Source organism: Diabrotica undecimpunctata, chromosome 1 (assembly GCF_040954645.1).
Source record: "Diabrotica undecimpunctata isolate CICGRU chromosome 1, icDiaUnde3, whole genome shotgun sequence".
In the NCBI taxonomy this organism is placed as follows: domain Eukaryota; kingdom Metazoa; phylum Arthropoda; class Insecta; order Coleoptera; family Chrysomelidae; genus Diabrotica; species Diabrotica undecimpunctata.
Genome location: NC_092803.1, coordinates 61269698 through 61551483, shown reverse-complemented (window position 1 = coordinate 61551483; position 281786 = coordinate 61269698). Strand labels below are relative to the sequence as shown.

Here is a 281786-nt window from a genome sequence, read left to right as displayed (position 1 = left end):
GTGTGACTCATGTTACATCGGTCAGACTGGGAGATCACTGAGAGGGCGTCTTACGACACACCGCAGTGATATCAATTTATCTAAGCATACTTGTGCTCTTGCCCAACATGCCATTAACACTAAGCATGAAGTAAACTTTAATGAAGTTAAAATTCTTGGCACTGAACGCAATCTCGTTAAAAGACAGTTTTTAGAAATGTGTGCAATATTAAAACATCCTAATAATCTTAATAAGAGAACGGACATTAGTAATTTGAGCCAGATTTATCATGCATTAATTTTACAGAATTAGGCTTGATATGTTGTTTACTTAAATTTTGTCCCATTTTGGGGTTTTCTTTATCACATTTTCTTATAATAAATTTAAATAAAAATAAAAATAAAATATAAATAAATTTTTTCCTTCTTTAATTAAGATTTATCAACTTACTTTTTATTAATATTTGTCAATATCACTTTTACATAATTAAGTAATTGTTCTTTTTGATGAACTTGTTTGATAAAACTTTAAATTGAATCTGATTCATAGAATCCTTTTCATTACGGTCCTTAATGTTTGAACCTTTGGACTGTGGAAATTTTTATTAATCTTCACCTGTTAGCTGGCTAACTAGTGACGTCATAATATTATAATATATGATATATTGGATTGACTTCTCTTGCTTTGTTCTTTGTTGACAGATCAATCACTGTAGGGTTAAATGGTGATCTTAACCACCTTTTCCTTTCACTGCTTGGTTTTTTAACGACAAGTTGTCAACCAAATTTATCACATTCTTTGAATATACCGCCTTAATACATAGAGGTTGGTAGCTTGCCTTGCTGTTTATGTCATGGTGACTTCAAGGCCACTTCTACTCACGTTGTTGTGCGTGGGTGTCAAACCTTTAAATTCATTTACCAACGAGCCTCAGTAAGCTAAAGACTGGTAACTTCATTTTTTTCTTTATTACTATTAATCTTTAATAACTTATAATGTTACCTAAAGTTAAAATTAAAATATAATTTTTAAATAAATTTGTTGGAAGTGCAATCTAATGATCTTTCTAGTTCTTCACACTTTAAAATAAACCTTAATGTTTTTTACTAAGTTTTTATAAAATTTTTTTTATATATACATGTATTTTTATCACATGTTCTTTTGCTGTGCTAATTTTGTCAAATTGCAAACTTTACCTAGTTTCAATTAATTGTTATATACAACGTTAACTCTGAATGTCCAGCTTTGTAAGCTTTTTCATATTTTTAACATCACTGACTGCTACATGTCTTTGTAAGGTAACACACTTTGGTTATAACTTCTCTATGGATGTTTGGTTTCATATTGTTCTTTTTAGATGAACTGATGATGCTTTCTGAGCAGAAAGCGAAACGTCTTCAATAAATAGATGAAGTAGCCATCGTCTTTGTCTTTTATTTCTCCACTTTGACCGAAAAACCCACCACTCTTCGAGTGTACCTTAGTTTATATATATATATATATATATATATATATATATATATATATATATATATATATATATATATAAACTATATATATATATATATATACATATATATATATATATATATATATATATATATATATATATATATATATATATATATATATTCTGGTTTTAACTGATGTTCATCAAACTTATTATTGTATTTCTTTAAAAAATCTATAATATCTGATTTTAACCATTTAGTGAAAGGTTGTTTATTTATTATTTCAGTATGGTAGGATGCGTTATCCATGACAATCAAAGATAAGTGTTCTAAATTGTGATATAATTGTGTACTTATCCATTTAGTAAATATTGTACTATTTGGAATATATTTAGAACAAAATAACAAACTGGCGTCTTAAATAAAACCTTTTTGAACCGGCATGAACCACAATAAATCTTTTTCCATCATATCCACCTGGTTCACATACCTACACTTCTGCTGTTGTCCTTCTGTCACGACTTCAATTTATTTTCCCTAGAAAAAATCCATGTTTCGTCTAAAAATACTTTTCGTGGATATGTACTATTTCTGTTTTTTATTTATTTACGTAAGAGACACGCTCGTTGTGCTGCCATATGAGTTCTTTCAATTAAAGCTCTTCGGTAATCAGCTTTTTTAAATTTAAAGCCTACATCTTTTAATATTCTCCTCAGGGATGTTTTTCTTGTAAAAACAATTTCTTTAGCCTGCAGCTCATTGATCAACGTTTCACAGGTTACCTACATGTTTCTCTAAAAAGTTATTTATTTTAATGTAGTAAGTATTATTAGTATGTAAGTATTACCATGATATGTTAAGTCCTACTCGTAATTCTCAACAAAAAGTTGATTTACTTACTATCCTGGTACATATTTTATATTATATTTCGAATTGTCATTTTACTGCCCTCAGATAAATCAGTAGTTTTCGTTTTTAAACGAGGTCTGCTTTTTCCAGAAGAATGTAAAACAGGATTTTTCTTTTCTTTTTCCTATATTTTATACTGTTTTTCTCGCCAATTTAAGTGCAGCTGCTACCCTCTAAAACAAAGTTGAAATATTATCAAGTATTTTTAATTAAAATTGAAAAAAGCCAAAAATAAAGAGTTCCTAATTATAAATATTTTATCATGTAATAAAGTTGGCAAATAAATATTATTAATAATATATATATGCTTGTCATCATTAAAGTTTTATAATAGAGCACATTTGAAAATTGTACTTTTTGTACCTCTTGAACAGATGACAACGGTTCCAATGGTCCCCCACTCCTTTTTTTCTAATTCAAAAGTACTCGATTAACTTTAAAACTAGTTCTTGTGCTTGTGAGGTAAGAGTTTTTTCAGGGATAATCTAAAAAAATTCAATACAATATTTTCTTTTTATCATTTCTTTCACTTTTTCGACAACTTAAACAAAACCAATCCTTAAATGTGTGAATGGGGTTAACTTTGTATGTATATTAATGGTAAAATAATATACACTTACCATAAAATTTCAAACCCCAATATAAAATTAATTGTGAAAACTGTTTGTGTAATATAAATAAGTTCTAAATGCTTTAACAGGACAAAAAAGCAACAACAACCCCAACAAACTGATACCCACAAGTAAACAAACCAGAAAGGTCACAAATTGTACTTATAATCTGAAAACGTCCTCAAGCGTCTTTTTTGTACTTATCTCTTTTCGATGTATTGAGTCTAAAGCTTTTATAAAAATAACATGTGTTTTTAATTAATAACAGGCGGTAGCTGGTTTGTCTTTAGTTTCATGCGTGGAAAACAGTGATTCTTAATAAAATTGTGTGTTTTATCTCGCCAGGTATTAATGACGCACTGGCAAAAAAGAAGCCATCTAATATACACAACCGATTGTCTTGTGATAAAAAGTTACTGTTTAATCTAGCTCGTTCAAACCTTGTGTGAACCTCTTTATATTATTATGTTCTCTTGGATATAAATAAATTGAACCCTTCGTATTTAATTTTTACCTGTTAGACTCGCAATATGTGTGTGTATCGCTATATCAGGCAACTATATATAAAATACTTACTTATATAAAAAATTACCATTAATAAATAAAAATAGACTAGCAAAAATATTTCACCAAAGACTTCAATTTTCAATATATTTTCATTAAAATATTCCTGCTTTGTCTATGCAAATCGACTTGTTATATCCTTGTTATGTTCTTAATACTTGTCTTTTTTTGTTTAGCTACCAAAAATATCTTCGAATGTCCACAACACTGTAACCAAGAAAACGAAAACAATATATTTATCAACTTTCTGCCGAACTCTATAAATACAGTTGTTATTGTTGTGGATAACAACAGGTCTGTTTCAGACAATTCATGTGAATGTGGCTGTTGTACAAAACCAGAACCTCAAATTAATATATATGCTAATGAAACAACGGATTCGGCTATCACCGTGCTCCACTGCGCCATAGTAGAAACTTTGGAACTATATTTAAATACCACAATACCCGAAGAATGTTTACCAACTACTTCAACAACACCTCCTATCTGTACGACTCCAAGTACAACCACCAGTAAAACAACTGTCCCTTTTACTATAAGTACCCCAACAAGTGAAAGTAGTGCAACAAATGTTACAGAAACTGTTACAGAAACAGAAACTGTTACAGAAACAGAAACAATGAGTTTTAGCTCTATCTACAGTGAGGAAACTGAAATATCTACATTTACGTACCATACAACCACACCAATCAGCTCTGCCTTCACAACTGAATTCAGTTCAACGAAAAGTGAAATTTCAACAGAACCTAGTCCAACCACCATAGAAACATATCCAACTATATCAACAACAACAATTCAACCATCCTCCACCGAAGAAACTATATCCACAGAGCCAATAACTAATATGCCAGTTACAAAAACAACTCAGATTTATCCCACCCAAAGCACTACAACTTCCAGTACTGAGAAATCTACAGAACACACAGGTTCAAAGCAGTCTTCGACCACGTCGGGTACGAGTGAAATCACCACTGAAAAAACTCCATCGACAATTACAACAAGTACCAATGATTATATTACCCGAACCAGTAAAGAGCCCAGTACTGATAAACCCACAGATCACACAGCTTTAACGCAATCTTCTACAACATCAGCTACTAGCGAGACTTATTCTACTGGAAGCACTAGAACTTCCAGTACTGAGGGAACTACACAACACACAGCTACAACGCAATCTCCAACATCATTTACAAGTGAAGTCACAACTGGAGAAACTCCAACGACAGTTACAAAAAGTACAGAGACTCATTCTACTGGAAGCACCACAACTTCCAGTACTGAGGGAACTACAGAACACACAGCTACAACGCCATCTCCCACATCATTTACAAGTGAAGTCACAACTGGAGAAACTCCAACTACAGTTACAAAAAGTACAGAGACTCATTCTACTGGAAGCATTACACCTTCCAGTACTGAGGAAACTACAGAATACACAGTTACAACGCAGTCTCCAACGACATCGTTTACAACTAAAATCACAACTCAAGAAACTCCAACAACAGTTACAAAAAGTACCCAACCTCATTCTACTGGTAGCATTACAACTTCCAGTACTGAGGAAACTACAGAACACACAGTTACAACCCAATCTCCAACATCATTTACAAGTGAAGTAACAACTCGAGAAACTCCAACGACAGTTACAATAAGCACACAGACTCATTCTACTGGTAGCACTACAACTTCCAGTACTGAGGGAACTACAGAACACACAACTACAACGCAATCTCCAACATCATTTACAAGTGAAGTCACAACTGGAAAAACTCCAACAACAGTTACAATAAGTACACCGACTCATTCTACTGGTAGCACTACAACTTCCAGTACTGAGCAAACTTCAGAACAAACAGCTACAACGCCATCTCCCACATCATTTACAAGTAAAGTCACAACTGGAGAAACTCCAACTACAATTACAAAAAGTACAGAGACTCATTCTACTGGAAGCATTACACCTTCAAGTACTGAGGAAACTACAGAATACACAGTTACAACGCAGTCTCCAACGACATCGTTTACAAGTGCAGTAACAACTGGAGAAACACCAACGACAGTTACTACAAGCACACAGACTCATTCTACTGAAAGCACTACAACTTCCAGTACTGAGGGAACTACAGAACACACAACTACAACGCAATCTCCAACATCATTTACAAGTAAAATCACAACTGGAGAAACTCCAACAACAGTTACAATAAGTACACCGACTCATTCTACTGGTAGCACTACAACTTCCAGTACTGAGCAAACTTCAGAACAAACAGCTACAACGCCATCTCCCACATCACTTACAAGTGAAGTCACAACTCGAGAAACTCCAACTACAATTACAAAAAGTACAGAGACTCATTCTACTGGAAGCACTACAACTTCCAGTACTGAGGGAACTACAGAACACACAACTACAACGCAATCTCCAACATCATTTACAAGTGAAGTCACAACTGGAGAAACTCCAACGACAGTTACAAAAAGTACAGAAACTCATTCTACTGGAAGCATTACACCTTCCAGTACTGAGAAAACTTCAAAACAAACAGCTACAACGCAATCTCCAACATCATTTACAAGTGAAGTAACAACTCGAGAAACTCCAACAACAGTTACAATAAGTACACCGACTCATTCTACTGGTAGCACTACAACTTCCAGTACTAAGCAAACTTCAGAACAAACAGCTACAACGCCATCTCCCACATCATTTACAAGTGAAGTCACAACTCGAGAAACTCCAACTACAATTACAAAAAGAACAGAGACTCATTCTACTGGAAGCACTACAACTTCCAGTACTGAGGGAACTACAGAACACACAACTACAACGCAATCTCCAACATCATTTACAAGTGAAGTCACAACTGGAGAAACTCCAACAACAGTTACAATAAGTACACCGACTCATTCTACTGGTAGCACTACAACTTCCAGTACTGAGCAAACTTCAGAACAAACAGCTACAACGCCATCTCCCACATCATTTACAAGTGAAGTCACAACTCGAGAAACTCCAACTACAATTACAAAAAGAACAGAGACTCATTCTACTGCAAGCACTACAACTTCCAGTACTGAGGGAACTACAGAACACACAACTACAACGCAATCTCCAACATCATTTACAAGTGAAGTCACAACTGGAAAAACTCCAACAACAGTTACAATAAGTACACCGACTCATTCTACTGGTAGCACTACAACTTTCAGTACTGAGCAAACTTCAGAACAAACAGCTACAACGCCATCTCCCACATCATTTACAAGTGAAGTCACAACTGGAGAAACTCCAACTACAATTACAAAAAGTACAGAGACTCATTCTACTGGAAGCACTACAACTTCCAGTACTGAGGTAACTACAGAACACACAACTACAACGCAATCTCCAACATCATTTACAAGTGAAGTCACAACTGGAGAAACTCCAACAACAGTTACAATAAGTACACCGACTCATTCTACTGGTAGCACTACAACTTCCAGTACTGAGCAAACTTCAGAACAAACAACTACAACGCCATCTTCCACATCATTTACAAGTGAAGTCACAACTCGAGAAACTCCAACTACAATTACGAAAAGTACAGAGACTCATTCTACTGAAAGCATTACACCTTCTAGTACTGAGAAAACTTCAGAACAAACAGCTACAACGCAATCTCCCACATCATTTACAAGTGAAGTAACAACTCGAGAAACTCAAACGACAGTTACAAAAAGTACAGAGACTCATTCTACTGGAAGCATTACACCTTCCAGTACTGAGGAAACTACAGAATACACAGTTACAACGCAGTCTCCAACGACATCGTTTACAAGTGCAGTAACAACTCGAGAAACTCCAACAACAGTTACAATAAGTACACCGACTCATTCTACTGGTAGCACTACAACTTCCAGTACTAAGCAAACTTCAGAACAAACAGCTACAACGCCATCTCCCACAACATTTACAAGTGAAGTCACAACTCGAGAAACTCCAACTACAACTACAAAAAGGACAGAGACTCATTCTACTGGAAGCACTACAACTTCCAGTACTGAGGGAACCACAGAACACACAACTACAACGCAATCTCCAACATCATTTACAAGTGAAGTCACAACTAGAGAAACTCCAACGACAGTTACAAAAAGTACAGAGACTCATTCTACTGGAAGCATTACACCTTCCAGTACTGAGAAACCTTCAGAACAAACAGCTACAACACAATCTCCCACATCATTTACAAGTGAAGTTACAACTCGAGAAACTCCAACTACAATTACAAAAAGTACAGAGACTCATTCTACTGGAAGCACTACAACTTCCATTACTGAGGGAACTACAGAACACACAACTACAACGCAATCTCCAACATCATTTACAAGTGAAGTAACAACTCGAGAAACTCCAACTACAATTACAAAAAGTACAGAGACTCATTCTACTGGAAGCACTATAACTTCCAGTACTGAGGGAACTACAGAACACACAACTACAACGCAATCTCCAACATCATTTACAAGTGAAGTCACAACTGGAAAAACTCCAACAACAGTTACAATAAGTACACCAACTCATTCTACTGGTAGCACTACAACTTTCAGTACTGAGCAAACTTCAGAACAAACAGCTACAACGCCATCTCCCACATCATTTACAAGTGAAGTCACAACTGGAGAAACTCCAACTACAATTACAAAAAGTACAGAGACTCATTCTACTGGAAGCACTACAACTTCCAGTACTGAGGGAACTACAGAACACACAACTACAACGCAATCTCCAACATCATTTACAAGTGAAGTAACAACTCAAGAAACTCCAACGACAGTTACAATAAGCACACAGACTCATTCTACTGGAAGCACTACAACTTCCAGTACTGAGGGAACTACAGAACACACAACTACAACGCAATCTCCAACATCATTTACAAGTGAAGTCACAACTGGAGAAACTCCAACAACAGTTACAATAAGTACACCGACTCATTCTACTGGTAGCACTACAACTTCCAGTACTGAGCAAACTTCAGAACAAACAACTACAACGCCATCTTCCACATCATTTACAAGTGAAGTCACAACTCGAGAAACTCCAACTACAATTACGAAAAGTACAGAGACTCATTCTACTGGAAGCATTACACCTTCTAGTACTGAGAAAACTTCAGAACAAACAGCTACAACGCAATCTCCCACATCATTTACAAGTGAAGTAACAACTCGAGAAACTCCAACGACAGTTACAAAAAGTACAGAGACTCATTCTACTGGAAGCATTACACCTTCCAGTACTGAGGAAACTACAGAATACACAGTTACAACGCAGTCTCCAACGACATCGTTTACAAGTGCAGTAACAACTCGAGAAACTCCAACAACAGTTACAATAAGTACACCGACTCATTCTACTGGTAGCACTACAACTTCCAGTACTAAGCAAACTTCAGAACAAACAGCTACAACGCCATCTCCCACAACATTTACAAGTGAAGTCACAACTCGAGAAACTCCAACTACAACTACAAAAAGGACAGAGACTCATTCTACTGGAAGCACTACAACTTCCAGTACTGAGGGAACCACAGAACACACAACTACAACGCAATCTCCAACATCATTTACAAGTGAAGTCACAACTAGAGAAACTCCAACGACAGTTACAAAAAGTACAGAGACTCATTCTACTGGAAGTATTACACCTTCCAGTACTGAGAAACCTTCAGAACAAACAGCTACAACACAATCTCCCACATCATTTACAAGTGAAGTTACAACTCGAGAAACTCCAACTACAATTACAAAAAGTACAGAGACTCATTCTACTGGAAGCACTACAACTTCCAGTACTGAGGGAACTACAGAACACACAACTACAACGCAATCTCCAACATCATTTACAAGTGAAGTCACAACTGGAGAAACTCCAACAACAGTTACAATAAGTACACCGACTCATTCTACTGGTAGCACTACAACTTCCAGTACTGAGCAAACTTCAGAACAAACAACTACAACGCCATCTCCCACATCATTTACAAGTGAAGTCACAACTCGAGAAACTCCAACTACAATTACGAAAAGTACAGAGACTCATTCTACTGGAAGCATTACACCTTCTAGTACTGAGAAAACTTCAGAACAAACAACTACAACGCCATCTTCCACATCATTTACAAGTGAAGTCACAACTCGAGAAACTCCAACTACAATTACGAAAAGTACAGAGACTCATTCTACTGGAAGCATTACACCTTCTAGTACTGAGAAAACTTCAGAACAAACAGCTACAACGCAATCTCCCACATCATTTACAAGTGAAGTAACAACTCGAGAAACTCCAACGACAGTTACAATAAGTACACCGACTCATTCTACTGGTAGCACTACAACTTCCAGCACTAAGCAAACTTCAGAACAAACAGCTACAACGCCATCTCCCACATCATTTACAAGTGAAGTAACAACTCAAGAAACTCCAACGACAGTTACAATAAGCACACAGACTCATTCTACTGGAAGCACTACAACTTCCAGTACTGAGGGAACTACAGAACACACAACTACAACGCAATCTCCAACATCATTTACAAGTGAAGTCACAACTGGAAAAACTCCAACGACAGTTACAAAAAGTACAGAGACTCATTCTACTGGAAGCATTACACCTTCCAGTACTGAGAAAACTACAGAATACACAGTTACAACGCAGTCTCCAACGACATCGTTTACAAGTGCAGTAACAACTGGAGAAACACCAACGACAGTTACTATAAGCACACAAACTCATTCTACTGGAAGCACTAGAACTTCCAGTACTGAGGGAACTACAGAACACACAACTACAACGCAATCTCCAACATCATTTACAAGTGAAGTCACAACTGGAGAAACTCCAACGACAGTTACAAAAAGTACAGAGACTCATTCTACTGGAAGCATTACACCTTCCAGTACTGAGAAAACTTCAGAACAAACAGCTACAACGCAATCTCCCACATCATTTACAAGTGAAGTCACAACTCGAGAAACTCCAACTACAATTACAAAAAGTACAGAGACTCATTCTACTGGAAGCACTACAACTTCCAGTACTGAGGGAACTACAGAACACACAACTACAACGCAATCTCCAACATCATTTACAAGTGAAGTAACAACTCAAGAAACTCCAACGACAGTTACAATAAGCACACAGACTCATTCTACTGGAAGCACTACAACTTCCAGTACTGAGGGAACTACAGAACACACAACTACAACGCAATCTCCAACATCATTTACAAGTGAAGTCACAACTGGAGAAACTCCAACAACAGTTACAATAAGTACACCGACTCATTCTACTGGTAGCACTACAACTTCCAGTACTGAGCAAACTTCAGAACAAACAACTACAACGCCATCTTCCACATCATTTACAAGTGAAGTCACAACTCGAGAAACTCCAACTACAATTACGAAAAGTACAGAGACTCATTCTACTGGAAGCATTACACCTTCTAGTACTGAGAAAACTTCAGAACAAACAGCTACAACGCAATCTCCCACATCATTTACAAGTGAAGTCACAACTGGAGAAACTCCAACTACAATTACAAAAAGTACAGAGACTCATTCTACTGGAAGCACTACAACTTCCAGTACTGAGGGAACCACAGAACACACAACTACAACGCAATCTCCAACATCATTTACAAGTGAAGTCACAACTGGAAAAACTCCAACGACAGTTACAAAAAGTACAGAGACTCATTCTACTGGAAGCATTACACCTTCCAGTACTGAGAAAACTACAGAATACACAGTTACAACGCAGTCTCCAACGACATCGTTTACAAGTGCAGTAACAACTGGAGAAACACCAACGACAGTTACTATAAGCACACAAACTCATTCTACTGGAAGCACTAGAACTTCCAGTACTGAGGGAACTACAGAACACACAACTACAACGCAATCTCCAACATCATTTACAAGTGAAGTCACAACTCGAGAAACTCCAACGACAGTTACAAAAAGTACAGAGACTCATTCTACTGGAAGCATTACACCTTCCAGTACTGAGAAAACTTCAGAACAAACAGTTACAACGCAATCTCCCACATCATTTACAAGTGAAGTCACAACTCGAGAAACTCCAACTACAATTACAAAAAGTACAGAGACTCATTCTACTGGAAGCACTACAACTTCCAGTACTGAGGGAACTACAGAACACACAACTACAACGCAATCTCCAACATCATTTACAAGTGAAGTCACAACTGGAGAAACTCCAACGACAGTTACAAAAAGTACAGAGACTCATTCTACTGGAAGCATTACACCTTCCAGTACTGAGAAAACTACAGAATACACAGTTACAACGCAGTCTCCAACGACATCGTTTACAAGTGCAGTAACAACTGGAGAAACACCAACGACAGTTACTATAAGCACACAAACTCATTCTACTGGAAGCACTAGAACTTCCAGTACTGAGGGAACTACAGAACACACAACTACAACGCAATCTCCAACATCATTTACAAGTGAAGTCACAACTCGAGAAACTCCAACGACAGTTACAAAAAGTACAGAGACTCATTCTACTGGAAGCATTACACCTTCCAGTACTGAGAAAACTACAGAATACACAGTTACAACGCAGTCTCCAACGACATCGTTTACAAGTGCAGTAACAACTGGAGAAACACCAACGACAGTTACTATAAGCACACAAACTCATTCTACTGGAAGCACTAGAACTTCCAGTACTGAGGGAACTACAGAACACACAACTACAACGCAATCTCCAACATCATTTACAAGTGAAGTCACAACTCGAGAAACTCCAACGACAGTTACAAAAAGTACAGAGACTCATTCTACTGGAAGCATTACACCTTCCAGTACTGAGAATACTTCAGAACAAACAGTTACAACGCAATCTCCCACATCATTCACAAGTGAAGTCACAACTCGAGAAACTCCAACTACAATTACAAAAAGTACAGAGACTCATTCTACTGGAAGCACTACAACTTCCAGTACTGAGGGAACTACAGAACACACAACTACAACGCAATCTCCAACATCATTTACAAGTGAAGTCACAACTGGAGAAACTCCAACGACAGTTACAAAAAGTACAGAGACTCATTCTACTGGAAGCATTACACCTTCCAGTACTGAGAAAACTACAGAATACACAGTTACAACGCAGTCTCCAACGACATCGTTTACAAGTGCAGTAACAACTGGAGAAACACCAACGACAGTTACTATAAGCACACAAACTCATTCTACTGGAAGCACTAGAACTTCCAGTACTGAGGGAACTACAGAACACACAACTACAACGCAATCTCCAACATCATTTACAAGTGAAGTCACAACTCGAGAAACTCCAACGACAGTTACAAAAAGTACAGAGACTCATTCTACTGGAAGCATTACACCTTCCAGTACTGAGAAAACTACAGAATACACAGTTACAACGCAGTCTCCAACGACATCGTTTACAAGTGCAGTAACAACTGGAGAAACACCAACGACAGTTACTATAAGCACACAAACTCATTCTACTGGAAGCACTAGAACTTCCAGTACTGAGGGAACTACAGAACACACAACTACAACGCAATCTCCAACATCATTTACAAGTGAAGTCACAACTCGAGAAACTCCAACGACAGTTACAAAAAGTACAGAGACTCATTCTACTGGAAGCATTACACCTTCCAGTACTGAGAAAACTTCAGAACAAACAGTTACAACGCAATCTCCCACATCATTTACAAGTGAAGTCACAACTCGAGAAACTCCAACTACAATTACAAAAAGTACAGAGACTCATTCTACTGGAAGCACTACAACTTCCAGTACTGAGGGAACTACAGAACACACAACTACAACGCAATCTCCAACATCATTTACAAGTGAAGTCACAACTGGAGAAACTCCAACGACAGTTACAAAAAGTACAGAGACTCATTCTACTGGAAGCATTACACCTTCCAGTACTGAGAAAACTACAGAATACACAGTTACAACGCAGTCTCCAACGACATCGTTTACAAGTGCAGTAACAACTGGAGAAACACCAACGACAGTTACTATAAGCACACAAACTCATTCTACTGGAAGCACTAGAACTTCCAGTACTGAGGGAACTACAGAACACACAACTACAACGCAATCTCCAACATCATTTACAAGTGAAGTCACAACTCGAGAAACTCCAACGACAGTTACAAAAAGTACAGAGACTCATTCTACTGGAAGCATTACACCTTCCAGTACTGAGAAAACTACAGAATACACAGTTACAACGCAGTCTCCAACGACATCGTTTACAAGTGCAGTAACAACTGGAGAAACACCAACGACAGTTACTGTAAGCACACAAACTCATTCTACTGGAAGCACTAGAACTTCCAGTACTGAGGGAACTACAGAACACACAACTACAACGCAATCTCCAACATCATTTACAAGTGAAGTCACAACTCGAGAAACTCCAACGACAGTTACAAAAAGTACAGAGACTCATTCTACTGGAAGCATTACACCTTCCAGTACTGAGAAAACTACAGAATACACAGTTACAACGCAGTCTCCAACGACATCGTTTACAAGTGCAGTAACAACTGGAGAAACACCAACGACAGTTACTATAAGCACACAAACTCATTCTACTGGAAGCACTAGAACTTCCAGTACTGAGGGAACTACAGAACACACAACTACAACGCAATCTCCAACATCATTTACAAGTGAAGTCACAACTCGAGAAACTCCAACGACAGTTACAAAAAGTACAGAGACTCATTCTACTGGAAGCATTACACCTTCCAGTACTGAGAAAACTACAGAATACACAGTTACAACGCAGTCTCCAACGACATCGTTTACAAGTGCAGTAACAACTGGAGAAACACCAACGACAGTTACTATAAGCACACAAACTCATTCTACTGGAAGCACTAGAACTTCCAGTACTGAGGGAACTACAGAACACACAACTACAACGCAATCTCCAACATCATTTACAAGTGAAGTCACAACTCGAGAAACTCCAACGACAGTTACAAAAAGTACAGAGACTCATTCTACTGGAAGCATTACACCTTCCAGTACTGAGAAAACTACAGAATACACAGTTACAACGCAGTCTCCAACGACATCGTTTACAAGTGCAGTAACAACTGGAGAAACACCAACGACAGTTACTGTAAGCACACAAACTCATTCTACTGGAAGCACTAGAACTTCCAGTACTGAGGGAACTACAGAACACACAACTACAACGCAATCTCCAACATCATTTACAAGTGAAGTCACAACTCGAGAAACTCCAACGACAGTTACAAAAAGTACAGAGACTCATTCTACTGGAAGCATTACACCTTCCAGTACTGAGAAAACTTCAGAACAAACAGTTACAACGCAATCTCCCACATCATTTACAAGTGAAGTCACAACTCGAGAAACTCCAACTACAATTACAAAAAGTACAGAGACTCATTCTACTGGAAGCACTACAACTTCCAGTACTGAGGGAACTACAGAACACACAACTACAACGCAATCTCCAACATCATTTACAAGTGAAGTCACAACTGGAGAAACTCCAACGACAGTTACAAAAAGTACAGAGACTCATTCTACTGGAAGCATTACACCTTCCAGTACTGAGAAAACTTCAGAACAAACAGTTACAACGCAATCTCCCACATCATTTACAAGTGAAGTCACAACTCGAGAAACTCCAACTACAATTACAAAAAGTACAGAGACTCATTCTACTGGAAGCACTACAACTTCCAGTACTGAGGGAACTACAGAACACACAACTACAACGCAATCTCCAACATCATTTACAAGTGAAGTAACAACTCGAGAAACTCCAACTACAACTACAAAAAGGACAGAGACTCATTCTACTGGAAGCACTACAACTTCCAGTACTGAGGAAACTACAGAATACACAGTTACAACGCAGTCTCCAACGACATCGTTTACAAGTGCAGTAACAACTGGAGAAACACCAACGACAGTTACTACAAGCACACAGACTCATTCTACTGGAAACACTACAACTTCCAGTACTGAGGAAACTTCAGAACAAACAGTTACAACTGAGTCTCCAACGACATCATTTACAAGTGCAGTAACAACTGGAGAAACACCAACGACAGTAACAAAAAGTACACAGACTCATCCTACCGGAAGTACTACAACTTCCAGTACTGAGGGAACTACAGAATATACAGCTACAACGCAATCTCCAACATCATTTACAAGTGAAGTAACAACTGGAAAAACTCCAACGACAGTTACAATAAGCACCCAGACTCATTCTACTGGAAGCACTACAACTTCCAGTACTGAGGAAACTTCAGAACAAACAGTTACAACTGAGTCTCCAACGACATCATTTACAAGTGCAGTAACAACTGGAGAAACACCAACGACAGTAACAAAAAGTACACAGACTCATCCTACCGGAAGTACTACAACTTCCAGTACTGAGGGAACTACAGAATATACAGCTACAACGCAATCTCCAACATCATTTACAAGTGAAGTAACAACTGGAAAAACTCCAACGACAGTTACAATAAACACCCAGACTCATTCTACTGGTAGCATTACAACTTCCAGTACTGAGAAAACTTCAGAACACACAGCTACAACTGAGTCTCCAACGACGTCATTTACAAGTGAAGTAACAACTGGAGAAACACCAACGACAGTTACAATAAGTACACAGACTCATTCTACTGGTAGCACTACATCTTCCAGAACTGAGGAAACTACAAAATTAATAATTAATGAAACGAGTACTTCTATAATTACTACACCCCGATCAGAAAGCACGGAACCAACAATGCTACCCACCGAAGTAACTACTCATAGGCTCGTTAATATTTCTACAGCAATAATTACCTGTACATCACTAAGCGTACAGGGTGTCTTAAGGAGTCTCCTGTTGGTTGATACTGAACATCCTGAAAACCAGATATCGTTTGATGATTGTATTAAGGGTACACAATCAGGAAATCAAACTTATATTCTTCCAATAACTCAAGAATTCAATGTAGCAAATATTACTGACAAAGAAAAGGATTATGTTGAAGCATTTTTTGAAGAGAAGAATAATATATACAATTTGTTGTTTGCTGATACCGAAAGTTTACTTGATAATAATATTTAAGTACTCTACATTAATATTTACGTTAACACGTTTGTATACAGCTTAGTTTATATCGAAATAAATTTATTAATATTCCTAATTAATTCTATTTGTTATTAAATAAACTTTGTGTTACTGAGAAGTTTATTCAAATTATAAATTATTATGAAATAATTACTTTCAAAAGGTATTACATTAGTTGATTATATCAGTCTTTCATTTTTTCATCTTTTTTCTTTATGCTTCTGTTTCAATATTTTCTCACTTATGCATTATACCAAGTATCTTTGGGTCTATCCCTTCTTCCCATTTTGTTAATTTTTGTCCCATTTTCACATGTTAACAGGTATTTTAATGTTAAATCTGTGTAAGTGCTCCAACCACCAAGTTGTCTCCTTTCTGATTTAATATTGACATCTATTTGAATTGTTTCATTTCCTACTTTGTCTATCCATGAAACATTTTTTACTTTTCTTAGATATGTTATTTTAGTAGCTTGTATCCTATTTATTTTCTGTTTAGTAGTGGTACACGGACTAACAGTTATTTGTATGTAAGGAAGAAAGAGGAAATCCCGGCCAATTGAAGCCATTCGGTAATAATATCCTAATAAAAATGATTTTAGAAATGAAAGGGAACTTAAGCATACCCTTTAAAGTTTTAATAAAAAAAAATAGTTAAAAATGACATATTATTTAAAATAAAATGTATATTAATAAAAATGAATCGCCTAAATGTTTGTACGGGCATCGCTTCAGAACGAGTGCACCAAAATAAAAAAATTTTTTGATGTATTTGTTATTATCACCAGCAGTGGCGGATCCAAGGGGGGGTCACGGGGGTCATGACCCTCCCCAAACAAAATTAAATATCAATCAAATAATCCTAAAAAATAATAATTTAAAACCCATCAACGCTATAAACAGGAAGTCCAGAGTTGAAATAATTCAAACTCATTTATTCTAGGGAATGAGTGTAGAATTTTGCTGAAGCCCTTTTACATTTTTAAATTTTGTCAATTCGTTATTTGAGTGCCAGAGAATTATCGATGAGATAGAATTACCGCTCACACATTATTGCTCATTTAATGTACATGACATGACTTTTCGCACGAAATCAGCATATTTTTATTTTGTATTTAGGTATTTCTTATCTTCAGTTTTGTCTACGAATTGGTTGTTTGTAATTTGAATATGTATTATAATTGTTGAAACTGTGTGCTACATTTTATAATTTATCTATAATAAATATCAAAGTAAATATTGTTGTTGCATTAGCTCTGTCTGATATGTTAGTGAATAAAGTAAAGGAACTGAGGACTGCTGTCAAAGGTATTTGTAAGACTCGTTGGGTTGAAAGGCATGAAGGTCATCTTCAGTTCTAGGGCGAATCAATCATCAGAATATACAACGCTCTTGAAACAATTTCTACGTGGAAGGATGGTAAAATGTCAGCTGATGCATTTTCATTAGTGCAAACTATTTGGAGCCCAGAATTTCTCATTTCAGTAGTTTTTCTTAGTGATGTTTTAGGTACAACTGTATCACTTAGTCGTCTACTTTTGTCACCATAATTAAATTTGAAGAAAGCTACTGAGGTCATAGAGAACACTACATGCACAAAATAAAAGATCAAATGCTGAATCTGTTTTTAAGCAAACTTTACTATGAATTAAACGAAACAGCTGAACAACCAGACATTGAATTAAAGATGGTATAGTTTCTCGTCAAACCTGTCGTCAAAACCAATCTGCAAACTCTTGCGAAGAATATTTCCGAAGATCTATTTATTTACCCCTTTTAGACAATATCTTAACTGATTTAAAAGAACGACTTTCACCGAAAGTAATGAATCTATTTATGCTTTGAGTTGTTTTACCTAAAACTAATAACACACCAGAAGATAAAGTTGCATTAAAAAAATTGTTGACTTCCAGGATATTGTTGGACCATCTACTGCATATTCCACAGTACAACAAGAGAACAAGAGTTTTCATTGTGGATTCAAAAGTGGAAAAGAGTCGTGCAAAATAATGGAAAACTTCCTGATTCTATTTTAGAAGTATCAGAATATTTCTGCAGCTATTAATTACACTGCCAGTCACTGCAGCAATAGCAGAGCTTAGTTTTTCTATGCTTAAGAATCTAAAGACTTAGCTTAGAAATAGAACTTTCTGAGGAAAGGATAACTGGTTTAGCACTTATCAATGTGCATCCTGATTTTCTCTAGATGTTGATGCAATCATAGAGCGATTTGCTAAATCGGATAGGCGAAAAGAAAAAGAATACATTTTATAAAATTATATAATATTTACTTATCTTATTCTTATAGTATTTTTAAACACTGAATTTTTATTTACCACTCGTTGTCGGCTGTTGCTGACAATTCGTGAGTCACATTATTCAGCCAGGAGCATTTTCTTCTTCCTGGGCGTCTTTTTCCTTCTACTGTCCCTTCCATTATGAGTCGTATTTTTCTTCTCTGTAAATATGTCCTAGATAACTCGTTTTTATGTTGTTTACAATATTTAGGAGTTTTCTCTCAGTCCTCATTCTTCTCAGCATCTCGTTGTTGGTCACGTGCTCTGTCCACGACATCTTCAGCATCCTTTGCAAAACACACATTTCAAGGGCTTCTATACGCTTCATACTTGTAATTCCGAGAGTCCACGTTTTCACTCCGTATAGCAATAAGGAATAAATGAATGTTTTTACAAATTGATATCGGATATCCAACGATAAGATAGAGTTTATTGGGAATGTTTAATATATACATTCAATAATGTTTACACTTACATTAAGTTATTGCATTTAAATTACTTAACTTTGGTCTATACTTATTTATCCTTGCTTTGTTCTTGATTTTGTAGCCATAGGATAGGTGGATTTAAATTAATTGTCTTTAACATACCTAGTTTAAATTGATAGTCCCTGATTTTTCAGTATTTATAGTGTAATAACTTTCCTTTGGTTTAATAATCTTGTACACTTGATTTTATTGTCATAGAGTATGTGGGTTTAAATTATTTGGAAATGGTTCCCATACATAAAGCACAAATTATATCAATTGTAAAGGTGTAAATATCTAAATCCTATAACAAAATCACGCTTAAGATCCATGACCCCCTTCGACAAAAATTTCTAGATCCGCCATTGATCACCAGAAGGTTTGTGTAAAAGATAATTTTTTTAAAATTGTACAGAAAGCCTTTAAAAGCGGTTTTTTGTCATTTTATATCGCAATATAACTAATAGATGGCACCATACTATGACTAACAAAGGAAACTATGATTAATAAAATAATTGTCAGTATTTATAGATTGACATAACGACATAGCTGTAAATCTTTGGTATTGTGGCTCCAAATAATAACGATGAAGTTTCAACATATCAGATGGGAACATATGTAAGTGAGGCGGTTTGTAGAGTCTCTTCATTTTCCATATACTTATATAAACGGCATCCCACTGTAATTAATTTAGCTGTTCACCTAGTGAGTGGACAACGACTTTATTTTGAAAAAAAAAACGCAACACATAGAGTTGAATGATCACTAGCAACAAACTTGAAATGTTACCTTTTCTTAAAGGGAGACTTGACAAATACAGATCATTAGGTAGATTTTAAGTGCAGCGACAAGTCAGAACTTGTTTATTAAAATCAAATAGAATAAAATGGAATACAATAGAATAAAATAAAACAAAATAAAATAATATAAAATAAAATAAAACAGAATAAAATTGAAAAAAATAGAATAAAATGGAATAGAGTACAATAAAATAGAGTAAATAATGCAAATTATCTCAGTTGACATTTTTATCCTTATATTAATATTTATATTATCATCTTTATTTTGATTTTTGACACACTCTTGTAGTTAACAGACGGTTTTCAGTGTTTATATTTTTCTTTCTGTGGATTCCATCCTCTTTAAAACCTGTTTTTTAGTCTTATCAACATTTTCTACTCTTTTCCTATTTTTTTCCAATACCTCCTTCAGTAGCGCTGAAGTGAAAATTATCTAGTGTTATTTGATTGACTTCCTTTGCGGTTTGCGCTTATTTCTATTGGATCAAGTGGAAATACGAAGGATTTTCATGAACGAAATTTTTTATTTTTTCCTCTGCCAAGATCGGTGTTATTTACGTTAAGAGTGGATTCTACTCTACCGAAATCAAGATTAAATAATTCAGCAAGTTCATTAAAAGTCATTTTGTGATCCGAATGACTGTCAAATATTTTGCACACTCGGTGTTGTACGTCAATTTTAAAGAAACGGATAAAGGCTGAAGTTGGTGAAAAGGATGTGAGGTGATTGTCAAACAATAATACACAGGTGCAGTAGGTGACATGATTATCCATGATTAAAAGTATGGGATCCTCATTGATGTTAAAACTTATAAATGAAACGAACCATTTGAGTATACAGTTAAGACTAACTTTATTTTGTTCCAAAAGTGAATACAATTGACAGTTTACATTGTACCATTTAAATGACATATGGCGCTAATATTTAAATTTTGACTAAGACATTAATTTAAATAAAAAAAAAATTTTTACACCCCCACTTATCAATTAAACAAAATTTATAGGTTTCCTATGCCTAACAGTTTCAATAATCTGTGCAGCTGTTCATTAACTAACATAACATCAGTAATTATATACAGATAACGTAAATAATTAATATGATTTATTGTCACTGAAAATTGTACAAATTTTATGGACAAAACTTATAACAATAAGACAAGAAAGAAGAAAAAAATCAGAATAAGAATCGTTTGTACTTTTAAATAAAAAAAAACAATGAAATTCTTTCAAACTTAAACATAAAAAATACTACCTAATTAAGAACCTACAAACTTAGGTTATCAATAGTTGCTCATCTTAGGAAGTCAATAGTTGCTCTAGAGTTGTGAACCGAACACCCACCCTGTTGGAAATAAACCTCCTGAAAATTAACAAGAAGGCGTCGAACTGCCGGAATGATCTCATTCTGTAAAAGTTGTAAATATTTAGACCCGTTTAGGTTTCCATCGATAAAAAATGGACCGACAATATGGTCGCCTAACATCCAAGTCCAAACATTTTACTTTTGCGGATGCTGCGTTCGCACTGCAACACTGAGGTGCTTATTTTTCCGAGAATAATACCTTGAAATGGTCAATTGCAATAAGTCATTCGTCAGAAAATAAAATATTTTTTAAAAAGTGTACATTTTCATTCTGTTTATCAAACATAAATTCACAAAACTCCATCCGCCTAAAGTTATCTTTCGGAAACAGTTCTTCTGTTGGTTGTATCTTAAAACAGTAATACCCATTCCTTTTGAGAACTCGCTGGACAGTTTGAGCATTCACGTTAACTTCCCTAGCAATTTGTACACTATTGCAGGGTTCACTAGCTTCCACAAAAGCACAAATATCGATATCCCTGTTTTGACGCTCCTCATCGACAGGTCTAACACGTGGTGTATTACCTTCATGACATTTTTTATAACTGTTTAAAGTATTTATAAAGTCAGTTGAAACACCCAAAAAACTGGTTGCGGACAAACATTAAAAGAATAATATCATATTACCAGACATGGGCGCATCATTTATTTTTATATTCAAATATAGATTAATGAAGAACAGAATAAGGACAATTTTAATTTACTTAAAACTGTCGTAAAGTACATAAGTGTATAAAAAAGTTTTTAACATGTCATATTTAGCAACAAAAATAATTTATATATAATGGCAATAGGCCATATTGACAGTATAATGATTTAAAACAGTTATTATACTTCGTAAAAATAATTAACATTTTAGCTGTACAGCACTGGCATGATTCAACAGCGTTTCTTATCTGTACACCATCGCCAGCGGCTGGAAGCGAACCTCAAAGTAGCCTGTTAAATATTGGTGATTTTGAATAACATATCAATGTCCAATATTTATTTGATGGGATGTATCTTTCATTCTTTCTGTCTTCTATCTCTTTCCTACGAAGTATGGGGATTGTTCAAATACGTTTGAAACACTGACGCGTGTTATTTATACTTTAACTTGATTACTGGTAAATGTAATATTGAACTGCCCTTATAAATCTCGTCGGAGTGAAATGTTTCAACTGACTTTATAAATACTATACACATTTCGAAGTTTGAAAATGTTGAATGGTATTTTTAACTGTTGTAACACTTGGTGAGGCTCTATTTTCGAAGGCAACAATAAATAAATCAATTACTTCGCGTATCGAATGACCCTGAAAGTACCATGTTACAAGTTGCACTTTTTCTTGGACGGTGTACAACGTAATAGGCATTTTATTAATTATTTGTTTATTCTTTCAGAACTTCGTTTGAAATTTTTAATGTCGATGTTACAATTACGACAATTCGTACCTACTGTGAAATGAATATACAGGTGGAAACGTGTAATATGTCACAGCGATTGTCATTGTGTTGTATGGTCAGTAAAACAATGCCGTGATCTGTATTTTACATTAATGATTGTGTCAGATATTAGGTCTCTCAAAAAATTATATCTTACATTAATATACTTACTTCTTTTATGATATATTGTGATATGATAAATAAAGACATTCACTTTTTTCAATTAAATCATTTAGCAAGCCCCTAAAAACAACCTCTTCAGCAGCCTCTGACTGACAAGGCCATATTTTACATTGTGCCTCGCAGCTAGATAAAGCTACCGTTTTTTTTTTTGCGCTTTGTCTTTTGCGCAATTCTGAATAATCTTTTGAGTAAATCATATAATAATTAGTAGTATCTTTTAAATACCTCAATACTCTTTTTGTACATTTTCAATGAGACTCATTATATACATTGTTAAATTGGCTCAAGAAACTAACTGTAAAAAATGATATATCGTCTACTCAGAGCAACAGTTAAGCCATGTACAAAATCTTTGCGAGAAAATCGATTTTAAAATTTGTGTGTATTTTAAATCTGTAATAAAATCACTAGTAATTAGTCAATCGAAATAATTTTTACGATAAGAGTACAAAATATCAAGACAAATAAAAGTGCGTAGGTATAAAAAAGATAGAAGTTTAAATGTTTAGAAAAAAGACAGAACTTGTCCTACTGTTGCACTAAACTCCTTGAAAAAAAAAATAAGATATCTAGTATTTGTCTTAGTGTTACCCTATAATTTAATATTGGTTTCGATGTTACCCTTCATATAAAAATATTATAAAAACAACAGAATAAAGAAAAGCAACTACTGTATTTAAAAAATTAAAACAACAAATAAGTAGGTGTCTATAATTAAACTTTATTTACTCGCAGAATCATTATTTTCTGAAGATGCATTAAGTGACATGAAAAAATTATGATTTTTTTCTTAGGAATTAGATTATCATTGTATAAGCTGATAAAATCATTCTTCTTATTTACAGGTATGGTTGGTGCCGCATTATAAGCAGGGGGTAAACATTCTATACTTACTGATTTTGTTCTCCTTTTCTTTTTATTTACATCAATAGTCTTATATTCTTGATCCTTATAGGATGTCTTATAAACATTTTTATTGGGTTCTACCTTTTTAACCAGTATAACTTTAATTTCATTCCAAGTGACTTTTTCTCCATTCTCATTTGTATTAAAATTTTTGCCCATCATTGAGTTTATTTTCTTCCAATCTATAAAATCCTCTGTGGACATATCAGTAACGGAGTACGGATTGCCCTTTTTCTTGGCCGACTTTACAATGGTAATAACTTCAGAGGGAACGTAAATTGGCCTGCTTTTTAATATTCTACTTCTCTCTTTGTCTATGCATGAATGCATAGAGTCACTCTCATTTTCAGTATGTGCAACAATTATATATTTGTGAAATATTTGTTGAACATCTAAGTGCTCCACTGAATACAAATACATAGTTGCTAAAAATCTGTTTTTGTTTTGGGCGGAACAATTATCGCTATAAAACACGACCTGTTCTCCTATGCCATACTTTTTTATGTAATTAAAAACGCATGTTGATATTTCATTCGCCCCCTTTTCGCTTCACCTTCATGCCACGTGTAGCAGAAACCCTCTTTTGTGTTAATATTAAAAATTGTAAAGTTAAGAACATTTAACTTACTCTTGTAATAAAAAGAGGATACATTTCCATTTGGTTGGGGTATCACGGCTTGCAAATCGAATGTAGAAAGCAATATATTATCATCTTCTGAGGCCAATTTCTTATCATTTTCATTTTCTAGACGCGACAGTGCCTTTTCGTCATTTTGCTTTTCAATTTCTGCCCTTTTTCAATTTTTTCTTCTTTACTTATATTTTTGTACACTTTACATACTGAGCACAAATCTTTCATGCGCTTGAAAAATGCAAGATTAAACCTTGTGTTGAAAATTTCCTGATAAATGTGTTGTTTCACAAGCACTCTCCAAGCACTTCTCCTTATACATCCTATACATCATACTGATATTTAGTGATCCTTCTAGATACTCTATTTTTGTAGTAGATCTGCAATAGTGAGATTCTGTTCTTGGTAACTTATTAATATGATCAATTACGCCCTGATTTAAAGCGTCGCTTGTTTTATTAGCCCTATTTGAATGTGCCCCTCTTTCTTCTTCTTCTTTAGTTAGAAAACCATACTGTTATTTTTTTTTTTTTTTAGAACCGTATCTATGGCACAATTCGATATATTTAATGTTGTTTTAAAAAACAGTTTGCATACGCGGATTTTCTGATCTCTGATATTAAGAAAATAAGCACATGTAAATGTTTTTTTCTTATACGTTTTATCATCTTTTGGCAGTATTTTTTCGATGCTTCAGGCCAAGTATTCTCTCTGAAGAGTTTTGTTGGCTAGCTCGTAATATTTATTGAAACTTTCTTTTCGGTAATCATAGGATATTTTTTGGGAACATTTAAATGAACGGTTTTCTCCACAACCGGGCAGAATAGATTTTACTACATGCTTTTTTCTTAATCTAGAGATATATTCTTGACCGGAGTTAATCTTAAACTTTTTCTCATTTCGTTTTCATTTACTCTCGTCTCTTTACCTTTTCCTGCTTTTCGAAGATTCATTCTTTGGGGTATTTTCACTCTCTTTATCCGCTACATTTTGACTCAATTCGTTACCTTCTGGTACCATGGTTACGTCATTAATTTCTGTAATATTATCTTCTTCCTCATCAGGTACATAATCTGGATCTATTAAATCATCATCTTGGCAAAATTCGCTTGCCCTCATATCATTTTCAGATGTTGTATTTTTCACAGCAAGTATTTGAGATGTGGCATCCTCCAAAATCACTAAAATTAGACAAAAAGTTTTTCAATTGTACTTTTTTAATATGCTAAAATCTAAACTAAATGACCTTATAAACAATTAGGTATTAAGATAATATGAAATTTAAAGAAGGTTTTTTTCGTACTTTTATGGAAAATTTTATTGTGCTCCTCATTAACGTTTATTGGTACGGTTGTTAAGGCTGTTAACTCAGTATTACTATGGGTAGTATTTGCAGGTGGAATTGGATCATTTTGTATGTCGTCTAAACTAACTTTTTGAGCACTTGGAGTAGGGCTATAATATGAAGATATTTCATAATCTATTGATTTTCAATCCACTCAGCAGTATGTTGGCTCTGGTGTCCAAAATTATTTTCCTGAGTTTTCCACGGAGGCACAGAAGATAATTTATGTTCTAAAAAAAATACTCAGCTGCTTATTCTTTTTTCATCTCAAAATATACGAAACCTAAAATAACCTTACAAAACTAATAACTTTGCGCCAATTAAGTGAAAAACAACATAATAATTAATAGAAAATCTAAAAAAGGAAACAAAAACTGCGCTTGTTAAATTACTGGTATTTTTGAGTTCAGAAATAAATTGTTTTGTTAATCCGCTTAAAAATGCCGCGAGTAACAAAAATACCAGGTAAAAGCATTGGTCACCACATTTTTAAAAGGATTAACAAATCAAATTTGCTCTGAACTAAACAATAATTGTTATTGTAAAGGTGTATGTCTGTTTTGTATTGCTTTTATCAATATTAGGGGTTCTTATTTAGTTCACTTACCATTACTGCTATTATTGTTCTTATAATTGCCCTCAAACTCTTTCTTGGCCAATTGTAATATACGTTTGTTCCTTGATGACTTCATTTTTCTTAAAAGCTCAAAATACATAAAACGATTCACAAGTTTCACAACACATCAATTAATTATCCTCCACTGATCTTAGTAGACTAACAAGAAAAGACCTGTTGATTATTATCGTTTGTTGCGAGCGGCGCGCCAAACTTCTGGAGCAACAGTAAGTTATATATTTTTACAGCGACGAATTTGGTGAAACAGTAGGATATGTTATCTTAACCTTGTGTTGCACTGATTGAAAATATACTTTAAAATGTGTGTAACATAAAGTTAGTGTTAATATGTACATCATACCTTAATGTTACACTCAATAAAGGCACTCTTTTTGACCCATTTTATGTTGATAACCGAAAATCACTATTTTTTTGGATGTCCTAGTGTTGCTCTGATGCGATGATATCTGGTCTGGTTAATACATCAAACTACCAATTATAAGAAATAAGGAAATTTATCTCTAATACAATTGTTACTATAATAAATTGTTAATGATAACTTTGGTAAACATAACAAAATTATATTTCGGCTCATTTTTTAGTCTACTTTCTAATTTTATTATTTTCTCTTTCTATATAGATGCAAAATTCATATTTTGATTTCTTATAATTAATATTTTCCAAAACATTATTTCTTCATAATTCCAAGTCCTAGAAGACTGTTTAAGCCCATAAATAGCGTTGTTTAATTTTAAAGATTTGTTATCTGCTAAATAAAAATCCACTGGTGATTGTATGTATATTTTCTTTTTCAAATAACCATTTAGAAATGCTGTTTTAACATCTAAATGATTAATATCCAAACCTAATTTTATAGAAAGTGAAAAAAGCAACCTTAAAGAAGAATGTCTTATTACTGGCGCAAAAGTTTCTGCATAGTCTATATATTCTCTTTGATTAAAACCCCTAGCTACTAGTCTTGCACGATATGTAATTTTATTTTCGTTATTACACTTTAACTTAAACACCCACTTATTATCAATTACAGTACCATTTTATGGCACATCTACCACATCCCATGCATTGTTATCGCGGAAAAATTGGATTTCATTCATCATGGCTTCTCTCCGCTTTGCTCCATCAGGACGTTGTAATGCCTCCAAGACTTTAAATGGAACATAATTTATGTCACTTGTCTCTGCACACATATATGTAAGTAATTACCATTTAAATGGGAATAAGCCACAATTAAAGGTTAAAGTACGTTTATTGACGTTTCAATTTCCACTTCGAAAATCGTTTTCAAAATACAAACATTAGTAAATTAAACCATTTTTTTTTTTTGTTTAATTTAAAACAAAAAAATTTCCGAAGTGGAAATTGAAACGTCAATAAACGTACTTTAACCTTTAATTGTGGCTTATTCCCATTTAAATAGTAATTACTTTTAAATGCCACAAGAAAATAGCTTCAGAACAATACATATATGTAACATATTCACTAAAGTCAATTCTTTTTCTTACTAGTTCTGACTTTTTGTGTACTTCTTGTAATGTTTCAGGTAAATTGGACTTTTCAAACTCTTTATCACTTAAGTTATCTTGCTCATAGTAGCTAGATTCTTCGTTACTATAAATATTATGATTCTTTAAATAATAATAAATTTAAAAATACACCATTTTTGGGTTTGCCATAATTTGTACATCTCTGCTTACTATAATTGCTTTGGTGGTTAGATTATATACCCTCTATCCTTTTGTATTTTCAGCATACCCTACTAAAATGTACAAAATAGTATTTTTCTCCCACTTTGACCTTTTTTCTTTTGGAACGTGTACTATCATATCGCAGCCAAATATTCGAATTCCACTAACATCAGGTTTACTATATGTCCACATTTCAAACGGTGTTTGGTTTAAACCAGAAGAAAAAGATCTATCTAACAGCTTCAGCTCAAAAAATTTTCCTAAGATTGGCATCAAATAAAAGAAACTTCGCCTTTTCTACAATTGTTCGATGCAAACGTTCGGGTACCCCATCTTGTTTAGGGCTGTGGGGATTGGTTTTTTTATGTATAGTACCATTTAAACTTAAAAGTCTTTCAAATTCTTTTGAACAAAATTCTCCACAATTTTCACTTCGCAGAGTTTTTATATGAATACCCTTCTGGTTTTCAACCATAGTTTTAAAATTCTTAAAGCAATTAAAAACTTCACTTTTTGTTTTAATAAAATAAATGAAGACCATTTTACTAAAATCGTCTTGGAACGTAACAAAATATTTGGAGCAACCTAATGATCTATGACCATAGGTCCACATACCTCAGTGTGTACAATCTCCAATAAACTATTGGCTTTGTGACCTTGCTGTGGAAACGGTAATCGTGTTTGTTTGCCCTCACAACAAAATATACCTACAGTTTTGTTTTTTAATGTCAATATCCCCAGTCACATTCAGTCCATCTACTATTCCATCTTTCCTTTTACTTAAATAAACACTGTTTATATGGCCAAACCTTCTATGCCATGTTTAGCCATTGACAAATAAACAATTTTTAAAATCTTTATTAACCTTAATACTCAATTTGTACACACCATTTATCAAGTCAGCCTTTGCAATTTGCAATTACTTCAGAATTTTTGTTAAATATTGTTTAAAGTCTGAATTCAGAAAAGCGCCACTACACGCATATTTTTCGGATGTTTTCAACTTCGGACATTTATTTTTGTAGCGACCGATTTGTTTACAATGATAACATCTGATTTTCGACAGATCTTTGTCTCTCTTGTTATTTACGCCATCATCACTTCTGTGATTTTCAAACCGTCTGTTGTGATTGGTTCTGTTAATACTACCACAAACGCACTACCAGTGTTACCAACATCACTTCCCATGTCCAAAACTTTAGTTTTGATCGAATCGGTAGAAATAAGAATAGCCGAATGTTCGATCGCCATTATCATTGGTAAAAAACGAGCAGGTAATCCAGCCGAAAGTGGCAAACCTATCTACTCATCGTCAATTTTAATACCAGTTCCACTCAATTTTTGTCCTTTTTCAACTATTTGGTTCACACAACTTGCCATTGAACTACAATCTACCAATCCCGTTAAAATTAGACTTCTCAATAAACTTATTTTTCTCACGTACCTAAGTAATCTAACAACTTTTTAAAGCGTCCCAAATTTCTTTCGCGGTTACTGCTTATTTTATATGTAACCTTCTATCTAACCTTCTAGAATAAGATAATTTTGCACTGCAAAAGCCCAATCAATCAATTCACTGCCATTCTAAACCTTAACACTCACTAGTATACAACGTTTATCTATTTGCCGACGGAGAAAAATAGTCTGGATCCAAAATATGTTAAAACTTATAAATGAAACAAACCATTTGAGTATACAGTTATAACTTTATTTTGTTCCAAAAGTGAATACAATTGACATTTTACATTGTACCAATCTTAACTTCCTATAAATGACATATGGCGCTAATATTTAAATTTTGTTTGGTTGATCAATATTTTAAGAGTTTCTCTCACGTATACCTTAAACTGTTGGAGGCGTACGGGGAATAGTTACTCAGTAATCTATGTGTTGTCTGATCATTCATAAATTGCTTCTGGGGCACCATGTTTCTTGAAATATAGGCATAAATAAACATAGGCGAGACATGTTTTCCGGAACTACTAAATTGACACATTACAGTGTTTGTTTTTCCTTTTCCCAGTTTGTACTAAACCTTTTTTTTTTAACCTTATCCGCAAAAACCTTATTTGAACGATGATCAGTGGCAATCAGTTTCGTCACAATTGTAACTTCTCTCAAACGAAAATACCACCGTAATTATTACAGTCTTTCTTATAATATATTTTGTTGTAAATGTGCGCTACTAGACTTAATTATCATTTTATTTAAAAAGCGATAAATTTCCTGGAGTTAACTGTATACCATGTAAGTAGTTAAAAACTCTAATATTGAAGTAACACACTTCTGTTGTAGTAGGTATATTTAATTAAAAATTAAATTTTAAAAATCCAAAAGAATTACGTTCGTTAATAACTATTAAAAATAACACGTAATTGTTGAAAATTATTTCAACAAGAGTGTTGTAAGCAAAGAGTACTTTGCGTTTCGACTATAGTAAAAGAAGTGAGTGTGACTCTTTAAAAAATCCAACACAGTTTCAAAATGGAGCGTTCGGAAAAAAATGACATATCTCGGGTTCTACTTGTCCAAATTTGCCATTTCTTTTTGTAAACTGGGGTACAAAACCAAATAATACAATTTATCGTATTTTCATTGCAAAATTATCCAAAACAAAGCAGCTAATAACTAGGGGATGTACAAATATTGTTTTAAGTCGCCTTTTTACTGTTATTTTTTTTGTTCCAGGGGCTCTGGCCCGAGTATTTGTAATACCTTCGTCCGAAGGTATACGAGCCCCCTCCCATATCAGTTGGCCCAACATTAGATTGATAAGAAAATTAAATTTTAGAGAACAAAAATAAAAGCGCAGCGTAAATTTTAGAAGTTTTAATGCATTGAACAATATTTTTGTAATTCCTAATTACAGAAAATATTTTATAACGTAGTGAAAACTATTGATTAAACAGAATAATAATAAATTTAAAAAAATGTGAAAGTTTCCCATTCCAGAAGTGGTATGCCATGGTCTTCAATTCATTTTAAACTCTTTTTTGAGGTATGACAACCTGCGGCGTCCTATTAGAAGACAAAATCTTCCGCTGATGTAAAAGGTGTTTTATAATCGATAAAAAAGATTTTTCTAAAATATTCGAATATTTGTACGTGTTCCCAATTCCATCGATAAAATGTAACTTTCCCACACCTTTAGACGACATGCTGCCCCAGATCATGACAGATGCAGAAAATTTGACTTTACTCTTCAGATAGCCGGAATAGAAAACTTCATTTTTCCAGCGAATGACGCGACTCCTACTGTCTCCAACACACACTTCAAATCTGGACTCATCACTCCATTGTATTGAATCCCATTGCGACTGAGACCAATCTTTATGCTCTTTTGACCATCTTAATCTGTTTCTTTTATTGTAATGTAAAAGTGACTTTTCCGTAGCCTAAAAGAAAATGAAATTTATTAAAAACAAATCGTACTAATTTTTTCAACTTTAAAACTTACTTTGTAGGTACCAAATCCTAATTTGTGGGCCTCTCGGTGACATGCTGCTCTAGAAACGTGTCTTCCAATAACGTCACTCCATAAAATGCTTAACTCCATATAATTTGCTCGTAGATTTTGGACTATAATGTGTCTTAATGCCCTTTGATCTGCTTAGGTTATTTTACTTTTTCGTACATTTCTAGGTTTTGTAACGACCGAACCTGTAGTTTTGTATCTTCTGACTATATTTCTTACACCATAGCGTGACAATTGCACCATATTCGCGATTTCCAAATTGTATTTTCCAGAATCAAAACATTTAATAATGATTGAACAGATTTTCTCATCGATAACTTTACCTCGACCCATTGTACAATCCACAAACGGCAAAAAGCTTTACAATACTACAAAATACATTTGACATTAACAGACAATATTATTGTTTTGATGTCATTTTTCCATAGCTACCTCTGGATTTAACGTAATTATGAAAAAATCAAAATATGTTGACATAAGTGAATGCATAGCCAGGGTTTAGTAATTTTTTTTATTGTTGAAAATAAATAAAATGCCATATTAATTAATATGGGAACTTATAAAAACATGCAGAGTATAATTTGTTTATGGTATTCGACTTAAACTGCAAATTCCATAGGTGTGCCAACTGATATGGGAAGGGCCTCGTACACATCTATTAATGCCTACGGTACATACGAACTTTTATATCATACTAGTTTTTTATCGTATTCATAATGTAAATATTTTTAAAAATTTAGAAAATTTATCATAGTAGAGTGAGCAATACCGTCGTTAGGGTAATGATGTCATATATGATCATAAATGAACATATGTGGCTGTCAAACCTAAAAAGTAAAAATGTCAAACCTATCTATCACCGGATCTTCCCAGAATTGCTAGTTTTATGTAAATTATACTAAATAATGTTATGTAGTTATAATAATTTAATTCTATATTTTGTAACTTTAATAATAAATGTTTTAGTATTTTTAATTTGTTTTTATTTATTTATTTATTTTATGTCTTATTTTATAATTTTTTTGCTATTTTTTTAAATTTTTTTGTATTTTTTTTTGTTTTTTTTTTATTTTTTGTTACGTATTAAGAAGTTATCAATTTGTTTTTGTCTCTATTCCTGTACGGGCAAAAAAATGCACTGTATGCCCGCACGTGCACGGGACTTTATTAGTTTGTAAGGATGGGTGAAAGTATGTGCCTTAATAGCACATTATGTGTATCTGGCAATGCTCAAGTATACGCCTTCTGGTATCTCCTAAACTAAAATATGTGATAGCTTTTTTTAGTTTGGTTAGCTTTTAAGCTATGAAGCATTTAAAAAACCATTTTTAAATCGAGTCACGAGTCACTAATCACGAGCGTACGCAAACTTTGAACAGCCATACAAATTTTTGTCTTACAGAAAAACAAAAAAACAAAAGAAATGTAAAATCTATATTTTTTATCTTTCAAGATTTTTCATATCACTAATACTTTTTAAGTTATTTTGAAAAAAAAAAAGTCATTTTCAAATTAAAACCAATTTTTTCCAAAAATAAGCACTTTGAAGCAGTGAATAAACTTACAGATCATATAAATAATACATAAATAAAGTAAATTGTAAAGCAGTAACGCTTTCAAAAAGTTTTGATGAGTTTTTATCGAAAAGTGTTTCATTTTTTGGTTATTTCACTTTTTATGATCTACAACTCTGCTTCTATTGAGTCTACAAACTTTATAAATACACCATTTTTTATAAGCTCTACTTTTGTAAAGAATATTTTGTTCGATAAAATACTTACTTATTGAGTTATTTGTGAAAACCGTCTGAAAACGTAGGTTTTATTTAAAAAAATTAACATTTTACTCGCAAATAACTCAAAAAGTATTGCCTTAGTGAAAAACTGTATGAATAAAAGATTTATTATTAATCCGTATATTTTCGCTTCTTCAAATTTCTGGAATACTTGTTCTAGATGCTTTTTTTGTTCTCGCTAGTGTCACCGTACACTATGCACTGTGTCTTGCTATTGAAAATAGTCATATGTGTGCTCATAGTTGATTTTCTTTGAATATTGAAGTTGAATAAATTCGTTGATAAACCTCTACTCACTGTGAACTGCCTTGAAAAGCTTTACACTATTTCTCGTGTTTCTAAGCGCTATTCGCACAAGCCTTTAAAGTTTTGTTGGCATTTCCAATGTTCTCATTGCCTCATACATTGCTCGATTTATGAAGTATACTTACTTGCTAAAATCGAAAATTACATAATGTAATCCTAAGTTTTGTTCGTAGCTATTATTTTATATTAATTTTAACTTAATTATTATTTGATCAGTAGTTATTCTTCCTGGTCTAAACCCTCCCTGGTATTCTCCAATCACTTTGTTGTCATATTTTATTAATCTTTTCCTAATACTTTTTGGAAGTATTTTATAGGCTACTTCTAATAGTGCTTACTTACTTCTTAAATACTACTACTTAAATAGGACAACTAGGAGCGCTATTTCATTGTTTCAGCATTTGTTCCTTTTGCCAAACTGCTAATGTCAAACGGAATATTTTTTCTTGCAGCCTTTCGGCTCCATCTTTAAAAATCTTAACTAGGATACCACTTTCTCCTGCACTTTTGTTATTGTCTCTTCTGAAGCGTAGATGGCCATAGAAAATATGAATGATCGAACAAGGCGTAATTTTGTGTTTTTGTAATGTCAGTGTTCTTCATGTTTTTGTGAATTTGACTGAGACTAAGTTATTAAATTGTCTAACCACTCCGTACCCTACCAATTTTCTTATTTCTGTTTGGTTATTTCTGTTTATATCAATGATCATTACGTTAGTTTTTTCTATATCTAGTTTCAAGTCATATTCCGTACTCACCGTACCAACTTATTCATAATTTGTTCAATTAATCCTATTTAGGGCACCAACACAAACGTGTCATCAGCATATCGTAGGTTTTTGATTTTTCTCTCGCCTAGTGTTGGTCCACCTTGCTATACCTCAAAAACTTGACGCATAATTATAGTCACTGTATAGAGAGTGTTTTAAAAAAAAGATAATACCGTCTCTAGGATAGGTAAAAAACTAAAAAATAATTGGTGTTTGTTTAATAAAAACAGTTTGTAACGCTATCCGTTTTTAAGATAAAGGGCGTTGAAGAAAAAAATGTACACATTTTTTACGATTTTGCTGAAACTGTTGGCAACATTTTAATGAAAGTGTATACGAATATGCTTTGAAAGCTGATACATCCCATAAATTTATTTTACATCTGACTCTTATAGAGGGCGCTAGTTACAAGGTTCTGACCTTAGACAAGGAAATAGAGAGGACAGGTAACACTCATTTAATAAACCTTCAAAAAGTGAAGCCAGTTTCGATGTGACCGCCATGTTTTGGTGCCTGTACGTTGCCCATTACTACCTCTAGCAGAGTTACCAGGTCTACTGATTTTTCAGTAGATCAAGTGATTTCAACTTAAATTGACTGATTTACTGGAACACTATATCGATCTACTAAAAATAATGTAAAAGTTCAAAAAGTGATCATTATGACAGTGTTCAATAATAAATTTTGAAAAAATCTATTTATTATTATTCAGATTTAGCCATGCGGTTCACACTCCCTCTAAGGGGAAAATTCACTCATCCCAGATACCTACGGTATCAAAAGAATTGAGCTCTGGTGGGACTATTTCCATGTTATCGAGTCCTAGGTGACTTGGTACGTCGGTGTATCTCCCAAAAAATTTCGCACGCATCTGGACGTCGAAAGTAGCACAGCTTTCTCCATAATCTTATAAAGATGTTCATTTAGACCCAGCTTTTCTATGTTTTCCAGAAGGTTCTTCGGAAAGACTCCCTTGGTAAAAAGAATAATAGGTATCGTCTGGGTACTTTCCATTCTCCATTGTCTCCTTATTTGTATTTCCAGTTCTCTGTACTTGGCGATCTTTTAGTTGTACTTAACACGCAGATTATTGTTGTTAGGTATCGCCACATCGATTAGTGTTGTTTGTCTCGTTGGTTTATTAACTAACACGAGATCTGGTCTATTATGTGCTACAGTTTGGTCTGTGAGCACAGTGCGATCGCAGTAGAGTTTGTAGTTATCATTCTTAAGTATACTCTCAGGAACGTATTGATAATATGGGAGATGATTTGTTTGTAGAAGTCCGAGTTTAAAAGCTATCTCTTGATGGAGGATCTTCCCTACTGAGTCCTGCCGTTCCTTATATTCAGTTGCAGCAAATGCCTGGCAGCCCCCGGTAAGATGTTGGATGGTTTCTTGGGCTTGACATCCATATCGGCATTTGTCGTTTTGGACCTGAGGGTTTATTGTTATTATCAGATTTAGCCATACGGCTCACACTCCTTCTAAGGGGAAAATTCACTGATCACAGATACCTACGGTATCAAAAGTATTAATCTCTGGTGGGACTCTTTTCGTGTTATCGAGCCCTAGGTGACTTAGTATGCTGGAGTATCTCCCAAAAATTTTCGTACACATCTGGACGTTGAGAGTAGTACAGATTTATGCATGGTCTTGTAGAGATGTTCATTCAGGCCTAGCTTTCTTATATTTTCTAGGAGGTTCTTTGAAATGACTCCAGTAATAGGGAGAATAATTGGTATTGTCTGGGTACTTTCCAGTCTCCACTGTGTTTGTATTTGAATTTCCAGATCCCTGTACTTGGCAATTTTTTCGTAATGTTTAACACGAAGATTCTTTTTGTTAGGTATCGCCACATCGATTAGTGTTGTTTGTCCAGTTAGTTTATTAAATAGTATGAGATCTGGTTTATTATATACCACTCTTTGGTCTGTGAGCACAGTGCGGCCCCAGTATAGCTTGTAGTTGTCATTCTTAAGTATACTCTCAGGAACGTATTGATAATATGGAAGATGGTTTGTTTAAAAAAGTCGCAGTTTGATAGCTATCTCTTGATGAAGGATCTTTCCTACTGAGTCGTGCCGTTTCTTATATTCAATTGCAGCAAATGCCTGATAGCCCCCGGTAAGATGTTGGATGGTTTCCTGAGCTTGACATCCTTATTGGCACTTGTCATTTTTGACCTGAGAGTCTTTGACGATATATTTCAGGTAATTTTTGGTTGGTATAACCTAATAATGGATGGCCAGTAGTAAACCTTCTGTTTCAGGGAACGTCTTTCCTGATGTCAGCCAATAGTTCGACGCTATATTTTCGACATGCTCTTGACTGACCTCATTGGGATGTCGCCCGTGCAGAGGTTTACCCATCCAGGTGCGCATTTTTTCGTCCTTAGTAAGATGGTTTATGCGCATTTCTGGTTCCCTTAGTTTGATCGATGTTGTATTATCTACTGCACAAATCGCGAGATGTAGCTCAGCCTGCACCTGAAAATAAATTCTTAAATTAGTAATCTGTTTTTCTAGTTGCTTACTTATATCCATAAGTCCTCGTCCTCCTAAATACCGCGGTAATGTCGTTCTTTCCACTGCACTTTAAGGATGGTGTTTTTGTGTCTTTGTGAGGTGTATTCGTTTTTATCTCCCTTTAACTCCCTTTATCTTGAAAACGATGCATTACCAAAAATTCTTACTAAGCAAACCCCAATTATTTTTCAGTTTTTTAACTATCCTAGAGACGGTGTTACCTTTTTTGAAACACCCTGTATATTGAATCAAATGAGTGATATTGTACATCCCTGCAGAAATCTAGATTTTAATTTGAAGTTTCTCGAAATCACGTTATTAACTCTTGCATTAGCGGTATTCTTTACATACAGTTCATGAGATAAGTAGATTAGATATTCTGGAGTACCTATTTCCCTAAGTATATGCCATATTTTATTCAATTTTATGTTACCTAAGGCTTTAGAGTAGTCAACAAAGCACAAATTTATTTCTATATTAAACTCTCGGGATTTTTCTCCAATTTGACGAATGTTAAGAATGTGTTCTCTTCTTTTCCCCCTACCTGGGACGAATCCGCATTGTTCTTGGGGAATCTATAGTAAGAGAATTGATTTTAGTCTGTTATTGATGATGCTAGATGGTAAGGAGTAGTTTGCTCGCATGGGATATCAATGCTACTGTACGGAAAGATTTCATTGCAGATTCTAAGCATTATTTCAATCCATACCTTTTTCATTTATTTGAATTCATTAGCTGTTATTTTTTTTATTGCTTTTCTGAATGTTACCTTTTTTTATCGCCGCCTAATTTTCGATTTCAGTATTTGAGCTTCTTGTTCATACTTCTTTTCTTGGTATTATTGTCTTTGTCATTGTTGATAATAGTATACAATGACGGTAAAACATTATACAGAAGGATAGACAACGAGATCAAAAAATCAATTAAAATAGCTTAACACCAGTGGCTGAAAGAACGATTGCGCGAAAATACAGCTATTTCAACATAAGCAGGATTCGTTTAACATGGACAAAAAAGTTAAAGAAGAGGTAAGCTTATAAAAGTCTAGAAGAGTTGGGTGTTTATGGAAATAACTTTTGCAGATAAACGACATAACACCATTAACGGCACAGAATGCCAATAGGACTCATGTACGATCGACCTTCATAACTATAAAAAAAAACAAATACAAACGCCTACGAAGAATACAGTATAATTATCCTCATTAGTCATACTTATTGATTACCATAATTCACTCTTTCTTTGCAAATACATTCATATTTTTATTTGTGTCATAGATAGACAAGTACTCTTATATTATATAGACTCTTAGGTCCACTGAGTAAAGGTAGGTCAGGGTAAAGTTGGAGAAAATGTCGGTGAATATGGCTTAGGTAACAGAAATGAAAGGGGTGACCGTTTAGTTCAGTTTTATCAAAGTGAAGATTTAATAATAACTAATACATTCTTTAAATTATCCCCAAGGCGACTGTATACGTGGACGTCACCTCAACATACTCAAGAAAAAGTAATCAGAAACCAAATAGACTACATAATGGTCACAAAAAGATACCGTAATGTCGTGAAATCTACTAAAACTTCCTGGAGCTGATATCGGTTCGGATCATAATCAAGTAGTATCTGTGATAGAAGCTAGGCCAAAGAAAATAAGAAAAACCATCATCCCAGCGTTAGACTTAAGCCAGCTAAAAAGTGAACACCTAAGACAAACAGTGCAAGAAGAAATAAACACCAGCCTCAGAATAGCAGAAAGTCAAATCCGCAGAACAGACAACATAGATGAAAAACTTAAGTATATAAACACTACAATAAGAACTTCGGAAAAGAAACACCTAACCAAATCTGCAAAGAAACACAAGGTATGCCAAGTATTTGGTCTTCAGTAAGAACATGACACAACCAGCACATATTAGTATAAACGGCATTCAAATTGAAAAAGTATCAAGTTACAAATACTTGAGGACTTCAATAAACGAAACTGGAGACCAAAACAATGAAATAAAAAGACGTATCGAAATGGCAGGGCCAATTCCAAATCCTTCATAAAGATGAGGAAATTCTTCTGCAACAGAGATATAACCATCCCTCTACGATTAAGAATGCTAAGGGGCTACGTATTTAACACGCTGTTATACGATGTAGAGGCCTGGACTCTCAAACAGAACAACATAAAAAATATTGAAAGTTTCGAGATGTGGTGCTACCGTCAAATTCTGAAGATAAGTTGGGTTGAAAGAGTCACAAACTTTGAAGTAATGCGAAGGATAGGAAAAGACCCAGAAATTTTGTCAACGACCAAACGAAGAAAAGTCGAATATTTGGGTCACCAGATGAGAGGACATAAATACGCATTACTTCAAAATATAATGCAAGGAAAAATAGAAGGAAAACGGAATCCAGGCCATAGAAGAATGTCATGGTTGCGTAATTTGAGAGAGTGGTTTGGCTGTACCACTAATGAACTCTTTAGGTCAGCTGTAAACAAGGTCAGGATAGCCTTGACGATTTCAAATCTCCGATAGGAGTGGCACAAGAAGAAGAAGCCCCCTGAGATTAATTTATCTCTTTTGATTATTTGTTTAGTTCATTTAATGCTTGCATTAAGTCGTCTATAGAAAATGTCACACCGAGAGTGCAGTACGGCTAATAAAGGAATGCACAATTGCCGGATTTCACGCCTTGTGCTTGGCGATACAAACAGGTCCAAGTGGTAGTCACAGAACCCTACCCAGATCTCTACGCCGGGCTCTGTTATTTATTATAAAATAATATATTGATAAAATAATTGCCTTCAAGTAACCAAATAAGAGGCATGAATTTGAATAAAAACCCTTAAGTTTTTAGCGAGAATTTTATTAAAAAACTGTATACTTTATTAAACTAACGAATGTATTTTAAATTACATTTCTTGATAGCTATAAATATACCGGGTGAAACCTCCGGTAAATCGATTTCCGTGCACCCAGCCCAATATCCAAGAAAAACTTTTTCTTTTGTAAATATGTGAAAAAATATCAGGAACGGGAATATCGAAAAAGCTTTGCACATTTTTTAATCCCGGCGATGTTATTAAAAAAACAAGTTGCGCACTTGAATCACTGCGAAATTTTAACACCTACTATGAAATTTTTTTTGTGGAAATCTGAAGTGCAGTTTTTGTCCTTGTTAAAACATAATGCAGTCTCGCATTTTTTACACACAACATAAGTTTACCTAGTTCCTTGGCATAGCAACCTGGTAGTTTTCAGCGAAACCTTGTGTTATTCCATATGGGATAATGGTTTTCCTTGTCCACACTTGACCAGATGAGCAGGTATAAGGTTTATAGTGTAAGTTATTTAACATTATATTATATTTATACTTTATTAAACTAACAAATAAATTTTAAATTACATTTCTTGATAGCTATAAATATACAGGGTGGAACCTCCGGGAACTCGATATCCGTGCACCCAGCCCAATATCCGAAAAGCCCATACTCTGATTGGACTGGTAAATGCATTTTATTGGTTATACAGGGTAAAATAATCGAGGTTACTCACAGATATTCAATTAATTATACTAAAGTCGTCCTCTACATCCGAGATGTCGGATTCGCTTTCGCTACTCTCCCCTGTGTTCGCGTGTATTATCAATTGGTCTACGTCATCTTGCAGGTTGTCCGCAGTCCACATCTCAGTTTCCGTTTTCTCAACAACATGAGTGACATAATTGGGCCAATATTGCTCTGTGACGCGTGCGAAACCGTCGTCGATCAACTGGCGTACCTCGTGGTTTTTAAAAGTGGTATTATGGGTACCTACATATCGCTTAACTTGCTTCCACACCATTTCTATAGGATTCAATTCGCAGTGATATGGAGGAACCCTTAAAATATAAACATTATGTTGTGAAGCATACTCATCACGATGATACTTATCGTATTGATCTTTAAATCTTCTGCCTGGAAAGCTTGGAGTTTATCAAATACTAATTATGACAAACAAGTTTATGGCCATATTTAGGTGATTATGTTAATGATGGTAATTTTGTAGCAGAAGTTTTACAAAAGAAATGAAGACCTATTTATAGAAACAACATAACTGTATTTTTAATATTTTACATACAATAGAAAAAATCTAATTTCTATGAAAGAATTGGAAATTTGAATATTATATATAATATCTATAAATAATATCATTTCCGAGTTTCCAAATTCTTTCCTAGAAATTATGTAGGTTTTTTCTATTTTATGTAAAACATTAAAGTTATTGTATATTGTTCTTGTAAAGAGGTGTTCAAATGTTACTCTTATGAATATGATTCAATTGTATATCTCATGTTGACGTTTTATATGCAAAATTCATAGTTTTCGTTGTCAATAACTCATCAATGCCTTTTTATTCTACTGTATACGTATACATGATTATACGAAGCAGTTAACGAATTTGTATACCTGGGAACGCTCGTCAATACTGAAAATGACACTACTGCAGAGATAAACCGCAGAATTTGCACGGCTAATAGATGCTATTTTGGGCTTAATCTCCTTTTAAATCTAAAGTTATATCAAGAAATACAAAAATAAAACTCTACAAAACAATAATACGCCCAGTCCTAACATATGGTTCAGAAACCTGGACTTTAACAAAAAGCAATGAAAACATGTTAGGATGTTTCGACAAAAAAATACTAAGGCGCATCTATGGAGCGGTAAATAAAAATTGTGTCTGGAGAAGACGATACAACTTCGAACTCTATAGGATATACCAGGAACCAGATATCGTAAAACACATAAAGATAGGACGTCTGAGGTGGGTAGGCCATGTAATGCGGATGGAGCAAACCGACCCAGCTAGAAAAACGCTCCTTGATAGACCTATGGGTCAAAGAAGAAGAGGAAGACCCAGAACAAGATTCCTAGATAACATCGATGAAGACATTAGAAATATGGAAATACGTGCTTGGCGGAGGAAGGCGATGGATAGGGACGACTGGAGTAAAATTCTTGGGGAGGCTAGGACCCACACAGGGTTGTAAAGCCAAAATGATGATATAAAATACATATACATGATATAAAATACGTATACATGATATAAAATATTTTACTCGTACTGCCGGCAGATGCATTTTATCCAAGCCGGTCCTGTGAGACAATAAGCAATCAACAGCTGGAGAAAACTGACAACCCTGCGCGTTTATTTTCCATATGAAAAGTATTGCCGTATCTTACCCGTACTGCACTCTCAGTGTGACATTTTCTATAGAATCATGTCTTTTTGTTATATTTATATTGATAGGTTGTACCTTTCGTTTTTTCAGTCATTTTTTTAATTCCCATTTCTTTTATTTCTATCTCTTTTGATTTATTTGTAAGAATTTCGGTCTCTTCCTCCTAGCGAGAGTTCGACTTTTGCAACTTCGAGTTTTTCTTCTTTAGAGGATTATCGTTTCCTTTTTCATTACGTGCTTTATATATATATATATATATATATATATATATATATATATATATATATAGAATATAGAATATATATATATAGAATATATTTATATATATATATATATATATATATATATATATATATATATATATATATATATATATATATAGTATTATAATTCGCTCTCACAAATATGACAAGAACAACGTCACTGCGCTCACAAAACATGAAAGTGGGAAGAAGAATAAATTTGATTTTGAAATCATCAAAATTTTAAAAACAGAACAAAACAAAAAGAAGAGGGAGATATACGAATCAATAGAAATAAAAAGAAATACCAACGCAATAAATGACAAAAAAGATACAGAGAACCTAAATAAAATATATTTCAATCTGATTTAAATAATAATAAATATAACACCATAAAAAGCTCTTAAAGTCATAACATATCTCCACTTTACTTTTTTCGAAACCATCAATGATACGCTCATGTAAAAATAATTATATATTAATGACAGTAAACCATGAGATATCAGATATCAACTTTTATCTATTGTATTAGTTCATTAATGTCTGTGTCTCGTTTTACGTTTTGGTAAGTCATATATGTACATATTTTACAATAACTGTTTGTCTTATACATGTACATTTTAGAATCTTGACAAAGGCAAGGGTTTCCTGCCGAAACGTTGATTGCAATGGAACTTAAAATCTAGTTCCACATGTAATTTATTTTTTATAAAACCTAAACCCTAGAAATACTAAATTTATATTAAATATAGTACGGTTCAAGAAACTCAAATCTAATAATATATATATATATATATATATATATATATATATATACATATATATATATATATATATATATATATATATATATATATATATATATATATATATATATATATATATATATATATATATATATATATATATATATATATATATATATATATATATATATATATATATATAGTAAACTCTTAAATATTGGGGAAATCTGCAAGAAATACTCTAATGTGTATCAATTGTTTCGCCGAACGTTTTCGCCAAAGAGAATTAATTTGGCTTCTTCAGGGCTGAAAGAGAATAAATTATAATTAGCTACCATATATTATCTATTAAAACATTATTGATCTTACCGTAACTTAGAATTGTAGAGTTAGAATATTAAAAAACTTTGCTAGTAACATAGTGGTGTTTTTTGTTACTATGTGCAAAAAAAGTTTTTTATAAGAATTGAAATGTATGGTAGCTTCGAACTTGACACGTAAAGGCTTACCCAAGGTTAATCGAAAAACCCAATGCAACTACATTTAAAAGGAGGTAATTCTTTGAAATGTCGGCAATAACTAAATTTTGATTTTAAATAGTTAAAAGTGAGGTTCTGTTTAAGCCAGAACGCAAGCGCTGACAACTTCATTGTAATTGGTATGAATCTTTATGTCGTTAAGGTTCATTGGTAAAAAACGAATAAATTTAAATCCCAGTAAAGGGAAATATTATTTTGATTTTCTTTATTTAATTATATTATTGTTCATGTATTATTGAATCTTATTGAGACGTATCTAAGAAAAGCAAGGGAATGTTATATATTTTTTTGTTAATGAAAATTAATTATAAAGGTATGTTAGTTGTTAATGGATATATCAGTCAAATTAGTAATCTGTGATATAGTATTGTTCTTGGTATCTGATTTAAGTAAGGCTTAAACAGAACCTCACTTTTAACTATTTAAAATCAAAATTTAGTTATTGCCGACATTTCAAAGAATTACCTCCTTTTAAATGTAGTTGCATTGGGTTTTTCGATTAACCTTGGGTAAGCCTTTACGTGTCAAGTTCGAAGCTACCATACATTTCAATTCTTATAAAAAACTTTTTTTGCACATAGTAACAAAAAACACCACTATGTTACTAGCAAAGTTTTTTAATATTCTAACTCTACAATTCTAAGTTACGGTAAGATCAATAATGTTTTAATAGATAATATATGGTAGCTAATTATAATTTATTCTCTTTCAGCCCTGAAGAAGCCAAATTAATTCTCTTTGGCGAAAACGTTCGGCGAAACAATTGATACACATTAGAGTATTTCTTGCAGATTTCCCCAATATTTAAGAGTTTACTATTTAACTAATCTGCAAAGATTAAATTTCTTTTCTCTATATATATATATATATATATATATATATATGGATTGGCGCGGGGGTTAACGCGAACATTTCTGATAGTAGAATTGTGATTCGCGGATGGAGCGGACGATATTTTCTTTATGAGAGGTCTCCATGTCGACTGTAATATGCCAGCATCTCTTTTATTGAGACAATTTGGCCTATTTTCAATTTCTATGGTCTCTCGGATAATTCTTGTCTTGTTATTGCATTCTTTTTTTCTTAGTTTCTCTGAGACCAAAGATGGGCTAAAACATTGTTTTGCGTTCTGCGTTCTGACATTCTAAATATATGATCTAAATAGCTACTTGTGTGCGTATCTTTATGTAATTTTGTGCTTTTCATATATTTCTCCATACTCTATTTCTTCCAATTTTTCTCACCAATTCACTGCGTCCACATTTTCTACATCCACTTTTACTTCTACTACTGTCAAAAACTTTTTTTGTTGTTGTTGCGTTCCTTTTTCCTCAGTTTCTGTGAAACCCAGCCCAAACATTGTTTTAGCCCATTTGTGTTCTGACATTCTGATTATATAATCTAAAGACCTGCTTGTATGTATCTTTATATAATTTTGTGTATTTCCTATATTTCTCCATACTATTTTTTAATTCGTTTTTCTCCGCCATATTCTGAGCAGACTTCTAAGATGATAATTCTGAAAGTCTTTGTTGATACCTTAAGAATTATGGATCCCTTTTGTTTATTTCTTTATTTCATCCAATAGGTTTGAATTGAGTGGCTCAGTTCCATACTTGCCTAACCCATAATTTTTCATATTTCGCGCTTTTGTGCTTTTTCGCTTTAAAACGATCTTATCTATCTGTGCCAAAGTTACCTATCCCGATATTTAACATAAAACAAGGCTGACACCTATGATCAACTTTTGCAAACTAAACTTGCTTTGACACTGTTTGAGCCAGTCTTGCCTAAACCACTAAACATGGCGTCGGCAAGCAACGAGACGTTTACATTATCAAACATATCAGGTGACGATAGCGATACCGACAAAAACTATGTGCCAGATGACGAAAGTACAGGTAAGATTAATGTGTTTACTGTATATATTTTTTATTTCCACTTTACGTAATTCTCTTTTTTGCATAAAAACAAAATGAGGGTTAGGCATATTTTTGCTCTTACTCAGAACAAAAACTAATAAATCAAGTTAGGCATAATATTTTTGATGAAAAGTAGTAAAATCTTATTTTAAATCAATACAAAATATAATTTTACCGTTTATAGTTTAGTTTAGTTTATTATTACTGACTCTGCACATATTTTATTATTGTATTTTGGTCACATTAAATAATTTTGTTGGATAGGCATGTCTGGCCCTGAATATATTGCGAGTGTTCCTTGAAACATTTAAGTCATCATAAATTTCTAAAATATTTTTAGAGAATCTAATTTCTATTTTTTTTTCTCTAGATGAGAGTCAAGATGAGCAGAATGCGATTAGAAATCCAAATAATCTGCAGAATAGACGAAAACGTATAAGAAAACCTCAAACACATAAAAAATGCATAAGAAAAGAGAAACGTGCTCGTGGTCAAGAATATGTTTCCGCAACAGAAAAAGTCGTCTCAAATAAGACCTGTGATATGACAGATTGTGAATGCCACCTTCGCTGTTTACAAAAAATACCGCAAGCTAGAAGAAAGCAAATTTTTGAAGGATTCTACAGTATGAATTGGAACATGAAGCAATCATTCCTCGGTGGTCAGATACAAATTTCACACGTTTCCAGGAAATACACAAAAAAGGAAAATAGTCGTAGAGAAAAAACCCGAAAGTACATTCTTCAAGATGATAGCGGCGAAGATAAAGTAGTTTGTAAAAAGTTTTTTAAAGGAACTCTAGCAGTCTGCGATGGCACTTTGACCAATGCATTGAAGAGAACGCAAGAAACCGGTACTCCTGTGTTTGATCGACGAGGAAAACATGTACCTCACAATAAGACTAGTTTAGAGGATGAACAAAGAGTATGTAATTTTATTGAGATGTTTCCATCGTATGAAAGTCATTATTGTCGCAGGGATAGTAATAGAAAGTATCTAAATCCCGAACTCAATATGAAATTCATGTATGACTTATACAAAAGTCAGTGTACTGAAGAGGGTCATCGAGCAGTATCACTGTATATGTTTCGATACATATTCAATAGTAAATTTAACTTACATTTTCATCAACCACACAAAGACACGTGTCAAACTTGTGACGAATTTAAGGCACAAACTATTGGCACAGACAATACTAATACTAAAATTCAATATGAACTTCATTTGCGGCGAGCAGATGCAGTAAGAGATATGAAAAAAAGAGATGCAGATGAAGCTAGATCCAGCAATGGAACAAAACAAGTTATGGTTTTTGACCTTCAAAAAACTTTACCTACACCAATGTTATCAACTGGTGTAGTATATTACAAGCGACAACTATGGGTGTATAATCTCGGTATCCATGATGAGGTAAATAATGTTGGCCACATGCATGTTTGGGGCGAACACACAGCTTCCAGAGGAGCCCAAGAAGTAGCGTCCTGTCTTATTTATCACATTCAGAACTGCTTACCATCAGCAACCAGAGAAATCACTCTTTACAGCGATAGTTGCGGTGGTCAAAATCGCAACATTAAAGTTGTATTAGCACTGAGTAATATTTTGCAAAACTCGGAAATTGAAAAAATTGATTTAAAATTTTTTATACCTGGTCATAGCTTTTCTAGCTGCGATCAAGATTTTGGTGTAATAGTAAGAGAGAAAAAGTATCATCCTCAAATTTTTCATCCAAATGATTGGATGAATGTAATTAAAAAGGCTAAAAAGAAAACACCAAAATTTGTTGTGCATCAGATGACAGCAGATCACTTTTTTACTACAAGAAGTTTGGAAGAGTCCATAACTTACAGAAAAATATCTGTAGAGAAGGAAAAAGTAGAATGGCTCAAAATCAGATGGATACAATTACGTAAAAAGGAGCCCAAAACGATGTACTATAAATACAATTGTATCGAAAATGATGATCTCTTTAGTAAACTTGATTTAACAAAAAGAGTTGGTCGTGGTAGACCTGTAATTACTGATTTGCCTGTTGAACTACCATTGTTGTATCCTCGTGGACGACCTATTACAAAGGAAAAAAAGAAAGATTTAATCGATCTTCTTAAATATATACCTCCAGAACATCACAATTTTTATAGATCGCTTCAATCAGGGATCATTGAAGAAACAACGGGAGATTCAATTGAGTCTGACGTTGAAAATGATCAATAAAATAATTTATCGACTTACTTTATCGTTGCCTAGCCAACAACTGTATTACTTAATTTAATGTTAGTGTTAGCGCCAAAGTTGCCTACAAGTTTTTATCAAAAGTATAATTCACGTGTTCATATTTAATTTTTCTTTGTATAACTTTTAGTTAAAGTAATATCTTGTTTATTTACAAAATATATTAAAATGTTTCTACATCGAGTGCTTTTTTTATTATCGCCAATTTACTTTACATCAACTTTCTTACTTATAATGAAAATGCGGCTTAGGCAAGTATGGAACTGAGCCACTCAATTGAATCCATAACTGTCTGAAAAATTTAAATTAATTAAAATTTTTGTTTTGGAAGAGAATTTGCAGATGATAGATGACCAAAATGAAGGATCGAGAAGTACAGTCGTTGTGTATGCTCGAGGAGACGCCAATATTTGGATAAAGGCTCATGCAACCAGTACGAATACAATAATTATTACATCGATTGATCCAGATCTGCATGAGTGTATCGCAAACCATATTCAAGAAAGAGATATAGAAATAGATTGCTATGAACATACCTATACTGAAACATATAGGTATATGAATGCATCATCACGTAAGTAAATTTTAATTTTTCTTTTTTTTGCTATATAGTCTGTAGTATACTTTTCCAAGTTAATTTCACTTATTCTGGATTAGCTGTTGTAGAGTTACTACTGTACTGTTGAAGTCAAAAATACATAGGCACTTTCGGTTGTCTTCGGCCTTCGGTATTTCAAAGCCTTTAGTTCTACTCATCAGTTTCGAGGCGTATGGATATGATCCAAGATACTGAATTAACTTCTGAAGCCAGCTTACTCTCTTGCCTATGCAGCATCTAACGCATTCATGAATCTGTTATTGACGATCTTTGTGAATATCTTGTATGTGATTAGTATTAGACTTTTGTAGTTTTTAATATCCTGTTTGCTACCTTTCTTTTGAATGATAATTATTTTTGCTGCATTTCAGTGGTCTGGTATAAATCTTGATCTTAGACAGTTTGTAAATATGCCTATTGAGATTTTCTAGGTTTTTATTGTCAGCGGATTTAAGCGATTCCACTGTTATGCCATCTATTCCAGCTTCTTTACTACTTTTTATTTTTGTGTAATTGTCGATTCTACTTCCTCTGGAAGGACTTCTGGTACATCTTCTTCGTTACTCAATGCTTCTTCAAGTGTTTCAGGGGCTTTGTATAGTTCGCTGTAGAATTTAGTCGAGTTGTATTATTTTATTTCTGTTTGTGGTTCTGGTGTTTTTGCTTGTTAGACCAACGATTTGTTTCTTCCCAGTGATTCATGCTTGTCTTGTTTTCTTCTCGTGTTTTCTGTTTTTGATTAAATTTTCTACCAGTCTTTCATTGTTGCTTTTTCTTATGTCTTCCACACACTATCTACAAAGTTCTGTGTATTGTATTCTCTGTATGTTGCTACTTCCTTTCGTTTCCTATGTTCATTTTGTTGTTGCAGACCTCCGAGTTCTTTGGCACTATCAAGAATGATTTCCATTAATTGAGAGCTGTCGATTTGGTCATGTAATCTTTCAGCAATTGTCCTTTGGTCATGATCTGAGTTTTTTTTAGATTTATAATATTTATACCGGTTACTGTTGGTTTTGTGCTTATTTTATTCTTTATAGCTTTAGATCTAGAACAATTTTTGCTCTGATTAGTCTATGATGTCTGTATGTTTGACATCTTTTATTGTACCAATCTTGTTGCTTACAATGAAGTCAATTTAGTTCTTAGTGATTTCAATTGGTGTTAGATTAGATTAGATTAAGAGAGGTGGCCGTTCGGCCTATTCCACTGCGACCTTTTCAGATCTATTGTAGTCCTCTAGTCCTAGATAACATTAAAGTCTAGTAGCTTCGAGACTGTACCTTCCATGTAGCTATTTGCCGGTGGATTTTCTTTTCCTAATGCAAAAAACCGCACATTTGCCAGACTGTCATACTGACATAAAATATGCTCTGCTGTTTCTTCTTCGAGGTGACAGAGGTGAATTCCTCCACCATTACAGAGATTTGTGAGCTACCCACTTCCTTGTAGCTATTCTTGTTACTGATTTTGAAACTCCGCAGAAGGGTTCCGGTCCAATGAATGGCAATGATGAGCCTTGTTTGGTCATTTCATCTGCTTTTTCATTGCCCTTATGACCCTTGGGTCCCGGTACCCAGGCTACCGTAACCTTGCTACGGTCTCCTAGTTTATTTAAGGCACACACGCAATCCCATACTAGCTTAGAATTGACCTCTACAGAATTGAGTGCCTTAAGCGCTGCCTGACTATCTGTGAAGATGGCATTGAACAGAACGTTCTTTCCTGCCTTTCTATTTCTTCCACTCAGTGATGGATTGCAGTTATTTCCGCTTGGAAAACTGTCATATCCTTAGATAGACTTATCGGGAAATGTATCCCTTGATTTGTACCTACTATGCCGGCTTCCACCCCCTCCGATGTTTTTGAGCCATCCGTGTATCAGGTAGCAGCAGCTTGTATGGGTACACCTTTATTCCAGTCTTCCCTGCCTGGTATCTTAATTGTGAACTATTTTAAAAAACGAAAATAATTTAATAATTTATTTAATTTACTAATGTTTGTATTTTGGGAACGATTTCCGAAGTGGAAATTGAAACGTCAATAAACGTACTTTAACCTTTAATTGTGGCTTATTCCCATTTAAATAGTAATATCTCGTAACTGTTGCATCGATAGGTTTCCCCATCATAATATCGGCTGTTAGCTCCTCGATGAGCTTTCTTTTGTCAGTACCATGCATCTTGCTTATATGTCGCTGACTATGGATTAATCTGTGCATCACTGACCTGGCTTCGCCCTGTATAAAGATATGAAGTGGTGGTAGATTCAACAGGACTTCCAACGATGCAATAGGAGTTGTTTTTAAAGCCCCCGTAATACACAAGCATGCTAGCCTTTGTGTACTACCTAGCAGCCTTATTGCTCCCACTTGCTGCGTCTTTGTCCACCACGTCACGGAGCCATAGGTTATCATGGGTCTAGTAACCCTTGTGTATAACCATAGAGTCATTTTGGGGTTAAGTCCTAAATTCTTACCGCACATTCTTCTACATCTGCCCAGGGACATAGTAGCTTTCTGCGTGGTTTTTAGAATGTGAGTATTCCATGTAAGCCTATGATCAAAATATACCCCAAGGTATTTTGTTTCTTTGGCAAATGAAATCTCTGTTCTTTCCAGCACCGGTGGTTTTAGGCCTTGTAGTGCTGTTTTTTTGGTGAAGTTGACGATTTGTGTTTTCTGAGCATTGACTATCAGTCTCTCTTGTTTGCACCACTCGTCAACTATATTTAGGGCTGCTTGCATTCTTTCAGACACTACCTGAGCAAACCTGCCCCTGACAACGATTGCTATATCGTCAGCATATCCTAGACAATAAAAGCCTTCTGTGGACAGATTTCTGAGGAGATCATCTACCAAGGTTGCCCAAAGTAGAGGGGACAGAACTCCTCCTTGTGGACAGCCTCCACCTACTTTTGCTTTGATGGTTGCTTTACCCAGAGTGGACATTACTGTCCTATTCTCCAGGGATACCCTTATCCATCTGCATATTACCGCAGGTGTGCCTCGTCTACTCATAGTCCCTATCAAAGAGCTGGTGGCAACATTATTAAATGCCCCTTCTATATCTAAAAAAGCTTTTTTTTTCAATTGGTGTTACCTAAGTAGATTCTCTAATTGATTTTTTATTAGAAAATATAGTTATTTCTACTTCTCTTCGTTTATATTTCTTGTTGGTTAGTAATCCAAAATACCACCTGTTCTGCCCTGTGATGTTCCTCGGTAGTGGAATGTGTTTCCTAACGCTAATTCTAATAGCTCTTCATCTTTTCGTCTTACTTCGCTGACTCGTATGACGTCCCATTTTATATTTTCATTGTCTTTTTCCAGTTCTATAAGTCTGAATTCATTTGATAGCGAGCGGTAGTTATATGTTGCTAAATAACCGCGCTGTTATATAGCTGGTTCACGAACTTGTAAAAGCTTGTCATCCACTATCAACCACAGTAGAGATGATCAGACTTACCCTTTTACTGCTCTTATAGTGATTGACTGATCTCCGAACTAAGTAACTATATTCTAGGCGTTGAATACGTTTAGTAATGAAAGATAGAATATTTTCCTGGTTAGGGCGGCATCAATAGAGTCCAACTAGGTGAGGTTTAATAATATAACATAATAAATAAACAATAATCATAGGTATGTCTTTAGTATATTTTTTATATATTTTTAGAATAAAATTGTGGTTCCCCTGAAAGACATTTGCTATTCTTTGAACAAAAGAAGACCTTTTTTGGAATGTAGCCTACTTAATATAAAAGTATGAATATTTTTGCTATGGAAGGTAGTTGGATATGAATGTTGTGTTTTAATAGACCTGGAAAGATACCATCTTCTTCATAGCATTTGTAGTGTTTAAAGCTATTAATAGCTTATTTAATTACATCTTTTATCAAGATTTTGGCCGCTAAACTCTTTGTCGTTCTTAATTATTTGTACTATATTCTCAAGATATTTATCAAGCTCAAAGTTTGCTTTATTTTTAAATGTTTTACCAGGACGTTTGATGATGGGGGAAAGCACAGACGCCTCATCACAACAAGAAGATACCAGTTTTGCGACGTAATCTGACATATTCAAAAGTGAAGCTGAAGCAGCAATTATGAGGCAAAAAATACATAAATCTGTTTTTCCAGGTAACATACATATTGAAGCTACCGGTTGGAGTGGATATAATGCATTAAATTTGTCAAAGGGTGTTGGAGACAGGAAAATTGCCTGAAGAATTTACAAATTCACTATATATCCCCGTACATAAAAAGGAAGCGAAAGATTTATGTAGCAACTATCCCACAATTGCTCTAAATGCCCACCACAGTAATATACTTTTACACATGAGGATACAGCCCTTTTTACTTCTTAAAATTGCGCACGAAGAAGCAGGTTTCGTCCCCGGTCGTGGTAAAACTGGAGTAAAATGTAACAGATTTTGTCTAAAATAAGAGTTTAGGAGATACTGCTAATTAAAACTCATATAATAATTATGCCAAAGTTAGAATAAATGGGGAACTAACCGAAAGTTGCAGGGTCTCTAAGGGCATGAGGCAAGGCTGCATACTAAGCCCAATTCTATTCAGCATATATGTATGGTGAATCGATAATGCGGAAAGCTACTGAGGACTGGAATGATGGCATTACTATAGGTGGGAAGAAGATATGCAACTTGAGATATGGAGATGATACAACCATCCTCGCTAGCTTTAAACTGATTCACCTACTACAATGGATTGAAAATTAAGCTCAACTATGCGTTTAAAATAAACAGATAAAAAGAGAATCATGATAAATGGCATAGCTAACAACAACCAAAATCATCTAACCATGATAAACAATATCGCTGTTGTAGATAAATTTATGTATCTGGGCTCTTTATTAACCAAAAAGGGGGGTTCTACTAAAGAAATAAAGTGCCGGTCAGCAATCGCAAAAAGCGCCATGGCAAAATTAACAAAAATGTGAAAAAGTAATGAAATAACTTGATACAAAAATGAGACTGGTAAGAAATCTAGTTTTTCTAGTTTTCACTTATGTATCGGAATATTGGACCCTTATGGAAAAAGATAAAAAATTATAGAGGTATTTGAGATGTACTGCTGGAGAAGAATGCTGAGAAAACCATCGGTGGTCCGAAGAACAAATGAATATATACTGAGCCAGCTAAACATAAACAAAAGATTAAAAACACAAATATCAGAACAAATAATAGGCTATTTTGTACACGTGCTTCGAAGAAATGGTCTTAAAAGACTTACCATCCAGGGTAAGGTAGAAGGCAAAATAAGTCGAGGTAGATATCCCACACGATACACGGACCATATTGTTGCTACTATTGGCGCTCAATTCTCAGAATGTTCTAGAATGGTAGAAGATTGAAAGACGTGAAAGAACATTGGAAAAATCAGCTGATAGCTTCTTGATATCACGATACTTCATCGTGTTAACGACTAAGTAGAAGTTGCACCAGGAAAGCGAGCGTATAAAAGGTGTCCTCATATTTAAAAGACTTTCCTCTTTGGTTTCTCTTTTGTTTTCTCTAAATTCACCATTCGGCCTTTATATAGTCTTCTATCGTTGGACTGGGTTTTTAAGATATTTTCTTGAAGGTGCTATCCGCTTTGTACATGAAAATAAACTTTGTAGGTAAATAGAGATGAGCTAAAACTTAATGGCAGTATGGTGGAATGGTTATACTAGGAAAATTGGTGTGATGAACTGGCAACGGTGTTTAACGAATAGAACTGAATAGTTAAAGATGGTTGTGAAAGTCATTATCATCATTGTGATGATGATGATGATAAATTACATTTGGGTTAATGGCCAAAAAATTGTATTAATTAAAACGTAAAAATTTGTGTGTGTGTGTTTGTGTGTCACAAACATTTTTTTTTCATTTTTTTATTTATAAAATTATATTTATAATTAATAAATTTTAGGAAAATGCCCATGTGATCCATGTGAAATTCAGAAAAATACAACATGCTCTTCACCGGTGCCAACTAATTTGCCAACTTCAAAGTTACCACCAGCAGGTGATACGGCTACAGCTATACCAACTACAGCTTCAACGGAAACATCAACGCCAGGTTTTATTAGCACAACTATACCTATAGAAGAGCGTTCGAGCGAATTGGAACAAATGCTATTCATATATAATTTAATGAAACCTTATATGAGCAAATACATTTTAACAATATGTAATCTAGTAGGTACGGATAAACCTTATGTTTCAGTTCAAATACCTCTTTACAAACCATTTATCCTACAACATATTTTCAAATATTATTTCGATAAGTATATATCTCCTGAATTGCAAATATTTAACCCTACAACGTCAATCTTCAGTTTCCCAACACCGATTTTAAATGCGTTATACCAACTTTTAGGTCGTTACCCGAAAATTTTATCGCAAATTCTTAATTTTTGGAAACCAGGCATGCCAATTCCTCCGATTTTAAATTGGTTGTGGAAGACGTATCTTTTCCACAACTTACGTTGGAATATATTTAACCCATTTTTGCCATTAGGTCTGTTAAAATGGACTAAATTTGCTCCCTTTTACTATAATCCTTTACTGAATCTAATTTACAATGTATATCACAAGTATAATATATTCAGCCGTCAAATTTCTTTCCCCAAATTTCATAACAACATACCGATTGAATGGAATATTTGGAATTTACTGTACCCAGGCCTTTTAAATAACTATATTAACAACCATACTTACAAGATATACCAATTATATAAGTTATATAATAATTTGGCCATAAAGCCTCCGAATTACATAAGAAAATATTTAGTACCAATTGAAATAATGAGATTATACCAAACAATGCCTCGATATTACACCCCCTTGATTAACTTAATTGTCGCGAACTATTACAACTTTGTCAATTATTTTAAATTTATAGCTTACCAATATGGAAATAGATATTGGCAGCAAAATTGTGTAAATCCAAACAAACAGACGTGTTTGATGTCGCCCAATATGATACAGATGCCTCTGTATGACCCAACCAAAACATACCAAATGTCTATAGCTTTGCTACGCAAACTGGCCCATTTTTATCCTTCCTTGTCAATTTTAATAAGTCAAATGCAAATGTTTTATATAGTTTATAATAACCAGATGAGGATACATTATTATAGAAACATTTTTGACAAATATAACCAAAACTATGCTTATCCTACAAATGTAACATATCCGTCTAAATATCCAAATGACCTAATTTCACAATTATTTGGTCCCTGGTCTGGATACCACAGATACTCCAATTATTTAGGAAAATTGATCAGTTCTATGTACAGTAGTTATTCAAAAGGTTACAATCAGATATTTAAAAATCCTTTATATATTCCGTATCCTAACAAACAAAAAAATAAAATAATTTATACAATTCCAAATTTATTGAATTATCTGTTATCATCAATGTTAAGTTCGTATCATATGTATTTCAGTTTTATTAATATGTACATGTACTATCCTAGTAATAAACAATTCATAATAAATGCTTAAACCAAAAGGTGTCTTACTTATAAAATTCTAATTTATCCACTCAAATTATGGCTAGACTGTTATAGCTAGGACTTCAAATTACAACAAAAAAAAAAACGATGTCTCCTCAGTGTTGATACCTTTCATTTCCACCTCAGGCCACTTCAGCTTGACGTTGACGTTATATGACAATTTATATAAGCGCATGCAAAAAATGAGGTATCATAAATTAACAATAAATTAACAGAATATTTTTCTACATCAAATGTAGAAGCAGCTGATTCGCGAACCAAAAATACTCATCAGTCACTAACGATACTCAGCGTAGGTGAAGGTTAGATTAGGTTAGGTTCAACACATAAACATATAATACAAATAGACTAAGCGTTGCAATACAGCGTCGTTCCCTCAGTGCGACAGAGAAAACAGTCAGACGTCAAACGACAGAGCAGTAAATGGCCAATGGGAAGGTCACGTAGTCGATAAACCCGGCCCATTATAAAAAGATGCATGGATTGCTTTACGTCACTTTTCTCTGTCGTACTGGGAGAACGGTAATATATTGCAGCGATCAGTCTACTTGTATTATATGTTTATAGTTCGATAAGAGTGGGCGCTTAATCACACTTCCACTAGACCTAAGAGGCCTATTAGGGCTCATCCTTAGGTTAAAGTTGTCTTTCCAGCCCAGCATTTTTAACAAAATCTATTACGGCCTTTAGCGACACTTATGAAGTCGTACATTAACGTATTGAGCATTATCTCCAGACAAAATCTGCAACAAGCACTTTCTGTCAGTCAGTGCCCTTTGAGGCGACAGTGTCCTGTTAGGAAGCCTACGATAATTAGCATTATCATTCCTATTCACATCTAGTAGATCTTTGGAGTCCTTCTTCGAAGATTTATGTATGAAAACCCTCGAAAGACCAGTCCGATATTGTTCTTTTGGCTGTGCTTCCTGCTATGCCAACGAAAAGTTCTGGGCCTATGAATGTTTTTTGGTCTGATTTTTCATTTCCTTCAATACCAGTTTGTCTAGGCACCCAGAGTAAACTTGCTATGTTACTTTTTTCAAGCTGAATCAGATTCTGCAGACAGTTTCAAACCAACTTGGAGGCAATTCAGTTCGATTCCAGTGACTTTAATGCTCTGCCAAAGCACAAGATGGTTTTTTAATTCTGCAATCACTTTTGTGAGAAATAATGCGATTTGAAAGATTTCTTCCGGTCTCACCAACATACTCAGCTTCACACTGAGTACAACTAATGCTGTATACTACATTCGTTTTTTCAAATTTGTCTATATGATATTTAGTTTTGGAATATAAAGATGAAATAGTTTTGATGTTCTTTGTTGCTATTTTTATGTTGTCAATAACCTTTAGTGTTTGTATTAATTTAGGTGTTAATGATGGTATAAAAGGTAGTGAATGATAATAGATGTTCTGATTGTTAGATACAATGTTTTGAGATTTAGCAAAAAATGGTGTTAAGTTATTTATATTAACAATATTAGATAAAAGCATCCTAGGTAGCATATCTGGAAGATAAGAGTTTTCAATTAAAATATTTTTTAACAATTGAAGATCTTCTTGTCGGATATAAGATAATGTCGAAGATAATCTGGATGAATATAATATATATATATATATATATATATATATATATATATATATATATATATATATATATATATAAATACTTAAGTTGCTTGTACGTAAACGTACTGTAGTTTCTTAGTATTCGTTAAGAAAGTCTTCCACTGAATAATATATGGTCTTTTAGATAGATAGGCTTTTGTCAATTTACGGAACTTAAGGAGAAGAAGTTACAGATTAGGCAGCTGTACCGGAACCATAACAAGGAAGGCCATAGCGAAGATGAGACTAACCATGGGTAACACACTAAATTTTTGGGTGTTGATACAGCAACAGTGGCGCACCTTATTGTATCAACTCAGTGTGTCAACACTATTGTGCCATATAACACAATAAGCCATTGACACTACTTGAAAGTTTGAAGCTTTCTCTAATGCGTATGTCGTCAATAGAGAGTCATTGCAATGACAGATTTTATTCTTTTATTTTGACGAATGACATTAAATATTTTTGTATATATAAATTAATCTATAAACTATAAATTGTATTTGTTAACCTATTACAGGATCCTATAATAAAAATTAAAATAAGATCATTGAAAAGAGTGAAACGTTGAATTTAATTATTTTCTCATTTAAAGAATAGGTACCATAACCCATAATACTCGTCGTACAATATGAAAGTGCAATTATTAGACGTAACTGTTGTTAGTTAGGAGTTGTTAAATACTTTTGCATATAATGGGTATACAAAATAGGGAATTTATGGACAATGGATTATTAGGAAATAGTGGATATCCAGTTCTCAACTACCATTGTAGAATCTTCAGACAGCAGTTCAAAGTGCTATATAATCTATCACAAACTGCATCAAAAATTGTGAAAGACATAGCTTTTGGTATTTTAAAGAGATTTACCATTTTAACATGTGGAATGAGATGTAAGTTACCTTTTGTTCAAAGAATAATACCCAACAGGTTGTTCAGTTTTACATAACATTGTAGTTAATAGAGAAAACATGGAAATACTGGCAAATGAGGGTGCTGTTAATACTTGAGTGTAGTACTTTTGATTAAAAACTTTTTATTTATAATTAATAATCTATAAGCCATTCGAATTTAAAATATTAATCCTTTGTTTTATTGTGTTAACCTGTTTATTTTGTTAATCCTTTATGTTGGATATCTGTTAAATGGAATACCTAAGTACTCTATTCCACAATATATGAAGCATATTTGTGCATAAAAATTTATTGAAATTAAATACACCTTATACATCTCTAATGAAAATGTCAAAATATATTAAATTTAATAATTACAAAGATATCCTATGTCTGATCTGTGATTATTAAACACTTTAAAATTATTTAGAAATTACTTATATTTAAATTTATTTTTACAAACTTTTGTAATATCTCAAGCTTCAATAAAAATGTTCTTTTTAAAATTGATTTGGGTCAAAACATTAATAATCTATATCTGAGTATAAACTTTTATTTGGGATCAATTCAAGTGAGTGGCCCATAAAAAATAATCTAAATAAAGAGACTGGTTATATCCTTACAAAACGACAATATTTTGCTAAACCATCGAAATAAGGACAAATATTGTAAAAACACATGAAGAAGCTGTAACATCTGTTTTGCATTTACTTAATAGTTGTGCGAGACTCTGATCTAAAGTTGATCTTTTCACAAATAAAACCTTTTTGACAACAAAGGAACACACTGTCTCTTTTTGTTATATCTTGTATCAAATCGCACTATTGCAGTTAATTGCATTGCTCGGGAACACTCGGGGTGTTACTACGGTGTTACTGTGTCATGACACTTTATTATCGCGGTGTCAATGCACATAACGCACCGTAAAGTATCAGCACAAAAGTGTCATACCACACAGTGTTACACATGACTAGATGAGACTCGAACAAAGAAAAATATGTTATTTTGGAAAATACTAAATTAATTTCCTTCGAAACAGATCTTATTGAATAGCAGGCTGAGGCTAGTATCTTACTTAATAAATCGATATGAAGGGATCATTTAAGGTTGCTGTCTATAAAAATACCAAGAAATTTTACAGAATCAACGGTACTGATCTGGCGGTTATTAAGAAGCAAGGGTTAAAGAGCTCCTTTATAGGATAATACTACTGTCTTATTCACGTTAAAAGAAAGTAAATTAGAGTCACACCAGGTTTTTATTTTGAGTAGATCAGAAGTTAAAATAGATACAAAAAAAAAAGGAATGTGCAAAAGCCGAGAGATGCGGCAATCGCAGAACGGTACTCAGAAAACATCACCAAAAGGCTAAGGAATCAAAATGTAAATGAAGAAGGCCAGACAGATATAGACTCCTACTGGACCAAAATAAAAGAAGATATTGAAGCAGCAGCGAAAAATGAAATAGGAACAGAAATGTGTGCCGGTAAAATTCATTGGTTTGACGATGATTGCAAAAATGCAACAAAAGAAAAAAATGAAGCCTATAGAAAGATGCTTACCCGATGAACTAGAATAACTGTAGAGAATTGCCAGACAAAGAGAATAGAAGAAAAGAGGATACACATAAGAAAAAAACGAAACCACCTAAATACGGAACTTAAATACATAGAAAAACCTTAAAAGAGATAAAGAATTCAGAGCATTCTATAAGAAAGTTAACATCAACAGAAAAGAATTCAAGGCAACCACAAACAATGCAGAAGTCAGAATGGTGACCTATTAACAACACGGAAAGATGTATTGAATAGATGGGTGGAATACTTTAACCAGACACTTAATATAGAGGAACACGAAGAAAAACTGGAAGGCGAAAAAGATGAGGTAAGGGGAGCAGACGAGAGCGAAGAGGAACCACCAACGCTTCTTGAAGTTAAAGATGCAGTTAAAAACTAGCCAGAAACAAATCACCCGGAGTAGATAATCTCCCAGCTGAACTATATAAAGAAGGTGGCCATGATACCATTACGGCATTACAGGAGCTTATAAAAGAAGTATAGACACAGAAATCCCTCCCCAAGGATTGGAATAATAAAACTCTACAAAACAATAATACGCCCAGTCCTAACATATGGTTCAGAGACCTGGACTCTAACAAAAAATAACGAAAGCATGTTAGGATGTTTCGAAAGAAAAGTACTAAGGCGAATCTATGGAGCAGTGAATGACAACGGAGTGTGGAGAAGACGATACAACTTCGAACTTTATAGAATATATCAGGAACCTGATCTCGTAAAACATATTAAGATAGGACGTCTGAGGTGGATGTGATATGTAATGCGGATGAAACAAAATGACCCAGCTAGAAAAACACTTCTTGATAGACCCATTGGTGAGAGAAGAAGACCCAGGACAAGGTTTCTTGATAACATCGATGAAGACATGAGAAATATGGGAATACGTGCTTGGCGGAGATAGGGACAATAGGCTAGGACCCCCACGCAGGGTTGTTAAGCCAGAATGATGATGAGGAGATCAAAAGTTATAATTGCATGAAGAGTTGCAATATTAGAGTTCCTCCAAGTAATCAGTAAAAAGAAAAATTTTTCCATCGATCTTTAAGTTAGTGATGTCATTTAAAAAAATAAGGAAAAGTACTCTAAGGAAATCTTGTGGTACTCCACATACAATGCTTTTGTGACTAGAGTCAGTACTATTTGCTCTAACTAGAGTAATCCCTCTTCAACCGCGGGGGTTGCGTTCTGAGGAGAAAGGCGCGGTTGGTGAAATCGTGGTTGGCGAGGGATCCACGATCCAAAGAAAAATATGAAATATAATCCCAATTAGGATACGTATATTAGTACATATGTAGATATGCGATGAAACAATAAAATAAGCAGTTAGATAGTTATATTTAATAAATGCATACCTATGTGTATATATTACGAGTATAGAATGCTTTAAAAACTTCATTTTTTAAAATATGATAAGCCGATTGGCTGCTTAATTTTCTTCTTAATTTCCTTATGTCACCATCCACGTCAAAAACCATGTCTTGAAGTTTTTGAGCATATCGTGTTTATGTTGCTTAAAGTGAGAGTCGTGATTGCCGTCTCGACTGTTACTTCTTGGAATTTTGACGTTATGTAAAGAAACTCTTTTTTAATCTTTCGAACCATCCTTTACTCGCTCGGAAACTAAAAGATTCGTTGTCAGCCTTTAGATTGTCGTAAAGACGAAGAGCCTTTTCTTATTTTATTCGTATGCTAATTGGCATTATCTTTTTTATTTAATCTTTGATCCAAAGGGCCAGTGCTTTTTCCATTTTTTCTAAGGTTTGAGATAGCGAAAAACAAGTTACTTTGTTGCATGAACTAGAACGAATGATTTTCTTACTCTTTGATACTTGAAGTAGATTCATTCACTTTAAAATTCTTTGCGGCACTTCCACATGATTCTCCTGCAGCTAAACAGTCTAACAACTGAATTTTTTTATCTAAACTCATTACACATCTTTTTCTTTTAACAGAATCTTTTCGATTCCTTTCAGACGAAGACATTTTTCAGTATAAAAACTATGTGCGGTAAAATGAGAACCGTAAATTGCTGTTACCCTACGCGAAATCCGAAGAAGTATATATTATGTACGTACTATTGTACTAGAACAGAAGTTTTTAATTTTAGACAATCATCTTGAAAAAGTCTAAGAATTATTAAACTACAAATTAAAAATAGTCTATGTGTTTTTATGTAAAGAGTTTAAACAAACAATCATAAACAGTTTGACTTCAGTTAGATAAGTTCAGATAAATTTATTAATTCAGCAATTTTCAGAACAAGATACATATAATGTACACTACACTGTAATGTAATACATTACATGATTTGTATAATTGTTCTAAAAATTGCTGAATTACTAAATTTATCTGAACTTATCTAAAGGTCGGTACACATATACGAGCCAAACGGTATGCGAACGCTATATTCGTTAATGTGTACGGCAGAAAAAACCGCTTGCGTGCTGTTTCATCGTGACTCGTCGCGAACCAAATTGTTGCGGTTTATTCCACGACTTCAAAGGAAGCTCGTCTTTCAGTTTGGACGGCGCTTACTAGACGCAGCGAACATTTTTATTGTGTCATCAAATCGACATTGTGTGAATGACGTGTTCCTTCCTAGAGAGACGTGAAAAAACAGTAAACTGATTATTGTACATATTTTTATTTTTGTTAAACAAGCAAAAACAGGAACATAAATCAGTACCCAAATTATAAATAAAATGAATTATTTCGCACGTGTGTGTTCGTTGTTGGTTTGTCGCTTTCCATGGATCGAGATAAGTATGCGATCAGTACGATGTAGAATATTTTTCAAGGATCTGTACGCGTACGGTACGTATACCGTTCGGCTCGCATATGTGTACCCACCTTTACTACACACCCCACGCAAATGAGACTGCCGGCAGTGCCGGAGACAATTAAAATTGCCAAATTAACAAATTAACTTTTGTCTGACTAAACTATATACATAATAAATTTTTAAGTTATCTGGTGCAGAACTTATTTCCGGTTAAAAAATATTAGTGTGTGGCAAACACCGTCCTTTTTTAGGCCAAGTAATAATTGGGAAGTCCATATCCATATAGTCATGGACTGTTAATAAAAATCACTATTTACAACAAAATCTTTTTATTTTTATATCGTACACAAATGAAATTAAAAACATATTTCTTTAAATATCAAATTATAGTAAGTAAAACAAATAAACCACTAATATGATTATAACAATCTAGATAATAATACTTAAAGCTTCAGTTATAATTAGTAATATTTACATCTATATACACGATTTTCCTAATTAATGAAAGATTTTGAGACGAAATAGTAACAACTAATTCTTTACTCGAATATAATTCCTTTTTGGCACGAAATTGATAAAAAATTAAAAAATATTTTCAGAAATTTTAGCAAAACAAAATTGTTTTTTTTTGTGTCAAAAGATTAGTGTATAACAAAAAATAAAAGGAATATTACATAGCTTAAAGCCTCTCATTAGTAAGCTATAGAATATACACTAATACAAAAGAAGATAAATTTAAAAACATGTGGTAAACAAGATAAAACATCAACAAGACATTTCGGTGAAAAGGGGCCAAAAAAGAAAAAAATATATATCTAATAGAAAAATATTGAAAAAATAAACAGTGTTTTTGACATTACTGGACCTAATAATTCCTTCTGACAACGTAGAAAATAATATATGTGGGTAAGAAAGGAACTAAACGAAAAAAATGCATGAAAAGCCAGAACAACCAAGTTAAAAAAATTAGACAAAAAGAGAAAAAGCAGAAGATCAATAAAGAAAGTTAACAATGCACATAACAGCTTGAAAACATGGATTTTCGAAGTCACAATAACCCAAACCCAACACTTGAAAATGCTTATAAACGCAGTCAAAAAGAAAATTATTCATGTCGAATTGTACTTCACGACTCAAAATGATATAATTGCATTAACAAATATTTATGTCTGCTTGTCCGGTTTCTATTTGTAATACTGTTATAGGACTGTTCCAGAAGTATGTAGGATAAGCTACGCTTATTTTCTGTTACATGATTATTTAAAATAAAAAATATATAAACTTCTTAAAAAACAAAATTAATATAACATGCTAAAATTAAAAATAAACAGTCTCAAATCCGTTCTTATCAAAGACGGATAATTTCAATGTTAATCCAACGCAATTCTGGAATTTTTTTAAGTATACAGACCCTTTAACCTCACTGATCTTTGAGATTACCTAAAAACACTTAGGATGATAAACTGACACATATTGACTTACCAGATTAAAAATAGATATGGATATATCGCTAATTTTAAAACTAGCTAGAGATGCCAGACTTTTAAAAATACCTAAGAAGAGATGACTAATTTCAAAGATAACTAAGAACATATATGTCTGATTTTAAAAGTAACAACAAATTACTTAAGTTACCTAAGGATATACATCTGCTTTTAAAAATAGTAACGTATGACTGACTTTAAAACTAGCAACATATGTAAGATTGATTTTAAGGGTACCTGTACCTACGAACAAATTACTGATGTTAAACCTAAATAAGGACATATATGCGCTTGTAGAAATACCTAGGGACGATTGACTGATTTAAAAAGTAACTAAGCTAAGTAAAGTAAGGTACACATGTCTTCTTTTAAAACAATATGCACTTCTGAGTGATTTTAAAAGTAATTAGAGATATATGTCTAATTGTAAATATCCATTTACAGTATGAGTTATTTTAAAGCGAACTAAAAACATAAATATATCTTCGTAAATTCTTCATTTGCAAAGAAAGATGTTAGCTTTATATTCCTTTCATTTTCGTTTTATAATTGATGGTATATTCATTTGAACTTAATATGAGTACATATATCAAATAAATATTGTATTATATAGCCTGAAAAGTAAATAATTCATCAAATTTTATGGAAAAGTAAATTACAACACAAATATTCAGGGTAAATAAACTTCCTTAATGTTTACACAAATATTCGGATTTTTCAGTTGTCGTAAAAAGGTATTATTTCACAGAACAAATTAATAAACCATCAAAATATGGATCACAAAAATACTCCACATAATTCAATAAGTAAACAGACCGAATTTTGAATACAATTTATAAATTATGCCGATTTGTCGATGAAAAATCTAGATCTTATATATTTTATTGTATTTGCTATAATACTATAAACACAGATAAAGTGTTTGCAAAACACAATAAATAGTTATGAAGAACAATAACCCAACCTGCAGAGCCTAGGATGTGTATTTCGGTATTCTTCAAATTGAAAATGGATGGAACGTGTATTTCTGTAGGTTCAGCAGGTTTGGCGTTTGTTTCATTGATTTAACTAATGAATTATCCACAGACGAATTCCAACTATAAACAAATAGGGATTAACAAGTAGGGATTTGTGTTAAATATTTTTTACTAATCGATAATCATGAAAAATCAAAACTTGGTTCGAAATACAGTTATGTTTGATTCTAAATATAGTGACGTTTACAATTAGGAATTTGTTGTGAACTATAAGAAATATAAAACCTGTTTTTGCGCTCAGTATAGAGAAATCAATTTATCAGAAATAAAGAAAAGAACCGTTAAAAACATAAATCAAGAATTACTAATTGGTTAAATTAATGGTTAAAAGTAACCGTTTAAGAAAATAAGAAGTATGGTTTAGAGCTAAAATAATGCAATGTCAAAGTGACTCCTGCATACAATTTGTACATATTGTTAATTATTCTTTACCTTTAACGCACTGAGTTCTGTATACCGATCGTAAACACCTGATTGTATATTTATTCAAACCTCACTGACAACACGCAATTTTTTTTTATAAAAAATCATAAAAAACCTCTACATAATGTTACAACAAATAATATTAGCACATATTTATTATTGGGGAAACGCACCCTGTATTTCCAGCTATCTAGATTAAAGGCATCTAAAACAATGTCCTTTCACCCTACTGCGAAACTGGCCAGTTACCTTACGACTATTCAAAGAATTTATTTAGGAGCCGAGTATACATGTAGTTACGTATTCGAGATGTCCAGCACCTCGTTTTAGTAAACACTAACATCAAGAAACATGGTACATACAATTACAATTGGTGCTGTACAGGAAGGCCCAACTAAAGAACAAATAAAGCTCTTGGGAAGGGCATAATTGGTTGACAGAGTAAAATATACAGAAAGGTGTTAATTACTAATGTTTTAACTAAATAATGATAGGCATGAAGCTGAAGAAGATATACACCAAAATAAATAAAATGAAGGTAGATGATAAAAATGTTTAAGAAATTTCTTATATTTCGTACGATTAAAAATACATAAATATCAATATAAAGCATTAAGCTTGGCAAGCCCTTTACTACAATCAGATATACTTAAAATTGAAATATTGCTCATTTTTATTCAGATTTAGTTCGGAAACAAATAAAAAACAAAAGGAAAACCTGCTCGTAAACAAAGTTGATTGATTATTGATATTGATTGCAAAAAGACTTTCGAAAAAGTAATACATTTCCCATTCTTAGAAGTTTGACAAAATTTAGGTAGATACGACAGATCAACCTCTACCCAGGACAATTATGCGCAAGAAATTTGAAGGTACTAGTTCTTAGGACGAAATAACACTTATGTGAGAGGTGGAACAGGAATTCAATTTTTTATCACTGCTATGCTTCTGAAGCTACTCTCTTGTGAATTTTCTATGTTATTTACTATCTTAAATAGAAATTAATCAAAATTTCAGTTTATTTTGACGATGCGCCCGAAGTGGAAATCGAAACGTCAAAATAAACATATTTTCAACTGAAATTGTGGTTATTTCCCATTTAAAAGAGTTTTTCTCTACTGTTTAACGCATACTCTGATTTTTCCAAAGTACTATGTAAAAGAACAAAATAAAAGTTGATATTTAGACCTTTCTGTATAATTTACTCTATTTTATGTTAATTTTAATAAATAAATACACATTTTAAGTAAATAGCTTTAAAAAAAATCATTATTACCAACAAGCATATTCTAAATCAACGGCAACAAACGACAAAATATATAGATAAATGATCCTAGGCTGATTTTCAAATCTTTTCGCTTGTGTGTTATATGTATAATAGTATCAACTGTTTTTAAGTCCAATTATAAATTTTTTACAGATATGTGCCATGTTTTTCAACACACATGGTGACTTTATCGAAACAGCTTGTGATATGTATTCACACCTTTTTATATATTTATGCCAATAAATTTTTCAAATATTTAACAAATTTTTGCAACTGATATTTTTCATAAAAAAATAATAAAATAATTTCTTGTAAATTATGTTTTAAGTTAAATGCTAGTACATTTGCAACACCTTTTAAGTTTTCGATATACTGCTAATTATTTCTATTCACAGTTGAGCTTTAGCGATACATGGAAAATCTACTCATTGATGTGAATAGTTTGGGATTTGGGAAATTCCGTTTTTCCGTATGATTTGAATTTATTTTGTAATTTTTAATATACTACCTTTTGCAGGGACAGACAACTGATTAGATGGTTCGGAAGATAATCGATGTTTTTCTTTTCAACTATAAGCTATAACAAAGAACGGGAACATCTATCATAAGGTCTTTACACAATAATAAATAAATTTCAATGTGGTCGATGAGAATTTTTATATAGAGGCTACGTATAGTGAATTCTTGATATAGCCAACACATATTTTTCATACATTATTTTTATAGCAACAAAGTGCAAACTTAATAAAACAATAATACGCCCTGTACTCACTTACGGATCGGAAACATGGGCAATGACGACCCGCCATGAAGAGTTACTACGAATCTTTGAAGGAAAACTATTGACGACCATATATGACGGAGTTAACGAACAGGTAAAGTGGAGAAGGCGATATAATTTCGAACTCTATAGAGTTTTTGGTGATTCAGATTTAGTAAAAACCATCAAAATAAACCACTTAAGATGGGTGTGCCAAGTTATGGGGATGGATGAAAATGATCCTTCTAAAATAACCATGCTAAATAGGCGGGTCGAAAGAAAAAGGGGGCGACCTAAACTCAGGCATCTAGACGATATGTAGGACGATTTAAGGGAGATTGGAGTAAGGGGATGGAGACGACAGACAGGATCACGAAGGGATGTAGCGCCAACTTATAATGATGTGTATAGTGAAAAAAGTAAGACTAATCCCTACAGGTTCTTAATATTACAAAATGTGGCATATTATCTGTTGGATCCATGTAGAACTATGGAAAGACCAACTGAAAATCAGCCTTAAAAAAATGGAAAATAATAGAAAAAAAAAATTAAAGTCGGGAACTTATTCGGGGATTATTCAGCAATCGATCTAGTAATCAAGATATTTGGTGTTTCCTATCCTAAACCATCGTAGAATGTATTATGCCAAAGTCGTTGTGGCAGGGTATTGTTTCTTTCGTCCGTTCATTTATTATTACATCAAGATATCAAACGTTATGAAATTCGGAGTGTTACGTAAATACGTTCAACATGGTTTTTAAAGTTTTTTAGTGTAAACTATGAATACTAAAGAAAAGATATACACATGCAAGACCCCTAACGGGAGTTAGCAGGCGAGTTTCAATGGTGTCTGGAAGACGTTTGGTGTGGGATATTAAACTACAACTCTGAACATAGATGAACTAATAGGAAGAGGCGAGAATATTAACTTTTTCAAAAGTTTGTAGATCGAAACAAGCAGTCTCGCTCACTAAAGTGCAACTTAATAAGGATTCTTATTCATCTGACGTAAGTTATTGCTTATAATTTAGATACGTTTTTTACGTAGATATTCAATCCATTATCAACCTTACTCTAGCTATCATTCGTTTATTTTTATTTAAAATATACTTTACACAAATAAATGTGTTTTTTTTTTTCAATCTTCTCGGAACCGACCCTACAAATTTCTGTATATGTTTCTGAAAGTATTTTCTAGTGGCATTTCCATATTGTAATAAACCAAAATAAGTTATATTTCACGTTTGATTTCCATTGCGAAAATAAAAATTGTCTGTGTATTTTGAATTAAAATTCTTTTACTTACTCTCATTAAATGTAGTAGATAATAAAAACTTCCGGTTTCATAATTTGTCCCTGCATAACTTTTAATGCCGACTACGAATCCACTATCAGTTTTAAATATTAAGAGATAAAGAAGTTGATAGCGGCAATGTCAGGATGATTGAAAAATTATATTAGCGTCAAATAGCGACCATTCGTATCAATGAGAAGTCGACAAAAAAAATGTATGATTCTAAAGGGGGTCAGGTAGGGATATGTACTGTCCTCACTCTTGTGTAATTTATAATCAGATAGAATCTTTAAACGTGCTTTGCACAACTTGGAAGGAATATGGTATAAACATTAATGGAAAACTGATCAATACTGTTAGATACGCAGATGATATAGTTATATTCAGTGATGACTTAAATGGATTGCAATGTCTTTTTAAGTCCATTAACACGGTGGGGGAGAGACGGGACTAAAAATGAATTGTTCCAAAGCAATACTTGGTATTTAGTCGCTTACCTTATCAAAATAAACAATTACAAATAGATGGACAGCTAATACAAAGAATATCAACTTTAAATATCTGAGTTGTTATATTACCGAACAAGTAGATCCAGATAATGGCATAAAATGTAACGATAACTTAAAACTTCAATTTCAGAAACGCATGATTAAATATGAGTTATATATGGTGTCGAAGCATGGGCCTTTAAAATATCCACTATCAACCACTTAGAGACTTTTGAAATGTGGTTGTATAGACGAACTCTAAAAATACCATGGACAACTAAGCAGAAAAATGAAACAGTTCTCAACAGAGCAGAAGCTACTCGTCAGTTCATTGATAGCGTAAAATCTAGAAAAATAGCATATCTTGGACATATAATGAAGGGAAAGTGGTATAATATTCTGAGACTAATTATGATGGATAAAATTTAAGGGCGCAGAGGAATTGGCAGAAAACTAATGGTTGAAGAAAGTCAGAGAATGGATCGCGATACGGAGAATCGAACAACTGTTCAAAATATCTCAATACAGAGAGTCTTCCCGTGTTAATCGCCAACGTTAAAAGGACTTAATAAAGCACGTTAAGAGGACTTAATAAAGCACGTTAAGAAGTAGAACATGTGTATTTTGATCCACTATCACAAATAAAAAACAACTGTAGAGAAAGCCTTAAGCAAGCGAAATTTTTCTATCCTAACAGAATTGCAAGACATACCCCTTTTATATATGGCGTCTCTGATATCACCGTTGATCTGCCATCCCTCCGACAGGTGTGAAAACTTCACGTTGAATCGTGGTCGCAAATTCTGTGAGGTTATCTCCACCGATTGGGATTTAAAGAACGGTTAAACTCTAGATATCACATAACTTCTAGGTTTCATTAGGCTTCCTGCCGGAGTGCCATCCATAAGCAAGCAACTAAGACAAATAAAACAGCCTCAGTCATCCGGAAACTATTAAACTGGATCCTGTCACAGGCCATACTTGTGAAGATGAAGAGAAACTACTGAAAAATGTTCAACAAAGACCTAAACAACTGCAATGCCCGAGCACGAGCGACACAGTGAGGGAAAATATCAAGTATATGTTGGAGCAAAACCTTTGCGCAAAAGAAAGCTCGGCGCAAAAGAGATCTCGGCGCAAAAGAGAGCTCGGCGCAAAAGAGACCCAACATCAGAGGCTAAAACCAAAGCCGCAAATATGGACAAAGAGTATACACAAAAGAATTTTTAGGTAGCAATGTGATCAAACGCCTTTTATCTACAGTAGCTCTGTCAATTCTTTCTATTTTAATAACATGTTTTATTATACACATTTGCTAAAGAAGCAACTGATTTTAATTTTTTTTTATTGGAAAATAGTATAAATATTCAATATTGAACTCATTGCTAATTGGAATAATTGTCTTTTTTTTGTTGCAAAAAAAAAACATTTTTGTTGCAAATGTTCTATAAATATGTGCCAAAAATATGGGTAGAAATATATAAAATGTAGCCGAAATAATATTTTATCACTACACACTGTTTGACGAAACGATATAACGAATTGAATTAAGTAGTTCAGTAATAACTTCCAGACAATAATGTCCGAAATTTGTGCATTCTTAATTTAAATCAAGAAGGCACATCTCTTAAATCTAACCATTGCATATCATCATCGAATCTTTCTACTCTCACCTTCTGTCTGTAATGATACTCTTTTAGGTAAGTTTTAAGGCTCTTCGGCAGTTGAAGGTGGTTAATATCGTCGTATGTCAGTTTCGACGACACTATAACAGCTCGTGCTAGATGCTGTAAAGAAAAGGTGAATTTCCTATGTAATGGAAAGGTCAGTAGAGGTTCGAAAAACATACAACTAGTAGGATCTTTGTAGTGTTCGATTAAGCCATACACTGTTTTGGAGGTGTATACGCCCGGATCATGTGAATCGAAGCTGAACTTGTGGTTCCATTGCTCTATTCTGGCGTGTAAGGACCTACCGTATCTTCTAAACGACACGCTAAATAAAAATTCTTCTTGGGCGGAGTCTCGAAGGAGGAAGGTGCCTTCTGGTTTTCCGTCCAACAACCGTTCGGCTTCGTATCGATCCATTTTACCTAAAAAATCAAAGCCATTTAATCAAAAATGCCAAATCGGTTTAGAGATACACTGAGGTAAAATAATCATATTCGTCACTCAAAGTTAAGGCATTTGTGAAGTAAAAGCACTTAATTGGTTTATATGGGATTAAGCCACAAATTATTGTTGTAAGTCCATGTTACAGCTTGCAATTATACCTGCAAGACGCAAGAAAGTTGCCCTAAAGGCATGCCCAGTAAGTATGTCCTCGGCTAATTATTTCCTTTAACTTCTTGTAATTGCGTGATAATCGGTTTGGTGCCATTTTCTCTGCAAGTTTTCATGCAAGTCTAGGGGAATTTGTAGAAAATTTGATTTTTCCACAATGTTAATGGTCTTATCCACCAGATCCGTTCTCAGCGTTCTAAATTAGTAAGGTTAGTAGGCTGCAGCAATAATAATACTTAAGGTTGCTGCTACTGCATTTTTCTTTTTATATTTGGTTATTTTTAATAATAAGGCTGTATAGAACACTGATAGTCCCCGTTCTCACATATGGATCAGAGGCATGGACGCTAACTAAAACAGATGAATCTGCTCTATCGATTTTTGAAAGGAAGGTGCTACGCAAGATATTCGGAGCGGTCTGTGAGAACGGAATATGGAGGCGTAGATATAACTTTGAACTGCAGAATATCTACAAGCATATGTTTGGTGGTAAAGATATTGCCACTATAATTAAGCGAAACCCCCTGCAGTGGGCAGGACATGTAGCCCGGGCCCTTGAATCGAACATGATAAAAAAGATTCTAACAGCGCAATCCGTGGGAATGAGAAGACGGGGTAGACCAAAGGACAGAATTCTGACTGTTTTGTGTTTTATTTTTATGTAAACTGTATTGTGATTGTGATTTTGCAACGTACATTGTGCAAATGTAGATTTGTGTATTGTGTGTTCCATTTGTATAGTGTATAAGATTTTAGGTGATGTTTTTGGACCTCCTGTTCCTCGGCTATTGTTGGTATATTCTTATTGTTGACTTCTTCTTTTACTATGGGCAACCAAAGCCTGCTACATTCTGCTGATGGGTTTGCTACACATTTTTCTTTGTTGAGTAGATAAGGACTGCTTCTTTGACTTTTCTCTTTTTCATTATTATTAATGCATCTTTCCATTGTGGTCTGTGTTGTTCTCCCAGGCATGTTTGCATATCTGGTTTCCAAGCTTCTATTCTTGATGTGCGATTCATGCTCGTTTATCATGATACTTAGTAATCTTGCAGTTTCTCCCACAAATAAATTGTTGCATTCACAGAGTATTTTATAGATGCAGTTTTTGTTGTTGTTAGTTGTATCTACATACTTACATACAAAAATTGAGATCACAATATTATATCAAACAGAACTATGAGACAGAAGTAACACAAACACTGACAAATACTAGGAACAGAAGAACATTGAGAAGAAGTGATTGACGCAGCAAGAAAGATCATAGGCTAAAAAAAGAAACAAACAAAAAGAGAATAGTTCAATGACGAGTGTAAAAAGGCCATACAGAAAAGAAATGAAGAGAACTATGACTCAGCTATAACATCCCCCAAAAATACATTCGGCTAACCATAGTAAAAGTAACAATGGACACGTCAGTTAACAGCAACTGTCAGAGTACAAAATGAGTACACTGAGAGTAATGCTTTTAATAGTCAAAGCATTAAAGCAAGGAGATGTGCTGACACCGACACTATTCAACCTGACTCGAATGTGATAAGACAGCTGAATATAGAAAGAGGTAATCTAACATATATATGTGTGTGTGCATATGTATATATATTACCGCCTATGCCGATGACATTAACTTAGGTCTGCTAGAACGGAAGAGGCGGCAGAAATATAATCACAATTAAAAACACGGGTAAAAGAGACTAGAAATAAATATTCAAAAGAAAAAAGCTAACACAGGCAAGAGCAAGGGGAAATAGACGCACAGTTGAATTAGAGGACGATGTTGAAACTGTAGGAAGTTTCACATATCTGGAAATTGCATTAAACACGGATGGAACAGAAAAACCAGATATCCAAATAAGAATAGTAAGGGGAAGTAAAGCCTACTTTTCACTCGCCCATGTGTTCGTCTCCAAAAACACACACTGGAGATCAAAAATTAGGGTCTACAAAACTATTATGTGTGTGTGTTGAACTTGTTTGCTGTCCTCTTCAGTTTTTCTGATAAGCCTTTTATATATGGTATTTTTGTCATCTTCGAGTTCCTTCTTGTGAATATTTCTGGATTGCTTGTGGTGTTTTGTTGTTTTCTTTCTTCGATCTTGTGGAATTCCTCGTAATGGATAGTCATTTTTAGTCAAAACTTTTGTTGGTTGGAAGTTGGAGTGGTATTTTAACTTAATTGGTGACTTAATTTAGGCAGTAGGCAGGGCTTAAAAGCAGTTTTAGAAACCTGTATTAATGAGTGTCACTAAAAATGCTTCTTATTTGCCAATTTCTCTAGTCTATCTACTTTTGTGACCTACGTCACTGAGTTATGTTAATATTTAAGCTCGCCAATTATTTGATCTTCCTGGTTATGTTCTTTGGTACCCTTCCTATTGACTTTCCGTCCCTTACAATCGTGACTGTTCTATCCTCCATTCTTCTTATACGTTGGTTTCAGTTCCTTCTTTCTTCTCCCGCCCATCATACTATGTCCTCAACATTGCATTGTCTTATATCCTCCTTAGATTTCAACGTTTTTATTTTAGCTGTTTTTAGGCCTGTTTTGATTTCTTTATATTAACTCTCGCATTCTCTAATACTCGGCTTCTTCCACGTCAGAATATTGCACATTGAGAATTTACAAGAGCACATAATCTAAGTTATGGGAGCTGTTCGATTATGTTATAGGCGGCATTAACTACGAGAGTGGTATGAAGTTAGTTACGTTGTTATTTTTAAAATTAGTTAATGTTGCATTTTGCAATTAAATGTTTACCAAAAAAAAAAAACGATTTTAATGTGTCCAAGAATTTCATTATAAATGTTATTTATGTAATTTATATTGATTATTAATAATGAAAAATATTCCAGTGAACAATATTTAGCAATATAAATCATAAAATAAAAAAATAAAGACCGAAAATAAAATATGCAATATTTTGTGATAGTTTTAATATCAAATGTGTAAATCGAAACTTACCCCAATAAAAGCTACAGTTCGTAATTTTAAGCAAATCAGGCACTAAGCAATGTATAAAATCAACTTGTGTGTGACAACCTGTGATAGTATCTATTGGACCGGATCTTAAAGTAACGTGGTTTTGGAATAATGCTCTGAGTGACTCAACGCTGAGATCAGGGGGACAGACTAATTGTAACCTAAAAGAAATAACAAAACATGATTATGAACATGAACACAAACAACACAAATTAATTCATATATCTCGTATATACTTAGATTGAGAGTTAAGTTGGTTAAACAGCATGCGATTTTCTCTTTAAACCCTCCACTCACGTTCCAACGCCGCAGTACGATTTTGTCGAATGCTACAAAATTGAACGTAATTTGATCGTGTATTTGTTTTGCACCATTTGACCAAATCGGCGCGATTTGGCGGCAGAAAAACAAGTCAGTCTTGTTACAGCAGTACAACAGAGTTTGTTGGGTTGTAAATTTGATCGTGTATATTGTGACAACCACAAAATCGTATGACTGCAAAAAAATTATTTGCTGGTAAATTTTGAAAATAGCTTATATAGTCGGACAATTTTCAATTAAAGGTGACTAATCTACAAATTGAACGAAACGGTAGCGGCAACCATGAATGTCAGCAGTAAATTCTTACCGGGGTCATTTTTATTGTGTATGCTTTTCCCATGTAAATAAGTAAAAAAGTAAGATAGTCTCATAAATGCCCCCGTAACAATATAAATGGACCGTGGAAGTGATGACGTAGATTTTATTGACATCTGTCAGTTTCACTTTCCAAACAAACCTTGTTTAGTGTGGATAATTTGTATTTTTCGTTATTTTTTCATTTGTTTTACAGAATATTTCCGCTTTTTGCAATATCTAAGTATTCTAATAGTTACTACAACAATTTTACAAGGTTGTGTAAATAATAAAGCATGTTGTTTTATAAAAATAGCAATAAAATGCATGTATCAATAAAGTAAGTTTAGAATGTCTTTAATTTAAACTTTTAAACTATATTTCATAGAAATAGAACACTGAATTGTGATGGTATTATCGTAAAAAACACTATACTTAAAAGAAAAAGCAGCAGAGGAAGCAAAATGTTAACTTTATATAAATTAAAAAGTCTTGAGAGTAGGCATTTCAACTTTTGTTCGGAAAGTAATTGACAGTTGTGACGTCACACTTCCACTGTCCATTGGTGTGATTCACGAGTGTATAGTGAGACAAGTTCATTGAATGAAACATCGGTAAACTTATCAATATTTTACTGGTCTATATATATTTACGTTCTTAGAAAGAATGGGAATGAGAGAAATTTGATATTTTAGTTTATTTGTTATACATTAAATATGTGCATAGGCTAGTGTGCTTTATTTCTTGGGAATATATTTATTAAATATACTTTATTATAAACTTTAAAATAGTTTTGGAGGTAAGTAAAGTAAATTTGAGGCAAGTTTATTCTTTATATAGTATTAACCCATTAACGGCCGCTCAATATACAAAGAGAAATTTGACAATTAATTTATTAGATTGGAATAAAAACGCATAAATTAAGACGGAATTACAACCAAAAAGATTTTTTTTCTCATTTTCAAGGAAAATAGTACAATTTTTAATTAAGGAACATATTGTATCTAAAATGTAAATTAAATTTTAAGGTGAAAATTTTTGGAACATTGGGGGTGTAGTTGCATTTTACACCTTTTACATAAATAAATAGTATTACTTTTGCATATCCTACATTCTTGCACTATCGTCTCTTTTTGTAATGTGGCCAATATTGTCGAATTTGGTTTCATCAGGTAAAGAAAATTTAGATTGACGTCCATGTACTAAGTTTGACACTGATGTAGCGGTTTCTTCACTATTATAAATTATAAATATAAATCTATGTCGGCTCATGCCTTCTCTTATAATGTGCACTTCTTTATCCTCATCCTTTGACCAATGCATATCAAATTGAAGCAGTTTGAACGAGATAATATACATACGCTAATAATTTTTTTTTAAATCTATGTTATTCATTTCAAAATCGTGACGGTTATTCTGCGATGCTTAAATATTTGTAAAATATAGAATGCTCTCAATTACTTTTTTATCAAAAAAGAGTGAAAAAACTTCAATATAACTTGCCTCCATGGTTGGCTTTTATATTGTCTAAATATCAATCAGACTGATGTTGAATTACTACTGAGTACGAAGGAGTATCTGTTGTTACAACTTGAGACAAATTTGGATTTACTATTTTTGCCTGGTTCTTTCTTTGGACGTTTTATCTGTGGTTCAGAGGAATTTCATAATCAGAATCGTCAGAATTCCCAATCACTTGTATTTCATATGTACCTGCAATATCCGATTTGTTTGATTATTCACAAATAATATCATCATGAATGTCTTCTACATCAGAAACTTTCTAATCTAATCTCGGCGGCAAATAAACCACATTAAGTGAGTCAGCATTTTCACAATCGGAGTCTTCTTCTAACAAAGCTATTAATTCTTTAGTAGTTAGTGCCATTTTCATTTCATATTTCGAGAATTTACTGAAATAAACAAATGCACTACTACATACACGTATTCACTTGATAATAGTTTAGCTTACTTCATTGTAATTCATATGAACTTCATACTATATTTTTATATTTATATAAACAAATACAACACAAGGAAACTTTCAAATCAAGAAAAACAAATATAACGTTTACAGCACACAGCAATTCTATAAATAGAAAATGATGTATAATGACGAGGAAAGCCATACAAAGGAAAGCCTCTATCAACAGCTGGAGATAGTATATGACAACGCGCCAAAAAATGACATTAAGGTTATAATGGGTGATATGAATGCCAAAATAGGCAAGGAACCGCAGTTCTATGGCACAACAGGAAAACACTCACTGCACAATGAAACAAGCGAGAATGGGAAGTTTTTGATAAATTTTGCCACCAGTAAAAACATGGTTATAAGCTCCACATGCTTCCCACATAAAGACATACACAAAATGACGTGGATCTCACCAGATGGAACCACAACCAATCAAATTGACCATGTGATGATAGACAAAAGGGCAGCCAGTAGTATCTCTGATGTGAGAACACGACGAGGAGCATGCTGTGGATCAGACCATCTTTTACTGCAAACCAAATTTAGGTGCAGAGTTAACAGAGAAAGAAACGAAAGACAACAAAGAACAAACAAACTAGACCTGGAAAAACTGAAGACTCAGGAATGTAGAGAGAAGTTCGAGCAAGAAGTCACAAATGAGCTAAGGACACAAGAACTGCACTCCATAGAGAGCAAATGGAATAATATCAAAACAGCAGTGCTGACAGCAGCAGCGTCCACCGTGGGAAACAAGAAAAAGAAGAGAAGAGGAACATGGTTTGATGACGAGTGCAGGCAAGCGATAGAAGAAAGAAACGAAGCGCACAAAATGTACATAACAAGAAGAACACGGGAAAGACGAACATCATTTGAAGTCGCAAGACGGAAAGCAGACAAGATATGCAGAAACAAAAAGAGAGCTTATGAAAATGGACAAATAGAAGAAATGGAACAAAATTTCAAAAAAAACGAAACTAGAGGAGCTTACGAATACCTAAAAAAGATAAAAAGTGGATATAAACCTCAAACAAGCCTATGCAAAGATGAAAGTGGGCAAATAATCAGTGACCAACAGAAAGTCACAGAAACCTGGAAGCATTATTTTCAGACCCTACTTGGAACACAAGTAGATATGGAAGATGAAATGGGTACGAACCATGTAGAAGAGAACGAAGTTGAAGTAGAAGCTCCAACCATAGAGGAAGTTCTCGAAGCTATTAAGGCCCAGAAAAACAATAAAGCCCCGGGAGTTGACGAGATTCCAGCAGAACTGTATAAGGTAGGTGGCAACCACCTATCAAGTCATATCCACGCGCTTATCAAAGAAATATGGCAAGAAGAGAAAATACCCGACGAATGGAAGAAAAGTATAGTATGCCCAATCTATAAAAAAGGAGACAAACTCCAGTGCAAAAACTACCGTGGAATTTCTCTACTATGTACAGCGTATAAAGTCCTCACGTATATTATAAACCAGCGACTCCAACCACTAGCAGAAAATATTATTGGAGAATATCAGACGGGCTTCAGACGGGGAAGATCGACAATGGATCAAATATTTACAGTCAAGCAGGTCTTGAGCAAATCGTGGGAACACGACATTGATGTTCACAACGTGTTTGTAGACTTCAAACAGGCATACGATTCAGTCAAAAGGGACAGACTATACTATATATTGGCAGAATTAGCAATACCACATAAGCTGATTAGACTCATTAAAGCCACAATGGATGAAACTCAGGCATGTGTACGAATACAAAACAACCGGACAGACTTTTTCAAAATCTCGCAGGGACTAAAGCAGGGAGATGGGCTGGCACCAACATTGTTTAACCTGGCACTGGAGTATGCGGTTAGGCAAATGCAAACTGGACGAGAAAACCTACTGACCAATAAAACGGTTCAACTGGCTGCCTACGCCGATGATATTAATATTATGAGTAGAACATCAACAGGAGCACAGGAAGCATACGCAGAGTTAAAAACACAAACGAAAAGGCTAGGTCTGGTAATTAACACAGAAAAAACAAAAATAATGGTACAGACGAGAAGAAATATAATCCCACAAAACATTATGCATGAAGATGACATTGAAACGGTTGGAAAGTTTACATACCTGGGAGTAGAAATATATGCCGATGGAGCAGAGGATGGAGAAATACGAAAAAGGATAACGCAGGCAAACAAAGCTTATTCTGCCCTGTCTATATTTCGGTCTAAAAGTGTCCACCGAAATACAAAGATGAGAATCTATAAAACTTTAATTCGGCCAATAGCATGTTATGGCAGCGAAGCATGGGTCCTGAAAGAAACATCCAAAAACAAACTCGACACATTCGAAAGAAAAGTACTGAGGAGAATACTAGGACCTGTGAGGGAAAACGGAATCTTCAGAATTCGATATAACAACGAGCTCTATCAACTGTATAAGGAAACACCCCTGTCAGACTTCATTAGAATACAAAGATTGCAATGGGCCGGACATGTGATACGAATGGGAGAGGATAGGCTACCAAAACGAGCACTGAACGCCAGAATGCAGGGAAAGAGACCAGTTGGAAAGCCAAGAAAGCGCTGGGAAGACACAGTAAGCAGCGACGCACAAGCACTTTTAGGAGTCCGTGTATGGAGAAGAGCAGCCACAGACAGACAAGGGTGGAGGCAAAAAATAAAGGAGGCCAAGGCTCATTTTGGGCTGTAGTGCCGTAGAAGAAGAAGTATAATGACGAGATCGTATGTTAAAATTTCAGATTGTTTAGTGTAATGAAAAAAATAAGTATTTTCCAAAAATTTCTGTTTTTTGAAGTTCTGTATTAGGTACTCTTTAATAAGAATAAAATTTTACTTTAATATGTTAGACAACTAGGATATACCTGTCAAAAGACACATGATAATTTAATAATTATATCGGTCTTATGATTTAATTTTTACGTAATTACTTATGTGTTTAAATAAATAATTAAATCAATTCAAATCAAGGTAAAACAAAACAAATATAACGTTTATAGCAGACAGCAATTCTATAAATAGAGAATGAAGTGCAACGACGAGATCGTATGTGAACATTTCAGATTGTTTCGTCTAATGAAAAAATAAGTATTGTGCAAAGATTTCTGTTTTTTGAAGTACTGTATTAGGTACTCTATAATAACAATAAAATTTTTTACTTTATTTTGTTAGACAACTATAAGATACCTGTTAAAAGACACATGATAATTTAATAATTATATCGGTCTTAGATTTAATTTTTACGTAATTACTTATGTGTTTAAATAAATAATTAAATTTTTTATTGGTACGCCTCTGCAAAATTGATAAGTACAATATGATTTCGTTGAAAAGTTATCGTTAAGGACTTCGTTAAATGCGATGTTGCCAAGTAATCACCTTCAATTAAAAATTGTTTTAGTATAGCTAGAGATTTCTTTGGCATTTATAAAGAACAAGAGTGTCTTTGGATAAATCGACATTATATCATGATAAAACCGCTAAAAAAAGCTGTGAATATTTTGGTTGGTAAATTCCAAGAAGTGAAAGCGGATACTAATGAAGAGTTGGTAAAAAAGAAAATAAATAATTTTTGAACATGTTAAGAAAGTGAATTAAAATGATCTGGATATAATCACAATTCTTCTAATAAATGTACGTGACAGTATGAATATATTTTCAGCAACCAATTTTTGCACCACCACCTACGTTTTTTGTATTTTTTTCGTTTATACAATGAGCAAGAGCCGCTAAAAGTATATCGTTATCTGACATGGTTTTGATTTGAAAGTAAAACTCATACTGCAAAATCGGTACGTGTGTGTTCCCATCCGACAAAATTGTGCTGCGTTGTTGGAACGTGAATGGCGGGCTTTAGAAGTGAGTTGTCTCTGTCATAAATGACAATGATTTTTGTTAACAGATTGTAGCATTTTTTATTCCAAAGGTTTTAATTTGCGTCGTACACTTAAATATTCGAACAAGAACAAACAAAATCTAAATGTTTATTTTCAAAGCCAAATTTGCCAAGCAAAACGACCCAAGCTGAACGTACGGGCGATGTTCGGGTTTTTGAATCACCTTTGGCGATCAAGTGTATCTTTGGCAGTTATTTTATTTAATTTTAAGAAATCTGTTATGGTTTCCTTTTTATGTTGCCCTTTAGTTTCCAGGGTTCATATTTTGGTCTAGAACCAGTTCTGGGACGCAGTTCACCCAGTTATTCCTTGTTGGAAGAATCCGCATACATTGCAGTCAGTGGATAAAGATAAACAAACTCACAATTTACTGTAAGTTTTTACCGTTTTTTAAATACTGATAAAGCTGATTAAATAACTATGCTGAATATTTCAATGATGGTGATCAATGCAAAAGGAAAAACACCTGTAATTTTTTTTATTTTCAACATATCATGTAACTAGTATCAGTGCAGTGTTGCAGTGTTTTTTAATGAGGTGTATCCCTTCAAATTTTTTGCATGTTTTAATATCCATCCTTTTCTTATATACTATACTAAATTTGTATGTGGATTATAATACGAGATAAATTCTTCACTTATCACGATACGATAATGACCAAGGTAAATTCTAATTTTCCATTTATTTATATAACGTTTAATAATAAGATCATTTTAAATCAAATATTTTACCAAGTCATCCCGAGCAATAATTTTTAACTTTTTATAAAGATGTATGTGTGAGGGTATCATTTTTGAATGGACATTTTTGTTTGAAAAATGAAAATTAATATGTATCATCATCACCATTCTGGCATTACAAACCTGCGTGGGTCCTAGCCTCCTCAAGACTTTCTTTCAAGTCGTCCCAACCCATCGCCTTTCCCCGCCAAGCACGTATTCCCATAGTTCTCATGGCTTCATCGATGTTATCAAGGAACCTTGTTCTGGGTCTTCCTCTTCTTCTCTGACCAATGGGTCTATCAAGGAGCGTTTTTCTAGCTGGGTCATTTTGTTTCATCCGTATTACATGCCCTGTCCACCTCAGGCGTCCTATCTTAATATGTTTTACGATATCAGGTTTCTGGTATATCCTATTAAGTTCGAAGTTGTATCGTCTTCTCCACACTCCATTGTCATTCTTTGCTCCATAGATTCGCCTTAGTACTTTTCTTTTGAAACATCCTAACATGTTTTCATTATTTTTTGTTAGAGTCCAGGTCGCTGAACCATATGTTAGGAGTGGGCGTATTATTGTTTTGTAGAGTTTTATTTTTGTATTTCTCGATATAATTGTGGATTTAAGGAGATTGAGCTCAAAATAGGATCTGTTGGCCGTGCAAATTTCGTTTTGTTGGTGTTTATTATTAAACCCATTTTTGTAGCTGATTCTTTTCTACATTCTTTTTCAAGAGTTAGTTTTGTTAAATTTACCAACTGATTTGGTATTCCCAATTCTTTCATTGTTTTAAACATTTCTCTTCTATTCACACAGTCGTAGGCTGCTTTGTACTCTATAAAAATGTGATGAGTATCAATGCCATATTCCAGTGTTTTTTCCAAAATTTGTTCCAGCGTTGCAATCTGATGAATTGTCGATTTACCACATCTGAAACCAGCCTGGTATTTTCCTATTATCCGTTCTGCATATGGTGCCATAGTACTGTGGAAAACATTTTATATGCTGTATATAGAAGCGTAATTCCTCTGTGGTTAGAGTATTCATGGAATTCTTCATTAATCTTAAATTTTAAGACTAAACTTCGCCTTCGGTTAATTTTTATGTTACCCAGAGCAATACCCAACTTCTGGGCATCCTTTCTTCCCAGGTTTAATTTACGTTACAAGATTAGTCCATCCTTTAACTGCTGATTTCTACCTTCGATGATTATAAAGATACCGTGTGATTTTAAAACGATGCTTTTATTATTCTTGTATTTTTCGAGCGTTTCTGCTAGTCGTTGATTTTTTTGAAACTATCAGAACCAGCTTTGAAGGCAGCTATCTAAATGACAAAAACGAAAAATGGTGAAGTATGAACTGTTGTTTCCGATGAAATTGAGTTTAAATAAGACTTATTGAAAGTAATTGGGTAAAGACCATTGAAAGTAATGTTTACCGACACACGAAATTTAACACTATAACTTGTAAACTAATTGAACTCAGACTTTGACAGGGTGTTAAAAAATTAGTGTTTTCTAAGTCTTCTCTATTCTGACAAGATCATTAAATAGTAAGAGATTCAAGTAGGTTTGCAAAATACCTCGTAAGGTTCTAGATTCTAAGAATACAATAATTATTTAGATTTACATATAACAAAAATTTTTGCTGAACTGATAAACTACGAATGCAAGTTTCTTCTGACATAATTTTTTTTAACTTTATTAAAACTAAGGCTAAAATAACAATTAGAAATTATTACCTCCTGGGTGCTTGAGACTCTTCATTATCTGAACACAATAATTGAACTCTTCGAATTAAACGGAAATTTGCAGGTGCTATTACACCTTCTTCGATTTCTCGAGCCCTTTGAAGCCGTGCCGCTTCCTCACAATCTTCATGCTGAGATCGCATCCTAAAATATTTAAGATACATGAACGTAATGTCGATGACTTTCTTATTCTAATTTATTGCGTTCGATAAAATTAGTTTATCATACTTTCTCTATGAATTAATATCCAAAAGTAACCAGAAATTCAAAGAATATTTTGTTAAACAAATCATTTGTCCGATTAGTATTATTTGATCGGTTTTTGAATCGATGGTAAACTTATACGTTGCGGTCACCAATAAACCATAGTCTACCTCATACGAAAAATGTCGAGAGTGTATTTTAGGTCATTGATATAATATATACTGTACTGTAAATTCCTTTCTTACCATGTTTAGATTTTTATACCTAGGTAATATAAACATTACCCTAATTTTGACAAATAAAAATTGAGAAAGATTAAAATATTCAGATAAAGACGCAACAACTAACAATAATCTCTTTGTGCTGAATTTCAACTAAAACTAAAAAGCTACATTAACGTTAAATAACAACTAGTCATATGAACAAGTAAATATAGACGAAAAACTGAATATTATGTTCAAAATCCACAAAGAAAAGTTTATTTTCTGTAGTCGTATATATACATATATCACAAAAAATGTTCAGTAAAAAAATCGAGAATATTTAAAAGAAAAGAAGAAGTTTTCGGAATATTTATTCCATCTTCAGTGCTGCTACTAATAGGTATACATATTTAAAGACACTAAATACACGGTGAAAACCCTTTAAATGTTATTAAGTTTGTAATAGAGTACATGATTGTTAATCATTTTACAGGATATTAAAATTTTATGTAAATTCACTTCATGGCAATTGATTGAACTTTGACTGATCTCCACCAATTGTTCGGGGGAAAGCTTATTAAATTCCTTTCCCCAGCGTGTAAAGTACCAGATATTTAACGACCATGGACTGTTACAGAGTTTCCTTCGATATATGTAAGCGGACTTCACGGCGATGATTCCTTATGTGTTTGGTTTGGTAGGGTTGTACTTAAGAGAAAAATAAAGCGTAATCAATCGATACTACACATTTAATAACTAGAGAATATTTACAAAATCACTATTACTAATTAAAAAGAGTTTCTTATATAGGCATCTACCAAAACATAATCGGTCTGATTTTTTGCAACGCCATCGTTGGAGACTCACCCACGTTTCTTTATGTATTTTCTTGTGTTTGAACATTGTTGATATTATTAGTAGGTTTTGCATACTGATTACGAATCCCGGGTCAAAATAAGTATATCCATCTTCATGTACGAGTTATACAGTTTTTATTAATTTAAGAGTTTTTTCAATCTACGACTTGACAGACGGACGGACCGAGAAATATATCCTATAGAATTGAAATTTTATTTTCATATTATTTCGATCCAAAACCGGTTAGATATTGAGAGGTAACCGGTTAGATATAGAAAGGTGACAGAAGTGCAAAAAAAAAATAGCAAAATAGTGCGTCATAAGATCTACTAATGCACGCAGATGTTACGCATATTATTTCAAATTAAAGTGATTACAAATATTACATCTTTATAACATTTAAGGATCAGGTAAAAAATATTGATAAGTATTGTGTCAGTAAACAGAAAATCTTTTTTTCTAAATTTGAACGACACAAACATAATATTTACGTTCACTTTGATAAAATATTGGATGTTTATATATATATAAGATAAGAAATAATCTTTAATTTTAGATATTTTTAAAACAAATAATTACAAACAATTATAAAAATAATTATATTTTGTAAACTAATTAAAACCTACCTATAAGAATACACATACTATTTAAGAAACTTAAATTTGATAAAAAGTGTACAGCCAGAAAATATATTGACAGTGCGAATGTTTTCTAAAATATTCTATCTTTATTGCCTCGTAATTCAAGAGTTAATTATAGTTACAATATTTTTATAAACTCGTAGTATGTATCGGAAAATTTCGTCTGTTAAATTTGTGGAAACTGAAATTTTACAATCGGTAAATCATAGTCATATAAAACAATCATAATTTTCATCAAAGTCGGACTTCACTCATCTTTTGTGTTTTATCCAGTTGACGTATCCTTTTCAATTTCTCTGACATATCATTATAGGCTTAGTACGATGTAACAAAGTTTTAAAATCCGATTTCCGTCAAGAAGCATCGATTTTTATATTTACCTGTAACTTAAAAATCGACCCTATGCCGAAGAGTGTTTTTAGCTTGGGGGTGAAATCCACTCCACTGGGGGGTTGGTACCTTTATATTGAAAATAAGAATCGATAGAAAATCGATACTCTAAGCAAAAAAATTCTATAGTTTTTTCGATAAATCAATCCTTTTAGACTTATTCGTGACGGAAAATATTTTTTTTTGTTGTTTTCAATTATTGATTTGACACGAATAATTCTAAAGCTTTACTAAATTCTAAAATTTTATCGATAAAATGTAGATCATAAAAAATCAAAGAGCCTTTAATTTTTAAGCCTAATACAAACCAAGTTATAACTCATACGGGGGCCATAAAAACAACTCTTCCAGCGGCGTTGGAAGTCATGTTGCAAAATTTGTCCTGTAAAAGACGATGAATTGCAGAATCTCCGGACTTGGGGGAGTGTTTATTTAACCCTTATGGGCACAACCGGGGTATCAACTGCGAGTTTATCTTAATTTTTGACAGTTTAATATATTTGTTAAACTGTTTGTTCGGGATGTTAGGCCGTTGTCTTGTGAGATTAGTTCGCGACGTTTCGCCAACACATGGGTTGGCATCTTCTGGAGATGTTACTGCTTCGCTTGTCAGCTGAAACTGACGCCGCGTTGTACTACGGAGTGTCGATGCGCATCGCCCCGCCTCGAATTTTCCCATTGGCTCTTGACCTGGAAATCCCTATTTATCGCTCGAACAGCGCATATAAATATTGGCGATTTTCAGGTCAGCCAAGTGAGCCAAGTCAGTCCCTCACGGGCTCTCCGAGAGCTTAGTGCTCTCGGGGCTCTGCTTCCTGCATTTATTTTCCATACTCTGTGGCTGAGAATTGTTTCAACTTAACTTGGTATTTTTATTTCGACGAAGAAATTGTCATGTAGGAAAGACACCGAAGATAAATATTTCCCAAGTCCATAACCCGAAAATGGATTTAAGTAGAGGAGCTCTCGACAGTATATTCGAAGCCCTCTACAGAGCACCCGGAGACAACAGAAGGTGGTTAGACCCTTAATTGTTCCCCCGAGGTGACAGGAGACGGAGGTCATATTTATTTTTTCTACTCGCCTCCCCTCCACTGGTTTCGGCGTGTGGATTTTAATATCGGTATCCACGTTTTGTTAATTCTTAGTCCTTCTATCTCTTCTAGTAGTACTGTGATGTTTTATCCAGCATCTGCTTTATATATGAATATCCGATGTTCTCCGCTACCCAAAGCGTGTTCGGCAATGGCAGATTTGTCGGTATGTTCTCAACGACCATGGCTTTTATGTTCGTTTATTCTTATGTTTGTGTGTCTTTTTGTGGTTCCCACATATACCATTCAACATGTGCACAGTATTCGGTATACTCCGGCCGTTGCTAACGGGTCGCGTTTGTCCTTCACCGATCTTAAACAGTCCTGGATTTTCGTTGTTGGCTTGAAAATAGTTTTTACATTGACTTTTTTAAGTATTCGCCCAATTCTGTCTGTTACCCCCGATATATAGGGCAAGAACGCTTTGCCTATACATGCTGTTTCTTCATCCTTTCTTTTACAAACTTTGTTAATCGCTTTATGTATTTCTCTTCTGGTATAACAATTAGAGGTGAGCGCTTTTTCAATATGAAGAAGTTGACTTTGCAGATGCTGTGGTTCACAAATTCTCTTCGCCTTGTATCTGTCCGTGTGTGTAGGTTTTCGATACACGTTTTTCGAAAGCCTAACGCATTTTATCAGTTTAATACATGATTGTAACTTCACAAAATGCGCCAATTATTAATGATACTTCAAAAGTTTATATTGTAAAATATGTGCAGGATATATAAAATAATAAATAAATATAAATAAATAATACAAAACAAATGTTTTGCATGGAAAAAGAATTTTGAATGCTTTCGCAGAAATCAGTCACAAATGAAACGCTATGCTCCGTCATCTGTGTGCGATGGCTGAAAGTCACTTGCGAGAACGGGCCGGATTAGCCCAGTACATCAAATAATTCTAGCGATTAGGTATCCGTGTGTCTACTAGCGTGGCGCTTACCGTATATAGATAGATAACACGTAGCGATAATATGGAGATACTAGTAGTCCAAGGAAAATCGGAGGAAAGAAGTCGAGTGCGATCACCAACCCGATGGACTGATGCGGTCAAGAAGTTCGTTAAAATCACGAATTTCGTTAATGCGGTAAGTACCATCCAAAATATGGATAGATAGAAAAAGCGCAAAAAGAGCAATACGATCCATAGAAGAAACGCAATATTCATAAGAACTACGCATATGTTAAGATTTATAAACTGGAAGGACAGAAAGGGTAATTTATTAAAAGTGATTTTTAGTTGAAACAACAAGCTGGCTTTTCTTACTCACCATTGATCAATAAAAGGCGCACTAATGATGATGTTGGGAATGGAACTAGTTGCCGGAGCGGTACCATATATTCCTCTAACACCATTTACTTCCGTAATCCTTGAAGCACAGATCGCTGCCTCTTCTTCTCTGGGAACACCGCCATCGAAAATGTTGACAGGAGAATCGGATACACTCGGTGCAGTTTCTCGGTCCCTGTAGTGTAAAAGACATTAATTTTATTGTAAAACGAAATCATTACAATTACAAGAATATACACTCATGGTCAAAAATATCGAATATTTCGTAATTTTCTAAATATTTTTGAAAATAAATTCTGGTCAATCAAGTCGTTTATTGTGAAGAAGAATTTATTTTAAAAATGTTTATTGAACAATTTAAAGTTTTTATTCTGAGAAAATGGCAAAAAAAATGCTTAATGTTAGCCGTATAAGGTAATTTTATTCTAAACTTAAATACTAATTTAAATTGCTTAAAAAAGTCTTTTTAACTGAAAAAGTGCATGACCAGTAATGAGTGTTCCCTCCTCTAGACCTTTTTACTGCTTGCATCTTTCTCTAGAAAGCCAAAGCTGCTCTATCTTATTTGGACAAAGATATCTTTGTCGTATGAGGCGTTTTAGCTGGTCCCACATTTGCTCCATTGGATTCATATCAGGGCTAAATAGTGGCCAATCCAATCTTCGAATTTGGACCTCATCAAAATAATTACTCACTATGGCAGCGGCATGAGATCGAGCATTATAGTGCATTAACATGAATGACGTTACAGAGCTGCTGTGACCGATAATTTTAAATGGGTCCTTGCAAATGGCAAGCGATATCTCGTTTGAAAGGTATTAAACATATTTTATTTGGGTTGAAGATGATTTTGATGAATAAATTAAATAAATACTAAAATTATAGTCTCGCATTTAATTAATAACGATTCTAACGTCCTTCTCTGGTTATTTGTCAAAAAAACAGTTTTAAGTTTGCAAAAGTGTTTATACTTTTAAGCTGCATATATCTGTGGAATCAGTCAAAGGACAGTACATCGAATGATGGCTAAAAACAAACTTCATCCATACAAATTAAAAATTGTGCACCAACTTTCAGATGATGACCCCGACCGAAGACTAGTACTCATTGATTACTATAAGTCACTAAATGGCCGTTTTGGAGTATTAATTTTAATTTTCCTCGTCACTTGCTTTTACTTGAGGGGTGTGAAAGCCACCCTTCTCAGGGGTAGAAAAACATACATTCAAAATAAGTTTTGTTTTAGAGTTTTTTCCCGTACATACTTTTTGAGTTACTTGCGGGTGGAAATGTTCATTTTTCAAAATAAAAATCACGTTTTCAGACGGTTTTTCACAAATAACTCAAAAAGCTTATAGAAAAACAAAAATGGTGTATTTATGAAGTCTGTAGACCCAGTAGAAGCAGAGTTTCAGCTCATGAAAAGTTGGTCCTTATTTATCAATTCCAAATCAAATATGTCAACTTGAAATAACCAAAAAATGAAGCACTTTTCGAGGAAAACTCATCAAAACTTTTTAAAGTGTTTAAAAAAACTTATTTTTATTTTTAAACTAAGCGAGTGACGCTCAAAGTTAACCCCTTTTTTTGGCAAAAAATCGTGAAAATCACCTCCTAATTGGCACTCTAAATGAAATAAATCGTTACCGCTTTATAATTTACTTTATTTATGTATTGTTTATATGTTCTGTAAGTTTGACGGGTTCAAAGTGCTTATTTTTGAAAAAAATTCCTTTTTTTTTAATACATTTTGATTTTTTTTTTGTTTTTTGGTATGATATAGCCGTTCAAAGTTTGCATACACTCGTGATTAGTGACTCGTTCAAGCCCTTTCAACTACAACCCTTTCAAAAACAAGAGTTAAAAAATATTAATTTAGTGCACTAAAAACCTACATTTTTTTTCTGAAGTAATCATATATTTTAGTAGATATCAGAAAGCATATACTGGAATATTGTGCATATTGCACATGTGCATATTGGAACATAATGTGCTATTAAGGCACAGACATATTTTCTAACATTTTGATTAAAAAAATTATTGTATTAATAGTGTTGTGAATTTATTAATTGTTAAGTTTTTAATTTATAATGTCTTGTTCTTATCTTAATTCATTAAAAAGCACAATGACTGATATTTATTTATTTTCACTAAACATACATAATTTATTAAAAAGCGAACGTAACATTTTATCGCGAGCGCGCCGTCCGAATTAACTAACTGTTTTCAAAATAAAAGTTCCCTTATATTTATACGAAAACAGCTGCTCTAGAATCCCATGGATTTTGACCTCAATTGACCTGGTTTCGCCTCGAATGGACAGGCCTAATTCCGGAAGATTCGAATGGAACCAGTTTTTTTATTACTTGGAGTTTATGCCAGCTATTCGAAAGGTCTCGTATATTCTAAAACAGAACAGCATTAGTCATAATATAATACGGTTATTTTAGGCCAGGATAATTATCGTAACATTGCCCCCCTCTTAAAAGATGGTTCCTCCTGGAACCTTGTCGGGACTGGAACCGGAACTGTATGCTGGTATCGGCAACTGGACCCTCTTTTACAACTTCCAGTTGTATAAAAATGACAAGGGACGGTTTTCTCTCCGCACCAGTAACTATGCGGATTGCAACAGACTAACACCTGGACTTCGGTGTCTTTAAAGATCTCCTCCACCATACTTCGGATGACCCTCCAATCTAATTGGCGGCACTCCAACTTTGGCATGGCTAAGTTTTGCACGTCGGACTCTAGTACGTGCTCTCTCAATTGAAGTAAGGCTTCCCACACATCTCGGTAGGTAGGTTGGTCACGGGCAGTGTCTTTTGTTACCAGGTAGAAAAGGTAACGTGATGCATCTTGGAGTTTCAAGGTCTTACCGGGAGCTGGCACCTGGCATTGAAGTTCTGCAACTCGACCAAACTTCCTTCGAAAGACGGATGCCAACCCTGGTGCGTCTTTGATACTGGCCGGGATGGTAAGGGCCAGCGAGTAGTCATCGGGGAGCGCGAGTAGATCTTGCTTTTCTTCAGTGGTAACACCATGTCTCGCTTTACCGGTACCTCCATAGGCACCCATGAATTCCTCAAACGTGAGGTCAGACACATCGTGGACTTGGTTTACTTCCACTTCTTCATCTACGTCGTGGTCACCTTCGAAAGACGCCAACCGGTTATGGTGTACTATCATCGGCTTTCCCCTCGGAATCTTGCTTATTCGGTAGATGACATCGTTGATCTTCTCCATAATTAGGTATGGGCCTTCCCAAAACTGCTGCAATTTGGGAGCACAACCTTTTCGCTTCTTGGGATTATAGAGCCATACTTTGTCGTTCTTCTTAAAGCAACCCTTTTCGGCTTGTGTATCGTACCGTTTCTTCATTCGGTCGCTAGCGATCTGAAGGTGGGAACGGACCAACTCATGTACATCGTCCATTCTTCTTCGTAATTCGATCACATAATCTTCACCTGCTACATCTTCTCCAGGTCGACATCCAAACTCGAGATCACAAGGTAGTCGCATTTCGCGTCCGAATAGGACTTTGGCTGGTGTCTGGCCTGTTGATTCGTTCACAGCAGATCTGTAGGCCATTGTGAAGAACGGAAGATATTGGTCCCAGTCTCGCTGATGATCGGACACCATCTTTGTCAAATACTTGCCGACTGTCCTATTCATCCGCTCTACCATACCATCAGATTGCGGATGATATGCTGTAGTTCTTGTTTTCTTCATGCCTAGTCTATCACATATTCCTTGGAATAGATCGCTTTCGAAGTTCCTGCCTTGGTCACTATGTATCTCCAAAGGCACTCCAAATCGGCTGATATATTCTTGGATCAACTTATCTGCAACGGTGGCGGCCTTCTGGTCGGGAAGTGCGTAAATCTCGACCCACTTAGTAAAGTAATCCATTACTACCAACATGTACTTGCCTCCATTTTCACTTTCTGGAAATGGCCCAGCGATATCCAAAGCTATTCTTTCAAACGGGCTTCCAACATTATATTGTCTCATAGGAGCTCTCCTTTTTCGGTAAGGCCCGTTACTCGTGGCACAAATAGTACATTTCTTACACCAGTCTTTTACATCGTCGGAACTGTTCATCCAATAAAACCGTTCCCGAATTCGCTGAAGGGTTTTCCTTACACCAAAATGCCCTCCCGATGGACTGTCGTGTAACTGACGAAGTACTTCGGCTATTCTGCTCTTTGGGATCACCAACTGTCTTCTCTTCTCTGAACCGTCATCATTTTCCAGGACTCGTTTAAGCAAGCCATCTTCGATAATAAATGAGTCCCACTGGGCCCAATACGTCTTAACTACTGAGCATAGGTTTGATATTTCCTGCCAAGGTGGTCGACGGTTTTCCTCTTTCCATTTTCGAATTTTCTGTATAACTGGATCTCTCTCTTGTTCTTCCCTGATCTTAGTAGGCGTCCAGTCGTCGTTGACAATCGTCGTTCTTAGCACTGCTGCTTCCTTGGATTCCGTTTTGTTGCAGTGGGAACACTCTGCTGAGCATGGCCTTCTGGAAAGAGAATCAGCGTTTCTGTGGCTAACTCCGGCCCGGTGCTCAATCTTAAAATCGTATTCTTGGAGTCGTTCGATCCACCTGGCTATCTGACCCTCTGGATTCTTAAACTGCATCAACCACTTAAGGGCGGCATGGTCAGTTCGGATTAGAAACTTTCTTCCATAGAGGTATTGATAGAAGTGCTCTACTGATTTCACTACTGCCAGAAGTTCTCTTCTCGTGACGCAATAATTCCGCTCAGGTTTTGAAAGAACTTTACTAAAATATCCGAGGACTCGTTCCTGTCCTCCTTGAATCTGAGACAGCACTCCTCCAATTCCCACATTACTTGCATCTGTATCTAAGATGAACTCTCCTTCTGGCAGTGGATACCCTAAAATTGGTGCTGTTATTAAATGCTTTTTCAAGGTCTCAAAGGCATTTTGGCAGTCTGTATCCCAGCGGTAATCTCTTGCTTCCTCCGTAAGTCGCGTTAATGGCTTAGCGATATCTGCAAACTTCTTAATAAACCTCCGGTAGTAAGTACATAGTCCAAGAAAACTTCTCACTTGATGTTTGTCAGTTGGTTTTGGCCATTCCTTAATGGAATCGATTTTTCCCTTATCCACGGCCACTCCTTCTTTACTGACTATATGACCCAGATAATTGACTTTACCTTGAAATAGCTGGCACTTCTTGGGGTTTAACATCAATTGGGCAGCTTTAAGTCGATTAAAAACGTTTTCTAAATTCTTCAGATGTTCTTCGAATGTCTCCCCCAAGACGATTATGTCATCCAAATAAACCAGGCATGTTTTCCAAGATAACCCTCTCAACACATTTTCCATAAGCCTCTCAAATGTCGCAGGAGCATTACAGAGTCCAAATGGCATAACGTTGAATTGCCACAATCCAGATCCTGTGGTGAAGGCTGTCTTTTCTTTATCTACTGGGTCCATTTCTACCTGCCAGTATCCAGACTTCAAATCCAAAGTAGAAAACAATTTACTTCCAGCCAATGTGTCCAATGTGTCATCGATCCGAGGCAGAGGATAACTATCTTTCTTGGTAACGTTGTTCAGCAAACGGTAATCCACACAGAACCTCGTCGTTCCGTCTTTCTTCTTAACCAGGACCACCGGAGAGACCCATGGGCTCGTAGAAGGTTCTATCACCCCGTCTTTCTTCATTTCCTGAACAATCGTTTCAGCTTCCTCTCTCTTCGCCTGTGGTAATCGTCGAGCTGTTTGACGAATTGGCTTAGCATTACCAGTATCAATTTTATGCTTAACAACGGTAGTTCTTCCCGTCTTTCCTCCTTTCGGTACGAAAATATCACGATACTGCCGAAGAAATTCCCTTAATTTCCTTTTCTCCATCTGATTTAGAGACTGTCCTGCAACTGCAACCATTTGGTCGAATTTGTCGTTGGAATTATCAGATGTTGTCGCCTGACGGATTATGGATGTCACAGGTACACAAGTTCCTACCTTTGTCTCTTTCTTGATGGTCACTGGGTAGTCGTTGACATTGATAAGTCTCACAGGAATTTCTTTGGCCGAAGTCACCAATTCCTTTCCAATTATGATTCCACGGCCAACCTCATCGTCGTGGTTCCAAGGCTCCATCATAACAGGTGTCCCTTCGTCTACAATTCCCTGTAGTCGCGCTACTATGATCGTTTCGCTTCTCGCAGGCACGACTGTATCTTCTGTAATGGCTGCTTGCACAGTGTTGTCATTATGTGGATGGAGAAATACCTCTTCGTTGCCAACTTTGATTACCTTATTCTTAAAATCCAATTGGAATCCATGCATATTCATTACGTCCATTCCTAATATAACATCCTCTTCGATGTCAGCAACTATAACAGTATGGACGAACTTTTCTGCTCCAATTCCCAATTGTACCTGGATTTCTCCATGAATGTTAGCATTTTCACCTGTAGCGGTCCGAAGTCGCAACCTCGTTGGTAACAGTTTCTTTCGGCTGTTTATAACTGTCGGGCGTATAATGGTTCTGGTCGCTCCGGTATCCACCAACAACGTATGCTTTTTACCATTTATGTCTCCATCTACATATACACTATCTTCACGACATTTCAAAGAAGCTATTAGTATGAGAGGGTCTTTGGAAAAGTTCTGGGTCGAAGCTGCCCCCCTAAGGCTGACCCGTTCTAGTTTTCCTGATGGTGAGTTTCTTGATTTGCGTCGTACCTAGGGTGCTTACAGGAGCTTCGCACGTGTCCTATTTCGCCACAATTCCAGCATCTGATGGTCTTCGTTTTCTTATATGTCATGCTTTTCATCATATTAACGAGCTGGTCAAGTTTATCTTCATCTCCTTCCTCTTTTACAGTCCTAACTTTACTGTACCCACCAGAGGCCTGCGTAGCTGACTCGTATTCGAGGGCGGCGGATAAGACATCAACCAGCGTCTTGTGACGAGCTAATCGTAGTGTTCTCTGCATTTCATGATCACGAAGACCATCAATAAACGTTTGAACGGCCAATTTTTCCATCATGTCTTCGGGAGCTGTTGGATAAGCATATCGTACTAATCTGGCAATATCTACCTCATATTCTTGAAGAGCCTCATCTTTCTTCTGTCTACGATTTTTAAGCTGCGACTGATATACATGCTCCAAATGTTCGTGGCCATATCGCATATTTAACCTCTTCTTCAGTTGTTCGAAATCATCGGTCTCCTCTACTGCTATGGTCTGAAGCACATCTAAGGCATCTCCTCGAAGAGCGATAGTCAGGTTTACCGCCTTTTCTTTTTCAGACCATCCATTTGCTCTTGCGGCTGATTCGAACTGTTTCATGTAGTTGTTCCATGATGATTTTCCGTCGAAAGTTGGGACTTTAACATGAATAGAACCTCCACTTCCTTCAAATTTCGGCCGTGTCTCCAACTTACATTTCGTCTCGTCTTCTTTTATCTCCACTGTAATTGGATTGTTTCCTCTCTCTGCTGTCCCGGTTTCCTCCATCTTCTTTTCCATCTCTTTCCATATCTTTTCTTCGAAGGCCAACATATCGGCAGCAACTTGGTTTTTTAACGAAGATATTCTATCGTCCAGGGCAGACATCTCAGAAGTGACTTTAGAGATTTCCGAAGAGATGTTAGCAGAGACTTTGCTTTCCAGAGAAGAAATCTCGTTAGAAACTTTGCTTTCTAAAGAAGCGATGTCGCCGGATACTTTGTTCTCCAATGATGCGATGTCGCCGGAAACTTTGGCTACATCACCAGAAACTTTGGCTACATCAGAAGAAACTTTCGAAATATCGTCAGAAACTTTGTTCTCCAATTTCGAAATCGACGAGATGACAGCATCATGTTTGTCTTCAAATATATAAGTCTCTGGATCTAGTCCTTCTTCTAGCAAAGCGTTCTTTAGTCGTTGAACTAACTCAGCCTTTTTTCCGGTGGAAGATAATTCTCTGTCTTCAAGATGTCTTCTTAAATTAGTCACTGTCAGCTCATAAATCGTAGCCATTTTCACAATTTATTTTATATCCACTTGTATTATTATTATAAGTCTAATTTATGTTCGATCTCACTCTGACACCATTTGTTGTGAATTTATTAATTGTTAAGTTTTTAATTTATAATGTCTTGTTCTTATCTTAATTCATTAAAAAGCACAATGACTGATATTTATTTATTTTCACTAAACATACATAATTTATTAAAAAGCGAACGTAACATTTTATCGCGAGCGCGCCGTCCGAATTAACTAACTGTTTTCAAAATAAAAGTTCCCTTATATTTATACGAAAACAGCTGCTCTAGAATCCCATGGATTTTGACCTCAATTGACCTGGTTTCGCCTCGAATGGACAGGCCTAATTCCGGAAGATTCGAATGGAACCAGTTTTTTTATTACTTGGAGTTTATGCCAGCTATTCGAAAGGTCTCGTATATTCTAAAACAGAACAGCATTAGTCATAATATAATACGGTTATTTTAGGCCAGGATAATTATCGTAACAATAGTTTCAATGAAATAAAATATTAAAACTAATCAAACTTCTTCACAAGGGGTTTTTATAAGTGAAGAAATTATGTGGTAAAAAATTAAAACAGTAAAGAAATCTAAATTGAATGTCACTATAGGTATAATTAAAAAATTACAAATAGCTTGAACTTACAATTACATGATATTTTTCTAATAGGGGTCGATTTCACTAACAAAACATAAAAAGCAACCAACTGCACAAATCCAAAAGTGAAGTGGAAGGTAAGTAGAATCTACATCCAAATTTTCATGCAATTCGACAGTGACACGGAAAATTACAGGCTATCGTCGTATTTCACGTTAATTTACTCGCCTATAGAATTCTGTGAAATTATGTCCAATCAAATTAACCAAGAGCCAGATTACATAAAAAAAATCTGTTTTAGTGGCGAAAGTACTGTTTCCCTCAATGGAAATGTTGAACACACACAATGTGAGGTATTGGAGTGACACAAATCCTCACGTCTCTCGTGAAAAACATATTCAATTTCCAAAAAAAGAGATGATGGTCGTGCACACTATTATGGTGCAGTAAGACGTTACCTATATGAGGAATATTGTGGTAGATGGATTGACCAGCTCGGTCACCGGACCTAGCACCATTAGATTTTTTCTGTAGGAATACTTGAAATCTAAGGTTTACGCTACAGCACCTAACAGTATCGACATTTTAAAACAAGGAATTGTTGAAGAATGTAGGGCAAAATTCTCCGATACATTTGAGTTTAGCAATAGGATGCATTACTTTCAGGAAGTAGATAGAGCACATTCTGAACGCTTAATATAAGAACTGGTTCTTAAATTTTTAATAATTAAATGTGAAACTACAATTTTAGTACCAATTTATTTAATCTATTCAGCAAAATCAGCTTAAACACAAACAAAATTAGTATGATTAAATAGATATTGCCAACACCTTTCAAACGAGACATCACTTGCCATAAGGTTCCATTTAAAATTATCGGTCACAGTGGCTCTGTAACGTCATCTATGTTGTTATTTTACAGTATTTCTGAAATAAACAATTTTTTTGCGTTTTATTTTTAGGGTTGTATATGTTTCCTGTTTATAATAAATGTGTCTTTTCTAGCTTAATGCTGCATTAGAATCAGTTCTAGATGTTTTATATAAATGTTGCAGTTTTGGCGGCACTAATCCTCGGACGGCCAGACAAAGTGCACAAAACTAAGAGATCGATTTCTTTTATTCTTCTCCGACCCAAAATTCAATTGCGGTCCTTCAAAAGATTTTTATTACATGTTTACGTGTGAGGAACTGTTATTTCCTTTCGAAAACAACAAAAATCTTTCAAAAAGTCTATTTATTGCTATAAAATATGCCAATTATATTTGAAAAAGAATTGCTATAGAAATGTCATAGATTGTTCGGATGGTTTCGATACTAGGGAATATTTTCGTAAAAAATAGCGATATGACGTTGTCACTAATATAATTTAGCGTATTGTGTAAACAAAAAATTACAATTCTATGAAGTGTTTACTAATTATGTACAATTAGTGAAATGAATGTGTGTTATCGCATTGACGAATATTTCACGACGTTTTATACATTTTTAGTATTAATAATCTAATCTTTTTTATTTGTATGTTGTTTATACGCTTTTTCGGTGCATTTGAAGATATACACATTTAATAATATTCGAAATGTTTCATTCAACATTGCAACTTAACTTATCGTTCTTTTGGCAATGGGTTTTTACAGATTAAAAATTTGTTTTGGTTGTAAAAATTAATTTTCTTTAGATGCTACAAAAAATTTTTATATCTTGTACATTCTATTTTTTTTATTTATAGGTCTTGATTATCTAACAGTTCTAGCGCTTCCCTGTTTGCATGGTTGTAGAGTCGGTTTTCGTGATCTTCAGTCTTCTTTATTTCTTCTTTAATTTTTGCTATACGAAGTTCCCGATGTAGATCTTTGTTGAGGATATAGCACGGAGCGTTGACTATGTTTCTTAGTAGTCGGTTTGAGACTTATTCTCACTGGTACAGTCCAATAACTGTAAATCATAGAACCATACTGAAGACCGAAGAAGATTTAAGACGTGAATTTAAAAACATAGAACTAAATTCTGTTGGGTAAAGGCCGAATTACTTTAAAGTCTAAAGAACACCCTGCATGAAGAGGGTATTGATCAAGAAACACTAATGTATTCGACGGCAAGCATGCTGCTGTGATTTCGTCGATTTCGAAAGTGTCTGGTGATATCACATCGTTGGAAAGCAAAGTTTCTTGTGATATTTCAAAAGTCTCTGCTGATAGTTCCAAAGTTTCTATGGATATTGTTTCTTTAGAAAATAAAGTTTCTAACGATATTTCTTCTCTGGAAGGCAAAGTTTCAGCTAACATCTCTTCGGAAATCTCTAAGATCACTTCTAAGATTTCTTCTATTGACGATAAAATATCTTCGATGGAAAACAGTTGCTGCCGATATTTAGCATACTAATAGCTTCTTTGAAATTTCATGAAGATAGTGTATATGGAGATATAGAAATAAATGGTAAAAGTATACATTTTTGGTAGATACCAGATAATTATAGGACTATTATACGCTCGACAATTACAAAAGGCCGTAAGAACCTTTTACCAACGAGGTTACGACTACTGTACTGTCACAGGTGAAAATGCCAACATCCATGGAGAAATTCAGATCCAATTAAGAATTGGGACAGAAAAGTTCGCCCATACTTCATAGTTGCTGACATCAAAGAGGATATTATATTAGGAATAGACGTAATGCATTTGCATGGATTTCAATTGGATTTTAAAAACAGAATAATCAGGGAGTAGTAACTAGGAGGTATTTCTTCATCCACATGATGACAGCACTGTGCAAGCAGCCGTTAAAAAAGATACGGTTGTGCCTTGAAGCCTTGGAACTATGACGAGGGGGTTGGCTGAGAAATCATAATTGGAAAGAAATTGGTAATTTCTGCTACAGAAATTCCTGTAAGACTTATAATGTCAATGGTATATGCCTATGTCACTTCCTACACTCAGAAGTTAAGACATATTGGACCCAGTGGGAATACTTAATCATGAAAAATAGCTTGCTTAAACGAGCACTAAGAAACGATGATGGTTCCGAGAAGAGACACAGTTGGTGATTCCAAAGAGCAGAGTAGCCGAAGTACTTCGACAGTTACACGACAGTCCATCAGGGAGGCACTTCGGAGTAGAGAAATCTCTTCAGATAATTCGCGAACGAATTTTAATAGATGAATAATTCCGACGACGTAAAGGACTGGTGTAAGAAATGTACTACCTGTGCCACGAGTATCGGACCTTACCGAAAAAGAAAAGCTCCTATGAGATAGTACAATGTTGGAATTCCGTTTGAAAGAATACCTTTGGACATTGTCGGGATATTTCCAGAAAGTGAAAATGGATGCAAGTACATGTTGGTCTTGATGGATATTTAACGAAGTGGGAAGAGATCTACGCAATTCCAGACCAGAAAGCCGCCACTATTTCAGATGTGTTGACCACAGACTATATCAGCCGATTTAGAGTGCCTTTGGAGATAAGGTGACTTAGCATAGTGACCAAAGATTCGCTGTTAATTAATCAGCGGGTCAAATACCAGCAAAAGTCCTATCTGGAGGCGAGATTAACAACGATGTGATCTAGATATCTTGCGGATATCTACCTGGAGAAGGTATAGCTGATGAAGATTATCTGAACGAATTGCGAAGAAGAATGGACGATATACACGAGTTGGTCCGTTATCATTATCAGATCGCTAGCGAGAAACGATACGATACTTAAGTTGAACAGTTATATTTTAAGAAGAATGACAAAGTATGGCTCTATAATCCGAAAAAGTGGAAAGGTTGTTCTGTTAAGTTGCAACAATTCTTGGAGGGTCCCCCGTACCTTATTAGGGAGAAGTTTAACGATATCACCTACCAAATAAGCAAAATTCCGAGTGGAAAAGCGATGATAGTATACCATAAACGGCTGGCCCCTTTCGAAACAGGCCGTGACGTAGAGAAAGAAGTGGAAGTAAACCAAGTCCTAGAAGTATCTTACCTCACGTTTGAGAACTTCATAGGGGCATATGGAGGTACCAGTAAAGAAAGACATAGTGTTACGACTGAAGAAAGCAAAATCTACTCGAACTTCCAGATAACTACTCACTGGTGCATACCATCCCGGCTAGTATTAAACACGCACAAGGATTAAAGAAAGTTTGGTTGAGTTACAGAACTTAAATGCCAACTACCAGCTGCCGGAAACTCCAAGATGAATCAAGTTACCTTTTTTATCTGGTAACAAAAGACACTTCCAATAACCAACCCATATACGCACGAACACGCGCTGAAGTCCAACGTGCAAAAAATTAGCCAAAACTAGAATGTCACCAATTGGATTGGAAGGTTATCTGGAAGGTGGTGAAGGAAATCTTTAAAGGCATCAAAGTTCAGTAGTCCAGGTACTAGTCTTTAGCAATCCGCATGGTTACCGATGCGGACCGAAAACCGTGCCTTATCACTTTTATACAACTAAGAGTTCTAAAAGAGGGTCCAGATGCCGACACTAGCATCCAGTACCAGTCCCGATTTGGTTTCAGGAGTAATCATCTCTTAAGGAGGGGATAATATTACGCAAGCCCGGTTTGTTACGCCTATGCTAGGATCGAAAATTCGCGACATCCCGATAAGCGGTGTTATGACACTAGAATTGAACTGAGTTCTAGAGAGAATATTTCAAAGAATCATTTTACTACACATAAGCGAAATTAAATTATAGAAAATTGGTCGATAAACTAAATTTCCAGCATTAAGTAAATAAACATTGCAGCACTAACAAAAACTACAAAATTAAATTTACAATGCTCGATAAACAATTAAAACATTAAGAAGCACAAAAGGCAACCCACTTACCACATAATAAAAATAATATAACTATAAAACATATATACCTAAACGCATGACATAATTGCTCAGTCTCAATCATAAAGAGAGAGAAAGAAAGAAAAAATAATAAAAGATGGCTGTTTGCCGAAGGAAAACACACTTAAGAAAAAAAAGACAAAGAAGAGAAATCAATATATATACATACCTATCGTCAGCATTTTCCTGAGCTCCTACCATATTCTGACCAACAATTGAATTATTTTCATTAGAGCCCGTGCGGTGGTAGCATGTGCACTGACAACAATTTTGATTGTCCTGAGTAGAAGCAACTTTGAACTCCTTTTTCGTAGTGCTAAACCGGATGCCCCACTTCGGAGATTTTTTCACAAATGTAGAAGTTTTCGACGTTGATGGAGATTTTTTATCGCGTTTCGTAAACGGGAGTGGTCTGTCACGGCATATGTTAAAAAAATTAAGTCTACTCTTCTTGTTAGGTTCCTTGGGAGCGGCAGCAGCTTGCGATGTGCTCGGTGTGGGCTCTACTGGATCTTGGTCGTCACAGTTGCAAGCATTGTTATCCATAGTTTGAAATAGACCATTTGTTACAAGATTGAGGAAACCATAAAATTTACATTTCATCTCATGCAGAACCTGGAAATAATATACTTGATTTAATTTAAGTAAAAAATTGAGGGAAGATTTAACAAGAAAGTATAGCTCTCATTCATATATTATGGAAAGACTTGATTCCCTAATTAAGCATATTTATAAAATCGTTACACTAAGCATATTTCTTATGGAGTCTACCTACAACTTCCTCACGCGAGTTTCTTATTTTTTTCCAGCCGTTAAGACTCACTGCGTTGGTTTTATCTTCTAACTATTATTTCAATATTTCAAAGCAGCATAAATGTCTAATAATCGTAAATTTATAACGCATCAGTAATTTTTTTCCCGTTTAGCTCAACCTATTTACACTAGCTGAACATTTCAAAAATCTCAGTAAAACAGCAACTAACCATTATCAATATCACGAGTTGTATTATTTCATTTCTGTCTGTAATTCTCGTGTGTTCGTTTATTAGAGCAACGATTTTCTTCCTTCCAATGATTGATGCTTTTCTTGTTTTCTTATAGTTTTTTCTGTTTTTATGGCATTTTCTACCAGTCTCATTGTATTTTCTCATGTCTTCCTTAGTAGTTTTACTTATTGTCTTACAAAGTTCTGTGTATTGTCGTCTAAGTATGTTGCTACTTATTTTCATTTGTCTTTTTTTGTTCTAGCATTATTTTGGTTTTTATAGACATTTTACTATGTTCATTTTGTTGTTGCTAGCCTCCGATTTCCATTAATTGAAAGCTATGGATTTGGTCATGTAATCTTTCATTAATTGTCCTTTGGTAGTGATCTGAGTTTTCTCTTAGGTTGTTAATATTTATACCGGTTACAGTTGGTTTTGTGATTAATTTTATTCTTTCTAGTTTCAGATCTAAAACAATTTTTGCTCTGATTAATCTATGGTCGCTACCTGTTTGAAGTTTATTTATTACACTGACATCTTTAATTTAGAAATCTTGTCGTTTAGAATGAAGTTTATTTCGTTCTTAGTGGTTCCGTTTGGTGCTATAGGTAATGGATTTTGACAAGAGTTTGTCCTTGTAAATAACAGGTAAACTTGTGTACTGCATCGGCATGACTCATAGCTCTTGTTTAATCCATTACCACTACCCAAGTCCATTTTCTGTCCATTTTTTTCTTAAAGAATGTATTTGCAATACACATGTTTTGGTAGTCTCTCCCCTTTCATGTATCTCACCGACTCCATCTCCATACTTTCCCATAACTGTTTCCTTGCCGTTTCTCTTCCCCAGTTTAGTATTAAAGCCTCCAATTAAATACTACTTATACAATACTACTTTTACAATACATTCTAAAAAATTTTTGGTCAGGATAGTAAACTAAGAGTAGTAAACTAGACTAGTAAAAATAAACTAAGTTTTACTATCCTGACCAAAAAATTTTTAGAATGTATTGTCCATTATTATATTTTATATTTGTGTTGTTAATGTTGAGTGAAGTTTATTTTAAATAATCTCAACGACTAGTAAGTTGCGCATCCCAGACGCCATTGTTTTCTACCATTTGTCTCCTTCGTAGAGATTTCCGCTTTCTATTTTGGGCGCAGATGTTTGAATTTCCATTTCCAAACCATTAAGAGCATAGGCGTAAAATTTCGGACCAATGCTTTTTAAATGCAATCATTTTTTTTTCGAGCCCTGGGAAAACTAATAAGTATTTTTGAAAAATTTAAACGCAGAATGAAAGATTACATTATTAAGGAGGGCCGAAAGTCTCTTAGAGTAAATAAAAAGTTTCTTTTGAATGAAATATTTGAAATTAAAAATCACACTTAATTTTCTCTTCTTTTTCACCCTTGTAACTTACTAAAATAAACATTATAGAAGTTTTCAGGGACTTTCGGCCCTCGGTAATAATGTAATCTTTCATTCTGCGTTAAAATTTTTAAAAAATAGTTTTCTTAGGATTCGAAAAAAAAAATGAATGCATTTAAAACGCATTGGGCCGAAATTCTGCGCCTATGCTCTTAATGGTATCCTTTCCTCATTCTACACTGCTGATGTCCATATACCATGTCAACTGCTGTTCAACTATGTTGTCCAGTATCGTATTGTCAACCCCAATTTTTCCTCTAATAGTCTGCATGGTCTAGTAAAATTAAACTGCAACATTTTCTCCCGTACATCATTTCCGTTAAGAGAAGTTTTTGTCACATATTCTTATCTACAACTCACCCTTCTTACTGGATAATTCAAACTTTGATATATGTTTCTTTTTTGTTTTTTTTTGTCAGATTTTTACTTCACAAGATTGGAACTAGTGTTATTATAATATTTTTTCCTCTACCTATTTTCTTAAGTATATCTTTATTATCTTTTCCATCTTCATCTATTATAACTCATAGATATTTGTACTGACTAAAGTTTTTTATTATTCCACCTTGTCATTTTTTGTTTTATTTTTTAATTAGTTGCAGCATTATATGCAAACTAATTCCCAACGAGATACTTATAACAAAATAAATTTTCTTCATCACTCCCACTCATTTTAGATTTATTTACCATATTTATATAAAAAAGATCTTCGTCATAGTCGCAGTTGCTATTCCAAGAATTATATAGACAATTATCAACTTGTCCTCCAAATTTAAACAGTTATGCAACATGTTAATAAACAATCATGAATATGAATATCAATAAAACAATTTTTACACTGGAACTGAAACGCCTAGAGGCCATTAGTACAAAAGTTATTAAAAATGTATAAAAAACAATAGGGTAGAGTAAGAAAACTTGGCAAATTGCCTGGTGTGACGGACAGCACAGAGATTTTAATGATATGAAGTCATTACCGCAAATAATATTTTTTTATTATTATTTTGCATAAGCTTTCAACATATCCTGAGTTAATTGGTTTGGTATACTGTTAATTACTTTTGTAAATAACACTACACATAAACAACAAAATAGTTGGTTTCCTTTCTGTTGTAGAAACAATTCTACAATATACACATTGTTCATAAAGCAATCCACTGCATGATTTTTACAGTAATCTATTTTAAAAGTTTAAAAGGCAATGTTTGAACCACGAGCACCGTTTATTCGAATAGAAAAATAATGGTCGTTTTTTCTACCGGATCGTGTTTGTCAGAAACGGATCCAAGCTTTATTCAAGTTTTATATTGGTATCGAATACGCCAACGCGTTCACCAAAGGAATGGCACAAGATGTTAGTTTCATCCAATAAATCCTGAAGATTAACGTACAAGAAATGTACCAAGATATTTGAAAAAGTTGATTACACGAAAAGCTAAAGAGGGATGAGAATAAGATTTTTATACAGTTCTATATTTCTTTGACCCCCAAGATCTAAGAATAATTCGGTAATTCTACTAGCATTAGTACAACTTAAAAACATCCAGACCAAAGTTGCAGCAATGGAGTCGACAGAGTTGTGTAGTGAGCTTTTTGTACCTATGCTTTTGAACATGTTCTCTGAGTACTCTGCATAAAAGGAAATGGGACACTGATAATTCGTTTAAAATATGCTCATGACACAGTCATAATTGTAGAAAATTTTGAGGTATTGTAGGGATGAGTTAACAAGATAACATCCGAAGGATATCTATCGGACTTAAAAACCGCATAAACAAAGATATTGGTGGTAAACCGAAATTCAAATCATGCATATAAATGTGTATGGAACAGAGATAGCCAAAATTCAAATAACCGGATAGTTGAATCGGTAAGGGCCTTAACCCTTAATTAGAAATCAGAGCTCAGATTGAAATTGCCAGATTGGCAGAGCAAACTTCTTAAAAATGAGAAACCCCCTATGCGATATATAACTAGATATACAACAAAGATACGGCTTTATGAAGTGTTACAGATATTCCAAATTTCTGGAATGAGTTAAAGCGAGGACCCTAAAATTTAGCAGTCTAAACAAACTAGAAACATTTTACATGTGGGTATATCCACGAATATTACGTTTTCTGTGTGTGGGAAGCACCCACACCATTAACTTACAGGTTTTGCCTGTTTTGGTTTTTTACAGTCAAATGGACAGAGAACGTGACCTGATTGAAGTAATAAAAAAGTGAAAAATTGTATATGTTGGTCTTGTAATGAGACTCAATAAACATGAGAATCATAATTATGATCGAAACTGGAGTCTGAGAACGAGGTATGGAGTGTTCGGTTGCTATACAATAAAAACGTATAATTTCGCGCTGTGTTATTTCTTCTTTAGGCGCCGTGTCCATATTCAGACGTAGGCCTCTCATCATGTTTATAGCCTTCTGTATTGGCTACTGATCGACATAATTATTCCCCCATGAGACCAGAGACTACGACTACGAATGTCTTTTCAAAGTTGATGAAACAAACGTATACGTACCTTTGGAATTCATCACTTTTTGTAGGAGAAACGACATACAAAAAGGTACCTGATACCTAAGCGATTTCTAAACCAAAAGTGCTTTTCGACCATTCTGCTTTCACGTAGGAGAAATATCCGGTTCTGTAAAATTCGCAAAAGTGTATGGGCATTTGGAGGGTCTGCTTTTTTTGGCAGTGTTATACAGGGACTCCAACTAATCATCTGGTATTGTTCATTCGTTGTAAATGTTATTATTAAAGAAAGTACTTAAGTGTTTTCTTCATCCAAAAGCTTAAGCAGTTCAGCAGGAATTTGATCTGGTGCACTCATTAACTGTGGATGCGCTGACAGAAAAAAAGGAACGAAAGAAAATGGACCGTATTTGAAGAATGCCTTTATCTGCTAATTGGTCTAATGAAAACTAGAACGAAAGGTATTGTCAGATTATATACAGAGTGTCCAGAAACTCTCCTGACAGACGAAATTCAGACGGAGATTCCTCAGATAATTTTAAGACAATTTAACCCAATTCCTAAATGCTTCCTAAAGGAACTAGAGCTCTTTGAAGATGGCTGCTTGTAATTAGTTTTTTTTTAATACCTTCAGAACGCTTCTATTTAGTTTATTGCGAAATGTGGTGTAAGCTCGAGCAGTAACGTAGATACGCTGAAAAATTTCCTGATTAAGAGAAGCAAGTTCAGTGTTGCTAAAAAATAATGAAACAGGGCGACATAATGATGTAACAGCAGCACATAAAGATGTAATTTTAATAGCAGTTAAGGAAAATTTAGAAATTAGCGTTCGAAGACTATCAGACACTGCTACAAGGAGATTTTCCTGCTCGTGAAGAAGTCGCTATATGGTTACAAAATCAGAAAAATCAAAATAAAGATTTTTTCAGATACATTTTGTTTTGCGACGAAGCTACTACACTCATAAAAAAATTTTAATGTACATAATGCACATTATTATTCGTACGTTGGTGACAATCCCTAAGTTGTTCAAGAATTTAAGCATCAGCATAGGTTTATCATAAACGTCTGGATAGGAGTAGTTGACGATGATCTACTTGGACCCGTGGAATTGCCTGCTCGTTTAAATGGTACTGAATATTTACATTTTCTGCAAAATGTTTTACCTGATTTGTTAAACAATGTACCTTTAAATATTCAGAAAAACTTAAGGTTTCTAGATGACCTGTCCGGCCAACTTTAGCAGGAATGTACGAGACTTTCTTGAGAATAACTACGAAAACCACTGGATTGGAACAGGCGGTCCAGTTGCTTCGCCAGCAAGGTCGCCGGATTTGAATCGTTGCGAGTATTGTATTTGGGGATATATAAAAGCATTTGTTTATTCCATTTCGATACAAAATCGTACACAACTCTGGCTATGGATACAAGATGCTTGCAATGAATTTAGAAATAACTTTGGAATTTTTGCAAGAATTCGGCATTCTCTAAGCAAAATGGAAAATTTATGCATAAAGACTAATGGTCATTACATTAAGCAGATTTTGTTACTATCTACTTTTAACCTTGCTCTTTTGTGTTACTCGTAGTTTCGTTCCATCGTAATAAATACTACTACTACTATCGGTTTACAGCGTTCTCCGACGCCTTCCGACTCCTAACCGCCATTCTTCTCTATTCAGCCATAGGCCTGGAGGGATTTCTCTTTCCTCTAGTTCTTTTTCAATTCCCTCTCTCCAGCTTTTTCTCGGCCTTCCTCTTTTCCTTCTCCCTTGTGGTGTCCACGTCAAAATCTGTTTTGGAATTCTGTCATCTGGCATTCTCTGTACATGGCCGTACCATATTAACTGTTTTGTTTTTATGTCATCAACTATTGTATGCTTGACTCCCATCATTTCACGTATTCTCTCATTTGGTATCCGATCTCTTCTTGATTTTCCTGCTGCTCTTCTCCAGAAGTCCATTTCTGTTGCTAATAAATACTTTGTTTTTAAAAACCTTTAGAAATCTCCGGTTTTCGTTTGTCTGGAGAGTTTCTGGACACCCTGTATTATATAAAAATCACTGATGAATGTCTACAAAACAAGCTCCTAGTGTAAGACACTAATTTAAAATCCAATTAATGAGTAAAATATTATTTAACCTGTTCACAGAAGAAATCAGCATAAAGGTAAAAACGATATGAAACGACATATGTAAAAAAACAACTTATCATAAATGACAGGAAACCTAACACGATAATTTCATTAGAAAAAACAATGCAAATTATTATAACCCAGTAATCCCTGAGATCTGAGATACCAGTTGGAAGTAGGCGGGCGGAACGATGATACACTAAGCGATAAATTTCTCTTCTGGAATTCACATAGTGTTAATTATTATTTCTTGACCTTTCTTAATTTTGCAAGGAATTTTTATTATTGTAATTCTGTGATTCCATTATATTCCATGCGCCTTTAAAACCACATACCACATTATAAGTGTATTGAGTCTATCATATCAAGTTCGGTATTTTTTAGTGTCATAGCAAAGTTAAGAAAATAAAGCGAAATATTAGCATTATGTAAGCATATATAATTTCCATTCTTGTCAATTGAAAAGGACAAGATAGTGGAATAAAGAACTGAAGGCAGAAATAAAAAGAAGAAAATAGCATATATAAAATACATCGAAATGGGATTAGAAGAAGATAAAGAAACATATCACAGGCAGAAACGAATGGTAAAAAAGACAGTCACACAAGCAAAAGCAAAATCATGGAAAGAATTTGCAAAAGAAATACAAAAAGTATATTATGTAACAAATAATAGAAACTTACGACATATGAAGGGAGGAAAACGAAAGGAAATAAATGCAGTAAGAGATAATAAACCCTGATTTTAGTTTGGGTATGGAACGCATATTATGAGAAACAATTTTATACCGAAGTAATAAAAGAAAACAATGAAATAAATAAAGGCGAAGAAAACATAGAGCTAGAGCAAATCAATAGAGAAGAAGTAACAGAAAAATAGGCAAGGCACGTGGAGATGATGAAATTAAACCGGAAATGGTAAAATACATTTGAGAAGAAGGAATAAACTGGCTATGGAAAATATATAAAGACGCTTGGGAAAAACAAACAATCCCTAAAGACTGACAGAACAACAGCATGGTGCCAATATACAAAAAAGGAGAACATGTAAACTGCAACAATAACTGAACTGCATCAAACTGAAAATAATAGAGAAGAGACTAAGACAAGAAGTATCAATTCGTCATTTGAGTGCCAAAGAATCGTTCGATTATCGATGAGATAGAATTTCCGCCCACACATTATTGCTCATTCAATATACATGACATGACTTTTCGCACGAAATCAGCACATTTTTATTTTGTATTAGGTATTTCTTATCTTCAGTTTTGTCTACGAATTGGTTGTTTGTAATTTGAATATGTATTATAATTGTCGAGACTGTGTGCTACATTTTATAATTTATCTATAATAAATATCAAAGTGAATATTGTTGTTGCATTAGCTCTGTCTGATAAGTTAGTGAACACAAATAAAGGAACTGGAGGCTGCTGTCCAAGGTATTTGTGAAACTCGTTGGGTTGAAAGGCATGAAGGTCATCTTCAGTTCCAGGGCGAATCAATCATCAAAATATACAACGCTCTTGAAACAATTTCTACGTGGAAGGACAGTAAAATGTCAGCTGATGCATTTTCATTAATGGAAACTATTAGGAGCCCAGAATTTCTCAATTTTAGTAGTTTGTCTTAGTAATGTTTTAGGTACAACTGTATCACTTTGTCGTCTTCTTCAGTCACCAAAATTAGATTTGAAGTAGGCTACTGAGGCCATAGAGGACACTAAATGCATTCTTCAAAATAAAAGATCAAATGCTGAATCTGTTTTTAGCAAACTTTACTATGAAGTAAACAAAATAGCTGAACAATTGTCTTTAAAATACCTAGTTTAAATTGACAGTCCTTAATTTTTTAGTATTTATATTTTAATAACTTTCCTATGGTTTAATAGTTTTGTGCACTTGATTTTACTGTCATAGAGTATGTGGGATTAAATTTTTTTTCTGGTTTAAGTTTAAGAGCCCTTAATGTTGTATCCTTCTTTGCACCCGTAGGGTATTTGGGTTTTAATAATTTCTCATTCGTTTAATATATCGCCTAAAATAATTATTGAGAAAATGGTTCCCTTACATAAGACACAAATCATATCAATAGTAAAGGTGCAAAAATCTAAATCCTACATTAAAATCACCCTCAAGACCCATGAACTCCCCCCCCCCCCGGAAAAAATTTCTGGGGATCAGCCACTGAAATGTGCAAAAATCTAAATCCTGTATCAAAATCACTCTCAAGACCCATGACCCCTCCTGACAAAAATTTCTGGATCCGCCACTGAGTTTATTCGGATTTTTCCACAAGAATCAGAATGAAGTTATGTTTTTTTAAATATTTTCTGTAAACTATAAATTCGATCCTTATATCTTTAATACGTGCAGGTAATAAAAAAAAAATGATTCAATTTTTTTGGGCAGTGTAAAACTTAATACGTAAACACAAGTTGACGGGGTAAACAAGAGTACGATAAAAAAAGAGTAAAATATAATTTAAACACAGAAGAATAAAAGCTACATATTACATACCTACTGAAGTCTCCTTTTTATATATATATATATATATATATAAAAAAATAAACAGAATGATTTACCATCCATTTAGCATAAATTCACGTACAATAATAATTAATATACGACAAACAGATAAAAATTCCAATAATTGGCTAGAATAAACATAGAAATATGGATGTTCTGGATACTATATTTTTGTTATAACATCGTAATACAAGGCTGGCACGTGCCAAATAAAAACTTCATCAAAGACACCATAAACTTGTAACAATATTTACCTAAATATCCAAAAATAGGCGCCGTATTCCTTCTTTATTTAATTTATAACAGTGACAACACTTATTTACGCACTTATCATTTTGTTTACTCTTTCTGTATGGTTCAAAAAAACAACTTGACCAGACTAAAAGAAACAGCAATCTCTCAAATGAATGATTGAATGAGTAATTTACAAATCACGTCTTGACATGAATGAACTTGAATAGAAGCGGCGTTGCCGATTTATCGACAACAACGCCGATATCTATACAGGAAATTCTTCTAATCGGCAGAAACTTTTATGTTTGAATTGAATTTTTGATTAATTTACACCTGCTGTGTGTCCTGGATAATCTATGCTAGGTTTTTGAATCATTTTAATGCATTTAGCAATATTAAATTAGAGTGTAAATGACCGATATCTTAACATTAATAGTTTATTGGATGGATATAAACGATAAAGTTAAATGAATGGGAAGAATATTATACGAAACTGCTGAAAGAGGATAGAGTAGAGTACAGATGGGAAAAGATAAGGGAATTAATAGACAACAGAGACGAAAGACAGGAAATCCCTATAATAACATTATCTGAATTGACGGAAACCTTAAAAGAGGTTAAAAACGGAAAAGCCGCAGGGCCTGGAGACATTCCTATAGAGCTGGTTACATATGGGCCGACTGCACTTTTAGAATTAATAGTAGACCTTTTCAATAAATGTATGTGTGGAGACCAGGAAATTCCCAAAGATTGGAATAAATCTTATATAAGCTCCATATATAAGAGAGGGAATAAAAGAGACTGTTCCAATTATAGAGGTATTAGTGTGACGAGCTCTGTGGGCCGGTTGTACGGCAGAATATTAAAGAAGAGGGTTAAAAGACAGATACAAGATATTGAAGAACAAAGCGGTTTTCGTACCAGGAGATCCTGCCTTGATAATATATTTATCATACGACAAATAGTTGAAAAGCGTGTCGAAAGAAGTAGAGAGACCCATTTGTTATTTATAGACCTTGAGAAAGCATATGATAGTGTCCCGTTAAAAAAATGTTTGAGGTCCTCGAAAGGTCCGGATTGGATTCGACGTATATCCGAGCGATATATAAATTGTACGAAAAATACAGTTAGTTGTATAAAAATTGGACCCAGAACCTCAAATGAATTTAAAGTCACTAAAGGCCTAAAGCAAGGATGCTGTTTGTCACCGACACTCTTATCTAAGTATACATACAAAATATACGTCCAAGAAGCATTGAGGAATTGGAGAAATAAATGTAGATTTATGGGCATCGAAGTGGGACAAGAAACTCTGTATACAGTGTTGTTTGCAGAAGATCAGGTGGTGGTTGCAACCGATGAGGAGGATATAAATTATATGAATCGAAAATTATTTGAGGAATATGCCAAAATGGGGGCTAACTGTAAACATAAGCAAAACAGAATATTTAAAAATTGGAGGAAATACCACAGATCTGAGGCTTGAAAACGCAGTCATAAAAGGCTGCAACCAGTATAAATATCTAGGAAGCATCATATCAGCAGATAGCAGAGTTAAGATAGATGTACAAAACCGAATAACCCAAGGGAAAAAATGCATACGAATACTAAATTCATTACTGTGGTCTAATAAAATAAAGATGCATACCAAACTTCGCGTATACAGAGCAATTGTAGAACCAATTACCACATATGGTGCCGAATGTTGGACGATGACAAAGAATGAACGAGATAAAGTAGACGTTGTGGAAATGGATTATCTTAGAAGGTCATGTCGAGTATCGAGAATGGAAAGAATCAGGAATGAGGAAATACGAAACCGTACAGGAATTAGAGATACTCTTTCAGATAGAATAAACGTAATGGATGTAATTTTTCTTATAATTATTTTTTAGTGAAATGACTTCATGTAGCTGGAAAGAAAACTGAGAAAAACGTCGTCTGTTGCCCAAGCTGAAGTGGAAAGGTAAGTCGAAAATTTATGTGCTATTGAAAACAATGAGGATGATTGTCAAGATATCTTTGGTGCCGATCTGAATCTGACGAGGATTATGTCGAAGAACAGAACTCCAATACCGATACCACTGAAAGGGAAAAAAGTAATAGTGAAGTAGATCATGAACCAGTTAGAAATATTGCAAGTTTACTTGGAAAAGACGAGCATCGTTGGTCTACAGAACAACCCTCAAGGCGTGGTCGTACAGCAGCCAGAAATATGGTTAGCATACTTCAGTCCCATGAAGAAACAGGACACTTCAGTCCCCTAAAGATGCCTGGAACTTACTATTTAATGAAGAAATGTTAGATATAATCGTCCTTTATACAAATGAAGAAATCACTCACAAAAGTGAAAGTATCGTTCGCAGATAAAACAAGTGAAAGCCTTCATTGGGTTACTGTTATTATCTGGAGCATTAGGTGTTTCCGACTCTAACGTTGATGAACTTTGGTCTCTATAATTTGGGAATGGAATATTTCGTGCTACGATGTCGCAGCAAAGGTTTGAATTTCTAGCTATATACCTAAAGTTTGATGATAAAGAAACAAGAGCAATAAAAACCGCGGATAAATTTGCACCCATACGCGAATTATGGAAAATCTTTATAAGCATCTGTATATCATAGTATTGTACATTCCATTTGAGTTTTATAATATCGAAGAACAGCTCGCTCCAGAAGATTCAGGAAGAAATGCCCATTTAAAATGTAAGCTCGATAAATATGGTATAAAGATAATGATAATTGAATGACCCTAAAACATTTTCTAGGGTTAACACTATTGCATATATTGGAAAAGGAAAACACAGGATAATGGGTCAGTGCCAGCTTTTTACGTTCGAAAATTCTCGGAACTAATTCATGAAACCAACCGAAATAAAACAGTAGATAACTGGTTCATCTTAAGCTGGGCATTCACGTTCCGACTTGCGGTCCCACTTAGTAGGACTACTAGTTGGATATTCGTCTCCACTCACGCTCAGACTTGCTATCCAACTTCAGTTCTAGTTTGTTTTCACGAAGGTGTACATCGCTTAAATAAAAAAATGTATCGAGTAAGCACTACGCAAAATATAATTAGGTGGAGGAAAATGGCAGCATTGTGCTTGTTATCCGTATCATTTGAAAAAAATAGAAGAAAAAATGTTGGATGAAGAAATTATTTGTTGATCGTGTGAACTATTGTGACACGAAATTGCTTAATGTCATTGATGAGGATGATTACAAAAACTACATCAGAATGGACAACTTCACTTTTTCGCTGTTGCTGGAAAAAGTTGGTCTACACATTTCCAAAAAAGTATCTTTTTGGACGTTATACGTGAATGTTTTCAATACTGAACAACGCCTTGTAGCAACTTTACGCTTCGACGTTTGGACTTCCACTTCGGAAATCGTTATCAAAATATTACGAAGTTGAAGTCAGAACGTCAAATAAATTTAATTTCTAACTAATATTCAAGCTTATTTCCAATTAAAATAGTTACTTCTAATTTCAGTACAACTATGATTTAATTTTCGTTGTTTGTTGATAATTCTTGTGTAGCCAATCCGGAGTTTTGGAAATTGTACCCGTGTGGGAGGGCCCGAAATAGATCTACAGAAAGGAAAATGATTTGCCCTAACAAAAAGTAGGTAATGATGAAGCATCGTGTATTTTAATAGGGGTAATATTCGTGCAATTGAAAGTTTATGTTCTATTAAATATTTGCGAAGTAGGGATCTATGCGTAAAGTCATTCATAGAAATCTCATACGTAACAGATGCCGAAGGTCAACTGACTGAGGAAATTTTCGATCCGACCTGTGATCAGACTTCCAATTCCAAATTCACCATTCACGCTCCCACTTCGTCGGAAGTCGGACCTTGAAGTCGTCACTCTAGTCTAGTCTAGATGTTCCGACTCGTACCACTAGTTGTCCAACTAATCCAACTAGCCAACTACGGTCCGATTTCAGATCCAACTGCGGAAGTTGAACCACTAGTCGGACTAAAAATCGGAACGTGAACGGCCTTTAGTACCTCTGGCTGATCAAATGAGGCGATTCAAGCTCACTCTCTTACCGAGAGTGAGAAACGTACACCGAGAAAAAAATAAACGAGTAATTCCACCGTGTTTTCTCAGTAAAAAGGAACTAGGTAGTTCATTATTACTTGAATTCATCGAAAATAAAACTATCCTCTCATACACTTCAAAGCCCAAAAAAGTTGTTCTTTTGCTGTTAACATTACATCAAGATGATTCGTTAAATGCTGTTACAGGAAAACCGAACCTATAATTAATCAAAAGGAGTTACAGATAAGTTTGACCAACTATGCCATTCTTATACTGCATCACGAAAATCCAGACGATGGCACTAAGAATTTTTTAACATATTTGATGCAATTGGTATAAATGCAATGGTGCTATTTTCTCTCGCAAATCGCCATTGGAAAGAAAATACATATAATAATAGAAGATCATTTGTGAAATATTTTGGAATGTCTTTAATTGAACCATTAATGGAAAGGGACTTCAAAAACCATCTTTACAGAAATCATTTGTTACAAAGTTAAAGTTAAATTTCTATCTTATCTTAAGAAAAATATAATACTAAAAAACTGTAGTAAATTACGTAATACCAATATTTAAACTAACTTAAACTAACAAGAGAAAAGAAAATTTAGCTAAAATTCGTGGCAGGTACTTAGTCATAAATAATTAATTATATTCTGCAAAAGACTTAAGAAATATGGAAAAAGATGAAAATGAGGATGATGTTCAATCAGAAAAACCTAAAACACACAGTGCACCAGAAACACCAACATTTAATTCTAAAACATTTTTTGAAGACAGCATCTCACAACTTACCTTAGCTACGCCCAAGAATTCATCACAGAAAGAAGAGGCTACCCAACAACAAAACCTTAACCTAATAACTACACTGACTGAAAAACTGACAAAGGAATCAGGGAAAAAAGAGTCTCCGAACTATTCGAAGTACTAAGAGGTGTCTCTCTCTCTCTCTCGTCGTTTCCTCATTGCTGAGGATCGTGATTTCCTACAATGCGGGCTGTCAATTCTCTCCATCTCTTGCGATTTTGGGCTGCTCTCATGGACTCGGAAAACGTCTCTCCAGTGGCTTTCTGTACTTGATCTGACCATCGGATAGGTGAGCGTCCTCTGCCTCTACGTCCTTCTACGTTTCCGCACAGAATTAGTCTTTCTAAGTTGTCATTGTCTCTTCTCGCAATGTGGCCAAAAAACTTTAAAACATTTGCAAGACACTGAGAGGAGAGTCTGGTCTGAATGTTTAGCTCTTCGAGAATCGACTGATTGGATCTGTGCTCCGTCCACGAGACGCGTAGCATTCTTCTCCAGCACCACATTTCGAATGCGTCAATCCTTTTCCTATCCTCTGATTTTATTGTCCATGTTTCGGCACCGTAACTGAAGATTGAAAAAATGAGTGTCCGTACCAGTCTCATTTTGAGTTTTTTGGATAAAGAGCGGTCCTTCCATATTTTTGACAGTCGACTCATCGCGTTCTTGGCCATCCCTATTCTTCTGCGAATTTCCGTATGGGAGGAGGCTGCTCACAAACCTAGACATGGGAATCCGAGTGAACGGTGAATACATCAATAATATCCGCTACGCCGATGACACTGTGTTACTAGCAACCAGCCTAAACGATCTGCAGGCCTTACTAGACCGAGTGCGAACTGTGAGCGTAACATACGGACTGAACCTTAATATTAAGAAAACTAAATTCATGGTTGTCAGCCGTACAAATTTAGATCCCGGAGCACTAATGGCAGGTAGCGAAGAGATCCAGAGAGTCGACAGATTCACTTACCTCGGAACTACCCTCAACGTACAATGGGACTACGCTCAAGAGATTAGATCCAGAATTGAAATGGCACGGTCTACATTTATTAAGTTGAGATCCTTGCTGTGCTGCAGTGATCTCAGTTTGGGAACCAAGATGCGAATAGTGAGGTGCTACGTTCTTCCAGTGTTACTATATGGAGTTGAAGCCTGGACACTGACGCAAGCCACTGAAAAACGAATCGAAGCCTTCGAGATGTGGATATACAGAAGGATACTAAAAATATCTTATGTGGACCATGTCACCAACGTTGAGGTCCTACAGCGCATGACAAAAGAAAAAGAAGTCATCATATAACGGGGGTCCTACGGCGATTGCCGCTTCCCGCATTTCAGCCTCCATCTTTTCCTATCTCTCCAATCTCCCTCTTCTAAGCCTCTAGATTGCATTGTTTTTGTAATTTCTCTTCTCCAGGAATTTGGTGGTCTTCCCCTTTTCCTTCTTTCTGGCGGGACATACATTAAGGCTTTCTTTGACCACCGCTCCTCCTCCATTCTCATCACGTGACCATACCATTGTAATTGCCTTCCTTGTATTCTATCTGAAAGAGTATCTCTAATTCCTGCACGGTTTCGTATTTCCTCATTCCTGATTCTTTCCATTCTCGATACTCGACATGACCTTCTAAGATAATCCATTTCCACAACGTCTACTTTATCTCGTTCATTCTTTGTCATCGTCCAACATTCGGCACCATATGTGGTAATTGGTTCTACAATTGCTCTGTATACGCGAAGTTTGGTATGCATCTTTATTTTATTAGACCACAGTAATGAATTCAGTATTCGGATGCATTTTTTCCCTTGGGTTATTCGGTTTTGTACATCTATCTTAACTCTGCCATCTGCTGATATGATGCTTCCTAGATATTTATACTGGTTGCAGCCTTTTATGACTGCGTTTTCAAGCCTCAGATCTGTGGTATTTCCTCCAATTTTTAAATATTCTGTTTTGCTTATGTTTACAGTAAGCCCCCATTTGGCATATTCCTCAAATAATTTTCGATTCATATAATTTATATCTTCCTCATCGGTTGCAACCACCACCTGATCATCTGCAAACAACAATGTATACAGAGTTTCTTGTCCCACTTCGATGCCCATAAATCTACAGTTATTTCTCCAATTCCTCAATGCTTCTTGGACGTATATTTTAAAGAGTGTCGGTGACAAACAGCATCCTTGCTTTAGGCCTTTAGTGACTTTAAATTCATTTGAGGTTCTGGTTCCAATTTTTACACAACTAACTGCATTTTCGTACAATTTATATATCGCTCGGATATACGTCGAATCCAATCCGGACCTTTTGAGGACCTCAAACATTTTCTTTAACGGGACACTATCATATGCTTTCTCAAGGTCTATAAATACCAAATGGGTCTCTCTACTTCTTTCGACACGCTTTTCAATTATTTGTCGTAGGATAAATATATTATCAAGGCAGGATCTCCCGGTACGAAAGCCGCTTTGTTCTTCAATATCTTGTATCTGTCTTTCAACCCTCTTCTTTAATATTCTGCCGTACAACCGGCCCACAGAGCTCGTCACACTAATACCTCTATAATTGGAACACCTCTTATAAAAAGAAGTGCTTAATTTAATTAAACAACGTAAGCTTAAGTACCTCGGCCACGTGATGCGGAACGAAGAAAAATATCGAATTCTTCAACTTGTTATGCAGGGTAAAGTATTTGGCAGAAGAGGACCGGGACGCCGTCGTATCTCGTGGTTGAAAAATCTCCGACAATGGTTTGGGATGACCTCAGCGGAGCTGTTTCGCAGAGCAGTCAACAAAACCATGATAGCCTTGATGATCGCCAACATCCGGACTGGTTAAGGCACTGAAGAAGAAGGAGGCTACATTGCTTAAGGAAGATCCTAGATACGTGAACTCGTCTACTTTCTCGAATTGATTTAGGGCGCCTGTTGTTTGGAGGATATTCGCGTGGTCCACAATCATGATTTTTGTTTTCTGACTAAGAGGTGTGGAGAAGAACAAAAACAAAGACAGACACGAAGAAGGAAAAAAGCCAAAATGAAGACACAGCTCTACTTCAGGTACCAAAGAAAGAATAATTAATACTCGGCAGCAAAGCAGTAAGTGCTAAAATTTTGTAAGAAACATATTATTTCTTAGGTTTCACTATAAAAAATTTTTAGTTGTTCTTATAGTATGGATTCATACATTAGTGATGTAGGCTACATTCCCGTAATTACTCTTAAACCTAAACACATCGAAGATTTTAGTAAGTTAACCGCGTATTTTTATAAAGGTAAATATAATGAAAATTTTGCACCAAAATATTAGAAGCCTTAATAAAAATCTAGATCATTTACGATTAAATATACAACAGATGACACTTGATTTTGGCTGTATAATATGTCTAACGGAAACTTGGATTATTCCTGGAATATCAAACAGATAATTATAACATTTTATATAATAAAGGAGATACAAATCAAAATGATGGTGTCGTTGTATACATAAAAATGAATTTAAGATTTACGTGGAAGATTGTAAACATTAGTGTATGTAAAATATTAGAGATAACTATATTAGGTAAATATAATCAAAATACAATAATAACATTAATTTACAGACCACCCTCGAAAGATGAAGAGCATTTTTGTATTGGTATAGATAAATATTATTCGGTGATATTAATATTAATATCAAAAACATGGCACCAGAGTCTTCTGAGTATTTAAGTATATTGATAGAACATATTTTTTTATCAATAATAAAAAAAACTATAGTTCAGGGCGATTCTCGTATTTGTATAGACCACATTTGTGTAAAAAGTAAGTTTTGTATCAATCATAATGCTTTATCAGCTGTTCTGGATCTCTCCGTGACTGATCACAAAGCAACATTTGTAAGTTTTTCTTTTGAAAATAATAAAATTGAATGCAAAACTAAGTTTGGGAAAATAATTAATTATGATGATTTAAAAAGAGATCTTAGTTTTTAAAATTGGGATCACTGTTCTGATATAAATAGCCCTAATGATTTCTTAAATAATTTTACCGACACCCTCATTTCATTAATCAATAAAAATACCAAAGAAATAAACAAAAAAAGATGTGAGGTTAAGCGAAATATATGTGGGTGACAGACGGCTCAGTAAAATTGGTTAATAAAAAAATGAACTTTACAGAAAATTTATGAACAACCCAGATGACCTAACATTAAAAAATGAATACACAGTATACAAAAATAAATTAAATAAGCTAATTATTGAGGTAAAAGAAATTATTTTCACACGGAAATTACAAAATATAAAAACAGTTCTAAAGATCTGTGGAATAGTATTAAACAATTGGATAATAATAGCACAAAAAGTGAAATTAATTCCATTTTAAATCAAAATAATAAGGTAATCACTGATAGTCAGAATATTAGCAATATGTTAATGATTATTTTTCTAATGTAGGGGGTACGCTTGCTAAAAATATTAAAATATCCTCTTTTGTTGATCATCCAAAAACTACTTATCAAATAACGTTTTTTTTTTCTAAAACCCGTAACAAAGTAAGTGCTGTAAAAATCATTGAGTATGGTATGCATCAAGGTACTGTTTTAGTTCCTTTACTGTTTTCAATATAGATATAAATGATCTATCAGCAATGAAAATACATGGAAAGATTATTTGTTTTGCTGACGATGCTGTCATATTTTACACTAGTGATTCTTGGAATAAACTTAAAACTTTAGCAGAAACAAAGGTTCTAGAATGGCTAAATAGGAAATTACTGACAGTTGTACTGTACCCGACTTCTTGGAATTAAATCTAAGCTATAATAACGCGTAGATTAAAATAAATAGGAAAAAATACATAAAACATTTAGGCGTTTATATTGATTGTCACTTGAAGTGGGAAGTACATATTGATATGGTGTGTAAAACTCTAAGAATGTTACTATACAGATTTAGATATCTCAGCAATATCCTTAATTTGTCTTACTTAAAGATAGTATACTATTCTTTGATAGAGTCACGTCTTAGATATACCATTTTAGCATGGGATAGTGCATATTATGCTTCTCATTTGAATAAACTTTTTTTTTTAATTTTTTTTAGGTTTTTGAAAATAATGCTAAAAAAATCTCCCTTATATTCATCAGAACTTATTTATCAGCAAGCAGGTATTTTTAATATTAGACAGTTATATTTGTTAACATAATTTTGCTTACATGCAAAAATAAACATGTATTAAAATCAATAGATCATACTGACAGCACTAGAAGAAAAGTTCATGACTATGTCCAAATTACTAGTGCTTATAAATCAATTGGAAAACGCAATTTCACATACTTTATTACTAGAATATTTAACTATTTACCCGAGATAAAACCTACATGAGAAAAATCAACTCATTCAACATGACTAAATCCATTTTTATAAAATTTCTTAAGAACACAGGATCAGACATTTTGGAAGCGATCTTCTTTAATTAAATTCATCATATAGCTAATAGTATACTACACTAGTACAACACTGACCGGCAAAAAAAGTAGCCATCCTATAAATTTTCGAAAATAAAAATTCATTGGAAGTTTTATGCACTGTTTCATATTGTATTCTCAACATCTTTTATTTTTAAAACAAAAAATGGCCATTACTGTTTGATTTCTTAGCATAATTTATTTAATTAGAAAGCTACAAAAGAAAAGAGTCTGATATCGAAACGAAATACAAACAATAAAAATTACAAGTGAACTTAAACAAAATTATCTAATATCGGGTGTTATGCCCTAAAACACAATAACCGTTTGCATACGATTTGGAAGGGAAAGAAAAAAAATTTGAATAAAAACTTAAGGAATACGTTCATACTCTTTACTAAGCATGTTTTGAAGTTCTACAACTTTCTGGCTGGCCTGGTTGATTTATAAACCTACAATGAAGTTCATTCCAAAGATGTTCGATGATATTCAGATCGGGGCTGCAGGCTGGCCGTTCTAGAGTCTTAATTCCAACTTTCCCCAAGTAATACGTCAAGATTCTTTCAGTATGCGGCCGTGCATTATCATGCATAAAGACGAAATTGTCCCCAATAAAAGAACGAAATGAAACTACTGCTTCTGTCAAAACATCCTCTATATACCAGTGAGCATTCAGGGGGTCATTGATGAAAATGAGTTCAATTCGAACTTCAAGTGAGATTCCAGCCCAAAGCATGACACTACCACCGCCAAACTTTCTTCTCTGGGACATACAAGCTTGGGCATATCTTTCATTTCTACGTCTCCAAACCCTCGGCCATCGCCAGACTTCAAACAGAACCACGATTCATCATTAAAGAGATAAATTCAGCTTCAATTCTGTATATCCCAGTGTTGATGTTGTCGAGAAAAAATTAATCGATTCCTACAGTGTCTAGGTTGTAATTGGGGAACAATAGCCTGCCTTCTTGCCACTAACCCTTTTTCATTAAGGCGTCTTCTAAGAACCTCTCGCTTACATTCCCATTTTGAACCTCCTGCAGACGGTTTCTTCAGCAATTGCAGTGGAATGGCGATTTCTTAAAAGTTCCATTATAATAAAACGATCATCTCTTTACGAGGTATCTCTTCTACGACCGGAACCATAAACGTCAAAACTGTCAAAAACAAGCATACAAGATCGCAAAAAATATTTAATTTGAGATGCAATATGAAACAGTGCATAAAACTTCCAATGAATTTTCTGAAATTTATAGGGTGGCCACTTTTTTTGCCGCTCAGTGTATATACTTTGTAATAATATTTTATATTACCAACCTGATGGTACTATAGAAAAAATATTTGAATAGTGTAAATGAGTGTAATCCCTGAGTAAAACCTCTGGTTCATCAGGGAATTTCTTCTTTGTTTATTCGCTAATAACTATTTGTTTGTACAAAATATTCAACTTTAAATTAATTTATAACTCTATTATATTGAACTATTATATTAACATTGTTTTATACTGTATAATGGGAAGTAAATAAACATTATTATTCCAGATTTAGTCATACGGCTCACACTCCCTCTAAAGGGAAAATTCACTCATCCCAGATACCTACGGTATCAAAAGGAGTAAGCTCTGGTGGGACTCTTTCCGTGTTTCGAGCCCTAGGTGACTTGGTACGCTGGAGTATCTCCCAAAAATTTTCGTACACATCTGGATGTTGAGAGTAGTACAGCTTTCTGCAGGGTCTTGTAGAGATGTTATTTCAGACCTAGCTTTTTTATGTTATCTAACAGGTTCTTCGGAATGATTTCCAGTAGAGAGAATAATAGGTATTATCTGGGTACTTTCCATTCTCCACTGTCTTCGTATTTGAATTTCCAGATCCCTGTACTTGGCGATCTTTTCGTTCTCTTTAACACGAAGACTATTGTTGTTGGGTATCGTCACATCAATTAGTGTTGTTTGTCTTTTTAGTTTATTAACTAATATGAGATCTGGTCTATTATGTGCCACTGTTTGGTCTGTGAGTATAGTGCAGTCCCAGTATAGCTTCTATTTGTCATTCTCAAGTATACTTTCAGGAACGTATTGATAATATGGGAGATGGTTTGTTTGGAGAAGTCCCAGTTTGATGGCTATCTCTTGATGAAGGATGTTTCCTACTGAGTCGTGCCATTCCTTATATTCAGTTGCAGCAAATGCTAATATGTTGGATGGTTTCTTGAGCTTGATATCGAGCATCCATATCGGCATTTGTCATTTTGGACCTGAGGGTCTTTGACGAAATATTTCAGGTAATTTTTGGTTGGTATAACCTGATCCGAAATGGCAAGTAATGAACCTTCTGTTTCAGGGAACATCTTTCCTGATGTCAACCAATAGTTCGACGCTATATTGTCGACATGGTCTTGACTGACCTCATTAGATGATCATTTAAAATATTAAACCTATATTTTAATAATGTCATTTATTATTAAAAAAAACATTATGATCTCATCATAATGTTTTTTTTTAATAATAAGAAACACTTTCAGCTATCTATTCCCAAATTTTCATCCTTGATATATTTTTTTGGGTTTTGGCAAAATTTTGTATTCATTTTACTATTGTTTTATATGTGATTCATGCTGGGTCAAATGACCCATTAAAAATCTCCCATATGCTTGTAGTCTATGACAATCATCCAAAATGTGTTTCCAATGGCGACTAGATGCGAAGTTATTTAGGACTAATTATCAGAAAATGATTTTTTTTCCTAAAACTTCTGTTACTTACGTAATGTTTTTATTGATCAATGAAAATTGAATTTTAACACAACACTTATTGAACTACTTAACAAATATTATCGACAACATTGTAGATAAGAACGATGTGGGGTAAATTGGGCAGGATATTTGAACACTATGGAAAAAACATAAACTGATTAGAAGTAGTTTCGAGTTATCATTTCATTCATAATGTTCAAATATGGGAAACCTTGACCCTTTTTATATACAAACATTACGAAAGTTAAAATTTATCTATCAACTTCTCAAAATAAATCAAATGATTCGATGCAAAGCAAATCAATTTTATTGGTGGTTGCTTCCTACGATAGAAAACATGCATTTAAAATTACCTATAATTCAAACAGTATAAAAATTCTCAGTAAAACAGTACGATAGATGAAAAATTTCAACAAAGAACACATAAAAAATTGCATAAAAGAAAAGAAAAACGACATCCGTAAAAAGGCAATAGAAACTCTTAAGATGTCAGAGGAAACGCGTCAGTTACTCTTTTAGCACGTAATCCCACATTTTCATGAATACAAAATGGAAAACTAGTAAAAATTTGAGAAAGTAATAAATGTATTGAAAACTTTCAATGTACGATTGTTGCGTCTTTTGTGAGCAGCAGTAAGTAATTGCAGTATTGTAAGCTGTCAAATATTGTTCTCTTAACCTTCGAGTCGAACAGTACAAATACTGATGGCTGGCCCTTGAGCTTGCTGAATATGGCTTTGGAGCATTCTAAAAGTTTGCGTCCGGTCTCGCACTGCAGCAAGTTCTCTGTACAATTGAACGGCTACCATTCAATTGTTTGGGCTCATACCTTTGACTTGCTCTGTTTTCCAGCTATGTAACAATCTTAACAGACTTCTGATATTTTTCCATCGTTATTAAGAAATACATTTCACTGTAAGGAGGTCAGTATAGCACTTATCTCTGAACAAAATATCTGATTTGAAATTGAAACTCTTTAGAACACTACAATAGTTTATACAGTTCTCAAAACAATCAATTCAACGAAGTTTCGTTGATTAGTAAATAATGAGTTCTCAGAATTTGATGGTTTAATAGGTTTTACTAATTTGATTATTCTCTTTACAGGCTCGGTCTAGCTTCTCAGTACACGTGATAATTCATTTAATTTAGTGAGCATAAAATAAATTAGGTAAGTACAAGAAAATGGAATATAAAAAAAATATTTCCTAAATTTTGTGGGTAGCCCATGTTCTCTGACGCAAAGTGTACCGATATTTAGTTTTTTGGATTCGTCATATCTTGATTAAAACATTAATCTTGATCTTAAGGGTATTTTTTATGAGTTGGTAACAGTGAAACAACTAAATATTAAGTCGGTCAAAACTATTAACTAAATGTTTTGTTGTTACCAATTTAATGACTGAGCTTCTTAACAATATAAAAAACATTTGAATATATTGAGATTTTTGTATTCTGTGCTCTTGAGCTTGATAGCAAAGCACACCAGTATAAATTCAAAAAGTGTGTTAAAAACACTAAAGGATCATTCAAAAAAAAAAAAGTGACTCGTAAGCATTTCTTCATTATAAATGTGTGTTTACTCGGTATTTTTCGTTGTATCCTCCCTGTATTATGACATTTAGCTAGCTAATAAAATAAGTTCGAGGGTTAACATAAATGTTAACTTTTCTTTCTTAACAAAACTAAAATGGTAACTGGCATTATCCATTACTATTACATAATTTTGTGTTATGTTACTAACCATCTGAAAGAAATATTCAAATAAGTCTACAGCCATTTCCTCATGATAATCTTTGGTGGTTCTTGAAACAAATTCTAATAAACCACCATTTACAAAGCCCGTTTCAGATCCAATATGAGTAATTTTTACTCTACGACCTTTTCCAAAATGTAGGTTCAAACCAGAGGAATGACCTTAAACCTGTCGTGAATTGGTAATATGTTTATCAACCCAACATTTTGAAACAGTGTGCCCTTCGTTTAACCAGGTTTCATGTAAATAATAAATTGTTTTTTCTTTTGTTCGGAACCTTTTAATTGTTCTTAGATATTCCCTTCTCCAACAAACAATATAATCTTTGTCAAGAAGTAAAGCTCCTTTGTTATATTTTTCCCACGAAAAACCTTTTTCATTAAGACTAAATTTTATACCACTAAATCTAAATTGACGAATGGTAATAGTACTTCTCGAAAGTGATGTGAAATACTGGGTATCCGACTTATGAATATTATCAAAATGAATCATTTTTATAAATTTTAAATATTAGTAAAAAATAACTAAAATTTAATACTATTTTCCATTTTCGCATTTGTGAGATATGCTGCGCCTATGGTTTATGGAGGATAATGATAAACGTTAGAGGATTCGTGAAATAATTCTCAAGAGGACAAAGCATAACAGATTGAGATCTTAATGAAGCAAGTTTCACAATTATTACTTCAGCAAGTTTCATGAACTTAATTTCGTCATACATGAAACTTATTTTATAATATAAATTCGCGTTACGATTAGAGTTTCGCATATTACTGACACACTACAGCAGTAAAAGACAGTACACACGTGTACAAAAACAGTAAGTCAGTCAGTTCCAATGCATGGCAAATGCTACGCAAAATGTTCATTACATTTCGCTGCCCTTCTACTTTCTTGCATTTCCTCCTTTCTCTGGTTGATAGATCGAGTTTACTTTCACATGGCACTGGATAGTGCCTATTTGGTATAATTCTTGTATTTACAAAACCTTATTATGTATTATAGTAAATATACTAGTGCAGTCAATGATCTTGCCAAAATGTACAATTGTACATATTCAACACAAACAGATCACATGAGACATGAATAATAAACTATAAGTTTTTAGTGGCTGATGCAATAACATCAGACGTCGACAACGATTGACACTGTTTATAGGGAACGGACTTATATCATCTTCCGCGACTGTAGCTATGGTTCTGCAGACCTAAGCCGTTTTTACGATTTAACGATCTAATTTTTTCTTTGGACTTTAGTTTTTCCTCTGGACCTTTCATGTGATTAGTATTTAGTCATAATAAAAAATAACTGTAACAAATACATTCAAAAAACTGAGATGCCACAAAGTAACAGAAGAAAGACTACATAATATGAGACAAAAAAATCTATGACATTGAAACTAACACTCAATAATTGGGATAATACCCTAAGGGCCGGTTCTACAATGTAGGTATAAAATACAGTATAGTTATTCTTGGTTTAACTTATACCTCAAGTTATTCGAAGTATAACTGATTGCGAGTTCTACAATGTTTGAGCGACGACAGTATACATATCGAGAGTAAATAGCCTTGTAGTTCTAATGAATGACAGAGTCCCTAATTTTCCTGACAATTGACAGGGGCATATTATCTACCTAAAATATAATACTGTTATAATTGTTTGGCTTTATTTTGTTAATATCATTTTGTTCTCATTCTTCTATTAAAATTCTAAATTAAAATGGAAAAAAAAGCGTTGCAACAACTTTACCGCAAATGAAATTGATGTGTTGGTGAGTTTAGTGGAGAAATTTAAAGAAATTGTAGGTAAGTAAATTATAAAATTCTGTTTTTGAATATTCAGATTTATTTATTATTACATTCTAGAATGCAATAAAACGGATACCATAACAAACAACGGGCAAGAAGCAGAGTGGAGAAAAATAGAAATGCAATTTAATTCTATTTGTGGGACAGGTAGAACTGCCAAAATGTTAAGAAGCAAATGGGACTCCTTAAAGAAGTCAATAAAAAAGGAATATGCATATTATTATAAACAACAATTATATAAAACAGGTGGTGGACCAAAAAGAGATTTAGTAACAATGCTAGTAATCGCATATTAGCTATAATTGGCGTTGGGGCAACAGGAATAATATCACAGTTTGATTCTGATTTTGATATGCAAAATATGTTACATTATTTTTTATTTTGTAGATACAAATATTAAATGTAGAACTATATGAACATATTTTTTTATAGATACCGAAATTATTGTTCAAGAGGAAAATGTTATTCCTGAGGAAACGCTTGAAATTATCAATATTCAAATTGATAAAGAATTTGATGATTGTGAGATTGATGACTCAAATGTAAATTAAATAGAACTGGTAGGTATTTATTATCACTACTTCTGGTTTGTTTGTAATGTAATGTATTGCATTTACAGGCAAGCTGTAGTTGGAAATCTTGGACCCCACAACAGATTAGGAAGCATTAAAAGCCATGCCCATTGCCTTTGCCCATGAGCAAAGCATTAAAAGTTTTAAATGTTGTTGGTAAGCGATTTTGTTAAAGCATGTAATAAGCATATTTTTTTCTATTTTATTTCTAGATGCAGAGTGTAATGAATTAAGTAAGGAAAACATAGTTCCTGAAGAAAAAGAACCTGTCAACTCTGCTGCTACACCAAAAGGTAATTTTTTTCTATATTTCAAAATCAGTAATATTAAACATGTAATATTTTAGGTTTTGCTAATACTGAAAAGAGGAAAAGGTTCTATAAGAAGGAATCAATTCCTTCAAAAATAAACAGCAGAACTGTGATTTATATGAAGAATTAGCAAAAAAAAGATTGAATATATAGATTTCCAAATAAATTTGCTAAAAGGAGAAGCTGAAAAAAAAGAAAAACTTTCTTGCTGAAAAGCATGCTTTAGAAATCAAGATATTATAGGCTGAACTAGAAAACAATAAGAACATTTGAATTCTTTGATGTAAATAGAATATTAAATTTTTTAAGTACAAAGCTTTGTTTTTTACCTATTTTTTTTAAATAAATTAAATTAAAACTATTTTCATCATGTGTTATAATTTATTTTGAGTTATAAATTAGCAAAATGATTTAAAATGAGAGAAGCCCTCATTCTGTTTTGTTCCCGCATAATGCCTTGGTTTCTATCAAGTGGTAAATGTACTTCTGCTGCTTAAAAATGAAATTCATTTGGTGGCTCTTCTTCGTGTTCTTCTATGGCAATATTGTGTAGAATGGCAGTTGCGACTATTATCGCCTGTGAATGTTCCAATGACACTCGCATACCAATTGAGAGAATAGGAAACCTACGTTTCCACACCCCATACGATCTTTCCACACAATTTCTTGTTCGTATGTGTGATTCATTGAAAAGTGTTTCAGCAGGAGTAATAGGTTGCTCTAAGGGAGTGATTAAAACATTATTGTTAGCATACCCACTGTCCCCTAAAATAACACTCGTTCCAAATTCTCTATTCTCCAACCTTCCTCTTATTCTACTGTTATTAAAAATTACCTGATCATGGGACGAACCAGGCCACCGTGCAACAACATCCATTATCTTTAAATTTGCATCACAGATTGTTTGTACATTCCATGAGAAATATCCCTTCCGATTTCTATATCTTACTGCTTCATTTCCACCTGGAGACATAATACGAACATGGGTGCAGTCAATAGTACCAATAACATGAGGGAATCTAGCAATGGCATAAAAACCTTCTTTTACTTCTAAACGTTCCCTGTCTGTTACTGGAAATTTTATGAATCTTTTTCATGCCTCAGTGACCTGGGTAACAATAACACATGCAGAGGTTTTGCTTACTCCAGCAAAGTCTCCACATGTGAGTAAAAAGTTACCTGTAGCATAAAAACGCAAGGTAAGAAGCAATTTTGTTTCTGGTCTAATAGCTTGATTGCGATCTGTTAACGATTTAATGTTATTTTCAATCAAATTTGGAAGCGTTTGAAAAATTCTAATTCGTCAAATTCCACAAAGTAATTTGGCCTAAAAAATATTTTTTTTATTCAAACCTTTCCAACTCTCATTTCTTTCCTTGAAACTTACCGAACTTTGAACAATTTCGGTTGTCCATATACTACTGCTTCCCTTTCATCCTCATCGGAATCAAAAACATTTAAATCTGCTGGATTCATTTCGAAAATATTATTTCAAATTAAAAATTAATTAAAAGCAACGAATAATAAAAATAATATCACCTATAACCTTATTCGCTCATCAATCTGTCAAGGAATATGACATACACTGCCGACCAATAGAAAGCGAGAATAACTTTATCTTTAGTATATTCGCCCGAGCTGACATGGATAAGTTATCTGTTAGCTTATACTGAGAACAAACTTATTCTAAACTTGTAGAACACAATTTTTTGTTATTATACTACGTATAGCTATTAAAGTATATACTAGGTATATACTTTAATTGTAGAACCGGCCCTAAGAAGTAAATTTTAAAATAAACTGCACTGCTTGAAGTGAATTATACCTTTTTTTTAAAATGATGTATGGTTGATTACTTAGTTTAAATACCAGTCCCTTCCCATATCAGTTGGCCCACCTATGGAATTTGTAGTTTAACTCGATTACCATAAACAAATTATACTCTGCATGTTTTTATAAGTTCCCATATTAATTAATATGGCATTTTTATTATTTATTAAAAACATTCTCCTCTTTTACCGATTATGGAACACCGTTTAACATCAGCGGAAGATTTTGTCTTTAAGAAAACATCCTGCCAGGTCCTTCAACAAATTAAAGGAAAAGTTGCAAGAAATATGGGATTCGCTTACATTAGAATTTTATCAGAACTTGGTAAAAACTATGCCTCGAAGAATTGTGGATATCATTAAAAATAAAGGGGATGTAACTCCGTGGTAAACTTTTACATTTTTTTTGTTAATTACATAATCTATGCGTTTTTTTTTAAATATATTATTATTCTGTTTAACCAATAGTTTTCATTACGTTATAAAATATTTTCTATAATTAGGAAATTCAAAAATGTTTGATGCATTAAAACTTCTAAAATTTACGCTGCGCTTTTATTTTTGTTCTCTAAAATTTAATTTTCTTATCAATCTAACGTCGGACCAACTGATATGGGAAGGGGCTCGTATAACATTCAATTGTATTATCAATTCAATATGCATGTATACATAATTGTGATTGATAAACAATATTCGCTAAATTGTACCAATAATTTTCTAGACATGCAGATAATTTATTCGACCTATAAAAGTTATTCTCACTATATATGATATTCAGAAGTAAATCAATTAAAATGTCACAATAACACACTGCGCGTCAGAGAAAACGAGCCACTCACAAAATTGAGGAAATTTTATATTTTTTATATATTTCTTCATTTTCTTTTAACTTGTTTTATGTAAATTAAATTAAATTAATTATCACGTATATGGAGAAGCTGGAACGAGCCTGTAAAGAATTCGCAAAACCTGTTACCACAAAATTCTCAGAACTCATTATTTACAAATCAATGAAGTTTCGCAGAATTAATTGTTTGGAGAACTGTATGAACTATTGTAGTGTTCTAAAGAGTTCTAAAGATATCTTCAGTGTTACACTGACCTCCTTGCAGCGAAGTGTATTTGTTAATAACGATGGAAAAATGTCAAAAGTTTGTTACGATTGTTACATTACTAGAAAACCCAGCAAGTTAAAGAGATGTTGCTAGACAATTGAATATTAGTCGTTGCAGTCCTGCAACTGTGCAGAACTTACTATCGATTTCTTAAGACCGAATCTCATCAACGGCTTATTTAGGAGTTGCTTTAAACACGGATGGAACAGAAGAACCAGAAATCCAAAGAAGAATAGTAAAGGGAAACAAAGCTTATTTTTCACTCGATCATGTGTTTCGCTCCAAAAACACACACTGGAGATCAAAAATCAGGGTCTACAAAACTATTATCAGACCAATAGTATGTTATGCATGCGAGACATGGGTGATGACAGAAGAGACAAAAAGAAAACTGGAAGTCTTCGAAAGAAAAGTCCTAAGAAAGATATTTGGACCTATTAACGAAAACGGAATATGGAGATCCAGGTATAACCATGAACTCTACCAACTGTTCAAAGAGACACCGATCTCAGAATTCGTTAAACTTCAGAGACTTCGCTGGGCGGGTCATGTAGTAAGAATGGAGACAGAAAGATTGCCGAAAATAGCCCTAGATAGTAAAATGCAGGGCGCAAAACCAAAATGAATGCCAAGGAAAAGATGGGAGGATGAAGTGGCAGCGGACGCGCAAAATTTGCTAGACGTGAGAACCTGGAGAAGATCGGCGAGGAACCGACAAGGTTGGAGGCATAGTTTGGAGGAGGTCAAGGCCCGATTTAGGCTGTAGCGCCATTGGAGAGAGAGAGAGTATACATTGTAAACATTGATAATCTTATTGGGCAGCAGCCCGTTGAAAATAAATAAATAAAAAAATTAAATAAATAATCATTTTTTTATCAATTCTGGTAAAAAGTCGAACGCGATTAATGTGTTAAGAACAACAATACAGTTTGGAACAGATCTGCTCACATCAAACAAGTAGACTTAACAGGATAGAAAAAACAATTATATATCAAACAGGGGGTGTTGCAGTTCCAACAACAAACAGCAAATAAAACAAATTGCACACTAGCAACATGCCCTATTTAGAGATCAAACACCATCAAAACAAAAAATCAGCCAACCAAAAATTACTGATGGCCAAGGTTCAACGAAGGTATTTTTATGGTCTGCAGAATTCTCTTGGGTTTATTGGCTGTATTCAAGATTTAATTGGCTGTATTATTGGAGAATTTATTGACTTTATTGGAGGACCTAACCTAACTTAACCTAATTGGGAGGCCACACAAATATATGGAATAACATGCTCTGGAGGAGATAACTGCAACTGTCAGGAGGGCCTAACCATCTAATTGGGAGGCCACAAAATCACCCATCGATGTCATAAGTATCGCCAAATTTATCTATTGTAAAGCATTAACACAGTTTATTCTTTCTTATTTTTAATAAATATGATTAGTTAAGTAATTGTTTTATTTGCTATCAGCTAAGGGTTCATGGTTTAATTCCTAGTTTAAGACAAGACGAATTCACACTAGAGATACTGAGCTAGGCGAAGCATAGACGATAAGCTCCCATGGTTGATTGACTTATTATTTTTATAATAGGATTTCAATTCTCTTTGGTAGTCTTATCGTTACACATTGGCAATAGCCTTGGGCTGTACCGCCATTAGAAAGCATATTCAAAATGTTATAAAACTGTAAAAAAAATATCAACATATTTCTATTTAATTACACTGTATTTACAATGTTAAAATATAAACATCCTAAATTGCTGATCACTTTAATTAACATTTCATTATATAATTAATGCATTTGCTAAACAAACATTATCTATTCATAAACACACCCAAATATTCAAATTTTGTTATTTTTTTAATACTATTATTCCTAATCTCTTAAATTATTTTTATATGTGAAAGTATTTTTGAATTAACATACAATTATGAAAAGACATTTATTTAGGATATTTTTGTAATAACCTTCATATTTATCATAGAATTATATACTTGAAATTTTAACAAATATGGGGCCATTCAATGATTTATAATTTAATACTAGCAATCTTGAAACTACTATTGCCTCGGAACAGGACGGATAGGAAATATAAACGACACTCGCAACGAAATATGGACATTTGCATAGGAACGTGGAATGTGTTAAATTGGCACAGACCTGGGATAGCGATGAGAGCCATTAGACAACTACAAACATATAACATGGATATAACAGCAATACAGGAAATAAGATGGACAGCAACAGGAATTCTGGAAATGGAAGATACTATAGTCTTTTGGTCGGGTAGTGAGAACAGACATGAATACGGATGTGGCATTGTCATTGCAAAAAGACTAAAATCAGCAGTGATAGATTTCAAGCCAATAAACGAACGAATCTGCTATATTAGACTCAAGGGTAAGTGGTTAAATCTCACAATATTCTCAATATATGTCCCAACAGAAGATGCCGAAGAAGATAGGAAGGATGAATTTTATGAACTATTAGACCAACAGTATAAAGCTGCTCCAAAACACGACGTCAAAATAGTGATGGAAGATTGCAACGCTAAACTAGGTAAGGAAGATTATTTAAGAGAAGTGAGAGTGAAGAAGAATTGGTAAGCATAGCTTGCACGACACAACAAATGATAATGGACACCGGCTAACACAATTAGCAATATCTAATAACATGATCGTTAAATCCTAGAAATTCTGGAGATAAAATTGAAAAAAAGATTGAAAATGCTACAAGACCCCACAGATGAGAACAAAGCAGATTTTAACAGAACAAAAGCACAAACAAGGCGACTACTCAGAACTAAAAAGAGGAGCTACCTAGAACAGCAAATCCGGGAAATGGACAGATTCAACCGCGATGTGCACCAAATTTTCATAGATTTCCAGCAAGCATATGATTCCATAAAAAGAAGCAAATTGTGGATAGCAATGTTAGAAATGGGAATACCAAGAAAATTAGTTGAATTAACCCAAATGTGCGTTAGACTCATATGCGCAAGTAAAGATAGGAAGCAGAACATTGATGCCATTTGGTATAAATTCAGGACTTAAGCAGGGGGACCACTTGTCACTGTTGCTGTTCAATTTTGCTTTAGAATATGCAATAAGTAAAATATCATCTGAGCTGACAGGAGGATTTGCTGATCAAGGATCAAAACTGTTGCTGGCCTTTGCTGATATTATAGATGCAGCCACGTATTCTACAAGAGACGTGAGAGAGGTGTATTCACAGCTCGAGGAGGAAACAGGTAGTCTGGTTCTCCAAATAAATGAAGAAAAGACAAAATACATGGTAGTAACCAAAAATCCTAGACCAAGAGTTCGGCAGAACATCAGTATTAATGATCACAACTTCGAAGTAGTAAAGGACTTTAAATACCTGAGGCGATAATCATAGCGAACAACCACATAGAAAAAGAGGTATCAGCAAGGATAGCTGCGGGAAATAGAGCATTATACTCCCTTTCAACATTATTAAGATCGAAGCTGCTAAAAAGAAAATCTAAATTAACACTGTACAAGTTGATTATTCGCCCAATTATTACCTATGGCAGTAAAACATGGACTCTCAACCAACGGGAAATTAATAAGCTTCTAGTATTTGAAAGAAAGGTTCTCAGAATAATATTTGGCCCTCAAAGAGATGAATTCACATGGGATTGGAGAAGACGCTGCAATGCTGGATTGGTGACTGTATGGAACTGAAAACATAGTTAGACATATCAAGGCAAACTGAATAAGATGGGTAGGTCACGTGGTACGATCAGAGGATGACAGAGTGTTAAAGACAGTGTTTTTTGAAAGACCAGATGGTAGAAGATCAGTAGACCGACCGAGAACAAGATGGAAGGATGATGTTGAAGCATCATTATTAGAATCTAGAATTATTTATCTAGAATCCCCTACAACAATGGGAAATAGAAGCGCAAGATTGTAGAGGATGGAAGGCGATAGTGGATGCAGTGAAGATTGATCCCGAGTTGTAAAGCCAGTGAAGAAGAAGAAGAATCTTGAAACTAAATAATTGAACATAAAAAATTCTATAAACTCACATAAAAAGATCCTTCCAAAGTTTTATCAATGATTTTAATTTTCATTACATGTAACGGGTGTTTTTTTTAGAGGTATAGAAATAGAAGTTGGCAACACGTTTTTAACGGGCGGCCATTTTGACAGCTGTCAGGTGATTATTATTTACTTTAGTTTGACATTTCAATATGAATAGACTGACGCGTGATCAACGGTTTCAAATTGTGCAAATTTATTTTGAAAACCATAGTTCTGTTCGGAATACTGTGGAACGTTTTCGCACCACGTTCACTCTTAATGATAATACGCATCCACAGAGACGTCATACAGTGCGTACAGAAGATGTTGTTGCTGTTGTTGAGCGTAGTATAGAGGAAGACCCGAATCAGTCTATATGCCATCATGCACAGCAGTTGGATATGTGTCCATCCACTTTATGGAAGATTTTGCGAAAAGATCTTGGTTTGCGTGCTTACAAAATTCAACTCGTGCAGGAATTGAAGCTACACGATCACCTAGCAAGGCGTAGATTCGGTGAATGGGCCCAAAACGATATTGCCGTTGATCCCGACTTTCATAAGCGAATTTTGTTTAGCGACGAAGCTCACTTTTGGTTAAATGGCTACGTCAACAAACCAAACTGCCGTATTTGGAGTGAAGATAATCCTCAAGTGTATGTTGAGAAACCACTATATCCAGAAAAACTGACTGTTTGGTGTGCTTTGTGGGCTGGTGGAATCATCGGTTGGTACTTCTTCAAAAACAATGCTGGCCAGAACGTTACAGTCAATGGTGACCGCTATAGAGCCATGATTACTGACTTTTTTATTCCTGAATTGAACAACCATAATGTGCAGGAGCTGTGGTTTCAGCAAGACGACGCAACATGTCACACAGCTCGTGCCACAATGGATTTATTGAGGGAAATGTTTGGTAACCGCATAATCTCGCGTTTAGGACCCGTGAATTGGCCTCCAAGGTCGTGCGATTTAACACCGTTAGACTATTTTCTGTGGGGTTATGTGAAGTCGCTAGTCTATGCCAATAAGCCTGAAACGATTGACGAACTGGAGGACAACATTCGCCGCGTTATTGCCGATATACGGCCACAAATAGTGGAAAAAGTCGTCAAAAATTGGACCTCCAGATTAGACTACGTCAGAGCCAGCCTTGGTGGTCATATGCCAGAAATCATATTTAAAATATAATGTCAAAAAATTATCTTTCAAATAAAGTTAATTTCCTGTTCATATAAAAAATAATCTTTGTTTTATTCCACTTTAAAGTTCTATATCTCTAAAAAAACACCCGTTATATGAACAATTATGAACAATATGGAAAAAGGCATTTTTAAATTTTAAGTGAAATAACCAAATTTATATTGATATGGTAGAGTTAGTGCAAGCACTCCTGACCACGGCGCAGTAGACGAAATTTGGTTTAGTCCCCACTTCCATGCGAAACGCATTGTACTATGCACTGTATAAAATTCCACTTACAATAGAATCTTTCTGCCTTAACATGAATTTGACTCCGCCTTCGCGCAGCTCCATGGTCAGGAGTGTTTGAACTATCTTTAAAGGAATCATCATCCAGCCTTAAATGTCACTGCTGAAAATTGCAATCATGTACCACTTTGATCTATTTTTGAGCTATTTCCTTTCTGTCATCAGACCACCATATTTGTGGTAGCTCTACACTTCATTGGTCTCCACATGGTCTCCATTCAAATAGCTTCTTAGTCTATGGATCATCTGTCATTCTCACTCTGTCCTACCACCTTCATTTTAGGCTGACTATCCTTTGAATGATGCCAGTCACTTTAGTTCTTTTTCTTATTTTTAACTTTGTCTCACAGAGTTATTCTCAACATGGATAATTCCAATTTCCTCTCTATCAATATCAGTTTAATGGCTGAGATTGAGTATTATGTATGGGGAGATGTCTTTTAACTTTTTCTCATAATTTTCCATATTATGCTTCCATTTTAATGTTTTTGGTTAACACAGCAAATCCCAATTTCTGAATTTTCAAATAAAAGTATTCATTATTTTCTGAATTATAGGCTGTTAAAAAAATCTTGAAACACCCTGAACAGAAAGTCTTTTTACTAATAATTCAAAGGAATAATAAATTTCTTTTCAAAGTTAATTTGATCAGTGAAAAATCTCTTAGGTATGAATTTAGGAATGCTGATATGGTAGCACAAAAATCAAAAATTAAGATTTCAAATTAGTGAAAAAGCAGCTATATACAAAGTTTAAAAATTTACAAAAATATAGAAAACCAAGAAAAAACTATAAATAAAATTTTTTAAAAATTGGTGGTATTTCTTCATCTACAAATTGTAAATATAACATTTGATTTAAAAAATGTACTCAGATAATAGCTTTTGATCTGAAATTTCCAATGTACAATAAAGAATATATTTGCCAATTTCTGATTTATTTTTGATTTTATTCTACAGATGTTTGGAAAAAATTGAGTTGTAACAGTGACTCAATTTCTTATTTTTTAATATTTTGCTTAGTTTTTATGTAATATCTGGCTACCTGAGGAACCATCCTATAAGTTGAAATTTGAAATATATATATTCATTTCAGAATGTCTGAAATGTTGTATCTCAAATTGTTAAATTTATGTTAGTAATTGAAAAATCATTAACAAGTTATTTTGTAGTGGAAATAATAGTTAACATACACTATTTATTTACATGTATTTGTATTGGTTTTTGAGTATTGCATTCAGTTTATTTATTATAAATCTACAAAATATTTTAATTGGTATAAAGAAAATCCTCTTGCAAGTACGTTAAGTTGGGTAAATTATTATTCATGGGTATACTAATCTAATATTGATTGCAGAGGTTCTGCACCTTCAAGTATTTGTCACATATTTATGCAGGACATGACATTCCGCCATTTTGATTACAATGAGAGATGAATTTCATTATAACTAATAAATTTAAATCATGTAAAATTTTAATAAAACGTGTGTCTAAAATTAAGCAAACCTTATGACTCTAGTTTTAAAAATGTATTTAGAATTTATTATAAACATTACGTCACGCATTCTTTTGATATGGGTTGGGCAGATTTGAAAGAAATGTTATAAATATCTGATCGTACCTGAATTTCTTCTACTTTCGTGTTTTATATTAAATACACTGATTATCACAAAATACACAACTTCAAACACCAAATTCAAAATCTTAAATCACGTTGATAAACAAATATTTTTCTAAAAATATTTTTGACAACTTTGACGTATTGTTTTTGTACTGACAGACAGACTCGCTCGAATGACAGGCCAGACACCACACAGTTTACTGGATCCATTACGCATTACGTTCAGATTAGTGTGAAGTTCTCGAGTTTCTCTATGCATCCATCCTTCCGAAGTTATACGAGTATATAATTAACGGAATTTAAATTTTTTAGGGTTACTCTTTACGTGTAGAAAATATTTAATTTATTTAAGATTAATTTACAGCTATATATTAATATGTGCAGCAGTATATATAGTTGTAGATATTTTTAAAATATTTACGGGTCAGCTTTTTAATAATGAAGTAGATCCTGAAACGTATTTGTTAACGCCATTCATTTTTTAGTATATTCGCCTATGGTGAATCGGTAAAGATCTAAGAGTTTTTGCCTCAGTTATTATTCATCCATATCTTTCCATGAACGTCATTCCTTATAGGTTAAGTTAAAGCTTCCATTTAAAAATCATAACATAAGCCGCGATGAAAACAAAAAAATAAAAAATGTGGTAGCATATTGTGAACATTTGTGAGGTGATAATGTAAGGTTTTATAGACATGCATCTAGTATTACTGTATAATGTAGACACATAAAAGGAAAATAACAAAAACCAAAGCAATATGATGAAAATAAAAGCTTTAAATAGGGAATCTTCTTCTGATGAAGATACTCCTGTTATACAAAGGGAGGCACAGGTAAATAACATGTTTGTCGCTATACTTGAAGTATATATCTGCATATTACTAGTCAGAACTATTACTTGTAAAAACAGATTTTCAGCATATAGATTGGATACCTCATCAACTCATATGTCCTAATTTACAAATGCAGAGCATTATTATTAAAATAGTTACGATATTGTTCCTATGCAAGACTATTCTTCTAATTGACAATTGCCATTCAGCTAATGTAGACTCTTAACAAAACTTTTAAGAATAGTGATTAGTTATGGTGACTCAATTATTGCTTATGATTGATTAAGAAAATGAAACCCTAACCCAACCATTTTAATTATTTATGGAATTGGCAGTTAGTTGATGAAAATTCATGCTCAATAACAAATCAGAACCACAACCAACAATGTTTTTTCATTCCACAGAATATTATCAACTTGATATGTCTGATAGTTCAACCACAACTTTGAAATTTTTTCATAGACAACAAAAAATTAGATTTGCTTGAAATACTAGAAACAAATTGTTTTAAAATTACAGGTTTAACTCTCAATGCACAGATATTGTGAAGTCTCATTTTTTAAACTTAACAGGAATTTAGTAGGTAGAAAAGACAGTAAATATTCCTTTAGAAAGAATTACAAACTGCTTGCACACATAAATACACTCACTGGCCCAATTAACCACCACCTTTTGCAGAAATTGTCAATCTTGGACCACATTTTATGAGAACCCTTGAGGAAAATAAAACAATAAAATTATTTAAAAAAAAAGTTGTTTATCAAGGGATGCTTAACAAAAATCCAATGTTTCAAAATCTTCAAAGAGAAAATTCAAACAAACATAATTTTGAAAATCGTAGTCTAATTTAAAAAAAATATCTGGATATCTGATTAGGGGATATTTTGTGCCACTCCTCTACTGCAGCCATCTTGAGCTCTTTGGAGGATGTAGGGGCTGGTTCTCTTGCTCTTACCTGTCTTTTAAGGTTGTCCCAAATGTGTTCAATTGGATTAAGATCCGGACTGCATGCTGGCCATGGTAAAACTTGAATCCTGACCTCATTAAGGTACTCACAGGTGGATCTTGCAGTATGGCAATGTGTATTGTCATGCATTAATCTATAGTTTTCACCAATGAATGGTGCAAAAGGCATGACATGGTCTTGGAGAACTTATTTCACATATCTTTGAGCATTCATACTACCTCTATCTAACACAATAAGATCAGTATGAGCTTCGTAAGAGATCCCTCCCCAAATTATTATTGACCCTACTCAGTAAACCACTGTTTCAGTTATAGTGCATGGAGCAAACCTTTCATTTTGATGCCAGGAAATTCTCTGACATCCTTCTGGACCTCTTAGTGCTATTCTACTCTCATCTGAGAACAGTATTTTCTGTCATTCTGCCACAGTCATCAGCATATTCTTGCACATATCCAAATCTAGCTCTACAGTGTTGTGGGAACAGTTGTGGAGCACAAGCTGGATGGAAAGCTCACAAATTTCTTTCTGCCAATCTTCTTCTAATGGTACATTCACTTACACAAACATTTCTCACCTTAAAAAGTTGCTATGAACTTCAGAGCAATTTCTCAACACATTGCTGACAATGAAGTGGCCATCTTGAATTGCAATGCATAGATGTTGGCCTTGACCTGGCCTGTCAGTGTATGAACCTGTCTCCTGAAATCATCTGATAGCATCCTGTACCATAGTTTGGAGTACATCAAGTGTATGAGTGATTCAAAGTTGGCTGTACCCAGCATCAGCTAAAGCCACTGCTCTAGCTGCATCAGTTGTAACGAGTGCCATTTTTTATAGTTACAAACAATAATCAAACACTAAAATCTCAAATTATTCAATATTCGCTCACTATGACATAAAATAACAGGAAATGTTAACATGATAACACAATTGCAACAATGTCATACAATGATTACTTTCCAAAAACCTTTTGGTGATACACATTTAGGAAACAAACTGAGGGTATTAGTGTTTAATTTTTGCCAGTGTACCTACTTGACAGAACACTAAACAGTTAATAAGCTATAGTTAATTTACACAAACAGGGTGACACATGATATAGGTGGGCAGTTAATTGTGCCAGTGATTAGTTTAAAATTTGTCTTCTAGAGAAACTGTTGAATATGTTGAAATATGAAGGTTAAAAAACAGTGTTGTATTTTTGTTTTGTTATTAAACATTATTTATTATAAAATAAATTGTTTAGTTCAGATTTCAAATCCTAAAAATCTTTTTTTTTCAAAATAAAAATTAAACATTTGCCACTTTTAGTCTTAATTTTACCACTACTACCACTTATAAAGTAAGTACACATGAGGCATAAACTTGGAATAAAACAATTTTCACTCCATATCTTATTTCCTGTGTTGCTGTCTTTTGAATCTGGTAGAATAAGCTACAATTATTAGAAAGGCTTTATTAGAAAACCACTTAGTTTAAAACTGACATTTTTTGACACAGTGTTTTGCTTTAATTTTTAGCTTTTACATTAACAACAAATGTTTCCTTTGCTGTATTCATAATTGCTGTAGTGAATATGTACATTTTTTATATTTCGCTTTTACACAATACATATTGTTTTATGTATGTAAAGTTAGCATATCCATTTTATAAGGTAAAATTCAGACCAACACTATAATTTATTGTTAATTTATTACGGAAAGAAAAGATTTATTGCTGTAGCCGTTTGTGAGAAACAGTGGGTATGCTAACTTTACAGTAAAGCTAGCATAACCATAGCCTATATCTCAGCAACGAAAAGGGGTAAAGGGCCCATCTTGGCAGCATATTTTATTGCTAATTATTTACTGTTGATAGGTATATTAACCAAACTCCAAAAGCTACTCCAACATCCCCTAACTCAAAGCACACCCCCAGAAAACCGTGATATCGAATAAAAAGCGAAGCACAAGGAATTATTTACTAATTTAGTGCCGAAGATTTATGCCAAAAAACAATTTATTGCTGCAACCGTTTCCGACATACAATGATTATACTAACTTTATGGTAAAGCAGCATAGCCATAGCTATATCTCGGCAAGAAAAAGGGCTTTAGAGCTGATCTTGACGGCATATTTTATTGCTATTTAATTGCTGCTGATTGGTATATTAACCAATCTCCAAAAACTACCCCCAGATCCCCTAGCTCAAAACACACTCCTGGAAAACTGAGATATCAGCTAAAAATTTAATTGCAAGGAATTGATTGCTAATTTATTGCTGAAGCGTTAATGCAAGAAAAATATATTGTTGCAACCATTTCCGAGAAACAATGGCTATGCTAGCTTTATATCAAAAGATACATCAGTCTCAGTACACAAGCAACGTGCAATCAGAGAGGCAGAACCAATAATCTTACGAGCAGAAGTAGAGAAGGCTCTCGACCAACTAAGAAATAAAAATCCCCAGAGATTGATGGCAGAGACTCTAAAAGCAATGGGTGAGATTGGTGTAGATGTAATACTGGATATGTGCAACATAATATGGATCACAGGTGAATGGTCTGATGAGTGGTGCGAATCAACCTTTATCCCTATCCATAAAAAAGGATCACTAATCTTATGCAGCATGTACAGAACTATTGCCCTTATTCCTCATACAAGCAAAGTCCTACTACATATAATCAATGAACGGCTAAAGAACTTTCTACTCCCAGAGATAGCCAAAGAACAATGCGGATTTGTACCAGGAAAATAAACAGAGGAGCAGATACTGAACACCAGACAGATAATAGAAAAAGCTAGAGAACACAACATACCAATGCTACTCAGTTTCGTAGATTACACAAAGGTTCTCGATTCAGTAAAATGGGATCCTGTTTTGAGTATAATGGAAAATATGGGAGTACCTAACCACCCAGTTAACCTAATAAGAAATCTGTATGTAAAACAAAAAAAGGAACTAGACAGGGCTGCATACTATCACCATTATTGTACAACATATAATGGGATGGAGGAATCACTACAGGAGGCAGAAAAATCAGCAACATGCAATACACAGATGATACACTTAGGCTAGCATCAAATAAAGTCGAAATGATTACCATCACTGAACAAAAAAAAAAGAAAAAGAAAAATAATGGTCGTTGACAGCAAATCATAATCTACCGCACATACACCAAGTGGTGAATTTCGAAATGGTAGACAGATTTGTATACTTAATAACCAACATCCCTGATAACTAACAATGGCAAGTAGACTAGCAATGGCCTGAACCGCAACAGCTAAATTGATTAAAATATGGAAAGGCCAAACAATAACAAGGAATACTAAGCTCAGGTTGGTCAATGCCCTTTTCCATTGCTACACTGTAACGAAATATTTTGCTTACCACATAGGGTATTATTATGGGGGGTTGAAAATTGGGACAGAAGTCACTGGGGGTGAAGATAGGGCAAGCAAAATAAACGAAACTTATGCGAACGGCACCCAGGGCTTATTTGGAGTAGCTGGGTCGTGGATAAGTTGAATGGCAAGGGGTCGGATTGGGGCAACTACAAAAATGAAACAAAGGGGTACTTGCATGAATCTCCTGGAACAAATGGACAAACAAAACAACAAGAAAGACCTCTAGCTATTTAAAATAAGGTCGCCGCTTCGAGGTGTCAAAATATAAAGATTACAACAACTAGTTGTAACTATTGATATAATTATTAGAAATGCAAAATATATCTTTTAAATGAAACTTAAAAAAGGGGTTATAAACTTTTTTTTTAAATAAATAAAAAAATGATTTAGAGAAATAAATCAAACATTTATCTCACCACAAACAGTTACAAAAATAAATGGCACAAATTACTATATAGATAGTTACAGAGATAAATGCCAAAATAACAATGAAACACTTACTTTGTCCTATCTGTTTACAAACTCTGTTTACAAGTGGGAGATGCTACAAAACTTACAAAAAATTGTTACAAATAAAGAAATATCTTTAAAATTAAACTATTGATAGAGAGGTTAACCTTCTTTAAAAAACCAAAACAAATTAATATCAAAAATAATAAAACGAGCTGTCATATTTCAACATTAAATTTAAAACAGAACAATTAAAATGACAGCTAACCACGACCTAAGACATATGGAGAAAATATCGGCGTTTAAGGTGGAAATATGTGATTCCACGTGCCTTTAATCTTCTACTAACTTATCCCGCCGTTATTCTGTGGGTTTTTGAGTGGACTGTATTATTTTGATTGTCTATGGTACGTAAAGAATACGAGTACCTTGCAACTAACTTTTATTTATCTACGTATTATAAGTAACACAAACAGGTAGGTACAATATGTGACAATATTCGTTGTTACACAAAGTTGTTGGTTTCACAATCGCGGAGACAAATTTTCTTATTATCACACCATACTTCTTCCGCGAGAGTTTCTAACAGACAGACTTTTTCTTGGGACCGTCGCCGATGTGTCGGGAACCGGTCATTTTTAACACGTGTTGGGTATATCGAGTTTATTGTTGGAATGAATAGGTCGTTTAGGCATAAGGGGTGGAGTGAAGTTAATGAACAAAAGGAAATATTATAACATGAAAATTACAGGGTTGTAAACAAAATCAGTTTACAACCAACATATATTTTTAATTATTACGAATTCTTAAATTTTAATGAAAGCAATTATTATTAAATAATTTATTAAAATCCTTTGTAAAAGGTATATATTTAAAAACCCAAACGGGCTATGTTAGACAAAACGTTTTCGGAATCCATATTCCATCATCAGTGTCTAGGAGTACATGAATGTAGCCACTAAATATATGGGTAAAAACCCGTTAAAAAATAATTAGTTACATTTGGTTTACAGTATTTTTATTATTTTTTAACGGGTTTTTACCCATATATTTAGTGGCTACATTCATGTACTCCTAGACACTGATGATGGAATATGGATTCCGAAAACGTTGTGTCTAACATAGCCCGTTTGGGTTTTTAAATATATACCTTTTACAAAGGATTTTAATAAATTTTTAATATATGGTATACAGCCAACTAGAGGAACGTAGATTCCTTGACAATTATTATTATTAAAAAACGTCTATTTTTACTTTGAAATTTAAACACAAAAAAAGTTACCTTGATTGAACTAATTTGCACTTTAAAAGATTTCTGAGGTTACCTTCTCTGCCACACGGTCAAATCCATCTCCAAACTGTGAAAGATGCTCTGAGACGGCTTCTTAGGACAAATACAAACTTGAGGTTGAAAGTTTGGAAAACAAACTTTAGACTGAGCTTCTTAAACAACAGGAACAGGTAGAATTAAACTGCAACTACACATTGAACTTTACAATTAACTTTACACTGCTACGCATTTTCCATAACAAAGAAACAAATAAAAAACATTTACGAATCTGAAAAAAATTCGGAAAAATGCTGAAAGCAGTTGTCTCTGACAAGGCCTCAGCGAGAGTGAGTAAATTCTTAAAAATCCTTTGCTTAACTTGGTATAAACAAAACACTAAACGGGAATATTTATTTAAAACGCAATATCGAGCGGCTTAACAATCAAAGAATACCGAGGAAACAACCATCTGTGAAATAATAAACAAACTCTAAAATGGTTTATTTTAACTCGACGATAGGAACTGAAATACACTAAAAATATTCTTCGATGTTTTCTAATACATATACGAGGGGATTTCAATATATTACAAGGAATTTACAAATGCTACAACACATGCAGCTGAAACATGAACACTCAAAAAAATCGATAGAAATAAGATCGAAGCCTTTGAAATGTGGGTTTATAGAAGAATTCTACGCATATCCTGTACAGAACATAGAACCAACATGTCAATTCTGAAAGAGCTTCATATAAAAGACAGGCTATTAAAAAAAGTTAAACGAACATACCCAATTTACTTCGGCCATATAGCTAGAAGAACGAGGATCATGGAACTGTTGGTAGTAGAAGGAGAGGTAGAAGGTGACGAAGACTAAGAGGAAGATCTCCAACATGATGGACAGACCAAATGAAAATAGAGAAAAGAATCTTTCATATTTTTTTCATACCAATTTTTATAATAATCCACTAATATTTAATATATAATTCATTGAAGATTATTAATTTTATTGGCTAGCAAGTATATAAGTACAGTATTGAATATAATTTGTTGATTTTTAGGAAGAAATTGCTTTAGAGCTGTACAACAAAGCCCTTTGTCTTCAAAATGAAAGAGGTTTTTCTGAGGCGGAATCAATATTATCCAAACTGATAGAAGAAAACATTCCTTTGTTGGAAAACAATGGAGGTCTACCAAAATCGATGTCTAATCTAAAATATTCATGCCATATGAATATTGGAAATATCTACTTAAAACTGAATAGAGTCAATGAGGCTCTGGAAAAATACTTACTGGTAAAGTTTAAGATACTATCTTTCCTATTCGTTGTTAGCTTTTTGTTCACGTATACTTAATAGCTTGTATTATATTTCCTACATTATATTTGTCTATTTGTTATTTATTTATTTACGATATCTTGCATTGTAAAGTTCAAAGTGTCAAATGACCTATACCCTTTCACAGTGTTGACCTGAAAGATATTTTGTGTATAACAGATCTAGACTAAACTTCTATGACAACATAGAATTATACATTTCTGTACTACCGTTTGTTATATGATCAGGTTATAAATTGTATATTTATGTTCTTGGTGAACAATTACCCTGTAGTTTCAGGCATTATGTTCAGCCGTTTCCTCTGTATTTTTGCAGAATCTTCAGGTGGCTCTGTCTACTTTACCTATTTTGAGATGATATCTAAGTGAGCAAACCTTTAATTACTATGAGTTAAATTTTCTGAAGATTCAAGAATATTTTGCTTACCGGACAGAAGGTTGTAATAATTTTTTTATTTGTATTTGGCCTGCAAAATGGTTGTGGTCCGATAAAGGGAGTAAGACTATCAGCAATATCGTTATTAACAATTCCTTTATGGCCTGATATTCATAATAAAGATCACTTTGTTATGCTGCACCGGTTGATTAAGAAACTGTTTGCAGTTTCAAATTGTTTTATCTGTTGGCTTGGTTATCAAACTCACTAAATATTTTGGCCGAATCGGGAAATTTTTCAGAAGTTCTTAAGCGCAAAAATCTATTGTTACAACTCATGCTTAACGGTAGCAGTACTTCCGAGCGCTATTGACTGTCTGGTGTCACGACCCTGAATAGATATTTATAGTCCTTTATGTGTTTTTCAGCCATCAGTAGAATAAGTCATTGAGATCTTCATGAATTGAGTTGTTCTAATCCATAAAATCTCCAGATATCCTGAGTATAAGTTAGGCTAAAGACACTTTTTAGAGTGATCAAGTCAAGTAGTTAGTAGATTCAAGGTACCTTGCACGCAATCATCATTAATATGGTCATGCTTTCCTCTAACTACTATACCTTGATCGTATGCATAGCTCAGAGCATGATATCCTTCTCTTTTGAGTTTTGTTACAAAATTGTTAACCGTTTCGAACATTTGATATCCGTATTTTATTAATTATGATTTTATTTGTCTTGCTCTTTTGCTATTTCCTTAATTTGTTACTCTTAATCTGGATAAAATCTATGTATGTACCTACATGTTTTTGCTTTTTATAGCTTACTCTGCTTTTTTTAACTTGTCCTGAGGATTTTTTTATATTTGCAGAATATTTGAAACTCGGCAAGATTTTGATCTATTTTTTTATTTACTTATTTTTGTCTTTTTTTGGAAACCTTTTTTCTTTTCTACACCGGTCGTACTTCAGCCAATTGACTTATTGTACATCTTCCACTAGCTGTTCTCGGGAGAGCGAGATACAAGTTCTCGGGACGTTGGTAGATCTGGAATATATAGTCTCTCAGCAATAATCTAGATGAATCTTTGATTTGATGTTGGTATACCCAGAGGCCCTTTTTTTTCAAGATAACATGGAACATTCTCATAGCAAAAGTAAGTACTGCAGAAGCTGTCTTACTGTGCTGAAGGTTCGGCTGTAGGATCTTGATTGTGGATCAGGATCAGGACCATGTCATTGAGATCTGTTTGTTTTAGAGAAGACTCCGCGGCCGGATTCGTCTCTCTACTAGTCTCCTTTATATATTTTTCTGTAGACTTAGTAACTCAGTCATGAGTCCTCTACTGAGCTATCTGTTTCGGTCTCGTGTTCCTTTTATTCGCACTAGTTGCGACGAAATGCATCCCCTAGGCACGATGGTGTTACACCTCGGGATCGCGTTACCGATTAAGCATGATGTAGGTTTGCGTATGTGTATGTGTATTTTGTTTGGACGTATGTGTGCTCGTGTGTGTTTGTGTGACTGTGTTTCATTTCTATTTAATATATCTAAAATTAATGAGATAGTTGCAGCTTCTTTTTCATATTCTCAGTGAATCAATGTTAATTTAATTATACTTTATTCTCACTCATCCTATATACTTATAAGACTTTCCTTGACGACATGGGAACTTCCCAACCCAGTCTGCCCTGCATGGAGTACTTGAGAACTTAGATTGGCGCAGTTATCGACGCATGTTCTTCATCTCAACAAGACTTATTGTTTTTATTTTATTATACAAAATTTCTGCCTTTTTGTATTAGTTAGATTTTTTCCCTTTAACCGTTGTAGTAGGTGCAGAACGCTACCCTTTCAAAAGAAAATTTGGGCGTTAGCGGGTTTAGATCTCAGCGGACAGGGGATTTTTGCGTTAAGAAATTTTCGTGTCTTCTGCGTCGGTACTCACTCGAAGCGTCACAGGCGTTCTATTATAACAAACGACTCTTTGTAAAGAGAACGAAACCGACATTACATAGTAACAAGACTCAATACAAATGTTACATAACAAAAAATTCGGCACATGAAGATGGTATATGGCAGTGGTTCCCAACTGATGGTCCGCGGACCCCTGGGGGTCCGCGAGGTATGGCTGAGGGGTCCGCAAGATATAAAAATAAATATATGAAGAGCCAGGGAGAAAAAAGATATAAGTCCATTTTGCAATTTTTTTTTAGGAGAGCGAACACAAAGTTTTTCTCTTTAAATCTTTAAAATTAATAACATATATCAAATTTTAGATTGTTAACTATAATTTTGTTTATATACCTAAAACAAATACTTTCGTGTAAGACAGATTCGGCCTCCCCTCTTCACCCCCACTGCCACTGGAACTAGATGGGACCCTACTTTGGCTTTATGCCATTAAAATGCGTCGCTGTCACTGTCTGTTTGAATTACAGTTACACCACGGTACATGTACCATGCAGTTACACAGCCAATTCGCATTTCAGATATGTCAGTCGGCTATTGTTAGTAAATTAGTTAGTTCATTGCTAGTGCGGTCCCTAACCCTGACCGTGTTGAAACGTGTGATTTTGTGCAACATTTTAAAGCTTTTTTTTTCACGGAAAGTTACATTACGCGTACGTTATGGACCGTTGGTTAAAATGTGGATCGTTAAAACGGTATAGACCTACAGACGAAGAGGGAGTAAATGCATTCAATTTAGTTATCAATCAATCAAGTTAAAGTTAAAAAGTCAATAACTCTCGAACCGAACTTGTCAGTGTCTCTTGAACCCAACTCGTCGGCGTCTCTTAAACCTAATTCCTCCAAAACCAAGATCAGTCCTGCAAAAATTAGAAAATACAACTCTGATTACTTGGAAATGGGTTTCACGTTCACTGGCCCTGAGCAGCAGCCTAAACCTCAATGTGTAATTTGCTACGAAAGCCTTTTGAATGAGTGTATGAAGCCAACAAAACTCCGTCGGCATCTTGAGACAAAACATCCAGAATCCAGAGTACAAAAGTAAGTCATTCGATTTTTTTTTTAATAAACTAGGAGAGCTTAAAAGATCTTGTAAAAACATTACTAAACACTATGGTGCAAATGTAAATGAAAATGCAACCCTTGCATCTTATGAGGTATCTCAGCTTGTCACTAAATGTGGAAAAAACCATACAATTGCTGAAGAGCTTATACTACCATCAGCAATATTTCTATGCAAGAGAATGTTGGGTGATGCGGCTGTTAAGATAATAAGTACTGTTCCGCTCTCTAACAACACTGCCCAAAGACGAATTTCAGATATGGCCAATAACATTGAAGATACATTGCTGGTCAGACTTAGCATGAGCGACATGTTTGCTCTTCAATTGGACGAAAGCACCGACATATTAAAAAAAGCAATAATGTTGTGTTTTGTTCGATTTTTGTGGGAGGACCAGATATTGGAAGATTTCACTACTTCACACAACAGCAGCAGATATTTTTACTGCATTGAATGATTTTTTCAATAAATATGACGTCACATGGACAAAATGTGTGGGCTTGTCTACGGATGGAGCAAAATCAATGGCTGCCCACAAAGCAGGTCTTCAAGCTCAGGTCAAAGCAGTAGCTCCTGAGGTGAAATGGATACACTGTTGTATTCATCGTGAAGCCTTGGTAGCCAAAACATTGCCTTAACCTTTGCAGAAGATACTTAACGAAGTAGTTCAAATCGTTAACTACATTAAAACTCGACCTCTGCAGTCTAGATTATTTTCTTTGTTGTGCAAAGAGATTGGCAGTGAGCATGAACACCTTATTCATATAGAAGTAAGGTGGCTCTCTCGAGGGAGGATATTGACAAGATTTTTTGAACTTAGAGATAAAGTTTGTGTTTTTCTTCTTGACACCAAGTACGCAGATGTCCTTACTGACTTTTCTTGGCTTTGCTCAACTGCCTACTTAGCTGACGTCTTTGAACACTTGAATGTATTAAACTAAAGTTTGCAAGGGAAAAATGTAGACATGTTCAAGGTTGAAGATAAGATCAGTGCTATGGTAAAAAAGTGCCAGCTGTGGGCGGCAAGGATTGAAAACGAGTCATTCACTAACTTTCCTAATTTGAAACAGTTCTTGGAGTCTGCAGAGCAGAGTTTACCTGACCCGATATAGATCAACGCAGCTGAGCACCTATGCAGCCTAGCCACGACTTTTAGGATATACTTCCCTGAACCTGACCCTGGCGATGGTTGGATTCGAAATCCTTTCAGCTGTCAAGCAGTTGAACAAATCCAATGCCTCACAATCCAAGATCCAAGAAGAAAAAGATACGCTTGTGGATTTGTCGAGTTGTGGTATGATGAAGGACATTTTTATTGGCGAGAAAATAGCAGACTTCTGGGCAACAGCACGCAAGCATTACAAAGAACTTGGAGACAAGGCCATGAAAAAAATCCTTCCGTTTGCAACAACCTATCGGTATGAGCAAGCATTTTCTTCCATGTGCTTCATGAAAAACAAATATAGGAATCGGCTTGACATGCGGTCGGATTTCAGTGATAGTTTCAATTTTGGAACCTAACATTACAGAAATAGTGGATTCTAAGGTTAAATTCAACGTGTCTCATTAATTGAGGAGTGAAAATTAAAACTAATAATGTACTTGTGTAGGTACTCTGTATTTTCACAAATAATTCCCAAATAGCATTAGTTTGACTTATGTTTTCACATATTTTGGCTCTTTTCAGGTAACTTTAGGTTTGTTTAGGTCTTTAGGAAATAGTGGGGGTCCTCGTCATTATAGTACCCTGATGAAGGGGTCCTTGGAAAAATTTAGTTGGGAACCCCTGGTATATGGGATTGAAATAGAAAGAAGGGTACTGTTGCTTTATTTATGCTTTCATTTCTTTTTCTATTTTAGGCATCTGAGTTGGATGGCACCGATGTGACTTTATGGCATAAGATCGGCATGTTGTCACTGGATCAGAACAAATTCCGTCAATCAGCATATGCATTTGCAAAGGTATCATGAAAAAGAAGCTACAGTATACAAGTTTCTTTAATTTTTTGTTAGGTGTTACCCAAGAACTATTGAATCTTTTTAAATAAAAATTTAGAAATTATAATGGTACATTCAGTACTATTTTTTATACATATGGCTATAAAAAGGATACTCATAATACAGTGCATTCATTTTTTAATCGGCCAATACCGCATCACGTGGGAAAATCGGTCTGTAGTTAAATCATCTAAACCGACTCCACTGTACTGAAAAACTGAAGAGCATGACCTACGATTTATTTTTATTTATAATTATTAAACTTCGTACCGCCTTAGAATTAAATAATGTGTCTAAGTTCAATAACTATTAACAGACAACCAAAAAATAAATAGGTACTCAAAAAAATTATGTAAAAAAAAGTTGTATCAATTTAATGCTTTCTGATAAACATTATTTTTTGTCTTTTTTGATGTGCATAAATATACAACAATGACGATTTTCCTACGCGCGAAAACACGAGGTTTAATTTTCCGTATGCGAAACATGGAAACTCTCAGTTGATTCCTCAAACTTCGAACAGTTGGCTTTGTGTCATTGTCATTGCAACACCCAAAAGCACGGGAAATTTAAACGTTTAAAATCAAATGGCAGGTTCGTTGGAATCATCGGTATATGCTAGATCAATACGTCCTCTCCTTTGTATTTTTCCTTGATATCGTTGCCTCAATGAAATTATTCATTAGCCTTTTCATAGTCGTGTGCATACAGAACAGGGTGGCGTGTGCATACAGAACAATCTCTGCTGAGGCGTTGGTAGTTATCACCGGGAGTATTCTGATGCACGTGCTAGTGAAGGAAAGAGGAAGAATATACGAGAGAAAAAATGAAGACAGCAACAGAACGTTTAAAAAAGAAAAAAGGGAGGGGTCCATAATGGTGTGGTAAGAGGAATGGGACGAGATGGGAAGGGTGGCGCAGTGGATGAAGTCGTTGATTCCCAATCTGAAAATGGATGGATTGCGGGCACCGTCGTTTGGATTACTTCCTGACGCAGATGTTCACAGGACATGGTTGCTTCAGGGCATACCTTTACAGATTTGGATATTTGGATATACTCTATTGGTACTCGATATATGGATAAATGAGAGGGGAGGGAGCAAGAATATAAGGCAGAATGAGAAGGGGCAAGATTGAGCATGAAGAGGGAGGAACAAAGGGAGAGAAGAATTCAGTCGTAGTGAGAAAGTACTAGAGTGCGTGAGAATTGAGCGTTAATGAGAGATCGGGTGAATGCCGTGCCAATGTTGCGTCCCAATTAGGGCGATCCGGCCGGTAATTCACCACTGTGGAGGGTGTTTCTTTAGCAGGTAAGTCCTCGACTGTGACATGGAACGAAATTGACTGTGAAAAGGCAAATGAATAATGTCGTTGAGTATTGAGGCTTTTGATTTTTAACTTTTACAATTTCCCATACTTTTGCAATGCGGAAGTGAAGTTTAGAAGTGGAATTAGAGCTTCCATATTTCGCGAATGAACAATTATTAAATTGATTCAACTTTTTTTATGCATAATATGTTTGAGTATTTTTGTTGGTTTCTTTTCCGCTAATTTTTTAGACACATTATTACGTACGAAGTTCGCCGGGTCAGCTATGGATTGTTATTTAACCAGGAGGAGTAAACTAAAAAGACAGATTCACACCCAAGAAAGTTACTAGAAAAGTCACCAAAGACATCTTCTTTTTTGGTTGATTATCTCGGCCTTGCGGTAATTCAGTAATCAGTATCGGACAACCTTACACGTCGATTCTAACCTAACTTTGTTTATGTTTGAATAATAATTTTTTCCAATTCACTTCCAATATATATTTTTTTGTTTTTCTAATTACAATAAATAAATGTTGAATTGTTATGAAGAAGTTGAAGAATTTTTAGAGTTTATTTATCACATTGTAGAAGAAAATCGTCCGGAACGTATACGAAAGCGATATATTCGTCATAAAATTATATCTAAAATCCAATGGAATTTTACAATATTTCATCAGCGCATTAACTTAAACAACAAATATTGTATGCTACTTTATATGAATATAACCAGTTTTTATGGGATTGAAATTATTATTTCATTCTTGAAAAAGAAGCTGTGTACTATCTGTCGTACAGATGTTTTAACTCTTTCATCGTAACTCGCATGGATAGAAGGTCGACCGCCAATATTTGTAGGACATCTTACTGTTCCAGTCTGCTTATATTCCTTAATTGTTATGTAAATAGTTGAATTCGCAACAGCTAAAATTAGCACATTACTTTAGTAAGTCTTGATTTTAACAATAACTATTCTGCAAAACTAACCTGTTGCCTGTTTTATTTTTGCTACCATGGCTGTTATTTGCATTCCAGGATTTTTATTTTTATTTGTCCAATTTTTATTTGTTTGTACATGTTTATAATGCATTGTTTTTCATTTGATGATAAATGACCCAAATCTACTCGGCGTTTTTTAAGTGGAGAAGGATAATTACCACTAGTACTTGGCATTGAATCCATATTGTTATCTTAATATCACTAATACGTCGCTAAATAGTTCTGAAAAGAACTGGTTTTTATATAAATGCAAACGAACAATCTAAAAATAAAGGAATAATGCAGAAAATACAAAAAATTGTCGATATAAATTTTGAATTTTAAAATTTCATAAATGTCATTAGTGTCAAAATGTCATATTTTAGTGGAGTAAACTTGCCTGCGGTTGGACCAATTACAAACAAGCATTACGGCGCGTTTGAATTACTCCTCCTGGTTAAAAAACAAACCATAGTAATTATATAAAAATAAAAACATTTTTTAGGTCTAATATTGTTGTGGTGTGTTTGCAAAAATCTTATCTTGATTTATACTATTTATTTATATTAACAAATTAACTTCAACCTGAAACCGGAAACGTGTATTAAAGATTTAAAATGATAAAAAAATATTATTTGTTAAACGCACAAAATTGAAATAACCGTTAATTTTTCTGATTTTTTTTTAATATTCTTTGCAATTTTTCATCAACATTAGCTATTTGTACTATTTAAATTTATGTATTTTTTAATTTTAGGGTCTTGAATGTAGTGAATCACATTGGCCTTGCCTAGACAAACTCATATCTGTTTTATATGCAATAAGAGATACAGTCGCGTGCCTGGAATATATAGGAAAAGCTTTAATGCTAGATCCTGATTACAGTAAAGGATTAGTATTGAGGAAACAAATTTATAGGGACAATCCAGCTACAAAAGAATATTATAAATTGTATAATCCTGAAAGGTGAGGACAAATTCCATTTTTGGCATTAAATATGATTTCCATTCAACATGTTGTTTTATTTTGCTACAAATATAGAATTTATTGATTATATTATTTCGATATTTTAGCATTTGGGAACCACCTTTAGATGTACCAATCGATGAAGAAGACGAAAAGAGTTTCCTTGAAGAAGCACAAACGTTATGTGATAAAGTTACTGCAGTAGAAAAGTCATTCGAGTCGAAGCCTTTGCAAACTATTGCGCTTCCTAAAACTTTGAAAGATTTTACGTGGTTGTCTCTAACAGAAACTATTATTTTCATTCATCAGTACTTAGCAGATCATGAACTGGTATGTATGAAACTGCATTTGATAAAGAATGCGTTATATTTTTAAATAATACATAGTTCTGGTAATTTTTTCTTATATCAATTTCAAGTTAAATATTGAATTTATGTAGGATTAAACCACAATTGATTTTAATGAAAATTACATTTTACATTTATTTTTGATGTTTCGATTTCCACTCCGGAAATCGTTTTCAAAAAAAATTAATTAAGAAGCGCTTTGTAGAATTTGACATTGATTTACTTGGTCTCGATTTTCTATACACAATTTAAAGAATTTTACACCAAACTTATGCCGTTTATTCTTTATACAGTATCTTGCGAATTAATGGAATCATTGTGACATTTTTCAATATTCACAGTTGGCAACACTGACCAAGCATTAAAAACATAACCCTACTTTTCTCTCCCTTTTATTTTAGGGTATTTTAGGACATTGCCCACTAAGTTTGTGTTGTTTTGTACTATTTTGTGTTGTTTTCAGTAATTAGTGAGTTTGTTTCGTTTAATTCCATCATGGATATTACGCCTAGAAAGCGTGAAAAGATTATCACGTTAAGTGAACACACTTGTGTGTCACAAAGAGAAATCGCAAGAACGTGTGGAGTGAGTTAGGGGGTAGTAAGCAAGATTTTAAAGTGTAAATAAGAAATGGGATCAATGGATGTAAATACGTTAGAAAAATGCGAAAGAAAGAGAAAAATAACACCAGCAAATAAAAGATTTTTACTTAGAAAGAGCAAATTGGACCCAAGAAAATCAAGCCAAGAGCTCCAACAAGATCTAGCAGCTTCAGGTGTAGTGATTCATGACTCAACTGTTCGGAAAAGACTTTTAGAGAATGGTAGGACAATGCGTCCACAGAAAGCAAATGATGGAATTTTTCAAAAATAAGAAGAAGAATGTTTTAGATTGGACCGGTAATTCGTCAGACCTCAACTCCATTGAAAATTAATGGGTTATTTGTAAAGCTAGACCGCGCAAAATCGACTGTACTACAAAAATAAAAATGGTAGAAGCGGTCATCCAGATTTGGTTTCGAGATGAAAGGATATCTGGTAACTGTCAGAAGCTCGTAGAACCTATGACAAAACGGGTAAAAGCAGTGATTGCAGTCAAAGGGGGACATATTTCTTACTAAATAATGTAAGTTTACTTTTATGGTTTTGTCAGAATATAATTTTTTTCTAAATAAACTGTTTTTTTCATTAAAACAGCCTATGATTCCATTAATTCGCACAGTGCTGTAAATTGTAGGAAAGATAGCCGACCACGGAAGGAGAGTAAAGTTTCGTCTATACAAATGTTACCGGACGGCATTATAGCGTTTTGAAATTTTTGTCTGAAATGATCTATTAGCGGTTTTATCCTCTGCAGTCTTGTGGAAATATATGCATTTTGGTTATCAGTAAAATGCCAATTATTCAGAAGAAGTTCAAATTTGTTTTTTGACATGACTTATTTTATTTCATTGGATAGGACATTAGTAGACCAATATGAAGAAAGCTTGACATTTGAACAAGTCCAATCCAAATTTTTAATCCCAAAAATATTTTTAGTTCATGTATATTCGTATCTTTCCACTTTCTTATTCGAGCTTTCGGTTAAAATTCTTTTATAGCTTTTTGAGAAGCATATCTCTTTGTCTCGTTGGCCATCATCGTAAGAAGACTTCCGTCCACAAATAGGTAAAAAGAAATCTGTTGGTGTTTTCTCTCGCATAGTTTCCGTAGTATCAGTTTATTTCTAAATTATTGGCAAGAAGCGGGAATGTTTTCAAACTGCGCACATGTGATTGCACTACGCTGAAAATTGCTTCAACTCGATTCTCTAAGTATCGCGTCTGATGAAGAATCGCTGCTCTATTCTGAGAGGAATGACATACTTGGACCGAACTCGGCATCTTGTTTGCTGTTTTGATTTACGAATCGCTGTAGTCAGCTACTTTCGAGGTCAAACAATGTCTTTCTTTGTACGACGTACTTTTTTCTCCTGCCTTACAGATGGGTAATAGTCAGAAGAAGAGTTATAACAATCGCTATTTACATAATTTTCCGATGAATGTCCGAATGTTTCTTCATTCATCTGATAAAATTTCGTTAATCATTTTTTCAAGTTGAAGTTGTTTTGGGCCGCATGATGCAAACTTGCTTCACGGTTCTTTTCTTTTTCTTATCATATTAGCAGGACATTTCGAGGACATATTGTTCTCCAAAAAATGAGCCGATAGAGTAAAAAAAAGCTACGTTATGTGTATTCTTTTATCCATATACCCATGGTAAAAGAAACTTCAAAATTTCTAAGAAGTGATCGTAACTTACATTTTGTTCTGTCGTATTCTCCTGGTAAAATTGGCCTTGTTAAAGTTCTTCCTGAAGATGATATGTTTTTTACATCGTGTTTACCAAAGTCTGTACCCAAATTGAATAATTATTGGCCAAATTTTATGAAACACTCACCTAAAAAGTTACGTTAGTTGAAAGTAGGTTATAAAAAATATAAAGTTACCTTCTGCTATATTCAGTGGACGAATATGTTTTGCGATAAAATTTAATTGTTGTAATAATAATAATTGTTATGATAATAATCACTTCATTTCTTGAGCCAAATTTTCCCAAAAAAGGTTGACTCTCTCTATTGCTTTTACCGGAAAGAGATTGAAGAGAATATTTCTGTCTTAAGAGACTTGCTGTCCCGATTTTTGTAAAATATTGCAGTTTCTTCCGATACCTTCTACCTTTATTTTACTATTAACTCGCATTAACATTTTTCTTGTTGTTTGAAACGTACGTTTGGCATTCCTTTCCTCAGGTAGCTTAGCTTACTACGTGGATGTGTTAGTTGTCGCTGTGGAAACCTCAGAGGCTTCTAAGCTTATTGACACAAATTTGTCCCATTGATTCTGTAGTGGTCCTTTCCCAATTTAAGATGGTCCTTTGATAACTTGGCTGCACCGTACTGAAGACGACCAATAGTCAGAAATACTTATATGCGGTTGCCTTCCGTCTTATACACATATTTATATATATATATATATATATATATATATATATATATATATATATATATATATATATATATATATATATATATATATATATACAGGGTGGTCCTTAAGTAATTGTACAAACGAAAACCGTAAATTCTACACTTTAAAATATTACGATTTAAGCCAAGTTGCTTTAATAAAATGTTGATATTAAGAAAGATACACGGTGTTAAAGTGCAAATTTAAAATTCTATTTTTCGCTATAACTTTCATGTTTGTAAAGATTTATGCATAAAAATTTACAACTGGTTACTTTTAAATATCAGAAATTATAATTTGATGCACACTTTGATGTAGCTGATAGAGGGCGCCACATATGCCACATATGTGGCATAAATTTGCACTTAACTTTTTTGCTGTTTGAGTTACCTGTATTTTTGATAAAAAATATTAAGGATGCATAATTCTGATTTAAGGCAATTACTCCAAGCAACGAAGGAAAAATAGACAAAATCATTAATAAATCTAAATTTTGGTATAAAATACCTTTAACTAAAGTCAATATTTACCGAAATAATAAATAAAATAAATATATCAGCAGGATAATTAATAATAGGATTTGACAAAAACAGAATAATATTGATTTTACATAAAACATTTTACGTTTTATGTTAAATAAAAGTCATAATCAAAACATTTTGTTTACAAACCAAATTAAGAAATAGTTAAACTAAATATCATAACTTTTTGTTATGTTATTTAGTTTAACTGTCCACTATTTTCTTTAATTCATTTGTCAATATATTACATAAAAGATCGTCTCATGTTAAATAGCATCATTGGTTCTAAAGAAACTGCTGCGGTATTTATTTCTTCCCATAGTTGGTTGCGAATGTTTATGGGATTCTTATAGACACGTTGTTTTAATACGCCCCATACACCAAAATCAAGCGGATTAAATTCTGGGCTACGTGGTGGCTATAATGTATAATGGATGAATATATTCTTTTGGATACATATCCAAACCTTATGGTATATTATGGAAATACATCTTACGTGTGGCAGAGGTTAAACTGTGATGTATTTGATTCATTGGTTACTTATATAAACACGGAATAACCTAGAGATGTCATTACTTATTTATATGATTACGTTACAGCTTACGAGTCACTATAATTACATCTCGAACAAATGGTCTATTATGATTAACTAACGAACTATTATTATGCTGAACTAAATTACCTGTTTGTTTATTATATTTATAACAATATCGGTTATTAGGCCAACGATCATATTTTTGTAAAAATGCTGAGTCTTTAAGGTTAGATTGGTAGCAAAAGTATTATGAAACAAGACACGTATGTGTTATTCAATACCTGGGCTTTAGTTTCTAATTGTTGTAATAAAAATGGTTAAATAATTTACGTAATGAATGATAAGTATTCTTTTGGGATTTTTTATAAATTAAATAATTATATATTATAATTATAAATAATTATATCAATATCTCACCACATTGCAAAGGAATATGACTGAAACGTTAAATCCAACGTTCAGAACAGTTATATTTAAGTATGTTCTCACTGCCTTCTCTCTAGAATGTGGTGGTGTACCATCTTACATAAACCACATATTTTGGGTTTTCAGCATTTTACAATAGGGAAAAAGTAATACAACTCCAGTAGGTATAGAAACTTAAGAAGCGATATAAAAGGGAAAATGTAAACATGATGACGGACAACGTCTGAATATGGATACGGCACCTAAAGAAGAAGATGAAGAATATTTTCATGAGACATTTAGCAGCCATAACAAAAATTTTGTAATGTTACATTATCATCTTTGAGTTGTTGTAATAAGAATAAACTGTAAATTATGGTTATCTACAGGTATTCAGTGCTTCACCGCACAAATATTACAACTAAGAATTATTATGCAGCTGACTTATAAAATGCGAATATCTCGAAAACGGTTAAATTTTGAGGTTATCAACAAGTATACCTTTTCCTTGTAAAAATAATGTATCTTTAATATTTTCTAACACAAATAGAGCTAACTTTAAGAGCAAAAAAGTTAAGCGCAAATCTATGCCACACATGTGGCATATGTGGCGCCCTCTATCAGTTACATTAAAGTTTGTATAAAATTATAATTTATCCTGCTTTAAAGCATTTAAATATAAATTTTTGTCCAAAAATATTTACAAACATAAAAGTTATAGCGAAAAATAGAATTTAAAATTTCCACTTTAACACCCTGTATCTTTCTTAATATCAACATTTTATTAAAGCAAGTTGGCTTAAATCGTAATATTTTAAAGTGTAGAATTTACGGTTTTCGTTTGTACAATTACTTTTAGGACCACCCTGTATATGCAGGATGGTCCTTAAGTAATTGTACAAAAAGAAACAGTAGATTCTACTCCTTAAAATATTATGATTTAAGCCAATTTGCTTTAATAAAATATGGATATTAAGAAAGATACAGGGTGTTAAAGTCGACATTTAAAATTTTATTTTTCTTAATAACTTTTATTTTTGTAAACATTGACGTATAAAAATTTACAACTGGGTGCTCCTGAGTATGAGAAATTATAATTTGATGCACATTTTGATGTAGCTGATAGAGAGCGCCACATATGTGGCATAAATTTGCGCTTAACTTATTGCTCCTTAAGTTAGCGCTATTTTTGTTAAAAAAATATTAAAGATACATTATTTTAACACAAGAAAGGTATACTTGTTAATAACTTTAAAACTCAATAGTTTTCGAGATAATCGCATTTTATAAATTAACTGCATAATAATTCTTAGTTGTAATATTTGTGCGATAAAGCACTGAATACCTGTGGATAAGTATAACTAATAATTTATTCTTATAAAAACAACTCGAAAATGGTAATGTAACATCACAAAATGCTTATTTATGGCTGCTAAATATCTTATTGAAGCGAAGCTTCTATCTTTTTCTTTAGGTGCCGTGTCCGTATTCAGACGTTGACCGTCATCATGTTTACAATTACCTGAAACCTTTCTCTATCGCTTCTATACTGGCATTGTATAAGTCTTTCTCTATAGTAAAATTTAGAGGCCAGCGTCACGGAAGAAGCGCCACGAGACGGCATCACGAATAGGGTCAAGAAATAACGGTCTTCGCATCGATCTTTTAATTCGTTTCTAGTCATCATATATTGTTTAACGTCAGTTGTTAATAAATTCCTTTCAAATTATAATCAAATTTTATTTTTAAACATCTTATTTGGTTTATATAATAATTTAATTTACTATCAAAGTAATGATCAATCATCAAATTTATATTTTATTGATTATTTAATATTTAATCTCACTTTGATGGGTCTGTCAGAAGTAAACAACGTATGCTTTGTCGATACCGAAGCAGATGGCGCTACTAGCAAACATAATAATTTATTTAATTATTTTAACATAATATACTTTATTTTAAATATAAATAATAAATAAATAATATAATTACTTTATTAAATTTAAAAAATAATATTTAAATTTAAAAATATAGAAAACATAGTATGAAGTTTCGCGCCAGTCTACAGTACCAGCTACTGTACCTACCACCTTTTTTAAGCTAATTTTGATGTCATCATTAGACAACCCCAATGCATTACGGAACATTTTAACATAGTAGGCTGATGTCACAAATGCTTTTGATAACTAAAAATAAGTCTTGTTTTGATTAATCAGTGATTTCTGTAATACCTAGTTTATTTTGGTTTATTAAAGAAAAGCAGAAAATGCCGAGCCATATTAATTTTTTAAATGATTATGAGAGATATTATTGCCATTTATTGTCAACACTTTTACTGTCGTGAAGCGAAAAGGGAATATTTAGAAAGTTACCCAAACAGGCTGCAACCTAATTACCAAACCTTTAAACATCTATTTCGGAATTTAGGCGAAAGTGGTTCATTTCGTCCTAAACGAGGCAAGTTATGCCGACCGAAAATCATTACGTCTGATCAAGATCTCCAGCGTTAGGAATCAGCAAAACTTCAGTTTTAAAAATCCTATACCGTGAGCATTTTGACCCTTACCATTTTATACCCGTGCAAAATCCATTGCTAGCATATTTACCTTTAAGATGTGATTTGCAAGTGATGTCCGAAACAGGCAGAATCTTGACTACTCTTTCAGAGATAGAATATTACTTACGGACGAAGCTACATTTACACGTCATGGTGTTTTTAATATTGTTCTGAAGCTATTTTCTTGTGGCATTTTAAAGTAATTACTATTTAAATGGGAATAAGGCACAATTAAAGGTTAAAGTACGTTTATTGACGTTTCAATTTCCACTTCGGAAATCGTTCTCAAAATACAAACATTAGTAAATTAAACAAATTTTGTTTTTTTGTTACTTAGTGAAAAATTCTTCTAATAATTTAATTTTATCTGACTCATCTATATTGACAATTCAGACATACATTATACATTTTAAAGTAGACGACTTTAAAATAATATTGCCAATATTGTTGAGTTGCGTTCCTGGGACGACTTTACTTATAAGATAGTTCATTCGATTACATGAAATCAACTTTAACTTGAGAATATCCGTCAGAAAAGATCGTAGCATGTAATTCGTCTTTAAAAAGACAAACACATACCATGATGACAGTAAAATTCTCCTGTTAGTGATTCCATAGTAAATTATGAAGAAAAAACCTCATAATACTATCCCGACATGGTAAGTATTTGGTCGTGCATTTAATTTACCTTCAGTAAACACCAAATTCTGATTTTATATGTTTGTTATTATTTAAAAAACATAAATGATGTATCCTCTATATGTTACTGACTTACCAATCAAATGAAAAATAAAATGAAACTCAGGTGTATAGAAAACCAACACACACCAACAGATATTTAAATTTCAAATCAAATCACAATATTAATATTAAAAAGGGAATCATTAAATCCTTATACGATAGAGCCATAATTACTTGTTCCATCGAAAATTCGTTCTTGGAGGAAAAACCTTTGTTAACATCTGTTTTATTAAAAAATGATTATCCTTTATCGTTTATAAATAAGGAATTTTCAACAATCGATGGAATAGAACAAAACAACTTAGAACGAGGTCCTACAGCATATACAAGGAATAATACGAGGAAAATAACAATACCATACATAAAAGGATTATCGGAAAAGCTTAAAAGGATAGGAAATAAATTCAACATTTCAACAACATTCAAAACAACAAACACGTTGAGATCTATTTTGTCCAAAACCAAACCTAACAATGAACAAGAAAGGACGAAGAATTGCATTTATAAAATACCTTGTGAATGCGATCAGTTTTATTTATGTGAAACATCAAGGCCATTAAATGTTAGAATAAGTGAACATCAATCCTATATTAAAAATAGAGAATTTGATAGATCTCAAATATGTAAACACGCATGGGATAATGAACATAGGGTTCAATGGAATGATTCAAATATAGTCCTAAAAGAAATGGATGGTAAAAAGAGAAATATAAAAGAAGCGGCTCTAATTATGCTAAATGAGACCAATTGTGTAGCGAATTCCTCGGCAGAATGTAGTAGGATCTGGATACCCATATTGAAAGAGAAAGTTATTAAGAGGAAAATACCAGTATTGGTAAGTCAGTAACATATAGAGGATACATCATTTATGTTTTTTAAATAACAAACATATAAAATCAGAACTTGGTGTTTATTGAAGGTAAATTAAATGCACGACCAAATACTTACCATGTCGGGATAGTATTATGAGGTTTTTTCGTGGTTTTTCCCTCATAATTTACTATGGAATTACTAACAGGAGAATTTTACTGTCATCATGGCATGTGTTTGTCTTTTTAAAGACGAATTACATGCTATAATCTTTTCTGGCGGATAGTCTCAAGTTAAAGTTGATTTCATGTAATCGAATGAACTATCTTATAAGTAAAGACGTCCCAGGAACGCAACTCAACAATATTGGCAATATTATTTTAAAGTCGTCTACTTTAAAATGTATAATGTATTTCTGAATTGTCAATATAGATGAGTCAGATAAAATTAAATTAATAGAAGAATTTTTCACTAAGTAACAAAAAAACAAAATTTGTTTAATTTACTAATGTTTGTATTTTGAGAACGATTTCCGAAGTGGAAATTGAAACGTCAATAAACGTACTTTAACCTTTAATTGTGCCTTATTCCCATTTAAATAGTAATTATAGTGTTTTTAATTTAAGGTAAAATCTTTTTTAGGATACTGAATATCCTCATGTTGAGAAAGGCATGTCCAACATAAATTTAAAATAAACGTATGGTGTGGAATTATTGGTAATTATTTTTTAGGCCCATGGGAGTTACCTCGTAATTTGAATTTTGAGAGCTATTTACATTTATTACAAAATGATTTTATTGATTTGTTAAAAGAATTGCCATTTAACTTAAGACAAAATATGTGGATTATGCAAGATGGTACACCACCACATTATACGAGGGTAGTGAGGACATACTTTAATACCAACTTTTCTGAACATTGGATTGGTCGTTGTAGTCATTTTTCTTGGCTACCACGTAGCCCAGATTAATCCTCCCGATTTGGGTTATAGAACACAATATAGCGTGTCTATAAGAACCCCATAACATTCGCAACCAAATTTGGAAAGAAATAAATATTGCACCAGTTTCTTTTGAACCAAGATGCTATTTAATATGAGACGATCTTTTATGGAATGTATTGATAACTGCAGTGAAGAAAATGGTGGACATATTATCGTACACTTACTTCGCCAAAAAGGTTAATGTTATTTAGTTTAACTATTTCTTAATCTGGTTTTTAAATAAAATGCTTTATGACTTCACTTTAATATAAAACGTAAGGTGTAAAATTTTATTATCTTATTATTTTGTCAAATCTTATTATTAATTATTCTACTGGTATATTTATGTTCTTTAATATTTCGTTAACTATTAATTTTAGTTAAAGTATACCAAAATTCAGAAGTATTGATATTTTTGTCTATTTTTACTTGGTTACCTGTCAGTAGTAATTGCGTTAAATCAGAATTATGCAGCTGATTTGTAAAATGCGATTATCTCGAAAACTATTTTAAAGTTAATAACTAGTATACCTTTTTTTGTTAAAATAATGTATCTTTAATATGTTTTGACGTAAATAGCGGTAACTTAAAGAGCAAAAAAGTTAAGCACAAATTTATACCACAGATTTAGCATATGTGGCGCCCTCTATTAACTACATTAATATTTGCATTGAATTGTAATGCCTCATACTTAAAAGAACCCAGTTGTAAATTTTTATACAAAAATGTTCACAAACACGAACGTTATAGCGAAAAATAAAATTTTAAATTTTCACTTTAACACCCTGTATCTTTCTTAATATCAACATTTTATTAAAGAAAGTTGGCTCAAATCGTAATCTTTTTAAGCGTAGAATCTACTGTTTCTTTTTGTACAATTACTTAAGGACCACCCTGTATGTATAATATGTTCGTTTTGTTATCGCTCAATTCCTTATGACTAGTTCTTGATCTTGTTCAATGATTTAATGTTCCTGGCCGCTATTCTGATATTTCTTTTAATTCTTATCTTTTTCGTATTTCTCCGCAATGTCGTCAACTTATTCTATCGTATTCGCAGGCAATTCTTCGTTTGTGTGAGTAATTTTTTTTTTTAATCCACGTTGGAAATAGTCATTTTTTTATTGGCAAAATTCAATTGAATTATCACCCCTAACAAGGTTTCAAAATTTTTAAAGTCAGCCAACTTTACAATCTCAGCTTTTGTAACTAACTCTTCGTGTATTCTTGTTAAAGAAATTTAGAATGTTGTGTTGGTAGTTAAAAAAATTTCGTTTTTCACATGAGAAGTCCAAATGTGTGATACCTAAACAAACTATTTGCACTGAATGTTGTATTTTCTTCATGTATACCAGGTCTAGTCTAAAAGTAGTATAATAGCTATTAAATTTTTTTTATTTTAATGACACCAGTGTACAGTTTTAACACATTTTTTGCAAATATGGAACAATTTTTAATTTAAAAACAAAATACAGTGATTAAATAAATCTGAGAAAGTGAAAACCAGTTAAATCAATGACATTGAACTCTAGATACTTGGTTGCAGATGGGAGCGTAAAGGATACTCCAAACCGTTTCCCAAGCTCGTATAAATGGGTAAAAACCATTTTATTGTGTCCTCTCCGAAAACTTCTTGAATATTTTTATATCTCCCTATGTAAAAACCACGCTTGTCCACTCCAATATCTCTAAAATTTGGTGGACGTAAAGCCTCCAAGGTAGTTTTATTTTCGATAATTAAATAGCAATGATAACAAAATAGTAAAACTAAACTAATCATGAACATTATGGATACGAAGAATAGAAACAAAATATGGAAATTCCCATCGTAGATCAGGCTTCCTTTCCAAAAAGCGATAAAATACGAAAATAGTGTAAGACAAACATATATGCAAAGTAAACAACCGTATCCTAAAAACAATATAAAATACTTGTAGTTCGTGAAACACACGCAGTTGTTGATCCAAGGGCAATGATGGTCCATCTTCAAGACACAAACACCACACACTGAGCAATGATGTGCTCGATCAGGTTTCAGTACTCCGCACGTTTTGCAAACTCTTACCTCTCCCATCAGAGATCTGGTGGAAATGGATAAACGCCTAGCTAGGTTTTCTAAAATGAAATTTTGATGTTCGTAATTGTCAGAATCGTTCAAATAAGAGACAAGTATCTGTTCTGGAATTGCGTGTGTCTTTGGAACTGTTCCAGCAGCGGTAAAAATAATTTTCCAGTATGACCAATTGAACATGAAGAATAGTACATGAAATAATATCAGATAACAAATTTTCTCAACTTCACTTTCCACTGTTAATATACAAAGTTGTACAACATAGGCATAGTAGCACCAAACTATTAAAGTTGCAGTTGACAAAACGGGTATCCATTTAAAGGTCTTGCAATACCACTTATTTCGACCTATTTTACTTCCATGTATTGCCATCACAATTATTCACTATAATAATTCCTGTATTCAATAGGATATCATACCTTGAGATTCTCATTGTTGCTATTTACCGAGAGTTTTTAACACGACTCGTTAAAATCTATTTAAAAATGTAAAAAATGCTGTTTTTACTTGCTAGCGACGTATTAAACGTCACAGGTGACATTTCGTTTTTCTGCTACTTCTTTTTCTTATAGTAAAATTGTTTTCCCAGTTTGTGAAGGGTGCTTCTTTTATATCGATTTACATTCTGAAGCTTTATATCTTAAAATTTTCATTGTTGACATATATCAATAGTTTTTAATACGAATTGTAATGCATTGACCACCACATCGGACATTAATGATCGATACGAAGATTTTTCAAGGTAGAATTTCGCCACGTAGCACGTATTTGAACATGTTTCATGTTTGAGCGTACATATTTGACACTATACTAAAATTCGATAAGCTATTCAGGAGACCTAAACATTAGCAGGTTCAGATGGGTCTAAGTGCATTAAGGCGGCATTTCTTAAGAGTCGATTAATAGGTTTCTTCTTAGTTGTCGGAGCTTTTATTCTTTTTTAGTTTTAGTTTGAATCCAGCACATAGCAGATTATGGTTGGTTGTCGCGTCTACACTTCGATATGTTTTTGCATGTTTTACTAAACTTCTAAACCTTCTATTAATGATAATGTAGTCAATTTGATTTCTGACTATCTTTCCCTCTTGAACAGCTGGAGATCTCCAGGTATATAGTCGTCTTTTAGTTTGCTGAAGTATTTGCTATAATGCATTTCTCTTCTTGGCAGAACTGTATTACTCTGTGCCCCCTTTCGTTCCTTTCTACGGATCTACTGAATTTAATTTAATAATGTTGTAAACATGGTAAGGATCGTGCTGTTTTGATTCAATAGTTGTGTAATCATTGCTTTAAATTCAGTTAAGAATGAGTTCAGTTGGGATCCTATATCTGCTACTTGACTTTCTTTTCTTGCTGCTTCTGCTTAAGATTTACTTACATTCTGCTGATGGTACTGTCACTCTTGCTTCTGACACGGTGATGTCTGAACTGGGTTGGAAGTTCGATGTGACATCAGGTTATTGGGGGTTGACTGATGTCCTTACTTACGATAATGACTTACCGCGTTGACGATAATTTTACATTCAGCAAGTCTTTGTAGTGTTATGTTATTATAAGTCTAATTTATTGTTTTTATTTATTTATTAAAGGTTCTATTTATAACACTCACAAATGTATTAAAGTCTTTATTACTAATTTATCTTACACGAACAATTATACAATTTATTATAATACGGGCGTTGCATTTTAACCGCGGCGCGATCTTCAAAAATTAACTGTTCTCCTTAAATAAAATGTACCATTTATATATAAAATGCCGTTATCTAGAAGGATCGATGACGTTCTCCATTAGAACGGGATCCCATCGAATAGACGAGAACGTCCCTCAAGGACTGGTTTTTCGGCGAATTTACTAGAAGTCGGTCGACGGCTGAAACTGGTTTTTCAACTGAGCCCCGAAATAACTAGAACAGAAAAGATATTAGCAATAAATATGTTTACAGTTTTGAGTCATATGACACTTCATTATTTCTCGTAACAGTAGACTCCACAGCCTTTATAGTTTGCAGTGTGCTCTCCTTCTCACAGGGTGCATTTTTTTGAAGTATTTCTGGATTTTCTTCATTTAGATGTTGGGTGAGTTCCTCCACATTTCACGCATGTATAATGTATTGTACAATATGCTTTAGAATGGCCATAGAGTTAGCAACGTTGGCACTCCATGATCGTCTTTTTGTGAGGAGGTTCAATGCTTATTTTCATATTGCAGATATACTTCAGATATAGATATCTTTATTGTTTTCTTTTGGTAAGAGATCCACAAAGGACATTTCTAATGGTGTTTTATTGCTTTTTTGTCTGGTATTAATGATATTCCGGACAGTATGCCTATGTTTAGCTAATTCACTTGCTATTTCCCCAACTGATGGTGTGCTATTTTTTGGTTGTTTAAAGGCCTTATAAGTTCTCTGTGTAATTCAATAGTTTTGGTGTTTATTTTGATTGTGTCGTTTGGTAGAGCTTTCAAGTGGTAATCTTCTTCTTTAATGGCAGCTGTTAGCTTGCAGCATTTCGCTACCTTCTTTTAGATGATTTTTGGTTTTTACCAGATGCTTTGTCATTTTTCAAGTCATTTTTACCAGATGCTTTGTCAAGTTTTTTTATTATAGTTATAATTTTTTCCTGACTAGGCACTTCTTCGGTATAGTTTTGGTCTATTGCTAGTTCAGCTAGTGGTTGAATTTGTTAGCTTTGATCTTGATCATCTGCGTTTAAAATATTTTTGAAATATTTGGCACAGCTTACGAATTAATTTCTGATGTATTATTTACTGTTTAATAGAGCCATTTCACCATGATAGACATGAAAAAATGTATGAGCCAAGTCGAAGACCCTTCCGTCTTTAAATTTCCGCAGTCTGATCAAGTCGAAGATACAAAACCTGTAGATGATAAAGTAGCTGATAATAAAACACCGCAACTCAACGGCGAAACAAGTAGTCACGAAGAAAAGATGGAGACTGATCAAATTATCGAAAGAAGGATATCGCAGAACAGTGAGACTAATACAACTGAAGTGCAAGAAAGCACTCCAGTACAAACCGACAATGATGAGGTACGTATTAGAGATTTTTAAGTTAAATCAGATATATCTAAATATTTCGTGTATACTAGCGGTTTTAGTTTTAATAGCTATCGAGAAATTATTTTTGTAGTTAATTAATTTCGTTAAATAATCATTCAAATTTTAAAAGGGAAATTCCCAGTGGTTGGCTGTATATCATAGTTTAAAAAATCTTAAAATGAAGTAAAAACTTCTTTTTGTAAAATGATATAAAATTTTATTATTAAAATTTTTTAAAATTATATCCAAAATGGATTTATAAAATTTCAGAACGCTTTCGATTATCCTATCATCATTGAAAATGTCTATATACTAGTGGGAACTAGCCACATGATGAGGTCAGATGACCCTTATATATATCCAATATAGTCATAATATGCAAATACCCTGACCAAACTAGTACCATTGTGTAGAAGCTGTACTTAGGTACTCCGTTTTTGAATAGAAACACTGTTTCAAAAAGTGTGATTTGATTTTAAGCTTAAACGATAATAAGTGAAGACTTTTTACTTCATCTGGCAAAGAGTTATACAAACCAACATCAGTCGATTTTTTAATGCGCTAAGTCAACCTAAAACGTTGTGCTGTAATAGCATCTCAAGATTTTGTATTGTGATCGTGGATTGGAGTTTATGTTAAACTTACCTTTGTTGGCATGAATTATATATATATATATATATATATATATATATATATATATATATATATATATATATATATATATATATATATATATATATATATATATATATATATATATAGAAAAGGAGTACGACCGTTAATCCAATATAAATTAAGGAACACTCGAAGAGTGGTGAGTTTTTCGGTGGTGGCTACTTCATCTATTTATTGAAGACTTTTCGCTTTCTAATCTAATTTGGATTTCATATTGTTCTTTTTAGATGAACTGATGATGCTTTCTGATTAGAAAGCGAAATGTCTTCAATAAATAGATGAAGTAGCCACCTTCTTTGTCTTTTATTTCTCCACTTTGACCGAAAAACGCACCACTCTACTCTGATAATCCCTTGCAAGTATCCTCACTACTTTTTTTTTGTAGTTTAAAAATTCGATCTGCATGACACGAATTACCTTAAACAGTTATTCAGTACTGTAGATGGCTATGGCATAGTGCAAAGTAGCACATTCTAATGGAACTTTTAGGAATTATATAAACTAAGTTGCGTATTAAAAATATACTTGTAGCAATACTAATAGAACTTAAGTAATATGTATGAGCACTCCAATCCAAATTATCATCTATAAAATTCCTAATAGTTTAGCACTATTTTTTGAGATATACTTCCAATCGGAACTACAAATCAAATTTTGATTTCTCTTCTCATTTAGCTTTAGCCCATTATGTAAAAACTAGTTTTTTGCTTTCTGGGTATCACTATCTATTTTAGTTTTTAAATTATGCTGATTAATATCAGTATTAATGAGAGTTGTATCATCTGCGAAGCAAACACATTTTATAGGAAAACTGTAATGAAATAAATCGTTCAGATAAATAAGAAACAAAGTGGGTGCTAATATCGAACTTTGAGGAACCCCATATTCGACAGTGTTAAACTCAAAATAGCGTAGTTAAGAAAAACATTTCCCTAATACCGTATTTATGCAATTTTTCCAACAGTAATTCATGTTAAACACAGTCAAAAGCTTTGGATAAGTTACACAATGTCAAAGATACCAAATGACCTTCCTCCAAGCCATCAACAATACCTCTCACAATTTCCTGTATAGCTAGTGTAGTGCTACACTTTTTTCTAAAGCCATATTGATTACAGTGAAATCTTTTGTGTTTTTCTAGATATTCTATCAAACGAACATTTAGAATACTCTCAAAAATTTTGCCGAAAATGGGAATGATTGAGATGGGACGATAATTTCCAATTTCATCTAAAGCTCCCTTTTTGAACACTGGTAGCACTTGTATTACTTTTAATACATCTGGGAATATCCCTTCAGTAAGACAATTATTATAAAGTATAATTAATTGGTCAATAAGTATATCGATTGTTTCCGCAATTATTTTATTATTTTTTTTTGTTTAAGAAATAAAAATCCGTGCAGTGTGAATTTTTCAATCTATGCAAAACATTCCTGCTTTTAGTATCACTAACAGATAATAAAAATAAAGTGTCGCAAGGAGAGTGTACATCTTTCAAAAAATCTAGGGCTACATTTTCATTTGTGGAATTAAAAGAACTCCTAATATGTTTAGCTACATATTTAGTAAAGTAATTATTGAAATCGTTTGATGTAATCGCGCTTGGACAGACTTTCTTATTTTCAAATTTATTGCTGTGATAATTTATAACTTTCCAACTGTCGCGAGATATATTTTCTGAATTGGAAAAGAAATGCCCATAAGCCAGTTTTTTCTTTAAATATATTGTTGATTTATAGTGCTTCTTAAACTTTTTATACTTACTATGTTCTTTTGTAACATCAGCAATTATCTTGACTGTGGAAATATTTTCTCGCATTACTCTTAGTTCATCATCAAACCAAGAAATTGGAGCTTTACTGTGAGTTCGTTATTTTTTTATTGAAAAATTAATTTCAGTTAACTTTACATACATTTCGGTAATAAATTGAGCTAATTCTGTTGCTGTTTTAAGAAAAACAGCTGAAGCCCAGTCAACGTTATTTAACGACTGTTTTAACATGAGGATGCCATTACTTGTTATATGTCTTCTGTATATATTAGCACTATGTCTTTTTTCAGATTTTATTTTTAAGTAGAGAAATTGAGCAAGATGATCAGAAATACATGGGTCCACAATCAACTATCTCAGTGCTTATGTTTGTTAAGATGTTTCTAAACAAGCTGCTGATCTAGTTGTGATTCTAGTAAATTCATTTATGATTATGGTTAAGCCAAAAGTAGAAATTCGACCACGGAAAGTATTTAGTTCATTAGAAGCTTTTTTGAAATCAATGTTGAAATCTCCAATTATTATTATTTCTAAAAAATTAGCAGAGCAAAACACCAATGACTTTTCAAATAGGTCCAGAAAAACTTTAAAATTCCCATTTCCGGTTGTATACACTGTTACTAAAATAGTTTTAATATCTATAATTTCTAATGCACAAAATTCACCCTCATATTTACATGATATATTATTTAAGCAAACTGGTCGTGTGGAGATTTTATGATCGCTAAAAATTACAACATCTCCATGTTTCCTTACCTTCCGACAATAAAAAGTTGACAAAAAATACCCATCAAGATTTAATGTTGTTAATTCGTTTTCTTTGAGCCAGTGTTCAGAGAAACATAATATATTGTATCTTTTTTTTCAAAAAAATATTAAGCTGATCTATTTTGTTTAATAAACTTTGTGTGTTTACATAAAAAATATTAAATAGACTGATCTGGTCAGAGTTTGCTAAAAATTTTTATTTAATATAAAATGGTACAGAATTATTCGAAATAACACTTTCACTTCTTACTTTTTCGGTTAATGTATCTGGTTTGCCTAGAAGATTTATCTACGGAATATTTTCTGCGAAAAAAATATCCACTCACCTCTCTGCCCTTCGGCCACATCTGTGGTTAAAAAAGAATATCCTTCAATTCTGCATCTGCTGTAATTCTGAAGGAATTGGATCCATTTACCTTGTTCTCGTACAAAGTGCACGAGAACTTGTGTCCAGAGAACTTTGTAGATATGTTTCCAATTTTTGATGCTAGCTCATCACTATCGCTGTTATAACCCACAACTTTTACATTCATACAATCTCAACAAAAACTACGAGACATAAAAACAACAGTTACAAGATGGAAGAATATGTGTAACAACAGGAAAGACCAAATTATAATAAACAGACTGAGATTAGGACATACACGCTTAACACCTGAATACCATATTACTGGAAGTGTTCATCCAATGTGCGGTAAGTGTTTTAACAGTTTAAGTATCCAACATTGCCTAGTCGAATGGAAAAAGTGTAACCTACCGGCAACGCTACGCGGGTGTCTAGAAGAAAACTGTGTCTATTCGTCTGTTTTAAGTTTTCTAAAATCAAAAGGAATATACAACCAAATTTAAACTTCAGTTCGTGTACAAATAAATGTGTAATCTTCTATTAACCAATGTTTAGCACTTGTACATAGTTTAACTCAGATGTCAAAACTTGTATATATTATGTATCCAAAAAGGTAAAAAAATTGTAATACCAAGCGGCGCTAATAACCACTGAGGTTGCGCCTTAATTGTAAATAAAAAAAAAATTTACATCCGACCGGGGAGGTTGGTTGACATTTTGACCAAGACTGTGGATATCATTTATTTTCAAACTTTGTTGTGCCTGCGTTAATGCGGTTGAGAATTGTTGATTTGTAATCGATAATTTTTAAAAATTTTAATAATAAAATGTTATACCATTTTACAAAAAGAAGTTTTTTTTGTTAGAATTAATTTTCTTTAAAAATAAGGTATACATTAAATTGCAGACCAGAAAAATGAGAATATTGAAGGAAGAATACTGACTGAAGCGTTGGAAAGAAAACGGAATACGTAGGGCAAGAAAGAGAGCATAATTCGAAAACAAAAACAGCTGAAAGATATCGACGATATCGATATTGATGAATGGAATATGGAGGATTTTATATAAAGTTAAATTTTATAACAATAAGGTATAAACCAAAAATAACTCACTGTAAAGACACAGCAGGAACTGTATTAACAATCTGTATCTGTAGAGTAGGGAGGGCGAGTTAAGTTTCACAGCACTTAGGCCACAATTGAACCATTGTGCATCCTCCCAGGGAGCTGTCACCCTTAGCTCATTGTCCATCCTGCCATTTCTAGTAAGGTGGACAAGTCACCAGGAGACATCTCTCTTATGTGGGCAGGTGTGGGCCAGGACTCGCCGAACGCGTACTCTTGTATTAACGATAAGTCTGGGCATTCACATAGGACATGCTCTACAGTTTCGTCTTCTCGTTCACACTTCCTACATAGAGGTGTGTCTGCTAGCCCCAGTGTGTAGAAGTGTTTGCTTAGTTGACAATGACCAGTTAAAAAACCAACTGCCAAACGTAGATTTTTCCTGGTCATTCCCAAGTACTTCTTTGATGTTAACTCTTCAAGGTTACTTAGTGTTACCCTGGCAAGTTTACATCCTTTCCCTTCTTCCCATCTTTTTACGGTTTGCGTATGGGAGTGTCATTTGACAATTTCCGCGATTGTTGTAGTTGACCAACCAAAAAGATCCCCAGGTCCTAAGAGTCTTAGGCCTGCCGCCTTCCTAGATAATTGGTCAGCAATGCGGTTGCCTTTATTCCTATTGTGTCCTTTAACCCACCTCAGGATGATGGTATTACCAGCCGAAGCTTGAGTTAGTGACTCGTGACACTCCATTACTAAACCTGATGTGGCACGTGGTCTATTCAAGGTTAGTAGCACATCTGCTATCTGTGCAGATCATTATAGTTTTCCCTGCTATACCTTTTTAGGTTATCTCTTGCGGCTATGGAGATACCAGTCACTTCTGTCTGAACTACGCTGGCATTTTTGCCCATACCCCACTTTATTCTTAGCTTCAGTGATCTGGAGTATATCCCGCATCCTGAGCCTTCTTTCATTTTGGAGCCATCGGTGTATATGCAATAGGCATTTGCCTCGTTTGTCTCCATACACTGTCTTGTTTCAATTTTGTAGGGTTTGTTAAAGACAAACTTTGGTTCAATTGAGTCGCAGCCTGCCTGTAGTACTGGTAACGCATCCAGCTCTCCCCGCCAGAAACGAGTTCTCAATTGTCCCATTCCTACATCAAGGTTTGCATCAGCTGAGCGCAGTCGCATCATTGTCACTAGAGCCACCTCTTTGACATATATATCTAGAGGCGTGATGCCAATGATCAACTCCATTGCAGCAGTTGGTGTTGTTTTCATGGCACCTGTTATATTTATGCAAGCCATCAGCTGAATCTAGTTTAGTTTGTTAATCGCTGTTGTCTGTAGCACTTTTGGTACCCAAGCAATAGCTCCGTAAGTTAGCATTGGCCTAATGACAGCGGTGTAGATCCAGGCGATCACCCTGATCATGAGGCCCCCGGTGCGTCCGACCGTTCGTCGACACTGCTCATAGGCAATATATGCTGTTTTAGCTCTACCATCTAAGTGTGAGTTCCATATTAACTTCCTGTCAAGGGTAATACCAAGGTACTTCACCTCGTCAGAAAAATTTAGACTGTAGACTGTATTAACAAACAAGCCGGATATAATAAACCGCTGGTTGAAACATTTTTGATTATTATTAATACTTGCCAAACTCGACAATCTAGATAAAACAATAAGCAGCAATCATAGATAGAAGAATTTGAAGAAGACCAACAAGTTAATCTACCATTTGATGAAGTTCGACAGGTAACAAAAGCTGGCTGCCATAAATCTCCAGGAATAGTCAAGTTACCAACAGAACTGTTAAAATCAGCGAGAACTATATATTTAAACTAAATTTATACAAAATGATAGTGGAAATATCGAAACAATGTAAGTTGCCAGATGAGCGAAAAATTGGAATAATATACCCCTTCCACAAAAAAGACGATTTGCGTGAATGCCCCAACTACAAAGAGACCCTACTAAATGCAACTTATAAAATATGCTCATATATCCTTTGCAGCATTTGTATCCTTTGCTGTTTCTGGTTTTAGATTTAGACCACAGTAGTTAACAATATATCAAATATCAAAACAAAGACACATTCTAGAAAAGGGAAAGGAATATGGTAGAGACACGTCCCATATCTTTTGTTGATTTTAAATCTGCTTATGACAGCATAAACAGAAACGCCATTTACAATACAATACAGGAGTTTGGAATACCAAATTACTTGGTAAACTTAATAAAACTAGATACCGACGATGTAGCGAGCAAAGTTTAGTCAGACGATTCTGTCTCGCACAATCACAATTAATAATGGCGTTCGATAAGGTAACGTACTCTCTTTTACTCTGTTTAATTTAGCGCTGGAAAAAGTCATAACAACTTCTGCTTCATAAAGAAGCATTTTCACAGCTACAAGAAGTTTCAGAAAGTATGGAACTTGCAATAAACACCCAGAAAACAAAGTATAGGACAGGACCAGCAATTCTTGAAAGAGAAATTCAGAACTTAATTATAAATAAAAAAAAAATCCTTTATAAAAGGTATATTTATTTAACCCTTTAAACCCTTTCGGGCTAACGCACAGAACGTTTTCGGAATAAATATTCCATCATCAGTGCTGCTACTAGGTATACATGTTTGAAGTCACTAAATACATAAATGAAAACCCTTTAAATATTATTAAATTGCTAATAGATTACATGATTGTTGATAATTTTATAAGATGCTAAAATTTTATATAGATTTACTTCATGGCAACGTAAACTCACAACGAGAGTTACTAGTCCTATAAAATTATGAAAAATCATTTAATCTATTACTAATTTTAATAACATTTAAAGTGTTTTTACCCTTTAAATGTTATTGTAGTCAGTGGATTTAAACATGTATATCTAGCAGCACTGAAGATGGAATATTTATTCCGAAAACATTCTGTGATCTAGTCCGCAAGGGCTAAATAAATAAATACATTTTAAATAAATATAACTTTAATCACAAATCCTCCTTACTAACAGATGGTACTTTGACCTATCAAAACAACTGGAATTTAAAATACTTTGATAATACTAGTTTTTACATATGGCTCAGCGAGAACCATATGGTTTTAAAGAACGTATTCATTAGGTAAATATTATTTTCTAAAAGAAACTTTAATAGCGGTTTGATTATATCGTTTCTTTCTTCACTTTCAAAGTTTTCTAGGGTTGTTTTTCATAGGTTTTCCTTGATTCATATTTTGGCGTTGGAAATGTTTCTGCTTCATCGTCATTGTATTGCATTGTAGAGACGTAAACCTGTATTATCTTTAAAATGTATCTGGAGCTTAATTAATTATTTAAGTACATTACTCTGGTTGAGATTTTATGTATCCATGAGGTGTTCTTAGCCATTCTTTTGTATTTAAAGAAACCGACATCTCCGATAGATGATTCTTGCATAGCCTCTTAATTAATTCTACATTGTCACTGCTGTCAGATATGTCTGCTATAAACATCAAATAATTTTAATAAAATCTTATGTATTTGTTTATTGACTTTTTGACGTCGTTTTAGGAACAAAACATGGAGCAGGAAACTGAAGAACAGGATGAAGTTGTTGAACCAAGAGAACGAGGCCGGCCAAGAGGTTCAAAAAGAAAAAGGGATGTTGTCTCAGACTTGCAAATATGGAGCTGGTATAGTAGAAGGAAGCTTTCCAAGAAAGCAAAAGAGAAAGATTTTACGGTAGAAGATGCATTGGAAAGAGTAATACCAAAAGATTTATTACCGTATAGAATAGATCCGGATAAGTTTACTAACTTTGAAGATTCGATGAATACAATGGACCTTTACCATATGTATGTTGAAAATTACAACGTTAATTACTTGTCACCGATCCATTCTCCAAAATCTGTAAATTACGAACAGTATTTTGGAACTGACCGGGAAGTTGAAGATGTACGGGAATTCTGGATGAAAAGTCGTGAATACTACGACGTTATAGTATTAATAAAAGATTTGGTATTCCATTTATCGAAATTGTGGCATCATAAGTGGCCCAAAGAGCTAGTGCCACTCTACATAACAGCTTACAATATGTTTAGAGAGCACTGTGACCCTCCCCAAGTATTCTGTGGTGGACATTCCTTCGAAGAACTGAGGAAAGATGCCTTGGCTGCTATTTTATCTGGAGAATTAGCATTTTTCAGCTGTGATACTAAAGATCCATTGCCTCCGACTTTGTTGGGTAATTTGAGGCTTATTAGTGGATGGGAGGATGAGTGGAAGGAGGAATATCCTTCTTTTTTTATCAGAGTGTATTGGTTACAGGCTCATTTGTTTCGCAAGGAGAATAATAACGATCTGGCAGTAACTGCTTTACAGTTAATACAAGAAGCTATAGAGGAAAAAGAATCTTCAACTAAAGAGAAGTATATGCTAAGTTTACCTAATTGTTTCAAATATGGGCTCATAAATATCGACATTACAAAGAAAATTTTTAAACATTTAGAAATGATCAACTCACTTTCAACCGTCGAAAGTTTGTTCAATTCAGAAAAGTACACAGAGGCTGCCGATATTCTTAAAGAGACTTTCGGTGGTGGACCGTGTCCACAAGTTGGACGAATGGGACGTCCGGCTCAACTCGGCCTTCTTATGCATTCCTTATGGTTCACGGACAAAGGGCAATGCTTTATATGGACCGAGCAAAGTTTGAACGAAGCCTTCGAGCAACATTTGAAATTCAGCAAGGATCAGGATAAGTGGGAGAAAGTTTTGGAAAAATGTTTGGCTATTCTATTCGAAATTATCAAACAAGATACTATTTGCGTTGTTGATTTCTTGCAGGAAGAACATCGAGCTAGGCTCGTTCAGAATTTATCTAAAATTATTTCTAGGCAGCTGAGTAACGACAGTTCAAAGTTTAGTTTTAGCTGTGTCACTCCATGGATTTTACTGCACTACGTTCTTCTCAGGTAACATTTTTTTATATAAGTACTTAATTGATAATTATATACAGTTACATAAGAGTACGTTATATACATAAAATATGACATTTGTGGCACAAGTTTTTTTATTACAGATATTTTTTTAATGACAGATTAGCCAAACTAATTTTTTTTACTTCTAGAACTTATTGGCAATCTGGCCACTGTCTAATATTACTTACCATTATTTATTTTTCAAACCGAACCTTTTCTATCTTCGATTTTACAATTTCGCCTTGGTCTCATTACTTGTTCTTTGCTGATTCCCCTTGTCTCTAGGATTGAGGTTACATTATCGTCACATGTCTTCATTGGATGCCCCTTGGTCTCTTAATTTGTCTTCTAGCTTCCCATACTTGTTTAACTGGTCTTTCTTGATTCATTCTAATCATGTGTCGATACCCTCTTAGTTGGGCCTCCTTAATTTTCTTAACAATTGGTTGGACCTTAAGATGTTCTCTGACTGCCTCAGTTCTATGCTCTGTATTTTCTATCTTAATTTATCGGTAAACGTCCAACTTTCACTACCAAAAGTTAAAATCGGCACAAACACCGTCCGTATCCGATGGCCACTTTGGTTTTTTGGGATACTTATTTTTTTAACAAAACCGTACTTTTGATTGCGTGGTACATCCGTGGTACTTCCTATTCTCGAACTGCAGTTTCTTTATTTATAGATTTCGACTTGTTCGATTGTATTTCCGAATTTTTATCTCCGTTTGTTTTCTACTTTTTCCGGATTCTATTACTTTCGTTTTCTCCTCATTAATCCTCAAATTTCGTTTCATTAGTGCAGCGTTCCATACTTGTAAATTTCGATTGAGTGCTTCTTCATCTATTCCAAATATCGAAAGATCGTCTGCATTTGCGCACTCTGAGATCCACACCGCTTCTAGATTTCTATGTCCGGCATATAATTTCAGTGTTTCTTCTCTGGTTTCTTTAATTATATCATCCAAATGCTTTTTCTAAGTTAATAAAGGCTTGGTATAACTCGGTGCTTGAGTTCCTTGGGTTATGTATTTTTTCTTGATAGTAAAAATGTGGTCTTGGATGTATCTGCCTTTTCTGAATCCACTCTTTGATTGTTAAATTTTAAAATTAACTTCTTATAAAAGACGTTTCTATAATATTCTCTCCTACAATTTGGATGGGATACTCAGTAGTGTTATACATCTGTAGTTCATTACTTCTCTTTTGTTTTTTTTTTCTTATTTCTTTAATGTCACTTGCCAGGTTGTTCGTCTATCAGTTTATCCAGTTTTGCCTCATCGTTGTTATCTCTTGTTTTGGGTAAAGTCTTGGAAAGTTTTCGACTTCTGCTTTGACTGTCTTCTTCGTTATCTGAACCCTCATCTCTCGTCTTCCTTTTTGTGTCTTCATCCGTTGTTGTGCCGTCAATGTCCAGATATTTTCCTTTTTTCAGGTATCTGTCCATTTTTGGCACCAATCACTGTTCTTCAACTTTTTTTTTTTTTTCCGTGGAATTTATGGCTTTGGCGAGAACCAATTAGCCAGACTATGTTAGATTGAATCATTAATTTGTGTAAAATGTTTCATAGTATCAGACCTGAGCATGATGTATTCATTTGTTTTGTTAGTAATATATAAAATGTGTAAGGTGTTTATATATATATATATATATATATATATATATATATATATATATATATATATATATATATTTTTTATTTTTTTTTATTTTTTTTTTTTATTTTTTTTTTTGTTTTTTTTTTTGTTATTTTTTTTTTTTTTTAATTTTTATTTTTTTTTTTTCCGCGCTAGGGCGTCAACCCGGTTCATCCCCTCGGAGGTTTCAGCCCTCTTTGTGTGCTTTACGTTTAGTTTCTTTCGCAGAATTGTATACAAAATTGGTTAGTAATTTTACAGTTTTAGTTTACAGTTTATGATGTGTTGATGAAGTACATAAAGGATATCATTATTTCCTGAAAAAATAATACAATTTAGATCTATTGGAAGGTTTATCTTGTAGTGAATTAAGTTTTTGTATAGTTGATTAATGTTTACATTATTTATTGGACATTCAAGTAAAACATGTACTAATGTACCCATTTTACCACAACTACACAGTGGATCGTCTGTAATTTTCATTTTGTGCTTATAATAAGGTGTTAGTGCATGATTAGCACGTACTCGATTTATTGTGGCAACAAAGTTTCTGTTTGGTATTTTGTGAAACCATGGTTTTCTGGGAATTCTTTGCTGGTGTTTACAAAAGTTTGTTCCGGTTGTTGAAGCGTTGTGTAGGTTTTGCCACATCTCATTTATTTTGTTTCTTTGGTTTAAGAATAGGTCGGACGGGGGTAGTTTAAGATTTAGTTCTTCTCCTGATGTTGGGGCTGTTTTTGCTAAGGTATCTACTATTTCATTACCTGTTATACCTGCGTGTCCCTTTACCCATAGATATATGACGACTTTATTCTTGATGTGTATCTCATTATGTAAATACAGGATATTTGCTTCAATATGATTAACTGATCTATTTATGTTTACTTTTTTAAGTTTATCTACTGCACTTTTGCTGTCCGTACATATTATGAATTTGTCGTGGTTAGAGCCGAGTATGTATTTCATAGCTTGCACAATTGCTGTTAATTCTGCAGTGTATATGGAAGCTTCCTTTGGTAGAATAAATTTTTTGTCAGTATTTTCTTCCACATGGTAAAAGGCACAGCTGGTATATTCTTTTGACTTTGATCCATCAGTGAATATAGAATCATAGTTTGGCCAGTATTTGTTTTTTGTTTCGTTAAACTTTGATTGATTGAAACTTGCTACTTCTTGACTTTTAAAATAGTAGGTTCTAATTTCCCGTGAAAAAATTTGTTCTGGCGAGTAAATTAGAACCGGGGGGAGTTGGTTGGAATAAAGTATATCTGTAATGTCAAGTATTTCTGAGAAAGTTTCTACTATGAGGGGGGTTTTCTTGAAGTGCCAGTATCTATGGGTCAAAACTTGAACTGTTAGTGATTGTATACTATTGAGGTAAGAAGTTTTTTTGGAAATGGTTTTTATCACAAATTTTCTGCTCAATAGTTGTCTTCTTAGTTTAAGAGGAGGTTCCACAGCTTCAGCTTGCATAATATTTATGGGTGTTGACTTAAGATATCCCAGGCAAACTCTTAAGCATTTATTTTGTTGTATCTCGATTTTATTTAGATGTGTATCTGCTGCTGTTCCATAGAGTTGACTTCCATAATCCATTATTGATCGTACCATTGTTTTGTAGAAAAGTAAAGCCGTATTTGGATCTGCTCCCCACTTTGCCCTACAAAACGCTCTTAAAATATTTATAGAATTACTTGTTTTTTTGATGATTTGGTGGATACAGTCCTTCCATAATAGTTTTCTATCTAGATGTAGGCCAAGATATTTTACAGAGTTGCTAATACGGAGTTTATATTTTCCTATTGTTAATGGTCTTTGATAGTTGTTTCTATTTCTAGAGAAAATACATATATTGGTTTTGTACTCGGATATGGAAAGTCCCATGTTGTCTAGGCATTTTTGGATTTCTATAAATTCAGTGTTGATATTTTCTATACATTTGTCCTCTGATTTGTTACTGGTGTAAATAACAACATCATCGGCGTATTGAATAATTTTGGACTTACGTGATATAACATTTTCTATGTCCATTGTGTACAGGCTATAGAGGATTGGGCTCAAGATACTACCTTGTGGTAATCCAGATCTACATATTCTTGATTCCGAAACTTCTTTATTTATCTTTAAGGAAACTGATCGACTAGAGTAAGCTGATTTTATGAAGTTGGCAAAGGAGGTTGGTAGACCAATATTGATAAGTTTCTCTTCTAGTATATTTATTTGAACATTATCATATGCTGAAGTGATATCCAAAAATGTAGCCAAAGTATTGTATTTGTGTGTGAATCCTAGATAGATGTCATTTACTAGTATCGTTAGGGGTTCTAAGGAAGATCTTCCCTTTCTAAAAGCATATTGTGAGTCAGGTAATATTTTTTCATTTTCTAGCCAATATTCAAGCCTGTTCTTTATCATTCTTTCCATGGTTTTAAATATACACGATGATAAAGCTATGGGTCTATATGAATCTGCATTTCCGTTCTGTTTTCCAGGTTTTTTGATAGGTACTACGATGTATTCTTTCCACATTGGTGGAAAAGGAATCTTTTTTATCCAAATCGAATTGAACAATTCTAACAGGGCTTTCTTATGGCCTAAGGGCATTTTATGCAACATATTGTATGAAATGTTATCCGCCCCGGGAGATTTATTATTTGTTGATTTAATGCATTGTTCGAGTTCCCATAATTGAAATAGTGATTGTAGAAAAGAAGTGTTTCTATTTACAGTAGCTATTTGTTGAGTAATGTTGTTTTCAACCCATGGGGGTGAGATTTTTGTGTGGAATTCATTTATCCAGTCTTCTTTGGGGTTTATTGGGGGTTTATTTACTTGTTTTCGGTTTTTATATCGGTTTACTTTGTTCCACACTTCTTTAATTGGTGTATTTTGATTTAGATTTTGGCAATAATTAATCCAGCTTTTTTTCTTAGTTTCTTTGAAAGTTTTTTTAGCTACTGCATCAAGTCTTTTATATTCTGTTAGATTATTAAGATTTGGAGCATGTGTGTAGGTTAAGTAAGCTTGTTTTCTTGCTTTAGCAGCTATGTTACAGGTTTCATTCCACCAGTCCTTCGAACAATGATTTCTATTTTGTGTGTTTGATTTTTGTAAGGGAATTGCTTTGTTGGCAGCTTTGTTAATATTGTCGATAATGCCCATTAGTGATGATTTTGGTTCTGTAGCTTCAAGTGTAGCGGTGTATACATCCCAATTAGCAGCCTTGAGTCTCCATATGTTATGTTTTGTCTGTTTAATTTGCGCAAGCGGGCTATTCCTTCCAAATTGTATGTGTATTGGTAAGTGGTTAGAGCCATAAGGTTCTTCTAAAGTAGACCACGTAATTAGGTGCGTCAGATCCTGTGTACAGAGGGTCAAGTCTACAGCTGACTTCTTATTGTTTGCTAATGTAGGTGATCCGTCGTTCAAAATTACTAGGTTGCATTGTTCGATAGCTTCCAAAAGAGTCTTGCCATAGATATCGTCATATCCATCATTCCAAGCCAAACTATGTGCGTTAAAGTCGCCCCCAATTATGAATGGTTTTGGAATTTGTTCCAAAAAGTTGATCCACTGTTGTAATGATATTCTAGTTCTCGGTTTAAAGTATACTGAAACGAAGTAAATTTTTTTTTGTATAAATGGAAAATTAACCGAGATACAAGTATGCTCAAAGTTTATTGTAGTTGGAATTGAGACTTCTTGGTATATTAAGTCTGATTTTAATAAAATGGCTGAGCCGCCGTACCCGTCGTCCCGGTCACAGCGAATATTGTTGAGGCCTTTAAAATTATAATATTTTCCTGCTTTAAACCATGTTTCCGATAGAAGTGCAACGGAGTAGTTGCCCCTATCTAGTAGATATTCTAGGTTAGTTTTATTAGAAACTGCTGAACGGCAGTTCCATTGAAGAATATTTATTGAATGGTTGAGGTCTGAGAATGTGATGACGTGTTTCCATTTATAGTTAATTTGACTAAGTTTTCGAGTTCTTCCTTATTTATATTTATACTTTTTGTTACTAAAACTTTTGTGACAATTTCTATAACTAATTCTAATATTGAATTTATCATGCTCAGGTCTGAAGGAGATGCAACTGAATTATTATTAATATTTCCTTTATAGTTAATACTGTCTAATATTCCTCCCTTAGGTAATTGAGATCTAGGGGAAGCTATAATTTCATTATGCAAAATTAATGTTGGATCTGGACTATTTGGTCTCTGTCTTTTAAATGTTCTAGAATTTGTATTATTTGAATTATTGTAAAATATGTTATTTGTTGACATTTGGTTAATTGAATTTGATGGGAGCTGGGTGGGTGTATAATTATTGGGATTTAATGGAGGGAAAGTTTTGAGGCAGGAAATGTTTGTAGTTTGTTCCGTATTAATGGTTGTTGCTTTTGCATAGGAGTTCCTGGGAAACTGTCTGTTGGCGTCTTGATAACTAATATTACTGGAAGACATAGCGTCTTTTACAAGTTTTTGACGTTGAAATTCCTGACACGCGCTCAAATTTGTAGTAAAATGATTCCCCGAACAACTAAAACATTTTGGAGTTATATCGGTCGTTTTACACTCTTTTGTGTTGTGTGATTCCTGACATTTTTCGCACCTAGCCCTGCTCTTACATTGTCCCCCTGTATGTCCAAATCTTAGACAATTAAAGCATAATAGCACCTTCTGTTTATATGGCTCGACTTCCTTTAGTACCTTGTTGATTGTTACATATTTTGGTAGTACCTGTGACCTAAAACTAACTACACATGTTTTTGTTGGAATATATTGGGTACCTTTTTCATCTACTTGCCTCCTATTTAATCTTTTGACTTGAATGACTTCAAATTTACAGTGTAAATCGTACATTTTGATTCTGTCTTTAACATACTCTACTGAAAATTCTGTGGAAATATCTCTTATTACGCCCTGTCTAACTACAAGAAACTTTTTTGTAAATATTGCTTCATTTTTTTTAGATATGATATAGTTGGCCGATTTATAATCTTTAAATTTTATACGTATTTTATTTCTCCCTACTGCGTCAATGCTCACAATTTTTTCATCAATTTCTTTAAAATTTGTGATAATAATGTCACCTATCCTTAAAGCGTTTAACCTGCCTTTAAAATCGGGTGAATTATTTTCCAAATACACGTAATGAGGTCCCAAGTCGTTTTGTCGGTAAAGAAATTCCTCCCTTTTTGTTCCTACTTCTTTGTTTATGGTATTTGTTATTGAAGTGTGTACATTAGCAAAGTCATTATCGATAATGGGTTTATTATTAACAAGTTTTGTGGTACTTATCTGTATAACCGGAACCAGATTTTGAAATCCTAACAGCTCCTCGTTTGAAGATGATGCATGTTCTGTATCCATTTGGGTTTCTAAAACATTGTTATCGGAGGCATCGCCTCCGCTAACTGCACTCATAAGTTTTTAATGTCTTTCCGAATTTCGCTTTTTTATTTGGTGTAATTAATTTACTTTTAAAGTTCACGAAATATTTATTTATATAGCTAATTTATAAACACCGGTTTTAAAAACAAGCTTCTTTCTTACGCACGTCTAACTACCACGACGAATGAAAGCTGACTGGTTCTTCAACTTAACGGCTCAGAAAAAACGATGCTTACCGTCTCACTGTGATACTTTTATGCCTTATTATTCTCTATTGGGAAATACTGGCCTCTTTAGCAACGTTGCTTTTGAATCGGTCAAGGATTACACCTTATTTTGGATCGATTGCCTACACTCCACTAATTATTATCAGTAATCCTTTTTTATTGGTTTTTAAGTCACTCAAGTGATTTCTAATGTTTTATGGCCAATCCTTACCACTGCCGTTAACGTATTATATTAATTTTACACATCGACTTACTGCACTACATTATTTCTCGCAAAATCGGGATATCACAGACGAAAGTATCACAGTATTTAACCTGTCACTACCGCGTTGCCAAGTCCGTAAATTTCTTTAAACTACTAATACTCAGAGATAGGAATTTTTGCGTTATATGTTTCTGAAAGTGATTCTGTTAAAATGTTCCCAAGCTGAGCGAAAACGCTATATCAAGATTTCTGAATATTTTCCAATTCGTTCCAAATTTTATTTACAAGTCACCCAAGTACAAAACCTTTTATTTTTGTTGTTACTCTGGTATCGTTCGTTCTTGTTCGTTTAAAAATTAGATTCCAAACCTAAAAATCGACCTAAAATTAATTTCTTTAGTGGTCAGAACTTACTACTGTACGTTAATATAGTTTTAATATTTTAACTGTCCGCGGAAAACGATATTTTTATATCAGTTTGGTATATAGTAAGAACGGATACCGATTTTAGTTATTTAGATTTGTTATTTAGTTTTTACTGAATAAACAATTATTTCTAGGGAAGAGCAGAGAGCCTATGCCAAGCGAAGAAATCTTAGAGGAAAAAGGGAAAAGTCTGAAAACAATGGCGAAATGGAAGAACCTTTCGATAATACCGTACCTCCTTCGTTATCAATTTTATTTTCCGCTCACGAATTTCTGGGTAAGTCGCATATTTTGGTATTACTTTGATTATTTTGAATATATATTTTATTGTTAAAGCTTGTTTTTGTTGTCTATTGTAAGATGTTCTTATTAGTTTATATATCTGCCTACTTATTTTTTAACTAAAAGTGTTAATTAATGACTAGATTTAACACTTTTATTAACTCATTAAACTTACTATCTAGTAGTGTGTCCAGAGGGAGTTAGTTCCGTCTCTGCCTTATCATTGTGAGCAATTATAAGTAAATTTTGATTTAAAAAATGACTCTAAAAATTAAATCTCTGCAACATGGGTTATGACGTTAAATTCCTTTATTTTTTAGTATGAAGCCCACCCCTAATAATATCTTTTTCTCGTTAAATTTTAGAAACTATGTCTGTGGCTATACGTATTTACTGTTATTTGTTCCATTCAAAAATTTTATGAACATCTACTTCATGATTGGAAAAGAAGAATTTTCAGATACTTTGGTTGTAGACTTAACTACTTGGTGTATATTATGGATTTGTCTAGTCCAACTCTAGAACATGTGAAGATGTGATACCACTGGTATAAGAAATAACACGAACAATATTATATTTAAAAAATATTTGGATCAGTATCCGAAAATGAAAAACCGGGAGGAAAAAATACAGAAATATATCAGTATACAATCATTCAATCACTGTAGCTGGAGTAGAGAGAGCGAGGTTCTGCTGAGAAGGATAGATGCAATACAAGAACGGTGAAGAAGGCTTCTTCTCCTTCTTAAAGTGCTTCAACCACATAGCGAACGCTAATGATTATTACGATATTGGCGATTATTACCTTAACCACTACCTGGAAAAGAGATTCGATTGTTTGGCTTACCACTGTCAAAGCCACGATCTTCTTCCTAAGAATTTTCTGGTTGTAATGGTTTTTATGATTTCTTGTAAATTTTTTCATTCTAATTAACACGGTTTCATTGCGTACTATGTTGGTATGCACAATATTGTGCTGTAACACTATTTCTCAAAAGCTTCGAGTTTTTTAAGTATATCATCTGTTGTAGACCATGGTTCTAATCTGTGGTACACCAAAAATACGTAGCATTTTAGTTTTCTTATCTTGAGATCCAAATTTGTAACATGCTTACAAATGATTCTCGTGTACTTAAGGAACGCTGTCCTTGCTGGTGCGGTATGACAACGAATTTCAGAAGACGGATTCCAACTTACTACTTATTATATATGTAATATATGTAATATATTACTATATATTTATGTATTTATTTTACAGTCCTAGTCCTAGTTTTACCCTTATATTGGTTATTATTTTGTTGAGAATTTTAAGTTTCATCTTTTATACTTTTGACCTCAATATAACGTATAGTACAACAAGAAATTGGGGAGGATGACCCATACTTAATGATACATACGCATACATAATCGAACAGAATCTACTAATGATACGAGGTGTAAATCATGCACGTCGTTTACTAATAAAAAAAAATCAAAATAATATGGTTCCACAACATTGCAACAGCTCCCCTTAATTTCAGTAAGTAATATGCGGACCTTTTCTGTGAACCAGCTGTAACAACTGACGTACTCACGATGTGTTTTAGCAATTTAAAATTTGGTCAGCACCGAATCCTTAATTATTTACTCTCTATCAGTGGCATTTCATGAAGGCATCCAAATGTTTTGTGTACATCAAAAATTAATTTTTTTTTTAATAAATTTATTTAAAAAAATTAAAATCCATAAATAACAACAAATAGAAATAGGGTTTTTTAATTAATTTGTTCAGATTTAATTCCCAATAAAATATTTAATAATACCAGATCATTTAATTTTCAACAATCAATAAAAATTTAATATGAAAACAAAAAACGGGATGTGGCACTCCGGGAGGCATCTATTCATATCATATTACTGAATTGTTAATATTTTTTTGTAATAATACCTCACATTTAAGTTCTTAAAAATTTAAACAATCATAATTTTTTTCTTTAAAATTTTTAATGATTTTAGTAATTTTTAAAATTTGTTAAATATATATAATTTATTCATCATTTACATTTTTAGTATTATCTTGTATTTATGTTAATAGCTGTTTTGATTATCATTACATTTAATTTTGTTTAATTTTATTTAGTTTTAATTAATTTCATTTCCAAAATAAAGGTCTAGCAATGGACTCTAGTTTATTTCCATTATTAGCCGATATATTTATGGAAGATTTTGAAACAAATATTATTTCTAAATAAAATTTAAAACCCACAGTATGGTGGCGATATGTAGATGATGTATTCTCAATAGCTTCATGGATCAGAGTTGTTGGTCACATTCCTGAATGATAACGAAGAGACCATAACATTTAATATGGAAAAAGAATATAATAACACACTACTTTTCTTGGATGTTTTAATCTCTAAGAACGATACTGGATATGAGACTCAGGTGTCTAGAAAACCAACACACACCAACAGATATTTAAATTACAACTCAAATCACAATATCAACATTAAAAAGGGAATCATTAAATCCTTATACGATAGAGCCAAAATTACTTGTTCTAACCAAAATTCGTTCTTGGAGGAAAAACATTTGTTAACATCTGTTTTAGTAAAAAATGATTATCCTTTGTCGTTTATAAATAAGGAATTTTCAACAATCGATCAAATAAAACAGAACAACTTAGAACGAGATCGTACAGCATACACAAGCAATAATACGAGGAAAATAACAATACCATACATAAAAGGATTATCAGAAAAATTTAAAAGGATATTAAATAAATTCAACATTTCAACAACATTCAAAACAACAAACACATTGAGATCTATTTTATCTAAAACTAAACCTAACAATGAACAAGAAAGAACGAAGAATTTTCTTTATAAAATAACTTGTGAATGCAATTAGTTTTATTTAGGTGAAACATCAAGGCCATTAAATGTTAGAATAAGTGAACATCAATCTTATATTAAAAATAGAGAATTTGATAGATTTTAAATATGTAAACACGCAGATGGTAAAAAGAGAAAAATCAAAGAAGCGGCTCTAATTATGCTAAATGAGACCTGGTTACCCATATTATTAAAAGAGGAAGTTAATAAAAAGAAAATACCAGTATTAGTGCGTCAGTAACATATCAAGGATACATAATTTATGTTTTTTAAATAACAAACATATAAAATCAGAATTTGGTGTTTATTGAGAGTAAACTAAATGTAAGACCAAATACTTACCATGTCGGGATAGTATTATGAGGTTTTTTTGCAGGTTTTTTCCTCATAATTTACTATGGAATCACTAACAGGAGGATTTGGCTGTCATCATGGCATGTGGTTGTCTTTTAAAGACAAATTACATGCTATGCTTTTTTTCTGATTTAAAGTTGATTTCATGTAATCGAATGAACTATCTTACAATAAAGTTGTCCCATAAACGCAATTCAGCAATATTGACAATATCATTTTAAATTCGTCTACTTTAAAAATGTAGACGTAAAAATTTAAAAATATCATTTTAAATTCGTCTACTTTAAAAATGTATAATATATATATATATATATATATATATATATATATATATATATATATATATATATATATATATATATATATATATCTGAATTGTCAATATAAATGAGTCAGATAAAATTAAATTATTAGAAGAATTTTTCACCAAGTAAAAAACCAAATTTGTTTAATTTATAATGTTTGTATTTTGAGAACGATTTCCGAAGTGGAAATTGAAACATCAATAAATTTATTTTAACCTTCAAATGTGGCTTATTCCCATTAAAATAGTATCTACTTTAAAATGCCACAAGAAAATAGCTTCAGAACAATATTAAGAATCCATTTTCTTCTGCAATGTTACATCCAATTATTTTTATTTGGTGTTCCGCTGTCTCTTTAATCTTTTTGTGAAGATCAAATGTATCATGCTTTGATCAGATTCTTCTATTTTCTTCTTTTTATTTATATCTTTGTTTTTTCATCATTTAGATGTTTTAAGTTTACTTTGAATTTTTGTGTTCTGTGTCAGTTTATTTTCTTTAGTTTTACACAGTTTTACAAGAAGTAGGTTATGGTCAGAAGGCAAGATTTTACTGGTTAGATCATATTTTCAAATCTCTGCTTGGTGTACTCCATTTGATTCCAAACTATCTTTTCATGTGTATCTGCTAGAGACTTCTACAGATACACTGGATCTATTCTATACCAGACTCGAAAATACAGAGTGGACCATTGAAAAAAGTCCTCCCTGATATTTAGCATGTGCATGATATTTTATAAAAATGATAAAAGAGATATCTTTTTATCTAGATTAATTTTTTTTTGTTTTTAGGTCCAAAGGGTCTATGTATGGCTAATCAAGGTGAGCTGTTACATTTTATAATCGACACAATTCTGGATAAGCTTGATACACCAATTTTTGAAAAGATAAGGAACAGTTTAGAAATCCATGTTGAGCAGTCAATGTTTTGCTTATACCAACACCCTAGCAAAAAGAATAAGGTTAGTAATAATATATTATTTACATTTTATTGTATCTTTACTAACGTAGATAAAAAAACTCAATAAATCCCTGGGCTGACATAGAGATGAATTATTTATAACAAATTCGTATATAGTTCATGCAATGAAAAGATAGATGCATTAGCAGTTAAAGTAATCCAGACGAAAGCATATTAACTAAAAAACTCATATCTTGTGGCAAGCGATATAATAAAAAGAATCGATTTATTTATGAATACTTAACAACTTTTATACTCTTGTTTTTTGGTAAAGATGCAAATGGCATTTATCATAAATAAAAATAAAATAAACATGCAGTTAAAAAATATAACATGCAATGTTTCAGGTGTCCCGTCATTTAGCCGACCACAACGTTGATCCTCTCCCATTAACATGGGAACGAGCCTGTCAACTATTCGAATTTTATGGACCTGACCATTTACCAGAATTTAACTCATACAAAAACGCTTCGATTTCTGCGGATCTAGAACAACTGTTCAAAAGAATAATTGCTCTGGTTCCACCCAGCAACGCTCTACAGCACCACCTACCGAAGGTTATGGATTACATCCATGGGAAAACTGATAAAATGTGGGAATCTGTAGATTTTCCTCGCAAAGTAAAATCGATCTATTTTCTCATCGGTGATTTTTATTTCAAAGATCGAGATTTTGCAAAATGTATCAAATTCTTCCAAATGGACTTGTGCATAAATCCCGAACGTTTGGATTCGTGGGCCTGTTTGGGTTTAAGTTATGCAGCTCAGTTGGATACTAAACTCAATCATTGTGAAAAATTTAAGAGCGAAATGGAGTTTTTAGATAAGGCGAAATATGCGAGTATTTGCTTTAAGAGAGCTCTAGACATTTGTCCGGATCCGCTTACCTTATGGATTGAGTGTGGCAGTTTTCAGTATAACGTTCATTCCTATTGTTCCAGGGTTATGAAGTTTGAATCGGAAAATTTAAGCATGGAAAGGTAAGTTTTTATTCTTTAAAAGAAAAATGACATCAAAGCATGTGGTGTTCGTGTGTATCAAGGTATAAAAAATGCTTATTAAAAGCTTAAAACTGTTATTTTAAAGAAGATCTTTTCGGAATTGAATATTTCCATCATCAGTTTACTAACAGAGAGAGTAAAAATACCAATATTAAAAACACGTAAGTTGTATTTTTTTAATATTGGTATTTTTACTCTCTCTTTTAGTAAACTGATGATGGAATGATTTAATTCCGAAAAGATCTTCTTTAAAATAAAAGTTTTAAGCTTTTAATAACCATTTTTTATACCTTGATACACACGAACACCACATGCTTTGTATTCAACAGGTATACTAGCTACTCCTGGAAATCTCCACTTCATGGTTTTGTTCGTTTCACTTTTAATTTTAAAAATGACATCTTTGAATGTCTTTCTTATTTATCTACCCATTTTCCATTCATAATATTCCCTATTCTTAGAATTTTTTTAGTTTTCTATGTATTCCGGATATTAATTGATTCATTAATTGGCGTATTTTCATTAGTCTTCTTTTTTGTCTTTCTGTCATTATTTTTAGTTTGGACCACAGCAAGCCACATAAAACGAATGCGGTAGTACTAGTAAAACTAAAAGGTCTAGTAATTAAAAACCAAGGAAGTCTAATGAGCAATGTCACAAAAGTATTCAGAATGGGGGTGGCATACAGACACCATCCTGTTACTTAACTAGATCAGACTCAACCAGACCTGATCATCAACAAACTGGAACAGAGACTCCTTTCGGCAGTCAGAATCAACTATTATTTTATTTATTATACCTAAAAGAAATATATTTTGATGACTATGCAATTACTTCATGTGCTTGATTTATTACTGAATTCTTTTACAAACTTTAAATAAAATGTAATTCAGGTGATGAAAATTATCAAGAATCCTTATAAGTACTAAATTATTATGTTATCTCATATAAATTTAATATTATGTTTAAATTATAATCACTTATAGGTTTGAGTTTCTCGAAAACCAGAAAAATAGTTACCTGGATAGTTCTGGCAATAGTTTTGAAAAAGCGATCGCTATATATGAACTGGAGGACACAAACGAAGCAGACGAAAGATGGTTACAGTATTACATTTTAGGAAAAATTGCCGAAAAGAAGCAGAAGGAACCGGCAGAGTATCTACAGTATTATTTAACGGTAAGAAATTAATAAGATTTTGAGTTTTATATGCTAAAGGTAATTAAAATATCATCTGAGATTCTCACTTGTATCATCGATTCAAAGTAGATGCAGCTAGTATAAAAACTTTAAACAAAGTCATTAAAACAAATTCGTGTTAGAATTAGATTTAAATTAAGAATAAAGATACCTTTCATCGTCATTTTCTTCGCTTTTATTCCTAAACGCAGACTATTTTCCTAATTATATTTATCTGTAGGTTTTTATCTTAGATCATGTCAGTACCTCTCTGCGCAGACATGTTTTTTTTTAAGTTTCTCTCACAATTTTGCCTTCACTCTTCTACTTCTACCAGCAGCTGGACACTTTTTTCTAGAGATTCTTCCTATCGGTTGCGTCCCATTTAAACGTGGCCCTTACGTATCCTTCTTGTTGAGTGATTTAGATTCATATTGAGCACTCCAACATTCAGTCGTTTGAATTAGCGATTTTCTTTCCATTTTATCATTACAAATATTGTAAAACGCTAATATATATGGAGGCGCTCAATTATAAAAGTTATCTTTCAACCTGTTTTAAAGTGATGAGACCCAATGGTTTGAAACTATAGCCTTTGATTACTTCGGACAACTATATTTAGCTAGCCCATATTTGGGCAATACAAAAATACAATCTTTATTCATACGTTCATGACAAACTCTATCATTAAAGAAGAAATGAAGAATGTATAATGTTACTATAATAGAACTCGATCTCAGTGTTATAACTATATTGGAAATACTAAATAGTTTATAAAATCAGATTAGTATTGCCATCCCTAGTCTATCGAGAGTGGTGGTGTCTTAGGTGACATATGAACGAGTTTCAGTGATATGTAAAATTATACCAGCATATTATATAGTTAGTCTGAAAGCTCAAACGGTAGAATGTCTGATTGTCACGTGAGTCTGGGGTTGATCCCTAACGCCAGCAAAAACATCTAAATATTTTTAAAATATCTAGAATGCCTTAGGTCAATTCAGACTGAAAAAATAAGTATTTTGGAAATTACTGATGCTTATAGTCGGAAGCGGTCTATTTAAACCGTCGATGATGGCGTGATTCATCGACGTGCGTTTGTGTGGGAGATATCGCGAATATTCTTGACGACTGGAGCTGGATTAGTGGACGGAATGGATGATGTTTTATTATGATTCAGGAGTGGTCACCATGTTGAAGGCAACCAGGTGCTGTCACTTCTTTTATTGAAACAAAATTATGTATAGGGCTGAAACTGAATCGAAATCGCGAACGGAAATGGAATGTTCATAGATTCTGTTTTAAATTTTGCGATTGTTTTGACCGATATAAAATCGTGGAAAGTCTACACAGAGAATTTTATTGTCTTTGATGGATCGGACAAGAGATGAAAATTTTTGGTGAGGTGTTAATATTGTATTTATTTCCTTTTATTTGAGAATTTTATCTATTTTGAATTTTGTGTTTTTGAGTTTTGTACTTAAGTTCGAACATTTTTAAGGCTGTCTGTGTATTTGCATGGTCGAAACTGTCCCATTATATGAAATAGTCTAATATCACACTATGGGCTAGCTATCTAGCAGTGGGATCTTGTACTAAAAGAATTGAATTGTACATTAAAATTATGAATACAGGTTTAATTATTAAAATTATGATATCTGGTTTTCGTCTAGTGACACGAAGAAGAGTAAAACTCTTTTTTCCAAGAATTTATATAATCCATCCAATGAAGATGTGAATGATAATGGAGAGGACAGGACATCTGAGGTAGGAGGACATGTAATACAGATGGAGTAAACTAACCCAGCTATAAAAATGCTCCTTAATAAACCATTTGTCAGAGAAGAAGAGGAAGGCCCAGAAAAATGTTCTGAGAGTGTTAGGTTAGGTTAGGTTGTATCCATGCTAGTATATACTAAATAATAACTACATCGACAGTTGGATCGTATACGGTGGTACTGTGGAATGGCGCTTAACCCTTAACTGGTGACGTGCCGTCAAAATGACGTATCGCAACTGCGCGTTAATTCGGGATCCCCACCTACTCTAAATTTGTACGGTCAACACTCTCAGTGCCTTTCAGTTTAGTCATCGAAAGTACATAGCAGAAATTTGTTGCGTTTTCGAGCTATATATTTTGAATTACCACGTATATCACAATACGTCAAATTGACGTAAATTTCGTCATTTCGAAAAGATTAGTGTGGTTTGACCCTCGAAAGAGCTTAAACCAACATTCAAATGAAGCCATCGGTTAAAATTAAATGAACTAGTATTCTTACAGTTTTTCTTGTATTTTTTTGTTTCGTTTCTCTCGTTTAGTTGTTAATCTTTAATGTTAAGTTTTCGTAGAGTTTTCATAACATCTATAAAAAAAAACCCTACAAATTGTTTTTGTAAGGATTAACCCTGTTGGTTGTTTACGTATATTCTAAAATCTTTTTTATTTGTAGAGAACTGATTGAATTTGTAGGACTTAATTTTTATCAGAAATTCTCGTCTCCACAAGACAATTTTGTCGCTGTCCATCAAAATACTGTTTCGCTGACGACGTTGAAACTTAAAATGTATTTCTTTCAATAATTTAAAAACCGTAGTTCTTTTGAAGTTAGGCAAAACCGGATCTTCATTAACAACCCTTAGAACTTTGTCTATTGTGGGTATTTTATTTCAAAAAAAGAATTGATGGATTATTCTTCTTATTTCTTCTCTATCAAATTCATCCAGCGAGTTAACAATACTTTTACGATGCTCAACTGATTTTGGTGTCGACAGTGTTCCCGTAATTTCGTATTCATGAACCACATTGCGTACAGTACGGCTACACACGCCTGCAATAGATAAAAAGTAACAATATTTGTTAAATAAAGTGAAAATGCGCACTCTAAAATAAATAATGGAAAAACAATATCAGTACCTGTTTTATCTGCTACTCAAATAGAAATCGCACTTTTCGACATTGTAGGGCTCCTGCATTTCCGTTTTAAATACATTTATAATCATTTCCTTCGTTTTAACGTCAAAATGTCCCTTTACTGGTCGTTTTTTAGGTGCAGTGAGAGTTAAATCAATATCGAGGAGTTCATCGGCTGTATCAGTGCCTGACATTTTTGTTATTCTATTTATCTTCAATAACTTAATGTACTTAGTTGATAAGTCCAGAGATATTCCATTCACTCACGATAAAACCTCCCCAAAGAACAGCTTGGATTGACATGACATTTGGCATACACATAGCTAACATGTTAAATAAAAAAAGTTATATTGTGCCGATGTGTGTTTCCGCCCTAGGGTTGAGTTTCACTCATTCTCAGGGGTGAAAAAACATACTTTCAAAATAAGTCAGGAATTGGATAAACTGACTAATTCTAAGCAACCTTTTTTCTCTAGAGTTTTTTCACTGAGTCAATACTTTTCGAGTTATTTGCAAGTGAATATGTTCATTTTTCAACAACAAACAAACAAGGTTTTTAGACGGTTTTTGCAAATAACTCAAAAAGTAAGTATTTTATTGAAAAAATATTCTTAGAAAAAATATAGCTTATAAAATAGCAAAAAAATGGTGTACGTATAAAGCCAGAAGCACATTTGTAGCTAATGAAAAGTAGGTTCTTATTCGTCAAATTCCAAATCGAATATTTCAACGTGAAAGAATAAAAAGAAAAACAAGCACTTTACTTTCCCCGACAGCGAGTTTTCCCTGAAAAGTGCTTCATTTTTTTTTGATATTTCTCGTTGAAATATTCGATTTGAAATTTGAATTACTTTTCATTAGCTAGAACGCTGCTTTTACTGAGTCTACAGACTTCATACAGGTATAAGTACATCATTTTTTTTAACTTTTTTATAAGCTATATTTTTGCTAAAAAATATGTTTTTCGATAAAATACTTTCTTCTTGAGCTATTTGCGGAAAACCATTTAAAAACGTGGTTTTTTTATTGAAAAATGATCATATTCATTCGCAAATAACTCGATAAGTATTGACTTTGTACAAAAAATGTATAAAATAAAAGTTGCTTAGAATTATTCAGTTTATTCAATTCTGAACTTATTTTGAACGCATGTTTTTTCACACCCGAGAAGGGGTGAAACACCCCCATGGCAAAAGCACACATCGGCATAATATCACTTTTTTCTTTGCGCCTTTAACTATGTATATGCCAAATTTCATGTCAATCCAAGCGGTTCTTTAATATTTACAGCAAAAACCGTGAATAAATGAACTAAAAAGGAAATAAAACTTTTCGAAACATCAATAAATTAAAATATTGGTTTCTCTTACCTTTATTAAAGTGATTACCGCAAGCTATTTTTACTTTTGGTTAACAAATACTTTGGTTTTGGATACTAAAAGTTCACTACACACTATAAAACTTAATACTAAACACTTAAACTAAACTCTAAAAAATAACACGACCAGTAAATAACAACAATAACTATAACATATAACACACAATATAACTTAACATTAAAAAGCAACACGCTACAATTTTAATTTAAACAGACTGGCAAGTTTGGATCTGTAACATGAGAATCCGTCTCGATTAAGGCAATAAATTATATTTAATAGCCTCTTGACGAATGAGAAGGCGAATATCGACACGTGCGTGTGTTTACAGATGGGAATTTGCTATACTATATGTTGCGTTCTGCACATACGATGACCTCAATATAACAATTGGGGTCATCCTGAAGGGGGAGAGAAGATATTCTGTTCAATCTAGAACTCGCTGGTTTCCCCCTTTCGGATTGGGTATGTATATGGCCAGTGGACTGTATAAAACTCTATTTTAAACAAGTTGGTGAAATTAAACATAAATAGACATAACCCAATATACAACTATAAATAAGGAAGAATATATTACTTAAAAGAAGAAGAATATATGTAGTACAAACTTAAATATTAATCAATACGTAACGACACACAAAAAGAGAACCATAAACAAACCATAGATAGAAATAATATTATACAAAAAAGAAATAAAAATATGAATATATATGTCATATAAAAAAATTGATATTAAACGTGAAAGAGTGAAAAATATACGCACATATTATAATATACTTAATTCGTAATAAAATGAATAAACCTCGTTAATACAGTTACACAAAATGCAATCAAAAATATCATATATGAATTATATCAAACTCAACTCAAATTATATATTCAAATACAAATATTTAAACTCAATTCAAATTATAATCGGGAATGACATATTACAAAAAATAAGAATAGAGTAAATACTACACAAAACAAAAGCAAAATGTCCAATTGACAACGTTTAATGTTCTGAATAAAGTTCAAAAGTTCAAAATCGCGACACAATATGTAATAATTGGGCACCAAATAAACGTACTTAGCCCATGCAGCAACAAAATTATGGTATTGTTCCTTACCCAATGAGAAGATGGCACTCCGGCCACCGCAAAAAATATGTCTTCACCGACGAATAACAGGAACCACACAATTCCTCATGTAACTTTTCTGCATCAAAACGACTTCCTCGGTCAAAGGACCGATGCTAAGTGTCTTAAGGTACTCTTAACCCAAACGCACACACATGTGTGTGGTTTGAGAGATAAAACTCGACTCTGATTGTGTAGATGCATCGCTTATCTCGAATACACATCTGTGTCATTTTGCAGATTGCCCGTCTCGTAGCATGTAGTTTTTAACCCAGATGCACCCTTGTACATGAAATGTTGATATACGGGGAGAATCAAAACTACCAGAAAAGTCTTAATATTTAATAAATGTTTATTAACAGTTGCGAAACTGCAACACTATACAAAAAAACCGCCATATCTATAATGTAATGATTATGGCCCCAGAAGTAAAAACACGGGCGAAAACCACTTTTCAAAAACATCTGAATTTGTAGCAATTTCCAGTTTCACGTGATTTAGTCACATTGAGATTACTATACAAAAAAACGGTATACCTATAATATAATGACTAAGCAACGCAACGGCTTTTGCAGAAACATACTTTTAAGACAGCCGGCAATCTTTTAAAAACTATTATTTTCAACGTTTAATATTCATCATCTAATGGTGATGAACCCTAACTTTCTTTGGTATATGATATATTTATTATTTTTGTTTTAGGCTACTACTTTATTAGACGAAAACAATGCAGAGTACCCAGAAAAAATAAACTACAGCAACCCTCAACACTTATCCGTCGAAGCTCTGGAACTCCACTACAGAATTCACGCCTCAGTTTTGAAATATCTAGAACTTCACGAAGGAAAAGACATACCTAACACTTTGGGAGCTTTTTTCAAAAAGTGTATGGGCATGTCCAAATTTTTGCAGAAACCATCACCACCACCACCTCCACCACTTCCCCCCGAACAAACAGCAGAGGCACCCAAACTAGAGACGCCACCCAAATTAGAAACAGTTGTGCCAAACGTAACTGAAGAAGTTTGTAAAACTCCGACTACTCCTAATACCAGCTTTCAAGAACAGTTCTTGAATTCTTTAAATAAACTGAGTTCATCGTCCACTGATAGTAAAGATGATAAAGCTAGACAAAGTAATGATGTACAAAATAATGAAGATAAAGAATCTGAGGTAGCCGTAGAAAAACCGATCGTTAACGGAAAGACTGAAACTGAAATTGCTATCGAAAAGACTGAAAATATAACTGTTACAGAAAGTTCTGAGACCAAAGTTGACCCTGAACTTGTTAAATCTGGAACTGATACGGAAACTACCGAAACAAAAACAATTGAACATAAAACGGATGTGGAAAATAAAGCAACTGCAATTATTACAGAAATTAACGATAATAAAAATGATCTGAATAATACTGAAGAAAAAGCTACAACGGAAGTTGCAAAAACCTGCAGTCCTGCAGCAAAAACTGACAGTAATACTACAATGGAGATTAATGCTGAAGATGACGTTATAATGATAATTTCCGATTCTGAGGATGAAAATAAAATAGATCTATCATCTAAGAAAATGAAAGTAGATGAAAAACAACCCGAAATTTCAAATATTGATGAGAGTAAAGAAGAAGAAGAAGAGAAAATGGCTTTAAAAAATGGCAAAGATCTAGATGTTACTAAAGAGGAAGGTATTATTAAAGATAAAATGGAAGTCGATGGAGAAGCGGAACGTAAAGAAGATACAGATACAGATCTGAACATGGAAACACAAGATATATGTAAGGCAAAACAACCGAATGAAGCAGACGAAAACAAGGTGAAACTAGAGCAAAACTCACTACCAGGTATTTATGTAGATAATTTGTATTTGGATGTTTTAATTTCAATTTAATATGTCTTTTCATAAAAAACATTTTCTTTAAAGTAGTTAAATTCCTACTAAGAGATATATTGGTATCGTTAAACTTTTTTTCTTCTTTTATTTTCGAAAGAGAATAGTGACACATGTCTCGATCGCTCGGATCGTGGATTTCCAGCCTTATTTGTCTTACGCTATAAGGGAAGCTTCGTGTAGATCACGGACAATAATTCCTCTGGCTTGATTCACCCAGCATATGGAAGACCTTCATCTCGATCGTTTGTCATCGATTACCTGCGATGATCAGTTTTTCTATGCTTACTTTTCTTCGCTCCATGTGTCTGAAGTATCTGAGGTAGGACTTGGCACGTTGATTTCTTTCGCGACATCCATGTTTGTCTAGAACTTTACGTATCTGGTCATAATTTTCGGTATTTTCTATCTTAGCGTTAAAGTCCCCAATTACTATTAAGATAAGAATATGAACTACTAGGTCATCTTCATAGCCCACCCCATGTCGTTGGCTCCTGATTTATATACTGTGTGGTCAGCTGTAGTAAAGTGGCTGCATCATTTCAAATGCGTTTCTGCGATCCCCTATACTAATACTAACAGACGAAATAAGAACAAAAACGAACAGAACTCAAATTCAACATCTCATGCCGGTGCTGGTCAGTCTGACACCCATCGCAAGCTTTTCAGTCCATTACATATATTTATGCTCACCGGCCGAGAAGAGATATATAACTATAAATAACTTAATGAAAGAGACCGATGGGAAAACATAATTTGGTTTTATTCCAAAGCCCGATGGAACAACAATGGCGAATTTTAGTTAAACTTTTTGTGTAAAAAGGAAACAAAATACATAAACTCAGAAATATACAAAAATATTGTCTTCCGTCCTTGAACCACCACATAAACCATAATTAAAGACATATATATATATATATATATATATATATATATATATATATATATATATATATATATATATATATATATATATATATAAAATTAAATGGCCAAATATATGGCCTAGGAGGACAAATTCGTTAAACTTCCCGTGCTCGAATCGGTATCAATACAGTGTTATGATCATTTCGGCCTAGCCCAGCCTCATCAGACACTTTGGGCTGATACAAATTCAAACTCGGAAAGTCCAACGAATGTCTCCCAAAACTTCACTACAACAGTAGTTAGCTACAAAGGCGCCACCTGCTTTGGCGGCCGTGAACGAAAACGATATGATAATATCGTTTTCTGTATCCTCTGCGCTATGCGAAATGTGTAAAAGATATAATCTTTTAGCGAAAGCCGCTATCGCTTTATTAAATTAAATGGCCAAATATATGGCCTAGGAGGACAAATTCGTTAAACTTCCCGTGCTCGAATCGGTATCAATAAAGTGTTATGATCATTTCGGCCTAGCCCAGCCTCATCAGACACTTTGGGCTGATACAAATTCAAACTCGGAAAGTCCAACGAATGTCTCCCATAACTTCACTACAACAGTAGTTAGCTACAAAAAACTATATATATATATATATATATATATATATATATATATATATATATTGAAAGGAGTACGACCGGCTAAATTTAAATACACAATGTGAGTGAGATTTTAATCTCACTCACATTGTGTATATATATATATATATATATATATATATATATATATATATATATATATATATATATATATATATACTGACCGGCAAAAAAGTGGCCACCCTATAAATTTTCGAAAATTAAAATTCATTGAAACTTTTATGCATTGTTTCATATTACACTCAACATCTTTCTATTAAAGCTAAATTAAAGCTAATTTTAAAAAGCTAAATTACTATTTAATTAAATGTTTTCAACTTAGAAGATAAACAGCGACTACAGCAAACAACAACATAAACGTCAAAACAAGCATACATGATTGCAATAAATATTTAAATTGAGACGCAATATGAAACAGTGCATAAAACTTCCAATGAATTTTTGTTTTCGGAAATTTATAGGGCGGCCACTTTTTTTGCCGTTCAGTGTATATATATATATATATATATATATATATATATATATATATATATATATATATATATATATATATATATATATATATATATATATATATATATATATATATATATATATAGGCAGTGAGCGGGGCATTTAGCGAGAAGAACTGACAATAGGTGACCCACTAGAATTACACTGTGATATCCAAGAGGCGTCAAGAGACCAAGAAGACGTCCAAATTTAAGATGGGACTATGACATAAGGAAACAAGCCGCTACAACATGGCACAGAAAAGCGAATTTTAGGCTATCATGGGCAGAAATGAAGAATGACTATGTAAGGGAGCACCATAATCGATAGAATATGCTGAGGATGATGATATATATTTACTTAAGAAGTGCGAGAGAGATGAAGACAGTAGACATAGACATAGCTATTTGTATAGTGTAGTTATAACAGTATGATAACTATACATACCAGTATAATAATAATTGATAACAAATTTATCATATATGTAAATAAAAAAACAACAATTGATAATAATAATCGAAAAAAAAAATGATAATAATTTGTGTGTAGAACTTTTAAATGTGGAAACGATTTAAAACAGTTCCAAAATCACAACAATTGAATTAATGCAGAATATATCAATATTCGATTATTCAATCAACGGTATAACTAGTACAGAGAGAGAAAGATGCAGAGAAAGTAAAGATACTTTAATTTTTTTGTGCTTAGTTCATATTAGCATGTAATTTATTGTTTTATTGATATATTTTTCCAAGAATCTAAGAACTACACCCCCATTCGTTAATCTTTTTCTATTTTAGAAGGATCCAAATTTGGTGCAGTGAAAGATGTACAACAGATGCTGGATGAAATGATGAGGCAGACAATGAAGGAAACCGAAGAAGGAGGAAATGAAGTTGATTCGGATATGAGCGGAACAGAAAAAATAGAAGAAGTTGTTTTAAAAGATGATCAAGAAAGTATGGAAACGAAAGTTGAGACCAAGGTAGAAATAATAGTTGAAAACAAGGAAGAAACAAGTGAGAAAAAGGTTAATTCCGAAGCGAAGCCTAAAAGGGAAAAACGTAGTGATACGGAGACGGATAATGATAAAAAAGTGAGTAATATGTTTTATACTAAAAATACATGGGTATATACATTGGGAAATTTTTAGTTTTATGACATATATGTGTATTTGGACCATGTGAGACCCATCTTTCTTTGATTTATGAAGTAGGACACAAGCTGTACTAGTTTTGTAGATACTCTTAATCAAGGCAATATATCGGTAGTCAATGCAACAGTCAGCCAATGCTCGAAGCATTTTCGAAAATAGTTTTATTAAGCTTAAATTAATATCTTAAGCTTTTGAGCGAAACAGTTTTCCTTCTTCCTTGAAAATAAAGAAAAGTTGATTTCTTCATCCTTCTGAATTGTACAACTCAGTTGGTTGGTGCATTACTTTCGGTATGTGGCCCGAAAGTTATCAGTTGATTGATAAAAAAACTTAATAAATTTGGTCATTTGTTCTTCTTCTTTTTATGTAGACATGACTCTGTCTGTTTTTAATGTGCCTCCAATAAGTTGTCGTTCCATCGTTTTCGTAATCTTCCTACTGATCGTCTTCCTATTGGGGAACCGTCTCTTGTTGTCTTTACTACTCTATTTGTTGTCATTCGGCTTACATGATCGTTCAATTCTAGTCTTCTATTTCTTACCCAGTCCTTGATGTTCTCCACCTTGATGTTCTCTGCATGTACAACGTATATCTGTACTTGTAGCTCTATCCCATAGTGTTTTACCATAAATTTTTTAAGCGTTTTTGTCTCTGCTGTTTCTGTCATCCTTTTTGTCCTCTCTGTATCAGGCCGTGTTTCTGCCGCGTATGTCATTATTGGCCTGATGACTGTTTTGTAAATTCTGCCTTTCATTTCTTTCAGCATCTTCACTTTGAGACAGTAGTATTGCGTTGTCTGCATAGCAGATTATTTTATGTTGTTTTTCTTCCATTTGGTATCCTTTTTTAGTTCTTACTTTTTGATTATTTCATCCATAATTAGGTTGAACAATAGAGGACTCGGGGAATCTCACTGTCTTATCCAATTGCCAGCTTCAATAGGGTCGATTAGTTCTTATTCTACTTTTACTTTTATTGTGTTGTTTTGATAGATATTTTCGATTGTTTTGATTATTTCTAGAGGTATCTCTCTTGCGTACAATAAGTTGGTAACGTCCATTAATTTCACCCAGTCAAATGCCTTCTTGAGGTCCACGAAACATACATATGCAGGATTGTTGCATTTTAATAATCTTCACGACCAAAACTGTTGTTTTTCTGTTAGTGTTATAATTTCATTCAGTTTATTTTGTTATCACTTTGATTGTTAATTTTAGTGTTGTGTGATAAATGAATTCCTCTGTAATTTTCTGAATCCGATTTGTCTCCCTTTTTGAAAGAGCTATGATCTCCATTCTTGAGGAATACTGTTTTGTTCTATTATTATTTGGATTAGTTTTAATAGTTGTTTGGTCAGATCTGGTCCTCCTTACTTTATGAGTTCGTTCGGTATTCTCTCCTCTCCTGGTATTTTTCTATTTTTTAATTTCCTTAACGCTTCCTTTACCTCTTCCTCCTCAATAATTCTTCGTTTGTCGTCACCTCTGGTGTTGGTGGTTCATTATCGTCACTTTTAGCAAATAGGGATCGAAAGTAGTCTATCCATGTTTCCTTCTGAATGTGTTTCGTTTTTATTAGTTCGTTTATCTCCTTTCGTTATCCTCTGATCCTTCTCCATATTTCGTTTTGTGTTCTGTCAGTGTTCCTTTTTTATTTGTCTAACTAAAGTATTCGTTTCATTTCTGATTCGTTTATAGTGGTTATATGCCTGTTGTGTCTGTTGTGTTCTGTATTGTAAAAAGGTTTTCTTCTTTTCTTCACATTTCGTCTTCACATCCTCTCTAAACCATGTAGTGTTTTCTTTTTTGATATGTTAGTGTTCGTAACTTTGCTCTCCCCAAGTAATTCCGCACATTCTCCTTGTTTCATTTTAATGTTGTTCAATCACAACATAGTCAATGATTGATTTAAGTTATTATTATATTATTATTATTATTATGTTACTTTATATTATTCATTATAATCGAATTTATAACGCTGTAGAAAAGCGAGAAGTTTTTTATTTAGGTTTAGATGTCGAAGTATGCATAATTCATATCTTGTTTATTTTTTACTTTATTTTTTTGTTGCTTCTAAGTATAAAACATTTGTATAAGTTAAAAACGATTCCTTATTATTGCAGACATCAGCGGGAGAGTCAAGTAGTGGGTCCAGTTCTTCATCCAGTTCAAGCGATAGCTCGGATTCCGACAGCGATGATGACGATGATGATAGCAGCTCTAGTAGCTCTTCATCATCTTCTGACGATAATAGTGAATTCATGTCACAGAATGAAATATCGCATCTCATAGACAGATGTGTAAATGGTAAGTTACTATATGGTTTATGGTTTAATGCTTTTAGCGTTTGTTTTTCTGCAGTGTAGGACGAATTAAATTAAAACCGGAATTGCCACTGACATCTGTCATTACCAACGAATATGTATAACATCGGCTGCCAATATTTTACCAATATTTTTTTATATGAATAACATATTTACTGGAATGGGTAAAGACAACTTTAGTTAAATAGAATTTTTATTGCATTTTAGTGCACGGTTTTGTGCACTAAAAATATACATGATTTTTTTGCAGCAGTTAGCAAATGTAATTTCACCGTCGCGTCGTTGTTATAGTAATAATCACCAGTGATTTTGTCTGTAGTTCATTTATCTTTTTTTCTACCAAATTAGTAAGATCACTAAAAAATCAGTAGTTTTGTTTTAAAACACTTCTTTTTCTCTTCCTGTGCTTTGCTCTATTATCGTGCGTTGGATATCAAATTGGCTATATTAATTTTGACGACAGCTCAGAAAATGGATGCAGAGGATATATTAAACCATTCCTTCAGGTTTCTGTCACGACGTTCTTCTTCGACCTAGCCCTCATCTTCCGTCTATCTTGCCTTGTATTATTAAATGAAGTATATAAGGCTTCATGTTTTCTTAGAAGTGTATCCATCCAACCTTCGACACCATTTAAAAGAGAGAACACATGACATCTTATTAATCTAATTTTTTTTTATCTTAAAATATGCAGCTCTGGCTTTCTCTACACGCATTCTAATTTCATTGCTCATATTCCAATTCTCATTTAGATTACAACCAAGCTAAGTGATACTGTTGGTTCTCTCCAGTTGTTTTCCATAAGCTGTTACCACTTCCGGTTGTACTGACGTTTTAGTGATAACCATAACATTTGTCTTTGTCGTCTCTCGTATATCTTTATTTGTCTCATCCGCATACCGCAAATTATCAATATTGATGCTATTAATTTGGATACCACATTGAACACTATCCAATGCTTTATTGAAAACGAACTCCCAATAAATGTTATATATTAGTGGAGACAAAATGCAGCCGTGTCTTACTGCTCTTCGTATTTGACGCTCTTCAGAATTATCCTGGCCAATCCTTATACCTACCTGCTGAAGAATGGCTTTCATTTTAGTACGTTTTACTCGATCAAAGGCTTTCTTAAAGTCAATAAAATACATAAACTAGATGGCCGACATCTCTGCACCTCTGTACCATAATCTGAATACTAAATAGTGCTTATCTGGTTCCAAGATTATTGCGGAACCCAAACTGCGTGTCACTAAGTTGCTTTTCTATTTTTTGGTACATCATTGAGTAAAAGGTCATCCGCCAATCATGCCGTTGTGGACTTCATCCGTTACCTTAGACAAGGAACCCTTAGTCGGTACTAGTTTCCTTAGTTAGGAAGCACCTAGAATCTGCAGACGGCAGCGATTGATTCACTTCCTCTGATCTACTAGATTCTCCAGAAGGAGTTTCTACCCGCTACCGGTTTACAATACACGGCTGTAGTAATTCCAAAGAAAATAGCTGTTGATGTATTTTAAAGAGGTAGTCATATTCGGAGTTGTTTCATACAGAATAATATTACTACGTCCCTATTTGAAATGAACGTTGATACAGATGCTAATATTAAAAAATATTAATCAATGTGATGTGATTAAACTTTTATTTAATCTTAAGTCTGTTTTAGACTATAACATAAAATGATATAAGAAAATGGTATACTAAGTTTTGTCATAATGTAAAACAGAAAACAAAATCTGTTAACAAAAAATGTTATAGAAATTAGAATATGTCCTATTTTGATATCAATTATTAGTACACACGCATGCGCAGACGTTTTTCTCTTGCTTGTCTGAATTAAAAGAAATGTTGCAATGGAAGCAGTAGATAATAGGAGAATTTTCTTATCCATCATAAATATATATGTCTTTGTTAAAGCAAAAGTAAAACGTGGGTAAAATTAACTAGGTATTTACGTGGATAAAAAACTAGGATAACTGTTGGAGAAAATGAGGTTACGTGACAATAAAAAAAAGAAGAATAAGAACATTGAGGTTAACAGTACATGTACACCAACATAATAATTTTAAAAAATGACTTATTTATCATGTAATGCGCAGAATCACATAACATATTTTGATACCAAAATGTGACAATGTAATACACAAAACTTCTTGTATTAATATTGTACATAATCATTTCATGTAAGTTTTTGTTATACCATTTTCTTATATCATTTTATGTTATAGTCTAAAACAGACTTTACATCTTACGCACAGCCTGTCATATAGAAGGACTCGTTCTGTGGTGATTTAGTAAAAAAATGTATTTCTCCGCTTTGATATTGTCTTCATCATCTTTTAATTTGCTTACCACAGGTTCTAATGCTTTTTTATATCCTCCTGCTAGATAAGCCTCACCTGAAAAAAACAAATAATAAGATTATCACACGCTGTTTCAAAGCAAAAAATTGGGCGCTATATAAAAGTAATAATTCATTGGTAACATTATATAGATGAAGTAGTAGAGATATGGCGTAATTATTGTGAATAGCTGTATTGAGCGATAGTACTTATGAACTAAACATCGATGAAAATTATTATTAAAAAAACTTGATATTATGTTCGAAGAAACTGAACTGCTATGAAGAAAATAATAGCACATAATAAGTTTGTTGGTGTAGATGCAATTCCATATGTTTAAAGTATGGGGAAGATTGTTTTAAAAGTTATACATTACTTCTGTCGTTAGTATTTTTAAGGATAATAATATTCTTCGTGCATATCGCACATGCCGATAATACGGGGGGACTAATGGTCCAAAGAGTTTCGGATGGAAAAAGAAGTTGAAGAAAATAACCACCCTGATGGATCAATAGAGTTGAAAAATTATTAAACACAAATTTCTTTATCCTTGAAAAGAAGTAATCCTCGTAACTTGTCAAATTTTCGATTCAGATTAAATCCTTTATCATCAAAGATACTTTATTTACGTATTTATTATGCGTCAAATTTAAAGTCTTAGTAGTTCTCTGATTGATTTCAGACATCAATGTTGAGTTATTCAATATTAATTTTAAAGTATTATTTACATATTATCTGCACTTAACTTACACATATGCAGTTGTGGGATTTTTCTGTCCTGCTGTAATGTTATTATCCCCTGTTTAGTACTTTTCAATCGATCACACTTTTATGGTTACACACAATTCTCCCTCTAAATTATGATTGCGATGATAGTAAGTTGCTGTTAATAATTACCAACAGTATTATTTGTTTTTAGGTTTGGAAATTTGCATCACTCGCTTAACTCAGAATTATAAAGCTCTATACCGCCTGGCTCATCTCTATTTTCACTACAAACTGAAAAAAGATATTACTAAATCTAAACAACTTTTGCTTAGTGAATACAAATGTAAAGACGGTACTGTCGTTTCTGGACTCTTTAATGATAGGAAACCGAATAACTTCTTTCACGTAAGTATCATTTGATAAACGACTTGAAACTATTAAATGGCTGTTAAAATATCGCAAAAAAACGTCTTTTGGTAAATATATTGAAATACAGTGGCACTGAAATAAGTGTCGTGTTTTTTAGTCAACTTTTTATTTAGAATTTTCAATGGCAATGTCTTATTTGTCATAATGTAGTATGATATGACAAATATTAGGTATTATGTTAAACATTTTCTCACATATTTTACATGTAAATTTTTTTTTCTTAATTAGATGGCTTTGGTAAAGACCAATTAGCCAGTACATGCTAATTCGCTGTAATGTCTCACCCTGTCGTTTTATGCCCTTCTTTTATATCTACTTACAAGATGTATAACTAACAATACTTAGCAATTCTTTATTCTAATTAAATATCACTACTATCATGTAAAACGTGCCCTAGTCGTTTTAACTTACAGCAAATGGCAATTACGCTGAGGTGCGCCAAACGACGTATTTTCGCTTAGAAATACCGGACTCCTCCGATCAGCAAACTGATTGGTAGGTATAGTTTCGCCGACATTCATTTGTATCGTATCTGCGCGATATTAATTACTTCCTTACTAATTTCCGTGTCTGGAGTACACGAGGCTTCTTATTCGTATCTGTCCAATACTCCGTTACCTGGATGGCTCTTTCATTGTCCATGGTGAGACCTGGGCTCTCCAATGGTCCAAGGGCTCTCCAATTCATATTTGCTGCCAGCTCTTCCCTAGGGCCGCGGCGACAACTGGTGGACACTAGAGGTGTGCTTATTAGTTCTTTTAGACGAACTAGTTCAAGAGAACTATTTCACAAAAATGAACTAGTTCAGTGAACTAGTTCGCGAAAGAACTATTTGTAGGACCGAAATCGAAATCCAACACTAACATAACTGGTTGCCAGATGTCTCGTCTTATTATCACACAAGCTCGGAGCCGGCCGCGCGTTTTCTTCGGTTTTCAGTCAGTCTTTCACTCTTTCCCTACCGTACAAGTAGTTCGGGTTCGGAACCATTTGTTTCGATCGTATGTTTAGGTTTAAATGTTTTAAATTTATTTCTCAAATGTTTTGCAAATAACATTTTTTTTATTTGCAAAAAATTATTAAGATTTGTTTTTTATTAACCGTTTTAAATATAAATATGGTTCACGTATGATTTATTTTTATATTTACGTATATTTAAACTCATAGGTATCTATATTGGGTTATTTCTAAAAGAACCTTACAAAAAAAATCAGTGAATTTTCTAGGAACATTAAATATCACATATTCATTCAAAATTATATTTTATGTAGATGGATCAATCATTTTAACCACAACTTAAAATTGTTATTTCAAAATTACAATACGAGAAACAACACAGCATGTCAATGTTCAAGCCAATGCATGGGCATAAGATCCAAACCATTATGATATTAAGATAAGACTGTTGACTGTTTATGTTATTGTCACGTTCATAAGAATTATGATCTGTTATCTGAGGCTAATCGACACTTCTTTTTTTAAACTAGTCAGTACAACCCATTCTCAAAATAATAAATATATGATCTCATTCATTCAGTATTTTCTTCTTTAAAAGTTGAGACACAATTTATAATGCAAATCGTTCGCAGTGAACTAGTTCTATGAAAATTAATGAACTAGTTCAATAAGTTCAGTTGAAAAAATCGTTCATTTGAACTATTTCGATGGTGAACTACACATCTCTAGTGGACACTACTTCCATAGTTGTCTCTGACGATCCTGGACGGTACGTTCAATTGGCTATGTGAAACTTTTACGGAACTTGAATCTTCATGGTTGCCTTAATTGGCCGAATAACTTTTATTTATGGAGTTTTCAATCCTTATTGACACCGATCACGAGACGACACTCTATTAAGAATATAATCTATAAATTGCATTATCAAATACTGAAGCTGTGCTTCGAGGTTCTTTCAAGCTGATTACTGTAAGCAACTTTGCCAATTTTGCCAAGGTTTCGTAATTGAGCATTTCATTTTGTAGATTTGCCATCTTTAAAGTCTGGATCTTCAGCTTCAAATAGTTGGAAGTCTTTTTTATCAATTTGTAAAAATATGATCGCATTTTCAATAATAACTATTATATTTTTACAGTCTTATCTTAACTTTTTCAACTTTCTAGGGAATATGGAGAATACCTTCTACAGAAATAGATAGACCTGGTTCACTTTCAGCACATATGAGCAGATGCCTCTCGTTACTAATGCAAATATTGAGGAATACTAACGATAATAAAACGTTGATAGATTTGTGTGTACAGTTAACAAAAGTTCCGGATCCCGATAAGTAAGTTTAATTTTGTATGCGCTCGTCCAGATGATGCTTAATTGTTCACTTACATCGTGTATAATTATATATATATATATATATATATATATATATATATATATATATATATATATATATATATATATATATATATATATATATATATGCACAATAATAACCCTATTTCTACTGGTACTTTGAGACCTTGGCAGATTTTATTTTCAATTTGTTAATAATTGTTATTTTTCATCATATTAAACAACAGATAAATACATCTTCATACTGTGATGTGTCACACATGTGTATAAAACCACGTGGACTGTGGACTCGTTAGTTCCTTTCTGTTCAACCTGTTGAGTTGTTAATAATGGCGACCGGCAGTTGTGAACATAAAATATGCCTTAAATTCACACTTTTTAGTGGTGTACACTTCGTGCCATCAAAAAGTAGATAACAAATTTTGTTCATTAATGTATTTACTATTTGATTACTGAAAGTTACAGTGGTTTACTATATTTTTTTAATTGAAATAAGTTTTTAGATTGTTCACTTGTATCACAGAATAAATAACAATCAGAATACCCACTCTCAGATGCCGCCTTTGAAGTGTGTCAGCATCGTCATATTTTAAACAGAAACACAGCCTGAAATTGAGAAATATATGACAAGCTACGACACAACCATAATTTAAATTTTTAGAGATTAACAATTACGTAAATTTGAAATAATTTAATCTATTCTTCAACTAAAAGTACGACATAAAATATTGCATATTATGTCTATGGTTGCCGTAAATAAATTAAACCAGGTTAATTTTTCTATGCACAACAGATAAAATTTCACTGAACAGCACTGGTTCCGTTTAAAACATGGCTGATTCCGTCTGCGTGAACGAGATGCGCGCACTTATCTTGACAAGCAGAGTGGGCATTCTGATTGTTATTTATTTTTAATCTTTTAAATTGCCAGGCAGCTTTTTTCACGTTGCAGTGTTAAAATTTAAGGCTAAACATAAACTTTAGTTGCATAATATTAAATCTGTTTTACATAATGGATTAATTATTTTGTCCTATAAAGTTTTTTCGAAAACATTTTAACTATTAATTCACTATGTGATTTTTTTATTTTCACAACCATTTTTTTGTAAAACTGGGTTGCTTTTTTAACAACGGAATGTATTACTTCACATGTAAGTTGTCTTTTACATTATTTATTTTTTTTTACTTTGCTTGGAGATGCCATGTTTCCAATCGGCATTCTCCTTTTAATTTAAAGAACTGTTTTTCCTTTTAAGAGCAGCTTTGTTCTTCACAGATATAGACTGATGATGTTTTGTCAACACAAAACGAAACGTTTCCGCAATATATGGAATAGCTAACACTCTTAGTTTTTTTCTTGTTCTCCTTTTATCTGACTCATATCTTCAAGAGTTACAGTGTGAAAGGGATTTCACCCCATTCCATTGTTCTTCACTGCATCTTATATTTATTTATATTTATATATACAGTGTAGGTAAAAGTTTATGGTCGGTATTGTAGAATTTAACAGGATATCTAACACAGATATAAAATCACATTTTCAGCGAATAGACAAAGACAACAATCATGTTTCCCCTTGGTCTCCCCTCCACATTTCTAATAGACGCCCATTAGTGAGACGATTATTTCCGATCCAGCTTATACCTCACAAACAGCGGCAAGATTGCCTTATTAGATATTTTAATTAAAACATTGAATTGATTAAAAAACTTGGCGATCAGTGGCGCGGTTATATTGCCATTCAAAACTGGATGATGATATTAAAAACAAATTGACACAAATACTGGTACAAAATTTCTTAAATCCATGAGAAATTTACAGATTCGCATTATTATTCGACGAAATTGTAACCTAATTTCCAATAAAACAAGATAATTTTGGCAACATCGCCATTGATTCATCCTCTTCAATGGTAAACAGCGTTAAGAGACAGGTTCAACGATATGCTATGTATTTTAGAGGTGAGTCATGTACGTTTTTATCGTTAACGAAATGACCCGTTCTTCATAAACAAGTTACTTTGATTGTTTAACAGTAAGTAGTTTCAAATAAGCGAGTACATAAACAAACATATTGGCTATTATCGTTTATGTGTATATGTATTGAAGTGACAGCAACTAACGAAGGATATATTTATTATAACTTGAAAAATAAATTAAACAATACAAATAGTAAATAGTAAGATTTAGTATTTGTATTGTTTAATTTATTTTTCAAGTTATAATAAATATATCCTTCATTAGTTTCTTTCACTTCAATACATATACACATAAACGATAATAGCCAATATGTTTGTTTATGTCTTCTCTTACTTGAAACTACTGTTAAACAATCAACTAGTTTGAGAATAATTTAACTTGTTACTTGTTTACGAAAAACGGTTCAGTTGCGTTAACGATAAAAACGTGAACCACCCACCTCTACTCGTTACCACAGTATTAACATTAAAAATGATTAAAATCAAAGTGTCCTTACTTTGACATCGAGACATTGCCAAATAATTTTGTATGAAGCTTTTTTATTGTGGCGTCATAATGTAGTTTATTATTTTTATTGGGAATAGGGTACAATGTGACTTTAAAATAAGCTTATTTTGATGTCTAGATTTCCAATTCGGAAATCGTACTTAAAATACAAAACATGAATAAATTTTATTTATATAAAACGATTTCCGAAGTGGAAATCAAAATGTTAAATTACACTTATTGTAAAATAAAATTGTGGCATATTCCTAATAAAAAACAGTAAGTTCCCATTTAAATCAATTCGCCCAAATTTGATTATCTTAGAACATTGTTCTAATATTCTAAATTCAACAGGTCAAATAAAACCAATAAGTTTGGCAACGTTGAACTTCCCCCTTTTTTATTATTTCCACTAATGCATTTTCGACGATATAAAGGGCGGACCTAATATACCTCTCTCTTTTTAAACAGGTATTTCTTACTCCATCTCACGTAAGGTCCAAACCGACCAAAACCTATACTATATATATATATATATATATATATATATATATATATATATATATATATATATATATGTATGTATATATATTAGTTTATTTTTGTATTTGCCGCCACGCGTCATTTTTTGAGAAATACATTAAGACAAAAAGGTAATTTGGATTGCTCCTGCTTAGTATTTTTAATAATTGCATCTTTGAATATTAAAATTCTTGCATTTTTAGGATATATATAAAGAATTCAGAAAGAATGGCTTTCTCTGAACAAGCTATGACGATGTGTATCCAAAGTTTGAAGAGTCAAATTAAGCTCGTTCCCAACATGACCAATCCACAGATCGCAAAAATTCTGCAAGAAATATATAAAATATACCAGAGGTTGATGAAACATGTACCGTCCAAAGAAACACCTTTTGCTAATCTGTTAGTGGAAGTTTATAAACAGTTTATAAAAGAAAAGGTACTGTTTTTATTTATAAAGCTTTTTTTCATACGTAGGTAACAAAACACTGATTATCATATTGGTGTCATATTTGTAACATGTTTCTATCAAAACATTATCCGTCATCCTTTGGATCCTTTGTGCACTATCTGCTAGCAATAAGGTATCGTCTGCATATCTAATATTATTTTTTATAAGTTGGTCATTTACTGTAATACCATTTTCTGATTCGTCCAACACTTTTCTTAAGATGTTTTCAGAGTATATGTTAAATAGTGCGGGTGACAGTATGCAACCTTGTCGAACTCCTTTTCCGATTGTGAAGATCTCGGACAGTTCATTTTCGAATCGCACTGTTGCTTTTTGTTGGAGATCCTGATGTTCCAAATGCCTTCTCGAAATCGAATAAACATTCATACACATCGTAGTGGACATCCGTGGCTCTCTGTATTAGAACTTGCAAACTTCGAATCCAAAGTCTAGCTCTGAATCAAAACTGAACTTCACATCGGTGTTCTACTAACTTGTTGTATATGCGCGAGTGACTGATAGTAAGAAGTACTTTAAGTATATGGCTTATCTAATTAATCTAGAGTTCTTACTTACGTAAAAAGAAAAATTCTTAAAAAACTTACTGAAGTTGAAGAAAATGATTTTTGTAAAAAGATATAAAAATCATATTTTTATAATTTTCATTTTAGATTCCTGAAAACGTTAACATTCTTGATTTGGCTGTTAAATTTTGCATGCAGAATAAGTCCGCGGAAAAGTGTAGGCAGCAAGGAATTTCACCAAAAACTCCCATGTTTGTACCTAGAGGACCAGGAATTTCAACATCTGTAAGTAGTTAGAATTAGCAGAGATATGAACACTATCAGTTAAATGTTTTATGTACCTATCATTTATATTTGTCATATCGTTTTATTACCTATCAGTACTAATAGGTAAGAACATATGAAGATTTATTTTTCGTTCAGTATTTTAATTATATATGTACGACGTTTGTTACGGTATAGAAACGAGATGCTTAGAATATCATAAATGGACAGAGTACGAAAACAGAATACATTCAGAATACAAGATAAGGAACTTATTTGACGCTAACTTGAATATTTTTGCCACATCTTAAGAAATGAAAAATATTTTTAAAACTAATAATATATGAAATGAAAAGACTGATATGTTTTTGTACACACTTATGACCAATCAAAGAATGGAAATATTCCATTCTGATCATTGATCACCCACTCAAAAGAATTTTTAAGTGAAAAACAAGTACAGCTTCTACAGGAATGTACAGCTTTTCTACAGTACGTAAATCTTTCAGCTGGACGTAGGTAATATACATTGAGGTAAGTGTGGCAACTTACACAATGTAATACTTACACTTTGTAATACAAAAATAATGCCGTACAAAATATTGGTACCAGTAGCAGGAACAATCTTTGATTTTAGGAAAATTTTGACCCCATTTTCGGTAATTTCATACAGTACGGTATTCGTACACATACCTTATACATAAATAAATGTTTAACTACTTTTTTAGGCACCCGTTATGCCTTCACCGCAAACAATAACCCCACCACAAGGCGCACCTTTAAAACGACCTGCCGGTTCTAGGCCGAGAGGCAGACCACCTCTACAAAAGGCACCAGGCCAACCTCGGTACCAAAGGTCAAAAAGTCCGAGCGCTGCTGCTAATTTGAACAAGACCTACTCCTGGCAAAAATCTCTCATGGATCAGACTTACGCCATTGAATACATAAAACACTATAAAGATGAACTGATTAAGCAGTATAGTAAGAATATGAGTATTCCTCAGCTTACACAGTTAAGTCAAATACTGACGCAAGGTAAGATATATAATGTATTATTTAGTGATTACGTTTTTGTTGCATTATTAAAAAAATTATTACAACATTGTGTAGTCTTAGCACACTTTTAATTATACGACCTAGATATTTTAGTTTTGATTTTTTTTTAATGTATTGTTATAGTTGATCTATTCCCTTATAAAATTACTTTTCGACACTCGACAGAGAGCAGATTACTTGTGCTTTAATATAAAACTAATTTAAAAAATATCTTCGACGATATCTCCTGTTTAATAGTATAAGAAGAAATAATGTATTCCCTTTATTTTTAATTTTTCCAACTTGCTGCAACTATGTTCCAAGTGGACTCGTCGAATTGTGCAACACAAAAGTATTTATTTTCTTGACCTTCGCTTGTTATATTTTAGAATAGTGCCAAGAAGATACCCAGTATATATTTTATTTAAAACTTAATTTAGTTTATTTGCAATATAAAATCAATTAAGTATAACCACAACATTGTTAGTTTGTACAAAAAATTGTATAGTCCATCAATTGTTAATATATCCCTCACTTGGTATCTGAAAACAGTCACTATCCCAATAAAAATTCATCAATCATACTATGAAATACTGTATATCCAAAGTCTGAGCATATCTTTACTGATGCATTAAAAACTGAATGGTCTCTCCCATGTGCAAAAGTAGGTCTCATTACATCATTATCTCATTACATCATCTCTGACTCCTTAAGTACACTAACTGCATTGCAGCAAACTATATCCCTTAAATGAAATTATTATGCCGATAAGAAAGAACTCGTGTTACTATCACAAAAAAATATATAAAAATAACTCTTTTATGGGTACCATCATCAGTAGGAATCAAGGGAAATGAAGCAGTGGACGTACTGGTGAATAAAGCTGCACTAGATGAAAATATCTGTAAGTTAAAAGTGCTTCCAAGGAATGAACATAAGGCCTCCTTTAGACCATTGTCTACAATTAGGTATATTTACGGTTCCATCAATAAAAAAGTTGCTTGGTCACCAAACATAACATTATTTTAAAACATTGGATAATTTCGATCTATCTATCATTGTGTCAGTAATCTCCACACATCTGTCAAAATCAGCATCTGACAACTCTTGAACCAATTTTTCTTTATACGTAAAATTCTTAGATGTCCTTGTAAAATATAAAGGTTCCTAGATATTTGTTTATTACTCAAGTATTGATCTTCTTCCTATCATGCAAAATATAAAAAAAATCGTCGAATGATTTGTCTTCATGTTATTGCATTTTTTATTTCCTAATTTAGGTAAATCTTTTACGTCACCCGATAAACTTGATCAGTTTACTTGCAGTAGATCTTACAAGTTTCTTTATGACTTCTCCATTTATTACCATATCTTAAGATCATTAATATTGCGATATGTTCTTTTTCATGCAAAAGAAACCAGTAACATCAAAAACTAGTTACACTTAGGTGTATGAGTGTTACATGAAAAATATTCAGAATTACTCAATAATCTAAAAACCGTAAAACCATTTGAAAAAAATTTCTTTATATTATCGGGAGAACGGAAGATCTGGCACCAAATACGGCGATACCTTCTAATTTTCCGTGTCACTATCGAATTGCATGAAAATTTGTATTTAGTTTCTAATTACCATCCACTTTACTTTTGGACTTGTGTCGTTGGTTGCTTTTTATTTTTAGGGGTGAAAACAATACCTATTAGAAAAAAATTGTGTAATTGTAAATTAAAGCAAATAATCTTTTAATGAAGTGAAGGAATGTCAATTAACAGTAAAGATTTTATCACAGTTAAAGCCTAAATATCACCCCCTAGATTAGTTATAATTAAAACAATGTCATTGAATGCCTTGTCTCCACTGATTTGCATGGAAATTTGGATTTAGGTTATACCTACCCTCCAGTTCAAAATTAGGCTTGTGCTGTTGGTTGCATTTTATTTTTTAGAGTTGAAAACGACCCCTATTAGAAAAAAATCATATACATAATTGTAAATTCAAGTGACATTAAATTTAGATGTGTTTGCTGTTTTAATTTTTTACTTCATAATTTCTACCCTTATAAAAACCACCCCTTGCGAAAAAATTGGAATAATTGTAAGATTTTTTTTCATTGAGACTCTAAGTACAATAATTTTTTTAACATAATGTTATGAATTTATTATATTTCAACTTACAAAACAAGCCTTATTAGTTTGTAAGGTTGGGTGAAAGTATATATGTGCGTTAATAGCACACTACGTGTATCTTACAATGCTCCAGTATACGCGTTCTGGTATCTCCTAAAATGTGTGATTGGTTTTTTACTCGTAACTCGATTAGCTTTTAAGCTATGAATTACTTAAAAAAATAAAGGGTGAGAGAAACCTAAATCCAAATTTTCAAGCAAATCCATCGTGACGAGGAAAATTACGCTCCAAAATGGTCATTAACTGGAGTAAAATACCATATAAAGATCGGCCATATTACACAACTACTATAAAAAAAATTTCACAATTATTATCCTCTTAGCCTTTCCTGAAATAATTCCTTCGTCCATACATTTGCCTCACATCATATCGTTGGCTGTATGCAATAGTGGCTTAACTCAAAACTTGACAAAATTGAGTTAACATCACCATTATGACCTGCAAAACTGGCACAATAATAATAGCAAAAATGTCGGCTAGACGTCACTAGTGTCGCTATGACATGTTGTCGGTTAAGATAAATTATTTCTTGCAGTACTGGCCTTTTTTAGTTGTGCAGTGGAAGTCGAACCCTGTCGATATCAAGTTTCTATGCAATACCGGTACTTTTGAGTTGTGCCACTATAGCAGACAATTTTAGATATTTTCAAACTGTATCAATGAGAATTTTGGAGTTGTGTCACATTAAATAAAATGAATAAATTTATTGTTTTAAAAATGTCAGATTCAAAGCGTTATCAGATAAGAAGTGAATTATTCCTATCTCGAGCAGGAGTAACGTAAGTAATAACATCAGTATTATTTTAATGTATAATTCCAAACAATCGATTTAGTAGAAAACTTTAGACGATTTTTTGATTACATCTACTGGTTTAAACAAAAAATAAACCCATTTTAGTTCTGATGCGGACCCTCATTACGTGAATAATGATGATGATGTATCGTTTACATTTACAGAGGTCTCTGATGAAAATGTGGAAACTGAAGTACCAGAAGACGTGACGATTAATAACCCTAAAAGTAGGGAAAGGAAGGGTAGTCCGGATCAATGGAAAAGAAATGTCAGAAAGTTTCTTAGAAATTCAGACCAAAAATACACCAATGTTAACGGTAATCTTGTACAGGCTCGCAGTTCAGGTACATCTTGCAATCCATGTAGACTGCAAATGTGATGAAAAATTCACTTCTTCTTCTTCTTCCTACTTTATAAATAAGCAAAATGCATGTTTTACTTCGGTTTTTAGCCTCAATTGACGTTGTCCGACCATCTTTTCCTCGGTCGTCCCAATGATCTTCTTCTATTTGGCGATTTGTCTCTTGCTATTCGCTTATAAAAATTCACGTTACAAGAAAGAACACATATCTTAGAAGAATATTAGTCAATGGGAAATATAAATTAACAACGATGTTATATTCTGAGATCCATGTCTATAATTAAACCAACATATCGATATGCAGATAAAGGTAACACAACAAGCCATGATTATAATCATGCATTTTTATTTGGAAAACCGTGATCAGAAAAAAAAAGAGTGCAAAAGATTTTTTATATTCACCACTGGAGTTACTAATAGATGTATTAGAACTGTTATTGGGAAGACGGAAAGTGGCTTTATAAGCAACGATCAAAGAGGTAAACATAGCACACATAAAACATTTTGTAACGAAACTATGAACAGGGTTCGTAAACACCTTTCTTCAATTCCGACAATGGAGAGCCACTATTGTCGAAGTAGTACCTCAAAAAAATATTTAGAAGGAGGCAAAACATTGGCAGATCTATACAATGATTATAAAGCTGATTGTCAAAGAAACAATGATGGATTTGTAAAAATTGGTTTAAATCGTAAACTTTTTAATTATATATTTAACTATGCATTTTTTCCCAAAAAAGATCAATGTCAGTATTGTGAAAAATACAAAAATTCGAGCACTGAAGAAAAAATAATCTTAGAATATGCTTATAATAATCATCATAAGGAGAACTTAAACCGGGAGCTAAAAACACTTAACAAAGAGAATGTAACTAACTTACAAAAAGTTCTTGTTTTGACCTACAAGCTGCTCTACCGCCATATATTTGGCACGAAGGAGAAGGCAGTAAAGCTGCCATAGAAATTGGTTCGTGCCTGCTGATATTTTTTGAACAAACATCTATAAAAACCTATTCTGACGATTTGAAATTCATATTTTACTCAGACAATTGTGGTGGCCAAGGAAAAAACAAGTACCTAATTTTAATCTATCAGTACGCTGTAAACCATTTCAAAATTTCTTCTATAACTAATCGCTATTTAGTTTGTCGGCCATACTCAAAATGAGGGTGACAGCTGCCACTATTTAATAAAAAGAAATATCACTAAAGCTTTAAAAGGAGGACCTATTTATCTACCGACTCATTTAGCTATGCTAATCCTAACTGTTCGTTGCAAACAACCATTCGAAGTATACGAATTATGTTATAATGATTTTTTTGACCTAAAAAGGTTAAATACTAAAACAGCGACAATTTTCAATGAAAATGTCCAAGGAAATACTTTTCATTTCAACGATTTTTGTGAAATTCATGTAAAAAAAAAGCTCTGGTACTCACTACTATTTTAAAATTTCATTTGCACAAGAGAAGTACATATAAGTTGATACCACCAAGAATAAAACAAGAAAAGGTTTAGAAAGCATGGATATTATAGAACTAGAAAAGGCTTACACTGGCAGCCTGCCAATAATAGAAAAGAAGAAAAAAGACCTTACTTGCCTTTGTGAAAACAAGAGTGTTCGACCAATTCACGCTGATTTCTGCCGATCTTTAAAGCATTGTTACTTTTCCTATTATTATTAATATATATTTTTTTATTTCGTTCGTCTTATAGTTGTTAATAAACACATTTTCTCATTTTTAAGTAACTTCTAGTATTCTTTATTGAACCTTTATTTCAGTTGATAGGAATAACAAAAAAATGCCAATTTTGTCTTTGCCTTAATTAGTCTTGAAAGACAAAATGTTGATGTGCAATAGTGACTAAACTCAAAATAAGGGTTGAATTTAAAAGTCTGCGTTACAATTCATTAAAACTACTTAACGCTCTCCCAAATAAACCAAAATTAATTTTTTTTTTCAAAAATCCCAATCCATGTAGTAAAACAAATAAGACAAAATTATTGACACAAACTTTAAACCCCGGTTTTGAAAAATTACCAGTTTTTGTGTTGTGTCACTATTGCATACAGCCGATGATATGGTAGTTGTTAGCTAGATCATTTTATATTTTTACAATCAACAAATTAGTGCTTGTTCTAAAACTCTGGCACTAAATTAAACTGTATACAAGTATAATTATTTTAATGTAGAATACCTAATCGTTGTGTCATTATTGTGTAGGTCAGATCAATAATCCACTGACGGCAACTGCCATAACAAGCCAAATGTTGGCACAGACGGGATTACTAAATTCCACTTTACTGAAACAGATGAATGCTATGGGAAATGTCGGCTCTCCAAACATGTCGGCACAGTTATTAGACAGCTTGAATCAACTAAACCCGACTATGAAAAAGCAGTTGGGCATCGAACATGCTCTATCCAGTTTAACACCAGGTTAATATCTTGTGCCAATTTATTGAATAGTTATTTTTATGATTTTTTATTTTGTGTCTAGTTTTCTCGGAGACTGATGCCAATGTAAAAGTGTTTTTAAATTCATATGTTTGATCCATATACTACTATAATAATTTTATTACGGATACACTCGTTATCATTGATTTCTATTAGTAATATTATCTCTGACCATGCTTGTAATGTATGCCTCTTTAGGACTGTGGGACATAATATAACATAAAGCTACTTACGATAGGTTTTATTAAGCTTTATCAGGATATATAAATTAACATTATTATTCATGTTCACATGGAGTCCCTAACCTAAGTGTGTTGTCAATCTCTGGTTGTCATGTCACAGCTGTCACTTGTGGTTCCGTTTACCAAGTGCAACGTTGCCAAGTATATGCGTACATGAGAACCATACATAACACGTCCCCTTTAATAAAAACAAAATAAACTAAAAATAATTCACATAATATATCATAAGTACGTAAATAACAATAATTCACAAATATATCAATAGGTAAATCTATCAGGGGGGCGAATGACTCTACCACTTCTGGAGGTTTTCAAACCAGGTGAAGTACTGTATGATGTAGAAGGTACATCAATGCCATTGATGGGCGATGTTCTATTAGATGTTGAAGGTACATCAATATCTTTGATAGTCTTATTTGTTTTAGTCTCTTGTATAATCGGGTACATCTGGACAAAGAACTGTTCTCGTATTTCCCATACTTGTCCTTCCAGTAGTCACAATATCATTTCCATAACTAGCTTTCACATCTGCTTGCTCACAATTTGCATAAGCATGTTGCTGTGCTTCTGACCGTACAGGTCTAAGATAGTGTCTATTACTTCTATAATCAGTAACATTTACTTTAACCACATAATCCCTTGATTCTTTCTTTGCCACAACCACTCCAGGGTTCCATTTCCTTTTCTTTTCTTGAAGTAAAATTTGTTGTCCAGATTTTAATTCTGGTAACCTATTTGTTCCTTTGTCATAATAGCGTTTTTGTTTTCTTTGATTTTTTCTCAATTGTGTAAAATATCTTTTATTAGAATGTCTAGGCTTTAGAAATTCCATACTGACTGGTAAGTTGGTTCTGAAATTTCTTCCAGTTAGCAGCACATAAGGAGCAGGTAAATTTTGTTTTGGAGTTGTATTATAATCTAATACAGCTAGAAATGGATCTTTCTTAGTTTGTACAGATTTTAAAAACAAGTTTTTTATTGTTTGTATTGTTCTTTCCACCATGCCATGGCTACGAGGATATTGTGGACTTGATGTTGTTACTTCAATATTATACATACGGACAAAATTTAAAAATTCATGAGAATTGAATGGAGGACCATTATCAGAAAATATTTCACAAGGCAGTCCATTAATAGCAAACATATTTTTTAATTGTGTTACAACACTGCTAGCTGTTTTGTTCATTAGTTTGTTAACAATTGCAAACTTCGAAAAATAATCAACCACAACTAAAAAGTCTTGTGAGGCTACTGTCATAAAATCAATACCAATTTTTTGCCAAGGTATTTCAGGTACATCATGTGATTTTAATGACCCCTACTGTTTCTCTTATAGCTCATTTGACAAGTCAGACAGTTCAGAACAATGTTTTCTATATCCTTCATCAATCCCGGATAATAAATTGCTTCTTGAGCCTTCTTATTACATGATACTACACCCTGATGAGACTGATGTATAACATCAAGAAATTCACCCTTCAATTCTTCAGGAACCTTTTTTATAGCACAATACATTCTTTAATAAATATATATCATGTCTATCAGACCAGAATTTTTTCACCTTAGAAGGTACAGAGCTTTTATGCTCAGGCCACCCATTTAAAACATAATATTTAACTTTTTGTAAAGATGGGTCAGTATCAATTGTATTTTGTAACCTTTTTTCATTTTCTTTTTATGTGTACAATAGAATCTACTTTCAAATTATTTTCATTATCTATAAAATTAGTATTTATGGTTTTATTCAAAGGATCTCTACCTTAATTGTCAGGAACTTTGAGATTCTTACCAGGAATATATTCGAGTGAAAATTTATATCTCATTAATTGCATTGCCAGTCTTTGGATCCTAGATGACATTTCATCTAAAGGTTTTTTAACAAACCTAAAAGAGGTCTGTGATCTGCCTCTATTTCAAAATCTATGCCATAAATATAGAATGAAAATCTTTCACATCCATACACTATACCAAGAAGCTCCTTTTCAATATGGTTATATCTCCTTTGGGTTGGAGTTAATGACACTGATGCAAATGCAATTGGAAACCCATCTTGCGAGACCATGGCCCCTAAACCATATGGGCTGGCATCAACAGAGAGTATGATCTTTTTGTCAGGGTTAAAATAACGCAAAGTAGTGGCTGATGCCACAAGATTCTTTAATTTATCAAAACATGCCTGTTCATTATGTCCCCAATGCCACTCATTTTTACTAGAAAGTAAACATCTTAGAGGACTAGTGTGTTCTGATAGGTTTGGTATAAACTTTGCAAGATATACTATGGTTCCCAAAAAACGTTGTAATTCTTTTCGATCACTTGGTGGTGTCATTTTTGTAATAGCTTCTGTTTTATCATGATCAGGTGAAATGCCAATATTACTAATCTGATGACCTAAAATTTTTACTTTTGTTTGACAAAATTTAGATTTCCCTAAATTCAAAGTTAAGCCACTCTGTTTAATTTTTTCTAAAACACATTTCAAATTTTTATCATGTTCACTTTTAGAACATCCAAAAACCAAAATATCATCAAAATACGTTATTGTTCCTGATACACTATCTAAAAGTTCAGACATATTTTTGAAAAATTTCAGGTGCACAGGTAAGGCCATATGGTAATCTCAGATATCTATAACGACCAAAAGGTGTAATAAAAGTACATAAAAGTGAACTTTCCTAATTCAAAGGCAACTGAAGAAAAGCAGATGATGCATCTAATAATGTGAAATAATTAGCCCCTGAAAGCTTAGCAAATAAAGTATCTTGAGTAGGAATTGGAAACCTTTCTCTTTTAACATATCAGATCCCTTATTTTTCAACTACAATAGGATTTTGCCATTCTGTGGATTCACTAACTGGTACGATAAGGTTTTTACGCTGCTCCTTCTCATACTTTGAACCACACCTTGACTGTCCTGTAGATCCAGGTCTGCTTTCTTCTCTTCTTTTCTTCACAACACTAACACTTTCACTTTCTTTGGATATTTCACGTTGAGAAGCAGCACTATTTTCCATAGTCCTACAGATGTCTATAGCTTGTGCTAGATTTAAATCAGCACAATGTAATAATTTTTCTTGAATTCGTAGATCATGTGTACCCAAAACAATCCTGTCCAAAATTAAAGTATCCCTTTCTTTAAACTCACATGTTGATGCTAATTGTTTCAAGGCAGTTACAAATGATCGATACTTTCATTTTGTAATTGATCTCTTTTAAAGAATTTAAAATGTTCATAAATTAAACTCTTAAGAGGGCTGCAGTATGTATCAAACTTACACAAAACAACGTTGTACTTCTGATCATCTCCATCATTTTCATACTCGAAGGTATTGAATATCTTTAGCCCTTCATCTCCCATCTGATTTAGGAGAATAGCGATTTTTATGTGGTCTGGTATTTCACTTTTGCCGGAGGCTGTTAAAAATAACTGGAACTTTTGCTTTCAAAATTTCCACTCATGTGAAATATTATTTCCTTGGAAACTAAACGGTTCTAAGCCTTTACTAATATCTGTCATCTTGATTCGAGCACAGTATAGCTCCTTCACTTACGTATATTTTTTATAATAGGTTTTTTCACAATCAACGGCTTTTAACACAACGTAACCTATCGTCACTTTTCCGTTGCCACCATGTAATGTATGCCTCTTTAGGACTGTGGGACATAATATAACATAAAGCTACTTACGATAGGTTTTATTAAGCTTTATCAGGATATATAAATTAACATTATTATTCATGTTCACATGGAGTCCCTAACCTAAATGTGTTGTCAATCTCTGGTTGTCATGTCACAGCTGTCACTTGTGGTTCCGTTTACCAAGTGCAACGTTGCCAAGTATATGCGTACATGAGAACCATACATAACAATGCTCTCCAGAACTATATCTGTCTTTCTAGTCTTTTATGTATCATACTACGCACACCTGCAGCTGCTCTTTTGTCTTTTGATGGTAGGAAGGTATGATTATTTTCCATTTTTACTACTCCTTGTCCTTTTTTCTTTCTCTATGATATTGCTAGTATACTTAATTCCTCTCCGTCGAACTCCTCTAATAGTTAGCATTTATGCTAATTATGCTTACCATTTATGCTTACCATTTATGCTAATTATGTTCCAGACTCTAATTTTCCAAATGATATGCTTATTTTTTTCCTTGTTTGATATGTCTGTGTTTTATTCTTTTCATTATTCGATTTAGTTTATTCGTGACCGTTGTCATAGCCAGGGTTTTCTCAGTTTTTCCTTTGTCATATTCCTTGTTTTTTGCCACAAATTGTCTCCGTTTTTTCAACTTCTCTTCATTCTCCACTACTTCCCGTTTTTTTGTGTCCCAATATTTTTAAAAATGTCTTTGTTTTCTCATCTCCATTCCTCTCCATCTACATTCCTTACATTCCTTACATTTTTCAGTTATGTCTTTTCCCATTTTCTCTTTCTTTGGTTCTTAGATCATCGTTTATGAATACCGTGTCTCCCTTTAACTTTTTCAGCTGAGTATTTTTTGCATAATTCTATTTTTTCCACGTGTTCTGTTATTTATAGCAAACAAGTTTTCTACCCTAGTTTTATTGCAGTTTCTACATTTAGTCTTTCCTTTAGGTGTATAAGAATACACATATATTCATTATACACATATAATTGTATTGGTCATATATTCTTTTATTTTCTCTTCATCTGAACCAATCTTTAATCCAGTTACTACAATATCGTTTCTTTTCATTTCCTTTTCGAGTCTTTCAATCTATTTTCCACCTCATTTAGAGGTCGCTTTGTATTTTCTAATTCCTCTTTTATTTTCAGCTCTGAGTTTTTTAATTCTATTATCTCTTCTTTATGTTCTTTATTTTCTTTTCGCATTTCTCTTAGCTCTTTGTACATTTCTCTTGCTAAGCTTGCATCAACTAGGTCATCACTCTTACATTTGTCTGTTCTCTTTCGAATAGTCGAGGATCTTATTGTGTTCTTAAAAGAAGATATAGAATCCCTTTCTTTCCTTTTTTCATAATCTGACGTATTCCATTCGCGGGCTATTCCCATCTTTTGCAAGCAGCGGGACTGCGGAAGGAGTTATTTCCACCTCAACGGTTCAGAGAATCTTATCAATCCTGTCTTTTCAATAATTTCAATATATGCGTTTAAATTAATTATCTTTTAAATTTATTTTTGTTTAAATCTATTCTATTATATGAAACTTTCTGTAGACATAGGCAACGTTGCAATCAGGTTTGAAGCAGTTTCGGTGAGTTGTAAGGAAACGTTAGCTTCGATTTTTTGTGTACTAGCCACAATTTCTGGTTTTTATTAATGGAATTTACCAATTTTTATCATTTATTTCGTCTCTTCACTATTACTGTTATCCATCTTATACGATCCACTTATATATCACTTCTTCTTTCTTTAAACAATACAGGGTTGCCAAAAGGTTGTTGTTTTAATGTACACTAAAACACTACTACAAATAATGAGCTAAATTCCTGGAGTGAACAAAGGATCTCTTGGATCTTTGGCTGGTTGGCTGTAACCATTGCAAATCCGGTCCAGTCGCGAATGTTTTTCAGTCAGGATATTTGTCGTCTACCAGGACCCCCTTTTCCTTCGATTTTACCCTTCATAATAAGCTGCAATAACTCGTACTTCTCATTGTTATGTATCTGCCCCAAATATGATGTCTTTCTTCTTTTAATAGTGGTCAAACGTTGAGTGAAAAAGAATAGGTGTCTCTTCCCATTCTGCGCAACACCATTTCTTTCGTAATATGATCGGTCCATGGTATTTTCAAAATTCTTCTAAAAAGCCACATCTCAAAAGCTTCCAGCTTTCTCATTAAGTCAACATTAACGAGCCATGCTTCGGTACCATAAAGAAGAATAGAGTGGATATAACATTTTGCTATCCGATATCAGATTTGCAGATTTTAAATTCTTCTTCCAAACGTTCAGGTTCACATATTCGGCTAGCGCGAATCATTAAGGTTTTTATGACTCCTTTTTTTTTGTTTAGGGTGGCAATTCGAATTTAAATCATTTTACTTAAATTGTACATATGAAGTTTGATGTTGGTTCTACAGTTTTCCTTCTAATATAATATCTCTAACATGACATCAGACATATTTTGTGGTCTCTTCTCTAAAAAACAGTCTCCACAGTGTTAATTTTATCTGCCCTGACCATTTTATTTCTTCCTACCACTTAGCAACTTTTAGATATTGGAATCTTGGCAGCACTTTATGGGAAGTAAGTTTTGATTTTTCCCATGAAAGCGAACTCAATTTTGAAATTTAATATTAATCTGATCTCTCTAGGCTCGTGTGTGCTGGTCCTGTATGTTCTGAAACCTCTTGACGAGGATTAGTCGCCAATATTTTACCTTAGCGTTGACTGGTACAGCCATACTTTTTATTAATATGTAATAATTTTTATTAATATTTATGTGCTTTCTACATTTAATATTGTTTTGTCCCGGTTTATTTATGTCTAATATGACGTTGGCATAAGCCTAAGAGGATAAGGTTATCTACAATATTTTATGATGTATATAAATAATAAATAAAGAACTTTTAGTATCTCAGAAAAGGGGTTAAATAAATCCGAAGGCACAGATAACTTCACACATTTTTACTTATAAAGTTCTCGCGCAGGATTACTAGTGTAATTGTTTTGGGGGAGTTGTAATTATCGTATCAAAAATATGACTTTCCATATAACTTTCGAAAACATCGCAATATGTTAATTTTTTTATATAAACTCGACATTTTAGTTTTAGATGTATAAATCAAATACTGCAATATTTTTAGCAGTAAATTAAAACTTATATTTTTTTGTGTTTCAGACCAGTTAAAGTTGCTCACAACTTTAATTCCCAAACAGCCAACTTCCAGTGTCCCGAGTACATCTTCCAGTTTACATACCATGACATCAACATCAGGTATCGTGAGTACTGGCAAGCAAACTAAGCTACATTCCTCTGGTTCTTCAAGACAACACATACAGAGTACATCAATGCCTAGTACATCAATGCCAAGTACATCAATGCCGAGTACATCAAAGTCGAGTATAGGCGATACCTCTAAACATAAACAAAGTGCTAGTACCACATCGTCTAAAAATATAACCATGAGTCAGACTGTCACACAGATGTTTAAGGTATGTGTATTTACATTTTATTGATTTTATAAAGGTATGTGATTAAGTCCCAGAAGGAAAAATATATAAATAATAAAGAAATGATAAAAATAGCATCAGCCAAAAAAGGCAATCGGAAGTGTTCTAATCGAAGAAGTTGTGAGAGAAGGCTTTTTACAAGGAACGTTATAAAAGTACCTAGATATGACAGAAAGAGCATCCGCAGATGACATAGTTACATGAAATACATGAAGCAAAAATAAAAGTTATGTTAGTAGAAGATGAGCAAGACGTATTTTAATTTAAGAAGATCTTTTAGAATTTAAGAAGAAGATATACTTCTTCTTAAAATCTAAAATTTAAGAAGTATAGGATAAGTAAGAAATTATTAATACTTATTCGTAGAGATAGAAGAGAATGGGAAACAGAAAATAAAAATCAACACATGAATGGTCAATATATATTTAGGTGAAACATCAAGGCCATTAAATGTTAGAATAAGTGAACATCAATCTTATATTAAAAATAGAGAATTTGATAGATCTCAAATATGTAAACACGCATGGGATAATGAACATAGGGTTCAATGGAATGATTCAAATATAGTCCTAAAAGAAACGGATGATAAAAACAGAAAAATCAAAGAAGTGGCTCTAATTATGCTAAATGAGACCAATTGTGTCGCAAATTCCTCGGAAGAATGTAGTAGGATCTGGTTACCCATATTAAAAGAGGAAGTTATTAAAAGGAAAATACTAGTATTAGTAAGTCACTAACATATACAAGATACATCATTTATGTTTTTTAAATAACAAACATAAAAAATCAGAATTTGGTGTTTATTGAAAGTAAACTAAATGCACGACCAAATACTTACCATGTCGGGATAGTATTATGAGGTTTTTTCCTGGTTTTTCCCTCATAATTCACTAACAGGAGATTTTTACTGTTATTATGGCATGTGTTTGTCTTTTTAGAGACGAATTACGTGCTATGATTTTTTTCTGACGGATATTTTTAAGTTAAAGTTGATTTCATGTAATCGAATGAACTATCTTACAAGTAAAGTCGTTCCAGGAACGCAACTCAACAATATTGGCAATATCATTTTAAAGTCGTCTACTTTAAAATGTATAATGTATGTCCGAATTGTCAATATAAATGAGTCAGATAAAATTAAATTATTTGAAGAATTTTTCACCAAGTAACAAAAAAAAACAAAATTTGTTTAACTTACTAAATTTACTGTTTGTATTTTGAGAACGATTTCCGAAGTGGAAATTGAAACGTCAATAAACTTACTTTAATCTTTAATTGTGGCTTATGCCCATTTAAATAGTAATTACTTTAAAATGCCACAAGAAAATAGCTTCAGAACAATATTAAGAAATATTTATCTGATCAGTTTATAAAAAGACCTGATCCAGGTATTTATGACGTCGGTGAACTGTAAAACTGCAAAAATTGTAAAGGTGGGCTTTGGTGGAAAGCACCAAATTAACAAGAATATGAGGTTGACGGATGTAGTGGCCAATGTAACAAAAATGAAAGAGATGTGCTCACAACAAAATATTGTGAGACTTACTGCAGCTTGGCTAGCAGGCTATGCCAGAGGATGAACAATTAAATTAAGGAAGAATTCGGCCAATTTGCATGCCTCCAAAGGACAGTTACCTGGAAATGAATATGACAACTGATTTAATTAAGGATAAGTGAACAAAAGTAGTGAAATAAAAAACGAACTAAAAAGAAAATTGTGGGCGTCAGGAAAGTATTAAGGTTACTTCCCAAAGTATTATATTGCTGTAATGGTTGCTTTAATTAATTTGTGACAATAAGAGAAAGGAAATGATACTAATAAAACAGATATTATGTACAACTCAATTTAATATCTACTTTGTTATAGAAAATATACAATTTACAATTAATTTAACCTTTGTTACCCTTCACCTATTATGTACAGTTTGTAGAATCCCTGACTAAGAAAAGAAAACACTAACCCTGTCTACTAATATGTAAACATCATCATTGTGGCTTTACAACCCTGCGTGGGTCGTAGCCTCCTCAAGAATTTCTCTCCAGACGTCAGTATCCATCAGTTTCCTCCGCCAAGCACGTATTCTACACACTAATATGTATACCCTAATACTAAATTGAATGATAAGAAAAATACAAACTGTTTATTTAAAAAAAGGTAATTTACTCGCCTACTAGAAAGAGTGTTTCTGCACTTTCGATTAAAATATCTAAACAAGTTAAGTTGGCATTATCCTGACGGGATAAATGCGAAAGGTGTATCTATGTTAAAAAAAGAAAAAAAATTAACTGTCTGGTTATGTGTTCACAAATACCTGACAATTCGAGAGATTATGGGGGTATTACAGCATAAACAATATGTCGTTTATGTCGTAGTTTATATATTTTTTTATTTTTAGGAACCCGCAGTGAATAAATCTCAATCTCTGGAAGAAAAAGCAGCTAAGGACTTAATGAAAGACCGACCGAATATATCAATTACTCCTGTAGCTGTATCTGCGCTGCCTCCACCTCCAAGTATATCTCCAAGCTTTATGAGACCAACTTCAACAAGCCCTTCAAGTAATACTTATTTTGATTTTCTTGAACTAAATTTAATACGCATCGTATTTGTGATATTGGTGGACGACTCAAAAATCCAGCGTATTGTAGCTAATGTTACAATGTTTCCTCCATATTCCGTCCTATTTTGCGGACGGATATAATATATTTTTAATATTTTATTAAATAAAGATGATTCTGGTGGAAAAACGAATTAGAAATTTGTGAGTGGAAAACGAATAAATTTGTAAGTAAAAGTAAAAAACTATTTTGCATTGTTTATCGTAGATTTTATTTTGTCATTACTTACAGATAGCAAAAGTTAATTAAAAACTACTCTCTAAATGTCTCTACAGAGTTTAAAATAAACTATCACGAGCCAGTAAGTAGATATCGATGGATTTCTTATTATTATTGAAAAATTGTGATATTAGCCACACAGCAGGTCGTTATTTAAAACAAGTAGAAATATCTACCTTATTTTGATTTAAATTTATCATTGATATAATAAGTATATAAAATTATATTTGTTCATCATATATTTACAGACAGAACAAGAAACACATATTTTTGTTTGTATTACTCCCATTTTTACGTGTTAACGATTACTTATTGGGTAATGTATTTATTTTAAGGCACTAACTTATAAGAAATGGACGAATTTAAAAATGATGTAGAGGGTATCATGCTTTGTACATCTTGATCGCGTTTTATAAGTTGAATTTCTAACTAAAGTATTCGAGCATGTTTTTAGGTTTCAGAATAAGATTTAAAATATTCAAAAGAATAAGGTTTAGATATATATTCAGGGTCTGGTAGATAAACGGCCAATGTCTCGAGAACTAAAGGTAACTGAATGAAGAAGGGGTTTTGAAGAGTGAACAAGAGCGATGAAAATATTTTCATCTATTTGTTGCTTGCGGTTATACCGGAACTTGTTTATAACTTCGTTTTTTATGGAACACCCTGTATTTTTTTATTTTAGAAATATTCACGTTATTCTGAATATTTTTGTTAATACTTTCCTATACCTATTGTGAACCGTTTCTGTATTTATATAAAGTTCAATATCTTCTAATGTAATTTGAATAAAAGTTTAAATTCCTAAGGAACTTATTAAACACATACAGCTTTATGTTTTGCAGTGTAAAGTTGCCTTTCTCGTTATACAGGGTGCTGTCAAATTTATTTATCAAGTAGCCTATGGAATATTCTCACAAATGTCAGTTATTGTTAATGTTTAATAGTAACTTTGTTGCCTGCCGTTGCGTGACAATTATAATAATAATTTGTCTAATTTTCTTGACAAAATAAAAATGACTCATTTAGGATACACAAATGATGATTTTTTAAATTTAATTGTAATTTACGGTGAGTGTAACAGAATAGTATCAATAACTTACGGTGTTTTTGGTGAAAGATATCCTGAGAAGCCTCGACCAAATTATAAACCTGTAAAACGTTTGTTGAACAACTGTTCTCAGTTTCGTCAGTTTATAAGTAAAAGGAAGAACCCCAAAACACACGTCGTTAATAAAGACTTACAAATAGATATCCTTGGATATTTTGCAGCTAAGCCAAATTTATCCTTAGAGGAATGTGAGCATTTGTTACATGTATCGACTAGAACAATTCACAGAATTAAAAAAAAACATCATTGGGCCCCTTATGTGTATATCCTAGCTCAACATTTATATCCTGGAGATTATGTAAGACTTGTAGAATTTTGTGAATGGGTTTTAATGAAATGCCAAGAAGATCAAGATTTTACAAAAAAAAAATATTTGGTGTGATGAAACGAAGTTTACAAAAAATGTTCTGTTTAATCGCCATAACAGTCACTGCTGGAGTAGTAAATTTAAAGCCTCATTTGCGTTTAATGTTTTTTGTGCTGTGAAAAATAATAAGATATTCGCTCTCATGATTTTTGACGAAAATTTGAACTGAGAACGTTACTGCAACATTTTACGGCATTTAATTGTACCAGCAGTGCACGCTTTACATAGTAATGAGGCTAGCGAGGCTTAGTTTTAGCAAGATGAATCACCGGCTCATAATATTCGAGGAGTCAGCACATTGCTTGATAAAATATTTAGCGATAGATAGATAGCTGATATAGATCCGTTTCTCTGGCCACCAAGATTACCTCAATTGTCATCGTTAGATTACTATATTTGGGGATATGTTAAAAATAAGGTGTTTTCTGAACCTGTCACTACTAAAGAAGATATGATAAATAAAGTCCCAAATAAAATTTAACAAAATATAACACGTTGTTCTTGGTCTCTTGGTAGATTATGCTGAAACCTACAGACTTGATCAGGCCAACATTTATGTTTTTTAACACATTTTAAACCGTTCTTGAAATCATTCCCGCTCTTTCCGCCATTTGACTACTGGAACAATTTATTCATATCCAAATAGGAGAAAAATTTTATTCGTATACATACACCGAATCTTTGTTAAGGCTTGGGGACTATTACCTAAAAATGTTATGCAGTAAGTATATAATTTTAATATGTTTTAGTTCATATTTTTAGAATTATCACTACGTTAAAATGTCCATATTATAAGTTGGTACCTTGAATAAAATTATATCATTTTCATATCATTTTGCTTCATGAGGGATTCTTTTGAACTTGAATGTTTGGGAGGCGGTACTACGTGCATCTAAGATTTACATAAACTGCTGTATAGGGTGAATTAATATCAAAGTCTCAATGTTGTTCTGAAGCTATTTTCTTGTGGCATTTTAAAGCAATTACTATTTAAATGGGAATAAGCCACAATTAAAGGTTAAAGTAACTTTATTGACGTTTCAATTTCCACTTCGGAAATCGTTCTCAAAATACAAACATTAGTGTGTTTGTATTTTGAGAATTTTTGTATTGACAGTTGTCAATCTATCAAATAGACATTTAAATGCAACGGAGAGTTTAATACTGTCAAAGGTTCTAAACTTTGCTGTTTAGACACTAATTTTTGTATTTTGAGAACGATTTCCGAAGTGGAAATTAAAACGTCAATAAACTTACTTTAACCTTTAATTGTGGCTTATTCCCATTTAAATAGTAATTACATCAAAGTCTTAGTTTGATTGCAACATCAACCATATATTGTGCTATTCTGTACTAAATATTAGAAACTTAAACAAGATTTATCATTTAGCTGTTCACTGTACAAATTGGTTGACTAAACTTTTGGAATATCATAAAAGGTGTTAGTTTACTTGGTTGAATCATATTTTTTATATTTATAATAGATATCCCAAATAATTAAGATTACTATTGTAACCATTTTTAGCCATTTTATGTGTATTATATCGTGTGTGGTCATTATTTCATGGCAATTCTCACATTTTTTAATGGATTTTCTATTATTATCACACAATCGGAATTTTTGAACAAACTGATTGACACGTGGATATCAGTACAGTTAAAAATATTTCACAATTCAAAATAATCAAAGCAAATATATTTTCTATTATTTTGTTGTTTAACATTATTTGGTTAAATAATTTCATTATAGTGATATTTTTTCGGACTAAAAGCCGCTTGTTTGAAATTTATATGACTATCGACAGGCGATACGTCGATTTTAATATTGACTCACCCTGTATATGCACAAATGGGACAATAGGTTAGGTAGATACTTAAAACAGCAATTATTCAAAAAAATGATATGTACAGTTATGTATATGGCAAAAAAGGTAGAAAGGAAACATCACATCATTTTTTTATCTTATGCTTCAGAATCAATTTTGCCAAAAGTCGTTGTTCTACGTCCGTATCTCTTTACATGAAGTACTATGCATGTTTGTCCTTTCACAAGGTGACCCAAATATAAGAGCTTTCTTCTTTTTACATTCGATATAATTTTCTATTCTTTTTCTATCGAGTGTATCACTTCCATAATAATCACTCTATCGACACATCTTATTTTTATTGTCCGACGATAGACCACATTTCACAAATTTAAATATTTTTTATGTTGTTCTCTCTGAGAGTCCAGACCTCTACCTAATCGAGTACTAAATAGATCTTAAGATCGTTTTTTAGATGGATAGAAAAGAACCTTGTCTTAGGCCTCTTTTTGCCTCTTCTAGGTATGAAAGTAATCAGGTGTGTGGGTACTGATTATCCGTAAATAACGTAGGACGGGAGTCGGTGTTGAGACTGAGGGCGGGCGATGCTTTTCGTCGATCGACTTCTGGTTATTTCAGTGGGTAGCTTCGTCGTGGACTTTTTGGACGTGATTCATTGAGAATAATACTCATTCACATCCGGAAACAAACGATTTCTTTCAGAATTGATTGATTTTCTTTAGTAAATCGCGTGGAGGTTAGCTGTGACTAGGTCTTCACTTAGGATAGTTATCGTAGTGCAATGAGATTGGGAAACCACAGACAACCAATCTTCCCCTGTCCTTATATAATTTGATTCAGCTCTGAAGGAGTTACTCGAGGGTACTTACTTTCCAATTAAAGGTATTGGTTTGGATTGTTTAGATTTTGTTGAGGGACTGGCAACTGAGTGCCTTCTTCAAGCTGGGTGCTTAGAAAGTATACAGCGAGGATTAGAATCTTAAAAAGGTTATGTCAACCAAAAGAAGGCTATTGCCTACCAGATCAACGCCAAGTAAGTCAGTCAATAGTCAGTTTCGAAAAAGATAATCCAACTTCACAACTTGTTTGTTATACTTTTTGTCCAATTTTTTAAACACCATCTTTTTTTGAAAACGATTTCCTAAGTGGAAATCGAAACGTTAAACATTATTTGAAAATGTAACTTTCATTACAAATAATTGTGGCTTAATTCCATATAAACATAATGTTTAATTTTAGATTAGAATCTTGTTTATATAATTCTTTGATTTATAGAGTGGTTCTAGGTCGACGTTGGGATTGCGTGTTCTTATTTATTATAGGAGATCTCATTACAGAGACGGATGACGTCGTTCCTTTTATCACGGAAGACGTTGAAGAGGATCATGGACATGAAGTAAATAATCGACTTTATGTCTAAGGTGAATTCGTGGGCAGGATATTGTTTTGAAGTAGTGGCTGACGGGATATTTGTGGAAATATGCAAGACGTTTGAAACGGCAGTTAGGACAGGACGGTGCATTTGCCTTCTGACATTTTTATTATTTATGTTGAGACACTCGTGGCTCCAAAACTTGCGGCAATGGTTCGGATTGTCATCTGCTGAACTATTCAGATCTGCCGTAAACAAAGTCAGAGTGGCCATGTTGATTGCCAACGTTCGGAACGGACAAGGCACATGAAGAAGATGTTGTTGTTCGCAGTTGGGACAGATAGTGGTTTACAAAAATTGTTAATCGTAGGGGTATGTTTATATACTGGATGCAGAAGTTTTTTTTATTTTAATGAAAGAGATTTCGATACGCCTTGAATATTGAAGTTTATTCGAAACGCAGACGATAGTACTATATCCTCCACGTATTAAATGTCTCCTCTATGAATAGTATTTATTTGCTTATTCTCGAGAGGACTTCTTGACAAACACTTTCTTTATAAACATTAGTTAGCAATGGTGACAAAATCTCTCTCGTACATCTAAAATATTTTTATTTCGATTCCAACATACTTTCAGAATTATTAAAATATCTTTATTGTCTATGTTCTTACTTTCAAGAGTGTATCTCAACTCATCATGTAATACTCTGTCAATTTCGCTGTTTACAAGTTGTAGAGCATCTTCAGGCCCTCAAGAAACTAAAATTATATAAGAAAATAAAAGGTGGCCAGCAATATAAAATATCAATTAACATAAAAGTGGTATAAAAGCTAAAAATAGTATAAAATTGATACAAAAGTAGTTAACTGTATAACGTGAAGTGTGTTTCAAAAGAACCAGCTTCAGTCTGATGTTAACTGGTGTATACGTTGCATAGTTATGTTATATGTAATACAAAAAAATATAATGATACTTACATATCAGTACAAGGAATGATCTCAGTTTATCATTAGTTAGATAATGCGTTCAGGCTACTTGGACTCAGCCACTGTAAATAACCTCAGCTGTTTGTTGGAAGAGCTGAGTTTTGACAAATGTTGCCTATACGTTCGGTTATATGCAACTTATGTATATCTTTTCAAAACATTTCGGTGGACTTTGTTAAAAGGCATTAAAATAGGTATTAATTTTTTTGTTAAACTGGTTGTTTTCCCTTTGGGCAAACACTACATGAATACAAACACATATATCATTATCAAATATGATATTGATACAAGTGTAAAATTCAATACAATAAAAGAAAGGAGATTGCAATATCTCGGACATGTGATTAGAGGCGAAACATACAACATCTTGAGACTCATAATTCAAGGAAAAGTAGAGGGTAGAAGCGTAGGAAGAAGACGCGTTTCCTGGTTGAAGAACCTGAGGGAGTGGTTTGGTTGTAGCTCAAGGCAATTGTTCAGAGCAGCTGCCTCGAAGGTCAGAATAGCCATGATGATTGCCAACCTTCGTCGCGGAGATGGCACTTAAAGAAGAAGAAGTAAAATTCAAAAAACGTACATCAGATTACAGTTCTTAAAACATAATGTGTAAAAACGGTATGATGTATCATGCCCTGCGTTGCTATGCGTAAAATGACCAAGCCATAGCAGAAAATTACATAAAATGTTATTTACGGTTCTGTCATATCTTGAAGATCTGTGAGTTAATTCAAAATAACCTAATTTTTGGTTTTGTGTTTGTGTTGGAAAAAATGGATTTTCTAAATTTGTTATGACTTTTATAAGATTTGATGGACGGAATGGTATAATTAGGGCTATTGATTGCACACATATTGCAATTAAGCACCTGCTGATGATCCGATCAGACCTGGCCTACTTCAACAGAAAAGGATTTTAATTTTAAAAGAATTTTATATTTTTAAATTGTAATGTTTGCTTCCACACATGATTCAGAGATTTGGGAGTTAAATGTAGTGAATTGATTTTTGGGAAAACAATTTGTGACATTATCCATTACAACCATGGCTATTGACTTCTGTTTCAAATACTGGAGAAAATATCCCAGAAGGAAGATTCACCCATGCTCATACTGCCAACAGGAATGTGATTAAGATACCTTGCAGAATTTTGAAATCCAGCTTTCATTGTTTGCACAAGCACAGGGTTTCACATTACAGCCTTGTTAAAGCTGGGAACATTATATATTCCTGTTTTGCATTTCTTAATATGGTTATGAAAGAATAACTTCCTCCTTTAGATAATGAAGAAGTTGAAGAACTTCCTGAAGTTCCAATGGAAATAATTCCAAATGAGGTAAATCAAAACAATGGTTGAATGTTAGAAATGTAGACAATACGAAGAAATGTTATTACTGCAAACTTTGTGTTGTCAAATAAAAACTGTTTGTTAAATAAAAAAGTGTATAATCAGTTTATTTCATAATGGTAATATAATTTTATAATAAAAATTATTATAATGTATATATAATGTAAAATTATTATAATGTATAATCAACCGAGGCGTAAGACAAGGAGACACAATATCTCCCAAATTATTTACAGCTGCTCTAGAAAATATATTTGTCAATAGACTGGGAAAATAAGGGAATCCCTATTAATGGAAGATACTTGAAGCATCGTAGATACGGATATGATGTAGTACTAATGGCCGACACGTGGAATGCACTGAATACGATGATTGAGGAGCTACACACAGAATCCCTAAAAAAAGGACTGAAAATGAATTTCAGCAAAACTAAACTAATGTCAAACAAAGATGACAATGACTATGATAAACATCCAAGGGACAGAGACAAACTTCATCTTTTGTTTTGGAGTCAATGCTTTTACATGTGGTAAAATGCTTCATCTTTTGATGAAAACACACAACTAATTAATTTGTCTTTATCCATCCCTAGAATAATCACAATCACTGTGCGATGTGCGAAGATTAGAAAATACTAAGCTCAATTTACGTAGGCGAGGCGTTGGTACCCAGCGATGTGCGAAAGAAGGAGCGGTGCCTCGTTGTGGCCACGCGCATTTACGGCAATGCTTGTATTTCTTTGCTTCAGCGAGGCTTTGGTCAAGGCTAGGTGCGGTGCGATGTGCTGTGCGTCGTTGTGGCCGCCACTTTACAATCAAATGTATCTATAATCTGTGGTTCTCCAAGATAAATCTTTGAAATGAGTTGCAAAATCTTCCATTCATTGAACACCTAAAAATAAGGCATTTATTAAATTTGATAGTAACAGAAATTAGTTTTCTTACATGTCTCCATTGTTCCCCTGTTTTGTTAGCCTTCCTAGAATTTGTTTTGCCAGTAAGCACCATTTATTTTAATGAAGTCTAACATCACCCCCAATTATTTCCTGGTTGTTTTCTTTTTAATTGAAGCCATTATTTTATTTTATTATAATTATAAAAAAATAATAAATGTTTTCACAAATAAAATGCAATAACATAGGCGAAAACGGAGCGAAAGAGCGAAAACAGCCTGTAATTTTAGACAGCTTAAAAATTACATTTACATAAGATAAATTACATATCAAGGTAGGCAACCCGTTATAGGTAGATCTTACATTATAATCGATATGAATATTTTTAGATAAATGTGTTAAAAGAGTTTACAGAATGTAATTATTTCACATAAACGATACATCATAGCACTCATTATTTTATAGATATATGTGTTTGTGTTCGTGTATGTGTTTGTCCTAAGAGAAATCAACCAATTTAAAAAAAAAAAAAAATTAATACGCATACAACAAAACGCATAGGCCGCATTTGTCAAAACTCAGCTCTTCCAACAAACTCAGCTCACAGTTAACTCAGACTGAAATCTATCTAATCATATTGAAGCTGGTTCTTTTGAAACACACTTCACGTTATATAGCTAACTAGTTTTGTATCAATTATACTATTTTTAGACTTTTATACCACTTTTATGGTAATTGATTTTTTATATTTCTGACCACCTTTTATTTTTTATATAATTTTCTATTAACTAGTCCTGTATATTCTAAGTACCACTTTAAATGATTTTTGGCTGTATACACACTGGTTTACATACTATATACAGTACTTTGCGAATTAATGGGATCATAGGCTGTTATAATGAAAAAAACAGTTCGTTTAGAGAAAATTATTTTGACAAAACTATTAAGGTAAACTTATATCATTTAGTAGGAAATAAGTCCCTCTTTTGCTGCACTTACTGCTTTTACCTGACAGTTTTTTTCTGACAGTTCCTAGATATCCTTTCATCTCGAAACCAAACCTGAATGACCGCTTCTATTATTTTTATTTGTATAGTACAGTCGATTTTGAGCAGTCTAGCTTTGCAAATGGCTCATACATTTTCAATGAGGTTGAGGTCTGGGGAATTACAGGGTCAATCTAAAACATTAATCTTCTTATTTTTGAAAAATTCCATCATTTGCTTTGACTTGTGACGGAGCAGAGTTCTGTTGAAGAATTGCTCCTGCTTGGGGCTGACATTTTTGAAGTTCTGTGTCCAAAATGCTGTTCCAACATGGATTTGTATTTTTGGCTGTTCATTATGTCTTCGATTGGTACCAAAGATCCAACCCTAGATGTCCAACTCAATTTTGACTGGATGTTTTACGGTTTGATCAATATGAGATGGTGTCAGACTGTCATGGTTTTCATTAGACTTCCTGACGAATTTCTGAACTATAAAGTGAGTTTCATCTGTAAATAGAACTTTTCTCCAGTCATCTACAGTCCAATTAGAGTATTTTTTGGCCCACAATAGCCTTTATTTCTGTATTCGTTCAGTTAGAAACTGTTTTTCTGTGGACGTATTGCCCTTCTTCCATTTTCCAAAAGTTTCCGAACAGTCGGGTCATGAATCACTACACCTGATCCTGCCAGATCTTGTTGGAGCTCTTGGCTTGTTTTTTGGGCCCAATTTGCTTTTTCGAAGTAAAAATCTTTCATCTATTGGTGTTGTTTTTCTCTTTCTTCTGAATTTTCCTAACCTTTTCATATCCATTGATCCCGTTTCTCGTTTACGCTTCAAAATCTTGCTTACTACCCCCCGACTCACGTTCTTGCGATTTCTCTTTGTGACATACAAGTGTGTTCACTTAACGTGATCGTCTTTCCTAGGCGTAACATCCATGATGGAATTAAACGAAACAAACTCACTAATTACCGAAATCAACACATAGTGGGAAATGTCATAAAATACGCTCAAATAAAAGGCAGAGAAAAGTAAGGTTATGTTTTCAATGCTTGGTCAGTTGTAAATGTGTGGACAGTGTTGCCGATTGTGAATATTAAAAAATGTCACAATGGTTCCGTTAATTCGCACAATACTTCATCTATTTCAGCCTTTAGTTTCTTGATGATGCTGTCTAACTTGTAAACAGCGAAACCGGTCGCATAATCTTTGTCTTAATAAGTACCTACAACTTAACACGGATTGTGAGTATAAGACTCTTTCCCCTAACATTCATGAATATATATATATATATAATATTAAACATCATATAATATTATAAACATCATGTACATTCTTCGGTAACATTTTTCAATTTAAAGGGTTTTTACCCAAATATTTTGGTGGCTCAGGCATGTTAACCTGCATTTTAACCTGATGATGGAACAGTTGTTCCGAAAACGTTCGTGCTTGTAATGTTGCCCTTTTAAGGGTTTTTATAAAATAAAATATACCCACATACAAAGACTAACCTCTTTTATTCATGAATATGTACACTTACAACCTTTTCATCATTATTAATTTATGATTTGTGGGCTTAAGTAATTCGTTAGGAATTATATGGTCTCCCGGCATTGGAATTTAATGCCAGTTCAGTGACCCTTTTGGGATTTTTTTAGTCTTTATTCTTATGCAATCCTGTTTGATTTTTTCTTTGGATTCCAGTCATTTCCTTTATTTTCAAGTGCATTTTAAATATTTTTTCTCATAGTTTTCTCGTATTTCTTTGTTCTGCTTTATTTATCTGTCTTTTTCTAAAGGATTCTTCATTATTTGTTGTTCATAATTAGCCCTAATCTATATCGTATGCAATAGAGTTTAAATTGTTAAATCTTAGAGTTCTCATCTACCCAGCAACGTTTTATCAGTAAGGCATCAAATCTTATACAACGTAAAACATATCGATTATATTTGCATAATTTTGTTAAAACTATAAAGAGTTAATATAGATATTTTTAAACATATATTAACTGTAGGTGGTAAAACTCTTCAAGAGAAACTTGCAGAAAAGAAAAAAGAGCAACAGAGCAAACAAATGAAATCGAGCGGCGAGGAAGAGAAGCGTCAAACGGACGCCTTAATGAAAACATTAAACATTACTAGTCTGCCATCATCACTAACAGTATCGCCTGCTCAACCAATTCCTTCGCCTTCAATTATTAAACCACCGGATACATCGCAGGGTTAGTAATGATAATTTATAAATGACCAATTGTGTTTACTAAAAGTAGTTTAGAACTTAGATATTTAGGTAGCTTTTGGCTATAATGCTTTTCGCTGAGAGAATGTCAAGGTTTCGTTCCTACTTTTACATATTTTTGTTGCCACTCGTTGATTTTTTTGTTATTTTTTGCGCATTATAAAAATTTAACAAAAAATCTTATGGTGAAAGAGCTTGACATTCATCAGTTTTTTTCAATGCTATAATTTTAATTGTGCATTTGTAAACCATTTCTCACGACACGCTTTTGTGGTGTTTTACTAAAGGTAACAGTGCTTAAATTATTAAGACTTGCAGCTATCTTTGATATCATACACGTCATAAACTGGTGAGGGTATGTAAAGGATGTGCCAAAAATTACGTAAGCAATCATTTTGAAATAATTACGGTGAAGTTTCGTAGCTCATATTTTCAAGGACTCATTTTAGCGGTATTTGTTAGGTAAATCTTGGAATGAAATAGTGGCGGATGCAAGTCTGTCGTAACATAGTAACTCCATTTTTAAATGATCATTCCAAATACTCTGTTTTTGTCTTACTTTTTTCACTGTTTCCTACTAACACATCATCAGCATACATTAAGCACCACGAAAAGTTACCCTGCAGTTTAGCTGTAATTTGATCCAAAACTAATGAGAATAGATAAGAAGTACCGAGCCTTGGTGCAATCCTACTTTCACATGAAATTTATCAGTCTCAAGCCCATACAAATAGTTTTGTAGTAGGGGATAATTTTATGTATTTGGCCTTTTCCGGTCTTATGTACAGCTGCTCAATATATTGTTAAAATTAGGTATGAAAGGAAAAGTTGGAAATAGCTCTTTTAAATTATTTGGTATATTATAAGCCTTTCCCTGAAGTGTTTTCGACAGACAATTAAACAGTGATGTATGCTGTATCTGTTTAAAGTATGTTAATAAGGTCTCAATTAAACTACTGTATTGGCTGAACATATATTAATAATATTCATACATTACAACATGATCATGTCGCCCATTGTCGCCGTTGGGAAGTGGTGTTGACTTGACATTGACATATTTGACATAGTTACCAGGTTTACGTTAAGCCTATCTTACATTAATGTCAAACACCTTCCCCTTAAAGATTAAGGCGTACCCTAGGTTTAATTGTACGTCCGAATTTTGAAACATTACATTTCTTACTATCATTATTTTTTGAGCAGCTATAATGAGGACTTACAATATCAGTATTCCTATGTTCATTAAACAAATTTGTTAAATCATTATCCTGAATACATACATTATTTAAATCATTATTATCATTATCCTTATAACTATTTGGGTTTGTGTGTGGATACAACTCAGGTTCAAGATACATGTCTGCTACATCTGATTTTGTATGTGATGGTCTTATGTGTCTTGTGTTTCTTCTAACTATCCTATTATTGCATTCCTTTCTTATCCAGTACGATCTGGGTTCTTTAGCTTTTTCTACAATAACAGCTTTATACCATACTTTATCAACACTACGCTTAACAACTACATTATCCCCCCTTTTATAAGTTGTTGGTGAACGTTTACTATGTTTATCATACTGAACTTTTGTTTTTTGTTGTTGGTCCGATAACAGTTTATAAATCTCATTCTGAATTTTAGGTTGTAATTGTTCACTATTTACTGGTATTTCTGTTCTCAAAGATCTACTATTTAATATTTGTGATGGAGATGCACTTAATGAAATAATAGCAGTATTATTATATTCTAAAACTAACTCACGATAATCAGAGTTTTCTGTAAAACTTTTTTTTTAAATTTATTTACAAATTCCTACAGCCTTTTCAGCAAGGCCATTACTTTGGTGGTAATGAGGTGAACATGTCAGGACTGTAATTTGTTTATTATCGTAATATTTTTTACACTTAAATGATATAAATGGTAAATTATCTGCAATTAAAAATTGAGGATAGCCAAATCTGGAAAAAACATCTTGCATTGCATCTATTATGGCTTCAGATGTTTTATTATTTAATGATAGCATCTCTATCCAATGGGAAAAATAATCTATTAGAATTAAGTAAGATTTACCACCAAATTCCAAAATATCAGCCGCAATTTTATTAAACCTCAATTTTGGTATTGAATGTGCTAACATTGGCTCTCTATAATTATTTGGCATGAATTTTTCACAAATTCTACATTTTTTTATAAACTGGACAATATCATCCCTAAGGTTTGGCCAAAAAAATAAAGAGCTTGCTTTATTAATAGTTTTACTAGTTCCTATATGACCTTTATGTAACAGAGTAATCATTTCCTGTTTTAGAGATTTTGGTACAATTATTTTATTTTCAACAAAAACAATTCCTGCTTCAACATATATATCATTTTTAATACTGTAATATGGCTTTATATACTCTGGAATCTTGTTTTCTTTAGGCCAGCCTTTATAATAAAAATCAACAATTGTAGCCAAAACTTTATCTTTAGAGGTTTCTTCTCTGAACTGATATATTTTTTTATCTGTCATTGGTAAGTATAGTGAGACTGAATGAACCATATCAAACATCTCTCAATCACTTTACTTCTTTTTTGCTAAATTGAATTTTCTCTTTATTAAATCTAGCACCCACCTCTTTTGCTCTATTTATCACCTCTTTGACCGCTTGATCATGTTCATCTTGAGACGCCCCTGCTATGATCATATCATCATGACAAACTACAATGTTTTTAATATCACCAAAATGCTTTTCAACTGCCCCTTGAAAAAGGTCTTGAGAATTTGATAACCCAGAAGGTAAAACTAAAAACCTGTAAGTTCCATAGTGTGTAGAGAAACAACATTTCCGTCAAATGCCTTTAACACATATTCAGTAGGCCTGGTTTTAAATTGACAATTAAATTTTTTATAAACATTTAAAGGAATAACATTTACATCTGCCCCTGTGTCTAACTTAGCTTTCAATTTATAATTTTCAACCTCTATATACTCTTCCCAAGTGTCTATCAAATCAACATTACATACCATTTTCCTGCTGTTAACATTTCTTACAAAAAATTCATTAGAAGAGGTTGACTCGCAATCATCTTTTTCAGTACTTTTAATATTTTTGACCTTGCAGGCAATTGCATAATGGTTTTTTAGTCCACACTTGTTACACTTCTTGCCATAAGCTGGGCATTCCCTCGGACCATGCTTTTTTGCACACCTTCTGCATAAAAAAACTTCTTCTTCAGCTTCTTTCTCTTCATTCCAAGGTTTCTTCTTTATATCATATTTCTTTTTCTCTATCTTCTGTGTATGATTAATATTTCCTGTGTTATATTGAAACTGTAAATTTTGAGATCTACTTTGCTCACTTGTTCTGCAGAATTCTATAGCTTTATTTAAACTTAATTTGTCTATTCGCAGGAGAGCTTCTCGTGTGGTCGGATCCCTAATTCCCATAACAATTTTGTCTCTTAATGCCTTGTCTTCACATGACTCATCGGGATCTAGGGCATTGTAATTGCAACTTCTAACCAAATGTCTGCACTCTGTCAAAAAATGTTCAAATGTCTCCCCATCTTCTTGTATATGGGAATATTTCGCAGGATGGATAATTTCACCTGATCTACAGCGTCGTGTTGTCCTGTTGCTACTTAATAATCTTCGAATGAAATTTTCCAAAATTTCCATTCAGAAGCGGCACTCTGACCCTGGAGGTCGAAATCTTGGGGTAACTTAACATAACCTATTCCATTGACCATGCTTGCCATTTTGGGAACACTTAAATTTTTCTTTTTAATAAACTTAGCACTTAACTTTATCCTTGGACACGTAGATTCCATAAATTGACTGCGCCATGTTTAATGTATGTTAAAAAGGTCTCAATTAAACTACTGTATTGGCTGAACATATATTAATAATATTCATACATTACAACATGATCATGTCGCCCATTGTCGCCGTTGGGAAGTGGTGTTGACTTGACATTGACATATTTGACATAGTTACCAGGTTTACGTTAAGCCTATCTTACATTAATGTCAAACAGTATCAGAAGCCGAACATTTCTGAAGTTCGCTACTTAAAAAAAAACAGATTAGAAAGTGTGTATCGATAATACAATATAATACAATAATGTTTGTAGCCTTTGTAGACTACCTGTAGATTTGTACACTTGGTCTTGGGTGGCCACAGATATACATCACTTTTTAGCTGTCTTGGCATGGAACTGGAACACGGCCACTCCCGATTCCATGCACTTATTACTTTCTATCGGAAGAATTTTTTTTATATCGTAATCAGAGACCCCTAATTTTTGATGTATTATCAATGATGGGATCCCCATCACTTAGTCCTGTAAAAAATCCAACTTAACCTAAATTAACCCAAAATATGTTTTAATGATACTCATAATGTACAATCATGTCTCTAATTACTGTTGTTGACTGACGTTAAACACCTTATTTTCAGCTGGAATGTTTAATTTTCCCAAAACTCCCCCGACTATAAGCCAAAAATATCCCTTAGATATGGGCATGCCATCGACTAGTTCTTCCAAAACAATTAAAGATCAGCCTCTGCCAACGGCTTTGACAGTATCACGAGGATCGGCGTTGAGCTCAATTGGGACTCCATCTTTTCCAGCAGATTCAGGAATATCAATACGCCAGGTAAATATTAATGCTCTAAAGTGTATAGATTTAGTAAATTTTTTCATTAAATCAATGAAAATTTTAAATGAAAAGCTACCAAGAATCAGTGGAAACCTAAGGTTAAAAGAACACTGGACTAAATTCAAAGAAGCAATGCACACTGCGGCTAAAGATGTGTTAATATCTAACAAGGCTAGAATGAGGATTGGTTCGACGAAGAGTGTGTAGCCATAAATCAGCAGAAAAACAAAGCATATAAGAATTTTCAGCATCGTAGAACACGATTAAATATGGAAGAGAATGAAAATCTTGCGGCTAAAGATGAGAATTTTCAGAAAAAAGAAGAAAGAGCAATACAAAAACATCCTAAACGAGACAGTTAACCACCACAATAGAAAACACCCACAAACATTCTACTAACAAATAAGTAGTTGTAAAAAAGGCTTCAAATCCATAATAATAGCCTGTAAAGATAAAGATGGCTCTACAATGAGCGAGAAAGGCAGATGAAGGTGATGAAGACCAAAGCTTTTACTCATAACGAGTTATAACGTCACTGATAATGGTGATGATTATGATAATTTATGTCTTTTAATTGTATTTATGTGAATTTAAAAATTAATTTATAAAATTTAAATTTATTTATATTGTATATGATTTGCTCAGCTTATGCATATTTGTCGATGTCATTTTTTTCTCTAAGTCATTATTCATCTATCAAGACAAATCCGATAAACAAATGCCAATGTTTAAGCTGGTCAGACTGTACACTAAGCGCAAAACAAATATTGTTGCACTTCATATTTCTTGTTTATTTAGTATTTATTTGTGATCTATTACGTAAGAGAGGATTTTCATGTATATTGATTCACTTATACTGCGGAAGTAAATATTTTCTTTATCAGAAGAGATACAGTACAGCTTCGCCTTTTAAAATTATTTTTAACTATACAAGATGTCCCATAGAGTTCGAAGCCAAAAAAGTTGATGTTTTTTTAATGGAACACTTTGTATATAATTTTTAAAACAATTTTGAAACATGAAGCTACGCATTATCTACGATTTTTTCTCAATATCAACTGATAACGGAGATATAGAACTCAGTGGTAAAGTTAATGATCTTGTGTACTAAAACTAAATGTTGGAGAAAAAATAACCAAATAAACTGTTGATAACCTGACAGTAATTACGCTCACTCGGCCAGTCTAGGGATGGAACTAGACAATTTGACAATTATCACAATTATGACACTGACAATTTTAGCATTAATAATTGATCTTAGAGAACTCCAAACTGAGAGCACTGAATACATGTTTACACAATGCATTTAAACTCACAACAGGATAACCAGAGGTTCCACTGTTCGTGATCTTATTTAATAAAATCCTAGAGCTGACAATCAAATATTATAAATTAAATAGGAACGGTTTCATATACCTACTACATAAAATATCATATCTAGACTTTGGTGATGACAGAGCTATTATTACAAAAGAGAAAGTAGAGCTAGAGAATCGCAGACATTTTGATAATATGTCGTTGATTCGCATGGAATGAAATCCAAACAAGACTGGCAACTGAAAAGAAATAATTAACTAGTATTTCTTGGGTTTAGGTTCAATAAAATATATTAAATTTTGGACTAGATTTTATTGTCCATTTAAGTCAACGTTTCGGCAGTAAACTCTTGCATTTGTCAATATTCTAAAATATACAAGATTAGGAACAAAAAGTTATTGTAAAATATATAAGACTTACCAAAACGTAAAATGGGACACTGACATTATTGAACTGGTCCGGGGAACCGACGAGAGGGAAGAGGAACCACCAACAATTCTTGAAGTTAAAGATGCAGTTGCCACGATACCATAATGGCATAACAGCAGCTTATAAAAGAAATATGGACACAGAAATCCCTCCGCAATGATTGGAATATTGGAATACTTTGCACCGTACACACAAAAAAAGGAGATATCTTTGAATGCTGTAATTCCTCTTTTGTCAAAGAGGAATTACGCTTCTAAATGCAGCGTATAACATATTTTCGACAGTACTATGTCATCGTATGGCACCATGTGCAGAACGGATAGTAGGAAAATACCAGGCTGGTTTCAGAGGAGGTACATCGACAATTGATGAGATTGCAACCCTGAAACAAATTAAAAAAACACTGGAATATGGCATTGATACTTATTACTATTTATAGACTACAAAGCAGCCTACGACTTTGTGAATAGAAGAGAAGTGTTCTACCAATTCGTGAAAAAGTTGAATGTAGAGTACGAATTCAGGGAAAACTGTCTAATCCTTTTAATACAAATAACGGGCTGCGCCAGGGTGACCCTCTCTCCTGTAAACTGTTCAATCTAGCTCTAGAAAAAGTAATACGTATGTCACAAATCACAACCATTGGTTCAATATATAATAAATCAGTGCAAATCCTTGCCTATGCTGATGAGATCAATATTGTTGGGAGAACGGAAAACGCTGTACGAGAGGCATCTGTAGCATTAAAAGAATCAGCTACAAAAATGGGTTTAATAATAAGCACCAACAAAACAAAGTATTGAAAATAAGCACGCAACCAAAAATTCTACGACCACTTGTTATAGAAAACGACGTCATCGAAGAAGTGAACCAATTTGTATACCTGGGAGCACTCCTTAACACTAAAAATAATACTACTGCAGAGATAAACCGCAGAATTTGCACAGCCAACAGATGCTATTTTGGGTTCAATCTCCTCCTTAAATCCACAACTATATCGAGAAACACAAAAATAAAACTCAACGAAACAACAATACGCCCAGTCCTAACGTGGTTCAGACACCTGGACTCTTAACAAAAAGTAATGAAAACATATTAAGATGCTTCAAAAAAAAAGTTTTAATGCGAATCCATGGAGCAGTGAATGACAATGAAGTGTGGAGAAGATGATACAACTTCGAACTTTATAGAATATTCCAGCAACCAGATATCGTAAAACATATTAAGATAGGACGTCTGAGGTGGTTAGGTAATGTAATGGAACAAAATGAACCAGCTAGAAAAACGCTCTTTGATAGACCCATTGGCCAGAGAAGAAGAGGAAGATCCAGAAAAAGGTTCCTTGATAACATCGATGAACACATGAGAAATATGGAAAGCGATGGAGAGGGACGACTGAAGAGAAATTCTTGAGGAGGCTAGGACCCACGCAGGGTTGTAAAGCCAGATTGATGATGATAATGCAGGATACATTGTAAAGTTATCACTGGAAGTGCTCTCAGAGGGACGAAATGAATATGAAGAGTATCTGCAGATACCATCGATATAATATACTAAGGATGGAACATGTTTATATTTTTACATTTAGCTGATAGGTGACGGTACCGACGTCACCTTACTACCTACCATGTCCGACGTGAATTTGACAGGTGATTAATAATTATTTCTCGATATGTTAATTATTAAACAGGTAACATTATGTGTTCAAGTTGATAATGTAATGTATTGAACTGTTTATATATTATAAAAAAATTATTTTATACTAATAAATAAATTTAATTTATTAACTTTATAACTAAAATGTTCTACACTTCACAACACTTTACGAGTTTATTTAGACCATCAATAAATGTTTGAATGGCCAACTTTTCCATCATGTCTTCGGGAGCTGTTGGATAAGCATATCGTACTAATCTGGCAATATCTACCTATTCTTGAAGAGCCTCATCTCTCTTTTGTCTTCGATTTTTAAGCTGCGACTGATATACATGCTCCAAATGTTCGTGGCCATATCGCATATTTAACCTCTTCGTAAGTTGTTCGAAATTATCCGTCTCCTCTACGGCTATGGTCTGAAGCACATCTAAGACATATCCTCGAAGAGCGATAGTCAGGTTTACAGCCTTTTCTTTTTCAGACCATCCATTCGCTCTTGCAACTGATTCGAACTGTTTCGTGTAGTTGTTCCATGACGATTTTTCCGTCAAAAGTTGGGACTTTAATATGAACAGAACCTCCACTTCCTTCAAATTTCGGCCGTGTTTCCAACTTACATTTCGTCTCGTCTTCTTTTGTCTCTACTATAATTGGATTGTTTCCTCTCTCTGCTGTCCCTGTTTCTTCCATCTTCCTTTCCATCTCTTTCAACATATCGGCAGCAACTTAGTTTTCTAACGAAGATATTCTATCGTCGAGGGCAGACATCTAAGTGACTTTAGAGATTTCCAAAGAGATGTTAGCAGAAACTTTGCTTTCCAGAGAAGAAATCTCGTTAGAAACTTTGTTTTCTAAAGAAGCGATGTCGCCGGAAACTTTCGACATATCGTCAGAAACTTTGTTCTCTAATGACGCGATGTCACCAGAAACTTTCGAAATCGACGAGATGACAGCAGCATGTTTGTCTTCAAATATATAAGTTTCCGGGTCCAAACTGTTCCTCCAAAGCGTTCTTTAGTCGTTGGACTAAATCAGCCTTTTTTCAGTTAGAAGCTAATTCTCTGTCTGTAAAAAAAATGCAATGCCAGTCTAAGCTGATTATTATGTATAAGACACCGAACACTGATATGTTAGGTCTGGTCGTTTCTATTATATGGATGCGAAACATGAACTATAAAACAGGGAGATATAAAAGGACTACGTGCATTAGAACACTTGATATATAAAAGAATATGAGACGGATTAACATAACAGAACTGCCGATGCAGAAGCTCTAAGAAAACTGGGTACCATAATTAAGACAAAGAAAACAACCACCTCGAATACATAATCCACAACGCAAGATAACAACAACAACAATTACAATTTATAATCGATGGGAAATTAGAAGGTAGCCGAAGCTTAGATCGGAAAAAAGAGACACATTGAGAAATAAAAGAAAGTGGACAAACACCAATAGAAATAACCTCATACATATAGCCCAAAAATCTAGGAAACGAATATTCCAGGACTGACGTCAATCTCAACAGAAATAGCAACAATGAGGAGGAGGGCTAATTTAACGACTAATACATAAGGTGCTAGCAAGCAAGTAAAACTGCAACTGCAAATACTAATAAAACCGATAATTCTCTAATGTTCAGATATGAAACAGAAAGTGTTGCTTAATATATACAAGAAATATCTACATTGGTTGTGTTTAAAAAATGTTAATTGCCAAACATTAGAAAGCTAGCTGACATCATTTTAATCTAAAGATTTTTTGGTTGTAATAAAAACAAATATTGCCTTGTGAGAGAAGAGAGAATGTCGTACACTAGTAATTTATCAGTTCTCCGTGGTATCGACAGAATGATGTCTTTTGTCGTGTAAGTTTTTGCGTTGGCCCTTATCGTTAGTGACATAGTGTATTGCTGTTACAGCTACATAACACGATCAGAAACACATACCAATTATGTAGATATTTTTTGTTTGGTATCATATTGATGACTTCATTGAAATGTGACGTGCAATGATATTTGTTTTTTTTTTATTATTTATATTATATTTAACTATCACATTTACTGAAAGTATACAAATTCAGTACATCATACCACTCATTTTCTTCAGGGCGATCATAATAAATCTCCACAAGCACCGAGAAAACCATACATTTGGAATCCATCATTTTAGTTCCGTATTTTTAAAATTTGTAAGTTACAAGCAGCATTCATTCATTGCTCGAATAATTATGTAGTTTTAGACAAAGTTCTTGTGCATGATTTATTAGTAGGTTAATAAAAATAAACATACAGCAGTTCATCAAATATAGAAAAATGGTATCGTTCGGATAGGCTTAGAAGTAGGCAACGTATATTTCGTTTATAGCTTTGAATGAATCGGTTGTACATTATAGTATATTTCAGATGTACTTATGTAGCAGTGCAACCACTTTCAGCATGACTTTTCTGTCATATACAGAGGATGGGCTATAGACCAAGAGATGGTAGACAATTTCTTAATAAATTTGTGTACACTTTTTTTTAATTTTAAATTAATATAATTGAGTGTTACATTGGTTTAGTGTAGTTTAGTCTTTCCACATATTTATAATAGTACTATCAGAATATACAGCTCAACCAATAGATATACTTATTGTAATATGACTTGCAGTGTGCCGAAATTAATTCAATAGCGTTGAATTCGCAGTGATAAGGAGGTAGTCTCAACACTTCAAGACCGTGTTCCCTTAGTAGCTATCAATTATATATGCATTCTCTTTTCTTTTCATTTTTGCAATAATTCAGCTTTTATGATTTTTGTGTCATACTTGATCTTATTTTTTGTCAACCAGATAATGATTACCATTCTAATTGAAACAGTGGAAGATTGCTTTTCTAAAAGAACACTGTGATATGTATCCATCCATGGCATCCATCGCGAATTCATTGTCCACTGATCCATTTAGTGAAAATTTCATTGTTCATTTCCCCATAATAATCAGCTTTTTTAGATTTTGAGCAAAATAATAACCTTGCTTCATCAACAAATCCTTTCAAAGAACCAGCGTGAACAATTATAAAACGTTTACCACCGTACCTTTTTGGTTTACGTACACTTGCGCTGTTGTTTTAAAAGGAAATAGTTTTATTAATTCGTGAATAAATCCACGTTTCATCCAAAAAATAAAAAGATCTCTGGGATGCACACTATTAAGATTTTCCATATATTTACGAAGGAACTTGGCTCCTAAAGCAGCAGTAGTGATAATCAGAGCACTCTTTTGCTGCTTGTTTTACGGATGGTTATAAACGCTCACACTTCTTGGGGTAATATTCACGTATGGTACACCGTGTTGAATAAATCTGCCAATACTTCTGTTATCCTCTTCCAGTTATAGAGTTATAGAGTCTAAAAGAGTTTTTGATAGCATATTTGATTTTACCTATCGTGATCTTCTGTCTATATATCAATATCTATCAATATCAATACATCCTCGTATTTAACTTTTGTGCACGGATGATTATTAATTAAACTGACAGAAATTATAGAACTCCAAGTTTTGAATGTGCAATTTTTAGTAACTATTGCTAATGTTTTTTCGTTTAAGCCTCGATAAGAATAAACTCGTATTCGTATGAGAGTTAAGCGAAAAAGTCGTGTTTGGCATGCCAGTGATAGACTATTTTTGCGAGAAATGATACCAGTCGAAACAGATGGCTGTGATAAGTTTATGACGAGTATAAGGTGAAAACGCTGTTGTATAAATGATATTTCTGAAAGTAGTATTACTATTTTGGAAAACTATTCAGAGGAATAGTTTATTTTGTACACTATTGTATTTTTCCCTTTTATCTGGGTAGCAGTAACCTTTGCAGTTTCTCACGAAAATTTTGCTCCATGTTTAAAAAAAATCCCATATTTTTTATCCGCTCCGTAACATACCGCTAATAATGACACTACTGTAAGTACATAGGTGTTTTATGTAACACCTATTTCTCTTAAATTATAGCTAAATAATTTCCCTTTTTCGGAATGCTTTCTGAGTAGAAGTTTGCGTCGGTAGTGTAGGAAGTCTTGGATCCTCTATATTTGACGAACTGTATATTTAAAAATATTTGCCTAAGCTTGTGTCAATAATTTAAACACACAACTTTTTTATCAAAAAATTCGGTCCTCTTCTTTTAAATATCTTCACCAAATATAAATGCCTTATAACCAAAAACACGTCATGCTAAATTATAGATATAAGGGCTGTTACATAAGTATTGGAATATCGCATTACTAGCTCAAAAGAAATCAAAACAGTTTGAATCTTTGCGAAATTTAAAAATACTTATTTTTTTACAATTATCATTTTCTTGTAATTAAACGGTAGTCAAAATGTATGACTACCGTAGTATGAAAAACCATAAGAATTTGAGTACATATTATGTACAATGTTTTTCTTATGATTCTTCTGGTGCTTATCTGTTACTGAATGGTGGCAAATTCCGTCAATGATAATTTTATTTGTTATATCATCATAGTCATTCTTCATTACTGCCCACAATTGTCTAATATTCGCTTTTCTGTACCATGTTGTACCGGCTGTTTCCTTATGTCATAGTCCCATCTTAAATTTGGAGGTCTTCTTAGTCTTTTGACGCCTCTTGGATATCACAGTGTAATTCTAGTGGACCACCTATTGTCAGTTCTTCTCGCTAAATGTCCCATCCACTGTCATTTTAAAGATTTAATTCTGCTTTTTATTATTATCAAACTAAAAAACTAATCAGTTTTTGCACCAAATTTATATAAAAACAAGAAAAAAGATGTCTTCCTAAATCTATATTATCATCTTGTGTATTGTAATTGAGATTTTTTGGATAGTCTGTCTTTTGCAGTTGTTCTTGTATATGTACTTCGATTAGAACCTTTTGTCTATTATTTAATATCATTGCATATATTTTATATTGCGGTATTTAGTAAACGAATGCCTTTTTAGTTTGTGTAGTCACTTATGTTAATGTTTATTGGATATGGAGATGATCTGTGCTGTTTTCGTATGCATGGGATCTTTCGCACATTTATTTTAAATTTTGGAAAAGAGTAAATTGGGATTCGTTCAATAGTTGTTTTTCCGTGTTTGCCACAAAATTTAGGTAGCAGCTCTTGTGATATTGATATAGTTTATTACTCGGTAATCAGTCTTGTTGGCATATTTGCGAAGATATCTCAAAGTAGGCTGATTTTTGATTAAATTAGTATAAAAAGTATTTAACACTTTTTATTTTTTATTTGCAATGCTCAAATATTAACAAAACTGTAGAAAAGCTTACGTATTTTCTACTTTAGTTAATAATTATCGTTGTAATAATTATAATAATACATATTACTATTTACTTTTTTTATTATAAGTTTATTGGTCGGTAGTGTTACTTTGTACCTTTGATTTAGACTGACTGATTTTTGGTAATGCAGTTTTAGTTGGAGATAATCAGTAAACTTACGCTCTCTGATTGTGAACTATCGATACGATCAATAAAATTTTAGAAGTGTTCTTCCAATTTCTAAAGTGGAACTATTTCCTCCATTATATCTAACTATTATTACATAACCTATTTTAATGTATTTGTAGAATAAAGGTTAGTTGTTGTTTGTTTGGGTTTATATGACTAAATGGAATTAAATCCAATCGCCAATATTTTTAGAAATAAGATTAGATTGTATTGTTAATTGTCTGTGCATGTTATATAAAAACAAATCTTTAGATTTATACAAATATTCCTCTAGTAATTTAGATACCTATTGCATTAATTTTTTTTTACTTTGTATTTTTGTTATTTTTTCTTATTTAGGTTTAACTAATAGATTCGACTGTTACTTGATGGAAATTCATTTTATCTAACAATAAAATACTGAAACTTTTGTTTTCCAAACTTCCACAAAATTTATTATAATTTATGATCACTACAGCGGTTTCGTCATTTCGTTTACACTTCATAGTCTTCAACTGAATAAGTTGAGGAGGGAAGAACTATTTGTCTCAAGTTGATTCAGAATTATGATCGTATTTTATAATTTGTTAATTTATATAGATTCTAATAAATATAGCTTAAGAGTGCAAGCGCAAAATTTCAGACCAATGCTTTTTAAATGCATTCATTTTTTTTCGAATCCTGAGAAAGCTAATAAGTATTTTTGAAAAATTTAAACGCCGAATGAAAGATTACATTATTACCGAGGGCTGAAAGTCCCTGAAGACTTCTATAATGTTTATTTTAGTAAGTTGCATGGGTGAAAAAGAAGAGAAAATGAAGTGTGATGTTTAATTTCAAATATCTCATTTAAAAGAACCTTTTTGTTTATTCTAAGGGACTTTCGGCACTCGGTAATAATGCAATCTTTCATTCTGCGTTTAAATTTTTCAAAAATATTTATTAGTTTTCTCAGGAGTCGAAAAAAATGAATACATTTAAAAAGCATTGGCCTGAAATTTTGCGCCTACGAAATCTTGCCTGTATATGTAATCGAACAGAAGGTACTGGGTTTTTCTCTGGTGGTGGAAATACTAATTTCAGGGTTTTCTTATGTAGTTTTTGGTTTAAAATTTTATATATTGTTGTGCCGTTGTACCCATTGTTTACCTTAATAATATTCCATTCTATCTCGAAGTTTTTTTTTACATGGGAATTTCTATTAATCTATGTAACATGCTATGGTAGGCTACCAATTTATGTTGTTTAGGATGGGATGATGAATTGTAGATAATCGTGACAGTGTGGGTAGGTTTATGAAATACGGAGAACTTATGTTTGTTTTTTAAGTCTGATAATTTTTAAATATAGAAAATTTATGGATTGAATATGGATGAAACTGTTTGAAGCTTTGAAACTGTCATCTAGAAACGAAAATTTCAAAACATCCTGTGTTCAAACAGTTTTTATATTGATGAAGGTACGTAGACGATGTACTGGTATATTTTACAGGAACTAACAGGCAACTTGACTAATCCTTATCGTATATTAATTCACTCCATAGTCACATTGAATTCATAATAGAAACAACAGAATCAATCCATAAATTTTTTAGATTTAAAAATTATTAGACTTAAAAACAGAGTTGTCCGTATTTCATAGGTGTACCCATACTCTCACGGCTATACATAATTCAACATCCCATTCTACACTACATAAATTGGCAGCCTGCCATAGTGGAAAGATTCGAACGTAGTTTTGAGGTTCGAATCGGTTTGTAAATGCCCCTTTGTCCGCTTCTTGTCGATCGACGACGATAGGTATAATAAAAGGTTGAAGTTGTGGAGTAAAAGTGTTGATTTATTGACAGCTACTGGTAATTACACAATATGATTTTCGTTAGGTAACTACTTATGATTGACTCTTGTAGACTGCGCTCACATGAGCTCAAATCCCCAATTTATAATCTCACAAATATTTCATACCTAAGCACAGAGGTTATTGCTTCATATCATACCATACCAATTTTGAACTATTAGCTTACATTACAATTTAATCTAGGATTGCAACACTTAGGAAATTCAATTAGAAAAAATATATTATTCGACAATTCATTAACAGGTGAATGGACTTTAATTATTAAAATATTACTCGATATCAATTTCACAATGTCACTTATACACGGTGAAACTATAATAGATTAAGAAGTTAAGAATAATGTGAGATTACAAATTAAGGGGTTAATTTGTGATTGAACACATAGCATGTTACATAGATTAGTAGAAATTTTTGTGTCAAAATCAACTTCGAGATAGAATTGAATATTATTAAGCAAATAGCAGTAAATAATGGGTACAACAAACAAACAATAAATAAAATTTTAAATCAAAAACTACATAAGAAAGCTCTGAAATTATTATTTCCCCACCAGAAAAAAAAACCCAGCATCTTCTGCTCGATTACATACAAAGGCACAGCATAGGATTATAAAGTTACCAAAACAACATATCGAAAGTTGTATGGTGGAACAAACTCTGTGGGCTGAACAATATTACCAAAATCGTTTCTATTTAGAAAAATGTGCGAACGTGTATGAAGACAATCAAATTTGGACGAATTGATTTAAATGGCAGCTTACTATTATTATTAAGAATAAGCCACAAATTTACTTTAAAATAAGTTTATTTCAAATTTTTTATTTGTCCTTGGGATATCAGTTTCAAAATACAAAATATTAATAAAAAAATTATTAATGCTTTGTATTTTGAGAAATACTTTGTGCTTAAGTGGAAATCGGTACGTCAAAATAAGCTTATTTTAAAATCAAAATATGGCCTACGTTAAAGTCAAATTGTGGCTTATTTCCAATAAAAATAGTAAATTGTATTAGGCCACAAGAGAAAATCTTCATAAAAATGGCAACGTCGCTTCAGGACCTCTTGTAGATATCGCTTTGGAGGCTTGGCTAGGTTTCTAACAGTATATTTGTAATCATTCAGTATTACCTGATCTCATGGGAGTATGTAGCGAATTAAGATTAAAATGGGCGAAAAATTACGTATTTTAATTAAAAATAAGATATGATTTGGCATTTTCCAAATCATATTTCTGTTTAGCTATTTTAGAAGCAGTGGGTGTGAATATAAAATTAGTTAAATAAAAATTAATTCCACACTACTGCTTAAATTAAAAATAATTCCATTAAATTGAAAATTCTAAACCAAATAAAATTGTTGGCGAATTAAATGTTCAAACAAATCACCACCTTGTGTTAAACAGAAACCAAATCTATTATACAACGCCTTTCTCATGGTGTTGAGTTCATTTGCTGAGATTTTTCGGCTAAGTTGGTGGCTCGCTCCAAGAGTAATTGAATCGGAAACAATCGATTTTGTCGTTTGGTATAATGCTATAATCGGCGTTCAGGCACAATTTGGAGGGGAGACTAGGGGGAAATACGATTGTGATCTTTGTACATTAAGTGAAAACATACTGGGTGTCATCTTTGTCAGATGTCTCGCTAATTTTGTAATACCCACAATAAATTTTTTCCGTACCTGCAAGATATCAACAAAAGTAGCCAAACACATAAAAAAGAAAGGAATAACACCAGCCTTCAGAACAAACAACAACTTAGGCAAATATATTAAGAACAATAGCCAAAAGAAAAAGCACGTACACAGTGGTATTAACAAACTTAAATGTGGCTACTGCCCAAAAACTTAACATCGGTCAAACTGGTAGAACTTTTAACAAATGAATAGCAGAGCACAAAAGGGCTTTTAATAATAGAAAAACAGATTCTACGTACATACTTCACCTTCTAGACCATAATCATTATTTTAATGACAATTTCAAATTCTTCACATTCAAAATAAAGGCCTTAATCTATCTTTATTAGAATCTATGGAAATTAACAAATTAAAAAATACAGACATAATTCTGAATGATGAACTTGAGACAAACAGTGTTCCCCTCCTTAACTTATTAAGTTGAAGACTATAAAGTGTAAACTCATGCCAAAAATAGATCACTTGAGAAAGGTCTTGTTTTCTGTCGAAACAGGTGAGTGATAATACATTTTCTGGAAATTTTGAAAACAAAACTTTTCAATGTTTTATTATTAGATTATTTTGGTTTGTTGTCTGCTTAAGGCCTTAATTTAGAGTACCATTCTTTTGCTTCTCTGGAAGCCGTCTGTTCTACAAGGGTCGTACAGTCACCAATTGGCTTGTGGTACATCTTCAATTAGCTATTATACAAGTCCTGGGGACTTCTGCCTGCAGATTTGCTAGATATAAGCTATCTGTCAACACCCGGTAGCGCTTTTATTTGCCCCGGTATACTCAGGGCTCTTGTACAAAGCTGATACACTTGATCCGTCTCTTATCAATACTTAGTTATACAGAAGCTACTTTAATATGCTAAAGGTTCGCCTGTAGAACCGCATAGGGAAGGCAAGATGGGCATTTGTAAAGATGAAATATATCTTCAGAAGTCCAATAAATTTATAACCGGGCCATTCCGAATAGCCGCTAGCACAGTAAGGATAGCCATGTTAATCGCCAACATCCGGAACAGGCATCGCAGGAAGAACAAGATTTAGAAGAGTCACTCATTTTTGAGTCTCTTTGCCTTTTGTCCCGTTCTCTAGGGCATTATCTTTCCCCTTGTATTATATATTTTATAGGCACGATAGTTTTTCATCTAGGAAATAGTAAGTGCAGAAGTCGCTGCACAAAATTGATCATATGAAGAGCCAATTGTGGTCCCGTTATCTGGTGATTATGTATGTGTATGTTATTTTAAATCAACAATTATATATTCTTTAGGTTTATTTGGTTATACCTTATTCGCACCTGTTTCATTGTCCAATATACAGAGGTGTTCCAAGATGTTTTTAACAGCCTATAATTTAGGAAGTAATGATTATTTTTATTTGAAAATAGGAAAATGTCAATTGGACCTACAATACTATCAATTGATGTATACATGAGATCTGTGACGTCCCTACAATTGAAACAATTAAATAGATCAGTGGGATTAATGTTGTGAAATGATCTGAAATCTGTGTCAGAGGTCAGATGAAAGGGTTTTTTTTATCCCAATTTCAACAATAATCAATAACATCCAAATCGGGAAATATTTTTATAGAAGGTGTTCAAAACGACCTCCTTCTGCTTTAATACAAGGTCAAATCTCTTTACACGGGTACACGCTTGTCTAATTTTGTTTTTTCAATCGTCTAAATTTGTATGTTCTTCATTATATACGATTCCTTTTAAATAGCCCATACAAAAAAATCTATAGCACAGGCGATCTTGGAGGACATCCGACCTCCGTAACAAAAGTAGCTCATTTTTCAGAAAATTCAAATATCTTTGACCATTTAAATATTCTTTAACAAAATATTGTCCTATTAAACGTCCATTCAATAACCCACACCAAACAGTAATTCCCCATCTAGTTTGAAAGCGAGTTTACCTTAACTAGAGCGGATTTTCCACTGACCAATAATGAGAGTTATGGCGATTTCTTCGTCTTATTGTGCCGTCTGCTAACGAAGGTCGGCGATCACTTCTTTAAACGCTTCCCTATCTTTTGCAACGTGAAATATCTGTTCAACACTGAGGGTAGTCCAATTTCCTCAATTCAATCAATTTTCCTCAGCCAAGATTTCTTCTTTCTTCCCAAGTCTTTTCTTCGTAAGACGTGTAGAAGAGAGTATTGGCCCAGGTACGATGTTTTTCTTATTTTAATTGTATTCATAAGCTTTCTGTCATATCCAATTCGCCTTAACACTTCTTCGTTTGAGACTTCAATTCTAATTTTGAAACTCTAATTTTTTTACGGATTGTGCTTTCAGAGACCAAGCTTCTATCCCATATAGCAGTTGCGACCATACATAAAATTTGACGAACCTCAATCTGATAACCTTAATCTCTTGTTTGTAAACATTGACTTCTATTTTGTAAATCCTTTTCGAGCTATTTCAATCTTGATCTAACTGTGAGTTTATAATTGCTCAGAGGTACTTTTACTTGTCGACCCTCTTTAACCGTTTCCCCTTCAATGTCAGATGTATGTTGTCAACAGGGGTTTTCGAGATCGCCATGTATTTGATTTTATCTATATTAATTGTTAGTGTCATCTTTTTGCTTTCTCTGTTAATGATTTCTATAAGAATTTGTAAATCTTCTATATTTTCTGCCACGATTGCATCACATCATCACTTGCATTATGGCGATGAAGGTTAGTCATCGATCCTAATAGGTGGGTCGTAATTCATTAACCAAACACAGTTTAAATGGATGGTAATGGTGGTTTTTTAAAATCCTGTGAACTGAAGAATACTCCATTTCTGCAGTCTGCAGTCATGGGCCCTAACGACACATTGGATTAATCGTTACATATTATAAAACATTCACCAAGGTTTGTTCGGTCTGTATTGGTTTGATATTATTTCTATCTATTTACCGTTCGGAAATGAACCTTGAACATTTCGAGCATCTTTCCTACATTCACCTTAAATCAACGACATATTATCTACGTATTCATTAGGTTTAATAAGAAAAGCAGTTTTACTACTGTATGAACTCACGTTGAGTTCATACACAATGAACGTATTAGTAAGTGGACACAAAAAATGTATTAGCTGTTACTATTTGTAGTTATCAAAAAACGATTTAAATAAAAGCTCAAGGACAACTTACTTTTCTTGTGAATTTGTAAAAACTATAAAAAATATGCTAGTTTCAAGTTAATTTTGGGATGATAAATGCGCCATTGATTTGAAAATTTAGCTTAGTTATTAACATTAATATACACGTAGTGATACACCGTTGAATTTGGGATAAAAAGCCTTTAGTTTGACCTAACTTTCAACCCATGATCCATTTAATTTTTTACATTGTAATGACGTTACAACGCCCATGATATCGTCACAGATCTCATATATACATCAACTGATAGTATTGTAGGTCCAATTGACATATATACACACAGCAACTATACTCAGACAACACTAGAAGAAACTCTGAAAGCGACTATATCCCCCAAAATATTGAAGTCAGAAGTTGTAAGGGTAATCAAACATAGCAAATGGGGAAAAGCACCAGGCCCAGACGAGATATACATAGAGGTTCTAACAATGTTGAGTGAAGACAATATAGACGCCTTGGTAGATCTTTTTAATGACATTTATGGGTCCCGTGAAATACCACAGGATTGGCTTCAATCAACCTTTGCTAGGTCCTAAAGCTCTTCTTAAAGATAATTCACACAAGAATATACAACAGATGTGAAAGAAACATTAGCCCCACTTAGCTTAACTGTCCTACTTCAGAAATGCAGAGATCAGCAAAAACATGTCTTCCTATGCTTTATAGATTACAAGAAAGCGTTCAATTGTGTTAATTATTCAGAATTAGTAAGATTGCTCCAGGAACGTTCGATATATGAGAATGACCTTAAAATCATAAGGAACCTTTATATGAATCAAGTGGCATCTGTGAGAGTAGGACTGGAATCTACATCATATTTCTCAATCGAAAAAGATGTACGACAGGGTTGTGTTCTGTCACCCCCCCTTTTTAATCTTTACTCTGAAACAATTTTCGATATAGCCTTAAGTGACACTGAAGATGAAATAAATTGATGAGAACGATTGGGCTTGAAGATTAATATAGACAAGACGAAGGTAATGGTGGTTAGCAGAACACGAAATATGTAATTAAATATAAGAGTAAACAATAAGAACATCCAAAAGGTCCCCAAGTTCAGATATCTCGGTAGTTGGATAACTGAAAATCTAGATCCAGGCATAGAGATACGTAGCAGGATTGATCAGGCCAGAACAGCATTTACTAATATGAGAACCTTGCTAAGCAACAGTAGCCTTAACTTAATGCTTCGATATCGCTTTGTAAATTGTTACATTTACTCCATACTGCTATATGGTGTAGAAACCTGAACCATAGAGGCCTTTGAAATGTGGGTATTTAGAAGACTACTTAAAATTCCCTGGACAGATCAAACAACAAATGTCGAAGTATTAAATCGAATAGACAGAGAACGAGAATTGCTGCCAATAATAAAAAGAAGAAAAACTACTTATCTGGGTCATATATTTCGAAATTCCAAGTACCAGTTCTTAAAGCTTATGATGGAAGAGAAGATAGAAGGAAAACGGGGCATCATCGGAAGAAAAAAATACTCATGGCTTAAAAACATAAGGGATTGGACAAACCTCGATGCTCATGCACTCTTTAGAGCCACACAAGACCGAGAGGAGTATGCCAGAATTGTCACCAACATCCACTAATTGGATAGGGCACCATAAGAAGAATTGACATATCCCAAAAAATAAAAATAATAATTACTTCCGGAATTATAGGCTGTTAAAACATATTGGAACACCCTGTATACATAGGATCCTCTCTATTAACCATTGGTTTGTAACGTGTCCAATGGCTGATAACCCATTGTGTCCTGACTGTGGTGCTTCTTAGTACAGAGCTCTCCCCACACAGTCTTAGAATGCGAAGGCACCGGACTATGTACTACCAGGTCAGAGTATCTTAAAAAGAATGTACTTAAGAAAGAATAATTATAGTTGAGAAACAAAACAGAGTTATAAGAAAAATGGAGAAATGCTCCCATTTTAATTAACGCGTTTTGCTGTGAATAATCTGTTTGTGATTTGAAAACTCTCCCCCTTATCATTCATAATTGTTTCCCCATACATTTATACATTTACGTTGTTGAGATTTTTATTTACCATTTCTTGTGCAGGTATCTAGTTTGTTATAATTATGTATTTAGTTTTTCTGGTCTCCCATCGTTTGTACATGGAGTAACTTATTTACTGTAGGTGGTCATTCGGTATATTTTATCTATGTCAATATATTCACTCTATATACTCAACATCTCACCATTCCCGTGTTGGCACTTAAATGCTTAATAATTCTTAACGCATTTATAAGAATTAATTGGAATAAATCGTGAAAATGCCGATGTGATCGTTGAGCTAAACTTTTATTAACTAGAAAGTTGTATGCGCTGTCCCTGTCCTGCCTAACAAAACCATTGTTACCTGTGTAATTTTTACTGCATTATTCTGTGTAAAGGGGTTGAATTTACATTTTAGGGTTTCCATAAAGGGGGCTTTATCAACACATCAGCAAATTTAAAGGAACAGTAATAAACTTTTGGCGTTAAAGATATGTGTTTTAGTTCTGGTTTGTGTTAATCTACAAACATTTACTATTTTTGTTTATATTTTAAGTTTCTTGTTTTTGCTTAGATAAATAGTTACTTTTGATTTGTTTTTATTGATTATCATCACTTTCACAACACAAACAGCAATTCAAACAAACAAATGAATTGTAAAAAGCTCATGAATTTAGATTGTTTCTACAATTAGTAGACTTGTGAGAAAGAAGGTGGTTTGAAGTCAAAACTTCAAAGATATCTAGTACTAGCCCCTTCCCATATCAGTTGGCCCAACGTTAGATTGATAAGAAAATTAAATTTTAGAGAACAAAAAACAAAAGCGCAGCGTAAATTTTAGAAGCTTTAATTCATTGAACAACATTTTTGAATTTCCTAATTATAGAAAATATTTTATAACGTAATGAAAACTATTGATTAAAGAGAATAATAAGAAATTAAAAAAAAAATTCATAGAATATGAAATATTAACAAAAAAAATGTGAAAGTTTACCACTGAGTTACATCCCCTTTATGTTTAATGCCATCCACAATTCTTCGAGGCATAGTTTTTAATAAGTTCTGACAAAATTCTAATGTAAACAAATCTCATATTTCTTGTAATTTTTCCTTCAGTTCGTTGACGGACCTCATTTTGATCAGGTCAGATCATGACAGATGCAGGAAATTTGACTGTTCTCTTCAGACAGTCGGGATGGAATGCTTCATTTTTCTTGCGAATGACGCGACTCCTACTGCCTCCAACACACACTTCAAATCTGGACTCATCACTCCATTGTATTGAATCTCATTGCGACTTCTTTCCGAGTCTTCTTCTTTACGAGTCCAATCTTTATGCTCTTTTGACCATCTTAGTCTATTTTTCTTTTGTTGTAATGTTAAAAGTGGCTTTTCCTTATCCTAAAATAAAATGAAATTTATTCAAAACAATTCGTACTAATTTTTTCAACTATAAAACTTTGGTTTTAAGTACCAAATCCTAATTTGTGGGCCTCTCAGTGACATGTTGAACTAGACACGTGTCTTCCAATAACCTCACTCCATGAAACCCTTAACTCCATATAATTTGCTTGTCGTATTCACTATAATGCGTCTTAATGCCCTTCGATCTGCTTCGGTTATTTTACTTTTCCGTACTAGGTTTGGTGACGACCAAACCTGTATTTTTATATCTTCTGACTATATTTCTTACACAATAGCGTATTCTATTCGCGATTTCCGAATTGCATTTTCCAGAATTAAAAAATCTAATAATTATTGAACAAATTTTCTCATCGATAACTTTACCTCGACCCATTGTACAATCCACAAACGGCAAAAAGCTTTACAATACTACAAAATACATTTGACATTAACTGACAATATTATTGTTTTGATGTCATTTTTCCATACCTACCTCTGGTTTTAACGTTATTATGAAAAAATCAACGTATGTTGACATAAGTGAATGCATAGCCAGGGGTTAGTAAAAATTTTTTATTGTTGAAAATAAATAAAAAAACCGAAAGGTAATGTTTTTAATAAATATTAATAAAAATGCCATATTAATTAATATGGGAACTTATAAAAACATGCAAAGATAATTTGTTTATGGTAATCGACTTAAACTGCAAATTCCATAGGTGGGCCAACTGATATGGGAAGGGGCTCGTAAAACAATTAGTCTCGATAGATAGATAAGTAGGAGGTAAACATAATCTTTATTATAGATAGATAAGACAAGACAATTAGATAAAGAGGTTAAATGAACAAACTAGTTTTAGTTTTTAAATATGCTTTCAAATGAGTTCGGTCTAAGTTAGTCTCTTGTTCTGCTATTTTGGTACGTAAAACATATATTTTAGGTACAACTTCCTATTTTCTGCCTTCTTTCCGTTATCAAGCCTCTGTGGTATTTATATTTTTCCCCTGGTGTCCCAAGTTTGTTTCATATCCCACGTGCTCTGGAAGACTAGTTTGTTCTTATTTTCGTCATGACAAATGTCGCGAGTTTTAGTCAGTTGGATTTCTGAATGAGTTATCTAGTATATATTTGTCTATATTGTTCACGATTATCTGTATCAAGATCAGAGTGATTCTCTGAACTATTTTTAAATCAACAATCAAAACGTCAAACTTATTGTTTTGCTCATAACTTAGAAACTAGTCTATTTAGAGATTTCAAGTCAACAGGCAACTTTTTCAGAAAACAAGGTATACAAAATTAGATATGCTAAAATCGGTTAATAAACAAAATAGTTATGGCAAAATGCTATGTTTTGCTATTTTTGAATATTTTTAATAATTTTTTTACTATTTGTTAATATTTTTTTAAATGTACCTGAACTTGAGGGTCTTATCGTGTTTGAATTGTGTCCAAATCATTTTTGCGAAATTTCATTTGTTTATTAGGTTTTTTGAAAAAGAGCTAATTTCTAAGGCTGGTACAGACAATTTAACTAAATGGATCTCAATAATCCGGGGCTTATTTTCTTCATTAATACGTATACTAATAACCTATGAAAAAAAGTTTAAAAAAATTACATTTATGTAATGATTTAATAATAAATAGCACTTTTTAAGCAAACATTTACAAATCCTGCAAATTTAGTTCAAATTAAATGCTAAAAGGCTAAACAATATTCGGAAAGTTGGCTAAAAACACAACTTTAAATAAAAAAAAATTTTTCTTCATTTCAATCAAATCTTTTTTTTTTTCTGAAAAAGTTGCCTGTTTACGTTAAATCTCTAAATAGACAAGTTTTTAAGTTGTGAACAACATAATGAAGTTGACGTTTTGATTGTTTATTTAAAAATAGTTCCACTAAAAAATTTATGAATCCCTAGATGAGAGTCTTTTTGTAATATCTCATACTACACATATGAACTGTCAAACCCGTCTATACAGTTGTGTCGAGTAAAAAACTAACTTAATTGGCCTATAATGCCGACACCTAGATCATTATCGGAATTGATAGAATCGGAATAAATCTTATTTACTATATCTTGATTTTAAATATCTCATCTTATCTATCAAATACACAAAACTTATATGTAATTAATAGTAACTTCGTTAAATTTGCTGATGTGTACATATTCAGTGAAAATTTTGATTATAATTTTGAAGTTGATTTGCCAAATATATTTCCTTTTTATTGCAATTAATATAATGTCTCTAATTATATTTGTTTTTATTTGTGCAGGTAGCAATAAACCTATCAGAAAAATCAAAAGAATCTCCTTCAGTCAAAGACAAAAATCGTAAAAGTTTAGACCTATCTTTAAGTCCGGCTGTAGATATATCACCAGTTAAAAAACCAGAAGTCACTAGTTACAGATCTGACAGTTTTTCGAAAGATGTAGAAATTATCCCGAATTATCCAAAGAAGTCTAAACATCTACACAAGAAGAAAGTAAAAACAGATGAGAATAAAAATGTTACAGAATTGTCGATAAACCCACTTGCAGGTAAATATGCAGCAAAAAAATCGAAAGAGATCAAGATTAAACCAGAAACTGTCTCGAATGTTGCCGAAATTGTTGATCGGCCTTCAGTCACACCTCCTAAACATTCAAAAGGAAGTTATAAACATGCTACTAAAGAAAAACCTACTGAAAAACTGACTGAAATCAAGAGTTTTAAAGATCCTTCCAAATTCGAAATGGCAAGGAAAATGAAAGCATATTATAATAAATCGGAGTCAAGAAAAAAATCAGAAAAACCTAACCCAGATTTACCGGGTAACGTAAATATACTTTGCCACACTTCAAAAGAAGGCAGTCCTAAGTCAGATATGACCAAAAAGCGAGAATATCCTCAGCTAAATTCCAAATCGCAACCAGTAAAGGATATATCCAAATCTGTTGCAAAACCAGAACCAATTATGTCAAAATCAGAATCTTTCCAAAAACTTGAAAGTCTGTCGAGATCTGGATTATCAATAGTCAAATCGGCATCACCAAAAAAATCAGAAAATAGTTCACGACTAACGGAGCCCATAAAAAAATTGGAAAGTCAGTCTAAACCAGGAAGTTCATACATTAGCCCTCCAAAAAAACACGGCCTCTCACAGTCTGAGATGAGTAGAAAGTTGGAATATCTTTCCAAGTCTGGATTACACTTAGAAAAATTTTCCAAGTCCTCCAAACAAGTTGAGGGCATTCAGACAGCTGGACCGTCGAGACATGAGGAATCCAGACTAAGATCCGAATTGGTCAAACCAAAAGACCAGGCCAGACCGGAATCTGGTGCGCAGACAACTAAATATGTCTCGAAAAAACCTGAAATTCATAATAAAAATGACAATGATGATGATGTTATTTGTATAGATTAGTTTTAGTTTGTATATTATTGATAATAAAATATTTTGTACCATTTCGTTAGATTGCTTAATACCTCCTTACCCTAAAAAGAAGCGTTAAATTTACTTAGAAGTTCAATTTTTGAAAAGTTTAATTTGAAATAAATCAAATACAAAACATAAAATTATATATTTTATTGAAACTTCATACACATATCGTTTGTAAGAAACTTTTAGTTATTAAAGTTATTTCAGTCACTTAAATTGATGCTATTTGTCCATTTCATATATTTTTGTGTCATAGAATACACTTTATAGCTGTTACTCTCATGGTTATCTCCATACATTGCTGACACGAAAGAAAAACTTTGTTTAACATATAGAATCTAACTTGAGAAAACTAAAAATAAATGACAGAAAAAACAGGTACGTGTATTTCGAAGAACTAGAAATTTTTAAATATTTGGGCATATTAGTAGAAAAAATTAACCTAAGAATGGAAGTCAAGGGAAAAATATCATTTTTAAAGAACTCCTACTGGTATGGCAAATGCTGTTTTTTAAGCAAATTCAAAGCGGACTGTAATTAATATAAAACTGGTAGGCTCGAATTCAAATTTTTCTTCAGTTATATTAGGGTAATATTTAACAAGTTTATACCTCTGTAGTTTTCTAGCTTTTATCTCCTTTTTTGAATAGTAGAATTAGTTCGCTCATTTTCATTCTTCCGGTATTTTATTGTTTTATAATTTTATTAATTAATGTTGTTAATGGTTCTATCATTGCTGCTCCAGAATATTTCAGTAACTCGTTTGGTATCCCGTCTTTACCTGCTGCTTTTCTGTTCTTCAGGTTTTCAAGTATTTTCCGAACTTCCTGTACATTTATATTAAGTTCTTCATTTGTGGTAATTTCTGGTATTTCCGGTTCTAGTGTCGTTTGTTCTTCATCTACATATAGTTTTTTTAGGTAGTCAATCCACGTATCCTTTTCTATGTGTTTCGGTTCTATTAGTTCCTTTACCTCCGTTCTGTGACTTCTTATGAGACGCCATATTTCCTTTTGCAGACCGTAAAAGTCGTGTTCAATTTCTTTCGAAAAGCGTTCCCAGTGATCATTTTTTATTTTTCTTTCAAGTGCATGTGTTTCGTTTCTAATTGTCTTGTAATTATGGTATGCCTCTTGTCTTTTGGTTGACATGTATTTCAGGTAAGCTTTTTTTCTTTTCTTTTTTTTTCCTTCACTTCTGTACAAAAACCATGGAGTTCTTCGCCTTGGGAACGATTTATTTTTATGTATATTTCTTTCATCAAGAACTTCCTTGGCCGAGAATAAGATATTTGACTTAATTTTTGCCCAGCTGTCTTCGAGTCACTTTCTGTGATATATGTATTTCTGCTTTTTTCGGTTATTCTTTTTTGGAATAGGTATTTTGTGGAGTCATTCTGTAAGCTTTTGACTTTTATCTTTGTGGTGTATTCTGGTGTTTTGTTACATATATGTTGTCACATATATCAATACCTAAACTCCAAAACCTCTCAACTGAAAATCTTTTGAACTTACATCCCCAATTCCAAAATTGTAAATAAGAGGTTTAGGAATTATGAAATAAAAAATAATAGTACCGTAAAAAGTAAAGTAAATTCGTTAAAGTGCAGAGACTTAGATGGGCTGGACACATTGCTAGGATGTCAGATCACGAATACACGAAGAGATTAACATTTTCAAAACCAGAGGGCACAAGAAGCAGAGGACGACCACGAATGAGATGGATTGATGATGTGGAAGAAGACCTACAGATTCTAGGGGTTAGAAGATGGAGGGAAGTTGCCAGGAATCGACAGGAGTGGCGACTTCTTTGTGAGCAGGCCAAGATCCACAACGGATTGTCGAGCCACTTATGATGATGATGAGTACCGTAAAAAGTCTTTAATTGGTTTTTAAATAACATCAAATTGATAAAAAAATAATTACAAATAATTTTATTTATAGCTACAAATTTTACATTAAATGTTTTCCACTAAAAATTAAAATGATTGATTGAAAGTGGTTAAAATCCCTAATTAACACATTTTTCTTTTAAAAAATAGTTAAGGCTAAAAGATAATACTCAGTTAGTTTAAAATTGTAGGTTAAAGGAAGTGCCTACTATCACACAATAGCTTGTACTATCTAGGGAGGCATAATGTACATATAATTTTATACCTATTATATCACATTCTTTGTGATTTAATTGATTATAAAATGAATGAACGTCTTTTGGTAGAAATGGATTTAATTCCTGTAGATCAAATTTTTTTTATTTATTTTCAGTGGCATCGAGTATAGTAGTTTAATGTTATTATGTGCAGTTGCACTAATTTTCTTGCTACCCCTTTTTCTCACCTCTAACGTATTAAAGGGCTCATTATCGTCGTGGGTTAATTTATAATGAATTTTATCGTCAGGAGTATATTTTAAAATCCTAAGATCTGTTACATTAGGATCTCCAATCTTATATCCAGGACGAATAGAATTATAAGACCCGTCCATTTGAGCAAAGTTTTTAAAATAGTCGAAACTTAGATACTCGACATGGTATGGATTTTCATGTTTTGCATTTTTACAAACAGTGACATACTCAGATGGAAGGTGGATGTCTCGATGTGTAAGCTTTCTCTCAATTGAAGTGTGCATACTGTCACAATCCATCTGAGTATGACCCTTTTCTAAAAAAATTTGCACTATTGTGATGTTAGTCCTTTTATTTAAAGCAGAAAAGGCATTACTTAGTCTGACATTTCTGTTCTGCGCCGCACAACCATCACTATAAAATAGTATCTCGTCTCCTGGGTTTGTATGGACCTATACAAAATGGAAGTAAACTCGTTAGCAGAGACCTCAAAGAATAAAATATATCAATTTAAATACAATCATAGATTGATATTAGTAATGAAATTTAAGTGCGGACTTACCTGTCCTTCACCTTCGTGCCAGATGTAGCAGAAGCCCTTCTTCATCTTCAGATCAAAAATGGTAAAATTATGGATACATAATTTCATTCTATATTATAGAGCAGATGTCTGTATACGAGGTGATAAAAGCACTGCTTGTAAGTCCATAGTGAAAACCCACTTTGTTTGGATGTTTTTTTCTTTCGCTGCTCGTGCCATATTCTTTCTAGAAATATACAGATGATACTCATTTTCAGCCAAATTGCCTTCTTTATAGGAAGTACACATATCACATTGGTCCTTGCGGGGTGAAAATAGGCTTAGATTCATTTCTTCGAACCCTTTGTTCAAATACAAACTCATTTTCGATTGCCAAATAGATGCCAAATAAAGCTTGGACGATCTTTTCCGGCAGTAATGGGACTCAAGTTTGTTTAAATCACTCAGGAACTTTTTAAAAAGATCAATGAAGCGCTATCATTATTTAATTTTGTTTTCATTTTTGCTGCCATCTTTTTTTTTTCGTCTTTATAGAGAGGGGGTCTGGAATCTTCAAAAGACATCTCAGTCCAGGACGCCGTCTGACTAACCTTAGTGCAGGATTCGTTCTTCGTACTCCCGGCGATAGTTTCCGAGGTACTTTAAAATGCCCTCTCGTCACCCAGTCTACGCCGAACGCCTACCTGCTAAACCAAACCATCCTCTGTCATCCAGTGATATGGAAGCGGAATGGCCGCTGTAAGGCCGGCATCACTTCCGAAGCACTACCTTTATTCATTCATTCTCCATTCATACACATCCACACTCCATTCATCAGCAAGGAGGCTCCTTGTCTCGTTCCAAGTAGCGCGTAGAAGACATCGCTCCTAGTACGGCATCATTCCCTAACGGATATTTCCCCCTTCCCTACAGTCTGGCTCACGCCTATCTAACTCATACAGTGTGACCCACTTCTCTAGCTTCAACTTCCAGCATCTTTCACTCTTACCCTTGCCGTTGGTCCAGCTGTCTTTCTTCTCAATCATTCTCTCAATCATTTCTCTCACTGTGACAAAATTCACACTTGTCTCTCCATTCTGTTCATTTCCACTATCCATCTGCTGCAATCTAACATCGTATGTGTTACAGTGTCCGAGTATCCACAGTATAGGCATTCATCTGTGTCAGCCTTTCCGAACCTAGAGAGGTAGGCCCTAAAACATCCGTGTCCTGTGAGCACTTGCGTCAGGAAATAATCCAGTTGCCTGTGGCCACAGTCCACCCAATCTCTTATGTTCGGGATCAGCATTTTCGTCCACTGTGCCACATCCTCCGTGTTTTTCCATTCTTCTTGCCATCTTTCAATTGACCTTTCCCTTTCCTGTCTTCTCTCTTCCTCTTCGCCTCTTCTCCTATAGAGCTCTTTTCTTTCCACCGCCAAAACATGCAACGGAACACATCCAGTGACGGTCCACAAGGCTGCCGCAGACACAGTCCTGTAGACGCATGCCACTCGCAACAGACTTGTTCTGCCCACTTGTGTCATGAGCCTCCTATAGGCCGTTATCTCTAACGCCTCGCTCCAGACTGGTGCTGCATAGAGGACGATCGACTTACAACACCGTGTAAGACCCTCCTCCTTTCGGATTTGGGTCCCCCAATGTTGGGCATCATCCTCCCCAACGCAGCCGCACTATTTGCAGCCTTCCAGACCACCTCTCGTACGTGCTCCCCCATTTTCCATTCTGGTGCAATGGCAGTCCTAGGTACTTTACTTGTTTCTTGGGTGTTAGAGATGCTCCCGCACATTGCAATTCAACACTTTGCCTGTTCCTTGTCCCCTTCAGAATAATGGCTTCGGTTTTCTCTGCCGCAAGTTTCAGTCCGTGCGTTCCGAACCCTGTATTTGAGATCTGGCTCATCCCGGGCCACTACCAGTACAGCGAAGTCATCCGCGAATGCGAAGGGGGTTGTACCCTCTCCGTATTAACAGCGCATAACCCCGTCATATGCCAGGTTCCATAGCGTCGGGCCCAAGACAGATCCCTGGGGTACCCCGGCCGTCACGTTCACGATCGTGCCCTTTTCCACCATAATCTTTCTCTCTGACAGATACTCCGCCACCACATTCATCAGGTAACCAGGACATTCTCTCTGCTCCATTGCGTTCATTACCTCGTTCCACTGCAGCGTATTGAATGCATTCATAACATCAAACAACAGCAGGGCCGCCCAGCGATGTTCATCCTCTCCGTTGCGCAATGCTTCGAGTACACTCATGATTGCATCAATCGTGCTTTTCCCTTTACAAAAACCAAATTGTCTCCGAGATAAACCACCTGACCTCTCAATCATGTCGTCTATGCGTACTCGCAGCATCCTTTCATACAGCCTACTGATGCTTGGAAGAAGACAGATGGGGCGATACTTTTCCTAGCCTTGGGGAGCAGTATTAACCTCGATGTCCTCCAAGGCTCAGGAAAGGTTTGTGCTTCCAACAGTGCATTCATGTGTTCCAGAAGCCACGCAGGCTCCGCCCGTCCTAGACCCTTCACCGCCTCAGGTGGTATCTTATCTAGTCAGGGGGACCTACGCGTCTTGAGTGAACCCAATGTCTCGACAAGTTCATCCATGGTAAAGGGCACAGCCCGCTCAGCTCCTTCCTTCCATACACCATGCCATCTGCCGTCCGGTTTTGCTGCCATCCTGCTACTACTGTTTTGGTTGTTTGAAGATTTACGCTTATCTTCCCAAGATTTGATTTGCCAATAGGTGGTGATGTAGGTCACATTCGCCGTAATTGCAAGAAAATTATACAACAGTCGGAAAATTAGAACGGGTCGACACCAAGGGGCAACTGCCGACCTCGAGAAACACAGCCTCCATAGTAACTGTTAACATTACGTCCTCCGGTGGAATTCATAGCTTGTACATCGAGGGTCGTATCAATAATATATGTAGATCGTTTTTGGTAGATACAGGTGCAACAAGAACTTTTGCACGTTCAGTAGTTGTACGAGACTATCTTAAATTATCGCCTGCAACAGTAAAGCTTAGAACAGCAACTGGTGAGATAATTAATACATATGGCGAGGCTAATATGTCAGTATCCATTGGCCAGACCACAGGGAAACATAGAGTATTAATTACAGAGATCTCCGATGAGTTCATATCGGGGATGGATATACTAAGGAAAGTTGGGGCTGTATTGAATGTCAAAGATGGAGTTCTCGAGATCAGTGGTGAAGAGTTGCCGTTTCATTAAGACAAAGAAGCTGTTATCAGCTTAATAACTACTTGTGACGTAACAATACCCGGTAATAGTGAGAAAATTGTGATGACCAGACCTGATGGTTACTGCCGAGAGGGAAGTTTAAGGATGGTCGAAGATGTAAATAATGCTGAGTTCCTAACGGCAAAAGCTTTGGTGAGAATTCGAGATGTCGTTCCCGTAAGAGTTATGAACTTAAAGAGAACTGCTATTAAGTTAAATAAAAGACCTTTGATCGGACAGTGTGTTCCCGTGGCTTCGATTTGTTCTACGAATACTAATGAGAAACCATCGAAATCTAAGTATCCAAAGGAGCTTGTTGAGATGGTGATTAAAACGTGCCAAGATCTCGATGATAATCGAACTAAAAACGTGAAGTCTATGCTGGTAGAATTTCAAGATGTTTTTGCCATTGATAAGAATGATAAGGGCAAAACAAGCATAGCAAAGCATAAAATTAATACCGGAGACGCTCAGCCAATCAGACAACAACCTAGACGACTTCCATTTGCGAAAAGAGATGAAGCCAAAGTCATCATCCAAGATATGAACAAACAAGGGGTAATTGAACCATCAAACAGTCCATGGACATCACCAGTAGTGTTAGTAAAGAAGAAAGATGGTTCAACGCGTTTTTGTATTGACTACCGACAGCTCAATGCGGTAACTAAAAAACATAGTTATCCTTTGCCCAGAATAGACGATACTTTGGATACACTTTCTGGTTCTCGTTGGTTCTCCACACTCGATCTGAAAAGTGGATATTGGCAAGTAGACATGGAACCAGCTGATCGTGAAAAAACCGCATTCTCGATAAGATCAGGGCTTTGGCAGTTCACAGTTATGCCTTTTGGTTTATGTAATGTCCCGGCCACATTTGAAAGATTAATGGAGGCAGTTTTAAGAGGTCTAACATGGAAAACATGCCTGGTTTATTTGGATGATGTAATTGTAGTTGGAAGATCCTTCGATGAACATGCCAATAATCTGACAGAAGTCTTTCAACGATTGCGGGCAGCAAATTTGAAGTTAAGTCCGAAGAAATGTCAATTGTTTCAACGAGAAGTGAAGTACTTAGGACATATTGTAGCAAGTAATGGTGTAAGTAATGGTGTCCTGAAAAACTTGCAGCAATTAAGGATTGGCCAGTACCAAGAGATAAACACGAAATTAGAAGTTTTCTTGGCATATGTACATATTACCGACGTTTTGTCAAAGGATTTGCCAACATCTCCAAGCCATTAGCAAAGTTGACAGAAGAAGGCAAAGAATATACATGGAGCGAAGAGTGTCAAAAAGCTTTTAAACTATTACAAATGGCGCTGAGCCAGACTCCAACCTGCCTGATGTTAGGCCGTGAAGTTCGTTTGCCCTGCGACCTAGAATTTGGCTGCAGACCTTCCGAAGAACATGTTGCAAGCGAAGATTATGTCGACCGCCTGAAGTTAAGAATGAACAACATTCATGAACTTGCCTGACAACACATCCAGTTAGCCAGTGACAGAATGAAAGATCAAT

The 281786-nt window shown here is 33.5% G+C and overlaps 4 protein-coding genes across 7 annotated transcripts in view; 2 read left to right on the top strand and 2 right to left on the bottom strand.

Moving 5' to 3' along the window:
* The window catches only part of LOC140449573 (uncharacterized), an 85392-nt gene extending 65026 nt beyond the window's left edge, over nucleotides 1–20366 (top strand). The window contains exon 3 of the mRNA XM_072542817.1: nucleotides 3692–20366. Within this exon, the coding sequence (XP_072398918.1) occupies nucleotides 3692–16713 (13022 nt within the window). The 3' untranslated portion in view covers nucleotides 16714–20366. The remainder of the gene's footprint in view (nucleotides 1–3691) is intronic.
* A 43157-nt stretch (nucleotides 20367–63523) lies between these two features.
* Socs36E (Suppressor of cytokine signaling at 36E) lies at nucleotides 63524–139895 on the bottom strand. Of its 2 annotated transcripts, none has more exons than XM_072543549.1 (6): nucleotides 139725–139895; nucleotides 102491–102936; nucleotides 88851–89045; nucleotides 84176–84328; nucleotides 75203–75381; nucleotides 63524–72050 (listed from the first exon to the last, which is right to left on the bottom strand). In XM_072543549.1, the coding sequence occupies exons 2-6, from the start codon at nucleotides 102922–102924 to the stop codon at nucleotides 71569–71571; spliced, it is 1443 nt and encodes a 480-aa protein (XP_072399650.1). In that variant the 5' UTR covers nucleotides 102925–102936; nucleotides 139725–139895; the 3' UTR covers nucleotides 63524–71568. The 2 variants fall into 2 exon arrangements, with proteins under 2 accessions (XP_072399650.1, XP_072399659.1); XM_072543558.1 differs by lacking the exon at nucleotides 139725–139895 and adding an exon at nucleotides 112131–112288.
* Nucleotides 139896–140008: 113 nt separating this feature from the next.
* On the top strand, nucleotides 140009–274160 carry LOC140450088 (uncharacterized). 3 transcript variants are annotated; one of them, XM_072543533.1, is made up of 26 exons: nucleotides 140009–140557; nucleotides 147693–147926; nucleotides 153234–153335; nucleotides 156414–156622; nucleotides 156730–156952; nucleotides 171381–171653; nucleotides 179844–181246; nucleotides 189279–189421; nucleotides 193750–193919; nucleotides 194266–194897; nucleotides 195905–196097; nucleotides 202208–203342; nucleotides 206203–206498; nucleotides 208681–208864; nucleotides 212143–212336; nucleotides 214481–214644; nucleotides 217855–218089; nucleotides 218773–218910; nucleotides 219618–219924; nucleotides 225491–225706; nucleotides 232798–233111; nucleotides 235526–235688; nucleotides 246873–247079; nucleotides 251533–251732; nucleotides 257247–257328; nucleotides 272989–273124. In XM_072543533.1, exons 1-25 carry the CDS (start codon nucleotides 140483–140485, stop codon nucleotides 257307–257309), a joined length of 7473 nt encoding a protein of 2490 aa, XP_072399634.1. In that variant the 5' UTR covers nucleotides 140009–140482; the 3' UTR covers nucleotides 257310–257328; nucleotides 272989–273124. The 3 variants fall into 3 exon arrangements, with proteins under 3 accessions (XP_072399634.1, XP_072399625.1, XP_072399616.1); XM_072543515.1 differs by lacking the exon at nucleotides 257247–257328 and having other exon boundaries at nucleotides 140010–140557; nucleotides 272989–274160; XM_072543524.1 differs by lacking the exons at nucleotides 246873–247079; nucleotides 257247–257328 and having other exon boundaries at nucleotides 272989–274160.
* On the bottom strand, nucleotides 167918–169127 carry LOC140450103 (palmitoyltransferase ZDHHC15B-like). Its single transcript, XM_072543540.1, has one exon. The coding sequence runs from the start codon at nucleotides 168969–168971 to the stop codon at nucleotides 168057–168059; it is 915 nt and encodes a 304-aa protein (XP_072399641.1). The 5' UTR covers nucleotides 168972–169127; the 3' UTR covers nucleotides 167918–168056.
* Nucleotides 274161–281786: the final 7626 nt, after the last annotated feature.

Coding starts and splice junctions, on each gene's coding strand:
- LOC140450103 (XM_072543540.1), bottom strand. CDS start 168,971: ATGGCAATACATGGAAGTAAAATAGGTCGAAATAAGTGGTATTGCAAG.
- Socs36E (XM_072543549.1), bottom strand. CDS start 102,924: ATGAAATGTAAATTTTATGGTTTCCTCAATCTTGTAACAAATGGTCTA. Junction 89,046..102,490: donor CAGGAAAATGCTGACGATAG/GTATGTATATAT, acceptor TTTACACTACAG/GGACCGAGAAACTGCACCGA. Junction 75,382..84,175: donor GAGTCTCAAGCACCCAGGAG/GTAATAATTTCT, acceptor TATTTCTTTTAG/GTTACAATTAGTCTGTCCCC.
- LOC140450088 (XM_072543515.1), top strand. CDS start 140,483: ATGATGAAAATAAAAGCTTTAAATAGGGAATCTTCTTCTGATGAAGAT. Junction 208,865..212,142: donor CATAGACAGATGTGTAAATG/GTAAGTTACTAT, acceptor ATTTGTTTTTAG/GTTTGGAAATTTGCATCACT. Junction 219,925..225,490: donor AAGTCAAATACTGACGCAAG/GTAAGATATATA, acceptor ATTATTGTGTAG/GTCAGATCAATAATCCACTG.